Source organism: Cydia splendana, chromosome 25 (genome assembly GCF_910591565.1).
Source record: "Cydia splendana chromosome 25, ilCydSple1.2, whole genome shotgun sequence".
Lineage (NCBI taxonomy): Eukaryota > Metazoa > Arthropoda > Insecta > Lepidoptera > Tortricidae > Cydia > Cydia splendana.
In genome coordinates this window covers 6,966,611-7,227,940 of record NC_085984.1, presented here as the reverse complement: position 1 = coordinate 7,227,940, position 261,330 = coordinate 6,966,611, and the positions used below count along the sequence as shown (strand labels likewise).

General features: G+C 37.8%; 4 protein-coding genes across 9 annotated transcripts; 2 read left to right on the top strand and 2 right to left on the bottom strand.

The window, feature by feature from the left end:
- The first annotated feature begins 48,426 nt into the window (after window positions 1–48,426).
- On the top strand, window positions 48,427–121,486 carry LOC134802722 (zinc finger CCCH domain-containing protein 13-like). 2 transcript variants are annotated; one of them, XM_063775371.1, is made up of 8 exons: window positions 48,427–48,667; window positions 101,545–101,601; window positions 107,358–107,491; window positions 112,579–112,800; window positions 113,742–113,875; window positions 114,540–114,716; window positions 117,072–117,161; window positions 117,362–121,486. In XM_063775371.1, exons 2-8 carry the CDS (start codon window positions 101,559–101,561, stop codon window positions 119,811–119,813), a joined length of 3,252 nt encoding a protein of 1,083 aa, XP_063631441.1. In that variant the 5' UTR covers window positions 48,427–48,667; window positions 101,545–101,558; the 3' UTR covers window positions 119,814–121,486. The 2 variants fall into 2 exon arrangements, with proteins under 2 accessions (XP_063631441.1, XP_063631440.1); XM_063775370.1 differs by lacking the exons at window positions 48,427–48,667; window positions 101,545–101,601; window positions 107,358–107,491; window positions 112,579–112,800 and adding an exon at window positions 112,804–112,961.
- Window positions 121,487–122,354: 868 nt separating this feature from the next.
- Window positions 122,355–174,294, bottom strand: LOC134802779 (androgen-dependent TFPI-regulating protein-like). 5 transcript variants are annotated; one of them, XM_063775485.1, is made up of 4 exons: window positions 174,117–174,294; window positions 128,438–128,578; window positions 127,164–127,384; window positions 122,355–123,886 (listed from the first exon to the last, which is right to left on the bottom strand). In XM_063775485.1, exons 1-4 carry the CDS (start codon window positions 174,276–174,278, stop codon window positions 123,421–123,423), a joined length of 990 nt encoding a protein of 329 aa, XP_063631555.1. In that variant the 5' UTR covers window positions 174,279–174,294; the 3' UTR covers window positions 122,355–123,420. The 5 variants fall into 5 exon arrangements, with proteins under 5 accessions (XP_063631555.1, XP_063631554.1, XP_063631553.1 ...); XM_063775484.1 differs by lacking the exon at window positions 174,117–174,294 and adding an exon at window positions 168,410–168,679; XM_063775483.1 differs by lacking the exon at window positions 174,117–174,294 and adding an exon at window positions 164,549–164,834.
- An 8,358-nt stretch (window positions 174,295–182,652) lies between these two features.
- Window positions 182,653–227,120, top strand: LOC134802777 (uncharacterized). Its single transcript, XM_063775480.1, has 7 exons — window positions 182,653–183,285; window positions 193,108–193,231; window positions 201,160–201,494; window positions 206,587–206,702; window positions 209,104–209,196; window positions 224,926–225,021; window positions 226,930–227,120. The coding sequence occupies exons 1-7, from the start codon at window positions 183,045–183,047 to the stop codon at window positions 227,020–227,022; spliced, it is 1,098 nt and encodes a 365-aa protein (XP_063631550.1). The 5' UTR covers window positions 182,653–183,044; the 3' UTR covers window positions 227,023–227,120.
- A 2,967-nt stretch (window positions 227,121–230,087) lies between these two features.
- On the bottom strand, window positions 230,088–242,142 carry LOC134802718 (atos homolog protein A). The gene is made up of 9 exons (XM_063775363.1): window positions 241,972–242,142; window positions 241,232–241,342; window positions 238,203–238,339; window positions 236,660–236,797; window positions 233,657–235,303; window positions 232,822–232,991; window positions 232,424–232,587; window positions 231,399–231,637; window positions 230,088–230,559 (listed from the first exon to the last, which is right to left on the bottom strand). Exons 1-9 carry the CDS (start codon window positions 242,140–242,142, stop codon window positions 230,196–230,198), a joined length of 3,141 nt encoding a protein of 1,046 aa, XP_063631433.1. The 3' UTR covers window positions 230,088–230,195.
- Between the last annotated feature and the right edge of the window lie 19,188 nt (window positions 242,143–261,330).

Genomic DNA, 261,330 nt, shown 5'->3' with positions numbered 1-261,330 from the left:
CGTTAAATATATCTTTACATTTTTCGCCTTATTACAAAGGAGTAAGGTGCAAAAGTGTAAACATATCTTTGACGTCGACTGTACCTGAAGGCTTAAGGGGCCATAGATTACCAGTTCGCCGGACGATATCAGCCTGTCAGTTGTTCGGAGCTGTCAAATTATGCGTTTAACTGACAGGCTGATATCGTCCGGCGAACTGGTAATCAGTGGGTCCCTTTAGCAAGATGACAATCGCTGAAAGAAAACTCCATTCGAAACTTAAGTAATGTATGGAAATACGTGATTTTTCGTAGCATCTGTAATTACAATGCATTTTTTAGGGTTCCGTACCCAAAGGGTAAAACGGGACGTCCGTCCGTCCGTCCGTCCGTCCGTCCGTCTGTCACCAGGCTGTATCTCACGAACCGTGATAGCTAGACAGTTGAAATTTTCACAGATGATGTATTTCTGTTGCCGCTATAACAACAAATACTAAAAACAGAATAAAATAAAGATTTAAATGGGGCTCCCATACAACAAACGTGATTTTTGACCAAAGTTAAGCAACGTCGGGAGTGGTCAGTATTTGAATGGGTGACCGTTTTTTTTTTGCTTTTTTTTTGTTTTTTTTTTTTTGCATTATGGTACGGAACCCTTCGTGCGCGAGTCCGACTCGCACTTGCCCGGTTTTTTCTTTTCGTTTGGAGTTTGTCGATGATTGTCATATTTTGGCTAAGTCCACCGTTTTTTTTTTAGAGTTTTCTTACTCAGAATGTTTATTTTATATAGATAATAAATTATCCTATTTGAACCGTTACCTATCAGAGTATTTTTTTATTTGCATGATGTGCTCAAATTTTAATTTTCGATAAAAAATACCAGAGTAAGAAAACTTTTAAAGGAAGTTAGTTTTGAGTCAAAAAGTGTATTGAATTAAACATCTGCATTATAACGAATTTAGACACATGGCAAAACCATCAAATATACGCTGAATTTTTAGCGAAAAACTCAAAAGACATGACATGAAGCCAAGAATATTGGCTGATTTTTTTGCGCTTAAACATACATGTGCAAAATACCATCTTAAATTGTAAATTATAGTAGTAACTGTACATAGAAAAATTAATTAGAGATAACTTTTTCATATACAGTCTACGTCAAATATAAAGGACTGTGCTAAATTAACCAAATAAACATAGATGAGGGTTATTGCGAATTTTTTGTGCCAAAACGCATTTTTAATATAAATTATTCGACTGATGATAGAAAATGCTTTTTTCTTGTTCCGGAACGTCACGTCATTGAATTGACTATTTTATTGCGTGTGACGTAATGGACATATATTTTTTTCTTGGAAATTACAATGATTTTCTACAATCAAAAAATAAGTGGAGGTAATAAAATAACTACCTACATATGTATTTTTGAGTTTTGACTACAGTTTTTAAAAATTCCCTTTAACAGTGTTAGTTAGAGTGGCCGCTCTTTTATATTTGAGACTGTATAAATGAGAAAATGACAAATGACAGACGCATTAAGTTGACACCTAGTCTTTTATAGATTACTTATAAATGAATGGGTTGTTAAATAGTGAAATTGACAAGGATTGAAACAGACAAAATATAATTTTAGTATTTTAATAAACGTGGGGTAAAATTGACTTTTTAATAAAATTTTATCCTACGGACATTTTTGTACAGAAATACAGATTTAAGATTTCTTTTTAATACATTACTAACATTTTTTTCTAAAGAGAAATAATATATACCTCAATAAAAAGTTGCGTTTTACATACGCTACCTATTTATGGTGTTTGGGGTAACTACGAAAGCGGGGTCATATTGAAAATAGCTAATATCTACTTCACTAGAAGCATTGACAATACAAGCACTTTAGCAACATATACGCTAGTAATCGAATTTAAACTGTTGTGAGACATACTAACATTGAATAATTTTACGGTTTAGACTCACTTGTTTTTAGTCACTCGCGCGACATGTGTAAAATTATTCAATATACGCTACTGCCAACCATATCATAGCATCTTGGTTACTGTTGCTACAGTCAGCAGCAAAAGTTGCTAAGCGGGCGAGGTGTTCAAAATTAACTTGACACGCACTTATTCTCTTAACAGTAAAGACGCGTCAAGATCATTTTGAACACCTGGCCCGCTTAGCAACTTCTGCTGCTGACTGTACAATATAAACTTTTTTAGTTATATTTTTTAGACATTAGCAGTTTCAAAATTACCCCACCTTCGAAGTTAACCTGCACCTTACGTTAAGGGGCCCACTGATTAACAGTCCGCCGGATGGTATCTGCCTGTCAGTTGTTCGGAACTGTCAACTTTATGTTCTAACTGACAGGCCGATTCCGTCCGGCGGACTGTTAATCAGTGGGCCCCTTTACTCGTTGAGATATAGCGTAGTGGCGAATCGTACAACAATGATGCGACTTTTTATGGCGGCTGATAGTCTTTTTTTATTTTCTGGTCTTTATTTTACTAAGATCTAAAAAATCATAAAATACTGTCGTCAACTGCATAAAACTGACAAGTTCTATTCAGCACTTCAAAGTTACATCAAGCTTTATTTAAGGACAATTTCATCTTAACTTATACTTTAAAGCGCGACTTAAGTCGTGTTTCAGTAACGTCTAACCGTTACATTCCTGACAAAATTTATGGGATTTGACATTGACCGTCAGTTTTGTAACGATTGCTGACCGGCCGTTAATGTAACACAGTTACTTAAGTGAAAATGCCCTTAAACAAAAAATATTTTGGATTAGGTATTTTCTTCTTAAATTTGAAATAAAATATGTAAGAATTTAATGTATAAGCCATTATTCTAAGCCATACCTTGCCTTTTCTACCTGTATTTTTAATATTTTTTAATGTAAATAAGACTTCATTTGTACTTAGAAAATAAATGGTAATTTAATATAATTCTGACTTTTTTTTCCTTTATTCCAGAAAATAGCGTAGGTACCTTCTATCTTAAAGGCCGGCAACGCGCTTGCAACCTCTTACTATCAGGTGATTCGTCTACTCGTTTGCCTCCTATATCATAAAAAAAGGAAAAAGACTCGTATAAATAAGTACAAAATTCGACACAAAATGTAGTTAGAAATTACATAACGCCATAAAAATGTAGGAAGACCCAAGAAATTTACTCCTTAATTGGGAAATATTGAATAATAATATAAATGTACTTAACTCTCATTTGAGATATTTCATGAATAATGTAAGTAGATGAATAGAACTAAGGGTACCTTGTTATATTATACCTACCTAATCCTTAAATGTTTTTTAATCGATGCTTTAAAAAAAATCACAATCAAGCTCTTAAATTCTTCTTTTTTCTGTTTTGTGACGACACACAACTTACACAGTGGAATATTTAATTACACGAGGGTCTTTTTCTTTTAAACAATAAATATACCTAATTGGTGATTAAACTGCAAAAAGAAACAATAAAATTGTTATTTGTTTTACAAGGGGGCAAAGTTGTTGTTTAACCGCTCGTGCTAATATTGATACCCGAGCAAGCGAAAAATGGAATCTTGAGCGTTGCGAGGGTTTCAAAGCACGAGGGTTAAACAAAATTTGCCCCTGAGTGAAACACCAAATTTTTCACCAAAAAGTGGTGAAATAGTTATTTGTTTTACAAGGGGGCAAAGTTGTTGTTTAACCGCTCGTGCTAATATTGATACCCAAGCAAGCGAAAGATTCCAAAATTGAACCACGAGCGTAGCGAGTGGTTCGAAAATGGAATCTTGAGCGTTGCGAGGGTTTCAAAGCACGAGGGTTAAACAAAATTTGCCCCCGAGTGGAACACAACATTTTTCACCACACCAACCCGAAGCAAATATTAAATGTAAAATATCAAACAAAATCAAATCCAAATGAATGTTTTTAAATATTAATCATCCAAAATCATCATTTAAAAGTCAATTCTACCAGCAAACATAAGAAAACAACTCAACATTTGCATTTGATTACTTTGCCTCACATGTGAATAAAATGCAACTTTGCTATCAGTTTTTGAAGTGCAAAGTAAGCCTTTCCGAGCTGGTGTGGTGAAAATTATTTTTTATACGTTTTGTGAAGCCACACAACTTACACAGTGGAATTTTTAATTACCTGAGGGTCTTTTTCTTTCAAACAATAAATATGTATATCTAATTGGTGATCAAACTGAAAAATGAAACAAAAAAAAAGTTTTTTAGGGTTCCGTATCCAAAGGGTAAAAACGGGACCCTATTACTAAGACTCCACTGTCCGTCCGGCCGTCTGTCTGTCTGTCTGTCACCAGGCTGTATCTCATGAACAGCGATAGCTAGACAGTTGAAATCTTCACAGATGATGTATTTCTTTTGCCGCTATAACAACAAATACTAAAAAGTACGGAACCCTCGGTCGGCGAGTCTGACTCGCACTTGTCCGGTTTTTTTTGTAACATTTTTTTCCTAAGTAATCATTTACATATATATGTCCAGCGAAAGTAAACAATGTATTCACTACAAATAGCCATCGATCCGCGACGACAGAGAAAATGTTCACGATCTTACATCGACTATAAATTGAGCAATATCGCGGGCGAAACCGCGGGCAATGCTAGCTTGAGTACGGTGGTGTGCGTGGTTGGTAAAGGTGCGTTTAGATCAGCGGTCGGCAACAACAGACGTTCCGGGGGCCGCATGCGGCCCGCGAAACACTCACTTGCGGCCCGCGAGCCCTCTGGATATTTTTGTAAGGTTTGTATATATTATGTAATAATATTGACAAACGACAATATCTCATAAAGTCACAAATATTAACAAAGTGCGATCCGCTTCAATTTCGTTAACTAGGTACTATGTGGCCCTTGGCTGCTAAAAGGTTGCCGACCGCTGGTTTAGATCATAGAGTAATATTAAGTAAAGAAAAAGTGGTAACTCCATACATCAGTTATCTTACCAAAACGAGAGTTATTTCGTAGTCGACATCTAGCGTCACAAGGTGGACTGACGACCTGGTTAAGGTCGCGGGAGTCCGCTGGATGCGGGTGGCGCAAGACCGGTCATTGTGGCACTCTTTGGAGGAGGCCTATGTCCAGCAGCGGACGTCCTCTGGCTGATATGATGATGGTGATGATCTAGCGTCAAGTAGTGAAACCGTCAATGTATGGAGTTACCACACTTTCTTCACTTATATTACTCTATGGTTTAGATTGGCGTTGGACTAACAATAATGTAGTTTATTGTTAGGAAACAAATTAAACTATTGGCTTTGTGAATTGTAGACCTCGTGAGCAAAGCTTAAAACTAAATAAATAAGTGAATGATTGATTTCTTTCTCGCGTTGTCCCGGCATGGCTCGTGGGCAGACAGGAATCCGCGGGGCAAATTGTGAATTAAGACTATGTTTGTGCACTTATGGTACTAATTACAACAAAATTTAGGGTGTTTTAAAACGATTAGGCAATTAAAAACTAATTTTTTATTATTTTGTTGTAATTAGTACCATAAATTCACAAACATAGTCTTAATTTGCCCCGCGGAGACCTATGTCTGCTCATGGGAGCTTAGGGTCCGCTTGACATCTGACCTTCCAAGCCAGAGGCCGGGGAGAAACTAGGCCTTATTGGGATTAGTCTGGTACAGACTAAACTACCGCAAATTAGAAAACGCTGGTTTGATTTTATAAAGTCTTTTTGTTCAACATGATCTGGAAAATTGTGTCGCTTAACTTCAAACTCGGGTAAATCCATATGTCAGATTATGCGATTTTTGGTATTAAGAAAAGGTAATAGGGTAGGTAGATATGATATTTGCTGAGAGGGTCGAATGGATTTACCCGAGTTTGAAGTTAAGCGACACAATAAGGTAGGTGTTTGACTGTATTTAAAATAAATTATTTTACACCATGCATGAAATAAACCACCAGAAGATTAATAAAGCAACGTAGGCAGGAGTTATTTTTAGTCACAATTTCTATTTAATTATAAAGAGTAGGTAATTAGATTGTGACGTCACATGCTAGAGTTTCATATAAATTCCACAGTAGCAAAATCGTTTTGACAGTTCGTAAAACGAAAGTGATTTGATTAGTAGTGAAATACCCTATTATCGTAATATTCATGTCGTAGGCCGATCGTAAGATCAGGCATATCGTAATGTTCCTGTGTAATGTTTTGACGATAGTCACATCAAACCAATACATAGGTAAGATAGGTTCGTTAGGTTGCTTCAGATGCCCGAAGGGCAAACTGCCCAGAAATAGGAGCCCCGCTACGCGGGGCTCCGGCGACTCAGGGAACGAGTCAAAGATTTTCACGTTTTACGATATGCCTAGGAATTTCACGATATGCCTGATCTTACGATCGGCCGCCGACATGAATATTACGATATCACAAGCAAGCCTCCAGTGTGAACGCACCCCACCAACTGTCACCAGATTCCCGCCAGTCGCCCCAAACCACCGGCGTGAGCGCACGCCGCCGCGCACCATACATTCATACATTCCTACATACATACAAAAATAGTGCCGTGAAGTGAACTTAAAAAAAAAAACAATAACACTTGTAAGTTTGGTTAAAAAACTTTTGTTTTGGGGCCGTTCAATATTACGTAAGTCTTTCGTAACTCTTTAAATCGTAACAGGTTTCGTATTACGGTCAGTTGGTGTTGAGCTGATTTGGATTTTAATAGAAGGTAGCAAGGTCGGTTTTCGGATGGATGTTTAATGTTTGTAAAATGACAGCATTTTGCTAACAAGCTCAGGTTTTAGAAGTTTTTACTTTTGATATCAATTATCATTATTATGAAACGTATGATACTGTTAATGGTTTTAATTGTACATTACGATACTAGTGCGAAAATTAGGAAATTCGCAACGAGTGGCGATTTTTACAAAATTTTTGTGTACTTTATGATAAAAAAAAATAATAATAATAAATTGAAACACGACCGATGGGAGTCCGGAGTCAGGCCCTATAGGCCCCTTTCGCAACACCCATCATATTGACTACATTTTAAGTTATTTTTTTGTATCATCAACGAATTTTTTGTCACAATTTGCCCCTATTTTTTGCCGCCCTAGGCCCGGGCCTACTGGGCCTTAGAGCAAATCCGCCACTGTCTACAACGAATTAGGTACAATTAGGGTTTGCACGACGGATCCGAAATGTATGGGAAGATCCGCGGATCCGGATCCAGATCCGGATAATTGCATACATTTCGGATCCGGATTGCAAACCCTAGGTACAACCTTGTTAAAGAAAATAAAGAAAAATCAATGACCGTGAAATAGCTAGATTGTTATTACTTCAATTTTGGACATCATGACAACTATTTTCTTTTACAAAATACTGCTTTTATTGTAAAAAAATATAATTGTCATTTTGTTTTTATTTATTACCACATAGTAGCAGTTGAAATTAATCAAGCGCTGGTGGCCTAGCGGTAAGAGCGTGCGACTTGCAATCCGGTCGCGGGTTCAAACTCCGGCTCGTATCAATGAGTTTTTCGGAACTTATGTACGAAATATCGCTTTCGTAAAAACTAGTGCCTACGCCAATTCTTTGGATTAGTTGGCAAGCGGACCCCAGGCTCCCATGAGCCGTGGCAGGCGTGGCTCACTCCGGGATTTGGTCGCGTCGCAACAAGTAGCTAAAAGTACATCCGTCCCACACCAATTTTGGTGGCTAGCCATAAGCCGCGCGTGGCGCTTGCATATCTGTCCTAATCGTAACATTCGTAACAGACGCGTTTTGTTAAGAGAGTGAATCTTCTGTACCTAGTACTATTATTTATTCTGTGGCCGTGGCAAAATGCCGGGACAACGCGAGGAAGACGATGACTTGCAGTAGACTCCAAATTCACTGGTTTCCCAATGTCACTTACGGTCATTATGTGTAACAGTAGCCATAACGAATAAAGTGAAACAGTTTAAAAAGAAACCAATTTGTCGCGAACGGAATTTTAATGTTGTTACTTAATGATTTGGCGTAATATTTTAATCGGAACCGAATATATCATTATCGACCTTGTTTCGTGTACATTAGGGTTGTTATTGCATTGATAACTAATTATATAATTCAGTTCAGCGAATCATTAGATTTTATTTGAAATGTTAATTATGGAATTCTTATTTACTTGAGAGATGCTTTAATGGTGTTTTTCGAAGATTGGAGTTCGCCTTAAACAAACTTACTGTATGTGTATTTTCTCCAAAATTACTAATTCGAGGGCCATATACCGGGTGTGGCCTGTAACACGAGCAAATAATTAAAACATAGATTGTACTCCTCAAACGGTGACAATTTTGTTCAACAACTTTTAAAAATTATGAAGTATTTATTAGACTTCCTATTTTTCATACAAAATAAATATTATCTTCAATAGACGCCATCGCCACGCCATATCATTGTGATTGACGTTGCTTGTCACGCCTTAAACATAACAAAATTCACAATACATTGCGTCTTAGAATAAACTTTAAAGTGTATTAAAAATCAAACCATAAGTTATTTTTAAAAGTCGCTGAACAAATGTTGGTCAGCCTACAGTTTAATTTTTTGCTCATGTTACAGGCCACACCCGGTATATAGTTCAAGCATAGAGAAATATAAGTAAGGAAATAGTGGTAACTCCATACATCAGTTATCTTACCTAAACGCGAGTTATTTCGAAGTCGACATCTAGCGTCAAGTAGTGGATTTATCTCAGTACCGTCGAAATAACCCAAATGTTATTAGTTTTTTGAAAAATAAAATAAATGGTACACTTTTTGTGAAAACCCACGTATATTAAAGATGGGTTACCAAGAAATGAGCAATACACGTTGACTCAGAGTCAAGGGAATGCAAATCGGTTATAACCGTAACCGAAATAACCGGTTATAACAGATTATTTTGACAAAACTTCTTAACCGATTATTGGAAACTCAAATAACCGGTTACCGTTATTTTCGGTTATTTATTTATGACTTGAATTGTATGTTTTTATCATCCAATGACTACAAAATCCTGCCTTTTTTGGTTGTGACGCCTGTGACTATTTTAATAATGAAAATATACCAAATTTACATCCCTTATTTATGAAATATTTTTATTGAATATTGTATGACGTTCAAGGTCATATTTGATTTTTATTGCATTTTGTGTGTTTTATTAAAAAACAAAGACATCACATTTTCTAATACTGTACTGTTATTTTCGTAATTTTTTAATTACCTCTTCGTAAATTTATCATTTTTGGCGAAAATAACAGTAACCGATTTAACCGAAATTCCGTTATTTTTTGGGCATAACCGTAACCGAAACCGGTTATGAATATTGGCCGGTTACTGCATTCCGATACAAAAGACTTCAACGCGTTCGGAACCCCTTGAGTAAATTTAATTCAATAGCGCGACTCATTTTGTATGGGATTTAAAGAGCGCGCCAAGCGGGATATTTTGGAAACTCAAAATCCCATACAAAATTACTCTTAACGCAAACGCGTACGTCTCGTCGGGCTATCGAATGAAATCTACACTACGACCCGATTCTAACTTTAATATACGTCAGTTAATAGATCTAGAAACGATATGGATTGGATGTGTCAGTGTCAATGGTGACATTTTTTTTTGAAGAAACGTCACATTTGACACTGACATATCTAATCCATATCGTTTCTAGATATACAGGGTGATTCATGAGACGTGAGCAGGTCTAATCCTGCACACTCAGTAACTGATAATTGATCAATCACCGTCGTATTTAGGTGAAACAACCACACTTTTTCCTATTTTTTAACTTTTTGGTGAGGGCAAATTTGTTTCTCTACAATCATGGTCACTACAAGACCTAATTAATAAACATAAAACCTCTTTAACCGTAATGACATCATTTTGATTACGAAGTAAATAAACTGTCATACTTGAGTGAGATACGAGTTTTCAAAAGTAACCAGACCGTGATGACAGTTATGACATTCAATTTGACACAGAATATCGGTAGTTTAGTATTCTAATTGTAGGGTGACCATGCATGTCGTAAATAAATTAATAACTTTTTTTTCAACACTACTAGAAAATTAACGTTAACCTCACTAATACTGATACGAAACAGTTGCTTATAATTTACGAAATGCGCAGTGTAAGTCCTGCTCACGTCTCCTGAATCACCCTGTATATCTAGAAACGATATGGATTAGATATGTCAGTGGCAAATGTGACGTTTTTTCAAACAAAAATGTCACTTTTGACACTGACACATCTAATCCATATCGTTTCTAGATCTATTAATTGACGTATCTTAAAGTTCGAATCGGGCAGCCTGGGGCACTGAACGTTGGTCTACTGTAACAGAAGATTCACTCTCTAACAAAACGCGTTTGTTACGATCAGGACAGATATAGAATAGAATAGAATTGATTTATTCGTAAGCACAAACAATCGGTACAATACATTATATAAAAGAAAACACAAAATAAGATTAAAGTGCCACGAAATGGCCCCATCTCAGCATGTTGCTGGTGGCTTCCAGCGCTGATCTTCCGATGAGACCATCAAGTGAGAATCACGGAAGGTAACAGACAAGAAGAAAAATGAACAAAAAAGAAAAAAAAATGTCCGCTAGGTGGCGACAGCGCCACGCGCGGCTTATGGCTAGCCACCAAAATTGGTGTGGAACGGATGTACTTTTAGCTACCTGTAGCAAAGCGACTAAGTGAGCCACGCCTGCTATAGGTAAGGTAGTCGATCTGTATAAAAGTGTCCTATAATATTTATTTATTCTTAAATACATTGAAACGAAAACGCCAACCATCTTGAATCGGACCTGCGCTTGGCAACCGAGCTGAAGCGGAACCTAATTTGATACAGCCGACCTCAGTACGGTCACAGATTAATAAATAGTTACTACGTAACAGATACTTCATTCCCAAACAAAAGCAAAAATACCTACGCTATAATAGCCTACAGAACCTTAATAATAATACCTGCTGCTCAGGACAAGAAGAAATGTACCATAATTACGCGCACAAAGAGTCGAGACTGTGTTGCCCGCCGTGCGAGTCACGTGCTAACGCGTCATCGTAAGAATGCGCTAGGGTTGTAGGCATCTACCTATGATGATTATTCTAATAAAACGAATGTTGCGGATCAACCATATTTTTTATTAGTCAATCAAATATGTTTTAGTTTTATATAATGATTTATATTTTTTTCCCTTCTCGGAATTCTCTGTTATTAAATTGTATAGTTGTAAAAATCCTAAATTGCGTAAATAATTTTAATAAATACTCAGGAGCAAAGCAACGGAAAATCAACGGTTTTTAAAGTTATAATACGGTGCTACCAGGCCGATTAATTATTACGTCGTCAAAATTATTTAAAAATACTTTTTCTAACCCTTCAATATAATTCTTAAACGTTTCAGGTGGGACTTTTAGCCCGCCATAAAAAGATGAATCTTTATTATAGGCTTTTTCCTTTGTTTTTTGACTTTTATATCCATTTACTGCACAATAATTACGTGGTTTCGGCATTTCGAAGCGTAAGCGCGGGAAACGTGCGGTGCGAGCGCTCAGGCGGGCGTTCGGCGGCCCTCTGTCGGTTGTATCGTCGACGATACGACGAGCGGTAGGCATATAGCGCGTGGCCTTGAGCGTGTGACGGAGGCCTGGTACGGTTACCATCAGTTTGTCACTGACATAAACGCCGTCGAGAACGTAATTTACTTTCTATACATCCCGTTTGCACTAATATGCGAGTGCGAGCGAGATGTATAAAAAGTAAATTACGTTCTCGACGGCGTTTATGTCAGTGACAAACTGATGGTAACCGTACAGTTCCCTATTGCGCAAACTATATTCATTTTAGTTGCACCACTAGACTAGCTGCTCTGACTTGTTAAGTTAGCACGTTTAAGGTACCGTAAAATGGGGTGAGTAGGGACAAAACTGACATTCAAACCTCGATAACATTTTATTATTACATGTAAACTGAATGGTATAATTATGTAAACTAATGGTATATATGTAATATAATAAATGCTCCAGACGTTTGTATTTTAGTTTTTTATGATTTTGGGTAGTTCCATTTCATAACTTTACCACGGTAAAGTGAGGAGGATTTTGTGTTTATCGCGATAAACACAAAATCCCTCCTCACCCCGTAGTACCTCGTAGTTGGGGTGAGATGGGATCTCATACAAAGGTGATTTTGGATCGATTTTTTTTTCTTATGAATATTACTATAGCTCCATTTGTAATACGAATACATTATTTAGGTAGCAGTAGTCTTTAAAAACCATCTCACCCCCCTGGCATCCCTTCTCTCCACATTCATAACCCAACTCTCCACGCAATCCCTACTCACCCCATTTTACGGTACTTCATTAAAAATTAATTATAATTGCACCACTAGCTCTGACTAGTTAAGTTAGCACGTTTAAGGTACCATTTGGATTTAGACTTCATCAGCATTGCTGCTGCAGCAATGCTGCCGACTGCATTACTGTCGCCTAATCTATTTCTGACATATGGAACTGAAACGTGGCCATTACTGTGTGCCTCATAAGAAGGCTCAAAGTCACCCAAAGGGCAATGGAGAGGGCTATGCTTGGAGTCTCTCTGCGTGATCGCATCAGAAATGAGGCCATCCGTAGCAGAACCAAAGTAACCGATGAAGCCCTGCGAAGCGCTAAACTTAAGTGGCAGTGGGCGGGGCACATTGCCCGTGGAACCGATGGCCGTTGGGGCGGAAAGGTTCTCGAGTGGCGACCACGTACCGGAAGGCGCAGCGTGGGTAGACCCCCCGCAAGGTGGACTGACGACCTGGTTAAGGTCGCAGGAGTCTGCTGGATGCGGGTGGCGCAAGACCGGTCATCGTGGCACTCTTTGGGGGAGGCCTATGAGGCCTATGTCCAGCTGTAGTCGTCCTCTGGCTGATATAAAATAAATAAATAAATAAATATTATAGGGACATTCTTACACAAATTGACTAAGCCCCACGGTAAGCTCAAGAAGGCTTGTGTTGTGGGTACTCAGACAACGATATATATAATATTGTATAAATACTTAAATACATAGAAAACAACCATGACTCAGGAACAAATATCTGTATCATCATACAAATAAATGCCCTTACCGGGATTCGAACCCGGGACCATCGGCTTCATAGGCAGGGTCACTACCCACTAGGCCAGACCGGTCGTCGGTGATATGATGATGATGATGAATCTATTCCTTGCAGCATTATTGCAGACATTAAACTACCTACTGTCGACTGCATTGCTGCTGCAACTGTCAAACTGCAACATTCAAAACTGTCAAATCTATATTACCGCCCGTGTTTTCACATCGCGTGTTTTTCAGTCTAAAAATCCTAATCTCGAGGATGTTTAGGGTTTTGTACCCAAAGGGTAAAAACGGGACTCTTTTACTATGACTCCAATGTCCATCTGTCTGTCACCAGGCTGTATCTCATGAACCGTGATAGCTAGACAGTTGAAATTTTCACAGATGATGTATTTCCGTTGCCGCTATAACAACAAATACTAAAAAGTATGGAACCCTCAGTGGGCGAGTCCGACTCGCACTTGGTTTTAAACAAGTAGATGTTTTTTGGTCTCTAACTCAATAAAGGCTTTTAATCTAAAACCTCACGCATCAATCAGTAATTTAGAATATTTTATTCGTTGTCAGTTAATCGATTAATCGATTAATCGACAAGTCGTTAGTCAGTCATGCTGCCTTATAATTATGTTTCGATTATTATCGATTTCCTATACACGTAACAATGAAAAATGAACGCTGAGGTTTTAATAGAAAACTTTAATATTAATACTTGTGGAGATATAAGTACGAGTACTTAATAGTTTTAGATCTTGCATAATGATAAAGGGCATTATTATGTAATGAAAGTAACTAAATATTCACCACAAAATTGAACAATTCATATTTAAAAAGCGCTGGTGGCCTAGCGGTAAGAGCGTGCCACTTTCAATCCGGAGGTCGCGGGTTCAAACCACGGCTCGTACTAATGAGTTTTTCAGAATTTATGTATGAAATATCAATGATATTTACCAGTTGCTTTTCGGTGAAGGAAAACATCGTGAGGAAACCGGCTAATCCCAATAAGGCCTAGTTTCCCCTCTGGGTTGGAAGGTCAGATGGCGCAAGGAAGAAGAAGAAGAATTTCAATTGGCTGAAATTTGGTTGGTTCTAACGCGTTAATGTCTTTTGTACAGCTTGGTTTCTTCTTCATCGCGTAATCCGGCATTTTGGCTCGGCTCATGGGAGCCTGGGGTCCGCTTAGCAACTAATCCCAGCAATTGGCGTGGGTACTAGTTTTACGAATGCGACTCCCATCTAACCTTCCAATCCAGAGGGTAAACTAGGTGTTATTGGGATTAGTCCGGTTTCCTCACGATGTTTTCCTTCACCGAAAAGCGACCGGCAAATATCAAATGATATTTCGTACATTACTTCCGACAAACACATTGGTACGAGCCGGGGTTTGAACCCGCGACCTCCGGATTGAAAGTCGCACGCTCTTACCGCTAGGCCGCCAGCGCTTATAAGTCTTATAACCCACAAACTTACACCTTTCGCCGCAAGGACCCATTACATAAGTCTGCATGCATGTCTGTACGACCTTGGCTCCCAAACTATGTCAACTTCAGTTACAGCGTGTTGCAAGCTTTCTTGCGTAAGCTGTTGCGATACCCGTTCACCGATACTGTGTAATATAAATATGTATGGATATATAGTCTATACAATACTATACACAAAGAGAATTTAGTATAGAGGCGGATTGTCAAAGTAAATTTTGTAGCCCCAGTAATTTTACTGTCATCTTTCGACACATTATTAAAACTTCCTCCTTCCTCCTTGTCCTTTCGCTGATATGTGTTAAATTTGTTAAATGTCAATAAGTGTCGCCATCTACACGAGCATAGGCCAAAGGTATGGGGCCATAGCTCGAAAAGATTATTATTTTCATAAAAGAAAATTCGAATAGTTCACTTCTTAACGACGAGCATATAGACTGTTATTATATGTATTCATACAAACTCGAGTTTATAAAGACATAGCATAGTTTTTATCAGTCATTATTATTCCACGCAGCTGAAGTCACGAGGAAAAGCTATTATTACAAATAACTACAAAAAGTAAGCAGGTAAACTTTAATCTGAATCGACAAAATCTTTTTTACAGGTGCAACGGCATTTTTTCACAACTTTTTTCGTATTAGATCTGCAAGTTTTTCATCATCGTTCAAAATCATTTTCACAAGCGTTCGCGTTTCATCCGCAATTTTCGTAACTATTACAGTAATTCGCTGTAATTTCTTGATTAACTGTGGTTTTGAAAGATAACCGTTGGAGCAGAGAATGTTCAGAAACTAAATTATTAAATTAATGGGTCGAGTTGAGGTAATCATCGTAGAAATCCATACTTTATATTATAAAGGCGAAAGTGCGTCTGTCTGTCTGTTACCTTCTAGCTTCTCTGTTACCGCTTAAGCCGCTGAACCGATTTAGTTGAAATTTGGCATAGAGATAGTTTGAGTCGCGGGGAAGGACAAAAGATAGTTTTTATGTCGGAAATCATCCCCGAAGAGAGTGCAAAGTTGGAATTGAAAGAGTTAATGAATTGCCTAATAATTGAAGTAAGCAATGCGCGAATTGAATGATTGCTATTAGCATTATCCAGGCGCTATACCTACTTTAGCTCCTGTCACTAATTCTACGCAGACGAAGTTGCGGGCAACAGCTAGTTTAATATAAAGGGGTTGTACGTAAATAGTTTGTCCATAGCCTCGTCCTTGATTATGTTAGTGCAGAAGACGCAAACGCTCGTGCAGTCATCAGCAATAGTATCTTACACAACTAGGGCCGCAAAAATATATGACGCGCTCTTATTGCGCTCGAAATAAGAACGTGTCACATATTTTTGCGGCCCTAGTCGTGTAAGATACTATTGCTGATGACTGTACATACTAATAATAAATAAAGATGCGTGTTAACATGCGATCGCGTGTCTTTTGGACATATATTTTTGTCTTATCTTGACAGCGGGATTCTGTCAATTAGGTGTAGTGCCTATAATTATTTCAAAGTATGTGATGTAAGCATATAATTTAAGTACCTTAATTACAATATATACACCGTGTTTTTTTTTATTTCCGTTTATTTCAAGGGTACATACCTGAGCTTAAATCAAGTAACTTTCCCAAAGACACCGATATTCTAATTAACTCCATTTCGAAGATAATCAATATTTAATTTTTTTCCTATAAGGCCTCTACAAGCTTGTACACTTGCCTTAAGGCCGGTTTACATATTGATTAGTGTTTAGAATGAGTTCATACATTTGCTACTAAACTTAAGTAAAATCTCGGTCGATCGATGTTCGAATTGACATTGATATGTCACAGATTTCAATTGTTTGGTTAAGTTAAATGTAATGCCCGTGTTACAACAACGCTATATGCTACATTTAATTACTTTTTAATATTAATTTTTCTGAAAAAAAAAGCAAAAAAATATATTTTTTTTTTCAAAATTTACTACGCCATTTAGTTTTCTTAAACGCACTTGTTAGAATATTGTTATTCTATGTACAAATTGTATAACGTATAAAACTGACCTGTTTCTCTTTGACGTTCAATGTTGATAATATATTACACTATTTAAACACTTAACACAACATTACTTGAATTTTACAGAATTTGCTATTTATGTGGGTAGGTACGATACGAAACCACCGTTGACAAGAGAAACAGTAAGTCTGTTAACTTACTACTTAAATTTGTAAACTACTTTGAAGTAATTATATTTTGAATTAATATTACTGATTAATAATTATGTATAACGGAGTTTATTGAAAATATATTCTAATAGTTTTATTCTGCATGATTCGATAAATGGACGAGGTACATGAGAAACTACTTCTGTGACGTCACTTATCGAATGACAAGTGGCATGATCAACCAGTTGCCAGGTAGAAATGGGTATAAAAGGGACCGACCGATCCATTATTCCTCATTCTGCATTCTGCAATCATTCTGCTTTGAGCATTCTGCTTTGCCCTGCAGCACTGAGTTAATCATCGCCAAAGGAATATTGAAAGTTAAGTAAATACTATGTTGGTAATTATTGTAATAATTATGTACTTACTTGATTAATTAATTAATAATTAATTAAATAATCTCTTACTGAATTATAAACTAATAGTGGTTGTATATATTAGTTGTTGATGATAAGGTGAATAAATTGTATTATTCAATTTAATAAAACAGTTTTATTTTCAATTACATCTGTTTATTATTTTATTTATCTTGCTTAAAACTTAAATAGTATCCAGTTATTGATTTAGCAGTTTTACATAATTATGAATCAAGGTAAATAAATAACATCCTGACAAGTTTTGCCTTGAAAATAATATTTACTATTAATTTTGAGTTTTAAATATATTTAATATTTTAAAAAATTATTCATTTATCCTAACATCAGAAGTGGGATTGTATCCAGCTACACTACATATATACTTATATAATTTCAGATGTATTTGGAAGCCTTCTGAAAGCTGTCTCCGGTGCTCGCAGAAGAGACAAGGACATCGCTTTGCCCACCTTTAACCCGCTACAAGCGACAGTGGAGCAGAGTCCTGGTGTACCACGAAGCTATGGTCAAGTAGAAAGATGTGTAGCAACTGTAATTAATATTTTTAACACAATGTGCAATGATTCGTCAGATTGGCCGAACGATCTTTATGTTATGTAGGTAAATATATAATATATGTTACTCTATATTCGAATAGTGATCATGCAAAGATTATACGTATAATTAATATTTATTGGTCAAAATCAGTTAAAAGTGATTGATTAAAGTTATTCAATGATTGATTATTTTTATTGGATTTGTGGCGATGTAGTTAGACACTTTCGCTGGTCGGCCTTTCATTTGGTGTTTTTCTGTCTCACTAGCAGCGAGTGAATGAGATTGACATGTCTAGATGATTGGCAAAGTGTTGAGTTAGTTAAAGCACTCCGCTGGTCGGCCATTTGTTTGGTGTTTGTTCATTTCATTAGCAGCGGGTGAATGGGACAAACATGTCTAGATATCTGGCAAGTGGTCAAAGTTAATATTATTTTAATCAATCACTATCCTATGATTATGCTATGGTTTTTTTTTATTATTATTAAGATTATTGATGAATTGTGTACTTCGAGAACGAAGTATACGTCAGTATGGCCGTGTTAGAATATTGTTATTCTATGTACAAATTGTATAACGTATAAAACTGACCTGTTTCTCTTTGACGTTCAATGTTGATAATATATTACACTATTTAAACACTTAACACAACATTACTTGAATTTTACAGAATTTGCTATTTATGTGGGTAGGTACGATACGAAACCACCGTTGACAAGAGAAACAGTAAGTCTGTTAACTTACTACTTAAATTTGTAAACTACTTTGAAGTAATTATATTTTGAATTAATATTACTGATTAATAATTATGTATAACGGAGTTTATTGAAAATATATTCTAATAGTTTTATTCTGCATGATTCGATAAATGGACGAGGTACATGAGAAACTACTTCTGTGACGTCACTTATCGAATGACAAGTGGCATGATCAACCAGTTGCCAGGTAGAAATGGGTATAAAAGGGACCGACCGATCCATTATTCCTCATTCTGCATTCTGCAATCATTCTGCTTTGAGCATTCTGCTTTGCCCTGCAGCACTGAGTTAATCATCGCCAAAGGAATATTGAAAGTTAAGTAAATACTATGTTGGTAATTATTGTAATAATTATGTACTTACTTGATTAATTAATTAATAATTAATTAAATAATCTCTTACTGAATTATAAACTAATAGTGGTTGTATATATTAGTTGTTGATGATAAGGTGAATAAATTGTATTATTCAATTTAATAAAACAGTTTTATTTTCAATTACATCTGTTTATTATTTTATTTATCTTGCTTAAAACTTAAATAGTATCCAGTTATTGATTTAGCAGTTTTACATAATTATGAATCAAGGTAAATAAATAACATCCTGACAAGTTTTACCTTGAAAATAATATTTACTATCAGTTTTGTGTTTTTAATATTTAATATTTTAAAAAATTATCCATTTATCTAACACACTTAACCATACCCCGAAGTTAACGGAATTCAATAAAAACACGGTGTATTTACAGTATTTACTTAATTACTACAGTAGGTACTTAATTAATTTTCGACGTACCCTAATATCACCTGGGGCATAGTCCCCAGGACACTGGCCGCATTTCCCCGCTGTATGGTTAAGCTGAGCCTTTGGGCAAAATATGACCCTGCTCGTAGGTCGCCAGACACCCCAACAAGTTTTCGGGAAATATCCTTTATTAAGGTTCTGGTGTCTGATGTAGTGCGTAATTGTTTTAGACTGACTGAAATAGCAAGACACGTTCGTACGTGAAAAACGAAGGAAAATAACTATGCACTACATCTGTATTCGATTATTGTGACCTGTACGGTTACCATCAGTTTGTCACTGACATAAACGCCGTCGAGAACGTAATTTACTTTCTATACATCTCGCTCGCACTCGCATATTAGTGCAAACGGGATATATAGAAAGTAAATTACGTTCTCGACGGCGTTTATGTCAGTGACAAACTGATGGTAACCGTACTGTGACAGTGACAGGGGGAACGCCACAGTTGAATCGTCTACTCTTACGTCATACACCATAGGCCTAAGGGCCTACCGCGAACCACGCTCGACGTGTTGCCTCCCTGTCACACTTACGTACGAATTTATAAATGCGACAGAGAGGCAACACCTCGAACGTGATTCACTTTAGGTCTGAGTTCAGCGCATTCAAAGATACGAGTACTTCGCGAATGATAAAGTTTGGCCAGAGACTGTCTCATCTCATTTCAAACATAGACAGAGATAATCAAACTGTCTTTGTTTTACGCTAGTACTAGCACCCAAAAGAAAGGGATGACTATAGTTTTTTTGTTCTCATTTACTGATAAATTTGATGTAGATGTCGAATGTTGACTTCATGTCTTTGACATGATCTAATATGTAAGTACCTAAGTACCTATTCAAAGTTCATTGGGAGTTCATAGATCATTGGGAATATAAACCATATGAAGAACGGCTTCAAGAATTAGGTCTTACAACATTAGAGGACAGAAGGAAGCGAGGCGATCTTATTGAGACTTACAAAATCTTGTCCGGACACTACAATGTTCCAAATATTGAGGACCTATACACATCAAGTCAGAATGTAAGGTTGAGAGGACACTCTAAAAAACTTGTCAAACCTCCGTGTGCTAGTAACCCTAGAAAACACTTCCTGCCGAATCGTGTGGTAAATGTGTGGAACTCTCTACCAGAAACTGTTGTTAGTGCACCATCGGTCAACACTTTCAAAAATAGACTAGATACACATTTTAGAACTTTAAAAAGTGCAAAATAAAATACAAGTGCTTCGATATACACGCATCAGCTCTAAGAGCTGCTAGTGTATCAAATAAAATAAATAATAATAATAATAATAGTTTCACAAATGCGAATGTGGGTGACAGAGGTGTTTGAGATGTGGGTGTACAGGAGAATACTGAAAATCTCATGGACGGATAGAGTAACCAATGACAGCGTGCTGCAGAGAGTGCAAAAGAAAAGAGAAATTTTAGATACTACAAAAATTAGGAGACTGCTGTACTTTATATTACGAAATGACAAATACTACCTTCTCCAGCTGATAATAGCCACTCACATGATTGATATTTTTCAGTGACCTCTATTATTATGGGAAAATAAGGGTGACAGCTTGCAACTACAGTTGCAAGCTGTCACCTGTAAAGCATGTGATGAGTGGATACAGGGGAAAATCCAGGGAAAACGAAAATGTGGAAGAAGACTCAAAAACCTCAGGTGCTGGTTCACGATGAGCGCCAGATCGCTGTTTCGAGCTGCAGCGTCAAAAGTGAAAATAGCCCTAATAAGAGCCAACCCTCCTGCCGGAGACGGCACCACAAGAAGAAGAATAATAAAAATAAAATAAATAAATAAATATTATAGGGACATTTTTACACAAATTGACTAAGTCCCACGGTAAGCTCAATAAGGCTTGTGTTGTGGGTACCCAGACAACGATATATGTAATATATGCAAATACTTAAATACATAGAAAAAATCCATGACTCAGGAACAAATATCTATGCTCATCACACAAATAAATGCCCTTACCGGGATTTGAACCCGGGACCATCGGCTTCACAGGCAATGCAAGGCAAGAAATGCGAATGGAACGAATGATGAATGAATGGAATTAAAATGAGAACGGAACTTCAATTACATTGCGGCGGCTAGGTTCTGACGAGTCTTAGGCGGGTTCAACTAACAACATTTACAATAATTAGTTGTGCTTTGTTCGTACATGTATTGGCGCGAGTGAGACGAAAGATAACTAAATAACATCACACAGATATCATTCTGATAGTCCTGATTCTGATTGGCCCGTCAGTTACGTCAATACGTATTAGTATTAAAATAAAGTCCCCCGCCGCGTCTGTTTGTCTGTATGTTCTCGATCAACTCAAAAACCGGGCAAGTGCGAGTCGGACTCGCGCACGAAGGGTTCCGTACCATAATGCAAAAAAAAAAACGAAAAAAAAGCAAAAAAAAAACGGTCACCCATCCAAGTACTGACCACTCCCGACGTTGCTTAACTTTGGTCAAAAATCACGTTTGTTGTATGGGAGCCCCATTTAAATCTTTATTTTATTCTGTTTTTAGTATTTGTTGTTATAGCGGCAACAGAAATACATCATCTGTGAAAATTTCAACTGTCTAGCTATCACGGTTCGTGAGATACAGCCTGGTGACAGACGGACGGACGGACGGACGGACGGACGGACGGACGGACGGACGGACAGCGAAGTCTTAGTAATAGGGTCCCGTTTTACCCTTTGGGTACGGAACCCTAAAAACTACTGAACGGAATTTCATGTGGTTTTCATTTACCAATAGAGTAATTCTTGAGGAAGGTTTAAGTATATAATTTGTTACGGTTTTGTGTAAATTGGTTGAACTACCCGTGCGAAACTGGGGCGGGTCGCTAGTCACTACCTACACTCACTACACCTTATAAAACAAAGTCCCCCGCCGCGTCTGCCTGTTTGTGTGTTTGTTCGCGATAAACTCGAAAACTGCTGAACGGATATTCATGCGGTTTTCACCTATCAATAGAGTGATTCTTGAGGAAGGTTTAAGTGTATAATTTGTTAACCCGTGCGAAGCCGGGGCTGATCGCTAGTTATGCAATACATCGATCCGTATGGGCCCTAAAATCGCAACCACTTTATATGTACAGATGGCACTGATCAATAGACCATTTACATTGAAATAGTTATAGTTACGTCGGGTTTAGCATGCGCTCTGCTACAGTTTTGCGTAACGGTGAAAGTGCGGCGAATAGCGGCGAATCTGGCGGCAAACTCCATGAATACTTACCCACAAGATGACTACAAGGTAGTGATCCAAAAGACTTTGGAGCTCTTTTTTTAGGGCTCGCCTCATCTATTGACGCCTAAAAGGCTAAAAGGCTATTTAGCTCTTTAGCTCCCGATCCTAGTTCTATTTAAGAGCCTAAACTAATAACCTTATTAAGCCCCTAAAAAAAGCCTAGTTAGCTCTTTAGCCCCCTAGCCTAGTTCTATTTAAGATCCTAGACTCTTGGGGCTAATAACCTTCTTAAGCCCCAAGAGTCTAGGCTCTTAAATACAACTAGGCTCGGGGGCTAAAGAGCTAAATAGGCTTTTATGCGTCAAGAGATGAGGCGAGCCCTAAAAAAGAGCTAAAAAGGCTCGAGTCCTTTGGATCACTACTACAAGGAATTAACAACGTTTTAAACATAGTATTTATAGACGGAGAGCTAGCTACGGAAATAGGTTTGCAATTTATAGAGCAACGAAATCCCTCTAGTTAGTGTGCCATACTATAATTATTAGTTAATTCGGGCGTCGGGCAGCTGTTCAGCGGTGGGTGTGAGAGATGTCAAATAAATTGATGGTGTACAATTTATAGAGCTCTGAGTTTGGTGTGATATAATAGCTAATTATGTATTTAATTCGAATATAACATTGACAGGCGTTTTAATTGGGGGAAAAGTAGTGCCAGGTGATGTCCAAGATGCGCGAAAAAGTGCCAAGTCATCTCATCTCATGTAGGTACTGGGTAAAATTGTATCGAGTTTCGTTACCCAAAGGGTGAAAACGGAACCTTATTACTATAAGGTCCCGTTTTCGGTCCCCTCTATAAATTGCACACCTTCAATTGTTCTTACAACCCCTTTGTTGCCCAACCACTGTCACACCCACCGCTGAACAGCTGGCAGCTGCCCGGATTAATTAATAATGATAGTATGGCACATTAACTTGAGTGATTTCGTTGCTCTATAAATTGCAAACCTATTTCCGTAGCTAGCTCTTAGACCATTATAGTTGGTCAAACTAATTTGTCAGTCAGTAAGAACCAGGAAAACTATACTCATTCTTTTCTTTTGGGTGCTAGTACTAGTGTAAGACAAAGATAGTATGATTCTCTCTGTCTATGATTGAAATGAGACTGTCATTTGACAAACTATGGGCGTATGTTAGTACTGTGTAGCCGTCAGATTTAAGAGGATACATTAGTGGTTATTTTCCATACAAACGTTCTCGACATTTTCCTCTCTGGATTTGGCCCTAGATGCTACATTTTTAGGGTTCCGTACCCAAAGGGGTCGGAGCGGTGGTGGCCGAGTGGATATGACGTCCGACTTTCAATCCGGAGGTCGCGGGTTCAAATCCTGGCTCGTACCAATGAGTTTTTCGGAACTTATGTACGAAATATCATTTGATGTTTACCACTAGCTTTTCGGTGAAGGAAAACATCGTGAGGAAACCTGCATACATCTGCGAAGAAATTCAAAGGTGTATGTGAAGTCGCCAATCCGCATTGGGCTAGCGTGGGGACTATAAAAAATAAAATAAAATAAAATTTGTTTATTTCAGACCATACAGATCCATATTATTGTTAGCTAACCAGAAGAACTTACATCCTATGTTAGTACTTACATAAAACTTATAACTATTTACTACCTTAACATATACATAGCGTGCAGAGAGGAACACGGGGCAAGATGGGTTATTTAGCCCTGCCTATCACCACCTCTACCCAGTATTTTGTGAGGCGGCAGTCCAGACGTTCGGACAACGTCCTCAGGAGGCTGTTATCACTGCTACGCACGCGCTTCAGCAGAGACGCTATTCTTTTACGCCTAATGGCGTAAAAGTCATCTACTCGCGCCTCTGCAAACATGCCAGAGGCACTACAGTGGTTCGGCAGTTTCAACAGCATCCTCAGGACGTTGTTGTACTGAACTCTCAGCGTATTATAGGCCCTCTGCGTAAATGTTGCCCACAGACTGCACGTGTAAAAAGTTTGACAATATGCCCTAAAGAGCGTTAACTTTATTTGTGTGTTACACCGTGCAAATCTGCGGGCAACCATAAGCCAGAATACTAAAAACAGAATAAAATAAAGATTTAAGTGGGGCTCCCACACAACAAACGTGATTTTTGTACGAAGTTAAGCAACGTCGGGCGGGGTCAGTAACTCAGTGGGTACTTGGATGGGTGACCCTTCGTGCGCGAGTCCGACTCGCACTTGCCCGGTTTTTTTTATATCAGTTCAATATTACCAGTATCTGTGTCTGTATGTTTTGCTTTTTTGATATTTTTGTTTAAGAACTAGATTACCTCAAAGTGCGCTAAAACGGCCAAATAAATCCGCCGTAAACAGACCCCATAGCATACAAAATCGGCAATAATAAACGCAAAAATCAAAACGGTCAGACACAGATAATTTCTTTCTTATTCTGTTCCCAAAATGTCGTTACGATTGGTTTAGTTTTGAAGGAGAAAAGTGTTGAGAACGAAACCTCGATTTCTGAGATTTTTACGCAGGATTTTTCGCCTAAACTGCAGTTGTCTATATCGCACTAATCTTAGGAGCTGTCCTCGTCAGCGCGACGGAGATATTTACCTAAAATTCTCAAATCGGAGAAAGGGCTTAGCTAATATATCCTCTTTAGACGGCTAAGAGTTAAAATCTAAGGCTTATTTATACATATGTGTATGATGATATTTCAAAAATCTATCTATTTATCAACTTAACTAATGAAAACAGTAGGTAATAGGTATTTGACTTAATGAAAACTAAATAAAGTTAATGTAAATACCACCCAAGCTACTTCAACCACTTGTCAATATCAAGACCTTCTCGCAATGGAATTATGTACAGTCTAGTTTATAAATATGTTTATTCTTCACCATAATATCCATAATCCATTACAATAAGGTGAAGAAATGTATAGGTCATAAATACTTATAAACTTGACTTTACATAATTGCATACATATTTTTGACGTCGCAGTACACCGGAAAAAGCTTCTATGTCAACTTATTAATTTATAACAATGAATAAATGAATTTTCTATTTATTGTGAAAAGCTTTACGATGAGATATTTTAGGGGTCCGTAAAGAATGATATCGCTATTTAAAAAATAATTCAGCTTATCCCTCTCAACCCCACAAATTTCCCCCTTAAAATAAGAAAGAAGCGGTTTTGACTAATGTACAATATTAGTGGTGGTAAATGCTATAACTGTTCCAAATTTTAGGTACCTACGTCAAACGGTCTCTGAGAAAAATGCATTTAAGTGATTTGCAAGACCGAAGTGATCCCATAAGTGTTCCGTGGACATAGTTTTGTATGGAAGACTAATAAGTTTTGCATATAGGTACCTACCTAACTTTTCCGAATAATACTTATTTATTAGTTCACTTCCATTCAGACACTTATCACAAGGGGGTAAATTTTGTTATATGTGTTATTAAAGGACATGATTACACAAATTGACTAAGCCCCTCAGTAAGCATAAGGCTTATGCTGTGGATACTTAGACAACAATATATATAAATACTTAAATACGTAAAAATACCTATGACTCAGAAACAAATATCTGTGTGTCTAATACCACACAAATACATAGATGCCCTTACCGGAATTTGAACCCGGGACCATCGGCTTTATAGGCAGGGTCACTGCCCAGTAGGCCAGAGAGGTCGTATCTTAAAATATACTGCGTCAAGCAAATCTTGTCAGTAGAAAAAGGCGGCAAATTTGAAAAATGTAGGCGCGAAGGGATATCGTCCCATACAAAATTCGAATTTCGCGCCTTTTTTTACTGACAGGATTTGCTTGACCAGCTATACAAAAAGAAGACTGTATAATTTTATAAAAAGATATTACTAAAAAAATTACATGAACACAACACAAAATCACGATTAATTATAGGAACCCATCGATTCGATCCCGCTCGCGCTTGACTCCCATTTTGACAGCTGTCATTGCGCAATGACATTTGACAGTTTGAACACAGCGCTCGCGCAATAGGTCACGTTATGTCATCAGGAAGAGGCACAGTGACCTTGGGTCATTCGGTATTGGGTTTTAGAGGTCACAATGAAGCATGGGGCATTTGAACTCTTAGGGTCACTTGCACCAAACACAGTTAACAGACTGATAAACGTCACGCAGTAGAGATCTATTCAACTTCCCATACAATAAAATTTAGCAAATGGTTTTACGGTGACAGACGGTTTGGAGGAACCGACCCTTAGATTTGTAAAGCTATTCGACATATAAATCATACATTAAATCGACAATTGATTTGACACTAAATATGAACAAATAAAATGCGCAAAAATGTCATCATCATCATATCAGCTCTTTATCGCCCACTGGCCACTGTTGAGCATATATACTTGGTCAAGCAGAACTTGTCAGTAGAAAAAGGCGGCAAATTTGAAAAATGTAGGCGCGAAGGGATATCGTTCCATAGAAAATTTGAATTTCGCGCCTTTTTTTACTGACAAGATTTGCTTGACCGTCTATACCTCGATCTCTTTAATGACGGCTTGATACACCACTTGTCCCGGTCCTGAGCTAATCTCATCCAGAAGTGACCCGCCATTTTCTGAATGTCGTCCATCCATCGAGATGGACGCCAGGCGCTTCTGTCTTCCGAAAGCGTCAATAACTAATAAGTTGAAGCAAATTTTAATTAGGTAAAGTAGTTAGGAATTAGAAAGTTTTTTTTATTTGATGAATTTTGTGTAATTTGCGTAATCAGGTAAATTTTGGTACAGAGATAATTTAGAACCTGGATAACATTCAATACTTAGGAGGGGGCTAACGCAAAATTGTTAATTTATATTTTATTTTAACAAGTTTGAACCAAAATCTAGACTAAATCTGTAAGGGCAGACTCTAACCTAAACATTATAAAGGTTAAAGATGACTTTACAGAAAAACATCACGAAAACTTGTCCTTTATTTTTCAATTTTATATCGCGTTACTTTGGATACTAATGAGTATAATTTTACATACAGCCACAGCCAAGGGATCTGACGAGCAAATTTTTACCCAGAAGTTTATTTTCATTAGAGTTAAGTGTAAATTTCACGCGTTGCGCCATATCTTTATTTTCCTTCTAATTTCCTGGCTTTACATTGACATTTAAAAAACCGGACAAGTGCGAGTCGGCCTCGCCCATCAAGGGTTCCATACTTTTTGGTATTTGTTGTTATAGAGGCAACAGAAATACATCATCTGTGAAAATTTCAACTGACTAGCTATCACGGTTCATGAGATACAGCCTGGTGACAGACAGACGGACAGATGGACAGACGGACAGACGGACAGACGGACAGACGGACAGATGGACAGACGGACAGACGGACAGACGGACAGACGGACAGACGGACAGACGGACAGACGGCCAGACGGACAGACGGACAGACGGACAGACAGCCAGAAGGACAGACGGACAAGACAGTGGAGTCTTAGTAATAGGGTCTCGTTTTTACCCTTCGGGTACGGAACCCTAAAAAAATACCACACTTATTTTAATGATCCACCCGCCATTTATTCTTTATTCTTTATTCTTTATTCAAACACTATGTATAAGTTTACAGCTCAAGCCAAGGCACTTATACTGTTAATTAGGTACATATATGTTGTCAGTATCAGTCAGTATCATAAAATTAGTAGGCACACTTATTGTATTACACACTTATCTTTATAATTGAACATACATATTATGTATTACTAAGTTACATAGAGATAAAAAAAAGAATCTGATATTAAATAACATAGGTAGAGTTTAAAAAATCGTTTTGTAGTCACTATAATACTGTACGTTTCGTGAGCGTTAGAAAGTCGTTCCATTTGATGCGCAGGCGACTGTCCGCCTAATTAAACGCATTACAAACGATTATTATATCATAATGCCATTATTACAACTTATGGTATTATTAGGGGCTATAACTGAGAACCAATATTCTTATGTGTTTGCTCATTATTTATTTTATAGGGTACTTACACTTACCTCTGCAATCTGATAACTTTGAATTGTCGAGTGTTTGACGCCTATGTATGAGTTCGAATGAACGCGGCGTTTTGTTACGTAGCGATGATTTTTTGTTCGAATTACCAAGTGCTTAAAATGTATTGAATTATTTTGAAATAAAAGAGACTTTCTAGGGAACTCGTGATAACTTCGAATTATAGAGAGGTTCGAATTATCGCGGGTTTGAATTAATGAGAGAATAAAAAGCTAATAATAGATAGATTAATTTAAGAGACTAACTACACATGTAGTTACATAACTTGACCTTCAAAACACGTCTCACGCTTGACCATTTTTTAACCGAATGCAATTAAACCCGTTTCCGTCCATTCTTCATTGTTAAACACACAACTATTCGCCGTTCGGTCGGTTAACGCCCGATATGATCTTACGAATACAAAGGAAAGAAAGAGCGATGGATAATTATTATAATTAAGTACCTACATAATATATACAGTATGTAAACTAACGAAAAACATTTACTCAAACCCGTTAATGTGTCACACTGAGCAACTTTTGTTATGGCCCGACCACGAAGAAGCGAAAAAAAATTTGGTTGTTTCATACATTTTGCTGGTCTAGCATTGAAATTTTCTATGGGAGAGTCAATTTTTTTTTCGCGATTTAGGGCCACCCCACATCTAGCGTCTTTCGAGCGTCGGCGTCTACAACTCTATGGCCCTGCTCGACGCAACGTCGACGCAACGTCGACGCAACGTCGACGCAACTGCGCAGCGACGTCATTTTCCATAGCGCTGACCGACGTCGACGCCCGAAAGACGCCAGATGTGGGGTGGCCCTTAGGGGTTGGTGCCATAGTAAAAGTTGCTCAGTGTGACCTACACATTAACGGGTTTGAGTATTGTATTTCGTTAGTTTACATACTGTATGTGCACAATTGATTTAAACGGTCATTAATTATGGTTATAATAAAGAATACAATAATTAGGTATTTAGGAAGGTTATTCGCACTTTGAAATAGTTATTTACGATACAAGTGCGGAAAAGAGGAAATTCGAAACGAGTGGCGATAAATTAAAACACGACCGAAGGGAGTGCTTTAATCGACACGAGTTGCGAATTACCTATTCGCACGTGTATCGTACAACGTTTTACAGTACATATGGCCCTTTAAACTTTTGACATACGCACGTAAAGTGCTATTTTACGCACTAGTGCGGGAAAATAGGACCATATGTACTGTAAATACATTTTTTGATATTACTCGGCCTACCTAGTAAGGTGGGGTACCATACCTTATCAACTCAATCATGTCCTTTTTAGGGTTCCGTACCCAAAGGGTAAAAACGAGACCCTATTACTAAGACTCCACTGTCCGTCTGTGCGTCTGTCTGTCACCAGACTGTACCTCATGAACCGTGACAGCTAGACAGTTGAAATTTTCACAGATGATGTATTTCTGTTGCCGCTATAACAACTAATACTAAAAAGTGCGGAACCCTCGGTGGGCGAGTCCGATTCGCACTTGTCCGGTTTTTTCTGCTATGGTACACTTTGTTTCTCTGATATACTCTACTAACTTAAAATGATATTTGTTAGAAAAATGCTGTTGTGACATTAGTGGTTTGAATGAATACTCATTCTTTATTCTTCTTCTTCCTCGCGTTATCCCGGCATTTTGCCACGGCTCATCAGAGCCTTTGGTCCGCTTGACAACTAATCCCAAGAATTGACATAGGCACTAGACTTACGGAAGCGACTGCCATCTGACCTTCCAACCCAGAGGGGAAACTAGGATTTATTGGGATCATGGTCTAATAAAACATGGTCTTCTATTCCCAGAGTGACACAGGCCTACGTCACAATAACATGGCCGCTATATATAGCGCTATCGCATATTATCATATAGCGCTGTCGCATGATGACGTAGGCTTGTGTCAGTTAGGTGACCTAGAAAAGACGGGAATAGAGTACCAGGCGGAGTATATTATTATACCATGATTGGGATTAGCCCGGTTAGGTTTCCTCACGATGTTTTCCTTCACCGAAAAGCGACTGGTAAATATCAACTGATATTTCGTACATACGTTCCGAAAACCGCATCGGTACGAGCCGGGGTTTGAACCCGCGACCTCCGGATTGAAAGTCGCACGCTCCTACGGCTAGGCCACCGGCGCTTTTTTTTTAATTTTTTCAGACAATGATATTTATATAATGCTTATTTATTTATTGTTTGTAACTGCATTCAATTTTTTTATAATTATTTTCACTTTATTTATGAATTTGCTCTGACTGATTGTTTTTGAAACGGTTAATGTCACAGAATTTATTTATTGAATAATCATGTATGTTTTGGATTTGTGTCTTTGTTTTTTTCTTATTGGTATTCTATTGTATAGGTGTAGGGTTAGTTGTTCTACATTGAAACAAACGGACACAGTGACACTTTGCGATATCTCGGAAACTAAGAGTTACCAGCTAGTGCCGTCTGTCAAGCAAGGGCAGGCTCAGGGACCCCCAGCACCTCACCAATACGCGAGCGCGCCTCGGAGAAGGAGCACGTTGCTACGAGCGTTATTGTGAATTCGTGCGGCAAAAGTATTTTTTTTTTCATTTATGTTTCGCAATTTTTAACCAAGATATGGAATCGAGTTTGGCGATATTGAATTTTTTGTTGTGTTCTATGTGTATTAAAGTTTATTTGGAGCTAAATATTTTTAAATTTGGTTCACTCTTTGTGTTATTTTTTTACGCTCATTCGATTGAGCATAATTTCTTTTGGTTTTTCCGTCAAAGCCGCTCGCGTTTATTTATAAGGATGGAAGAAGGAAGTCCCTACGCCTGTTGGGACCGATTTACAGGTATCTATTTGTACCCGTGAATGGGTTCTAGCAGGTGTATTACATAACATCAAATTTCTCCAAAGGGCCTCTACGTGTTGGATCTGTATCCCCACGCACGCCTATCAAATGACTGGCATGTATATACCCGTGAGTTTATAAGAGATACAAATTGTATATATATTGAATATTGCCTTACGTACGAGTACAAGTGCGACAGAGAGGCAACACGTCAAACGTGGTTCGCGGTAGGCCCTCAGGCTCCTGCTATTTTGGATAAATAAGAATAAGAATAATTTTTATTTATAACTAGTAGCAAAAAGAATAGATAGTATAGAGGGGTCCTGTCATTGTAAATTTTGTAGTCACTGTAAATTTACTCCCATCTATCGACACACGACTAAAACTCAAAATGAAAACGTATAAAGTTATCAAAAAATGTATACAGGGTGTTTGGTACATCGTTTGCCAAATTAAAACGGCAGATAGGTTGAGTCATTTGATATCTACTCATGGCTAGAAAAAAAAATTGCCCATGGTTTTTTTTTGCTACTGCGCAAGTAAAAATTTGAAATTTACGAAAAACTAGCATAGAGCTGAAAAAAATTACGTGCGCAAAATTAAAAATTTCTAGGCCTGGGAAGATAGCAAATGACTCAACCTATCTGCCGTTTTAATTTGGCAAACGATGTACCAAACACCCTGTATATATGGATAAATTATTTTATTATTTTTATATCGTTTTGATCCATGTTCATTCACTGATATATGTGTTAAAATTGTTAAATATGAAACGGTGTCGTCACGCCATCTAGCCGAGGATAGGCTAAAGGTGTGTGCGACATCTATTCGAGAATGACTTTTACTAGAATTCCGAGGCACGTTTTTTCCTTAGACTTTATTCGTCTTATACGAAGTTACATATGTCTTTGCTAGTAGTTCGCCCCGAACTGCGAACTCGCAGGTCGCCAAAAAGTTAGATCAATTGAATAGTATAAATGCGTAAACCAAGCACTTTCATTTGATACCAAACTCGACCAATTTTCTTGCACATAAGATGACCAGAATAGCAGGACGCCTCATAAATAGCTTATTGGCCTTCTAGGCTCCTCTAGCTCCATAACCCCTTGATCGAGCCTGCTCATAATTTAATGACTAAAATATAATGCCCTCATCTACACGTTTACCGAATTTCATTTAAATTAGAACAAATTTACTTAAGTTCTTGTGCATCAAACTATCCTCTGATAGAACTCAGCTTAAAAACATCGAAATGCCGGGACGTGCCCCTAGCCAGCCGTGTGTTCCAAGTTAAATGTAAGAACTTCACTTCGCTTCGCTCGCTCGTTCAATAATAAAATACGCATGCACAAAGGTGTCCGGTAAGCCCCAAACTAGGCTGAGCCTGTATCTTGGGGCTTACAAAAGAGTGGTACTTACTTCCCAGCAAGCTTTATCGGTTACCCTTAATTATACGCGAATAAATCCCATTTTCGCAATTAAAAATGTGTAAAAATCGTGAATATTTTAATCAGTGTTGAGCATATCACTTGCCTTGTAAGAGTTGTATGCCAAAAATGAAATATTTTGGTTTCGGGTCAAATACATTTCAGAAAAAAGTCTCTGCTGGGACCAAAACAATAAAATATTTTTGTATTGGACCCCATACATTTCACGACTCTTCTCTCATTTTATATAATGTGTATTGGCGCTTTTTTAGGGTTCCGTACCCAAAGGGTAAAACGGGACCCTATTACTAAGACTCCGCTGTCCGTCCGTCCGTCCGTCCGTCTGTCACCAGGCTGTATCTCACGAACCGTGATAGCTAGACAGTTGAAATTTTCACAGGTGATGTATTTCTGTTGCCGCTATAACAACAAGTACGGAGGTGGGCGAGTCCGACTCGCACTAGGCCGCTTTTTTTACAAAATGCTTCAAGTTTCGGTCCAACCATCTTCCCCTACCAACAACAATGAAATGATTTATGAATCGAACGGCCGGTTAGCGTTCGAGCGTTCGATTTTCAAACATTTCTCCGGTAACGGTCGCGCTCCGATTGGCCAGGGAAACGCACCGCCATTTTCCTATTTTCAAAAAGTGTTCGTCTAAAAAACTTAGATTATTTGCCATTTAAACGAAAATAAACAATTAGAAATAATTTCCATTCGTTTGATGGAATGTAATTTGGTGAGCTAATATGCCACATATTTATAGGAAAAACTGACTAGTCAAATCAGTATTACCTACATTTTTTCGAACAGTCAAAACGATTAGCATTATTATAATTATTACTATTAATTTGTATGAAAAACAAAACAAGTGACGTCACGGTCAAATTCTCTTTATAGTTTTATGTGATTTATTAAATAGAAATTATGACAAAAAATGCTGTACACGTTTTTATAATAATTTTGTGGCGGTATATGCACGAAAGTGCATGATTGGAAATAATTTTAAATGCATGCAACATCCATATTATTATTTGACTTAGAGCTACTTGCACCATTCCATTAACCCGGGGTTAAGCGGTTAAATCGTAAACCCATTGTCATTTAGTACTGGTAACCATGGTAACTCCAGGTTTAACCGGTTAACCCCGGGTTAGTGGAGTGGTGCAAGTGGGCCTTAGCGGTTAAAGGATGACTCACGCTAGACCGGACCGGGCCCGGGCCGAGGCGTCCGACATGACATTTTCTATGACGGCTGATTGCGTGGTGCGTGGTGCAAAACGAAGCGCCGGAAGCTCCGGCCCGGCCCCGGCCCGGCCTAGAGTGAGTCATCCTTAATGCGTAAAAAGTAATACTTAATTACATTATACGCTACATTAACATTAAACACGTTTTCATGTATCATAGACATAATAAAAAGAGCGTTCGTATCTCGTCTAAAAACAGAAGTGTCGGTTAACGTAACATGTCGGACATGCTACATGTCGATTTACAAACCACTGGCGCTCGTCTCGTATCCGATGTACCGTAAAATGGGGTGAGTAGGGATTGCGAGGGGAGTCGGGTTATGAATGGGGAGAGAAGGGATGACAGGGGGTGAGAAGGTTTTTAAAGGCTACTGCTACCTAAATAATGTATTCCTATTACAAATGGAGCTATAGTAATATTCATAATAAAAAAAACGATTCAACAACGTTTCAAAATCACTTTTTGTATGAAATCCCATCTCACCCCAACTACGAGGGACTACGGGGTGAGGAGGGATTTTGTGTTTATCGTTAAAGTTATGAAATGGAACTACCTAAAATCATAAAAAAACTAAAATACAAACGACAGACGAAAATTAAGTTTGCATGAAATTTAAAAATAAAATGTTATCGAGGTTTGAATGTCAGTTTTTTCCCTACTCACCCCATTTTACGGTAATACTTTATTTATTTTATTTTCTGATGATTCGGTCAAGTTATGTTCTAATGTATGGGGAAGACAAACAAATTATAGCCAGCATTTAATGAATGTAGTTAGTATGATACCTGAATGCCTTAATTTGTTTCTTAAATTATAGTAGGTACTTTTTAACTCATTACTATCCCTAAAAATATATATAAATTATATAATATAATGTAAATATAATATAAATATATAATATAGTATGCGCAGTGGTGGCCGAGTGGATATGACGCCTGACTTTCAATCCGGAGGTCGCGGGTTCAAATCCTGGCTCGTACCAATGAGTTTTTCGAAACTTATGTACGAAATATCATTTGATATTTACCACTAGCTTTTCGGTGAAGGAAAACATCGTGAGGAAACCTGCATACATCTGCGAAGAAATTCAAAGATGTATGTGAAGTCCCCAATCCGCATTGGGCTAGCGTGGGGACTATAGCCCAAGCCCTCTCGCGCATGAGAGGAGGCCTGTGCCCAGCAGTGGGACGTATATAGGCTGAAATGATGATGATCCCTAAAAACATTCCAAGAGATAAGGGGATACATACATTATTTCATGTCTTGTCATGTTACCATCCCACTAACCCGGGGTTAAGCGGTTAAACCGTTAACCTAGTGTCAAATTGTACTGGTAACCATGGCAACTCCAGGTTTAACTGGTTAACCCCAGGTTAATGGAATGGTGGAAGGGGGCCTAAGTAAATCAAATAGGTGCCTTTTGTTATTTTAGTAATTGACCGAAGCGAAGCGAAGGGTTACGTTTTGACTCGGGCGTTTTGCTTTTGTATGTCCGGATGTTCTCCTCTACATAACAGGTCGCAATTCTTAACCGATTCTCGTGAAATTTTGTAACCGAATTTTATGAACCGATAAAAAATTTTTGTCGAGCCGGTTTTTGAAAATTTTTCAAAATGGAAAAGTTGTGATAGCTCGCGCTCATACAAATAGTCGTGTCGGTATCATAAGAGTGTATTCTTTTTGAGACATGTTTACAGATTAAATGTCAAAAAATTCAGAAAATTTATTTCGCTGGTTTTGGAGTTATTTGGAGTTATTAAGATATTTAGTTTTTATTTGAGAATGAGTAGCTAAATTTCGTTACCTTAAGTAAGAACCATCATGGCGTAGGCGTATTTTGCAAACGTTCGCTTTTTTTGTTTGCACAGGAGGTCTGGGTTCGATCCCCAGTAATTATATGCTGGGATATAACTTTTTTTTTTTTTTACACTTTTCGTATTGTTTTTTTTTATTTACTATATTTGCATCGCGCCCAATAAAATATGCTCGCGAGGTGTACAGCTCACAGAGCCACTAGTATGTATTACATACGTAAGTTTATATAATTATATATTTTACGTAAAAGACCTATCCTTATAAATAAAACCATTCAAAACGCCGGAACCAAACAGTCGCATGTTATCGAAATCGGTTCCTCCGTAATTAAAGCGTTCGTACGCCCGTCTATGTCACGCTAACCTACTAAAACTACAAAAAAAACTGTAATGCGTTTCCTTATAAATGCATAATTTGGTCGGTTCCGCCATTTTGAAATCATTTCCTATTGATCGCTTCAATTGTTTGATGCCGGTCGTGAACGAGTTGGTTTTGTAGAAAATGTAACGAAAGTTATCATTAATATTGTATGTATTAATTACGTGTTATTTAAAAAATGTACGAACTTGGCATCCTTTCAGATACTACTTACTACATTTTCCCTATTTTTGGTGTAAGTAGGATTTATTTTAAGAAAGAAATATTTTATTTTAGCGTTCCGTACTCAAAGGCTAAAAACCGGACCCTATTGCTAAGACTCCGCTGTCCGCCTGACCGTCTGTCTGTCACTAGGCTGCAACAGTTGAAATTTTCACAGATGATGTAGGTATTTCTGTTGCCGCTGTAACAACAAATACTAAAACCAAATTAAAATAAATATTTAAGTGGGCCTCCCATAGAACAAACGTGATTTTTTTGCCGTTTTTAGCGTAATGCTACGGAACCCTTCGTGCGCGAGTCCGACTCACACTTGGCCGGTTTTTTTACTTCCCTTCTGAATGAAATATAATCTTAAGACCATAAGTCATCAGTGACAACGCTCATCATTAGGGTGGTTCACGGTTGTATGGGATAAATTACAGCTCTCGCTAGAAGAAGCGGCACCCCCTCATTTTGTTACACTTGTTATGTTGCCAAAATACGCCAAGTTTTGTAATCTTATCTCAACTACAAGGGGGTGCTCAAACACTTTGAAATTTTTCAAAGTTGTTGAATCCATAAAAATCAAGTTATTATGTTACAGATTTTTATGTAAGTAGTAGTTTTCACATTATTTGAAAGTGTAATTTAAAAGTTATTAATGTAAGAAAACATTTTTATTTCTATTTTTTATGATTTTTTTAGGTAAAAATAAAAAAATCTTACTTTTGAAAAATTATAAAAAATAGAAATAAAAATGTTTTTCTACTTCAAAACTTATAAATCACATGTGCAATTAGTGTGAAACCAGATACTTAAATAAAATTCTGAATAATAAATACTTTTTTTTTGGATTTCATACAATTTTGAAAAATTTCAAAGTGGTTGAGCACCCCCTTGTAGTTGAGATAAAATTACGAAACAAATAAGGAGGTGGCCCGTAGGAATTAAAAAAAAAATGTTTTTTGAACCACCCTACATCATCTTATACATCTTACATCATCTTATAATAGAGTTAGACCAAGAAAAGTCTGCAGCGACTTTGATAGCCCACGCGATAGTGTTATTTATACGTCATAATTTCATAGAAGTTTGACGTTTAAAATGACACTTGCAGTCTGGGACTGCGTGGGCTATCAAAATAGCTGCTGACTTTTCTTGGTCTGACTCTAGTTCTGTTGACATAATAATCATTCGCCGTCAATAATTTTTGTCATATTTAGTCATAATGATAGTGAATCGACGCCGCCTGCGCCAGCGCAGCTAGTTTCACGCGTTGCGCGATGCATGCAATATGATAGAGTGACCATGAATTAAGCCACTATACACATAGCGTAAACACCCCAATAATCGACAGGTTGAGACCCAATATTCGACACCTTGCTGTCAACTTGCTGCTGACTTTATGATTGAAAATGTCCATTATTGGAGCTGTGTTGGGCACTGGAGCCTCTACGTAAGCTAAGTCTGTAAACATTCACTGCTAGGAACCCGCTAGGCGAGTTCTCTGTTTGTAGGCTCTTTTCGCTACATACGGGTTTTTCCAATAGTAGACATTTTTTATTTATATTGCCCGCAGCAACTTACACAAGTAGGTAAATACGCGAGCACATCCGAAACTCCTTTCGGGCATTCTCGGCTCCGTTCGGCTCAGCATTGCTCCGAGCAATTATTAGGGTTGGCATAACTTGACGTCCTTTTGTGTGCATGACCACAGATTTGATAATGACTTGAATTTTGATAGCCGAAAGGGATAGTACCAATAGTACCATACATTAGATAGGAACAGCATGATTCGCCCCTAAATCGCTGTCAAACTTCAGTTTTCTAGGAAGTTTCCTTTCTGTACGGTAGTACCTACTATTATTTATTCTATATTTCAGTTACCATGCGCAGAATCGCAGACTCATACGCTGCGCACATTTATGTTTTTCAAATAAATATACAAGTTAGTAGCATAAGTAAATTATTTTCTAATCAAATGCCTAGTTCACCTTCTAAGACGCCACAGCCGGCCTAGCCAAGGTTACAATCGCTATTGCTTCGACAACGAAAAGCATTATGTCTCTATCACTCTTCCATATTAGTGTGACAGTGACGTTTCTATCGCTACGGAGCGTAAGCGATTGGCATCTTGGCTACGCAGCTGTTTCAATATTGTCCTTTCGTTTCCCACCTCGTGGTCACCGTGGTCCCCCACTCGCGGTGGCCCGATCAGTTGCGCGCGCGTCGGACAGAAAGCGGCCGCGTCGGACAAAACCAGTGCCTAGTGTTAAAAAAAAAAGTTACAAGGTGTATATTAAATTCTATATATTTATGTTTGAAAAGGTGTTTATACGGATCTTATATAGAAACGTGGGTTTGATTAGAATTGTTAGTTGATATGTGTATTTGATTTGTAGTTAGGTAGCATCGATAGTAATAACGCAATTAAGGAAATTCTGTGCGTATTCTTAAACTTAAAAGTTACTGTCAAACCTTGTTCTGATGTAATTTTCTCTGAGATAATATATCTCTGTGGGAAATGTGGGAATGTATCCACCCATAAGGGTATTTACCCATAAGGGATCTGTATTTTTTATTATTATTAATGCACTTATTTTTTGGCTACCGTGTTTATACACGGTGGCCAAAAAATAAGTGCATTCCCGTTGCCAGGGAGGTTTTGGGATTATACTGAACAACTTTTACTATAGGACCAACCCCGATATCGCGATAAAAAAAAATTACCCTCATAGAAAATGGACCGGCCAACATATTGTATGAAACAACCAAATTATTTTTCGCGATTTCGGGGATGGTCCCATAGTAAAAGTTGCTCAGTATACCTAATCCTAAAACCTCCCTGGCAACGGGAATGCAGTTATTTTTTGGCCACTCTATATAATAAAACCGGGCAAGTGCGAGTCGGACTCGCGCACGAAGGGTTCCGTACCATAATGCAAAAAAAAAAAACAAAAAAAAAGGAAAAAAAACACGTGATGTGTTTCTGTTGCCGCTATAACAACAAATACTAAAAACAGAATAAAATAAAGATTTAAATGGGGCTCCCATACAACAAACGTGATTTTTGACCAAAGTTAAGCAACGTCGGGAGTGGTCAGTACTTGGATGGGTGACCGTTTTTTTTTTGCTTTTTTTTTTTTGTTTTTTTTTATATGGTACGGAACCCTTCGTGCGCGAGTTCGACTCGCACTAGCCCGATTTTTTTAAGCATTAGAAAAAGACTACGCGACATTGAAGTGTCTTTTAATTGAAAAACGCTTTGAAAATCAGTAACTATTACTCTCTATGAAAGCAAAATAATGTAAATAATCGTATATGATTCATAATTGTTACATATTTGCCGTGACTTATTTTTTTAAATTGTCTTTCAATAAAAAGACACGTCACGATTGTTTGAGCGTTTTCCAAAAAAAGTGTACATTTCATTCATGTCTTCAAAATATTGACTTCTTGGGCTCATTTTACTCAGAATCATTTGTACATTCACGCCCCATACATGATAAAATGTGTCCAAAGATTTCCTTCCAAGATCGTCACATTCTTGTATGAAAAAAAAATTTATTTGTATGAACGTGACGCACTGGAAAAACATTTTTTCATACAAAATTATGGGACACATTTTTTCATGTATGAGGCGTGAATGTACAAATGATTCTGAGTAAAATGAGCCCGAGAAGTCAATATTTTGAAGACATGAATGAAATGTATACTTTTTTTGGAAAACGCTCGTTTACCTTTTTTCTAATGTTATAAATACGAACTATAGTGATGATTTTCCTTCAAATATAGGAGCCAATTACGGTTATACGGCGGTTTGTTTACTTGTTTATTCATTCATCAGGGATATTTTATTTTATGCCTTGATATGCAAGTTGCAGAACATTCGCAAAAATGCAGAAAGTTTCTGGAAACTTACAAGAATTTAATGTAAGTTTCCAATCAGAAAAACTTTTGTGCGAATAAAAACTAATTTTATTCCCTCGTATGTTTACCTAAGACCACCAAAAGGCAGTAAAGTAAGAATTGTCTTAGATCGCATGTCATTGACGGCCGAGGCGAAGTCGAGGCCCTCAAACATACGAGGCTTTCTTATTTACTGCCCGAGGTGTGTAATATACACAAGTATAAGAAGGTTATTTTTCTGTTCGACGGAGTCGAAAATCGGCAATTAAATCGGCACCTTCGTTTAGCACAGCGGGCCAAAAGTTGACACTTTCTAGGCGGACAACAATATATAGTTGGTCAAACCCATTTGTCAGTCAGTAAGAACCAGGAAAACTATACTCATTTCATTCTTTTGGGTGCTAGTACTAGTGTAAGACAAAGATAGTATGATATATTCTCTCTGCCTATGATTGAAATGAGGCAGTCCTTTGACAAACTATAAACAGAAACTCGATTATTGTAAAACAAAGTAAAAAAGTAATTCAAAATGTAGTTGACAGTTGCAACGATTCTGTAGTAACATAGTTTCCAATAGTGTCGCACTTAAATGTGCAATTTTGTCGTAACTGCTCTAAAGCCTCGTTGACACTTGCAAAAAAAATTTTTTTTGTAGTAACTAATGAATTGCAACTATATTTTCGTTATCTTGTAAGTACCATCACCGACACTGTTAACTGACAGTTCGTAAACCTTATTACAAAAGGCATACGGTCCACCGATGGACAGTTGAGGGTGTTGCTGTTTGTACAATTTTTTTTTTGCCAACTTTCATTTGATACTCATTATTATTTTGTTTTTTAGCTGAGTTGACCAGTTCTTTTGTAAAAGCTTACCGATTACTTGGTCATGTTGAAACTTAAAAAATATATTGACAATTATTATATACATATAGATAATTACGCTTTTATCAAATATTTTTCACACTCCATTTCAAATCAATCTGGCAGTCCAATTCGAACATACATAGATATCAAAATAGATGGCATTCTATTGCTGCAACTGAAGTCATTCTGTTATCGTGCAGTTCGTACTTGTCCGTACATGTATTATGAGACGCACGATAACTAAAAAACATGATCCAAATATTATATGAAAGGAAAAAATGGAAAAATTTACGCCTGAAATTTAAGGGAAGGAACGTTGGTTAGAGCAAACGCACGGATTGCGGAGGTTGCGGGTCCAAGTCCTGCCGACCGCGTAAATATTTCCATTTTTTCCTTTAATTTAAAATTTGGAATATCGCTCGCAGACGTGATGCCTGTTTAAAAATTGATTCAAATATTATTCTGATGTCAGTATGCATTCGAATCGGCCTGTAGGTTACGAATAGCATTTTTTCGTCAAATTAAACGGACGATCATAAAATTAAGTAATAGTTAACTGTTTTAGAGTGACGTCATTACTCAGCGGCCTTGCTTCGAGGCTATTTTCAATTTCACGCTAAATAAAATACGAATAGTGTTAGATGCACCTGTACAAACTAATTTAATAACATAAAGGCACTTTATTGTGACTATTATAGGTTTACTCTACCCGATTAGAACTTTAAGATACGTCAATTGATAGATCTGTAAACGATATGGATTAGATCTGTCAGTGTCAAAAGTGACGTTTTTGTTTGAAGAAACGTCACATTTGACACAAATCTAATCCATATCGTTTCTATCTTATGCCTTTAAACGAGCAAGCAGAGAGACGTGACCCCCCTAATAGCAGTATAGAAACTGTACAATAATTTCGTCATCACACGTAATGTTTGCGTAGCTGTGTGGTTTCATAAGCGGACTAAAGTTCCTAAGAAACCAGGTTCGGGACCGATTAAAGCATTAGAATCTTTTTTGTTTTTTCTTTGTTAGCATACCTGTATTATTAAGTTCAGAACTATTGAAAACTGAATACGGGTAATATCAAATATTATAGTAGAAATAGGAAAAATTAAAATAAAAACAATCTTAAAAACACTGTATTTTATTGGTATTTTATTAACGTTAAGCACAAGTCATTACTAGGGCATGCTCCCGGGAATTCCCGGTTCTCAAATTCCCGGGAATTCCCGGGAATTTCATTGAATCGAAAGAACCGGTACTGAAGACCCGGTACCGGTACTTCCCGGTTCTCATCAGTATGCGTATTTATTCCCATTTTAATACTAGTACTTTAGCTCGGGACATTAAATCACATTTAATAATGTTGCTATGAAACGTAGCAAAGTAGGTATTCCAATAGATATTACGTTTTGGCTCGGGTGACTTAGGACGGTGACGGAAGCTATATTTTTTAACAACTTTTTAATCTTAAGTAAGTAGGATATTAGGTATATTCGAATATTCTTCTTTCTTTCTAGGAAGTTGGTTTTATATGAAAAAAATCCGTTGTCGGGTTGATTTTTTAATTTCTGTATGCCGTGCCGTCATAGTGTTGAGTGCATCGACTACGGGGCCTCCCGTGTAGCTCGTAAAGCCATGCCCATCAGGCGGAGGCAAACCAGCGATTCGCGGGGCTGGTGACTCTAGCGGCTAGAGCCACCAGCTATAGGCTGGAGTCTAGCATATAGCCAAGGTTTTGCGATGAAAGCGCGTGCAATAATATTTACTTGTAGTGATTATTGGGAATTTCCAAAGGGGCGTAGCGGAAGATTTACAAAAATGTGAGTGAGCATAGGCAAAGTCTCAAAATGTAGAGGGCCGTGTGCCGGTTGGTTTCGTAAAATAGGTTGGAACCAGTGGCGGATTTGCCCTAAGGCCAAGTAGGCCCGGGCCTAGGGCGGCAAGATATTAGGGGCGGCGAATTGTGATAAAAAATTCGCTGATGATAACAAGAAATAACTCAAAATGTAGTCAATATGATGGGCGCTGAGAAAGGGGCAGTTACAGGGCCTGGGGCCTAGGGCGGCAAAGACTGCAAATCCGCCACTGGTAGATTTTTTGATAAAATAAGTCATTTATCAATACGTATGTAATAATTTATATGAAAATAAGTCATTCATAAAGATTGTACACTAACACAAACAATTTCTTAAGTATAATCTTAATATGCCTTAAGAACCGGGAAGAACCGGGAATCCCGGTTCCGGCCATGCCCAGAACCGGGAAATTAAATTCTTGGTACCGGAACCGGTACTGCATGCCCTAGTCATTACACCAGTTTCTTTTTGCGAACTGTCAAAACGATTTGCCGCTGTGGAATTTATATGAAACATTATAAAATGACGTCACGGTCGATTTACCTACTCTTTATTTTATAGTTCTATACGATTTATAAAATAGAAAGTGTGGCTAAAAATAACTTAAGTTTACGCTTCATAATTATTGTTCTGGTGCTTTATTTCATGCATGGTTGTGTAATAATTTATTTTAAAAACAGTCAACATCCCTATACTATACCGATATGCGTTTAGTTTGGCAGATATATGTTTGATTATACTTCTATTTTACATTATATAAATTGAACATTTATGTTGCCTAACTATCAATAACTTCGCATAACAGCTGCATTGTAAGCATAATTTGTCTTTTAATAGTAAATAAACAACAATATTATAATGTGTTTTAATTAAATTTGTGGCATGTTACACGGGCTGCGATTATAGCTGTCTTAATAAGTAATAGCAAGTACTCAATACTCAATACTCAATACTCAATACATTTATTGCACATAATGGTTACAGAGGTGGTATATGTATACATATTATAATTACAGATCACATTATGTACCCTGTTGGGCGCAGCAAAAAATAAGGAGAGAGGCACTTATATAATTATTACAATGATAAAATACATATAGATTTCACTTAATACTAATGTTACTGTCTTCTAAATATTCATCATCATCATCATCATCCTGGCGTCAATCCCGGCTGTGCCCCCGCGCGGGGCGCGAGGACCCGGGGTCCGCCTTCCGACTCCTTCGTGACCACTTTGCCCGATCTTCGGCATCCCTGGTAGTGAGTCCGTTCATTTAAGGAATAATAACATTTCGCAATCAGTAATTGTTTCAGCTTGCGGATAAATGCTGTTTCAGTTGTTTCCGATTTTAATTCTTCTGGCAATTTGTTATAGATTTTTATTGACATTACAAAAGGCCCAGTTGAAAGCATCTTAAGTCGGGAGGCTGGTAGTAAAAGTTTGTTTTTGTAGCGCATTGTACGATTTTTTATTACGTCTTCGCGTTTAGTATATAGCTCGGGGTAGTTTCTAACAAACTTGCACATTTCTAAAATATATAGTAATATATACATGGAAAGGTGAGAATGTTATGCTCTTTAAAGTAGGATTTGCAGCTGTCAATTTGTTTTTTATTAACTAGAATTCGAATAAGTTTTTTTTGAAGAATAAATAAGCTCGGTGCATCTGTACTGTTTGCCCATAAAATCACACCGTAATAACTATATATAAATATTGGGTTTGATAAATAATGGTTATGTATAAAACGCGAAGATATTCTAACCTTGCGAGCCATGAACAAAGTTTCAGAGAGAAACAGCATGTTATCGGCGATAACAATATTCATATCCTGTCACGTTACCACAATTTTAGGAAACACAACACTTACTACCTATACCTTGTTTTTAGCATTAGAAAAAGGGTTAACAATCTTGACAAGTCTTGTTATGGAATAACGCTTCTAACAAAAAGTAACTATTACTTGTGAAACCAAAATAATGTAATACCTATATGTCCTTGCTACATAACTGTAACATATTTACTATGACTTATTTTTCAATAGTGTTTTAAATGTAAAGACACGTTAAGCTTCCTTAAGGATGACTCACCTTAGACCGGGCCGTGTCCGGGCCGGAGCTTCCGGTGCATCGTTTTCTATGGAAAGCATAACGTGATCACCTGTCATGTCATAGAAAAGTAAGCGCCGTAAGCTCCGGCCCGGGCACGGCCCGGTCTAACGTGAGTAATTTTTTACCCTTTTTGTAATGCTAAAAAACACAAAGTATAATCTGGAACAATATCAGTAAAACTTTTGCATGCCCATCAAAGAACAATATATTAAAATATGTATTACACTATATTTCACTAGCTGTATTTTTTTTCTAATACCGGAGAGGGTAACCGTTATTCTCTTCTATTTGTTTCAGCCTACTTTTCATGCTAGCTACCAAGTTTGAGCATATGTCAGTATTCCTCATAAGTTCCCACGTTCTATTGACTTCTTCATCAAGGTTTTGTTTTGATTTGACCTGATCGGGGTCCCAGTTGAGCACCATTTGACCCCATAAATTTTCAATTGGGTTCAGGTCAGGGCTCTTAGATGGCCAGTCGAAAACTGTAATGTCTGGGTGAGATTCTAACCACTGTTGGACTATCCGTGAGCGATGCACTGCACTATTGTCTTGCACAAAAAAGATTTACCCATCATGGTATGCGACACGAACTGATGGTAGCATCACGTCCCGTAATATTTCCAGGTATCGTTTGCTGTTCATCCGCCCTCCAACTTCCACGAGCTCACCTGGACCCATAGACGACATCCACCCAAAATATACTATACAATGTGTATAAAAATTGATAGAAATATATGAGATTAATTAATAGGGACCATGTAAAATGCGTCATAAATATTTGTGGCTTTCCACCACAGAAACCCTTGTGCTTCAAGTGCCTCATTCCAACAAAATTCAGATAAAAAGCATAAGGACTTTTCTATGCTGGAAAACCACATTTTATTTATACTTCTAGTCAAAACGAGTTATTTGAGTAAGTTGTTAGAATGAGTTATACTTCCGCTTGTTCTCAAGTCTAGCACGTTTTTGGGGTTATATCGTTCCCCTCTCCTTCGCCACAAAATTTTTCGTCCATCTTTGTCCGATTTAAAGCATTTTTCATCCGAAAAAATTACGATCTGGTTCTCCCAGTCGAAATCCTCATATTTTTTGGCAAAACTAAGACGATCGTCGCGATGCTTAGTAGACAAATTTTTTTTCCTGGTTTATAATGGTGTATCTGGGCAGCGTGCAAATGTCTTCTGACAGTGCTAAGAGATACCCCGAATGTCTCAGCTGTTGAGCGAGTTGTACTAAATGGAGCGTCGGTATGAATTTGCACAATACTACGGTGCCGCTGAGATTACTCTGTGTAGGCAGAAGGACGAGGGCCTTGCCGATCTTCTTTAACATCACCCGTTCTTTCATACCGCCTTAGCCATTTGCGAACCGTGTTCCTCTGCAAATAAAAAACACAATTTAAACTTAATAGGTCTATTAACAAAACATGGCCAATGACATGGAGTAAACTCTAAGTAACTCACCGCTATATTCATTTCTCGTGCAATTTTTTTAATACTCTGGTTTTGTTCCCGAATCACTACAATTTTCGATCTCATAAGAGTTTAATCGCACCATTTTAAAACTCAGTTGACACAAGTTTTCGGACGAGTCGAGAATAATATGTATAAAACAACGTTACTACTTCGGCACACCTAGAATAGACGTAACGATGACGGTAATGATTTGCGGCGGATGCGAATTATTACAAAGTTACCCTAAAACTCAATTGTAATTTAAATAAGAGCACCGTGAACAAAGTTTTGTACGGTGCTCTAAAAATGCGAAACGGGATAATCATACTAAATTCAACCTAAACACATATTTAGTTAAAGAAAAGATGTTATTACTCACTTTCGGATTCGGATATGAGGGTAGAGAAATAATAATAAACAAAGACAAGACTATATTAAGTATCTATGACTAAGACAAGGACGCATCGACATACGAGTAAGTAACTTCCACCTTTACGATTTGACGATAGTGATTCATATTTTCGCAAGTAATAATATGTGTTCCATGGCTCAATGGTATAAGTGACGGACTAATGTAAGAACATGTAGTCTTAATAACAGCCGTGAGCTGAGGATCGATTCCCAACAACGGTCGGAGACAAAAGGGAAAAATGACTTTTTGAAATAATATGATGCTTGATTGGCGATGTTGAACTAATGTTTCGACGTTGCCGTGTGAGCTATAGTTTTAAAATCAGGGGGGGGTCACGTTTCTCTGACGCTGACTGTACATATATACTCGTATTTATTTATTTATTTATTTATTTATATATACCTACATATATCGGCGATCTCGGAAACGGCTCTATTTCGATGAAATTTGCTATATGGGGGTTTCTGGGGGCGAAAAATCGATCTAGCTAGGTCTTATCTCTGGGAAAACCCGCAATTTTGATTTTTTATGTTTCCGGTCAAAGCTCGGTCTCCCAGATATTATCTATTAATTGAAGTATCTTAAAGTTCGAATCGGGCCGACTATCATTAAATTCTGACGATTTTTGAGGTAATTTATTTACTGTATAAGATACTTTAGGTATGAAGTATGAGCTTGGGTTCAAAATTACTAACTTTAGGCGCAAGTCTCTCTAAATCTAATTTTTTACTAAAACCTGCGTTTTTCTACTACTTCAATCAGCTCTCTAATCATTTTTAATTTATCAAACAATATATATACAGTGGTACTACTAAACGAAATTAATAACTAGCTTAAATCTAAAATAGGCCCTTGAGGCATTGTACCAAGGATGCTGGCTGCATTTCCTCGCTGTATCGCAATGCTGATACGTTGTGCGAGGTAGCCGCCAGCTCTTCGGTCACCAGTTACGTCAACCAGACGCTTCGCGATTTCTGCGAACAACTTATGCGCGCTGGGACCCCATGGACCTAGAGTTTCAACACCAAATGGTACAAAATGGTACCAAATCAGCTCTCTTAATACATAATTTTAACACTTATCTACATATGTTAAGTCCAAGGGATTGACCCATATTTTTTTCCTACTTTGAACAAAGTCACTTGAATATTTATATTTTGATTATAACAGCCTGTAGGTAATTTAAACAGTCATTAATATGTTTTTCTTAATCTGTCTATTGGTTAATGTAATTCTAATAATCTTTATATTCTTATGCACACTTACTTTAATCTTACTAACGAGTCTTTCATAATTTGAATAGTCACTTTCATAATTTGAACAGTCACTTTAATAATTTGAACAGTCACTTTAATAATTTGAACAGTCACTAAACTGCACTTTCTGTCCTTGTTCGCAGGTCGATTGGCAAAGTAATATTTAAATGCAAGAGAGCGCGCCACGGGAAAAGGGTGTAACCCAAAAAGTCTACGAATTCCTCACAGACTTTTTCTACATATATATAAAATTCGCGTTGTACGCTGTAGCTATATATATCCTGTTCTACTACTATGATTATTATTTTGGATGATTTTTAGTGAGCAGAGGATGTGAAGTGCTAGTGCTAGTGCTAGTGAAGTGATTAATATTGGACATTGACATTTTCACGTTGGAGAGGATTATTGGTAAGTTATTTTTGTTAAAATTAACATTAAGCATTCATAGGAACGAGAAAACGATAAGTCCATTTTTTTTTCAAGTGTTCAAAGTTTTTCAAGTATTGTAGGGCAAATCGTCAATTACTGGCCACTCTTTAATAATAATAATTGGCCACCTTAGACTAAAATTGAATTCTATTCTTTTATAAATAGATGTATTTTTAGAATACGGTGGCTAGTTATTGAATTATACTAAAAATTAAAATAGTTTAAATAATAAAATGAAAAAAAAAAGTACTAAATTTAAGTTGAAGAGTCAGAAGATTGCCCCCCCCTCCCCACCATACAATCAAAATACTGCTCTCATTATAAAACGGTATGCTGTAATAAAAAATATACATGAACATTTGAGTAACATGTCTATTGTCTGGTATTTAATTTTGTTACTTTTAAATGGCGTAATTTCGATTTTTATAGATTTTATGGAGACATTTTAAGGCGGAGGCTATATGTGACGTCCCACGGCAAAAGGTACCTTATGGCGGTTGACGCTTACGCTATTATTAACGCCGCTCCAATATTATTGCGGCGCTATGCGACGTAAGCGCCAGCCGCCATAAGGTACCTTTTGCCGTTGAACGTCACATATGGTTATGACTTTTTAAGGTCAGAATCTCCCTGTATGGTAAATTATTCTCATTGAAACCAAATAGAGTCAAAGCTTTAACAATATTCCGTCCACTAGTGTAATAGTAAATGCGATTGGAAAGCTATCGATTACGTTTGTATCGATAGCGAATCGAGAATCGAGTCGAGGTCGCGTTACGTCACACACTTTAACCGCTCGCAACCTATTTTGTACGTTATCGATAAAAACTTGGGCCAATTTTTAGAGTTCCATACCATAGAGAATAGACGAGCCAAAATGATAGGTCACTTGATAAGACACGACACTTTTTGAAAACTATAGGGACCGTGCGCAGTAGAAACTATTCCCCGATTCTGGCCCCACCTCTCAGTGGTCGCCGATCCTGACCCCAGGGCCGATCCACCGCCCCCGCTGAACCTAAAAAAAAAAAAAAAAAAACAAAAAAAAAAAAAAAAAAAAAAAAAAAACAAATAGCCCCCCATTTGAATTGATTGCGCTAGGTCTCAGCAGTGCCCGGCGCCTCCTTCAGGTACTTACGAAATACGCTAATTAAACAATACACCTTGCTCACCACGGTAACAATAGGCTTATCGACCCTTTTCTATTGTTCGATCTCGACTCGGGCGCGTTATTGTGTTACCGAGTATACTACCTGGATGGACCCTTCACCCACCGACGTCTTCATTCATGCCTTCTTTATGTGTGTATTATACTGTAGGTGTTTGTGATAGGTATTAGCGATAGGTATTTGCAATAGGTATTACCGATAGGTATTTGCAAAAGGTACTTATTTGCGATTCATTATCTTATTATCTTACAACCTCTTGGAGCTATTTCGATTTATAAGGAATACAGTTCTAACCTAACCTAACCTAATTAGAATTTACACAAGTAATCCGTCGGTAGCCTAAACTAACCTAAACCTTCTTTTACCAAACCTAACTTGACCAAACCTAACTAAAATCAACCTAACTTCTCATTTCAAACTAACCTGCTTTCACCTAGTCTTCGTTCAAGTTATGTTTTAACCTAAATACCTAAACTTCTTACCTATCCAAACTAAAGCATCCTACATATCGTATACATACTTACCTATATTGTGCATATTGTATTGTGTTATTTTATTTAGTTTTACCTATTTCTAACTCATTATTTTTGTCTGCGATAAATGCAATTCTACCTAATGTAGCCTTTTTTATTCTTAAACTTAGTATGTAAGTATGTCTCATTATCTAATACTATATGTTTATTTTCACATACATTTTTATGTTCTTTGTAACACGATAGAAAGTAAACTCGTAGCTACTTGTTTCTTTGTATTATTAAAATAATAACTAGGTGTGTGAGGCATTTCTTGTGCACTTGTTTTCATTGTTATAACAGCTTAATTGCTTTATTGATAGACGTCTATTATATTTTATGCTGACAATGGATTATTATGTGGATATAATTTGGGTTTGAGTACAGGGAGCGTCTGTTTAGATGAACTTGTTGAGACATGTTACTTTGTATGATTTTAAAAAAATAACGAGACGTGTCAACTGGTTTCAACATGATTTAGTCTAATACGTCGGCATTTCTTGTGTGTTGGTATTCATTGTTATAACAGCATAATTGCTTTATTGGTAGACATCTATTATATTTTATACTGACAATGGATTTATTGTTTCCTATTATGCTTTTGAATTTGGGTTTTAGTAAAGAGAGCGTCTGTATTAGATGAACCTGTTGAGACATGATTTGAACGATACTGTATCCTGCTCACTATCACAGTATAAAAGCCGAAGAGAAATGGCTTTGAGTAAGTATTACTGTCGTGGCAGTCCTCTGTATCAGAGCTCCTTGTATCTACTGCAGTATATAGAAATATAGTGTTAATTCAACAGTGAAGTGTTTAAGTGTTTATAGAAAGACCCAACAATGGATGTAAGTATGTCTTTTATTACCGTAACTTACTTTGTTTTGTTTTCACTTGTGTTCTTTGTGTTTTAATTATCAAGATTGTAGACAGTGTGTAAATTATTGTTTTATATTGTTTCAGTTCACTGAAAATACTTTCAAGAACTATTACTACCCGGATGATAATAAAGACGAATCAAGCGATGAAGAGGGTACGCTTGGTCTCAAAGTTAAACAAGCCATCGCAAAGAAACGTTCAGGAAACAATATCGATAGCTTCTTTGAACGACCTAAAAAGCAGTCTAAAGTTGTGAAACGGTCTTCAAATGTGAGCAAAAGTTCACCAGACGGTGTTGCAAACTTGTCATCCGGACAAGACGACGGGGCCTATGCATCACATTTGATTAAAATCGAGATATATGATATGCATAAAATCAAAAACGTCCCACCCATGGAACACTGGAAGCATGCGGACTTCAGATTGAAATATTTTGCGTTGGAAGACGATTTGGAGCTACAAAATACGCGAAATATTATTTATAACATAACAAAGCAATTAGCTTCTAAGGACAGTAGTGTGAAATATTTTATAGATAATAAGAAACAGTGATAGTTATAATTATTAATGATAGTAGTAGCTTAATGATTGTGTTAACGTATTTCTCATTTTTTACCTCTCCTTAAGTACATTTTCCATGTAACAGATTTTTTTTGTGTCGTCTCGTTTTTTAAGTAACAAAGAATGTCAAGAAATATTTTGTAAATAATAAAATTAAAAAAAAAAAATGTGTGGTTTAAAAGGTCTTTGTATTATATGAAAAAATAAAAAATCTTATTCAAGTACACGTATTATTTTATTTCACAAAAAATGTTTTAAACATATTCCTTAATATAAGGTCATTACATACAGAATTATCAGAAAACAAACTTAGCATATCTGTCATAGTTTTTCCATGATATTTAAAATACAAATAAACTAGACAATATTCACCACAAACTGAAGTAAAATGGTTTTGAAGAGGTTTATTGTTATAAAACCACTGTCTGGTGTTTCTTTTTAAAAATAAGTTATGGTAACCTGAAGGTTTCCGTCCGAAGGAATCAAAATATTCTCCTATACCAGTAACATCAATGTGTATGGCAACCCAGTGAGAGCCTGGTTTCGTGTCAGGGTCCAAATTACTAACAATAAAGACAGGTAGATCGACCCAAATAGGTATTTTGTTAGCAGCAAAAACATTTGATTCAAAAAGTGGGTTTAATTTCTTCATACAAAATTGAATCTCATTAGTATCCATAATTACTTAATTAATAACAATTTATGTCTTGATGATGCTGCAAACAATGACTACAACAAAATAAAGTAAACGAAAGAAAACATTGTATTTATATAATTATGTTATTCAACTATTATAATCTACAGACACATCACGGTTTTTGTTTATTTCAATAATGTTGTCAAATTCTGCATACACGATACAATTAATGGTGCTAGTTAGAGCCGAATCAAAGCGTACTTCTATCCGAACACTTCCATGTCTAACAAGATTCCAGTGTGAAGTTGAACTAGCAGATAAATCAGGGGTTAAATCAAAACATAACAAACAATATCCTCCACCATAATCTGTTCTACTTATTCCATTACCTTCGTTGTGAAAATGAATACCAGTGCCAGAAAATAAGGTGTGATATGCCGCCGCTATTAAACCAGAACTAAATGACGGTTGTAATGTTTTAGAAGGAATTTCATGACCATCTACAAACAAACTAAATGAATTCATATTATAATTTTGAAAATTAAATGGATTCAAAGCTAAATTTCCATTAAAACCTGAATTTGATACAAATCCAATAATACAGCGTTTAGGAATTTGCCCGAGAAATATATTATCCAATGTTTTACCCTGGACCCCTGTTGGTATTGTGAGAACCTTAACTTCTGCTCTCGTAATGGGGTACTTCGCAGTCGTTGTTGCCAATACTTTTTGATGGGCTAACAAAACGCTAGGATTGATTTTTGTTCTTCTAACAATGAGACTAGCATCTGTTATTTGTACTTTAAGTTTTTTATCTTGATGACAAATTAAATTAAATGATTCTTTTGATCGGACTAACTTAATACGCAATTCAACACCATTTATCAAGAATTTCTCTTGGTTAAATATATCGCCATGCAAATGTCCAATCATTTCCACTTCCTTACTCTCTTTGATAAATTCTAGTCTTTTCTGAAATCCTTTGTTGTTGGCGTCAACGGTATCCATAAAACCTGGGGTATCCTCATACCATAACCCACAAGTAAGATGGGTTTTTTTGGCTGCCGGTCCATAGTTGAGAAGATTTTCCATATAAGCACGGTAAGCATATGTATTGTTTGGGGGTGATATGAGTTTTTGATTTAAATATACATCAAGTTGGTTGAAAAGGGAATGTAGCCAGTTATTGGTGGGTCCAACTCCGGCATCTGCTTTTAATTTTGTCCCATCTTGATTCAATACTTTAGCAGTAATATGTAACATTGTGTGTGATAGATCAATGTAGTCATCTCCTGATCCAGGTACTTGAAATTCAATGGGGCCATCATCACTTAAAGATGAAATTGGTTTGTAATGAATCCAATGTCCGCTTTCAATACTTGTTTGAGTTGATGGAAGGGCAAATATATCTAATTCAGATTTTGCACATTCACATGAATGACTGTGTAGAAATGACATTATTTAACTTGAAAATATATCGTTATTTTTATTATTATTTCTACTTCCTCTTCGTCGCGATGCTTTTCGAGTAATGAGTGGTTCTCTTCTTTTATTCGACATTTTATACCCAGATCCTGACATGAGAGAATCAATTTTTTCATCAGCCTTTCTTTTTAGGTTAGCGCTCGCTTCCTTAAATCGTGATCGAATGGAACTATCCATAGGACGAGAATTTACCATATCAGTTAACAAACCAACTCCTGCCCCTAAGGTTTCTTTTCCAATGGTTTTTAAACCGCTAGATAACAAAGGGAGCACTGATCTAAATAGTCCACCCAAAAAACTGCCTATACCATGTCCTCGTTGATATGGAACTCCCTTATAGACAATACCTATCCCAGAGCCGGCTTGGTGTGAATAATAATGTTCGTAAGGACAAGAGACTGACGATCTGTTGTAAATCATTTTACTCGTTGAAAGTGTAGCTTCACGCAAGAAGATCCAAATTGAAATGGTACTCTGACACCAGTCGTTGTTCTTATATCTATTTCAATGGTATCGAACTCTCTTCGTAAAACTGGTACATAATGAGCGGGTGAGAAGATGTGAGTTTTATAAGCTCCATAAATGAACTTAGTTGGATCTAAAGGTATTATTCTGAGTAATGAAGTAATAACATCTCCGACTACTTGTGGGTGTATTATATCAGTATAAACAAATATTTGAGATGGTAAACCTAAATATAAATTTGCAGGGCTTTTTCCTAATGTATTTTGTTTTAAATTTGTTTTCGGTTTAAAACCCAATTGCAGACTTAGTATCGGAGTTGTAATGATAGATGTTATTTCTTTATTTGTTGTTGCTATTCCAACCAGTTTTGTTAATCCATCATATCGAAATTTCACGTTATTTTTTAACTGTGGGTTTTCATTAAACGCTTGAAGAAAATGATCTATATTATCATATGTAGTGGCTGGTATATGAGTTTTTATATCTACTATTTTTGTAGTTTTGTCGGTGGGTGATAACACCTTTTTCTTTAAATAAATGATGTTTTCGTGCTCTTGAACATTATACATGGAACAAGGATATTGAAATTCCACCAACCCAACTACCCATTCTCCATCCAATTTAATGGTCTTTGGTAATTTAGTTAAGAAATGTGCAGTCGTGTTATCCGTGTAGTAATCTGATGAACTATTACTTAACAAAGTTAGATAAAAACTATTTTCACTCATATTTTCTTTAAGTTTGATTCAGGTATCCAAGAATTAAATTTATTAGGATAACCTTGCCACTTAACTAGTATTTCCTTTCTGCCAGCAACTCGACGCGAGCGTATTATTTTATCAATTTTATACTCGTTGGAGGGGAGGTAAGTTACCTTTTGTAATTCTTTAGAATAAAATGTACCAATGATGGGTTCACCTTCTAAATCCTTTATTGTATAAACAACTCGTGGCGATCTGTTAATAATCGAATCAATAATAAATATTTCATCACTCCAATTACTTTCATAACCTTTTTGAAACACATGCTTATATTTAGTGATTCTAACATGATCACCTACATTTAGTTTTTTAGTTTCTAATGAAATTTGCCTATCTTTTTTGCGATCATATAAATTACACCAAACAGTCATAATATTATTAGAGCTAACATCAACTGGGCGCATTTTAATGCTAGAATGATAGCTATGGTTGTAAGAATGTAGAAGATCTTGTAATATATTTGTGTAGTTATATGTATTCTTATGAGTGAAGTAACGCCACATTTTCATTTTAAGTGTTCTTTGAAACCTTTCTACTATACTTGCTTTAATGTCGGGGTTATTAGTGGTATAATAATTAATATTTTTGCTCTTAAAGTAATCTCTAACCGCCTTTGAAACAAATTCTGTACCTTTATCAGATTGGATGTGACGGGGAACAGAGCTGGCTTCAGTAAATATGCTTTCAAAACATTGTTTAACAGTTGCTGAATCCTTCTTCTTCATGGCTCTTGCAAAAGCATATTTACTGAACACATCAATAACACAAAGAATATATTTATACCCATCATTATATTGACTATAAGTACTCATATCACTTAAATCAGCTTGCCAAAGTTCATTAAAGTTCGAGAGAATGTATTTATTTCTAGTAAATCGTCTATGAATAGGTTTATGCAGCGTGTGCGTATCTTGAGATTGTAACCATTTTTTCACTTCCTCTTTGTTCATTTGACCTTTCATTTCCTTTGATAAATTATTTAAACTGCTATAGCCAGCTGGATTAGAGACGTCATAATAGATTCTGTTAATATCTAATAAGGAGTCCATCTTTCCCACTCTATTTTCTTTCCGGATCGCTTTTGCTCCCGTGTAGCAAGAGGCGTAGAAGTATTATTATCTTTATCTGTTGTGGCTCTCGTCTTCACAGATGTGGAGGGGGTAAAGGGTTCAATCAAAGGAGTACCATTAATAAATGCTAAATTTGTAGGATTACCTATGCATGACCTAGGAACTTCGATATCTTTTAAAAGTAAAGCAAACACTTCCCATCCAATTGGCTTAGGACGTTTAAGACATCTAACGGTGTCGCTTACCAAATCAGTAATATTACTATTTTGAATGGTTTGGTTATTTATAACAACTTCACCAGTCTGTTTCCACCAAATTTTCGGTTTACTTGAAACAATGTAATCTAACAACGTTCGAGCTTTTTTTTCATAAGATTTAGGTAATATGTTTATAATTTTTGACGGACTAATTGGCATTAGTTCTTGATTTATTTCGCCAGGTGGTGTATTAAACGATGACGGTGTGGCTGCTTCAGTTACATTATCTGTAACTGACTCATTATTTTCAATCTCCTCCTTTTTGTTCACTTTTGTTTTTATAATATCATTACTTTCGTTGATGACTTGATCTACCCCCTCCATCACGATGGGTATTCTAAACGGTTTTCGATCTGTTTCAATAAAATGTAGAAATCTTTGTAATGCTTGAGAATATAACGTCCACTTTTCGCGATCATTCATTTTACTTTTAAGGATTTTTTGCATTTCTCCATCTAACCGAGATGAGGAATTTTCGGGTGGACTCTCATTCCTTTTCAGCCTTTCAATAAAATCTGATTCAACTAATAACATTTTTTTTGTGTTTTCCATTTTGTTTATGATAAAGAGTTCACTAAAGCACTTAAAACTGCACCTAAAATAATAGGTAGAAATGCACCTCCTTTTTGAACTATAACAGTTTTTCTTATTTTATGTTTCCCTTTCGAAACTAATTTTCTTAAAATATCTTTATATTTTTTTAGTTTCGTCTTTTCTTTTTTTTCTAATGGAATTTTCCCATTTAGGACGTTATAAATGCACTCACAAATAATGTTGATCTCTTCATCGTCACAAGATTTAAGTAATGCAGTACGATATTTGGGTTTAAGCAACTGCAATGCTTCAAGTAAATGTTTATATGTGTTTACTCTTGCATGCATCATGTAGAACTGACTAAAATATGGTGATTTTTATCATATTTAAACCCCTTTTTAGGTACATACACTGTGCAATGCCCATCAAACGGAAATATTTTTGTTTTAAAACGGCATATGTCATTTGTATTTTGTTTCAGGTCAATCATGAGGTAACCATGAGCCTCCTTTGTAGCATCTTTGTAGGCTTCGTCCACAAACTTTGAGTTTTCTGGGTAAACTTGTCGTGACAGGTAGCGTATTTGAGTTTTATCCCTGGGATTTTTAAAAAATACAATGTAGCTTGTATTCAATGAAATATCACGTTGACCTCTACCTTGATGAAATACGTTTTGTGTAATATAAAAAACACTTAAGTTTCTATGATGACTACCTTTCGTAAAAATGTCAACGATTCGTCCATCTGATTCTCTCATCAAATCATCTATAATAAGAAGTTTAGGTTTCTTCCCATCAAACATTGAAAAATCTGGTATTCCTTGACTATAATTTACATTTTCCAGATTGTAGAGAGGTTGCATTTCATCATAACACCAAATAATTTCATCAAATTCAACATTACATATCTCTTTGGAGTTATTCAAAAAGTTTGTAACAAATTGCGTTTTACCACACCCACTAGGACCTGCGACAATGGTGGTGAAAGGATGATAAAAGTGAATCATTATTAAATATCGTAATCTATGTGTATGTGTGTATGTGTGTGGGTGAGTGTTGATATGTTAACGGATGGACTTTAAATGGTAATATTCAGAAAGATGATTACTATTTAAACAACTCAGATATAGTAGACAAAAAAACAAAACAAAATGATTACGTAAATTTTTTTTTATTATTTATGATCACACTTTTAACATTATTTTTTTTGTTTCATATTTACAGAAATACCTTAAAAGATACAATAAAATAAAATTCATACATTTTTTTACATGTTTACAAGTAATACCTTAAAAAATATACAATGTACAAACAATAATTTGGAATTCGAATGTTCTGTGTGATTATATTACAACTTTGAAACTTTTTCATTATTGCGGTATTTTATAATGACCCCACGCTAGAGTGTCAGAAGAGTTTTCTAATAAGTACCGTTTTGTATCTTCATGCGATAATGATATTTTATTTATTTTTTGAGTGAATATTATATGTTTTATAGACTTAAATCTTAGCATTTGAGCGCGTTGCAAATTTTTATTAAATAAACACGTTTTGTAATTGTCAAGAGTAAATTTTTTTGTAACACATTTATTGACTCCTTTGGCTTTTGATAAAACACCGTATTTTTCGGTTTTCTCATCATTCTCGTCATATTTTTCAACATCTAAGGTATACATTTTCGATCTCAGACCTACAAACTCTTTTAAAATTCTACCATTATTTTCATCTTTGAAAAACCCTAATCGCTTTTTATTTATTAACGGCAAATCATATTTATTGTTAGGAGGATAGTCAGATGTATCAAAATATAAATTAAGATCTGATTTTATATCTGCGTAATAATTTTCCGTGAAAATTTGATATACTAAGCTATCAGTATCTGTATAAAGAAGCTTAAGATTGTCTGGATATTTGGTTTTCATGTAGCTGTAGTGAAAGTCATACATCAAAGTTTTCGATATATCTAATACGCAAAATCCCAGATAAATCGGTTTATTATAAAATATTTTAGTTTTATTCAATTGAACGGCCACTAAATTCTCAGAGAATATGGATAAACTATGGAACTCAGGTTTCGCTATCAAAGATTGAACCCCCTGCGTTTTTCCTCGATTTTCCCAGTGATTTAATAATTTGACATTTACGCGTTTTGCAACATTTTCCATGGTTTTACCGAACACTGAATTATTCATTAGTTTAAAGAAATCTTTTTCAAAATCGGATGATGCCTGTGATCGCATGTGGGTGTTCAAATCTATGTAACTTTTTAACCACATAGACTGCTGAAATTTAAGAATGCGATGGATTTTACTCAATTTCAAACCATTCTTCAAACACTGTTTTAGATTTCTATAATGAATGACATAATTCGTTTTTTTATTTAAATTAGGAATTAATTTTTTTTCTTTGGAATTACCCAAACAAACGTTTTCAGGACAAAATGGCAAATCTGAATGAGAGTCATGCAACTCGTTAGGGTATTCGAGATCAACTTCTAAAATTAAACCATGATCAGCGTCATCAGATATATTAAAGTCAGTATCTGTATTAACCCATTCAAATTTACCGGTAGGAAGACATTGAGACATAGCCCACCCGTAAAGGTTATTTGCATCAAAGTACATAAGAAATGACGATGGGATATTTTGATTATAATCTTCCAAAAAAATATTATTAGCCTTCGCGTATCTATTACTACATTGTGATATGCCACCTCGAATATTTTTTGATATAAAAGCTATTTTATCGATATCAGTTAGGAGTTCTAGTTTTATTTTTGTAGTTCTTAACATTGCATCCCAACTTAATCCCGGAGCAGTATAATAATGAGCGGGGTCTAATCCATACGTCTTAAGACAAAGGTTTCTAAAATTTTCAAATATATCAGTTAGTAATAGAACATCAGTTTTTAAATATAAATCAGAATAATCACCCATATTTTTGCATTGAAAATGAGACCAAACATCTTTTGCGTGATCATAATCCTCTTCTGAGATGTGACTATCAGACAAGGAACTAAAGAAATCATCTTTAGAGGGAAGAGCTGTTAAGTTTAAAGAATCGTATGATGACATGTGTTCATAGGGATAGACACCCTTTCGTAATAAGCGTTTAAAATCCTCCTCGCATGAAAAATTCAATTTTAATTCATGAAATTGTTCAGGCAACAAGTTTTTTGCCAATTTGTCAAGACTACTGGACATAAATTTAAGTGAATCGACAAATCTCAATTTAATTGTGCGATTATTTATTTGTAAGCTCTTAGAAAATGAAATGTATTTCTCTTTGTTCTCTGGAATCAGTTCAATGTCGCCTTCCGCCAAACCAAGCCCATGCACTATAAAATGACTATCATAGTTACACAAATTATGGAAAAATACAGGTACAAAATTAGGTGCCCTGTATTTTTCAGAACAAAATGTATGTGCCACTCCTTCATAAAGACCAGTATGGTAATTATAGGAAATGACTGAATCCTCGTTTAAATTTTTATCACAAATATAACATGTACTACTCTGAGCAATATGCACATTATTTGCATTAGATAAAGGCAATGGAGTTTTTACAAAAGTATTTCTCCTACAAATGGCCTTTAAGTCTTGTTCCATATACTTCATAAATTCCTGGGTGCAATTTTTGCCTTTATATGTTCTGTACACTGACAATTTATCATTATAAGAACATTTAATGTAGTATCCAAAACTATATACCTCATGTTTTTGTACATTTGTTGTTGAGGATGTAGTAGGATTAATTGTACCTGTTTGAATCGGGTTTAGAAAGGCCTCGAAATCAGCATAAATAACAAAAGGTACCCTTAATTTACGTTCATAATTATCGAAAGTAAGTATATTGGAGGAAACGTTTTCATTGAACCAGTTTTTCTTTTTATCCTGTTCTGAAGGTAAATGTGTACAAACATGGAAACAATCGTTTCTTTGATGATTCATTAAATTGTTGCGAGTTGTAAAGTTCGACAAACAACCATCACAAATATGTGCAGCATGCTGTGTATTTGATAATTGTTTAGATACTAACCTAGATAAATTTTTGATATAGCAATAATGCCCCTTACTGTCTTTGGATATGTACAATAAATTCAAGTGGGTAGCTTTTTTGCACTTTGTTAAGTGTAATGGGCCTACTACGTCATGTTTTTTACTTTTCGAATTGTATTCAAGACCAAAAACGTTTATACTTATATCATTCATTTTTTCAAATTTTTGAATATCTCCAACCTTAAGTGGGAAAGTTAAATTTCTAAAATTTAATTTATTTTTATGCGCTATATACGATTTCGCAGTGTTTGAACGATGACTTGTAGGTGGATACAAGCCTGACAATACAGCCCATCTAAAACATTCATGATCATTATTTTTTACATTAATAACTGCTTTTCTGTTCTGAATATCACGTGGTAATTCGATATAGGAAGAACCACGCAATGGATTAAATTTGTTTACATTGACATCTAGATAGTTAAATTTTACTAAACTCCATCCACTGTCTTTTCTCTCAAAGTTAAATAATTTTGTTAATATATCTTTAACAACTGACTCGAAAATATCATCTTTGTCGCTGCTAACATCAACTACATTGTAACATAATTGGAAATCAAATGTATTATTTACTTGTTTGCTCTCTTGAGTAAAATCCGCATTCAAAATAAAGTTTACTTTTAAAGCATGGTGATCAGTGAGGGAACGATCCAATAATGCAAAGATTTTCTCTTTATTTCCTAGTAAAATGGATTCGGGAGTAAATGGTTGGTGAACATTTTCATTTAATAGTATTCTGTAAGTGGCCACCCTATTCTTAAAAGCATTTTCAATTAACTGAACATTAACCCATTCAATGTCAGCCCTTAAAACATTATTTTTGTGAAGATTACTATTTAAATGATTTTTAAAATATCTTTTAGAAACAAACTTATTACACACAGAACATTCAATTTCATGATTATTATTTGTACTCACAATGACATCGGGAACTGGTTCGGATGATGTTGATGCTACAGGTTCAGCAGCTGCTGAACGGTTTTTCTTCACCAAGAATTCTTCGGTCTCCAAAACTGCAGCTGTCCTTTTTACTCCCCGTCCTATTTGAGAAGATCTATAACAATACATAATAAACATAAATATCTTAATGTCAGATAAAATAAAAATAATTACTAAAACGGTTGGTTGTATATACTAACGTAAGTCTTTTCGACACTGCTGGCAATAGGCCCGCATCATCAAAACTCCATCAATCACATCTGATGACTGAGTATTCCCCTTGGAATTTTTGATATGCCCATCACATGGTGTATAATACGGTATAATATCAGAATCTTCCAGTAACGAGTGAGGTAATTTGTTTGATATATACCACATTCTTATATTTCTATGAAAATATGCTAAAATAAATTCTTTACTTAATTCCTCAATCTTATTACGAGGCAAAGTGAGACCAATATGATAGTAAGTAAACACCATTATGGAAAAGGATATCACAGTACAAGCACGGCACCAAAACACTGAATGATATGAACTCGAGATACCCCGCTTATATAACCAGCACTCTCCCACCCCACGTTTATCCTAACAATAAGTTCTGATCACAACAAGTTAGGAGGAACCCATCCTTTGTTAAACAGGTACTGGTTAAGAGTTATAAACATGTATGAACAGGAATACTTTTACTTACGCCTCTCGATGTAGTTGGCTCACAAGACGGGCAGCCTCGCATAGATCTTCATTTTCTTCTATTTCTTCACAGAGTCTGATAAGTTCAAGATCGTAGACATCACAACTCAAAGAGTCCATTATGAAATGAGAAATCATACAGTGCTTTCTTTCATTTAAATAGTTGACTACAGGTATAAGATTTCTAAGAGTGGGGACTGTAATCTTTACAAATGAGAAGTATTAAATTAAAACTTGTTGTAATGTGATACAATAAAAATAATCTGTTACATGGAAAATGTACTTAAGGAGAGGTAAAAAATGAGAAATACGTTAACACAATCATTAAGCTACTACTATCATTAATAATTATAACTATCACTGTTTCTTATTATCTATAAAATATTTCACACTACTGTCCTTAGAAGCTAATTGCTTTGTTATGTTATAAATAATATTTCGCGTATTTTGTAGCTCCAAATCGAATTCCAACGCAAAATATTTCAATCTGAAGTCCGCATGCTTCCAGTGTTCCATGGGTGGTACGTTTTTGATTTTATGCATATCATATATCTCGATTTTAATCAAATGTGATGCATAGGCCCCGTCGTCTTGTCCGGATGACAAGTTTGCAACACCGTCTGGTGAACTTTTGCTCACATTTGAAGACCGTTTCACAACTTTAGACTGCTTTTTAGGTCGTTCAAAGAAGCTATCGATATTGTTTCCTGAACGTTTCTTTGCGATGGCTTGTTTAACTTTGAGACCAAGCGTACCCTCTTCATCGCTTGATTCGTCTTTATTATCATCCGGGTAGTAATAGTTCTTGAAAGTATTTTCAGTGAACTGAAACAATATAAAACAATAATTTACACACTGTCTACAATCTTGATAATTAAAACACAAAGAACACAAGTGAAAACAAAACAAAGTAAGTTACGGTAATAAAAGACATACTTACATCCATTGTTGGGTCTTTCTATAAACACTTAAACACTTCACTGTTGAATTAACACTATATTTCTATATACTGCAGTAGATACAAGGAGCTCTGATACAGAGGACTGCCACGACAGTAATACTTACTCAAAGCCATTTCTCTTCGGCTTTTATACTGTGATAGTGAGCAGGATACAGTATCGTTCAAATCATGTCTCAACAGGTTCATCTAATACAGACGCTCTCTTTACTAAAACCGAAATTCAAAAGCATAATAGGAAACAATAAATCCATTGTCAGTATAAAATATAATAGATGTCTACCAATAAAGCAATTATGCTGTTATAACAATGAATACCAACACACAAGAAATGCCGACGTATTAGACTAAATCATGTTGAAACCAGTTGACACGTCTCGTTATTTTTTTAAAATCATACAAAGTAACATGTCTCAACAAGTTCATCTAAACAGACGCTCCCTGTACTCAAACCCAAATTATATCCACATAATAATCCATTGTCAGCATAAAATATAATAGACGTCTATCAATAAAGCAATTAAGCTGTTATAACAATGAAAACAAGTGCACAAGAAATGCCTCACACACCTAGTTATTATTTTAATAATACAAAGAAACAAGTAGCTACGAGTTTACTTTCTATCGTGTTACAAAGAACATAAAAATGTATGTGAAAATAAACATATAGTATTAGATAATGAGACATACTTACATACTAAGTTTAAGAATAAAAAAGGCTACATTAGGTAGAATTGCATTTATCGCAGACAAAAATAATGAGTTAGAAATAGGTAAAACTAAATAAAATAACACAATACAATATGCACAATATAGGTAAGTATGTATACGATATGTAGGATGCTTTAGTTTGGATAGGTAAGAAGTTTAGGTATTTAGGTTAAAACATAACTTGAACGAAGACTAGGTGAAAGCAGGTTAGTTTGAAATGAGAAGTTAGGTTGATTTTAGTTAGGTTTGGTCAAGTTAGGTTTGGTAAAAGAAGGTTTAGGTTAGTTTAGGCTACCGACGGATTACTTGTGTAAATTCTAATTAGGTTAGGTTAGGTTAGAACTGTATTCCTTATAAATCGAAATAGCTCCAAGAGGTTGTAAGATAATAAGATAATGAATCGCAAATAAGTACCTTTTGCAAATACCTATCGGTAATACCTATTGCAAATACCTATCGCTAATACCTATCACAAACACCTACAGTATAATACACACATAAAGAAGGCATGAATGAAGACGTCGGTGGGTGAAGGGTCCATCCAGGTAGTATACTCGGTAACACAATAACGCGCCCGAGTCGAGATCGAACAATAGAAAAGGGTCGATAAGCCTATTGTTACCGTGGTGAGCAAGGTGTATTGTTTAATTAGCGTATTTCGTAAGTACCTGAAGGAGGCGCCGGGCACTGCTGAGACCTAGCGCAATCAATTCAAATGGGGGGCTATTTGTTTTTTTTTTTTTTTTTTTTTTTTTTTTTTTTTTTTTTTTTTTAGGTTCAGCGGGGGCGGTGGATCGGCCCTGGGGTCAGGATCGGCGACCACTGAGAGGTGGGGCCAGAATCGGGGAATAGTTTCTACTGTGCGCGTTGGAGCCTCTGCCATCTTCAATCATCAATCGGAAACATATGTGCACATGTACATTGCCAAAGCAAGTGCTACCATCTACTGTTCTCGTAGGTATGTTTTCTTGTGCATAGTAGGTCCTGCCATCTTGTGGGCTACATCGGAAGCATAAACGCACATTTACGCCTCGCGCCAAAAATCTGACGGCTCCTTTGCTGGACCCTATAGTTCATGCACGCCCCCTATATTAGAAGGCAAGATCGAAGCGAGAAGAGGAAGAGGAAAACCACGAGCAAGCTATAGGTACACGACAACTAAAAGCAAAAGCAAATGCCGTGTCTTACAGGGACCTAAAGAACCTATATTCCGTATCTTTAGGCACTTAAATAAAAAGTAAAATAAAAACTTAAATAAAAGTAAACAAATATTTTGTACATTTTCGGGTAGTTATAACATTTATTGATTAACCAACCAAATACAAAACCACCTGGATCTGTCACTGAACGACCTGACTTTAACCTACATTATTTGATCATGTAGGTACCCTTAACTGGATTAAGGAGCCATTTGAGGGTAGATTTTGTTACTCTTTTTAGGGTTCCGTACCCAAAGGGTAAAACGGGACCCTATTACTAAGACTTCGCTGTCCGTCCGTCCGTCCGTCCGTCTGTCACCAGGCTGTATCTCACGAACCGTGATAGCTAGACAGTTGAAATTTTCACAGATGATGTATTTCTGTTGCCGCTATAACAACAAATACTAAAAACAGAATAAAATAAAGATTTAAATGGGGCTCCCATACAACAAACGTGATTTTTGACCAAAGTTAAGCAACGTCGGGAGTGGTCAGTACTTGGATGGGTGACCGTTTTTTTTTTGCTTTTTTTTTGTTTTTTTTTTGCATTATGGTACGGAACCCTTCGTGCGCGAGTCCGACTCGCACTTGCCCGGTTTTTTTTAAATACCTAAAGATACAGACTATAGCCGGGGACCGCGAAAACTGGCGCATACTCCACCGAAGAGCCATGCTCTTAATTTATGATGATGATGACCATTTTGCAGTTCTATGGTCTATTTATTTAATCTTTATTGCACAATACGTGAAGGTACAAATGGCAGTCTTAAGGCATTCTTTATCAGTCCACCAATGGGGTAAACCAAAAAGATTATGCAGGTGCAGGGTGTTCTACAATAATAATAACAATGTACATAATAATATTTTGTTTGTTATAAAAAGATAGGAATAAAAGATTATCAAGGTTTTTTAGATTTGACAAAAGTTTATGAATTAATGTTAAAGAATAACAGTAACTGTACCTAAATACGCTAATTAGCAAGATTCAGGAAATCGTCAACTAGTCTAGAAAATATATCATTAAATATAAATTTGTTATATTCCTTAACAAACCGGTATTATTGATTAAACATTCTCAATTAATTGTCTACACTATTAAATAAAATGTCAATTAATTAATTTGTAACCAAAATGTGGTAATAAATCGTGAAATAATAAAAACTGGTTTTATTATAGAACAGCATCGTAAAGACAAAACTTAATGTTTTTGATATTACATAATGCGAAGATCAAAGGTATACCGCAAAGGAATTATTAAAGCAATTAATAATTTTATTATACAAAATAATAACAAAATAAATATGTAGGGTAATTCGCCAGTAACTGGCCACCTGTTAGTAACTGGCCACCCTAAACTAAAAATGAATTCTATTCACCTATAAACAGAATTCATTTTAGTATAAGGTGGCTAGTTATTGAAGGCTGGCCAGTTATTGAAACCTTATACTAAAATGAATTCTGTTTATATGTGAATAGAATTCATTTTTAGTTAAGGTGGCCATTATTGGCCGGTGGCCAGTTACTGGCGAATTACTCTATTGGTTCGAATTATTATGTATAGATTTGTTATAGTCAATATGACATTAACAAATTAATGATAGATAGGCTAATTTAGTTATTTATTATATTACTATTATTTATTTATACATCCCTATTTATTATAACAAAAGGGTTGATTAGTGATTACAATACAATTTTTTTTTTACTTTCGACCGTCTTCAGCTTTATTATATGTATAGATAACGATTACAGCTAGAAGATACAGTGTTAATACAAATGTAACCTAAAATTTAAAAAACTACCTACAAAACTAAACTAACACAATTTCGCCTCTGGCTGTCATTGCCGAATTAATACAATTACAATACAATTAATCTTTTTATATATCATTATTTTTCTGTTCATATCATTATTATCATTAACTTGTTAGTAAGTACGTAAATTACGCTTATTACGTGCGTGTCAAAAATAGGGTCTGTAATCAAAGTATCATTAGACTTTTGAACGCTTGTAAATGAAAGGTTATTCGAAAAATAAGCTTTCAACATAAATAACTAGATAATTATGAGTAATGCCGCCAAAAACACTACACGAAAAAGTGTATCTTTTTACACTCCATGTTTTTACAGAGTATTTTAGTAAGGAAACTCTAAGGGAAAAGTACTAAATTAGCTTAGACAACCTCTTTCTTTAAAACGGTCGAAAAATATGGTCTTAAAAGTTTATTTAATTAGCCAATAATAGAAATTGATAGATGAGGTATAACGTAAACGTACTGGTGCTCGACGCGGTCCCAGTGCATGTCATCTTGAAACCTAAGTCATTGTCAATAGAGGTGACAGCAAGGTGTCATCTATTGGGCATTGGCATGTCGAGCACTAGTACGTTTACCTTACAGTAAAAATTTTTGTTAGGTACTTATTGTTTTGCATTTGACAATATTTAACAAAATTGACAACCAACTGTAATGTGAGTCATAAGTTTTTAAATAATTTTTGAATTTTTTTTATACCTAATTGATAATATAGTAGACTGACTAACTATAACTATTTTAAAAAAGAAATCAAAATATTTGATAAAATTTAGTTGAATTCTTTATTGTAATAAACACATTGATAAAATAATTTGATTTGTTCACGAAAGTGCAAATAGAAACTTTAATAATAAATTATAAAAATATTAAATAACTAACAAAAAGTTTAGGTTTACTGACACAACTCCAACTTTAAAGTGATGACCATCATCGATTACAAAATATAATCCTTGATGCGGCCAAAAATCATCATGCTTAAAGGGGCCCACTGATTGACAGTCCGCCGGACGGTATCGGCCTGTCAGTTAGAACAAAATTTTTCCGAACAACTGACAGGCCGATACCGTCCGGCGGACTGTTAATCAGTGGGCCCCTTAAGGAAAAACGTGGCCAGGTTAAGTTCGTCGTGACCGTCGTTCAATGACTGAGATATCCCGTTATGTGACGAAATTTATCCTTATACCAAGAGATAGGTACACAACTTTGATTTTCCTTAATGCGCATAATCAGACAGAATGTGAATTTGTGCAGCGCATAGAAGTAAATATGTGTTGCTATCACAGATCTAGAAACCTAGAAAGATGCCTACGCTTGAAAATATTTTTTTTGTTTTTTATGAATGGTATCAGTCGATCAGGTTTTAAGGATCAAATGTCTGTATGGGACCCATTGTCTTAAAGCAATACAAAAGTTACAAATGATGGTCAAAGTCGGGCAACCCGTACTTTACCTATACTGACGAAACAAGGAAATTGCGGTGAAATATTGCGTTTATGTAGGATTGTTGCTATACAGTATTTTTTTTAATAAAATGTAAGGCATCGAATGATACCATATTTTTCCTACTTGGAAGTAAAAAAAATATTTTTTGAAACTTTGAGGTCTTATATTTTATTATTATTCTCATATATTTTTTAAGTTTCCAATTTATTGTGATAAATTGCTCATTTTCTATCTACTGTCCCATAATGATTACCTAGAATACCTACCTACCTAGATGCATCAGGATGGGCATTTCTGCCGTGGTTTTTGTTGTTTCTTTACATAACTCTAAACGAGTCTTGTGAAATGCCACCGAAAGGTCAGTTGGACGGTGACGACTTAAATAACGCAGGATAATGTCCACATGTTGAAATGGTGAATAAAAATCTACTGATGTCCATGACTATTCCCAAAATGAGCATTTGGCGACAAGAAGTTTTGCAAGAATAAATTTTACTCTTAACCAATACCTAGTGCCTAGTAGAAAGTTTCATGGCAACTTTGCAATATTTAACAATATTCCTTGGCACATTGCTACTCTAGTGGAATTTTAGTTATTTATAGGCCTTATCATCTGTGTCAGATGTTTTAAGACGAAACAGGAGCTGAGTTTTAAATATTTTAGGTAAATATACCCGTCTCGCTAACGGAAGCGGCACCTAAAAGTAGTGCGATAAGGACAAGGCGAAAAATCCTGCGTAAAAATCTCATAAATCCAGGTTTCGTACTCCTCTGTTTCCTCCTCCAAAACTTAACCAATCGTAACCAAATTTGGAAATCTAAATGATTATGAAATTATCTGTGTCGGACCGTTTTGCTTTTTTGGATAATTGATATCAGTTTTGAATGCCACGCCTCTCATTGCGGCATAGTCAATTAGGCCATTTTGGCCATTTTTGAAGGGCTCTAGCGCCTTAAAACACAAAAATATCAAAAAAAGCAAAACGGTCCGACACAGATATTGACAATGTTAATCTGTGTTGAAAAAATCATTGCTCGAGCTTCAAAAAACACGGAGGAAAACGAGGAGTACGTTTGTATGGAGAAATGACCACTCCCGTTGGCTCTTAAGTAGCATCCTGGTAACAACACTTGCGTTCGTGGCTGTATAGACGGCATAGGGATACGAGAGAGGATCCCTCGTCCACACACGCGGCAGGTGTATGCTCTCCCATACTTGGCATGATATGGAAGGATTGCGTGACAGATGAGTCTGTTCTAAGCGAGGCACAGCTCGCTAGTATTACATACATAGTAAAGAGACGACTGAGGTGGCTTGGACTTGTGTATGTAATGTTACTCAAACCATAGAGAAGGTAAGATAACTAAGGAAAGAGTGCTAACTCTTACATCAGTTATTTACCAAAACGCGGGTTTGTTTCGTAGTCGACATCTAACGCTATTTTTTATATATGTCTCTATGGCGAGACACAGCTCCCTAGTATCACATCCATACTAAAGAAGAGAAGATTGAGGTGGCTTGGTTGGGTACGTGTAGCGAATGGACTGTTACTTTAAACTGTTTAAAATTCTCAGTCCTTTCGCTTGCGATAGTTACGATGGTGAAACAGAGTCTGAAAGGTAGTTTCTACATACCAAATATAGAATTCTACAAACTCTTGAACTGAACTATTTAAAACCGCGTTGTGTAAGAATACTAATATTAAATCAATAGCTAAAGCCCACAATCTATTTTGTCACCTGTCGGCCTTCGTTTCCAACCTTGTTCAACCGGACAGACTTGTTACCTTAAACATGTACACAATTCTGCACCTTATCCAGTCGAGATACGGCAAAATATGTATAGATATTTATGGACTGGATTGTGCACAGTGGTGCGCATAACTATGTAAACGATTCTACACCTTACTCCGTTGATATAAGGATGCATGTGGATATACATTTCTGGACTGGATTGTGCACAGAATTCCGAGATTTTCCACAAGTAGTTGATAATAAATGAAAGGTCATTATTGCGTTGGACCACAGAATAAATAATAGTACTAGGTACAGAAGACTCACTCTCTAACAAAACGCGTCTGTTACGATCAGGACAGGTATGGCTGCTAGGTGGCGACAGCGCCACGCGCCGCTTATGGCTAGCCACCAAAATTGGTGTGGAACGGATGTACTTTTAGCTACCTGTAGCAAAGCGACGAAATCGCGGAGTGAGCCACGCCTGGTTGGACCAAAGGTTTATTTAATTAGTGGCCTAAAGGGGGCCACAGATTACCAGTTCGCCGGACGATATCAGCCTGCCAGTTGTTCGGAACTGTCACCTTTTGCGATTAACTGACAGGCCGATATCGTTCGGCGAACTGGTAATCTGCGGGCCCCTTTAGTTTTGTGCATTAAATCAAGCACTTTTACCTGTAAAAGCACTTACATGAATGCACAAAACCTAGCTCAAAAGTTATAAATTCCAACATAACTAGCTACGCCAAGCAATGACCTACCCATTGTTTCGTGTGAGACTGTATTGCCTCACACACACAATGGTACAGTCAACCACGTGATTTGACTGCAAAAAGCGCAGTTCGCAATAGGGTTTTAAACAAAGCATGCAGTGTAACAAAAGGACTCGAAGAACTTTGTTTATGTACTGATGAAGTGCGTAATTATTTTCCTTCGTATTTTCACGGAAACGCACGAATGTGTTTTGCTATTTCAGTCAGTCTCGGCACAAAAAGTGCTGAGGTTGACTGAAGTGTCATGACAAATACGAACGTTTCCGAGAAAATACGATGGAATACAATTATGCACTATATCTGTATCCTATGTTCTTGCGAATTTGCAGTCGGAGATCTCGGTTTGAACCCTATTTATAATATTCTTAGCGTCACAAAACAAAAATAGTGCACGGCCCGATTCGAACCTTAAGATACGTCAAAAGTTTGGTAATGATACGATATGAATCGGATAAGACAGTGTCAAAAGTGACGTTTTTGTTTGAAGAAACGTATCGTATTTTTAGCAAATGTTTGACCTATCTTAGAGTTCGAATCAGGCCGACAGGAATTGGTCGGGCCCGAGACGTCCAACACTTAATTTTTTATGATCGGTGATCATGCACGTGATGCTTTCTATAGAAAACGAAGTATCGGACGCCTCGGCCCGGACCCGGACAGGTCTAGCGTGAGATCCTTTAGCAGAGGCGTGGCGTTCAAAGAGTTAAATGCCGGCAACGCACTTGAAACCCCTGAGTTCTGCAGGTATCCATGGTCGATGGTAATATCTTACCATCAGGTGATTCGTCTGCTCATTTGCCTCATAAAAAAACCGGACAAGTGCGAGTCGGGCTCGCCCACCGAGGGTTCCGTACTTTTTAGTATTTGTTGTTATAGCGGCAACAGAAATACATCATCTGTGAAAATTTCAACTATCACGGTTCATGAGATACACCCTGATGACAGACAGACGGACAGACGGACATTGGATTCTTAGTAATAGGGTCCCGTTTTACCCTTTGGGTACGGAACCCTTAAACAGTTTAAAATATACTCAGCCGTACGTAATGTACTGGTTAAGGCCACAGGAAGCCGGAAACCGAAGGCGTGGGACCGTTAATTACTTATGAAAATCTTGACTCTGTTATAAAATGTATTGTTACTATGTTTTTGTATTGTTTAATGTATAAATATGACTCTGAAAATCAGGAAAAAAGAGCTAGTACGTGAAAATTATGGTTGGTTAACTATTAGACCGCCATTTTTGTCCAAAAATGTCACTCACACGCCAACATTGTTAAGGAAAGCAAGCAAATGTTAAACCTTACTATATTTAATACATCGTCTTATTGAGTTTACTGTCGGAGTATTGGTCAGTTTGTGTAATATTGTACTATAATTAATATTGAATGATATTTCGACGCAGTTAGAGTTAAACCAAGAAAAGTCTGCAGCGATTTTGATAGCCCACGCAGTGCAAGTGTTATTTATTATGTCTTAATTTCATATAAGTTTGACGTTTAAAATGACACTTGCACTGCGTGGGCTATCAAAATCGCTGCAGACTTTTCTTGGTCTATCTCTACAACCCGTGAACAAGATGCATGTAACTGCGCCGATATATCGGGAGCTCGATAACAATACAAATGGTAATCACGGTCCATATCCCGGTCGATATAACTGCCGTATTCGAACTTCAAGATATTCACAAGAGACGACACGTACTAGATCCATTCTAGATACGTTATAGTTTAGATATCAACTAAATCTCTTTTGCAGCGCAATTCGGGCAACCAATGTCACTTTTACGTTAGATAGAGTAAGATATCTATTAGATGTGAATTGGATCTCTAAGTTATATCCTGTGGAAATCGTTCAACAGTATCTCCAGAATCGAGCAAATGTCAAATTTGACAGGTTAGATCTTAAACATATCGTTATCGCATCTTGGTGATGTCTAATAGATGTCTATTTCAAAATCCGAATCGGGCCCTAAGTCTAGTGATACCGACAACAACCTTCACAATTAAGCTGCCGTTTCAATATCCGTGTATTCAAGAACAATGGTGTAGTATATCTCATTATTCGGCCACTTTATCCTATTGTACTCCTAATAACGTTATATAACTGAGGTCACTTAATACTTGTATGACTTTCGAAACGCGAATTACTAAAATTAGGTATCTAATTTGCCTCAGGAATATTAAATATATTAAGAACCGGTGATTCACGTATATTAAGTTGAAAAACGACATGTTTCACTCCGTACCGAGGAGTGTCATCAGGAGCTTGCGTGAGTGACCCGTTCTTAATATATTTAATATGTCTGTGTCTCACGGAAGTTTTGTTATAATTGTTATTAAAGTGCCTCAGGAATTTGTGTAGTAATATTTAACTGCGTAGGTACGTAATATTTATATGTCTTATTTGTATCTCGGGATCATGTGGTCGTGCGTGGGGACCGGGCTTTGGGAGGCGTGCGTGGGGCCGAAGTCAACATCGCAGAGGCCCTTTAAGACAAGTTTGATGTCATGTAGAACTAATGTACCTGGTTATTTTGGTTCTCCATTATGGATTTCACGAGCCGGGATTTATAGGCACACGGTGGCAAAAAGATAAATGCATTCCCGTTGCCAGGGAGGTTTTGGGACCAACTCCGAAATCACGAAATAAAAATTACCCTCCCATATAAAAATAGACCAGCCAAATTGCTCATTATAATCCCATCCCACAGTATCTATACATTTTTCACCTTATTTCAAAGGATTACATAAATAAATATCAGGGGACATCTTACACAGATCAACCTAGCCCCAAACTAAAAATAAAAAAATTAAGAAATGTATATATATTTATGAAATCGACTGTACAAGTGTAAATAAAATGGCATACATATCACAAAACGGGCATTAACCCGCAAATAAAACGAATAATAAACACAAATACCAAAACCAGCTCAATTAGTATCGGAAGACATAAAAAACATCTCGATACAGATTGCATAACCAGAAGTAGGTTGAACAGAAATTGCTCACTATCAACACAATTGCTGTATTATATGTTACACGTATTGCTGATTCTGGTTTAATTAATTAAAGATTTTTGTTTTGATACGAGTTTCTTGCCGGTTCCGGAATTTAGGAGGGATTTAAATCTCGGGCAGAGGTGTAGCGTTAGAGCCGGTGTAGCTTTATTTGACGTTCATAAGCAGCGATCGTACATTTTCCATCGTTTTTGGTGCAGCAGAGTGGTGTTAACGGAATTGGTATAGATAATTTCAACTGAAATGGTAAATTAAGGTTAATATCAACGTAATAAACGCTAAATAATCATTAGGGTTGAAATTATTTATACCAATTCCGTTAACAACACTTCGTGCACCAAAAACGCTGGAAAATGTACGATCCCTGTTCATAAGCGCATTGTCATATAAAAAAAAATCTGTTGATATCATTATAGGAGGTTAGTTACATATTACTCAGTTACAATCTCTATATTTGGAGATTATTTTAACTAAGCTTAGCCTTATGAATTATAATGTATTGTTTTGTTTTATTTAGTGCTTACATATTATTTTAATATTGTTGTAATTTACATTACCGTAAAACGGGGTGAAAAGACACGATTTTCAACTTTAAGGACGATTTTCGCCAATAATCCAAATGATAAAAGTAATAATTTTGATATCATTTTTTGAGTCTTGGTTAGTTCTTCAATTTTGCATTTGTGAAATAAATTTTTACCAACCCAATTTAGAGAAAATCAAAGAAAACTACCTGTTTTCTCCATATCCTTAAAACGGGGTCGATAGACACAAGAAAAGGGTGAATAGAAATATTAAGTTTTAGTTGTCATAGGCATCGAATTTGGTCATTATTATGTGGATACTCTATTGGCAAATGGTATATATATCTGTTAAACAGCTATTTGACACAAAATTATTTTTTCGTGTCTTTTAACCCCCAAGGCGTGTCTTTACACCCCTTTATTGTATCTAATCACCCCCTATGGCGTAACTGTTCACCATATGCGTGTCCACTGACCCCTTTATCACGTAAATTTGCTTGTTATTGTTTTTTTTTTGCAAAAAAATGCTTTATTATAGAGAAAATTAGTGATATTATTTATTATTTAGGTACTACAGATACTATATTACCAGGTTAGCTTACTTTTACTTAGTTAATGTCAAAACATTTACCGCTAGAACAAAGTTCAGAAAGGCTTCATTTCTTACCTCGGCGAGACCTTACTTTAGAGTCAAAAAAATCTAACTTTTAGGCAGTTTGATTAAGTTCTTTTGGTATCAATGTAGAGAATAAATAGTCTACTATATACGCATTCCAATCTAATTTTAGAGATGTACGTTTTTAAATATAACAACTTGAAAGAAAAAGTTCAAAATTTCTCTATTCACCCCGCGATTTCTGTTGACCCCGTTTTACGGTAATTAATGTTAATCGGTGCTTTGTTAAGTGTACCTACTCTTTGCTCTATCAGGATATTTTTCTAAAGTTTTTACTACATGTTTGGGTAAGCTGTTCTGGATATAGCCTAGGACCCTAGTCACCCTAGAGTACTTGAAAAATGAACTTAATAGTCGACTTAGGGAACGAGACTTTCACGATTTCACGTTTTGCCTAATCTTATGTCCACCGACATATCCACCAAATGTTATCAAAATACGGCGAAAAAAAAATTTATAACAAAAATAAAAATCGGAACCAATAACAAATCGTTATATCTGAATCGGCCATGTTTTTTTTTTCATTGGTAAGCATGAGTGCCATAAAAAGTAACATTTGTTTTTATGTCTATGTTTTAACTAGTAGTTATATTATAACATACATAACTTCATTACTTATTGGATATTACACTATAAAGTATAAAGTGGCATTCTATGGAACTTGCTAACTATGTAAACAAAAGTCACTAGTAAATATATGATTTTTGACGGTTGAAATATGGCGGTTTGATTACATAGTTAGCAAGTTCCATAAAATGATACTTTACAGGGTGATATCGAAGATGTGAACAAAAATGATAAGGAAATTTCTAGTAGACAAGTTTTGAAGGAACTAGAGTGACTATTAGGGTGTTTCTTATTTCGTTGTGGTTAAAATTGTCTACGTCTCAACAAATATACGTTTCTATTAAAAAAAACAATGAAAAGTAATTTTTTTAAGATTTTTCAATTACGTTTGTAGAGGTCGCCACCGCATATCTAAATACGAGAATTTGCCAGGATTTTAGGGTGATGTCCGGACTTTTGTCAGAATATTCCATTCCAAAAAAGGGAACCGTTATCAGGATCACTTTGTTGTCCGTCCGTCCGTCTGTCTGTCTGTCACTCTCAAGGGAATCAAAATTAATACTTCTCGTTGACCTAGAACTATGAAATTTGGCAAGTAATATCGTCTTATTTCATATAGTGACCCTACCTGTACCATATGAAACTTGTAATTTTTGCAGCAATAGTGCTCTCGAATTTTCTTTAAAAGTACATATTTATTCATTTTATTTATATGAGCCTAGAGTGTCCCACTGCTGGGCAAAGGCCTCCCTCCCCCCTTTCCACGTATCCCGGTCTTGACCCGTCTCCCACCAGTTCCTGTAAAAGTACATGATTTTTTTAAAACTTATGTTGCATTAGTATGTGGTCCCATAAACCATTTGTCAGAAGGGCCGAAGCAGATACATTAGAAACATAAAATTTACGATGTCAAGGTAATTTAGTATCATTAAGAACTGCAGTCATACCTGTATGATACCTTGCTTAGCCGGCTCGATAATTAATACATATAAACAAACATGTTTCTTAAAGTCATTACTCATTATCATTAGTATATGCGTTCTTTCTCTTGGCGGCCTAATAAGGAGAATTACGAAATATTAGGAAAAATCATGTGTTTAACATCTGTTAACAGAAAATTATCACAAAAGTGTGGCATATCCACAACTTTTGTGTCATATCATACATTATACGTTTAACATTTACTCATCAAAAACGGATATGGCAATAATAAAAATGCTTTTATTTCATGATTACCACTGTATTCACAATATTTGTTTGGTACTATAAATAGTAAATATATGTGCCTAAATGAGGAATACGTTCAATATTTTCTAAATGTAAAACTTTCCGAAAAATATTTTTTTTTGCTTGTTTTCGCTCTCCTGCAAACCATGTAAGTGGCGTATGGCACAAACGTATTCTCACCCGACGGTTTGTAGATATTTAATACAATAGAGCTGGCAACTCAGCAGCAGTCTCCCGCCATTATGAGCATCTGTCAATGTCATGTTCTATATTCGTGTCTTCTGAAATAAAGCGTTTGCTTATCGAATATTATCTGGTCGTATTAATTAATTACACCAAGTTAATTAGCGATATAACACACATCTGTAGGGCTAATGTGGTCGGCCCTTTATCATTTGTCACCATGCGTGTCACGTTTAGTCGAGTGTGCTCAGGCCATAAAAAGGTCAACTACGGCGTTCACTGAATAAGAGATTTCCTTTGGCAGAATTAATCTTTGTGTTCCTAAAATATATTTAAGAAGTGGAGCCACCCAGATTTTTGATGCAGGTGGGGGGTGGGGGGTTTTAAGCGTCGGCGACGTCTGAGGTTACTAATTTTTTAAGTTTAGGTTCTATGTCAAGTTTAGTGTCATTTTCAACGAAATCAAAGATGTAGACATAGATTTCATCTAAATCGGTTCAGCCGTTATTGATTCCCCATACAATCCTACATCTTCCTTTTCGCTTTTAATAGATTTTTTTGAACAAAAACTATCCTATGTTCGTCCCCGGGACTCAAAATATCTCTATACCAAATTTTATCAAAATCGGTTCTGCGGTTATTATAATCCCCATACAAATTTCCACCTCCCTTTTCACCCTTGAGGGATGATTTTTGAGATTAAAAGTATGCTATGTTATTCCCTGGAACTCTAACTATCTATGTACCAAATTTTAACTAAATTGGTTTAGCGGTTTAAGCGTGAAGAGGAATTTAAAAAAAAGTATTTTATGTGTTTTTACTTCGGAATGGTGTCATTATGATATCATAAATGAATTCGGCATCCCCGATTTATACGAAAATTATACCAAACTTGGCCTAGTAGCTTAAATGATATAGAAACAAGCTAAAGTTGAGAGCCCCCCCCCTTAAAATTTAAGGACCAATCCGGCCAAAGGAAATCTCTTGTTCACGCAACGCCGTATTTTAGGCCCAGCACCTTCCGCTAGTTCTAACAAATATGTAAGTACGAAAGTGACGCATGGCATGACATGTGATAAAAATGCGACCATGATAGCGCTTCAGTACGGATATGATGTCGTTCTTGTCTACGTGACAGCGTGATAAAACGGTGTCCGTCACTTTCTATCCCACGGTGTTAACAAGTGACAGTTATTTTATCACGTGGATAAAGCCATCCATAATACGCCGGCTGGATTGAGTATGCTAGTGATTCTGAGTTGGTAGAATCCAAAAATACCAGGATCTGTGAGAATCAGGTTTTCAATATTTATTTTAGAAAACGCCCATTTTTTTTATGAAGGCAAAGATTATATTATTCAAGTCGGCATATTACAATGCGCTTATGAACGTCCAATAAAGCTACGCCGGCTCCAACCCTACACCTCTGCCTCGAGAAGATTTAAATCCCCCCTCAATTGTAGGAGGGTATCCCAATATGGAACCGGCAACAAACTCGGCGGGACACGTCCCTCTGCCTCGAGAAGATTTAAATCCCCCCTCAATTGTAGGAGGGTATCCCAATATGGAACCGGCAACAAACTCGGCGGGACACGTCCCTCTGCCTCGAGAAGATTTAAGTCCCTCCTCAATTGGAGGAGGGTATCCCAATATGGGACCGGCAACAAACTCGGCGGGACACGTCTTTTCAAAACATTACATATTATAATTAAAATGCATTACGAGTAAATAAGAAAAAAATACAATTTTAATTACTATAATAACTATAATAGAGACTAATAGACGTGTAAGGCCCACTTGCACCATCCCACTAATCCGTGGTTAAGCGGTTAAACTGTTAACCCAGTGTCATCAACCCTATGAGGTACAGAGCATTACGGCCCAAAGAATCTGGAATTTCCTGGATTCAACTGGCATTAGTTAGTAGTGAACTTTAAAGGGCCGTCACAATAGATCACAGCTTGCTCGAAGTGTCACTCAAAGGCCCACAATACCCCCAATAATAATAAAATAGTGTCATATTGTACTCGTAACCCCTTACTCCAGGTTTCAGCGGTTAACCCCAGGTTAGTGGAATAATATGGTGCCAATGGCCATAAGTAAGATAAAAATCCTAAAAACGGCTTGGTAACGCATTTTTGGGTCACCTGTAGAATTCGATTGATACCACTGCCCTTCTAAATCCGTCATTTGAGCAATATCAGCAAAATAACACTTTATAAAAACAGCACTAACATGTTAATTGGCTGTTACTAAACCGCGGCTTATAAAACTATTATACAACTTTTTAGAGCTCAATTTTAAAATGCTTGCCCAATTCCGATGCAACAATAACATAACCTAGATATAACAGCTGATTTGATAGAATACGTGATGTCCCCGTTAACGTAGCTTGGGGGCACGAAATACCGAATTGAGGTGCGTCCACACCGCTGCTTAAAAACGGTGACGGTACGGAATCGCAGTGACGCACCGTAAGCGTACCGTTTTTATGGTTCCGTACCCAAAGGGTAAAAACGGGACCCTATAACTAAGACTCCGCTGTCCGTCCGTCTGTCTGTCACCAGGCTGTATCTCATGAACCGTGATAGCTAGGCAGTTGAAATTTTCACAGATGATGTATTTCTGTTGCCGCTATAACAACAAATACTAAAAACAGAATGTAATAAATATTTAAGTGGGGCTCCCATAAAACAAACGTGTTTTATTGCCGTTTTTTGCGTAATGGTACGGAACCCTTCGTGCGCGAGTGCGACTCGCACTTGGCCGGTTTTTTATCGCATGCTCTCCACACCGCTGCTTAACACACGCCGACGGTGCGGAATCGCAGTGACGCGTCGTAAGCGTCACGATTTTAACGCATGTCCTCCTATCCGGCTACCACCAATTTTGACATTGACATATTAGCTCGCGTCTACGTAACTTACTTTCATTACATCTCGCTTGCACTAATATGCGAGTACGAGCGAGATGCATAGAAAGTAAGTTACTTAGACGTGAGTGAATATGTCAATGTCAAAACTGGTGGTAGCGGTACTAGTGAATTCGTAAAGTTTACGGCACGTCACTGCGATTCCGCAAACAGACAGACTGACAGCGAAGTCTTAGTAATAGGGTCCCGTTTTTACCCTTTGGGTACGGAATTATATAAACGGTACGCCTACGGTGCGTCACTGCGATTCCGCACCGTCAGCGTTTTTAAGCAGCGGTGTGGTCGGACCTTAAACATTCAGGCCTATTCGAACGTACTATTTTATCTCAGCCTGTAATGCCTGTATAACTTAATTTTTCAAGATTAATTTAAATATACCTAGGTCAAACTTGGCAAACTTTTAGACGAAAAAAAAAGAATTTAAAATCAAAGTTTTCTAGAATATCATACGTATAAAAAATATATCTGCCTTATTAACATAACCTGTTTTGTCTCTATTATGTAGATAAAGTATTCATACACACACATACACAATAAACTGTGTCAAAAGGTCACAGACAAACTGCATTTACACCTGTGTATATTCAGCTCTTATATTAGCACTTAATATCTAAAAATATAAGTAGATGCAAAGACTAGTAAATAATGAAGACTGACACACTGACAGTCTCCATACAATGCCATCCTTTTAATTACTGAGATGGCGCCACGGGAAGTGATTGTAGGATTGTAGCCTTAGAAATAAAAACGCCATGCCATAAAGCCACTATTTACAGGTTTAAATTATTTATAGTTTGGTATTCAAACCTATTTCGAAGTGATAGGATGATATCCTGATCACTGATAGAAGTGATAGATTGAAATACTGGATTCTGATTCAGATTCTGATAGGATGATGTTTATTTAATTGGTTTTGAATTTGTCGTATGTACATATTCTTTTTAAAGTACTTAAGTTGTTTGATGTCATTACCTAATGTACCTATAGTATTCAAAATAATATAATATCATCTTATATGATGTTGATTTGTAAAAGCACATAATTTCTTTAATATAGAACTAGACAAAATATTTTATAAACATAAACAAGTAGGTAAAGGTAATAAATATTTGGTCTGGTTTATTTTATACCATACACTAACTTGGACCAATAAGATCACAAAACTAGGTAACTAAATGAAAATGCCCATCCACACCAATGACACATAACTTTGTTTGGTTACTAGTCTCTCTTACTAATTTGTCTCTCGTGTATGTGTGTTTGTGTTTGTTTAACGAATGAAACCAGGTAACAATGTCCATGGGTCCATTGTAACAAGGTATTACCAGCTTTATGTAACTTAGTTGATGCTGTTACATTCTGACACACTTTTGGTTGCTAGGTCTCGCAATTTTTAGGATTAGTCTTATTTTTGATCGTATCTGTTGGTCGGTCATTTGGAAAACTACGAGTACTTACCTAACCATATATTGCATACAATATGTTTGCATGTAAAATTTTGTAAATAAAGGTCAGTCAGGTGAGTCTTCTCACGTCAGACCGGGCCGTGTCCGGCGGAGCTCCCGGGAGCTTACTTTGACAGGCGACCACGTGATGCTTTCCATAGAAAACGATGCGCCGGAAGCTCCGGCCCGGACACGGCCCGGTCTAACGTGAGTCATCCTTTATGTTGTCATGAACCAGTCTTTTAACCTTTGATGAAGCGTCAACCAGTAACCACCAGGTACTTTTACACGTGGAACGTCACATTTTTTTTTAACAATGATACTATTATAAGCAAGCTGTGGTTACCTATAATTGGACAAACGTCTACCTTTAATGTTATGTAAGCTACAGATTATTTTTTTATGATGTATTGTCTGTTGGTGATCGTAAATAAATAAATAAAAAATCGCCTGGCTAACGGGACAGAATAACAATAAAAAAAGTTGATCCACCCAGGTAATCAACAATTTTCTCGACCCGTGCCCTCCGGTTTTTGAAACCTATTAAACATACAAAAGACTTTATACAAGAGGTTGTCCATTCGGCTGAATGTTCTATTTCGTTACCTTAGAAACTTGCTGTGAATACCTGATCAGGCATTTTTTTCAAAACATTGATGGGAAAATATATTCTCGGTATTTGGCATTAAAATTCCTGGAGACAGTGAACAAAGAATTATTTGCATATACGGGTGGTTGAACTGGTGACTGGAATAAAATAACGGACTTATTGCCCTTTAGGATTCTCAAAACTTTAGTACTGTTGTGATAGGTATAGTTGAATCATCGAGAGCGTGGAATTGCATATGTAGTAGTATTGTTTGTTTACAGGCATTCTATATTTGAATTTTCTATTTTCTTGTACTATCAGCATACAACCACTACAAATGCCATGGTATAATAATATACTCCGCCTGGTACTCCATTCCCGTCTTTTCTAGGTCACCTAACTGACACGGGCCTACGTCATCATGCGACAGCGCTATATGATAATATGCGATAGCGCTATATATAGCGGCCATGTTGTTGTGACGTAGGCCCGTGTCACTCTGGGAATGGAAGACCATGTTTTATTAGACTATGTACAAATGCAATTCCATCTTCTCGATAATTCATCTATACTCATCTTTATTTATTACTTGTACTTGTGCAATGTCCTGCCGCCAGAGTGCAGCACTAATTTGTTTAGTTAACCATAGAGTAATTTATTTATATGTACCAGGCCTTAAAAAGTTTCTTGACAAGTTTTCACTATGACATTGATGCATCAAGGAGGTTTATTTACGGGTGGCCTACCGCGAAACGCGAAAATCTAAATTTCTTTATCTGCCTCTCTACACGATGATTTTTAATCGGTGATCAGGAGTGTAAAAATATTAATATCCAGCCCAAATTAAACTTATTAGGCAAGGTCTCACGCAATTATATCATTGTTTAATTAATTAAAAGTTAAAACATAATTAAAACTAATAACCACTAAATACATGGTTATCCTACATGAAGTAACTACGATACGTCAAGTGCCATCGATATGGCGGGAAATTTGACGGATCTATGACTTTGTTTATGCATATGACAATGACAATGACAATGACAATGACAAGTTATTACTCATAAATTATCAATTGCCCTTAAGTTAGTAAAGAGGCTATAACTCAGAGATACCGATTAGTAGAGTGATAAGGATTTTAGGATAAAATTGATCCCAAAATTAAAATTATGATTTAAAAAAAACAAGTTTGATTCCATGTAATTACAACTTCAACGTGATCTACATCAATTACTGAGTAAGAAATAAATGTTCCTGATCACCGATTAAAAATCATCGTGTATAGATCGAATAGGCAAGAGTAATATAGAGGCAGAAACCGTACTTTCGATTGTCGTGTTTCACGGTAGGCCATGTGATTGGCCTAGTGACGCCCTCTACGCGTATAATATATAACTGTCATTATTATCTTGAAAATGTAACATAGAACCCTGTAATATTGGCTTAGCGTCATGTAAATAACTTGTCAGACATGATTTGTGTATGTATATCTTCACTTCTCACGACTCACACTTAATAATGACATGATATTTATCACACGACAATTTAACTTTTCAATAAACTGTTTTAGGATAAATCGTGTATAAAACAAGGACTCGTTGCGACAGAAGATGCATTGCGCACACTCATGTCTGGCCTCAATACATTTATTAATTACAATACGACTTATATCACTATAGCCATCGTACAGACATGCGCCGTTTCTAAAATTGCGAAGTACAGCTAATTATCAACAAGTCGTATCTCACTATAACACTCGAGTAAAGAAACGACGTTATAGAAATTGTAAGGCACGTAACGTTAGATCAAAAGGGAGTAAGTGTTTTGAATTTATATGGTAGATAATACGTTTTGGATCTGATAGTTTGAGGCGTGATGGCGCGTCGTGTTCAAACGCTTGGGATGCTGTCAATCAATTAGTTATGTTTAAGTACTAGATTTTGCGGTTTAGTTCTAGCTTATAGACATGTCCTAATCTATCCGATCTAGGTCATATTTATAGTCTGGTCCATTATTAGTCTGTATCTTTAGGTATTTAAATAAAAGTAAACAAAATCTACCCTTAAATGGCTTCTTAAGTCAGTTGAGGGTAGGTGAAAACGTTACATGATCAAATAATGTAGGTCAAAGTCAGTACGGTTACCATCAGTTTGTCACTGACATAAACGCCGTCGAGAACGTAATTTGCTTTCTATACATCCCGTTTGCACTAATATGCGAGTGCGAGCGAGATGTATAGAAAGTAAATTACGTTCTCGACGGCGTTTATGTCAGTGACAAACTGATGGTAACCGTACAGGTCGTTCAGTGACAGATCCGGGGAGTTTTGTAATATTTGGTTGTTTAATCAATAAATGTTATAACTGCCCGAAAATTTACAAATTATTTGTTTACTTTTATTTAAGTACTAGATACAAAGTATAGGTATCTTAAAATATGAAAACATATAAAATCACGTGACTAGGTCAATCAGCCAATAAGGTACAGCATTTTGTATCTATGGAATTATAACATTGGTCGAATAACCGAGGTAGGTACATTGTTTTCTCTTTACATCCTAAAATTAAACTAAAACTTAGAATAGGGTTACCCACGGAATATATAATTGACCGAGCGTTAGCAAAGGTCTCCGTTTCAGCTTGGACAAAAATGCTTTCGCATGTCCGGATGTTGTCGTCTACAGTTCGCATCTCACAATCGAAACACGTATAATTTTGTGAGCAGGTTCAAGAATTAAATATATTTTTTATTTAGCTCACATAGTCACTAGTTAATAAGGTTATTTAATATTAGTAATTAAACCTTATTACTAGATACCTATTACCTATGTTCTGTGGGGATGCCAATGTGCTATGGAAAAAACAAGTATAGTGAATAGTGCGACATAAAATAGTAGAAATTAAATAAATTGGAACTAAAAAATGTCCATACTAAATTCTTGCCATGTTTAAACATTAGACGTCAACAATTTGACAGTTACGTAGGAAGTGGCGCCCTCAATAATTTCCTACAATTTCTTGTCGGACTATGTAATATTACAAGCTCTCTTGTGTCTAATACATTGCGAGATACCAGTCAGAGACACGTTCAAAACAACTTCCATCTTATTGCGTTATTCCATACATTATATAATTTATTGGCGCAATAATATAACAAAAGCGACAATGGTAAACGTGACAAGATATAATCGCCTTGTTGCAGGAGAGATTTAGAAGTAATGAATAGCTATGTTCATTATGTTTCTATAAGAAATATCTAGGAGACCGAGCTTTGCTTGATAATAAACATATAAAAACTCAAAAATGCGCGTTTTCCCAGATATAAGACTAGATCGATTTTCGCCCCCGAAAACCCCAATATAGCAAATTTCATCGAATTCATTAGAGCCGTTTCTGAGATCCCCGAAATATACAGCGTGGCCAAAAAATAAATGCATTCCCGTTGCCAGGGAGGTTTTGGGATTATACTGAGCAACTTTTACTATGGGACCAACCCCGAAATCGATAAAAAACAAAAATATAAGTATGATATAGTGGTCAGACACAAGACAACTAAAAGATTTTATATCCCATTTAGGTATATTTTTCTTTCAAAATGAAACAAAAATATACATTTTGATAATAAATAGACCGTATTTCCAAAACAACCCATAATGGGTCCAAGGTTATAGGCCCTCGACCCAGCGCTCCCAATAGCTCACCTAGCCTACTTCGCATAAGGCAGGTTATGGGTTTCTTAATATCTACATATCTTCTTCCTCGCGTTGTCCCGGCATTTTGCCACGGCTCATGGGAGCCTGGGGTCCGCTTGGCAACTAATCCCAAGAATTGGCGTAGGCACTACTTTTTACGAAAGCGACTCCATCTGACCTTCCAACCCAGAGGGGAAACTAGGCCTTATTGGGATTAGTCCGGTTTCCTCACTATGTTTTCGATGTTGTCTTAATATCTACACATATTTCTCGTAATGAATGAACACATTTCGCTGGCCCAATATTACAGGGTTCTATGTTTCACTTTTATCGAACTGAAATTTGAACATTGTCGTAGTGACATTAAGTCGAATTTCAACTATCTTGAAAATGTAACATAGAACCCTGTAATATTGGGCCAGCGATTTGCTACAGGTTGTAGGCTCGAAATATCATAGGTACTTACCTATAAATATGATCTTCCAGAGAAGAATCCTTTATGCTCCATGTGCATAAGGAAAGCCACAAATCTAAAATTGGCCCAAGGTTATAAGGCCCTCGACCCAGTCCCAATAGCTCACCTAGCCTACTTCGCATAAGGCAGGTTATGGGTTTCCAACCTTATAAGGCCCGTCTGTTTTTGTTCGCTGTTTAAATCATGTCGACCGTTATTGACTACATTAATTGCATTTAGCCTACATACTGCAATAATATCATCATCATCATCAGGCTATATTAGTCCACTGCTGGACATAGCCCTCCAATAATATGATCACGACTAATTCATATGTAATTATTTAACATTTACTCTCGCATTTTGTACACATATTTAATTACACAAACGGGTCTACCGCGACATAATTTCATTGTCGTGCTGTAGACAATAAACATTAAACTTCAACCGAACATTTTTATTAACTAATTTCGGGTAGTTAAGTGTTGTTTTATTTATATCTCCGTTGACATTTGCTGGGACGTCAGTCTTTCCGTGACCACAGCTGGTGCAACTCAGCTGAAACGTCGGAATTTAAGGTAAAAAGAAATTATATCGCGGTAGACCCGTTTGTGTAATCAAATATATGTAATTATTTAAAAACTAATATTTCTTAGATTAAGGCAAGCCGTCTAAGATTGCTGAGGGGTGAATTTTTATTGTAGTTAAGGTTTAGGGATGTTTTATTTTTATTAATTTAGCATAAAAGATATATGATACATAAATGTTCCTGCCAAGTTTCATTTGAAATGAGTCGTTTTAAAATGAGAGCGTTAGGGTAACATTCCATTTCTGACCGCAACTACACTACTAGTAGGTATTACGAACGCGTCGGTGATATTGTCAATTTCCATAGTAAAATGAATGGTAGTGCTGCTGTCGTTGGAAATGGACTGTCACCTTAAGTTCGATTGTATGAGAGCGGTTTTTGGCGGCCGGTTCATGTAACTTTTAATACGCTCTTGTGAATTAAGGATGACTCACGTTAGACCGGGCCGTGTTCCGGCGCTTACTTTTCTATGACCTGACAGGTGATCACGTGATGCTTTCCATAGAAAACGATGCGCCGGAAGTTGGCCCGGACACCGCCCGGTCTAACGTGAGTCAGCCTTTATGATGCTTGTAATATAGAATAACTAGCGACCCAGCATCGCACGGGTTAACAAATTATACACCTAAACGTTCCTCAAGAATCCCTCTATAGGTGAAAACCGCATGAAAATCCGTTCAATAGTTTTTGAGTTTATCGCGAACATACAGACACGAATTCTTTCTTCCTCGCGTTATTTTGCCACGGCTCATGGAAGCCTGGGGTCCGCTTGACAACTAATCCCAAGAATTGACGTAGGCACTAGTTTTTAGGAAAACTGCCATCAGACCTTCCAACCCGTAGTGATGACTACAATTAAAAGGTAAAAACAAATGTATAAATAATCATCTGACAGTAACAGTCAGGTAACGAAGATGTAACACGTCTAATTTTAGTTCTTACCTGTATTTTTATTGTGAATAACCTGTATGAGGAAAATCCGTCAGTAATTTTATTTTTGTATATATATTCGAGCAAAAACATGATGGCAAATAAGTTATAGCCGATCGCTGTATATGTATTTGTAATCACTTAAAGTATGACTCGCGCTAGACCGGGCCCGGGCCGAGGCGTCCGACATGTCATTTTCTATAATGGCTGATCAGTGATCACGTGGTGTTTTCCATTGAAAATGAAACGTCAGAAGCTCCGGCCCGGCCCCGGCCCGGTCTAGCGTGTCATTCTTTAAACAACATTAATTAGCAAAACACAGAAAAAAATCTCGATTCAACTTCACCGTTTCTTCAACCAGAAATGTCACTGTTGACAACTGATCATATCCATAACGAACCATCCTCTTGACCAAGAAAAGTCTGCAATTTTGATAACACAGGCAGTGCAAGTGTAAAGGGGCCCACTGATTACCAGTTCGCCGGACGATATCGGCCTGTCAGTTGTTCGGAGCTGTCAAATTTTGCTTTTAACTGACAGGCCGATATCGTCCGGTGGACTGGTAATCATTGGGCCCCTTTATTTATACGTCATAATTTTCTAGAAGTTTGACGTTTAAAATAACACTTGCACTGTATATGTGCTATCAAAATCGTTGGTGACTTTTCTAGGTGTCTTCTTTCAATTTAAGAGATGGGCTCTTGTCGGTGCAGCGTGATGAAGTTGTCTCCACCTTGGTCGGTCCAAAGCCAGCCCCTTAGTGTCCTGGTACGACACGGCCCCTACATGCTCCTTTACTTGGCTCATATAACTCTTCCTTGGTCTTCCCCTTCCTCTCCTTCCATTTATTTTCCCTTCTATGATGTTTCTGATGAAGTGGTCGTGTCGTAGCAGGTGGCCTATCATTCTTCCTCTTCTATTTTTAATAATACTCATTTTTTCTAGGTGTAACTCTAAAAAACTTCTCCAGTACGGTTACCATCAGTTTGTCACTGACATAAACGCCGTCGAGAACGTAATTTACTTTCTATTCATCCCGTTTGCACTAATCTGCGAGTGCGAGCGAGATGTATAGAAAGTAAATTACGTTCTCGACGTAACTTACTTTCTATACATCTTTTGTTTGCTACACGTAGCTAAAAGTACATCCGTTCCACACCAATTTTGGGGAAAGCCATAAGCCGCGCGTGGCGCTGTCGCCACCTAGCGGCCATATCTGTGCTGATCGTAACACACGCGTTTTGTTAGAGAGTGAGTCTTCTGTACCTAGTACTATTATTTATTCTGTGTCCTGGTCTAAAAACTTCTCCTTACGTTCTTCTGTTTTGCAAAGTGTGTTTTGCAAACGTTCCGATCAGGCCCAATCAATATGCTTTCGACACACGTACTTTCGCGTCCAACTGGGGCCCGCACGTCGCGTGGCGTAACACTTGCGCATGCGCCTGTTCGCGTAACCCGACACTAATGTCCATCTTAATTATAAAGGCCGACTGCGGAATTAGTTATTTGTTTCACTCGGGGGCAAAGTTGTTGTTTAACCGCTCGTGATTGATAACCGAGCAAGCGAAAGATTCCAAAATTGAACTCGCTACGCTCGTGGTTCGAAAAATAGAATCTTGGGCGTTGCGAGGGTTTCAAAGCAAGAGGGTTAAACAAAATTTGTCCCCGAGTGAAACACAAAATTTTTCACCACACCAACCCGAAGCAAATATTAAATGTAAAATATCAAACAAAATCAAACCAAGTCAAATCCAATTAGGTGTTATTAAATATTTATCATCCAAAATCATCATTTAAAAGTCAATTCTACCATCAAACATAAGAATACAACTCAAAATTTTCATTTGATTACTTTGTCTCACATGTGAATAAAATGCAACTTTGCTATCAGTTTTTGCAAGTGCAAAGTAGGCCTTTCCGAGCTGGTGTGGTGAAAAGATAGTTTATTATAGTTTGTCATTTCAACCATAGACAGAGAGAATCATACTTACTTTGTCTTACATTAGTACTAGCACCCAAAAGAAAAGGATGAGTATAGTTTTCCTGGTTCTTACTGACTGACAAATTGGTATGACCAACTATATTCATATTACAATGCGCTTATGAACGTCAAATAAAGCAACACCGGCTCTAAACCTACACCTCTGCCTCGAGAAGATTTAAATCCCCCCTCAATTGGAGGAGGGTATCCCAATATGGGACCGGCAACAAACTCGGAGGGACACATCTTCTCATAAACATTACATCTTATAATTAACACGCATTACTAGTAAATACGAAGAAAATTTAATTTAAATTATATTCCTCTTAAACCGCACAGTGCGTGACTATTCTTGTGGGCGACTACAAACCTTTGACAACCTTTGACTGAATACCGGTATATTTTTCATACAAATTAACCGGTATTCAATTTCGGTATCTTGGCTGTTTATGTATATGCCTTAATTTAGCTAATCTGATCAATCATTGTCGTTACCTAAATACTATTATATAATATCCAAGAAATAATGTGAAAGCTATGAGATATTTAGATTTTTAGTTATACCGGTAACGGTCCCTGGTTGGATCCTCGTAAGGTCATAAGGATTGCTAATAGAAAACGGTATAGATGTATAGTGTCATTCAATGGAACTTGCTAACTATGTAAACAAACCGCCATATTGAAATCATCATTCAGTGTCAATTTTAATATGGCGGTTTGTTTACATAGTTAGCAAGTTCCATAGAATGACACTTTAGTGCATAATTGTTTTCCATCGTTCATCTGTCATGCTACTCAGTCAACGTCAGTACTTTTTGTACCGAGACTGACTGAAACAGCAAGACACTTTCGTAGGTTTCCGTCAAAATACAAAGGAATACAATTACGCACTACATCTGTACAGGGTACATACTGTATTGTACTGTACTTATTATTATTATTATTTGTTTATTTGTTGCATACAATTAACACTTACAGTTCAACCTTACGGTACTGTACGGAACCGCAATAGCTCCAAATCTTTCTATATATCCATTGCAGAAATACTGCTTGGTACAAATTAAGTATTACGGTTTTGTCGGTATACACTCCCATTTGTCCCCGCCCCACGACCGTCGCCATACATGAGGTGGGGCCAGATGGGAATCATCATCATCATCACCGTTTCAGTCCACTGCTGAACATAGGCCTCTCCCAAGGTACGCCACGTGGCACACGATGATTCTAATGGGAATGATTCATTTAAATGCACCTAATATTCTCATTTGTGCCCACCGTTTTATCTACAATTCGTATTGCTGTATACATTAAACCAAGAAATTGAATTGGTAGTGACCAATGAGAGAGTCAATTTCGCGATTTCGGGGTTGGTCCCATAGTTAAATGTGATCGCCATCGAAAACTATTATTATTATTATTCAACCCTCTTCAATTTCATCCACTCGTCTCTGATTAGTGCTATATTTGGCCAGCCTCTCAAGAAGGAGTCCAAGTTTAGTTATCCCGCCGGCTCCCCGGTTAGACTCGTGGGGCTCCCACTTTGTGGTTAACTTGGCCCACTAGGCATCCGGCATTCGGCAGACAGGACCAGCCCAGTACCATTTTAACAAACATCACATCGAAAACTGAATCAGATAAATTGGTTCCTGATCACCGATTAAATTTTATCGTATATTTGCTCACAAAAGTTACAGACCTTAAGTTTAGAGCTAGCTCAGATATTTCTGACTAGACCCGTCAGATATTATTGCAGCCAGGGTATTACAGCAAGGCCGAGCAAGGAATGCCTATTTATTACAACAGTCCGTCCAATAGTGAAAGTGACCAGCGGAGCGTCGCGGGTTCGACTCCGGTTGGAACCAAAACGATGCAACTGCCATCTAAGGGGATTTGGATTGTACTTAGTGATAGAGCAACTATAGAAATTATAGAAATTATTGGTTGAAAGTATTAGTTTTAGAAAATAAAGCCTTACTTACTCCTCTGGTACCGTAAAATGGGGTGAGTAGGGTCAAAACTGAAATTCAAACCTCGATAACATTTTATGTTTACATACGTAAACTGAATGGTGTATATAATATGTGTTCCGGACGTTTGTATTTTAGTTTTTTTTTTATTTTGGGTAGTTCCATTTCATAACTTTGACGATAAAGAGGAAAACCCACCTCACCCCGTAGTGCCTCGTATTTGGGGTGAGAGGGGTTTTCATACAAAGGTGATTTTGGAAGATTGTTGGATCGATTTTTTTTATTATGCGTATTACTATAGCTCAATTTTAAATTGGAATACATTATTTTTGTAGCAGTAGTCTTAAAATCCCTTCTCACCCCCCTCTCAAACCTTCTCTCCCCATTCATAATCCCCACCTCCCCCCCGCGAAACCTACTCACCCCGTTTTACGGTACAGCGACCCAAAGTGTGTCTTGGCCTTCAACACGACTGCTCGCCACTGATCCCGGTCCTGTGCCGTTTCTCGCGTCTTCAACCTGTAGCTCGCGCAGATCAGCGTCCACCACATACGCCTATCGATACCTATAGTCTGTATCTATAGGTATTAAATAAAAACTTTTTACAAAAAAAAGCAAACCGACTTCAAAAAGGATGAAATAAAATATTATCCTTTTTGAAGTCTATGCGTTACCAACTGATATGTTTGAAGTCGGTGCCAAGCCAAATTTTGAAGCATACCATGATTTTGGTGCGATTCGATAAGGATGTACCTACGTTGGATTGCCTTACACGACGACAATGAACGTACTTTCTGTACGTACAGTCGACGTTAAAAATATGTTTACACTTTTCGCCTTATTACAAAGGAGTAAGGTGCAAAAGTGTAAATATATCTTTGACGTCGATTGTATCTAAAGCCCCCTCCAGACTATGCGCGTGAATCGCGGGCGAAGCCGCGAACGCGAGTGTGGAGTCGATTTCGCAGGTCTGCGTTCAGGACTCCACACTCGCGTTCGCGGCTTTGCGCCGCGATTCGCGCACGAGTGTGGAGGAGGCTTAAGAACACACCTCAGAACTAGAGCTCCCGATACACGTGTTACACGCTGACACGGGTACCCGTGTTCTTAAGCCCGCCGGGCTTAAGAACCCGAACTACACGAACCCGCCCGGATTCGGAAACGTTTACACGGGTACCCGTGTACACGGGTACACGGATACACGAAATAACGGATCTTATTTACCCGCCGGTTCGACCCTTCACTCTCGTGTAGCGGAGATTCGTGCTATGAAGACATACGATTGAATATGTGGAAGGTTAGGAAGATTCGATTACCTACTTTGCAGTTTTACTGGATTGATTTGTAATGTCAATAATAGGTAGGTAAGTACAATTTGTTTCAATAATCATAAGATTAAAATTAACAATATCGCAGTAACCGTTGACTTCATTGTTGGTATTTCAGTTTCTTCATTGATGTAGGTTTTTGATAATTAAAGTAAACCTAAATACCACCACCACCATGTTACCATTTGTTGGGACGTCAGTCTTTCCGTGACCACAGCTGGTGCAACTCAGCAGAAACGTCGGAATTAAAGGTAAAAACAGTGAAATTACATCGCGGTAGACCCGTTTGTGTAATTATGTGTACAAAACGCGAGAGTTTAAAGTGTTATATAAACCTAAATGATTATTTAATACAAAAGTAGATAGTTATGCTTACTGAAACCAGAGTTGGGCATTATTCGAATCATTTTTAATCTAAATAATTATGGTGAGATTAATATTCGCGAATAAACCATTCGTTTAGAATTTCGAATAAGAAATGAATTATTCGAATAAATTACACGAAGGATTTTTGTAATACACACTCAGATGGCAAATCTGAATAGGTATGCAACTGCAGCGTATTTTAGAGCCAAGGAAAATTTTGGGAAAGGCCCCAACTGACCGTCGCCATCCATGGTGGGGACAAATGGGAATTGTTTATATGCAGCGCCTATTCCCATTTGTTCCCGGCCGGGACAAGTGAGAATACATCCGATATTTGTGTAAAATATTATTATGTAGGGTCTACCCATATGTTCCCCGCGGAGATAAATGGGAATTCACCCATTATTGGTAATTATTAGTAATATGGGAATACACCAATAATGGGTGCATTATTGGTGTATTCCCATTTGTCTCCAATTCATGTGACCTACGCCATGCACGAGGCGGGGACAAATGGGAATGTTTATATGAATTTTGGTGTTCCCATTTGTCCCCGATATTGGCGTTGCCATTTGTCCCCACCTCAAAAGATTTCTATGCAGCGTCTTTCCCCATAAGTTTCTCGCGGGAACAAATGGGAATACTCTTTATTGGTGTATTCCTATTTGTTCCTGCCCTAAGTGACCGCCGCCATACGTGAGGCGGAGACAAATGGGTACGATTTATATGCAGCACCTATTCCATCAGTTTCCGACGTAGACAAATGGGAATACATCCGAAAATTGTGTTCCCAATTATCACCACCCCAATAAGGTGGGGAAAAATGGAAAATATTTTTATGCAGGGTCTTCACATATGTTCCCCGCGGAGACAAATGGGAATTCACCCATTATTGGTAATGATGGGTGCATTATTGGTGTATTCCCATTTGTCCCCGATTCACGTGACCTACGCCATACATGAGGCGGGGACAAATGGGAATGTTTTATATGAGTTTTGGTGTTCCCATTTGTCCCCGATATTGGTGTTCCCATTTGGTGCCGATACAAAAGATTTCTATGCAGCGTCTTTTCCCAAATGTCTCTCGCGGCGTGGACAAATAGGAATTCTTCCGAAAATGGTGTGTTCCCATTTGTCCCCACACCAATAAGGAGGGTACAGATGGGAAATATTTATATGCAAATCCTATCACTTCTGTACCCGGCGGGGACAAATGGGAATACATCCGAAAATGGTGTGTTCCCTTTTGTCCTTACAAAAATAAGGTGGGAACAAATGGGAAATATTTATATGCGGCTTCTTTTCCTATATGTTCCCCGCGGGGACAAATGGGCATACACCCATTATTGGTTATAATGGGTGCATTATTGATGTAATCCCATTTGTCCCCTATCCACGTGACCTACGCCATACATGAGGGACAAATGGAAATGTTTTATATGCAGCGCCTATTCCCATCTGTTCCCGGCGGGGAACAATAAGAATACACCCGTTAATGGTGTGTTCCTATTTGTCCCTGCTTCAATGAAGTGGGGACAAATGGGAAAGATTGTTTGTCTTTTCCCACATGTTCCCGAAGGGGACAAACGGGAATACCCCCATTATTGGTGTATTTCCAGTTGTTCTCGCCCCACGTGACCGCCAATACATGAGGCGTATTCCCAGTTTCCACACCTCAAATCAACCAACCAGATAAACCGATAGAAAACATTTTCTTTTTACTATTGGGATATAAAATAGCTAAATAGTTATTTTGTAAGCTAACTATTCGACAACATTATTCGCAAATAATTTATTCGTGGGCTATTTTATTCGCCGAATAAATTATTCCCGAATGAATTGAACACGAATGATCATTCGAAAAAATTATTCGTCATTCGCGAATGATTTGGTAATTCTCATTCGTAATTCGTCATTCAAATTAATTTTGCCCATCTCTGACTGAAACTACCACGAACGGAATATGTTATATTTTCCTTTAACAAAATCGCATTTTGCTCACTGTTAGCAAAGCACCCTTGTTCGAGCTGCTGAGGTGAAAAATAAATTAAATTGGTACAACACATATCAATCACATTGAACATCCATATATACATTACTACAATCTCCGCTACACGCCAAGGACGGGTTAGGCCCGCGTGTATTTAAGGTCCGTTTCGCCGTGTACACGGGTACACGGGTACCCGGATACACGGATCTTAATTACACGTGTGCACGACTACACGTGTAGAACGGGTCAGAAAACCGTGTACGTGTAGTTCGGAAACGGGTACCGAACACGTGTACACGAAACCCGGACACGACCGCGAGCCCTACTCAGAACACACGATCAAACCTTCTTGGCGCAGTCTGTACCATGTTTGTCGGCACATTAGTGGAAATCCAATGCATTTTTTTTCGTCGTATTTTTTAAAGAGCATTTCTTACTAATGCTCGAACAGTCTATAGCACGCAAGTGTGAGATTGGGACTGAGTAATTTCCTGTCCCTTATCCAGAGGACTACATTTCAAAATATAAAACAATTTAAGAAATTTACCTTCTTGCCAAATTTCACCTAAAGCGGTTCAGTTGTTTAGCCTTGGAAAGGCGACAAAGAGGCAGACAAAATTACTTACACATTTGTAATAGTTATTAGTGCAGTTCTAATGGGATTTATAGCCATAAAGCTGATTATTTTGACTGGTATTGTTACTACTTGGCTTGGCACCGACTTCAAACATATCAGTTGGTAACGCATAGACTTCAAAAAGGATAATATTTTATTTCATCCTTTTTGAAGTCGGTTTGCTTTTTTTTGTAAAAAGTTTTTATTTTTCCATTTTTAGTTTTAACGCATTGTTAAGAGCGCGACGCATGAATGAAAAACAAGATCATGTTTAACACTAAATTCGTGTACCTATTACTTTAATAAATATGTATGTAATCAGGAATTTTCTCGAGTCCGTCTGGGAAATTATAATTCCTGTCACTACTACACTAAATCCATCCTCCGCCCCGCCACTGACCCAATCCCTCAACGCCCCGATCACTCAACCTCACAGCGCATCAACCCCTGATCCAGGAACCCCTCGACCCTGAACCAGGAATTTTCTCGAGTCCGTCTGGGAAATTATAATTCCTGTCAACTAAATCCATCCGCCCGCCCCGCCACTGACCCAATCCCTCAGCCCCCCGATCACTCAACCTCACAGCACATCAACCCCTGATCTAGGAACCCCTCGATCCTGAACCAGCAACCCTTCAACCGCCATTCCCCGACCCGTTAATCTCTGACCCCTTAACTCCTAACCCTAACCCCCGATCAGTAGCCTTACCAGCTTACCACGAGTTTGACATTGATATTCGCTAGCATGTGTGTAACTTACTTCCTATGCATCTCGCTCGTACTAACCTTAGTGTGAGCGAGATGCATAAAAAGTTACATTTAGATGCATAAGACGTTAGCGAATATGTCAATGTCAAACTCGTGGTAAGGCTACAGTTGCAGTACATCAAATTGGTGGTTTTCGGAAGCAAATGCTCGAGTTACTTTAGAAAATCCCGAAATCACTTAACACGTGCCTTTAAAAATTGAGGAGTTCCCTCAATTCCTCATGGATTCCATCATCAGACCAGAACCAAAAATAATACGGAAACACCTTGGAGGTAACTTCTTCCAAACAAAAAAAGAATTACTCAAATCGGATCACAGGTGCCGGAGTAATCGGTGAACATACTTACATTTAAAGAAATCATCATCATTATCATCAAAATAATCATCATCATCAGGTCTACTTCATCAAATTAGTGGTTTTCGGGAGAAAATGCTCGAGTTGCTTAAGAAAACGCCCAAAACACCATGCATGTGCCTTTAAAAATTGAAGAGTTCCCTCAATTCCTCATGGATCCCATCATCAGAACAGAACCAAATTAAAATGGGACCAACTCGGAGGTAGCTCCTTTCAAACAAAAAAAGAATTACTCAAATCGGACTACGGATGTCGGAGTAATCGGTGAACGTACATAGAAAAAAAAAAAAAAATAGCCACAACCGAATACAGAACCTCCTCCTTCTATGAAATTGAAGTCGGTTAAAAAAGTAAACAATTTGTATATTTTTGGATAGTTATAACATTTATTGGTTAACCGACCAAATACAAGACCGCTTGGATCAGTCACTGAACGACTGACTTTAACCTACACTGTTTGATCATGTAATGTGTTCATCTACCCTCAACTGGCTTAAGGAGCCATTTGAGGGTAGATTTTGTTTACTTTTATTTAAATACCTAAAGATACAGACTATAGGTCGACCGACCGGGCGGCGTCCTCTCGGTTTTCCCTCAAACGCTCTTTTCACCGCCCTTCCTCCCATTCGCTCAAGATGGCCGAGGGCCGAGCCACAGAAAATAAAGAAATAATAGGAAATTTGTTGGAACTGGGTCTGGACAGGTGTCCAGGGGTGTCTCCAACCATGGTGCTTTAAGTGCAGGGCTCGGTTCTACTTGCTAAACCGAGCTACATTTATTATCAGAACAACCCCGAAATCGCGAAAAAAAATAGTGAAGCTTCTGCTGATCAAAAGTCTATTTGCTCCGATAAGTAACCTGCAAAGATAACAGACAATCCCTGTATAGAGTTAGACCAAGAAAAGTCTGCAGCGATTTTGATATCGTCTTTGAGTGGTCTAACTCTAGAAACTTGTTTCAGGGGGGGTCAGTTATCTCTGCACCATGGAAAGCCACATATCAAGGCATCATTTAAGTGTCGCGCTACCGTAAAATGCGTACATCCATTTTCGACAAATTTGACCTTTTCTGTATCTACCTTATAGCAACAACATAAAGTCCACAAAAGGGCAGTCAGTGTGCCCACAGTTACTTGAACAGTCGACGTCAAAAATATGTTTACACTTTTGCACCTTACTCCTTTGTAATAAGGCGAAAAACGTAAACATATCTTTGACGTCGACTGAACAAAGGGATACATATTACCAGTATGTAAATATGTAAAAAAGTCACGTCTGCGCCGTCTGTACGTCGATGACAAACGGTGTCAGACAACGGTTTATGTTTTTACACTACGTGGAATGGAAAGAAATGGAATGATTCCTTGAATTATGAAATTTTGGCGCCGTACCTACCCGGTATGTCCTTAAACTGCGTCCAAAAGAGAGGTATGGGCACTGTGAATGTCATCTCGCTTTGTGTGGTAGGGCACAGCACAGCGCATGTCATTTTAGATCTAGAGCCCAACTGGGGAAGTACCTCCACCTTATGATTACCAAAGAGATAGCAGTTAAATAATACTAAACCCTACTCACAGTGTTGTGTTCTTGCCGGCGAGTAACAGCAGTATTCTAACAATAAGATACGTCAAATACTAGATATTGAAACATGTCAGTGTCAAACAAGTGTCAAAATTGACGTTTCTTCAAACAAAACGTCACTTTTGACACTTGTTTGACACTGACATATCCAATACATATCGTTTCAATATCTAGTATTGGACGTATCTCATTGTTCGAATACGGCTGTAAGGTTGCCAGAGCTCAACGAGGGTGCGAGGTATGTTAGGGTCGGCAACGCGTATGTACCTAACAACTCTAGAGTTACAGGCGTCCATAGGCTACGGAGACTGCTTATTTTACTGCTGCTTACATGAACATTGAAGTAACATTGCTAGAAATAGTAGTACAAAGAAAATAGAGCGAGTAGAAAATTATTAGAAGCATAGATAGGTATTATGTTACTTCATAGAAAATTACATGTCGGGCGCCTCGGTCTAGCGTGAATCATCCTTTAAATAGTTTTCGGGGATTCTTAAGGGGAACCAACCCTAAGGGAGCCATGGGGGTTCGCGAGGTCCACAGCTCACAGAGCCACTAGGGTCTGTGCGGAAAGAGAAGAGCCGTAGAATGTATGGGCTCTTCTCTTTCCGCACAAACTCTAGTTGTAAAGTCCGAGTGCGCCGGCGCCGGCCCTTAGGATCGAACAACAATAGTAAAAGTAACGCAAGGCCGCGCGCGCGCAAGGTGAACGACCTGTCGCGCCTGCGCTGCCTGTGCATGGCATTATTATTTAAACTATATATATAAACTATACTATAACTGTACTAACATCTCGATATTGAAGGAACATAAGCTAGACACACAACAGCGCCTCACTACAACATGTCTTCACCGGATACTTCAGTACTTTGGCCACATAGCACGTCGGAGTACTGATAATCTGGAAAAACTTATTATAACCGGCAAGGTTGATCAGGTAGGCGACCAAGAGGACCCAGTCCCACGCGATGGTCAGACCAGGTCTCCAAAGAACTGCAGATGCCTATGTCAGAGGCTCTCCATCATGCGTTTCCGTCGCAGCCACGATCCTCAGCAGTGAGGGAACGACTTAAGGAGGATATAAACTATAATAACATCTAAACCTAAATCTAAATCATTCGAAACTCCTCTTACAATAAAATGATACTGTATCATTTTTAGGGTTCCGTATGTACCTCAAAAGGAAAAAAGCAAAACCCATATAGGATCACTTTGTTGTCCGTCCGTCCGCCTGTCTGGCAAGAGTGTCAAGACCCTTTCGGCGCGATTCGGAAAATGAATTAGAGATTAACTAGATACGATATAGTAAAGATATTTAATATCTTTACTATATCATATCTAGTGAATCTTCAATTCATTTCCCGAATCGCGGCGCCAGTCGCCATAAGGTACCTTTTGTCGTGGAACGTCACATATCTTTACTATATCGTATCTAGTTAATCTCTAATTCGTTTCCCGAATCGAGCCGATCTCAGTAACGCGTTGAAATCAAAAACAACTAGGGAATGCAATAACCGGCCAATCTTCATAACCGGTTTCGGTTACGGTTATGCCCGAAAAATAACCGAATATCGGTTATAATCGGTTACGGTTATTTTCAACAAAAATGATAATTTTCTTCTTCTTCTTCCTCGCGTTATCCCGGCATTTTGCCACGGCTCATGATAATTTTACAATGAAGTAATTAAAAAATTACAAAAATAAAGGTACAGTATCAGGGAATGTGAGTATAAGTCTTCATTGTTTAATAAAACAGACAAAATACAGTAAGAGTAAAATATGACCTTGAACGTGATACAATATTCAATAAAAATATTTCATATATAAGGGAAGTAAATTTGGTATATTTTCATTATTAAAGTGCAGGAATGACAAAAATTATAGTCACAGACCTCATAGCCAAAAAAGGCAGGATTTTGTAGTCATTAGATGATAGAAACATAGAATTTAAGTCATAAATAAATAACCGAAAATAACCGTTACCGGTTATTCCATTTTCCAATATTCGGTTATGAAATTTTGTCAGAATATTCGGTTATAACCGATTATTTCGGTTACGGTTATAACCGATTTGCATTCCCTAAAAACAACTCAGGTCTACAGACCCTTGAAGCGTGAAAAAATCAGACTTCTATGTTGACGTAAAACAAAGATACGGCTGTTTATGCCGCAAAAAACGTACCATATTTCCACACTCTCGAGGGAATCAAAATTTATAGGGTATTTCTCGTTGACCTAAGGCTTTGAAATTTTGCAATTAATATCGTATTACACTACATCACTAACAAGTACAGGAAAAATCTGAAAAATAAAATTTGTAAAAAAGAGAAACATTAAGTGACATTTGTAGGGAACCCTCGGTGGGCGAGTCCGACTCGATCTTGTCCGGCTTTTATCTAGAAATTAACAAAAATTTTTGCCGTTGTTACAGGTCAAGCTGGCACCATGAAGCGCTCTCGGCACAGATGGCTGGGATGTAGCATATTTTGTAAGTACCTATTCATCATCATTGAAGATCTCGTGGCGGCACCCATATTATAGGCGAGACAAAGGCTCACCGTCTTCGCTGGTTCGGCCACGTTTTGAGAATGGAGGAAGATCGCGGCCCTAAAAGGACATCTGGGACGCTCGGTAGGGCAGAGGCCGATCGGACGCCCAGGTATCGCTGGGGCGATGCGGTTGAAGCAGACTTTCGCTATCTCCATGCCGATAACTGGCGGGAGATGGCACAGGATCGAGACAACTGACGTGTACTCGTGTCGGAGGCCAAGACTCATTTTGGGTCGCTGCGCCATTAAGTAAGTTTAAGTATTCATCATCAAGACTTCAAGACGTGACTTGTGTAGACACACCGGCCCCGTCCCATGTCCAGCGCTCTGCCAGAAGGCCAGGTGCAGCGGCTGACGACGTCCAGACTGCCAAGTGCCGCAAATACGCATTTCATAGTTACGAATTTGCGGCACTGGCGGTCGAGACTTTTGGGCCTTGGTCGTCAGACACCAAAACCTTAAAGGATATTTCCCGAAAACTTGTTGGGGTGTCTGGCGACCTATGAGCAGGGTCATATTTTGCCCAAAGGCTCAGCTTAACCATACAGCGGGGAAATGCGGCCAGTGTCCTGGGGACTATGCCCCAGGTGACATTAGGGTTCGTCGAAAATTGATTAAGTACTTATGTAAATATTGTAAATATATATTGTAATTAACTTCATCATCATCATCATCACCATTATATGTCTCTCTCTCATCTTAGGTTTTATCTCGTTTGCCTCTTCAACTATCTAAAGTTAGTTCTCCAACTTTTTCTCCTCCTTTACGCTCGGTCTTTTATGTGAGATGGTGGCGTCTCCTCTAGTACCCGAAAAAATAGAGGAAAGCGATGAAAAGTGCTGGCTTGTCATTGCGAGGGATGACACACCCAATTGTCTTGTGGAAAAGTAGAGAGGGCGCGAGTTCGCTCACCGCGCGGGTGTCGTGTCTGGGGACCAAGATCCAATGAGAATTGGTTAAGAGTTGTATATAGTCCTTTTTTTATTATAGTGTATCTTCAGGTATTTACATAAAAGTAAACAAACTATTTGTACATTTTCGGGTAGTTATACATTTATTGGTTAACCAACCAAATACAAAACCGCCTAGATCAGTCACTGAACGACCTGACTTTAACCTACATTATTTGATCATGTAATATTTTCGTCTACCCTCAGCTGGCTTAAGGAGCCATTTGAGGGTAGATTTTGTTTACTTTTATTTAAATACCTCAAGATACTGACTATAGATAAAGGTAAGCATTTGACCACATCCAGCGCAGCATATGTTAATTTCCATGACGTTAGTAAGTATTAGAAGGAGACTTAATATATTTTAATAATTAACTTCTAGTAGGTAACTAATTAGCTTAATCTGACATTTAAGCTACATGTACCTGTCGCGGGTGACAGAAACGTACTTGACATTTAACCCAAAAATACTAAATCTAACCTTGAAAGACATCCGTACTAGGCAGATGATCGCATGAACATTCAAATATCTGTAAAAGGAAAAGTTAAGCTCTAAATGTCGAACGCAGTCTAGATTTTATGTCAAGGTCTAAAAAATAGAAATTGATAGTTGTGAAATTTAATTATAATAAAATATAGCGTGACATTATTATAAAGTTAGGCTATTTGACTTTGGTAGTGTGATATCAGGGCCGTTGCTTTCCGCTTAATAAAAACTCGCGCTTTTAGAAAATGTTGATGGGAATTCTACTTAAAACTTAAAGGGTATTTGACTGTATTTAAAATAAATGATTTTACATCATGCAAGAAATAAAGCATCAGAAGATTAAGAGGCCGTTATCGATTTTAGAGCAGAAATGTGAAATTGATGGATTTGGTTGTTGAAATTGTACACCTTTTGTTACGTAATATCTAAATAGCTTGTATTAGTTTCTATTAGCACGTCTTCTTATCTTGGCTTTTAATAATGATAATACATGACGAGAAGGGGCAGTTTTTAAAAATTCATCAAAAAATTATGGTGGTAAATTATACTAAATGATGTATAAGAACTGTTTCAGGTAATGTTGTCGATGGTTTAAGTATCAAAATTACAGGATATGTCTAATACAAATTTACCATTTCTAGCAGTCCAAACTTTACGAAATTTACAAATAAGATCGACAAAATCACTGCTTTACGGCGCGTTTACCAAAACGTCGTTGAGAAAAAAAATCATTACTAATTTAGTGAGTCTGTTTTCAAAAAAATTATCTATAAAAGTGCAAGATTGGAAGACGTGCGAATAGAAACCAGTACTTGTTATTTCTATTAGGCAGCAAAAAGTGTAGAATTTCTTCGTCAAAATCACGGAAGAAAGAATGAGCGCGCCGCGCTCTGGTCAAAATCTATCAATTTTACATTTTGGCGACTAAAATCGTTAACGGCCTCTTAATAGAAAAACGTAGACACAGTTATTTTAGACACTATTTATATTTTAAAAACAGTGTAAGTCTATAAAGAGAAGGTAATTTTATCGTGACGTCGCATGCTAGGGTTTCCTATAAATTCCAATTAGTAGCAAATCGTTTTGACAGTTCGAAAAAAGAAACTGATTCGGGTCCGGGCCGAGGCTTCCGACACTTCGTTTTCTATAACGGCTGATCGGTGATCACGTGATGCTTTCTATAAAATTGTAGCGTCGGACGCTTCGGCCCGGACCCGGACCGTTTTAGCGTGAGTCATCCTTTAAGCCAGAAGACATTTTGTACCAGTTACGGATGCGCGTGTAAGGTGGTGGTACTAGTGCTCGACATGCTAATGCCCAATAGATGACACCCTGTTGTCACCTCTATTGACAATGACTTAAGATTCAATATGACATGTACTGGGACCGCGTCGGTAAATGAGGAAACAGTTTACACGCGACGCATGTTTCAGTAAATATCGCTGAATTGCATTTGTTAGTGAAATCGCGTGAAATAGTTCCGGGACACGCTCGCTTTCAGGAAGGTGAAAATAGTTCGACCATTTGCTTACAACTAGCCGGCTTCGCACGGGTTACACAAAACCTTAACAAATTATTCACTTAAACCTTCCTTAAGAATAACTCTATTGCTAGGTGAAAACCGCATGAAAATCCGTTCAGTAGTTTTAGAGTTTATCGCGAACAAACAAGAATTGCTCGTTTAAAGGGGCCCATTGATTAACAGTCCGCCGGACCGTATCGGCCTGTCAGTTAGAACAAAATTTTGACAGTTCCGAACAACTGACAGGCCGATACCGTCCGGCGGACTGTTAATCACAAACAGTCAGTGTTGTTCATCGGACTGGATGTGTAGTGGGCCCCTTAAAGGTATTAGATATCCTTTTTTTTTTTTGTTAGCCTGTTGTGTCCCACTGCTGGCCAAAAGCCTCCCTCTCTTTCTTCCACGCGTCTCGTTCTATGGCAATAATAGGCCAATCTTTCCGAAAGACGTCGAGATCGTGCCGCCACCTCCTTCTAGGTCTGCCGTGCCGCCGCACTATGTTTGGTGTCCACTCGGTAGTTTTCTTGGCCCACAAGTCGTTTGGCATACGGCAGATGTGTCCGGCCCAGTCCCATTTAAGCTTGGCGGCTGTCAGGGCTACGTCGGCTACTTTGGTTTTGGAGCGCAAGATGGAATTTCTGATTCTGTCAGTCAATTTGACACCTAGAATACTGCGCTCCATCGCTCTCTGGCAAACCTCGAGGGAAAGCTTTTGAGCATTAGTCAAAGACCAAGTCTGAGCGCCGTAGGTGAGGATCGGAAGAATACACATATCCATGAGTTTGCGTTTCAGCGATATAGGAAGGTCTCCCTTCATGTATTCTTTCATGGACCAATAGCTCTTCCAGGCATTTTCGGTACGTCTTGCGACCTCCTTGTCTTGTCGTGCCTGGAAAGAGACTATTTGGCCCAAGTAAATGTACTCATGGACATATTCAATTCCTCCGCCGTCTACTTGAATCCTACGTTTGGCGCTGTTTGTCATTAGTTTGGTCTTTGACATGTTCATTTGCAGTCCGATCTCAAGGCTTACCGTGCTCAGTTGTTGGAGCATGCTTTCGAGTTCTGTAGCCGACGCTGAGAAAAGGACGATGTCGTCAGCAAAGCGAAGGTTTGTTAACCGTCTGCCGCCGACTTCAACGCCCCTATCTTCCCAATCGGTCGCCAGCTTACGGAAGGCCTGTTCCAAGGTGGACGTAAATAATTTGGGAGATAGCGGGTCACCCTGTTTGACGCCTTTTTCAATTCTGAAAGTTGGGCCAGAAGACTGTAATTTTATATTTGCTGTGCTGTTATTGTAAATGTTGCGTAAGAGATTTATATATGTGGGATCTATGTTTTGTTCTTCTAAAGCAGTAAATATCGATTTATGAGAAATGCTGTCAAAGGCTTTTGTATAATCAACGAATGCAAGGTAGAGAGGAAGGTCGAATTCATGGTGCTTTTCTATTATTTGGTTGAGTGTCTGTAGATTGTCTGTGGTGGATAGTCCGGGTCGGAACCCTGCCTGTTCTGGTGGTTGTTGTCTATCTAGTTGGCCTGATATGCGGTTTTCAATGACTTTAATAAATGTTTTATACAGATGAGAGACGAGGCTTATAGGTCTGTAATTGTTTATGTCGGCCTTGTCTCCCTTCTTGTACAGAATTATAATATTGGAATGACAAAACTGTTGCGGAAATATGCCTGTTTTTAAAATATCATTAAAAAGGTTAGTAATGTGTGTGATTAGGGTTGGCTCGCCGATTTTAAGAGCTTCTGTAGTGATACCATCCTCCCCAGGACTTTTACTGTATTTCATTTTAGACAGCGCTACGTGGACTTCATAGCCCGTTATGGGTGGAATGGTATCAGGACAGAAGTATGGAATGTTGGTGGTATTGCATCAGCGAACTGGGTCGGAGTATAAGTTTTTGTAAAACTTTGTGCAAATGGCCATTATCTTTCCTCTGTCGCCTTGTATAGTACCAGTTTCATCGCGTAGACCAGAGATCCATGTTTTTTGTTTGGTGATTCCTAGATATCCTTATAAATTAAAAATCATTTTGGCAGCGCGATACTTTTTGCTGCCGCGCCTGATAGGTGTAGGATTCAACAGAGTCCCACGGAACCGCCGAAACACCACAACCTATTCTTCCTGCCCTTGTCCCACGTTATGTGGGGTCGACACAACATGTTTCTCTCTTCCATTCTCCTCTGTCTTTCGTCTCCTCAGCACTCACTCCTTTCTTTCTCATACCATCTTTCACACAATCCATCCATCGTGTTTTAGGTCTACTATCCGCTCTCCGTCCATCGACATTCATCCCTAACATTGTTTTACCTATACGGCATATACCACAACCTTTCGGCCAGAATCTATTCCAATGTTATATAACACTTTAAACTCTCGCGTTTTGTACACATATTTAATTACACAAACGGGTCTACCGCGATATAATTTCATTGTTTTTACCTTTCCGTTACCACAGCTGGTGCAACTCAGCTGAAACGTCGGAATTAAAGGTAAAAACAATGAAATTATATCGCGGTAGACCCGTTTGTGTAATTAAATATCTATTCCAATGTTATTGCACTCTGTATTGATATGATGGTCGTTCTTGTCTCCGTGATAGCGTAATAAAACAGTATCCGTCACTTTCAATAGCGCTCTGTTAAAAAGTGACGGATATTTTGTCACGGGGATAAAGCCATCCATAATAGGCCTGCTGGTTAACCTAACATTTCCAATTCCAGGTGTCACAATTGTGGTGCTATCCCTGGAAATCCCCACCACGTCGGCGGCGAGGGCCACCTCCCTCATCTTCGCCAAGACCACCACAACCACGGCAGCGCCCGAGGAGCCGAGCGCGCCGGAAAATGGAGAACAGGTAGCATTCCATTTATAACAAAACAAACACAACAACAACACATACCTAGTATAATGGATTATGCGATCGATAACACAAACGCAATCCTGCCTATTCGCGATTCCCAATACAATATGGATTCCACACAACTGCAGTTTACTACATTCGTGATTCCACACAGTTGTTTTTTTTAAACAATCGAGATTCTTCCTATTCAGTATTCATGATTCTACCCAATATGGGTTCAACGCGACTGCAGTTTACTACATTCGTACTTGCACTCAGTTGTTATTTTTACACAATAATCCTATAGCGTTTCATGTTAATCAATAAATTCATACTTTTAACTCGGCCGCATTCAAGAGGCGCTGGTAGGTGGGTAGTCTAGCGGTGGAAGCGGGCGACTTTCAACCCGGAGTCGCGGGTTCAAACCCCCGGCTCGTACCAATGAGTTTTTAGGAACTTATGTCCGATATACGATTTTTAAATATTTAGCTGTCGCTTTTCGTTGAAGGAAAACATCGTGAGGATACCGGACTACCCATCCTACCCTACCCATCGAGGTTGAAAAATTTTATAGTCGCCTAAGCTCAAGCCACAAAAAGGTCAAATACGGCGTTCTCTGAATAAAAGATTTCCTTTGGCAGAATTAATTCTAAGATCCAATCCTGCCAAAGGAAATCTTTTGTTCACGCAATGCCGTATTTGAGGACCTGCACCCTCGACTATTCCTACTGCTATATTTTGCTGCATAATGTTGTCAGCTCATGTAGAATATAATAACCACCAACATAATTATAAATCCATGCAGGCCTACGAAGTCGCGGGCAACAGCTAGTTCATTATAAATACTGTTGTGCTAACGATATTTTAGAATCATAATTATACCTATTTTCATTGCGGCCGAGTCATCATCTTCTTCGCGTTTGTCCCGGCTTTTGCCACAGCTCACGCCTGGGGTCCGCTTGGCAGCTAGTCCCGAGAATTGGCATACTAGGTATTGAGTTAACAGAACTTCCGTGAGACACAGACATATTAAATGAGCGTTTCTTTTATTTATTGCTATTTTTATATAAGCCACTTTTGTGCTATTTCTAGTCAGGATCGCGAGCCCTTTTCATCCTTATAGGAGAAAAAAAGTGACCTAAAATTTACATACAGTTTTCAAAATTTCCTCTTTATTACCGCCATACAAAGTAACACAATAGGAAAAAAACACTGGGACGTTTTTTTATCCCATTATGATCGAAAAAGCTCGTGATTCTGAGTAGAAATAACAAAAAAGTGCCAAAAAAGGTCACAATATATAAAAATGGCAAAAAGTAAAAGAAACGCTCAAATATTGGCTCCACGGAATACCAGCGCTGTAGCTAGGGAATGCAAATCGGTTATAACCGTAACCGAAATATTCGGTTATAACCGAATATTTTGAAAAAATTTCATAACCGAATATTGGAAACTCGAATAACCGGTTACGGTTATTTTCGGTTATTTATTTATGACTTAAATTTTATGTTTTCATCATCAAATGACTACAAACTCCTGCCATTTTTGGCTGTGACGCCTGTGACTATAATTTTTGTCATTCGTGGACTTTAATAACAATAATATACCAAATTTACTTCCCTTATTTATTAAATATTTTTATTGAATATTGTATCACGTCAAGGTCATACTTTTACTGTATATGGTGTGTTTTATTAAAAAACGAAGACTTACTCACATTCCCTTATACTGTAGGTACTAAAACAAAGCAAAACGTTGTATTGTACAGTAGGTACACGTGCGAAAAGTAGGAACTCGTGTCGATTAAAAACACTCCCTTCGGTCGTGTAATTTATCGCCACTCGTTGCGAATTACCTTTTCGCACGTGTACCTACTGTACAATACAACGTTTTACAGTACATAGGCCGTTTAAATTTTCGACATACGCACGTATATCTAGTGCTAGTTACCGCACTAAGGCCAATATATACTTAATCATAATTAGCACCATATGTACTTTAAAATATATTCACGGGTCACTCTCGTAATTTTAAGTCGAAATACGCTCGCTCGCATGTTAATATATTAAGAATTGAATAGAAATACATTTATTGGAAAAACGATCTACATTACAGCACCACATAAATTAAAAAGGAAATCTTATTCAATAAACACTTAAAACTATTTATTTACCTATTACTAAAACTATCATGCAATAATGAGAGTATTGATTGATGCTGGTATAGAGGCTACAAAAGGAAAGATTTTTGTATTTTTTTTATTCCTTCATTGTAAATTTATAATTTTTCGTCTAAAATAACCGTAACCAATTATAACCGATATTCGGTTATTTTTCGGGCATAACCGTAACCGAAACCGGTTATGAAGTTTGGCCGGTTATTGCATTCCCTAGCTGTAGCGTATATCTGCTGCGCATATGCTGAGTGGCAGTGTTGGCCGAAAGTTAATGCGAATTGAAAATGCTGGCCATTAACCATTATAAATTGAATCGTAAACTGTAATCGTCCGTTACGGTTTAAGGTTCAATTTACAATGGTTAATGGCGAACTTTTTCAATTCGCATTAACTTTCGGCCAACACTGCTGAGTGGTGTCCTTTTGTAGCCTCTATACCAGCATCAATCAATCAAGTGGCAGTGTTGGCCGAAAGTTAATGCGAATTGAAAATGTTCGCCATTAACCATTATAAATTGAATCGTAAACTGTAATCGTCCGTTACGGTTTAAGGTTTAATTTATAATGGTTAATGGCGAACATTTTCAATTCGCATTAACTTTCGGCCAACACTGCTGAGTGGTGTCCTTTTGTAGCCTCTATAGGGGCTGTCCATAAATTACGTCATCGTTTTTTGACGATTTTCGACCCCCCCCCCCCCTAACATCATCCAAAAATCATGCTTCGAATGACCCCGTTTCCTCCTACGTCATGCTACCATCATCCGATGTCCAGACCCCCCCCCCCCCCTAATTTGAAATGACGTAATTTATGAATAGCCCCTTACCAGCATCAATCAATACTCTCATTATTGCATGATAGTTTTAGTAATAGGTAAATAAATAGTTTTAAGTGTTTATTGAATAAGATTTCCTTTTTAATTTATGTGGTGCTGTAATGTAGATCGTTTTTCCAATAAATGTATTTCTATTCTATTCTTAATATATATATATATATTTTTTTTTTTTTTTTTTAACATGCGAGCGAGCGTATTTCGACTTAAAATACGTGAGTGACCCGTGAATATATTTTAAAGTACATATGGTGCTAATTATTATTAAGTATATATTGGCCTTAGTGCGGTAACTAGCACTAGATATACGTGCGTATGTCGAAAATTTAAACGGCCTATGTACTGTAAAACGTTGTATTGTACAGTAGGTACACGTGCGAAAAGGTAATTCGCAACGAATGGCGATAAATTACACGACCGAAGGGAGTGTTTTTAATCGACACGAGTTCCTACTTTTCGCACATGTATCCTAATGTACTATTACGTCGCTACTTAATTTAGAATTTAAAATTACGCCCGCTGCCTCCTACCGTAATGATAATGACTGAATGGGATCCATGTACTGTACCGGGTAACTGTAACACGAGCATATAATTAAAACATAGATTGTACTCCTCAATCGGTGACACTTTTGTTCACCAAGTAATCTAGACTTCCTATTTTTCATACAAAATAAATATTATCTTCAATGGACGCCATCGCCATGCCATTAATGATTGACGTTGCTTGTCATGCTTTAAACATAACAGGCCACACCCGGTATAAGTATACTTAGATAAGTATGCTACAGTAATGCAGACATTTCGCCTTGATAATCTTAGCCAATAAGGAGAAATTCAGTCAGGAAATGCATAACGCGTATCACCTTCGCAAGTTCCCTACGTCGATCGAAAAGTTGCTCTAACCTTCGAATATCTGACGTTGCTTACTAGTGTTTATATAATCGCGTTCGCCTTCCTGTATTTACATTTTAAACACATAATACTGACTTGATCTTAATCCCATTTAATCCCTCTATAATCCATTGCTGGATATCAAATCAATTTCATATTTTGAAAAGCTGAATAAGTTTCATCTCATTAGTGCTACTTGACAGGTTTTTAAAACAATACTTACAAAAAACCTAAAACTAACAACTAAAACTAAATATAAAATATCTCTCCAAAGCTACCCGCTTCTGGAATGGACCCTAGAATGCTGGCGGCGTTGCCCCTTTGAACCGCCAGACTTAATCTTTGAGCCAAGAAGGAGCCCGCCCTGTGGTCGCCCGAGACGCCTATTAGCCTGACCGACACTTCCTTTATTAACTGTTTGGTGTCGGTCGACCATGGGCCCAGTGTTTCAATGGCGAGCGCCGCAAAATCATATTGATCCGTTAAGAACGCATATTTGCGGCGCTTTAGTGTCTGGGCCTGGTCCGCGGCAGTCCCGGGCTTCCCGGCCGATCCCTCAACGTGGGACGGTGCTAGCGTATCGACGCAGGTAGCGTCCCACGCTAAAGGGCGGCCAAGGCTCCAGGGCCTCCAGGGCACAAGAATGCAGCCGTCAGGGCTCTTGCCGTCTGTGGCAGAGAGGCCTGACGGCTCCAGAGTTAGTATTGGTTTTAATCTTACACCTTTAAACGAAGCAATTCTTGTATATTTATTTATTTATATATCTCGGGGATCTCGGAAACTGCTCTAACGATTTCGATGAAATTTGCTATATGGGGGTTTTCGGGGGCGAAAAATCGATCTAGCTAGGTCTTATCCCTGGGAAAACGCGCATTTTTGAGTTTTTGTACGTTTTCCGAGCAAAGCTCGGTCTCCCACATATTAAAGTTAAATACGCTTACAAGTGGTTTCAAGTCAGTCAATAAAATAATTTCAAATCTCATTCGATGTCAGAATATCCAGACACAAACCCAACAAAAGACAGTTCTTGTATTTATTTTTTCTTTTAGGTACCTAGTGTAGTAGTACTTGGTGTTTAACTTCCATTAGCAACTAAATTATTATAAGTACTAAAGATATTTCTATATTTTCAACACGCTTCCACGATCTATCATATAATTTGTAGAAAAATGTATACCTAACATTGTGTCTTTCCATTTCAGTTAGAAACAACAGCGGAAGGAGGAGAGACCAACACCACCAGCAAGCTAACGGGGATCCCCCAAATCGACTACATCTACGACCCCAACCTCCCGCGAGAGCTGAATGGCTACAATCTCTCTAGCTACCCCTTCTATGAGACCGTGCCTCCACTAGAGATGATAGACTTCAAGTGTGACGGGCTACATGATGGGTTCTACGCGTCTGTCCCTCATGGGTGCCAAGTAAGTGTTTTATTTGTCACCCCAACTTGCCCCGAGAGCTGAATGGCTACAATCTCTCTAGCTGCCCCTTCTATGAGACCGTGCCACCACTAGAGATGATAGACTTCAAGTGTGACGGATTACATGATGGGTTCTACGCGTCAGTTCCTCATAATTGTCAAGTAAGACCTTATACTACCCTGAGAATTGAATAACGATATATTAGCTATAGGACAAATTTCTGGTTATTTCTTCTATGACGCCGCTCAGCCACCAAAGATAGATTTTAAGTCATACGAGAATGAACAGCACAATGGGTTCTACGCTTCTGTTCCTCATAAGTGTCAAGTAAGTGTTTTATTTGCTACCCCAACTTGCCCCGAAAGCTGAATTACTACAATCTCTCTGCCTACCCCTTCTGCGAGACCGTGACTTCACCAGAGATAATAGATTTCATGTGTGACGGGTCACATGATGGATTCTAAGTTCCTCATAAGTGTCAAGTAAGAGCGTCTAAAGCTCTTTAGTATATTGATCAGATATACACCTAAATTTCGTATTTTATGTTTGGATTTAAATTGATAAGTATACAAAAGACTATTTCTTTGGTGACTTTGTACACAATTACCTGTTCTCATTTTAGAAACACAGAGAAGGATTTATATAGATACCTACAGGTGGTCTGTAAAGAGAAATAAAGGCGTTTATCAGAAATTGGTTTGAATCATACTCATGATTAAATTAAAATGTGTTCCTTTACGAAGTTAGTCAAGTCTTTTCTGGTGTATAAGCGTGGTGGAACAATTTTTTTGATAAATAATCCCTGCTGAACTGGACTCTTTAAAAGAGAGGCCAGACATAGCACTAGACAGAGATCTCTGGAGGAATTAGGTCCGGCCTTTGCCCAGCAGTGGGACACAACAGGCTCCAAATAATAATAATCCCTGCTCCTCTGTTTCCAGTTATACCACCACTGCCTGTTCGGCACGCGGTACGACTTCCTCTGTGCGAACTACACGGCGTTCGACCAGAAGACCTTCATCTGCCAATTCGTCTCTGAAGTGGATTGCAAGAACTCGCCAAACTATTTCAACAGGTGAGTTTCCAAGCGCTTGCGTCAATGCCGACGCCTTACGGCCTGGCCACGACGACATTGCGCGACTGGCTTCGGCTTAGGCGACAACCATAGGTTGGAGCGAGAGACAGCGATCGGACCTTTCGTTCCCACCTATGGTTTTCGCCTTAGCCGAAGCTAGTCGCGCAATGTCGTGGCCAGGCCGTTAGACTCATTATTCCAAGGATTTCTCAACAATTGTATTGTACTATTAGAACAAATTAAATTATTTTCAGAAAATATTTTAATTTGTTTCTATTTCAAGTAAAGACTACTACTTATATAAATTATAAACTGAAATAAATGTCATATACTAAGAAAAAGTGACCAAGGCCTCCATTGCCCCAGGCTGTAATCGAACCAGCGTCCTCTGCTATCGCGGCAGGTGCCTGTACCTACTGGAGGCCTTGGTCAGTTTTTGTTAGTATATGACATTTATTTCAGTTTATAATTGTATTGTAATTCGGGTGATTTTCCGCAACTCGACGACTGGCGCCTCTATTTTGGGTGATTCTCAACAATTACATGCTGGCTTTTCATCTTTCTAATTATTCTCTCCTAAACCTATGCAACCAACGCCGCGGACGCAAAGAGCCTGTTTAAGTACAAAATTTCTTATCAAACTAACTTCTCAAATTATTTTTAGGAACGAAGCTCTCTACAAAGCCGCGTCGACGACCACCATTCCTCCCCCCACCACGTCGACCACTACGACCACCACTACCCCCCGCCCGCACCCGCGACCCCGTCGGCCTCATAGATATGACTATTATGATGATGACTACTATTATCCCGAGAGGGATGACTACGATTATGAACAGAGGTTAGTATAATCTATACGCTTCGCTGTATTACTACTATTAAGGTGACAGAGGTGAACAGAAAGTGTTGAAATGGACGTCCTTACTGTCCTTAGAAAGTAGCGTCCTAAACAGGTGACCTAACTCGAAAATTACCTTCTAAGAAAGTGACCTAGTCCGCCTAAAGCACCTTTTAGTAGGGGAGCCCACGATGCTAAATCGGGATTTACTCGAGCGTCATACAGACCTATTGAAATCCAAATATTAGATGATAAGAAGAAAAAAAAGTTATATAAAGTTTTTTCTCCAGCGAGCCGGAAAGGGTCTACATTTTTTTTTTAATTTCGGGAGGTTGGTGGAGGGTTAAAAAAATTGTTAAGCAGGTTTGGTCGTTTTTGTCCACTTTAATGCTATATTTTTTCTATAACTTAATATAACACTTATTTGTAGGCATTTTCTTAATCTGACGAACACAAGTTTGACGCCTAATTTTTACATTGTAACCGTCAGATTAAGGAAATGCGTGCAAATAATTATCAGATTTAGTCATAGCACAATTATAGCGTTAATTTGGACTAATATGACCAAATCCACAATCTGCTTAACAATTTGTTAAACCCCCCACCAACCTCCCGAAATTAAAAAAAAAATGTAGACCCTTTCCGGCTCGCTGGAGAAAAAACTTTATATAACTTTTTTTTCTTCTTATCATCTAATATTGGAATGGCTAAAAGGGGTAAAGGTAGACTACACGGGGTAGCAAGATATCATTCATATCTTAATCTGACGCGCTCGAGTAAACACAAAAATCCCCTCTTGGGCTCCCCTACCATTTTCAATCAGTTAAAATGAATTCATGTAAATTAAAGAAGCCAGTGGATCTCAAACTGACGTTCGGATGTCAACAGCAGCTGCTTTAGGTACCGTAAAATCAGGTAACTAGTCACAGACGTCACACTAACACTTAAGGAGTTTAAGGACAGTACAGTCCTCAAACTCCTTAAGTACAACTATGCTCCAGTTTTTAACATTGATTCTTAACGAGCCTTTATGATTTGTACTCGTTACATGTATTTTGGAGCCTTGGAGGTTATCTATAATTATTAAGTATACCGGGTGTGGCCTGTAACACGAGCAAATAATTAAAACATAGATTGTACTCCTCAAACGGTGACACTTTTGTTCAACAACTTTTAAAAATTATGAAGTACCTATTTAGAGTCCCTATATTTCATACAAAATAAATATTATCTTCAATGGACGCCATCGCCGTGCCATATCAGGGTCAAACAGATCACTGTGTTATGTCTTTCCTGTAGACATACACAAAAGTTAAGGGCTATAAAGGTTAATTTTCTTATTTAACCCTTATCCACGTGAAAAGGTCCTCCTTTTATTTAAAGAACTATGATAAAATCATTGCTTACATGCCCACAAGCTGTTAACTATTGCCCACAGGAGAGAAAACTAGTGTGTTATCGCGAACAGTACATTTTTCTCTCCTGTGGGCAATAGTTAACAGCTTGTGGGCATGTAAGCAATGATTTTATCATAGTTCTCTAAATAAAAGGAGGAGCTTTTCACGTGGATAAGGGTTAAATAAGAAAATTAACCTTTATAGCCCTTAACTCTTGTGTATGTCTACAGGAAAGACATAACACAGTGATCTGTTTGACCCGTCATTGTGATTGAAGTTGCTTGTCACGCCTTAAACATAACAAAATTCGCAATACATCGCGTCTTAGAATACTTTAAAGGGTATTAAAAATCAAACCACAAGTTATTTTTAAAAGTTGCTGAACAAATGTTGGTCAGTATGAGGAGTACAGTCTACAGTTCAATTTTTTGCTCGTATTACAGGCCACAGGCTGTATATCGTCGCTAGGGGTTACAGCGATATTGTTTTCCAGCGACGATATACTCAACATAATTTGAAAAATACTTATATATATTTTACTGGATCTTGAATTTAGACCACAGTTGTAAGTTGTGGACTAAAGTTACCTGATTTTACCGTACTGTTGCAGCGTCGTTGTTGCCGCCGCTGTATCTGTCAAATTCCTTGATAAAATGAGTGACGTTCGCCACCTCAATACTGCCGCCATCAACCAACCAAACCAAATCGGACTTATTTTGTTACAAAACGCTTAAAAGTAATGTTAGGGCAAAAGCCAGAACGTATGTCTCTCGAAGTCTGAAACTTGAATTCACCAAGAGAACTTTGTCACTATTAACATAAAAAAGCCGACCCTTATTTAAGGTGCCCTCCCCTTTTATCGCTTTCAGGCTATGACTAGTTAAAGGGAAGCTTTAATGACTCCACTCTTGCCTATTCCTTCAAAACTTTGTCTCATTCAAGCAATGACGTTTATTTTCAGGGGTGGCAGGAGACCCAGGCCTAGGCCCCGACCTCAAGGCAGGCCGGGAGGTAGGAAGCGGAGGCCTGTCGATGACTACGAGGATGACAGGTTTGTCACTATCTTTGTACAGTCGAAATTTTAATTTATGACCCATTTCGTACCTTCTCACAGTGATAATGAATCAATCAATTCAAAACTTAAAACTGAAAACGCGATAAAAGATAAATATGTCCATTTAGGCAAAAATAAGTATAATAAAAAAACAATAAAAGAGTCTTACGCTTAAAATCGAATTTAATATTTTCCAGATACGAACGTCGACCGCGTCCAAGAGACGAGCAACCTGAAGACGACTACGAGGACAGAAGACCCTACGACAGGCCCAACAGGCCAGCTAAGAGACCTTACAGCGACAGGCGTCCGTATGAAGACGAAGAAGATAGACCTGGCTATAGAGCTGGAAACAGAAGACCTAGACCTAGAGATGAAGAAGAAGAGAGATACAGAGAAGATGACAGACCAAGACAAAAAGATAAACCAAATGAAAAGCGACCCCGTGATGATCCTGGTCGAGATGATATGAGAAATGAAAAACCTAGGGAAGGATTCAGGCCCAGGGATGAAGGGAAAACACGTGAAGAAATAAGGCCAAGAGATGAAATTAGGCCCAGAGATGAAATGAAGCCTCGAGATGAGATTCGATCACGCGATGAGATTAGACCTAGAGATGAAAAAAGACCACGTGATGAAATACGATCGCGAGATGAAATAAGACCAAGAGATGAAGGTAGACATAGAGATGAAGTTAAGCCTAAGGATGAAGGAAGAACTCGTGACGAAATAAGGCCGCGTGATGAACGAAGACCATCAAGGGATGAAGGCAAACCTTCAAGACCTTATTCTAATGAAGGACGAAGGTATAGAGGAGACAGAGAGAATGGCAGAGATGAAAAGCCTAACAGTAAACCAGAACCAAGGCCAGAGAGAAATTATGATGATGAGAGAGTTCGTGAAGAAAGAAGACAGCCACCAACCGCTCCTGAAGCTCAAACGTTGGTGAAACCTAATGGCCGTGGTATATTTAGTCAACCAAGAATGGCGCCAAAGATCAAACGGCCGGTTCCAGCCACTGAGAAAGATAAATACGGATATGTCCCAATAGCGACCACGAAGGCGCCGTTAAGAGCTGACGATGATGAATATTATGATGATTACGAAGAGGAAGATACCAGGAGACCATCGTCATCTGGCAAGAACAGTCAAATTCAACAAAGGCCAAAACCTGAACCTGTAGAAAAGGAAAAATTTAAGCCTTCAAGGCCACATTATTCTAGTCCAGCGCCTAAAATTAAGAAAAATAAAAGGCCAATCGATTACGAAGATGACGAATATTATTATGAGCCGCCTGTGAAATCACAAAAATATACTTACAATCAAAGGAACAAAGAAACTCCCAAAGTTAAAGTGACTGATGAGTATTACGATGATTACGAAGACAGACGAGATAGTGATAGAGATCACGTAAAAACAAAAGACGAAGATATTACTAGTAGGATCAAAGATCTGAAACCTAATGTAAAAGTACTAAAGCGTCCTTTTTTACCGTCTAGGGGTGGTAGTCCCTACTTGCCTAGGGGCTTGCAACCAGTTGCTGGTAAAGACTTAACTGCGCCCCCGAACACCACCCCCAAACCCACCACCACTACTACTAGCACCACTACTACCACTACTACTACCACTACCACCCCTAAACCTACTACAACCACTACTACCACAACTAGACCCACTACCACGACTACTACAACTACTACTACTAGGCCCACCACAACCACGACAACAGAAGAACCAACGACTACAATTACAACAGGAAAACCAACTACAACCGAACTGACAAAAGACGATTACGAAGATGATGTCGAAGAGTACTACGATGAAGAAGATATAGATTACGACAGAAAAGAAACCACAACAGACGAACTAACGACGCACCAACCATCAACAACGCGCAAACCAACAACAACACACAAACCAATAACAACACAGAGACCAACGACAACAGCCATCGCTGAACTGACAACGAAAGACCAAGCCAAAAACTTAGCCGCAAAAGTATTAAGGATATACAACGATCAATACCACGCGATAAAAGAAAAATTAGAAACTACTTTGTCACCTGGAGATTATTTAAAACCCTATTTAGAGGCTGAGCAAGCGGCAGCAGATGAAGAAAGAAGACAAGAAGAAGCAGATGATTACAATTACAGTCCGACAGAAGCACCATTCAAACCGTCCCCTCAATTACCAGAAGTTAATCCAGAAATTTCAAAGCCGTACACGGCGACTGGCAAACCTTTAAGAATACCAGAGAACATATCTATTAAACAGAATCTAGCTGATTCTATCGAAAACGATTATGATGTGGCACTTAACGAGGCTTTAGCGCCTGCCCTTCCAAATGTTAATGTTAGAAATAACATCCCAAGTGGATTCATGGTTCCAGGAGATAGGGACTACACCTATTCAAGATTTAGGAGCAATTTCCAGCAAGAACCACAATTTGCGGCTTCGGAATTAAACAGCTATCAGATTCGGAAAAGGCCGCAGATATCAGGGGTTAGTATAAGAACACCGTCATCATATTTCCTACAGCCACAGAGATACCAAGATGGTATACAGAGGCCTCAGCGGCATCTAGTTTATGACCCAAGACCTCAAAGCCATTCAGGCGTTTACCAGGCGGCGCAGTTTAAACTATTTTGAGGCAGTTGCCAGTCCCAATGGTATAAAGTGTATCATGATGGCCTCTATATTAATCCGCAGGTAGTTGAAAATGTAATGGTGGATCAATTTATTTGTGTTTATATTCCGTTATCCAGAATCCATAGCGTAAATTTCATTTGATAATTTGATTTCATTTGAACGTTCGCGTTTGCGTTAAGTCTATTTTTGTATGGGATTTTGAACAGCGCGCTAAGCGGGACGTTTAGGAAACTCAAAATGACAGCGCAAACTCACTATCAAATGATATGTACACTAGGGGCACTTACAGAAACAATAGTGGTACAGTGTGTTAGTGAACGTTCTACTATTACGCTCATTATCGAAATGGCTTACAACTTCTTGTTTGGTAAATTTAAACCATAGAATGAAGGTTATATAGTTGTTCAGGGAATATCCATGGCAACGTGTAACACAAAAAGTTGATTCATCCAATGTGGGTTAAATTGGAATATTCAAATTGTGATGGGATGGGGTAACCTTTGAAAGATTTAACAAAATAAACCTGCGGTTTGTACAATTTTTTCGCAAAAATCGTTTGATACACGCTGCAGGTTTTAGTTTTTGGTCCTTTAGTCATTTCTAGTTTATTTTACATCACTGCCAATTTATACAACACTAGTTTTAAATTAAGGTCATCAACTTGTCTGACTTAGAATGAATTTTTTAGCAATTTGATTTGAAACTAATACTCAAACGTTGATGAAGAAAATATTCATGAAAAATAACTTTTTAGTTCTTAAATAATTATTTTTGTATTTGCCGATATTTTGAGTAGGATAATTTACTTCTTCTAACTTAATTATAGTAATGTACAGTCGCCATCAAATACATCGGAGCGGCCAAGGTGTTCACAAATATCTGAACACGCCTCTATTGCCAAAGCGTTAAGAGTGCGTGTTCATATATTTTTGAGCACCTCGGCCGCTCCGATAAATCTGATGGCGCGGTCAATGAAATGTTGGTGTATCAAAATGTCGACATTATAGTGCAATAATAATAGTACACGTACTTACACAAGTTGAAGATAAGTTATCTACGACTCCTTATCAATATGGTCAAAACTATAGGCCCAATAGATTAGGGTCCGTCTGAATTAAGTCTGCATGGATCTTGATAAGCGAAAGAATATGGGAATGGCACCGTAAATGTCAAATATCGAAATTTGAAATTCATAGTGGCGCTGCCAAACTTTGTCGCTTCCAAATCGGTGCAAACTTAGCTTAGACGGATTCTACTCATAGCGCAACAGCTGAAAAGAATAGTGTTTTTTTGTAAATAAGTATATTTCGGTACACGGCGGGAAAAAGTTAATAACTCGAGATATAAAATTGAAGAAATTTGAACCTCATGTAATTTTATTTTAAGTTTAAGCTTCTTTAATTCTATATCTCGAGTTATCGACTTCTTCTCACCATTTATATAACCAATATACCGGGTGTTTCCTGTAACAGGAGCAATCATTTAAACAGTAGGCTGTACTCCTCAAACTTACCAACATTTGTTCAGCAACTTTTGAAAATGACTTATATGTTTTGATTTTTATTACACTTTAAAGTTTATTCTAAGACGCAATGTATTGCAAATTTTGTTATGTTTAAAGCGTGACAAGCAACGTCAAACACACTGATGTCAGCGTACATTGAAGGCAATATTTATTTTGTATGAGAGGAAGTCTAAAGGATTCATAATTTTTAAAAGTTGATGAACAAAAGTTTCATAGTTTGAGGAGTATAATATATGTTTTAATTATTTGCTCGTGTTACAGGCAACACCCGGTAGATGGTGAACTCGACCCTAAATTTAGATTTTAGAGATAGACCATATCTTCGTGGATTAGTTATACTATGTAATAAAATTTTGTACTTTTTGAAGTGCGGAGAGATATGAAGATGCAATGATAGGTCAGAAAAAGGGCCATTCATGATGTAAACTTGTATAATATACAGTTCCCTACTGCTAAGATTTTTAAATATAAAATAAGAGACATAAGTGTGTGTTAAATTTAGAGAATTATTTTTATATGAGGTCTCATTTTAATAAAATGCTTATAGGTGCCTACTCGTGATAGGTTCTTTAAGTGAAAATAAACAATTTGAAATAAAAAAATATATAATTAAATTTAAGCAGTAGGCACTGTATATAATTTTGTAGTTCGTTCATTTAAGTATTAACAATACTCTTTAGAGTCTTTAGTTACCCAATTAAGGCAGAAAAATATATTTTTCAAGGGTTACCGGTAGTATGTGCTGAATGTATTGTAAATCTTATAAATATTGAACAACTTTTTGTAAGTAATGTAGAATGTAGATACATTTAAGATATATTTTTCTAGAAATATAAAAAAATACTGATATGATGTGGTTTCTTTTTTTGGTGTCACTTTTTCATCTTAGGTACCTATTGTCAGTTATGATTGGTATGATATTAGAAATTAATCTAAATCTTATATTTAAATAAATTTTAGGCTAAATAATAAATATAGAACTAAGAAACTGATGAATAAAGAAAAATAAAAGTATAAAATTACTAAAATAATTTTATAAAATAATAATTAAAAATCCATTCACAATTAAACACGTACAACTTAATATTATAATGACATTAATTAAATTAGGTATTCCATTTAATTTGTTACATGAAAACTAAACATTATATGAGACGTTTTCTATGAAAAGGGACCTTATTGTTGATGGCGTTTACTCCATTATTAACTATGATCCGGTATAAATACAATGCCGCGAGACGCTGTGCGGCGTAAGCGCCATCGACAATAAGGTCCCTTTTCATAGATTATGCCCCATATATTTTGACACTCTTAATTCATAATAATCATAATTCTGCCTTTTTTGCCTTGAAAGCGTCTAAAACATTTCTGTTTTTTTTTATTGTTCTCTCTTATCGCTGGTTACATATTCGACAATTCTCGGTCTCTCATCTTGCTAGAAATCGCATTTTAATCAATGCGCTAAAAATCCTAAAACATTAATCATTTAGTTATTATCAATCACAGAACACTCAATAAGCTTAAGGTACTAGTTACTGTATTTTGTTTATACACACTTTCATTGCTGACTGTACTTCTTCCTTATAACTCATAATCTACTCAAAGAACCAATTTAGAAGCCATTTTATAAGTTGGTCAGGAAACCGATTGGTATGTCTTATTAAAGATGTTTCTAAATAACCAATCCTTAAACATTACCTATTAGGCGGAGTCAGAGCAATGCCAAACATTACGACAGGACAAACTACTACATATGAGACGTTATCTTTGAAAAGGGACCTTGTTGTCGATGGCGCTTACCTACTCCATTATTAACGATGCTCCGATATAAATACAATGCCGCGCGACGCTGTGCGGCGTAAGCGCCATCGACAATAAGGTCCCTTTTCATAGATAATGCCCCATATATATCTGAACACCAGACTAACCTGTTTAGGTATTGCATATTACCAGTTCTTAGGTCATTCTAGCTCTCACGTACAGTAACCTAGTACAGTAATTATCATCCTGCTAGGCCTTGTTCCCTTTTACTTTTTGGTCGGCCTTCCCTGTTCTTATAACCCAGATAATCTTAACAACAAATTACAAACTAGACTTCTCAAACTGATTTCTTTTAAAATTGGTACCAGTTGATTTATCTAAAGACTGATTTAGACTGCTATCATTTTTACTGATACCTATTGATTTCCATTGCTTTTCAGTTTCCGTATCATTATTATCGTTTAAATATGCTACATTTGCCTTCCCACTATCTTTGGTACTTAGCTCAACATCTTTTCTTATTTTACTTGAACCAGTCTCAACAGCTCCATCTATTTTACTCGCGTTTTGGAAAGTAGTTTCCCTAGACTCTGGGTCCCCATTGATGGATGTTTTTGGAGTAACGTCTCCTACTTTGTGGATCATTTTGTTGACGAAGAAGTTGAGGTTGTAAAAGACCCAGGTGGAGCCCCAGATGCAGGCCTGGTAGAGGCAGACCTGCCACCAGTTCATGACGCCGAAGACCCCGTAGAGCCAGCAGCCACCGAAGAAGTATACAGAGTAGTATCTGGAAATATAAAAATTAGCGTTAAGTGCTTTGCTATACTTATTGTATGTACTAGTATTGACTCTCAAGAGACCAATTCGGATATATTGTCTTGAACTGATATGGGTATGTGTTCGTTTCATTTACATTTTTCATAATTAATCTCGATCAAATTCGATCATGACAAGATTTATAAATACTGAATAGATGATCAGATCGGGGAAATCCTGAAGAAAGGCCAGGTCAAGAGCACCCTAAACCGGCGAGCGTGTATGAGGAATGTTATGAAAGTGAAGGAAGCGAAAGAGGTAAGTCAGGATCGTAGCAAGTGTAAATCAGTGGTCTCTGCCTACCCCTCCGGGAAATAGGCGTGATTATATGTATGTATGTATGTGAATAGACCTCCTGAAGCTATTTGGAACTATTAAAATTAAAATCATGCATTTCTTTGATTGATTTTTCGATAATCGCCGATTATAATCGCGGATTGCGCCCAACGCGCTGCGAACTCCGGCAATCTCAGGGAGATGTACAAGGCAACGAAGACCTTGGCCGGGAACGGCAACCAGAGGAAGAAGAAGCCCTTGAAAGACAAGAATGGTCAGTTAATTGTGACATCGGAGGGGCAGCTTCAACGCTGGCGGGAGCACTTCGAGGAGATCTTCCGAGTCCCGAACGACCCCTTTAATACACACACACCTGCTGCTAGCTCGCCCGCACGCAGCCTAGACATTGATGTGTCTCCCCCTACAGGAGAGGAAGTAGTGAAGGCCATCCGATCACTGAAGAACGGCAAAGCCCCAGGAGTCGACCTCATCACAGCGGAAATGCTGAAAGCTGACATCCCAACCGCTGCAAACGCGCTGACGCCTTTACTACGGAACATCTGGTCAGCCGAAGAGTTCCCCGACGACTGGAACAAAGGCCTTCTCATAACCGTGCCCAAGAAGGGAGACCTCAGTGATTGTGGCAATTGGAGAGGCATCACTTTGCTTTCGATCCCATCTAAGGTGCTCTGCAAGGTCATCCTAGATAGGTTGTCGAAGGCCGTCGAACCTCTTCTTGGCAAAGAGCAGGCTGGCTTCCGACCCAACCGATCGTGTACGGACCAGATCAACACCTTGCGCATAATACTCGAACAGGCATCAGAATGGCAGAGGGAAATGTACTTGACCTTTGTGGATTTCGAAAAAGCCTTCGACACACTGCGGTGGAGCTGTATCTGGGACCGGCTACGTGAAATTGGAGTCCCCGAGAAGATCACGAACATAATTAAGGCCATCTACGGGAAGTATTCTTGTAGGGTAACTCACGACGGCCTAGTCTCGGAGGACATACCGGTTCATGCAGGTGTTCGCCAGGGGTGTCTCCTTTCACCTCTCCTCTTCCTTGTCGTCCTCGATGGCATCATGAACAACACCACTAACAGGAAGCGCCGCGGCATAGAGTGGGGACTGTCCAACGTCTTGGAAGATTTGGACTATGCCGATGACCTATGCCTATTGAGCCACACGCGCGCCGACATGCAAGCCAAACTGGACGACCTACGGCGAGAAGCTTTGGAGGCGGGACTAAAAATTAACACCCGGAAGACCCAGGAGATGAGGTGTGGAGCGACGAGCTCGTTGCCGTTGCTCATCGGCACAGAGGGTGTGGCGAGGGTCCACAAGTTTACCTACCTCGGAAGCGTAGTGTCGGAAACCGGAGGGACCGAAGAGGACATCGCTTCGAGAATCGCCAAGGGAAAAGCGACCTTCGCACAGCTCCGTCCTGTATGGCAATCGCGGAAACTGACTAGGAGAGTTAAGCTCAAGATATTCCAGTCCAACGTGAAAACCGTATTGCTGTACGGATGTGAGACGTGGAAGGTCGCAAACGACATCTCACGTCGGCTCCAAGTCTTCGTCAACCGCTGTCTTCGCCGTATTCTCGGTGTATACTGGCCCGAGAAAATCTCCAACGTAGATCTGTGGGAACGCTGTGGTGAGACTCCGATCGACCAGCAGATCAAACGCCGCAAGTGGAACTGGATCGGCCACACGTTGCGAAGGGATTGCGATCACATCCCGAAGCAAGCCCTCGACTGGAATCCCCAAGGAAAGCGGAAACGTGGCCGCCCTAAGCAATCCTAGCGACGGACGATCATCGCAGAGGCGGCGACCATTGGCAAGACGTGGAGCGAAATGAAGCGCGTAGCTCAAGACCGAACGGGATGGCGTAGCACTGTGGATGCCCTCTGCCCCATCTAGGGGACATTTAAATTTAGTTTAAAATAAATAAATAAATAAAATAATTTAGCCTATATACGTCCCACTGCTGGGCACAGGCCTCCTCTCAAGCACGAAAGGGTTTGGGCTATAGTCCCCACGCTATAGCCTAATGCGGATTGGGGACTTCACATACACCTTTGAATTTCTTCGCAGATGTATGCAGGTTTCCTCACGATGTTTTCCTTCACCGAAAAGCTAGTGGTAAATATCAAATGATATTTCATACATAAGTTCCGAAAAACTCATTGGTACGAGTTAGGATTTGAACCCGCGACCTCCAGATTGAAAGTCGGGTGTCATATCCACTCGGCCACCACCGCTTCCGTCGCTTGGAAGTTTAAAGGGCTTGACAATATACAAAGTGCTTAAAATCAGTATAGGGCTTAAAGTGTGTCAATAATATTAAGGATGCTGCTCGTGGGGCTTTAATTGGGTTAGAAATTAAGAGGTTCAGGGTGCCTACCAGCAAACAGGGGTGAATTCCCATTTGTCCTCGCCGGACACTGATGGGAATAGGTGTTTTCATATAAATCATTCTCATTTGTCCCCGCCTCATATTATTGCGCCGGTCACGTCAACGTCACAAAATGGAAACACACTCTAACAGGGTTTTCAATAAAATTACAACATAAATAAATAAATAAATAAATAAATATTATAGGACATTTTTACACAAATTGACTAAGCTCAAGAAGGCTTGTGTTGTGGGTACTCAGACAACGATATATATAATATAGAAATACTTAAATACATAGAAAACAACCATGACTCAGGAACAAATATCTGTATCATCATACAAATAAATGCCCTTACCAGGATTCGAACCCGGGACCATCGGCTTCATAGAAGACTGATATAAACACCCACAGAAACCTCTCGACTTTGACATCGGTTGGCTATCTTCGTATTGTAAGAAGCGTCTCTATAGCGATTACGATTAAGATGCTGGTGTGGACGCAGTGGTTCAGCCACCACGGCACGACCTGGTAGTAAGCTTGGGGGAAGACGACCCATTGGTAAATACTCACACTACAGCATAGAAGACAGACACAAACACCCACATACACCTCTCGACCTTCACATCGGTCGGCTGCCTCCGCCTGGTCAGAAGAGTCTCTATAGTGATCACGATGAAGATGTTAGTGTGGACGCAGTGGTTCAGCCACCAGGGCACGATCTGGTCGTAGACTTGAGGGAAGACCAGCTCGCGGTCGATGAGGTAGACGCACCAGAACATTCCAGTGACGAACTGGAAGAAGATAGAAATAAGTTAGATAACTCTAATCAATTCCCGCATGTTGGAAAAGATGTGTCCCCTAGTTTCACAGCCGAACCAGGGACCCATTTCCCGAAAGGTATTAGACTAATATTATTAGTGCACGAACTGTCAAATCGTATGGGTTTCCATAATAACACACTAATAATATTAGTCTAATATATTATGGATGGTTTTACTCACGTGATAAAATGACTATCACTTTTTAACACCTCGGGATAGTAAGTGACGGACACCGTTTTATCACGCCGTCACGTAGACCATCAACGACCATCATATCCGTACAGGACAACTTTAGGAAGCTAATGTCTTGACAAGTGTTGCATTTAGAGATAAATTCTTAGCCACCGTACGCCTGCCGCCCGCACCTTTCCCGCCACCCTTAGTCGTCCTACCCCATCGCCCCCGTACCGCGCAGGCGAGGACTCATTTAAGCGGTCGGTCTATAGATCCTTTCCTCCAAACCAAGGCAAATTGTAATGATGATGATCCTTCCGGCCGATTTCGGCCATGGCGACCATTTCGACTCCTAGATTGCTCGGCGCTCATGCGCCCGAATATGGCTGACGTAGCCGATCTTCGAGGTGAACCCCCGCGCACATTGAGGGTACGTTAGGACACCAGCCACGTAGGGACGAATTGTTATATCAACTTAGCGGCACTTGCACCATCGCACTAACCTGGGATTAACCGGTTAAACCGTTAACCCAGTGTCAAATTGTACTGGTAACCATGGTAACTCCAGGTTTAACCGGTTAACCTTGGGTCAGTGAAGGGTGCAAGTGCCCCTAACAGGTTAAACCGTTAACCCAGTATCAAATTGTACTGGTAACCATGATAACTTCAGGTTTAACCACTTTAACCGGTTAACCTTAGGTCAATGAATGGTGCAAGTGTCCCTAACAGGTTAAACCGTTAACCCAGTGTCAAATTGTACTGGTAACCATGGTAACTCCAGGTTTAAACGGTTAGCCCTGGGTTATTGGGATGGTGCAAGTGGCCCTTAAATAAGATATAGGTACTTACACATGTGAACGGGAAAACCAGCCCATTGAATATGACGTCACGGAAGTATTTGATCTTCTTGCCAATCTTGCTGTCGTGCTTGTCTAACCAACGTAACACGTCGTGCAGCAGAGCGAGACCGAGAAACACGGTCTGGAACGACTGGGGACAAAAAAAAGATTTGGATCAGGACAGGATATTTCATTTTCAGGATATTTGGATATTTCACCAACGTGACATGCCCGACAATTGTCGACATCACTGTTACTGACGTCACACAGGCCTCCATAGGCTACGGTAACCGCTTACCATCAGACGGGCGGTGTGGTTGTTTGCCACCAACATGTTAATTAAAAAAAAACTCCACTATATCGCCAGTTAATAAGTACTTATTTTGCGAAGCTAATGACAATTGTCACAAGAAATAATTGTCACGAAATTCAGGCACAGAACTCATTTGCTGTCAAGAATTACCAAAAGTTCTTTGAAATCTTGTGACAATTGTCATCATTATCATCATAAACATCGCAAGAGAAATACCAGTTTTTCGCCGATATAATAAAGTTTTTTTAAAATAATACAATGATGGTGACAAACAGGAATACGGCCCGCCCGATGGTAAGCGATAACCGTAGCTCATGGATGCCTGTGACATCAGCAACAATGAGACTGGTCGAGTTGTCGCACCTGTCACGTTGGTGAAATAGGGGCCTGGGGTTACCATTACGCGTTTTTCCTGTGAACTGAACGTGTAAATAAAATAATAGTAAAATTGTACATTACGAGAGGTAGGAAATTCGCAACAAGTGGCGATAAGTTAAAACTCGACCAAAGGTAGTGTTTTAAATCGACACGAGTTGCGAATTACCTATTCGCACGTGTATCGTACACCGTTTTACAGTACATAATATGGCCCTTTAAATGTTCGTCATAGGCACGTGAAGTGCTAAATACCGCACTAGCACACCTCGGACACTGGCGATCAAATGTATGAAACAAACTCGTTCCTGTTCCTACGCACACAGTCTAAGCTCGTGTAGGTGAACGCGTACCTTGCTTGTGTGAGTAAAATAAGACGTGCTAGGGTTCCCGCCATTTTGTTGTCAAGTTCGATGACCTCAATGACTCAAAACTCATTGCGCGTATTAGGAAGAAATAAAAATCTTATTATGCTGTAAGGTGGGTATCTAAGCTCGATTTATACAATAGTTTCTTATTTTGAATCAGTTTAAACGAAGTAACAAACATTTTGTAAGGAAATTCACGCCACAAAAATATTAAGTAAGTTGAAAACATGATTTTTTGTTCATATAGATATTTTGTTGTTTTCAGTGTGATCTGATAGGTTTTGTAAATATTTGTTTAATATTTGAATATTTTACGTGGCCTCCGCTCTGCGCACCGCGTCGTCGCGACCTTGCCAGCCGGTAACTGAGAGGTAACCGAGAGCGGGTGGGCGGCACTTTCAACGGGAGGCAGGGAGTGTCCATACTGTACGTTAGTACTATTTATTATACTGTGGCACTAGTGCGGAAAAATAAATTTGATAACGAGGCGAATTCCAGAAAAGTTTATAGGACATTTTAGTCTTTAACCCTTAAATGCATAGTGTTGCCAAATGTCTACAAAGCATTAGACAGCTCACAGATTAAAAAAAAAGCTTACGTTCTTGAACGCACCTTTATACCAAACGTCAAGTAGTAGGGTGATGATTTAAGGGTTAAATTTTGGCAATATTATTAATTTATAAAAATTACATTCGTTTTAAGACGAAAAGTCGGAAAGCTTGGAAAAATTCAGAAGTTGATAATTTTTAGTAGGTATATGATTTTGAACGGTTTTTTCTGGGTTTGTAATTATTTTATATTTAAAAACTTTATCATAGGTATATCACAAACAGTGTACCTTTCTAATGGTAGTAAAAAAAATCATTTATCTATTACTGAAAATTACATATTTATATAAATATGATTTAGCCAATTCAACTTCTAACACTGATGTCGCAGTGAAAATCGAAGTTATATTTTTTTTTACTATTTTTCCTAGAATCGGCAAACAATTATGTGATACATATATTAATTTCGGGCAAAAAGAAAAAATCCTGCATTTAAGGGTTAAATATGATCAGGAATACATAAAATCTTTCGGGTCGTGATGTTATTTACTACAACCACACTTTGCCACGTGACCCGATCATGACTTTGCCGCATGTCAAATATAGCCCCGATAAGAAGAATTATGTCAAGAAATATAGGTATTTCTAAATAGGTTTCCAATTAACCTTTGGCCCTTATATTTCAATTATAGTCGATTTATACAGTCAATGATAACGTATTTTGCTTAATAAGCGCTAATTAGTGCAATTATAATTTAGTTAGTCAGATTTATGAAAATTAGAATAATAGACAGAATTATCTAAGTAGGGCACGGGTGTATTAAGAGATATGTATATAACAAAAAGTAATCAACCCGTCCGTCTATCGATAGGTATTTAATAGAGATGCCCCGAATAGTGAATTTGGCCGAATACCAAATACCGAATATTCGACCCCTCTCTCGGCCGAATACCGAATATTCGGCGACCGAATATTCGGCATGACATGCCAACATTTTGAGTCACAATTATTATGAAATCTGTTCGCCATCAAAGCACAACGTTTGCTAAGATAATATTTTTATTTTGAACAGAATTAATGAATGTAATTAGAGTCAATCAAATCAGACCCAAGATAAAAATAAAATATTTTGTAATCAACAAATGATCAAAAACGTGCCTTCGTATTTAACTAAGTACTTTCCAAGATTTCATTTTAAATATTAAAAATACCTATTTTTTGGTTATTTTTTTGTGTAATTTTTCTATTTAGGTAGCTGCAACAGATATTCGGTATTCGGCCGAATAGTAGGCAACATTAGGCCGAATACCGAATATTCGGCAAAGTGGCCGAATAGGCCGAATACCGAATAGTTGCCGAATATTCGTGGCATCTCTAGTATTTAATACACTTGTACAGAGTTATCAGATTTGTGATATTATTATGAGGGCGAAGTGCAGACAGACAGGACATCACGTGTATGGTTTAGTATTTTATCAGAAGAGATACCGATATAGGTTGTCTCGATGATAGATAACGAAATATCAGTATAGTATGAATTTTGACATGATTTTTTCGGCTGGGGCCCTAGTCTGTTAAACAAAAAACTGTTTCTTTTATGCAACGGTTACCAATACTACCGCTACTGACTGACCGGGAACGAACTAGTTTAAAAAGCAATTTTAGCTTAATATTTATATGGTTCAAATTCATATAACAGTTCATTCTGTTACCTGACAGGCCACACACAGGCGACCGATCATTCAACGTTATCCAAACTCGTTATCTCAGAATGAGCTGTTACGTAAATTTGAACCTTAATACTATCGCGATAGTTGCTTTTCAAAGTTAAGGTTGTTTTGGCACGCGTCTAAGATGCTACTCCATAAAAGAAACAAAAGGCTTTTGTTTAACAGATTAGGGCTCGAGCCGAAAAAATCATGTCATATCACTATTAAATTAAAAAAATTGCAATGATATTGTTAATATATATTATGGAGTTGACCTAATGATGCAATCGGAACGTACCATCAGCCGCAAAAAAACATGGCGAATTTATCAATGAATTCATTCATAATTTCTCCATGCAATTTCGCAGCTCACTGTACCTATCCAATGGAACTTCGACGGATTTTTTTCCGTAATTTGTCCGATATAAAAAAACCGGACTAATGCAAGTCGGACTCGCCCACCGAGGGTTCCGTTCTTTTTAGTATTTGTTGTTATAGCGGCAACAGAAAAACATAATCTGTGAAAATTTCAACTGTATAGCTATCACCGTTTTTTGAGATACAACCTGGTGACAGACAGACGGACAGTCAGACGGACAGACGGGTCTTTAAATCTTAAGGGGCCCACAGATTACCGGTTCGCCGGACGATATCAGCCTGTCAGTTGTTCGAATTTTGCGTTTAACTGACAGGCTGATATCGTCCGGCGAACTGGTAATCAGTGGGCCCCTTTATTACCTAATAGGGTCCCGTTTTTACCCTTTGGGTGCAGCACCCTAAAAAATTACGAAAGTAAGTACTTACAAAATTCCACCCAGTTAAATACGCCGATCTGTATCTATTATAATTCCTTACATCTGCATGATCAATATCCGTATATAAACTGGACCCAAAATCAGCCGCATAACAATGGTGCAAAATTGACAACATATGGTATACGGTCGTCCAATATAATCTAGCGTCACTTCTGTAGACCAATTTTTCATTTTCAGTTATGAAAACAGACAAGATGTTGTAAATGTTGTTTTCTTTCCATATCACATCCATTTTGCGCAATTCGAGACAATTTTAATCCTTAATTTCAAATTTTTAGCTAAAATTAAAGCTATTTCAGTAGGAAATCACTATGAACACTAAGAATAAATAATAATATATAATTCAGCCTATATAATAATATATATATATACGTCCCACTGCTGGGCACAGGCCTCCTCTCATGCGCGAGAGGCTATAGTCCCCACGCTAAAACACTGTTGCTTATAAATAAGAATTAGATACCTAAAAAGTTTAATAAATGAGGTAAACGGTTACTGTCCGATACGGTCTATAACTAGGGTAAGTAAGTGCACCGATATGGTGTAACTGGGGTAAGTAAGTATTAAGTGCAGTGAGTATGCACCTTTGTCTCAGGCGATGCCGCTTGGCCCGATTGTCCCTACGGCTCGGCCTCGGAGACTGGCGACGGCGGCGGCGGCAACTATAGGGAGCGAAAGGTCCGATCGCTGTGTCTCGTTCCAGGCTATGGTTGCCGCCGCCGCCGTCGCCAGTCGCGCAATGTTGTGGCCGAGCTACGGTGGCCACGATCGACCTGAAGGATAATTTCACAACCCAACAGCGTGTTTGCTTCTAACAACAATCACAATGTAACCAAGAATGAAATAAAGTCACGATCTTAAAATAAATTAATTATATGCCCGGTGCATGAACTATAGGGGGCAGCATAGGCACCGTCAGATTTTTGGCGCGAGGCGTAAATGTGTCGTTTATGCTTCCGATGTAGCCCACAAGATGGCAGCTACGAGTATGCACAAGGAAATGCACCGACGAGAACGGTAGCACTTGCTTTGCCAATGTACATGTGCACATATGTTTCCGATTCAGGCCACAAGATGGCAGACCATCCAACGCGCACGGTCCCTATATTACGTTTTGATTATTAAACAAGCTTCCAAATCATGGCTAGATTATTTTATTAAAACCTTTGTATTACATTTTATCAGCCAAAACCTTTGTGACAGAACTTATGCATCAACCAACTACTTAGAGTTAGACCAAGAAAAGTCTGCAGCGATTTTAATAGCCCACGCAGTGCAAGTGTTATTTATACGTCATAATTTCATAGAAGTTTGACATTTAAAATAACACTGGCAATGCGTGGGCTATCAAAATCGCTGCAGACTTTTCTTGGTCTAACTCTAAGTACAATCCAGTGTGGCTACCAACAATTTGGCACTGGCATAAACGCTTTCGAGAACGTAACTTACTTTCTATGCGTCTCGCTCGTACTCGCATATTAGTGCAAGCAAGATATAAGAAAGTAAATTACGTAGACGTTAGTCTATACCAGTACGGTTACCATCAGTTTGTCACTGACATAAACGCCGTCGAGAACGTAATTTACTTTCTATACATCCCGTTTGCACTAATATGCGAGTGCGAGCGAGATGTATAGAAAGTAAATTACGTTCTCGACGGCGTTTATGTCAGTGACAAACTGATGGTAACCGTACAGGGGTGCAAACCTCCTGACTTCGGCCAAACTCGGTTCCGTTCGGCTCAGCATTGCTCCGAGCAATTACTAGGTTTGACACAACTTCACGTCCCATTGCGTGCACGACCACAGATAAGATAATGGCTTGAATTTTGACAACCCTAAATAGCCGAAAGGGATAGTGCCATATATTAAACAGGGACAGCATGATTCGACCCTGAACCGTTGTCAAACTTCGGTTTTGTAGGAAGTTTCCTTTCTGTACGGTAGTACTATTATTTATTCTGTGCCTAATATATGTCCGTTTTGGTACTGTCAGTGACTCATTACGGGTACAGGATCAAACCGGATAACCTTTTATAAGTCGCACGCCTAAGCCACTCGGCTATCACTGGCTATCGGATGATCATTAACCGACTTCTTACATTATCAACTTTATGAACTAAGTTATTAGCGTAGGGTAGACTGGGGATGGTTGAAACAGTTTATGTTTGATGGCCTGTATCTATTTCATTTTTACAGTTAGAAAGGTATGCGCCTATATTACTAAACCTTATTTTTTTAGTTCTTAAGAATTATGTTAATAGTTTTTGTTTTGTTAGTTGTTAGTTTAGGTTAAGACATTAGTAATTTTTGGATTTGTATTGTATTGTAGATTGTAAGATTTGTATTGTATTGTGGTATTGTAAACTTTGACATCATAATAAATATATTCAATAAAAGTTCTTAAGTAAAGTTTGTTTGAAAGCCGTACCACCCATGGTTATGTAATGATAGGGAAGGGAATCAAAGAGAATGAGGAGGAGTGGTTCAATTGACCCCATAGGTGTGTTCATTGAAGCACTATGTGCTCGAGCGCTATTGGTCCAGGATTTAAGAATGACCGACCGCATAGACTAAGTACTGCGTCACATGCATGTGTTTTCAAGAAATTTGGCTTGTTTCAATCACTACGCGTTTCAATTATCCCCGTTCTACCCTATACCACTAATACCAAGATAATTCTTACAACAATCTGTCATTGACCTACAAAAAATGACCTCACACGCCGTCATCCTGATAAGAACCTATTTCCATCGTCTTAAGACACATTTCCGCTTGTACAGAGTTATCAGGTTGTTGACATGAGGGCGAAGTGCAGACGGATAGACATCACGTGTCTGGTCTAGTATGTTATCTGTCGCGCGTTCCGGAAGGAGATAGCGATATAGGTTGTCTCGACGCTATCTTTCGTTTCTACTGTATATTAACGACCTGCCTTCGGTTACAAGACACCACTGTTTACTCTTCGCTGATGACATATCTGTAGTTATAACATGTGATCATATTAAATTATATAATACGGACATAAACAATACGATTTTATTATACAATGGATGGAATATAATAATTTGCAACCTAACCTGACTAAAACCAAATATATACAATTTTATAATAAAAAAGGACCAATTGATTTAAGTGTTAAATATAATTATTGAATCAGAACAAATTTCATTCTTAGGCATACTATTAGATAAAAATTGCTCTTGGACACCACAAATACAGGAAAAGTGTTGTAAAATTAATCGTTTTATCTATGTCCTTAAAAGATTAGCTACTACTGTTAATAAAGCTACCGCTCTTACTGCCTATCACGGTTACGTAGCTTCAGTTATTCGATACGGTCTTCTGTTATGGGGAAACGCAAAAGATATTAAGAGAGTCTTTATTTCTCAAAAAAAAATGCGTTAGAGCAGTATGTAACGTACCACCGCTAACACCTTGTAAAGACATATTCAAGAGCCTAAAAGTTCTAACATTGCCGTTTCTATATATGTATACTAGAAGCGTGTAAATTTGTAAGGTTGCATCCTGAATTATTTACAAAGCTGAGAAATGTGTGTAAATTCAATACAAGATATCGAAACAGGCTTGTAGTGACAAGTAATTATAACAGTAAGCTTTACAGCAAAAATTGTTACCCAATGGCCATAAAAAATTATAACCGTTTACCTAACGACATAAAAGAATTAACTTATGCAAGGTTTGTGTCAAAATTGCATAAATGGTTACTGGAAAAAGCTTTTTATTCAGTACAGGAGTTATTTTTAGACATTTAGAACTATTTTTTATTTCTTATTTTATTATGTTGACTTTTGCTTAATTTGAAATATTTTAATCAAGAGCTGTAGATTTAAATTAATGATTTATATTTGCCACTCTAATGCGATGGTGAGTATATGATATGTCTCGTCTTGACACGGCCGTGCCCCCAGATTATGTATATAGTTTGTAAATAATGTATAGTATAATATAGGTTAAAACAAAACATAATTTGCATGCCTAGATTATTGGCGAAATGTGCTGAACTCGCAAAATTGCATGTTAACACCAAATTTCAGTACCTACCACATTTCTAGCAAATAAATTTCATAAATTTCATAGCAAATATCACGAAATATCAGTAATATCATCTATGGGCTATAGACTACAGATTTTTAAGACCAATTTCCTTTCAGGCGATGAATCGTGAAATGGTTGACGGAGATGTAACGTAAAGCTCCGTGAACGTCAGCTGTAGCTCCGTTGGCGGGATGAGGAACGGTAGCCAATAAAATAATATGAAAAAAATAGTATGTAGATAATAAAATAATTTGTAATATTTTACAAAAATAATAACGACGTATTCTGGAGTATCGATCCAGAGGCCGTGAGTTCAAGTCTCACCCAAGACAGTAATTTTTCCACTTTTAAATTTATTCTAAGAATAACGACGTTGGCCTGCAAAACGTAACGAAAGAAAGAAATTTACACAACCAAAATTTTAAAATTATAATTTCAATTTATTACAAACTAACCCCCTTAATAAAACTTTACGGGCCTGATTTAGTTAAATTATGTTTTATCCCTTTCTTACAAATACATAAGTCAAAATGTCAGTTTAAGACAAACGATTATTAGCTAAGCTCAAAAAATTCTTGCATATTATAAAAACAATTAACGATTACATATTTTGTTAGGTTTTTATTAGCTGGTTTTTTTTATTAGAGCTGACCTTATGATGCAGTCGACAGGAAAATCTCGATGGATTTTTTTCCGTAAATTGTCTAATAAAAAAAAATTGCGAAAGTAAATACTTACAAAATTCCACCCAGTCAAATACGCCACTCTGAACTTTTTCAACTTTCTTATTTCTACGTGATCAATGTCCATGTTCAAACCGGCCCCAATATTGGCCACATAACAATGGTGCAAAATCAAAAACATATGGTATACTGTCTTCCAATATAGTCTAGCATCACTTCTATCGAACAATTTTTCATTTTCAGTAATTAAAACACACAAAATGTTGTAAAAAATGTTGTTTTCTTTCCATAGGACATCCATTTTACACAAAAACCAATTTTAGTTTGTAAATCGTTGCGTAAACTAATTTTTATTTAAAACTAAAGCTATCCGTTATTTCGTTAGCGAATCACAATGAAAACTATGTTTTGCTTCGAATTAAGAATTAGATATAAACTTTATTAATGAACTCTTGTTATGATAAGAGGTAATTAGTTACTGTCCGATGCGGTGGGTAGATGATAAACTCACGTTACGAACTCTGGGTGACCATACGCAATGTTAAGAATACGAATATTACTATTTAATTATTTTCGTTGGCACTATAGTTCGTTATTTTTAGCATTAGAAATAAGGTAAACAATCTTGATGTGTCTTTTAATTGAATAACACATTTTAAAAATAAGTTACGGCAAATATGTAACAATTATGAATCTAAGTATAATCATAAGTAATAGTTACTGATTTTTTGTTAAGCTAAAGTTGAAGAACCCCTAGTTTACATTTCATTCGATAGCATGACGAGCGTTCGCGTTTGCGTTATGTCTATTTATGTATGGAATTTTGAACAGCGCGCCAAGCGGGACGTTATTGAAACTCAAAATTCCATACAAAATTACAATTAAACGCAAACGCGTACATTACGTTACGCTACCGATTAAAATTAATTTACACTAGGGCAGGCGTGGCTCACTCCGCGATTTCGTCGCTTTGCTACAGGTAGCTAAAAGTAAATCCGTTCCGCCCCAATTTTGAGGAAAGCCATAAGCCGCGCGTGGCGCTGTCGCCACCTAGCGGCCATATTTGTGCTGATCGTAACAGACGCGTTTTGTTAGAGAGTGAGTCTTCTGTACCTAGTACTGTGACTAGGGGTACAGAAGGTAAGGGAAATCGAAACTTGACTATAATTCCAAACAAATAACTGTAAAAAAAATATTTTAATTCGATCGAATTCTCAAACATTGTTACAAGTCAACGTTCCAAAATAAGTAGTTATTTACGATACATGTGCGGAAAGTAGAAGTTTCGCAACGAGTTATTTTTGTAAATTTTAACAAAAAAAACATGTATCTATCAGTTCGAATAAAACTAAAAGCTAAAGTGCGCTTTTGAAACCAATTTTCGTATTTCTGGCTTTTGTGCAAATATTCTTTCAAATTTTTAATGGTGCGTTTTAGATCTATTCAAGGTACAATTTTTTTTTTCTAAACACTCCGCTCTCTAAACGTTAATGGCTCCTCTTCACGTTGGGCCAACGCCAACGCCAACGAGGGACGCAGCCATGCGGTAGAATGAAATAGCAATATCACTTGCTCCCTCTAACGCATAAATGCGTCCCTCGTTGGCGTTGGCGTTGGCCCAACGTGAAGAGGAGCCATAAGAAGAAAAGGGCACGGCCATTTCTCCATACAAACGTAGTCCCGATTTTCCTCTCTGGATGTTGACATTATGGTATATATTTTTACACAATTGGTTGTATATTAACCATAGCTATGCCCCCACGTTTGACCGTTTTCGATTTTTTGACTATAGTAAAAATTAGGAGTGAAATACAGATTTCATACAAATTTTTAAATAACTCTTATAATAATTAAAAATTCGAAATAAATCTAACGTATGGCATAGCTGTGGTTGCCTACAACAAATAATGACAAAATATTTTCAATAAGGTTAATATCCAGAGAGGAAAACGAGGACTACGTTTGTATGAAAAGGCGATTTCGCGCGGGTCCTCCACTTTCGTCTTAAGCATTAGATGTAAAATTATATCCAAGAAGTATAGAAAAAAGAGTAAACAAAATCTACCCTCAAATGGCTTCTTAAGCCATGTGAGGGTAGACGAAAACATTGCATGATCAAATAATGTAGGTTAAAGTCAGGTCGTTCAGTGACAGATTCAGGTGGTTTTGTATTTGGTTGGTTAATCAACTACCCGAAAATGTACTAATTATTTGTTTACTTTTATTTAATTACCTACCTAAAGATACAGAGTATAATGCTGGCAACATTGTTCCGATACCTAAATATTACATTCGTATCGTCACTATTAACTTAAGTGGATATTATCTGTGTGACCTGTAACATAAACGCACGTGATAGTTTACATGACCCCAGAATTGAAGAGTTTATACTTATAGTATGTAATTAGCTTTACAAATGGTGTTATTTTACCGCACTAGTGCGATAATTAGCTCATTTCGCAACTATGCCGAAAATTTAAAGGGCAATATGTACCGTTAAACGGTTTAGGATACATGTACAGAATAGGTAATTCGCCACTCGTGTCGATTTTAAATTTTTCAGATTGATTTGATTATTACGTCAAGATACGATATGGATTAGATATTCATATCACTTTTGACACTGACATATCTAATCCATATTATCTAGAGGTAATATTTGACGTACCTTAAAGTTTGAATGGGGCCGATAGTACCTTAATAACTTATAACGGTAAAGAACCTTTCTACTAACAAATTATGAAATTACGCTGTTATAAATTTATAAAACCGGCCAAGTGCGAGTCGAACTCGCGCACGAAGGGTTCCGTACAATTTAAAAATATGTGAGTGACCCGTTCTTAATATATTTGATATGTTCCGTACCATTACGTAGACTAGTCCGTGCCATTACGCAAAAAACGGCAAAAAATCACGTTTGTTGTATGGGAGCACACTTAAATATTTATTTTATTTTATTTTTAGTATTTGCTGTTATAGCGGCAACAGAAATACATCATCTGTGAAAATCTCAACTGTCTGTCTTAACTATCACGGTTCGTGAGTTACAGCCTGGTGACAGACAGACGGACGGACGGACGGACAGACGGACAGACGGACAGACGGACAGACGGACAGACGGACAGACGGACAGATGGGCAGACGGGCAGACGGACAGACGGACAGACGGACAGACGGACAGACGGACAGACGGACAGACGGACAGACGGACAGACGGACAGACGGACAGACGGACAGACGGACAGACGGACAGACGGACAGACGGACAGACGGACAGACGGACAGACGGACAGACGGACAGACGGACAGACGGACAGACGGACAGACGGACAGACGGACAGACGGACAGACGGACAGACGGACAGACGGACAGACGGACAGACGGACAGACGGACAGACGGACAGACGGACAGACGGACAGACGGACAGACGGACAGACGGACAGACGGACAGACGGACAGACGGACAGACGGACAGACGGACAGACGGACAGACGGACAGACGGACAGACGGACAGACGGACAGACGGACAGACGGACAGACGGACAGACGGACAGACGGACAGACGGACAGACGGACAGACGGACAGACGGACAGACGGACAGACGGACAGACGGACAGACGGACAGACGGACAGACGGACAGACGGACAGACGGACAGACGGACAGACGGACAGACGGACAGACGGACAGACGGACAGACGGACAGACGGACAGACGGACAGACGGACAGTGGAGTTTTAGTAATAGGGTCCCGTTTTTATCCTTTTGCTACGGAACCCTAAAAATTACAGTTTTCATAGTCCCAAATTGCCCGAGGCGATTGGTACTTTACTAATGACGGAAAGCGTTAAAAGTCATAAATAACAGTACATATACTACAAACAATTAAATAAAACTAGTTAATATATGGAACTAATCGAAGTAACGAAAGTAAACTGTGCCGTTTCGCTTTCACGATATTAGTCTTAGATGTTTATGGCATTTATAACTCACCTATAACAAAAGCACAGAGTATGTATTAAGGCTGGCGTCCACTAGACTCGCCGAGGCGAATCGAATCGAATCGCAATAATACGCCTCGTATATTTTCTAATATGCAAGTGCGTCCATTGACGAATAGCCGCGGCGCGCCGATTCGACTCTCCGCGCGTATTGCTCGTCAGGCGAATTTCTGCGGCTACGCGTTTCGACTCGACTCGGCGAGTCTAGTGGACGCCAGCCTTAGTAAAGTACTACCGTACAGAAAGGAAACATCCTAGAAAACAGAAGTTTGACAGCGATTCAGGGACGAATCATGCTGTCTATTTCTTATGTATGGTACTAAGTCCTTCGGGGTTGTCAAAATTCAGGTCATTATCTTATCTGTGGTCGTACACGCAAAGGGACGTCAAGTAGTGCCAACCCTAATAATTACTCGGAGCAATGCTGAGCCGAACGGAGCCGAGAATGACCGAAAGGAGGAGTATTGCACCACTGACAAAGGTATGAATCGGAACTACAATAGTTCCGATTCATACCCTTTAGTCAAATAGATGTTGTTGTTATTACTAAATTCCAGTTAGTCAAATAGATGTTGTTGTTATTACTAAATTCATTGGAACCTTAAGAAAATTAGAAAGTAATAAAAGAATAGAAAATTGGCGACTAGAGCTGCGCTGAGCGAGAATAGGTAAATTATGTTATTCTATTGGTTCTTAACAAACACATCCCTCGCTACGCATCCTCGCACAGCTCTGGTGGAAACGAAGCCTTAAGAGAGTGCACCCGGGCCGAGCCGAGACCGTCCGGATTACAGCTATCACCGGATCAGAAAGGATCCGGATGAGCGGTAATACTGTACTAAATTACGATGCAAAGGAGGATGGGCAGATTTGTATGGACTCTGGCCTAGAAACCAATAATGACAATCCATATATCATTGGAAAGGTTTTTTTATATTCTACAACTTTTTGTATAGCGGGAAATCTCGAACCGCTGTGTGAAAAAAGTTATGGCAAGATAAAAAACATTCCATCACTAAGATTATTTTTATTGTTATAGGGTTTTAGTTCTGTACAATGGTTTTTCAAATTCCAAATTCCAAAATTCCAAATTCTTTATTCGTTCATCACAGGTACATAAATAGGTGATAACTTAATATTCTAAGGAACAGCCGTGATGTGCCTTTTGTGCGTTTAAACGTTTTATAACAAAATTCACATAAGAAAATAACTAAATATCGATATACCAATTAAACAATCACTGATATTTTTCAAACATAAGGTGCGTCAATTATGGGCCGTGTTAAAGTAGTTTGAGTACTTTTATGCCTCGATAACTTTTTTCACACAAAGATTTGGGACCACCGGTCATAGTAAAAGTTTTAGAACTTAGAATAAGCTATCCAGTGACATATCGCTTGTCCTTATTGGTCATATAGGCCAATTAGCCCACCCTCCTTTTGCTCAAAAGACATTGCATGTATGACATGAAAATCTGCATGTTTCTTTGACTGATTCATCTAAAAATAAAATAAATAAACGCTTCACACGCGATTTCGGACGACGACTCAGACAGAAAGGGGAGGGCCCCCGCTCCGAGTCGTTCCTTGTGCAAAGGCTGTCCGTGGTGATCCAGCGTGGAAAATTTCGCGAGCATCATGGGCACCTTTGCACCAGGAACGGCAGTGAGCGGTTTGTTTTTTAAATTTATAGTTTAAATTTTTATTTGTAAATGTTAGTTGTAATTTTTTTTTTTGTAACTATATTTATAAAATAAAATTCGTACTTACGAAATTCCAATTAGTAAGATATATTAACTTAAAATCGTTCAATTCTCGTATTTTAGCCACTGGATGATCACTGATGCCTTGAATAATTAAAAATGCAAAAACATTCACCATCACAGTATAAGAAAATACTATAAAATGGAACACTATATTAATCCAAAACGTTATATTACGTTGTTTGGACGAATTTTTCACCGAGATGTTTTCTTGGACTTCAAAGTCGTAAAAAAATGTCGACATTATCAGAAATTTTTATATTTTATCACTGTTTTTGAAGCTTATTTAAATTTATTATAATTAAAATACAGTCTGAATGTTGAAATTGTAGGATTTTTAAGTACACAATTTAAATTAAATAAGTAAAATGACTTTTAAAACACTAGATTATTCTTGACTATTTGTTAAGTTGGTTTTGATGTGTCCAAGAATTTACATTCGTAACAAGTGGGCAGATAAAATTGGAAAACTACCCTCATATTATCTAGATATTTTTTTCTATTCGTAAACATATTTTTTCCAATTTGTTTTTGACCAAAGCGTAGCGAAGGTCTACGTTTTGACTCGGGCATTTTACTTTCGTGTATCCGAATGTTCTCCTTTGCAGGTCACATTTAAGTACCAATCGATTCTAGTGAAATTTTGTCAGCAGATTTTTTGTCGAATAGGTTTTTTGGAAATTGTTCAAAATGAAGGAAATCGACATAAAGGATTTAAGTGCCATTAGGGTCTATGGTAAGTTACAAACAGCAACACTCCTAACTGTACATCGGTGGACCTTAACTATTACAAAGGCGTAAGGTCCACCGATGTACAGTTAACAGTGTGGGCGATGGTACGTAAGACCATTGTAAGCTGTGATGACTACCAAGTATTTTTAGGGTTCCGTACCTCAAAAGGAAAACACTGAACCCGTATAGGATCCCTCGTGCGTCTGTCTGTCTGTCCGTCTGTCACAGCCTATTTTCTCGGGAACTACTGTACCAATTAAGTTGAAATTTGGTACACATATGTAAATTAGTGACCCAAAGATGGACATGTAACGTAAATAAATTAATTTTAAATATGGAGGGCACTTTTGGGCGGTAAATGAGAAAGTTAAAAAATAATGATTTACAAACTATATCGTGTTATACCTATATCAAATGAAAGAGCTCATCTTGAGCATCTCAAATATATTTTTTGTATAATTTTAAAATACATAGGTTAGAAGTAATTTAAGAAAATAGCCATAAAACAACCATTCCCCCCCCCCCACTTTATCTCCGAAACTACTGGGTCTAAAATTTAAAAAAAATACACAAAATAGTTCTTTACCTATAGATGACAGGAAAACCTATTAGAAATGTGCAGTCAAGCGTGAGTCGGACTTAATGTACGGAACCCTTGAAACGCGAGTCCGACTCGCACTTGGCCGGTTTTTTTTTTCACATTGTGAATCTTAAATCGCGAGGTCTACACTCTACAGTTCCGGATAGAGATGGGTAGTGAGTAAATACTCACGGGTAAATACCGAGTAAATACTCAGTATTTACTCAATATACCCGTATTTACTCGTTTATACCCAAATTGGTGGGTATAAACTATTTAGAGTGCTGAAAGGGGCATATAAATTTGAAATATATGTGTATTTTGTAAGCCGCTACTGGATTAAGTACTCAAAATTGTAAGAAATGTATTTTTAAGAGGGGCACTCCATACATGTAAGTAATTGTCACAAAAAAAAATTCAGAAACCACCAACGTGTTGCACATCATTAAATGGGTCTTTAAAAATAACTGGAATGTTTCTAAGAACATTTTTGGATAAATTGAATATTTTTGGACATAAACCGTTTCGAAAGCCCAAAATAATGTTTATCTCTCTATAACTTTAGAACCAAAGTTCAGAACGTCAATCTTTTGAACGTCATCGGTTGAGCCATTTTTGAGTTTTCTTTAAAAAACCCTTAATAAAAGGTCGTAAGTGCCGCATAAACCCGCACTTTTGCGCGACATGCAGTTATCTAGAACATCGATAGAATTTAAGTACAATATTTTTAAAGTAAATACCTTCTCATTTAAAACAAAATTGTTAACTATGCCATGCCCTCCCATCCCGAAGGCGTTATAATTATTCTCAAATCGATATCATAGATGGCGCTAAATGTCACAATCAGCCATTATGAAATTTTTATACTACATATTAAGATGGATTAAGAGATATTTAAAGTGTCATAAATTAAAATCATTATAAATGAAATACAAACATTAATAATAACACGAATACAATGCAATAATTTACAAAATTTGAAACCACAATTATATTGCGACTGGCTACGTTATGAGCAACAGCGCAGGACAATTATGTCGAGCTGTCGAAGTAATATTGAATAATGTCACTAGATGGAGCCACCACGATTCTAGTAAGACCTACGATTCTAGTACCTAATCATTCCAAAACGAAACGAGTGTGGGTTTCTTTTCCTACGTTTTGATTTTCGTTTTAAGACATGATGTGAAGTTTGATTTAGATTAGAATAATTACATTTGAGTTATAAATTTCGGAATTTAAGTACTTAGTATAAAATGTAAAAAAATGGATCGGTGAATAAACATACCTAATTTAAATGAGTACCTACTTATTTTAAAGTAGGCCTGCCTGACGTTAAAATACAAATTAATAAACTAACATCACAGGGCGATATCTTTCAAAACACATGAATGCTTTGTTTTTAAACATAATGCAAGTTTTTATTTCGCTTGGTGTCCAAGTCAAACGCGCATTTTACTCCTTTATTGACCGAAGCGTTTGCTAAGGTCTCCGTTTTAACTCGTGCCAAATTTCGTATGTTCGGACCAGTGGCGGATTTCCCATAAGGCACAGTAGGCCCGGGCCTAGGGCGGCGAGATATTAGGGGCGGCAAATTGTGACAAAAAATTCGCTAATGACAAAAAATAACTCAAAATTAGGCCAGGCAACGAATTCTGAATTGAAACACAATTTTTGACTTCGTACCTAACTTTATTTGCACTATCTATTAGGAGGTGAACATATCAAAAGTCCCCGCGGCCGTAGTCCTTGAGCCGGGGGAAGAGAGGGGTTTGAAGGTCACATTTTTCGGTTTTTCGCTTATATCTCGGAAACTATGCGTTCTAACGACATGATCATTATACAAAATGAAAGCTGGTTAAATTTGCTACAAGCTACAAGTTTTTAGATATCTTGAGGGCCCTCCACACTTGTGCGCGAATCGCGGCGCGAAGCAGCGAACGCGAGTGTGGCGTCGATTTCGCGATTGTTGACGCCTTCGCGCCTTGTTCCCCGTTTTTAGGGTTCCGTACCACAAAAGGAAAAAACGGAACCCTTATAGGATCACTCGTGTGTCTGGCTGTCCGGCTGTCCGTCTGTCACAGCCTATTTTCTCCGAACCTACGGACCAATTAAGTTGAAATTTGGCACACATATGTAAGTTTGTGACCCAAAGATGGACGTGTAACGTAAATAAATTAATTTTAAATATGAAGACCATTTTTGGGAGGTAAATGAGAAAAATAAAAAATAAAGTTTTTCAAACTATATCGCGTTACATATCAAATCAAAGAGGTCATTGTAAGAATCTCAAATTTTTTTTTTAAATTTTAGGATAAATAGTTTAGCAGTTATTCAAGAAAATAGGCAAAAAATTATCATTCCCCCCCCTTATCTCCGAAACTACTGGGTCTAAAATTTGGAATAAAATGCACAAGATAGTTCTTTGCCTATAGATGACAGGAAAACCTATTAGAAATGTGCAATCAAGCGTGAGGCGGACTTAATGTACGGAACCCTTGGAACGCGAGTCCAACTCGCACTTAGGCCGGTTTTTTGTAGGTTTTTCGGACAACGTCAAAGGAGTCGCGAACTGACATTACACACTATTTTGGCTCATCAGTTGCAAGATAAATATTAATTTCTTAATTAGATATATTATATACTCGTATAGCGGCTATATATTTTACGGTTTTACAAGAAAACAAAATGGAAAAATAGCTACAAGCAATTTCATGCTTCGTGCCGTAGATAAATGACAGTTAAACTCGATCAGATGATGCTTTTCAGCCATCTTCGCGCGAACTAAACTGCGAAATCACCGTGAAGTTTGCGAGTGTGGAGTCATACGTCAACGTCGCGATATGTTCGCTCCGCGAAGTCGCGCCGGGAATGCAATGCGATTCACGCACATAGTCTGGAGGGGGGCTTGTATAGTTTTCGAGATATCCGCTCTTGAAAAATTGTAATTTTGCATTAAATTTCCTTCAATAATATTTTCACGGTGCTCACGAGGAAAGGAACCCGAAAGATTTTAACAGTTTATTACTGGTCATATTTAAATACCTACTAATTTGACCTTTAAACTTCTCTGAAATTCGCTGAAGGCCAAAAAAAGGAAAAATAAAATTATATGCGTGTTCCAAATAAAGTTACTAAATTAAAAATGTGTCCCAAGCATTTCCCTATACCTTTTCGTTGCCTGACCTAAATGTAGTCAATATGATGGGTGCTGATGCTGAGAAAGGGGCGGCTATAAGGCCTGGGGCCTAGGGCGGCAAAGACTGCAAATCCGCCACTGGTTCGGACGTTCTCCTCGGTTCAATTCTCAACTGATTCTTATCAAATTTTGTGACCAAAATCTAGAATAAAATAGTTCTTTTTCGATTCGATTATTGAATTTTTTTTTTTCAAAATGGCGGAAACAAATAGTCGTGTCAATATAATAAGAGTTTTTTTCTCTTTGAGAGATATTTACAGTGTTTGGCAAAAATGTAAAAATTAGTAACGCTGGTGTAGGTGGTATTTAGATAAGTAGGTATAATAGTACTCGAGAATAAGTAGCCAAATTTCGTATCTTTAGCTAAGTGCTATATTGGCGCAGTTGGCAAACAATTGCTTTGATGCATAGAGGTACCTAGTTCGATTCCCAGTAAAGTGTGTGAGCTTTTTGTAATTTTTTACACTTAAATTTTATATTATTTTATTTTTATTTATTTTTTTAAACTTTATTGCAGAAATAAAGTACAAATGGCGGACTTAATGCCTAAAGACATTCTCAACCATAAATGTTGTATTGTTGATTGATCAAGCGAGTGCAAAGCATACAATATTTTATTTAACTTTTTGTTAATTTAGTTTTTAGGGTTCCGTACCCAAAGGGTAAAACGGGACCCTATTACTAAGGCTTCGCTGTCCGTCCGTCCGTCCGTCCGTCCGTCTGTCACCAGGCTGTATCTCACGAACCGTGATAGCTAGACAGTTGAAATTTTCACAGATGATGTATTTCTGTTGCCGCTATAACAACAAATACTAAAAACAGAATAAAATAAAGATTTAAATGGGGCTCCCATACAACAAACGTGATTTTTGACCAAAGTTAAGCAACGTCGGGAGTGGTCAGTACTTGGATGGGTGACCGTTTTTTTTTTTGCTTTTTTTTCGTTTTTTTTTTGCATTATGGTACGGAACCCTTCTTGCGCGAGTCCGACTCGCACTTGCCCGGTTTTTCCAAATTATTCTAAACGGCGTAGCGTTATTTTTTTATTCAGTTTAAAGCTATGCTCGCGAGGTCTACAGAGGGCCTACCGGAAACCACGTTGCTCACAGCGCCACTAGTTTATTAATTTCCTTAAGTTGTAAACAACGATCGGCTTTAACCGCGAAAATCGAAGTTTGTAAGACTTCGAGAGTTAGACCAAGCTAAATTGACAGGGATTTTGATAGCACAGACTGTGCAAGAGTTTTTTTTTAATTCATAATTTAATAGAAGTTTGACGTTTAAATAACACTAATAAAATAGCTTGGTAGGACTGATGCCACTCTAATTACGATGAGTAAAAGAGAAAGATGCCCATGCAATATTCGGTGTTCGCGGGTCGCGGGGCCTGCCTACCGCTGGGCCCGCTGGTATTCAGACGAACTTTTTTGACGGACGGACTCCGACAATTACTTACTGCACTCATGACTACGACGCGACGGGGAGTACGGGCCGATTTATTAATTTTGAGCACATTTATGGGCTTATGGCGCATGATTTTATTACTCGATAGTCTGTTGAAAATGATATATCTTAGATAGAACACCATTTAACAAATTGACCAAGTCAAATCCCACAGTACAGCAATAAGACCTCAGTATTTAATATATAAATATGTTTTTATAAATACTAAAATACATATACGTACGTAACACCCAAAACTTAGGAACAAATATTTGTGCTCGTCACACAAATAGATGCCCTTACAGGATTTGAACCCGGGACCATCGGCTTCATAGGCAGGGTTACCTACTATACCAGACCGGTTCTCAAAACGATGACATGCTATTTATGAAATAGATGAGCGAAATTAAGAATCTTAAGTGATATTGATCACTTGTAATACGAATATTACGAGTGATCAATATCACTCGATTATATGATTATATTATTAGTCCTTTAGTGGTAATAGTATTGAACTGACAATACGGCGTATTATATATGTCTATAGGTTTGTATTTATATTTAATTTAATATGTGCTTATTTTCGATTTCAAATTGTTCGTATCGCCGCCTGCGCAACCTTGCGCAGCCTCTCAAGGCCGCGTCTGCACAGCGACCAAAACTGCACACTCAGATTTATAAGGTGCGTCTGTGTGCGTAAGTAAACTACTATACAACTAGGTACATACATAGGCGAGAACGCCAGTCATGCGTGCCGTCAGGGGGGTGTCACTACGCAGTTTAGGTACATTTGGCCGGCGCGCCGCGCGGGCCGGCGTATGGCAGTGGGCTGCCGCACGGCTCGCACGATGTGGCGCTCGCGCAAAATTTAAAATACACAATGGCTTCGAAACCTATATCTCGATCTAATCCGTATAAAAGATATTGTTGTTATTGTACTGTTTACGGATGTCTGAAGAACAAGGAAGTGAAGGAAGTAGAAATAACATTTTATTAAATTCCGGACGATATTGAAAGGTGAATTTAAACTTTAAAACATAACATAAATACTAAGTACTTAATCAAATTCGATAACTAATTCGTTTTGTTTGCATAAAACTAAAGCGCTTTAGACCAATCTAAAATGATTATTGGTTGCACAAAACAATATTAGGAACTGACCAACATATTTTCAAAGGAAAACAGAGAATCAGACATACTATCTCCGGATAAAAAAAATATGTTTACAGAATCAACGTTTGTAATTCGTAGTATTCGTACATATTAAATATATTAATCTTAAAAATAATAAATCGGTAGGTATAGGTACAAAAACTTGTCAAGTTTCAACCCTGTGCCGACGCTCACAGCTCGGTCATAAAACTGCGACGCGCAAGGAAGATTCACGGTTCGTGCGCGGTTACGTAGGTATATAAGTTTCAATTTTGCTTGCAGGCGGCGAGTATAGGTATAATTTTATACCTAAATGTGACTTTTGTGAACGAGTGAATTTTCTGTACGGTAGTACTATTAGTTATTCTGTGGTGCCGTCATGTGCCCTCCTATTCTAACCAGACTTCTTTCTAATAGGGGCGACAGGAACAGCATGCACGGTTTGAAATGAAACTGGAGTCGGTTAGTGGTGCACCGCGAAAGACCGATCCTTAGGCTTATGATACACTTGTAAGTTTTACTTACGTAAATAGGGACACAGCTATACTACAGAATGAGATATAAATATTGTTATCGCATTCTACCAAATACCTTTGTCCCTACTTACGTAAGTTAAACTTACAATTGTATCTTAGGCTTTACCACAGATTAATAAATAGTTACTACGTAACAGATACCTCATTCCCAAACAAAAGCAAAAATACCTGCGCTATAATAGCCTACAGAACCTTAATAATAATACCTGCTGCTCAGGACAAGAAGAAATGTACCATAATTACGCGCACAAAGAGTCGAGACTGTGTTGCCCGCCGTTCGAGTCACGTGCCAACGCGTCATCGTAAGAATGCGCTAGGGTTGTAGCTACCTTACCTATGATGATTATTGTAATAAAACGAATGTTGCGAATCAAATATGTTTTAGTTTTAATATAATGATTTATAATTTTTTCACTTCTCGGAATTCTCTGTTATTAAAATTTTATAAGTAGTTGAAAATATCCTAAATCGCGTAAATAATTTTAATAAATATTCAGGAGCAAAGCAACGGACAATCAACGGTTTTTAAAAGTTGTAATACGGTGCTACCAGGCCGATTAATTATTACGTCGTCAAAATTATTTAAAAATACTTTTTCTAACCCTTCAATATAATTATTAAACTTTCAGGTGGGACCTTTAGCCCGCCATAAAAAGATGAATTTTTATTATAGGCTTTTTCATTTGTTTTTTTTTACTTTTTCACCCATCTACTGCACAATAATTACGTGGTTTCGGCATTTCGAAGCATAAGCGCGGGAAACGCGCGGTGCAATGCGGTGCGGCCGCTGAGGCGGGCGTTCGGCGGCCCTCTGTCGGTTGTATCGTCGACGATACGCCGAGCGGTAGGCATATAGCGCGTGGCCTTGAGCGTGTGACGGAGGCCTGGCTTTACTGATACCTGCGACTTACGTCAAATTTAAAACATTAACTAACTATTAAGTAGGTACATACGTTGTATATTCATTCGGAAAATTATTAAGCACGTTATATGCCTGTAAATATTTGTTTTTAGAGCAAATAGGAGTATAGTGTTTTTGAATTTTAAAATACTATGAAATAAAATGTGTTATTGCCTTTTGTACGAAAATGCAAATTTTTAACATGAAGTAAATTTTTAATAAATAAATATTATAGGGACATTCTTACACAAATTGACTAAGTCCCACGGTAAGCTCAAGAAGGCTTGTTTTGTGGGTACCTACTCAGCCAACGATACATATAACATACAAATACTTAAATACATAGAAAACATACATGACTCAGGAACAAATATCTGTGCTTATTATACAAATAAATGCCCTTACCGGGATTCGAACCCAGGACCTTCGGCTTCATAGGCAGCGTCACTACTCACTACCCACTAGGCCAGACAGATCGTTAACCTTTATCTTGGCAGGGATCAAAATATCTTAAATATGTATTTTTTTTTAGTTTTGGTCACCTATTGAGCATACTAGACTATTCAAAAATAAAGAAAAAATCCAATATTTTCCAGTTTCGGAAAATCATATGTATCATATTTGATACAATGCCAATCCCTCGACATACTATTTAGAAGAAAAATGTGGGTTTTAATAAAAATAAAACATGTAATGCAGCAGAAATCATCATTTATTGCTAATTAAACCCAATCTAAAGCATCAGATGACTATTACACCTGTAAATATAAATTATATCTACGAATACCTGAACACATTCATGGAAGAAAAATTTGATCCCGTAAAGTTACAAAAAAAGTCGCCAGCAAAAAGTTGTGTAAAATAGGAAAAGTAAACAAATAATAAAAAAGTAAAAAAAAAATATACTTAGGTAGCATTTTTTGCCATAAACATATTTTTCCGCGCTACAGGCTACGGCGTAGTAAACCTATTTTGATGACAACTTGGCAATGTATTAAATGTAATACAATCCTTTTGATATGACTTCTGAGTGCTTGGCAATGTATCAAATATACTACATAACAGTTTCATGTAAATATTCTGTGTATTAAATGTTTTTAGATTAGACCACAATGTAAATATTTATGCCCTAACAGATGGTAAATGCATCAAAATGTAGATTATGGAAAAATATATAAGTACTTATCTAAGAAATAAGTGCCAAACTTTCAGTGCGAAACGAAATCTGTTGTTTCCGCGGCGCCATGTTGATTATTACTAATTAATTTAAAATGACACTTGTGTCCATTATTTTTTTCTATAATAAAGGAGGGTAGCTCGACATATTAATGGAAAAATATTTTATTAGATAATAAAGTGAACCTGCTAGATTTTTTAAAGTTCCATGTATCACGGGTGTTACAATGCCAAAATAAGGGTTAAGAAATCGGTTAATAGTTTGAATGGATTGGCAAGAACCAGAACAATTAATGAACAAGTATATTTTTTCTTTATTTAATGGAGTAAAAGGGGCATTGAGATTATTCCGATACCTAGATTATTCGGTGAGTTGAGCTGAGCATAATGAAATGAACTCGAAAGTTACAAGTTGATTGTTTTCTAAAAAGAAATCCTAATTACACTTACAATTCTTTTTTAATTTTCAATATAAAAAAAATCGACCCCTCAAGAAGGTCAAGGTTACTTTTTTGAACGTCCTCTTACTAAACATATAATAAGTAGGTAGGTATACAAATTAAACTAACCTAATTTCTGATTCGGGAGGCCCTATCATCGACATCGAAATTTCTTTAAATTTCGCTCGTTATGGTAGTCCCTCTGATGTTTGATATCATAACACATTAAATAGGTACCTACCTTACCTAACTTTCCTAAATCATTGATACACTTTAACCGTATTGTTTCAATTTTCCGTATAAATTATAAGTCATTCAAGATTTACCTCCGACGTTTCGAGGACGGCGTTGCCCCGTCGCCGCCGTCAACGCCGTCCTCTTCGGACTTCGGAGGTAAATCTTAAAACTTAAATACATGAATAAATTGTGAAAGTTTAAATAAGTATAGTGTTGTTCAAAATATACTTATCTAAAGTGATAAATAACCATTTACCCGACTACCTGGCTTGTCGAAGGTCACTGTGAGATTTTCTATTGTTTGAGTCGTGTATCCTTTTCGAGTTTAATGATAAGGAATTCGTTGTTAACCCATTTCTATTAGAAAATATGTTTATTTATATTCCTCGGACCATTACGTTCGCATGTTGTGATTTTAAATTTATTTGCTTAGTGTTTATTTTAAAACCTTCACCCACGTTCATTAATATATTTATTATGGGTACTGTAATATAAAAATATTTCATTAATTTATTAAAATCAGAAACATTGTAGTAGGAAGTACCTAATATAAAATATAACACGAATCCCGGAATGCCCACTGCATATCCGTATGTCATTAACCCCGTGTGGCACCGACTTGCCTGATAACTGATTATTTCACTTGAAATTGGGATTAGGTATTAAACGGCGCTTATGACACTATACCCACATACTGAAACCGCAAGAGTGTGTAAACTGTCCAAGGAGACACTTCCATAGGTATTTAGGTATTTGTTGTAAGTGTTGGCCTTTCCTTTTTGACACAAAATGGTCATGGTCTTTTCTATTTGATAATAAATCTAAGACAATACCGCGTTATAATTATATATCTAGGTACCAATATAAATTTTTAATTTAATATGCGCATACTTTTTACTTACGATTTTATTTAACGAACGTTTCAAATAGTTTGTATCGGCGCAACCTTGGGCCTCTCAAGGCCATGTGCACGGCAACCAATGCAACGCTTAGCGCCCAGAATTATTTATTAAAACTGATCGTACCGCAATGCCGTGTTCTTTTTGCCCTAACGTGATGCGTAGGTACCTACTAGATAACTTCAATCCAGCATAAGAGTCGCTCTTTGATTATGCATTATTGTGTATCTCAAAGTCACAGTTATGCTGGTTTACTCGAACGCTCGTCGTGCCGAAGCAAGGTAAGCGATAAGAACATGACCTGTGTTTTGTAAGGAAACTTTGACCCCTTACTAAACTACCCAATCAAACTTCTATTTACAATACAAAAAAATTAACCAAAAAAACAAAAATGTCAAATTGATTTCATAATCGTAAATTGACTTAAAGTATGTAAATAGATTTTAATTTTGTCGCCGATGTCTGAAAGCCATCTAGTAACAATGAACCTTAAAATGAATGTGATATGTAGGTTTAGTGCGTGAAAGCTACAACAGATGTCGCAAGAGAGGTGTTTCGACGCTATTTCAACTCATGTTTGTCGTAAGAGTTTTGTTAGCTCCATGCGCCATCTAGTTTGTCACTGTGAACTAAAAAATTAGCTACAAGTATAAGATACTTAGGACGGTGCGCTTTTTTAGTATGGGATTGGGTATCTGTACTAGTATTATATGATCTGTGACTATGCATTATCACAATTTGCCTCTCACTTAATAATTACCTTTTTTTCCTAAATTAAGCGTCCTAAATGCTTTTTATTTTATAGATATTGTTAATACACGTTAGCACTCTTCAATAAAAGACAATTTTGTTCTTAAATCTCACTTTTTGAATATTTTATAAGCAATCGTTTTTACCCACCTAAATGAGTAAATACTGGTATTTATCGGGTGCTTTGAGTAAATACCGAGTAAATACTCAGTATTTACTCACCCCTACCCATCTCTAGTTCCGGACCACCGCATCAATTCTTGAGGAGCTTGGCATTAAAGAGCGGTTGCTTTCTACGGCCAAAACTCGCGTGGATCCTCAACTTTTTTGGACACATGTCTCAGCGAGACGGAACATCCATAGAACGTCTGGTTGTGCCCGGAAGAGTGGGAGGTGATAGGGCTAGGGGTCGCCAATGAGATGAACCGACCAAATGAAAGCCAGTGTGTCGGCCACAGTAAGCGAATGCTCACGGAGCTCTACGGGAGGAATGGCGACGTTTCGTTAAACGAGTCGCTCAAAAGTCTACATAATGGCCACGACCACTCTGTCAAGAGTGTAACGAAGAAGAAGAAGACTCTACAGCTCACAGAGCCACTAGTATGAATACGCGGGCAATACTGAAAGTTTCTGGATTCTGATATATGAGACGACTTATTTCTTCTAAGTGACCAGTTCCAGGAATTTTCAGTATGCCCTAAGTAGAGATTACATACTCACTATGACCCAGAATGTAAACCACAACCAAAAGTACTGTGTAGCCATCAATATTCGGGGTTCCTTCTTCTGGTCCTCCGTGATTTGAAAATAGAGGTACAAACCGCCAAAAAACACTACAGCGAAATGCACTAAAGACGCATTAGAAATACATATTCTTAGCGCCAAAATCCATTTTAACATCTTAGATTTTAATAGGATTTCCATCAGATTTGACTTGATTTGACGGTTCGTTTCATTTTTTTTTATAGTAACGTCTGTTGACGTTCGGATTCCTGCTTATTTGCTCAAATAAATTAGAGTTCGACCAAGAAAAAAAGCAATATAGTCGGACCAAAGAAAGTCTGCAGTGGATTTGATAACCCACGCAGTGCAAGTGTCATGTATACGTCATAATTTCATAGAAGTTTGACGTTTAAAATAACACTTTCACTGCGTGGGCTATCAAATCCGCTGCAGACTATTCTTGGTCTGATCCTAGTGGCTTAGCGGTAAAGTAAAACTTTCAATCCGGAGGTCGCGGGTTCAAACCCCGGCTCGTAGTAATACCAATGAGTTTTTCGGAACTTATGTAGTCGCTTTTCGGTGAAGGAAAACATTGTGAGGAAACAATAAGGTCTAGTTTACCATCAGTTTGTCACTGACATAAACGCCGTCGAGAACGTAATTTACTTTCTACACATCTCGCTCGCACTCGCATATTAGTGCAAACGGGATGTATAGAAAGTAAATTACGTTCTCGACGGCGTTTATGTCAGTGACAAACTGATGGTAACCGTACAGGTCTAGTTTACCCTCTGGGTTGGAGGTAGGGTTGCCAACCGTACTATATTATACAGGGTGGAAAGGCACGACGATCCTTTCCGGAAATGGGCTAGATAATTTAGCCTAAGCTCTATATTTTCTCCATAGAAACTATGTTAATATGGGCAACCGTTTCTAAATTATGACCTTTTAAACATCCACGCAAAAAACTACTTTGTTCTAACCCTAACAGGTGACAGGGTCAATGAACTTACTTGTAAACAATCAGTATTCGACAGGAAATTATGCTAATTTGTTGCCATCTAACCATTTTTAGGTCTGCTTACAGCACGGTAAGAATCATTGCAGGATTTTCGCTTTCTTAGTGGTTCCACTTGTTCAATACTTGAATGAAATAGTTATGTTATTCCTTAATATTAATAATACTAACCACAACATTGTTTACAACGACAGTTCAAATGGTCACATTGACAACCACTCAAAAGTACGCAATCGTCTTATAAATATCTCTGGTTTCCTTGACTGATAAAAAGGTTTTAGTTTCTTAACACGTTTCACAAAATTATTTTCGAATAATTGGAAACTATTTAAAATAATAAAAAATTACATGTAGGTTGTGTTAGTTGCACCAAATGAACTTGCAAAAATGAAATACTAAGAATAAATCAAGAACAAATACTTCTTCAATACCAAACTAACAAACCTTCTTGCGTGGTAGGAAATAGACAAGACGTCTGATGTTTGAAATTAAATTTTCATTGAACTATACTTATTGAATGTCATATTCTTCAAATAAAAATGTTAGATGCTCGTGGCTATTTAAATTTGTGGGGCTGTGTAAAAGATATGGTGTACCAAACCAAACGGAATGTGAAACTGCGGACGAAATGAGACAAAGGCTAATTGGTGCTTTCTGCGGAGGATAAATGACGAAGAGCATACACTATATCGCATGTGCATCGATATACTCGGGTACGGGCTGCGGCGGCGTTGTAATACACGGAGGTACATTTGAACACCGTATGTGAAAAGAAGATAGTATTAAATATTGGAAAAAAGTAATTATCTAAGAAAGTAATAAAATTGTTTGTAATATTTTTGCATGCATTTGATTTATTTGACATTTATGCGTCATTCATACATCATTGCGATACTGTCAACGATCGGAAAAAAGTGTAAAGTCCCGAGCTTTCCCGACGGAGATCCTTAATCTAGCCGTCATGTGCACATGCTATAGGGTTATCACCACAGTTAAAAAGTAGTATTTTTGCAATTTTTATTTTTTACTCAATTAACGATTCTTACCATTACCAATAGTCTCTGTATCACTTAAACGACCTAATACTTCCGGGAAGGATCGTCGTGCCTTTCCACCCTGTATAGTATTGTACTATATTTTGCTCCCTGTACTATATACTTTTGGAAAAATATATAGTACGCTAAAATACTATATTTCCGATTAAACGTATATTATTACACTCATGTTTAGTATTTTATCTAAAAGTAGGTATCGTCTTGGGTCGTCCCATTCGTTTTTCGTCAAGTTCTTAAATTAGTCCTATTTTGCTTTCGTCACTCATTCTACTTTGAAAGCCACCGACGATTGTGACGAATGTAGAATGATTGACGAAAGCAGAATAGGACTAATTTAAGAACTTGACGAAAAACTAATGGGACGACCCAAGACGATACCTAAAAGAAGTATATTTTTCTTGAAATGTACTATATTTTTGATGCCTTATTCTGGAAAATACTATACTCCACCAAAAAAAAGTTGGCAACCCTAGTTGGAGGGTGAGATGGCAGTCGCTTCCGTAAAAACTAGTGTCTACGCCAATTCTCGGGATTAGTTGCCAAGCGGCCCCAGGCTCTCATGAGCCGTGGCAGAATGCCGGGATAACGCGAGGAAGATGATGAGACTTAGACCAAGAAAAGTCTGCAACGATTTTAATAGCATACTCGTACGCAGTGCAAGTGTTATTTATTCGTCATAATTTCATAGAAGTTTGACGCTTAATATTAACACTTGCACTGCGTGTGCTATCAAAATCGTTGCATACTTAACTTGGTCTAACTCTAGACGACTTTGAGGATAAGTATTTGATTATAAGGCAGATATTTACCGAACTCCATAATTATATGCAAGGTAGGTACTTGAATATAATGGATGAATATTTTGAATGTGACCACAGAATAATATAATTAAACAAAAGGGTCACATCAAAGACGTTTTTAGGGTTCCGTACCCAAAGGGTAAAACGGGACCCTATTACTAAGACTTCGCTGTCCGTCCGTCCGTCCGTCCGTCCGTCCATCCGTCTGTCACCAGGCTGTATCTCACGAACCGTGATAGCTAGACAGTTGAAATTTTCACAGATGATGTATTTCTGTTGCCGCTATAACAACAAATACTAAAAACAGAATAAAATAAAGACTTAAATGGGGCTCCCATACAACAAACGTGATTTTTGACCAAAGTTAAGCAACGTCGGGAGTGGTCAGTACTTGGATGGGTGACCGTTTTTATTTTGCTTTTTTTTCGTTTTTTTTTTTGCATTATGGTACGGAACCCTTCGTGCGCGAGTCCGACTCGCACTTGCCCGGTTTTTAGGGTTCCGTACCCAAAGGGTAAAACGGGACCCTATTACTAAGACTTCGCTGTCCGTCCGTCCGTCCGTCCGTCCGTCCGTCCGTCTGTCACCAGGCTGTATCTCACGAACCGTGATAGCTAGACAGTTGAAATTTTCACAGATGATGTATTTCTGTTGCCGCTATAACAACAAATACTAAAAACAGAATAAAATAAAGATTTAAATGGGGCTCCCATACAACAAACGTGATTTTTGACCAAAGTTAAGCAACGTCGGGAGTGGTCAGTACTTGGATGGGTGACCGTTTTTATTTTGCTTTTTTTTTCGTTTTTTTTTTTTGCATTATGGTACGGAACCCTTCGTGCGCGAGTCCGACTCGCACTTGCCCGGTTTTTTAAGTTTTTAGCACTTGAACAATTGTGCATCATACATCATACTAACGTCATTCAAAGACGTAGGTACATTTATAATATGTAGTTGTTTTTAGGATTTCGTACCCAAAGGGTAAAAACGGGACCCTATTACTAAGACTCCACTGTCCGTCTGTCCGTCTGTCTGTCTTTCACATCTCATGAACCATGACAGCTAGTAGAAATTTTCACAGATAATGTATTTCTGTTGCCGCTATAACAACAAATATTAAAAAGTCCGTACCCTCGGTGGGCGAGTCCGACTCGCACTTGTCCAGTTTTTTTACAATTATGAGTAGTATTTTCCTCGAGCTGGTGTGATATTGATAATACACTCCATATTCTCACATAACTTTTTTTAATGATTTATCTTTATCCTCATAAGGCCCAAGGTCCTACCTACAATACCTACTTATTCATTCAGTTCAATGTTTAAATATTCGATTGGAATAGAATTGCTTTTGCTTTGTTTCGTTCAGTTTTTGAACAACGCAAAATCAACTCTATTTCCTACACTAAAGGTTCAAATCTCTGGCAAATTCTGTGGCAAATATTGCATTTTTCATTTGTATGGCTGGGCCCATAGACTAGGAATCCTCTAGACGTAGTTTAGAGCAATTATTTCAAGAAACCGATTCTGCCAAAAATACGGGGGTGCGGGGGACGAGGTGAGCGAGGTCCCGTGCCGTGATCGGTCCGTTCAAAGACACGGACGTCACACAAAGACACTTTTGACTCGAAAATGGAGTAAAACTAGGGTTACACCAAGAAAAGTCTGCAGCGAATTTGATAGCCCACGCAGTGCAAGTGTTATTTATACGTCATAATTTCATAGAAATTTGACGTTTAAGAGCCAACGGGAGTGGTAATTTCTCCATACAAACGTACTCCTCCTTTTCCTCCGTGGTTTTTGAAGCTAGAGCAATGATTTTTTCAACACAGATTAATATTGTCAATATCTGTGTCGGACCGTTTTTCTTTTTTTGATATTTTTGTTTTTTAAGGCGCTAGAGCCCTTCAAAAATGGCCAAAATGGCCTAATTGACTATGCCGCAATGAGAGGCGTGGCATTCAAAACTGATATCAATTAGCCAAAAAAGCAAAACGGACCGACACAGATAATTTCATAATCATTTAGATTTCCAAATTTGGTTACGATTGGTTAAGTTTTGGAGGAGGAAACAGAGGAGTACGAAACCTCGATTTTTGAGATTTTTACGCAGGATTTTTCGCCTTGTCCTTATCGCACTACTTTTAGGTGCCGCTTCCGTTAGCGAGACGGGTATATTTACCTAAAATATTTAAAACTCAGCTCCTGTTTCGTCTTAAAATGACACTTGCACTGCGTGGGCTATCAAAATCACTGCAGACTTTTCTCGGTCTGACTCTAAGTATGCGTGGCAGAGGGGGTAGAGCTACTATGCTCAGTCTGGAGGATGTTTTGTCTGTGGCTAGGCCTTAGGAGGTTAAGTGTCAAACTAAGTGGAAACTAGGAACATTACCTTCACCCATGGATACCCACAACACCCGAAGGGTTATAGATAGACCAAGAAAAGTCTGCAGCGATTTTGATAGCCCTCGCAGTGCAAGTGTTATTTTAAAAGTCAAACTTCTATGACACTATGACGTATAAATAACACTTGCACTGCTTGGGCTATCAAAATCGCTGCAGACTTTTCTTGGTCTAACTCTAAGAGTGGTGCCGGTCTTTAAGATGGGTATGCACTATTCTTGAAGGTTTGAAGATCGTATCGGAAATACCGCAGGCGACAGTTCAAGCATGACTCACGTTAGACCGGGCCGTGTCCGGGCCGGTGCTTCCGGCGCATCGTTTTCTACGAAAAGCATCACGTGATCGCATGTCATGACATAGAAAAGTAAGCCCCGCAAGCTCCGGCCCGGACTCATCCTTCATTCCACAGTTCACAAGAATGAGGCTTATCGTTAACGATCTTCCAGACAACGGTTGGGTAGCGGAGATCACAAAAATGCAGTAGGTGACATTATTGAATTGAATTGAATTATACTTACAAAATTCCAAATAGTAAATAAAGCAGGAAAGTAAGCGAGCGCCGTCGCAATTAACGGCTCCTTTACCATTTCATCCGTGATCTGCGTCGTTATATACACACCAAAAACAAATACTATGCTGTGATGCATCACAAGCCCTAAATGCCAAAACGATCTTAATAAATGCCAAAACGATCTTAATAAATGCCAAAACGATCTTAATAAATGCCAAAATGCTACCGTCAATTTACTGTCACTTATATCTACTTTAAATTCTGCCATTTTTATTAATTAATGTTTAATTAGTCAATATTGTTTTTTAGTTTAATTAACTACAATTCAGAGTTAGATTACTTTTAATTAATTTCAATTTATATTGGTTATTTTTAAGCCCGTCCCATTATGAATACAAATCTGGTTGATTATGCGTTATTTTCCTTGATATTTTGTTACATCAAAATAAACTATGTATTACTTTGCCAGCCGCTTTTAGAGCACTGCTCGAGGTAGATAATTATAACTAGGCAGTTAGAGCATAATGCATGGATTGACCTGTGAAGGTGAGCGAGTCTTAGGTTTAGGTTAGTTCTGTTGTGTTTTTATTACTATTAAAAAAACTCTTAACACACACTCATAGTCTAATAAAACATGGTCTTCTATTCCCACAGTGACACAGGCCTACGTCACAACAACATGGCCGCTATATATAGCGCTATCGCATATTATCATATAGCGCTGTCGCATGATGACGTAGGCTTGTGTCAGTTAGGTGACCTAGAAAAGACGGGAATGGAGTACCAGGCGGAGTATATTATTATACCATGCACACACTGAGCGGTTTAAGCACTATAAAAGAAAAGTTTTTACTTCATAATGGTGTCAATATGATATTACCATCAATGAATTTGGCATCCGTGATACGAAAACGATAACTTGATATAAATATCGAGATAAAGTTGAGAATCTAATTTACATCAAAAATCTTGGTGGCTCCATTTTTTTATTCCATTCTTGGGTCCTTAGGACCAATGCTGCCAAAGGAATTTTTTGTTCACGAAACGCTGTATTCCATGAGCTACAAGTAGGACTTTATTACTTATTATCCCTTACCACAGAATAAATAATAGTACTACGTACAGAAGACTCACTCTCTAACAAAACGCGTCTGTTACGATGGACAGATATGGCCGCTAGGTGGCGACAGCGCCACGCGCGGCTTATGGCTAGCCACCAAAATTGGTGTGAAACGGATGTACTTTTAGCTACCTGGGCCATAACCGCGAAAATCGAGGTTCGCAAAAGTTCGTAAAAGAGAAAGATCCCCGCAATTTGCGAATTTCGGTTTTCGCGGTTGCCCCTCTGTTGCAAAGCGACGAAATCGCGGCGTGAGCCACGCCTGCCTTTACTCACCATATTCCATAATGTGCCATAAGCAGGAAAATACGTAAAAGCCATTTTAATTTCCGGATCTTCGAGCTGCTTGTCCGGCGTAGTCTTAAAGATGTACACGCCATATATAGATACACAGTCAAAATGTACAAAACATACTAGGTGGAAAAATGTTTTGAAAAACCACATAAATTTTGAATGCTGTTTGATTTGAATATAATGTTTGGCCATTTTGTTAAGTCGAAGCCAAAAACGGTGTATATTACTAAGATTACTGTATTAAGTTTATTAATATTATTGTCGATTTTATATTGCTTATCACTTAAACTGAGAAAGTTTTTTGATTGTGTAGTTATTGAACACTGCTTTTAAACTACTGATGAAAAATGTATTTTTAAATAATATTGCAATAAATTATGCTTCTAGAAAGGTTAGTGTGAAAACAATGGCTCTTTAAAGATATGTAATACCTGAAAATAATATTTCGCAAAACTGAAATACTATAAATAATTGTATACTTTACTTTGCAATACATTCAGGTATCTCGAGCTTAGTGTTTTGCTTTCCAACTAATAATCATTTATATTATTTATGTCTGTCTGAAATATTAGTATTTTTTTTATCAATCATAAGTTTACTGTGTACGGCGGTCTTCGGTCATAGATATTCCTAATCACTAGACCTTATAAAACAATGTCCCACGCCACGTGTGTCGCGATAAACTCAAAAACTACTGAACGGATTTTCATGCGGTTTTCATCTTTCACTAGAGTGATCCTTGAGGAAGGTTTAGATGTATAATTTGTTAAGGTATTGTGTAACCCGTACAAAGACGGGGCCCATCGCTAGTTATTTAATTAAATTACAGCTCAAGATACAAACTCAGTTTTTAATATCAAAACATATAAAACACCACAAATATTCCTCCACTAATCAATACTTTTACCACCAACATTTCAGCCGAATTTATTCGTAAAACTATTAATATCAATCTTATTAAAACTATCTGGGAGACCGATCTTTGCTCGAAAAACATATACAAACTCAAAAATGCGCGTTTCCCAGATATAAGACCTAATAACTAAATCAATTTAAACCCCCCTATAGCAAATTTCATCGAAATCGTTAGAGCCGTTTCCGAGATCCCCGAAATATATATTTAAACAAGAATTACTCATATAAAGGTATAAGATTATCTTCCCTGCTTGAACGGATCAAAGTGGCACTTTTCTTCCCTGCTAGGAGGGATCAAAGTTGCATTTTTCTGGTTGTAGGACATTTAATTGCCAGTATAATTTATTAACGCAATGAAATGTGAAAACAGTATGCACAAAATTCAAATTTCTTCATTATCGCATCGATTACTTACGTTATTTTTTTTATCTTAAAACATATTTTATAAACTATAATTTTCCTCATAGATGATGACAAGCACCTTTGGGCGTTAACACTTGAATCCCTCGCTACGCTCAGGATTCAATATAGGTACGACCACGCCGTAAATATGTTATTTTGCTCCCTTGTTATACAACCTACTATTAAAAGTTTGTAAACTCACCACATTCCAATTAGTACCATAGCACATCAAATAAGTCTTCATCATCACTATCAGCGGCTCCTTCAACTGGTCTTCGGTCAGGTTCAAAAATATCGACACACCATACACACTGGCCCACAAGAAATGCACCAAAAACAATAAATGGAAAATGGTTTTGAAAAGAGTGAGCAAAACCGTTTTTTCACCAACGGCCACATTGTCACTAATCGCTTGGATAGTTTCGGTTTTTGATTTCACCATTTTATATTAATTTTGGTTAAGTTTATATTACTTTCAATTTATATTACTAGTTAAAATATCACATCGGTCCAAAAGCCTACTACAAGAGACTGTTAAAATATATACCTACAGGCTGGCCAAAAAACACGTAGACAATTTTTTTGTTTACTATGCATATATTTTATCAATTATCATTTAAAAAAATGTTTGTATTTGTATATCAAAGCCAAAGAGAATTATTTAAAAATAATATGCTCTGTTTCAATTAAACGACTACAGTTTTAATTTTAAATTAAATTTCGTTAAACCAGTGTAAATAAGGAAAATGTCCCAGATTTTTTTGCCTGTTTGGGCCGCCCTGTATAAAAATATCTAGAAAAGTCTTCACTAATTATCGTTTATTGTTTAAAAAAGCGCGAAACACTAATAAAGAAGTCAACCTAACGGATAATGTGAGAAGACTAATATAATTATAAAACATGGAAAAGTCCGCTCGAGATCACGTCCTTTTAGAAGAATGACGTATTTTGAGCTATATTTTAGGGTTCTGCCGGCAAAAAAAACGTCCTTCAAAAGGTTCAAGTTTGTCGGAATTATTTTCTACGTACCTACTTATAGTCTGTATATATTTAGGTATTTAAATAAAAGTAAACAAAATCTACCCTCAAATGGCTCCTTAAGCCAGTTGAGGGTAGATGAAAACATTACAATTCATGAACAAATAATGTAGGTTAAAGTCATAGTCTAATAAAACATGGTCTTCCATTCCCAGAGTGACACGTGCCTACGTCACAACAACATGGCCGCTATATATAGCGCTATCGCATATTATCATATAGCGCTGTCGCATGATGACGTAGGCGCGTGTCAGTTAGGTGACCTAGAAAAGACGGGAATGGAGTACCAGGCGGAGTATATTATTATACCATGGGTTAAAGTCATTGCAGGTTGTTCAGTGACTGATCCAGCCGGTGTTGTATTTGGTTGGTTAACCAATAAATGTTAAAACTACTCGAAAATTTACAAATTATTTGATTACTTTTATTTAAATACCTAAAGATACAGAGTATAGACCTAGGTAGGGTTACCAGATACATATTTAGAATATCCTGACAAAATTCCTGATTTCCAAATATTTTTCCTGACATTCATATTTACGACGACGACGGGGGGTCTACTTAGCCGTTGCCCTAAATGCAGAGGCAGAGGATACTTCTTATTATATTGTTATCTTTGCAAATGCGAATATTAGACATGATTTCGATTTCTAAAACATCTATGTATGTATGCTTGAGTAGAGATTTGTTAATTAATAATTACGAAGTTATTCATTTCATAAGTTGAGTGGATCTCATTTATTTTTTTTTTACAATGTTTTTGGATTAATTTAAGTAAATAAAAAGGTACTTTATAAAAAAGTCTACCAATTCAAAAACATCCTGACGTTTTCGTGTTCCGTCCCCGTTCCTGACAAAAGGCTAAAATTCCTGACATGTCAGGAAAATTCCTGTCATCTGGTAACCCTAGACCTAGGTCACTTTAAGTTACCTGCATTTTCTCTTTTCTGGCCGAATGTTTCGGAGGTTCCGGGGCTGATTGCCGAATCCGACACAAGAGCAGACGATTCAACTTTAGGCTATGTTAGACTTTAGTTAGGTCGCGGCAAACCTCGAGGTCGCGGCAAATCTCGACGGCTCAGCATTGCTCCGAGCAATTACTAGGGTTGGCACAACTTGACGTCCCTTTGCGTGCACAACCACAGATAAGATAATTACCTACTTGAATTTTGACAACCCTAAATAACCTAAAGGGATAGTGCCATACATTAGAAAAGGTCAGCATCATTCGTCCCTGATCCGCTGTCAAACTTCGGTTTTGTAGGAAGTTTCCTTCCTATGGTAGTACCATGTAGTACCTATTACTTATTCTGTGCTCACGCTTGACATATTTTTTTAGCATCCTGAACCGGTTTAAGACAATGATATACACAACTTCAATGTCACAAAGTGACGTTGCATGTCAATGATTGTCGTCAATTACGACAATGCTAACGACATACATTAGTCAATGATTATGTAACGGAATGTTAGATTCTAACATAAGCGTCCATTAATTACGTTGGGGATCAAGGGTGGAGGGGGTCAACCCGAATCTCGCTAAATCTAGGGAGAGAGGGGTCGACAAATATCGTGTAAATTTTTCGGGCAAGAAATAGTCTACAAATGTGAGAATATCAGATTAATCATCAAACGTCGGGAAAAGTAAAACATGGTTCTTGGCTAAAATATGCAGAAACCTGACACAATTTTTCAATAAATAATGAGGCAAATTGAATTGTAATATATTTGGCGCGTTGTTTCATCCGCTGTGCTTTTAATGCGGACTGTACCTTCCTTGTGCAAAACTTGTTTGGATAAATCATTAGTATTCAAACGCAAACAGCTTCACAGGCTTATTATTATATTTTTTGACATAAGTAGGTAATTGCGTTGTTTGGAGTAAACAGACATGTAAAAACATAACTTAGGTAATACCAGCTTGTATTATTAATTTAAAATTACGGCAGCATTTAATTATGGCAGTCTGTCCAAGCAAATTTAATGTCCGATATATTCTCTTTGGTCCGGATGTTCTCCTCTACCGGATTCCGGACATACGAAAATGAAATGTCCGAGTTAAAACGGAGACCTTTGGTTCGCTAACGCTTCGGTGAATTTTATTATATATTTCGTTGTCTGGCCTACCCACAACAAAAGCCTTCTTGACTGTGGGGCTTAGTCAATGGGGTTGGCAGTTCAAAGTATTTAGTAGATGGCGCCAGCATAGCTTACCCTGTCAATCCCCATAATAGTTAGTTTGTTTAGCATTAGAAAAAAGGTAAACAATCTATACGTGTCTTTTTATTGAAAACACTTTTGATAAATAAGTCACGGCAAATATGTAACAATTATGAATCATATACGATTATTTATATTCTTTTGCTTTCATAAGTATTAGTTAAGTACCTACTGATTTTTAAAAAGCGTTTTCAATTTAAAGACACGTCAAGATCGCGTAGGTAGTCTTTTTTTCTAATGCTAAAAAAACGGAGTACTTATAGAATTGTGTCAAATGTTTGTTTTTTTAATGGAATTTTATGACCTGGATGCCAGCCCTTTAAGCCAAATTTCATAGAAAAAGGGGCAAGCTATGACAGTTGCCAACCCCATTGGTGTAAGAATGTCCTATAATATTATTTATTTATTTATTTATAAGTCAGAGATCGGACAAATTTGCGACATTGCTCGCAATAATGTAGACATGACTCCAAAATTGATTAAATAATTAATCATTTAATTAATTTCTTACCTGAGGTTTAATTTTGATTCCTAATCAATAAATAACACAAAGATTTCTTATAATGTAAATTTATTAAAGAAAATAATCAATGAATCAGCATGTTTTTAAATTTTTCTGTAGGTACTCATTTTTTGTATCAAAAATATATTTAAATTATTTAAGTGCTATTTATTGACTAGGGAACTAAATTAAATCTCAGGTAAAAATAATAATTAAATTATTAATTATGTAATCAAATTTGGAGCCATGTCCACATTATTGCGAGCAATGACGCCAATCTGTCCGATCTCTGTTATAACTCACCGCATTCCAAATAGTACCATACGCCCACACATAAGTTTTCGCCATCAAAATCAGGGGTTCCTTCAGCTGTTTGTCAGTAATATTCCAATACATAATCACACCATATACACTTATCACCCAAAAATGCACACAAAACGCCAAATGAAACAGGGTCTTAAAAATGTGCAAATATTTTTTCTTATCATCACGTATTTCTGGGTATTTCGACATTTTATTATTTAATAGTAAATCTAATTATACTTATACCGGATGGTCGTATAACGACCAGTAATGACAAATTGTAAATGCGTAAGACGGTCCGGTATCGTTCATTATAGTAATAGGGTTCAGTAAACAAAGTCTAAGTAAGACCCTCCATTTTCGCCCAGGGTTTTAGATTAAAATTAAATGTCAATATGTAATGTGTTTTTTTTTAACGAAATATATATGTAAAATAAAATATATAAAATATCAAATCGAAATGTATATACCTATTATTGGCGTATTCAGAACTGATCCAATGTTTAGTCAAAGTTTTGTGTACACTCTGTATAGTCTGCGTATTTTTCTTTTTTTTATAGGCACGTATTTAACCGGTCAACTAATTAATCGAATTTGGGTAGTTTAAAATAATAGAAATGGGTACTAAAATTAATAGTTTGGCAACTAAAACAGAGCCTTAAAATATATCAATATGAGTTGTATTTTAATGCCGTTAAAGCTTTTGTTTATTTTTAGGCAGGTACCAAATATTTATTTGGCAACTGAATTATTATATTGGAGACTATTTATGAAGTACATTTTAAAAAGAAAACGGCTATCTATTAATTTAAAAATGAAGTTCTTTTTAAATATTTTGTTTGGTCACTACACGGTCAACCTAACACGCTCTTCCTCGCTTCGCTCGTCGTCGCACCTATCTTTTGACTCTGGCAGAACACAGTGGTAACTATTGAAATTAGTAATTTAAAATTTAAAGACCTAATGGTATAATGGCCATTAGGTGTTTCATGATTAGGAATTTCGACTATAAGTATTAGTAAGTATAGTAAGGTATTATACGTAAATAAATTTGTGGTGTTTTGTGGATAAGGAAATTTGTCAATTTAAAGTACTATTTTTTTTTTTATATATAAAGATTTAAAACATTTATTTACATACAATATATATACAGTGGTACTACTAAACGAAATTAATAACTAGCTTAAATCTAAAATAGGCCCTTGAGACATTGTACCAAGTACTATTTAGGTATGCATATGTATAAATTAATATTATGTAAAAATGGAGTATTTAAAGCTTATATATAGTTATCTTAGGTATTCTGTTTATGTACAAAATATATAAACAACCTAATTTTATGATCGCTTTACAATATTAGTTGCCAACTTATTATTTTAGACGCCAACCTATCAATTCAAGTTCCCTATAAGTTTTTTGGGTGGCTTGATTTTGCTGCCAGTTTTTTAATAATATGATGCTTAAATTTGATGCCAATATAAATTTATTGATGCTAAAATATTAATGCACAGCCAAATTATATTATTTTATGCCCAGTGTAAGTTCCTGTTTAATATTTTAGTTGCCCGGTTAATAATAAGCCTTTTTTATACCGCAGGCAATACGTATTTTTGTCTGATTTTTTTTAATTTCGAGGGCCCGATTTCGTCACTTGAGAATATATGTAAAACGGCGAAATGTTAATTTTGAAATACGAGCGATAGAAATTGGGAATCTACTCGTAGTGGTATTGACCACTCGTTTTCAATTCTATTAGAATTTGGAGTCTGTATCTTTAGGTATTTAAATAAATGTAAACAAACTATTTGTACATTTTCGGGTAGTTATAACATTTATTGGTTAACCACCCAAATACAAAACCGCCTGGATCAGTCACTCAATGACCTGACTTTAACCTACATTATTTGATCATCTACCCTCAACTGGCTTAAGGAGTCATTTGAGGGTAGATTTTGTTTACTTTTATTTAAGTACCTAGAAAGACACAGAGTATAGTATTGAAGGGAACCACACGATATCGAGCGCTCAAAATTCCAAAATCGGCCCCTTGATTTGTCAATGGGCATAACAAATTGTGTATTGTTGTTTAAAAAAAGCGCTCATGTACGGAATTTCTCGCTGACGGATTTAGCCTTATTTAGGAACAATCACTTTGTTGAAAAATTTTTATGAAACATTTACGTTTTTTAAGTTTATTAACTTGATTGATGCGCTTGAACATAAATTCAATTTACGCTTGTCGCTTGCACTATAAACAGGTTATAAATTAAGACGTATTTTTATAAGGTCATAACTACCCATAATTAGCTAATGACCGCTAACTTGTGTCAGCCGTTTTATACATTATAACCAAGTTTAAGCACAAGGTTAAGTACATATTCATGACGATGATAGCTACCTTGAATATTTGTACCTAAATAATAATTGTTATTCATTTTAAAGGTAAATAGAGATAAACCATTTTTAAATTCTGTTGATACTCATCAAAAAATGTACCTAGATATACTTCTGGTACCTACACAGTTTACACAATAAATATTTCTGATTTAAAATGCACTTCCCTCACTGAAATACCAAGTACCCCCATATATAAAATTAATCTTATAGTCGCAATACAAATAAGCATAAAATCCGCTTCAAGTACTTAATGCTCAAACATACATAGAAAATTCTAACAATCCCAACATAATTAGTTGGGCTTGTTAGAATTTTCTCTATGAGTATTAGTTGCCGGCTCGGCTGAAAGAAAAGTACAGCCAGCGACCAAAACTTGTATCAAAAATGTTTTTATTTTTTTATCAAATAACTTTGTTAAGTATATTGTTAAAAACAACAACAGCTTGCAGTCTGAATTGGAATATAACCTGAAGGTGTTTGCTAGTTTGTGGTAATGAAGATAGGTATGAAATAGTACATTACTACAGAGGCCGGGACGAAAGGGGTTGCCGGCCGAAGACATATAGACGGATAGGTCTGAGCGCGGGCAACCCCATTTCCCGCCGAGATATGTATAGTGCTTTTCTCAAACATGCAATGAAATAAATAAAATAAAAAATCCACGAAACCCAAGTTTTATTTATAGAAAAAACTAAAAGTAAACTACACCCAAAATATAACCAACACGTACCTATATCATTATCACGCGTATGTTTTACACGAGTCGTGTATTTTTACTACCCGTATATTTTCATGTATCTTTGATTTTTTCGCCTTGTATCCGTCTGACTGTCGTTTTCGTCACATAAGTTTACATAGTCTTTCATGTTGATATCATGTTTCACATACATCGTTGCTTTATGCATGGAGTAAATAAGTATAATTTCCACAGTGTTGACGAATTTGTAGTTACATTCATTTAAAATATGCCACAAAACTGTTTCTAATAAACTGTAAGCCATTTTTCTTAGTTTCTCAAATAATAAAATTGCCATAAGCAACCATATACTAACTTCGTCTTTGACTTGGCGGCAGAGGCAGCAAGTTATTAAAATCAATTCTGCTTACGCTGCCAATTCCAACACCTACGATTACAATTAATATTAATTTCATTATTTCGTCGGAACTCATATTAAAGTCAAAAAATCAACAACACACCATAAATCCAATAAAACAGAATGAATATTTTTCAACTTTACCTCCATGACAATTAAAAAAAAATATAACTACGCGTGTTTGAGTAGACCTTTTTACCGCTAACGTTTAGATGAAATATTTTAAATGTTAATTTTTTTTTTTCATTTATTTATTAACACAAAATATTTACATACATACATTTACATTTATTTTTAATTATTTGTGTAGTTAAATTTATAATTTAAAATTATAAAATTATAGAATGTATTATTTATTAAACTCATGTTGATTTTATACAAATAAAACTGCAAATTATAGCAAACATTGTTTTTTGTTTTTTTTTTTTTATAGGCGTAGTGGCAGAGTGTCGTTACTAACCATAAAGCAAATACTGCCTCTAGTTTTTTTTAATGGATGAATGCCACGATGCTGTGTCACAAATATCTGTGAAATGAAAATTAAAAAAAGAGGACTTTGCCGGCCTAGGCCTGCAAGATGTGTATGAAATTCCATTAACGACCTTTTGTCCTAGCCGCACCTGAAACGTCATACTTCGCAGCCTATTATAAGGAACATAACATCAATATTTCATTGCATGTTTGAGAAAAGTATTTTGAATTTATCATATTACAATCATTCTGTATATTAAAATACGTGCGGAACGTGTCATAAAGAAATACATTCACTTCATATTTACTGATAATCAGATTGAGTATGTGACAGACGTACGTAGTGGAAATTTTCTAAGATCACATACTTTGACAGTTAAGAATTGTTCGCTCCCATACGGGTAATGTGCTCCAACATTTTTTATACTTACCTATACATGAAAATTTTAACACTACCTCAGTTAAGCGTTATAGAGATAGGTCAGCCGCATTCGAGGGTACCCAGTGCTGTCAAACTGGTTTAACTTGTCAGACATTCAGACGTACTCTATGAGTATAGTTCGTAGGTTTCTAATAGAGCCCGAGCGAATCCTATTGTCTATTGTTAAGTAAAACCGCTCGTGCCACGTGCCACAACCACCTGCATAAAAAATACAGTACATTATCAAACTGCACAACGGGACTTAATCGCGTATTTAAGTTTTAAGATTTACCTCCGACGTTTCGAGGACGGCGTTGTCCCCGTGGTCTCGGAGAAGACAACGCCGTCCTCGAAACGTCGGAGGTAAATCTTAAAACTTAAATACGCGATTAAGTCCCGTTGTGCAGTTTGATAATGTTTAATAATCGTGAAAGTTTAAATCAGTGTAAAATACAGTACTTCGGTTACTGAGTGCAGGCGAGTCGAACGCTACAGAACCAGTCTAAAATGTGTCATCGAGATGCGTTTAGTTCGTAGGTTTCTAATAGAGCCCGACGGCTAATCCTATTGTCTATTGTTAAGTAAAACCGCTCGTGCCACGTGCCACAACCACCTGCATAAGAAGTTATTAGAAACCTACGAACTATACGCATCTCGATGACACATTTTAGACTGGTTCTGTAGCGTTCGACTCGCCGGCACTCAGTAACCGAAGTACTGTATTTTTTATGCAGGGGGTTGTGACACGTGGCACGAGCGGTTTTACTTAACAATAGACGATAGGATTAGCCGTCGGGCTCTATTAGAAACCTACGAACTATACTCATAGAGTACGTCTGAATGTCTGTCAAGTTAAACCAGTTTGATACTTCGGTTACTGAGTGCCGGCGAGTCGAACACTACAGAACCAGTCTAAAATGTGTCATCGAGATTCATAACAAAGGCGCGTTATCGGAGAGCGCACCTACACTGGTTTTTTGAGCGTTGGACTAGCCCGCGCTTAGGTGCCAAATATAATAATTATGACGCTTTTTTGCAGGTAAGTAGCACGTGCGGTTTTACTTAACAATAGACAATAGGATTAGCCGCCGGGCTCTATTACAAAGCTACGAACTATTTATAACCACTGATGAAACTCACCAGATGTAAGTAGTGCATAATTATTTTCCATCGTATTTTCACGGAAACGTACGAACGTGTCTTGCTATTTCATTTTACTAAGGTTAAGTAATTGAAGTAGAATACGAACGTTTCCGAGAAAACAATTATGCAGTACATCTGTAGAAGATTCGTGTAAGAATATCCTTATTTACTAATAACTTACAGCATTCCAAATAGTCCCATACGCCCACACATAAGTCATCATCATCGCTATCAGAGGTTCCTTCATCTGTTCTTCAGTAACACTCCAATACATAATAACACCATATACACTTATCACCCAAAAATGCACACAAAACGCCAAATGAAACAAAGTATTACACATTTTCAAAACTTTTATCTTATAATCACGGTTTGTGTATTCTGCCATTTTATTTTTAAATGTTTTAAATCAAATTACACTTTTAACTGGATGGTCGTATAACGACTAGTAATGTCAAACTATAAAGCTATGGACGGTCCAGTATTAGGTAATATAGACGAGCACAAAATCTACGACTGCGGAATACACATGAAAGTCTAGTATAAATTCTAAATTACAAATGGTTCACTGTGGTCCATTTGCAATGTATATAAAATTGCTTAAAATACCAGACACTATTGAATATGAACCCGACTTCAACGTATTAAAAAATAATTTTAAGACATTATTGCTGAATAGATGCTGCAAAACTCAGGAGTTCTTGACAGGACTGTATCGTTCTTAAGTACATACTGAATTATAATTAGGTATCTGCATTATTTTAAGTAGTTATAAATAATGGTAATTTAACATGTTTTATTATTAATTATATTTTAAATTTGAATTGTAGATGTAAATAATTTTGACTGTATTTGACCTGGTTTATTTGTTATTTTAACATAAGTATAAAAAGCCATTGTTTAATATTATTACTTTAATATGTTTGTTATTTTAGAATAAGAATTGCTGTGCCCTTGCAGCGTCCATGTCACAACTTGGAAATGCAATACCTAATACAATACACACACACACACAATAAACAATCATTAACTAAGAAGGTAGTTAGGATTCAGTCAGTTAAAAAATTCTAAGATACCTATATTATATATGTACTCGTATGTTCATTTTCACCTGAGTATTTTTATTTGTAAGGTGCATTATTTCGTTATGGACACATAATAACATAATAAGTACAATAACTTAACACATCTCCATTAAATAACTAAACTATAAAACTTAAAACCTAAATCTAAAAATAAATAAAACTAAAGGTCTCTGCCCACTACACCGTATCATACCATGATCGTAGTAGGAACGTGTCAGGCAAAAAAATATTCTTTGTATTAAAAAGTATGAGACTATGCCCACTAGCCCGTTCCGTCACCGACCATACCCGTCGCGTAACTCGCGTACCATGCACGGACCGTCAAAATTTGTCGGCGAGGATATTTTGCCGGTGCCGAAACGCTCCGTGCACGGCACGCAACGTTGCCAGAACGGTTCGTGCAGGCGGCGAAACGGTAAAAATACGGGTTATAACCGCTTATGGTGACCGTTCTAAGCCCGTTATAAACGCGTTGCCATATTTCTTGCTCGCTCTTGGCAGTCTGATAACTATTTGCTCGCTCTTTCTGACGAGTATTGCTCTCGCGAATAAAACGCGGGTACTAAGGGGATGAAACGCGTATCATACGGGCACCGGGCACTATAGTTCGTTTTTTTAGCATTAGAAATAAGGTAAACAATCTTGATGTGTCTTTTAATTGAAAAATACGTTTTAAAAATAAGTCACAGCAAATATGTAACAATTATGAATCTTATACGATCATTTATATTCTTTTGCTTTCATAAGTAATAGTTATTGATTTTTAAATAGCGTTATTCAATTAAAAGACATGTCAAGATCGCTTACCTTCTTTCAAGTTCTTTCTAATGCTAAAAAACGAACTATAATCCCGTTATGTACGGATATGAAACAATGTGGACACGGTGTAGTGGGCATAGTAGTCCGTATCGCGTTACATTCCGTGCCTGATAAGTTCACAGCACGGTCATGGTATGATACGGTGTAGTGGGCAGAGACCTTAAGTGTGTACATTGAATTGTTAATTTGTTATTTTACTAGTAAATAAGTATTGTAAAATTGTTATTGTACTTTTAAATAAGATATTGGCTGGCTTCTCTGGTAGAACATAAGACACGCTTTTTAGGGTTCCGTACCCAAAGGGTAAAAACGGGACCCACTCCACTCCTAAGACTCCACTGTCCGTCTGTCCGTTTGTCCGACCGTCTGTCTGTCACCAGGCAGGTTGAAATTTTCACAGATGATGTATTTCTGTTACCGCTATAACAAATACTAAAAACAGAATAAAATAAATATTAAAGTGGGGCTCCCATGCAACAAATGTGATTTTTTTGCCGTTTTTTGCGTAATGGTACGGAACCAGTGGCGTAGCTAGGCGTGGGCGAAGTGGGCCGTCGCCCACGGCCTCGCGCCCCAAGGGGGGCCTCGCGTGAGGCCCCTTCGGGCACAGTGAAACAAAAGGACCTCGCAGATGCGATTTCGCCCACGGCTAGATTAGTTCACGCTACGCCCTATTAACCCCTTCGTGCGCAAGTCCGACTCGCACTTGGCCGGTTTTTTATACATCGTCATCATCATACTACGCAGACGAAGTCGCGGGCAGAAGCTAGTAATATTATAAATCCAAAGATATCTCTGTCTGTCTGTATGTTACTTCTTCCCGCTTAAACCGCTGAACCGATTTACATGAAATTTTGTATAAGATAGCTTGAGCCCCGAGGAAGGATACAAGATAGTTTCTATCAATCATCATCATCATTCTACGCAGACGACGATGACGCGAACAGTAACTAATCTCCAATAACTTTAAATCAACAATAAACAAAAAAAATCTAAAAACCGGGCAAGTGCGAGTCGGACTCGCGCACGAAGGGTTCCGTACCATAATGCAAAAAAAAAAAAAACGAAAAAAAAGCAAAAAGAAAAACGGTCACCCATCCAAGTACTGACCACTCCCGACGTTGCTTAACTTTGGTCAAAAATCACGTTTGTTGTATGGGAGCCCCATTTAAATCTTTATTTTATTCTGTTTTTAGTATTTGTTGTTATAGCGGCAACAGAAATACATCATCTGTGAAAATTTCAACTGTCTAGCTATCACGGTTCGTGAGATACAGCCTGGTGACAGACGGACGGACGGACGGACGGACGGACAGCGAAGTCTTAGTAATAGGGTCCCGTTTTACCCTTTGGGTACGGAACCCTAAAAAGTAATGTTTTATATGGTCCATAGTTTATGATCTCGTTCCCAATATTATACTTAGACAACGCTATGTACTCCTTAATTGTCGTATTGTATATTAACCCACATGTCGGTAAATAAAGGTAATTGAATAAATTTCGCGTTAGACCCGTCTATAAATGTAAGTTAATATGTGGTCAAAACGCGGAAGTTTTAAATATTATGTCGTATTGTATCCGGCGAAGTACTTTGACACTATTGTAATGCATCATAATAAGTAATACCTACATACGATGTGGTTGAATAAAATAAAATTAAATAAAACAACAGTCCCAATTAAAACAAACAATTAAAATTATGTATTCAAAAGTTACTTTGTAATACAATGTAAAAGGCAAATTACCGATCTCGATTAAAATCTAATAGTTATTTGTTTGACAAGGGGGCAAAGTTGTTGTTTAACCGCTCGTGCTAATATTGATACCCGAGCAAGCGAAAGATTCCAAAATTGAACCACGAGCGTAGCGAGTGGTTCGAAAAATGGAATCTTGAGCGTTGCGAGGGTTTCAAAGCACAACATTTAAACAATATTTGCCCCCGAGTGAAACACAACATTTTTCACCACACCAGCCCGAAGCAAATATTAAATGTAAAATATCAAACAAAATCAAACCAAATCAAATCCAAATGAATGTTATTCAATATTTATAATCCAAAATCATCATTTAAAAGTCAATTCTACCAGCAAACATAAGAAAACAACTAAAAATTGGCATTTGATTACTTTGCCGCACATGTGAATAAAATGCAACTTTGCTATCAGTTTTTGAAGTGCAAAGTAAGCCTTTCCGAGCTGGTGTGGTGAAAAATAATTTAACTGTGTTAAATTTTAAGACAATCCCCATGTTTCACACACTTTAAAATCGCTAGTAGCATAAACGCCTATTATTTTATATGAGTAATGCTTGCTTGCTTGATGTTGAGACTGGTCGCTAGATAAAATAATGTGGCAATATCTATCTAGTTAATACCAGGTTAATACCTTTAAAGAGCCTTTAAACGAGCAATTCTTGTTTATTTATACATGAGGTCAGGAAATGAATGCCCAAAAAAGGTTGTAGAGGGAAATGCTAACACAATTTTTGACTCCGTAACTTTGGTTGGAGTAGTTAGGAGGTGAACATATCAAAAGTCCCCGCCCTTAGCCCTGGTGCTGGGGGGGAGGGAGGGGTTTGAAGGTCCCATTTTTCGGTTTTTTACTTATATCTCGGAAACTATGCGTCCTAGTGACATGATATTTTCTACAAAATTAAAGCTTATTAAATTTGCTACAAGTTTTACCCATCAAGTTCTTCGATATCTTGTATAGTTTTCGAGATATCCGCTCTTGAATGTTTGTAATAGGCCGTGGCAGGAAGAGGGACCATCTTGTGGCTTAATAGCTTTTCAGCCTGATTTTTTTTGTGATGATGTGCTACATTATTAGTAAGGTCTATACTAAATTTCAGCTTTCAGCTATTCTTATTTTTGAAGAAAAAAATAAAATAAAATAAAAATTTATCCATGAATATTTTCGTTTCCATGGAACGAATTCTTTCGTGCTTTACACGTATGGTACACTTAATCAAGACCTACAATATGTCATTATAAACAAGTTAACACTTCATACAAAAAATAAAAAAATACATGTGTCAATATTATTATTATTTTTTTATAACTTATTAAACAGACACACCTCCAATTTTTTTACGAATAATAGCCCTTTTAATGAACTATAACATATATTGCATCTTGAGGTGGTATGGGGCTCCAGCGAAAGAAGTCTCTCTCAATGCCTACAGGTACAAGTCATTCTTCAATCATCATGAAGCCTGATATCTCTTGTCTTCCTCCCACCGAGGGAGCAGTAAAACAGCATTCCCTCCGAACATTCCACCAAGTTCAGCTGTGGTTAGGAAATGACCTGCCTCCTCAGATGTATGGGTGGAAAATTGAGAACAACTGCCTGGTTCCAATGCACAGTGAGTTAGTAGCTGCACTGGAGGACATTCTGAAAATGATTTTCTGCCGATGCAAGAAAGAAAGACTGTGCCATCGCGAAGTGTGGCTGCAAAAAAGCAAACCTTAAATGTTCCCCAGCATGCCAAAATTGCCAGGGAACTACTTTAATGGGTCCCTCAAGTTGACTACGAACATGAAGAAGTACAGGAGGATCCTCTGACCGTTTCGTTACAGGGGTTCGATGGAGAAGAGATAGAAAACGAGGACGATGATGAAGGTCATTCTCACCCCAAGAGAGCAATAACTTAACTCATTTGTGCATACCATACTTTTGTAATGATTAAATTTAAATTATATTGACATAGAAAAATTAAATTTTTCTATGCCAATATACTTTATTTTCATTTCATGGTTGTGATTTATGAAACTATCCTAAAGCCTGCACGCCTGCCATGCATGTGTCAAAATGTGGCTTTCCATCGAGACGGGTCATTATGTTTCTTGTAGGTACTGGTACAGAAGAAACATTTCCATCAGAGAAGGGTATTTACTCTATTTGAATAAGGGACGGTTCCATCAGAGTAGGATCCTTATGTACATGGAGCATAAATACCCTTTTCTGATAAAAGCCACAAATTATGATTTCGAGAAACGATATTATGAACCCGTCCATTATTGATACACACATGCAAGAAGGTTAAATATGACGGATTTAATTACATTTTAATTGCATCAAGGGGACTTACCAAGTTTTTAAAATATTTTCGTCATCATGCACCATTATTAAAAGCTTGAATTAAATATATGTTATAGTTTATTAAAAGGGCAATTATTCGTAAAAAAAATTGGAGGTGTGTCTGTTTAATAAGTTATAAAAAAAATATCTAAAAATATTGACACATGTATTTTTTTCTTTTTTTGTATGAAGTGTTAACTTGTTTATAATGACATATTCTGCCCTCCTAAGCCGAATAGCGGCATCTCAAAAACAAAAGACGTTGAAAATTGAATTTTCAGATAAAGAATGTAAGGTATATGTTTGCATTAAATTTTTATTTGAGATACCGCTAATTGGCTTAGCAGGGCAGTATTGTAGGTCTTAATTAAGTGTACCATACGTGTAAAGCACGAAAGAATTCGTTCCATGGAAACGAAAATATTCATGAATATATTTTTATTTTATTTTATGAATAGGTGAAAGCTGAAATTTAGTATAAACCTTACTAATGATGTGGCACATCATCACAAAAAAAATCAGGCTGAAAAGCTATTAAGCCACAAGATGGTCCCTCTTCCTGCCACGGCCTATTACAAACATTCAAGAGCGGATATCCCGCAAACTATACAAGATATCGAAGAACTTGATGAGTAAAACTTGTAGCAAATTTAATAAGCTTTAATTTTGTAGAAAATATCATGTCGCTAGGACGCATAGTTTCCGAGATATAAGTAAAAAACCGAAAAATGGGACCTTCAAACCCCTCCCTTCCCCCCCAGCACCAGGGCTAAAGGGTGGGGACTTTTGATATGTTCACCTCCTAACTACTCCAAACAAAGTTACGGAGTCAAAAATTGTGTTTCTAGCATTTCCCTCTATAACTTATTGCTTGGCCTACATATATTTCGGGGATCTCGGAAACGCCTCTAACGATTTCGATGAAATTTGCTATATGGGGGTTTTCGGGGGCAATAAATTGATCTAGCTAGGTCTTTTCTCTGGAAAACGCGCATTTTTAGCTCCAAGCTCGGTGTCCCAGATATTTTACGTATAAATAACAAGTATTTAGTACTTAATACCTAGTTAGTAGTGAGAGCGAATCGGATCAAGATAAAAAAAATCGGCGAAATAATAGTCTAATTTTCGACATAATATCAACATACCTACCAAAATATAATCATTTTTTAAATGTATTTTTATTTCGAATTTTGGAGCAAAGCAGGCACATTTTACAGTACCCTAAAAATGTTATTTTATAAGAAACTTTTATGCGAACACGAATTAAAATTTGGGCTAGCTGTGAGGCCCTAGAGAAGGCCGTATCAAATTAATATACTTATACTTAAATGGCCTTGAAATATTCAAGTTATTTAGTTTAAAAACATGGATATGTAAATATTTTTAGAGGTTGATAATGTCACGATGACTAGGTGTATAAAAAAAATAGGACGACTTTATTTCATATAATTTCATTTTGTCGCTTGGAGAGCCTTTACACCTCCAAATCTTATTAGTAATTTAGTATTAGTATTTTCTGTGACTATGGAGACCTTTACCATCTCTAAATGAAATGTAGGTAGGTATTAACAACCATTTGATATGATATGATATGATTTATTTATCTCTCAATATACAATTGCACTTCAAATAACCATGGTAAATTCTGAGGAATTAATATTATATTGTAGTACCTAATTATTTGTTTTAAGATTTTACGATAATATAGTATTTGCTATGGTACTTGTTGCTATGTATTTTTCAGGTAATTATATTTTTTAACCGACTTTTCAAAATTGCAAAATGAGAAGGTTCTCAATCCGGTTGTATGTTTTTTTACGTCATATTTCGGGGCTTTTAGCACCGCATTCCATTGCTCTGCCGTGTACTTACTGACGGCTCGATTCGGAAAATGAATTAGATTTCTACTAGACTTCAACAAGTTACGATACGGATAATTTAAAGATATTTGTAAGATAATTTGACGTTTCCGCGATTCTGGAGGTCCTCTTGAACGATTTCTACAAGTTATGACTTAGATATCCAAGTCATATCTAGTCGATATCTAATGTACATCTAGTTGATCTCTAAATCGTCTCAAGATCTTGTGATTATCTCGAAATCCGAATAGGCCTGTTAGTAGGGTTTTACGTCAAATTAAATGTACATAAAATACCTGATTAAAACATTTTGAGGAAACCGGACTTAATCTCAATGGGGCCTAGTCTCCCCTCTGGATTGGAAGGCCCGATGGCAGTAGCTTTCGTAAAAACTATGCCTGTGCAAATTCTTGAGATTAGGTTGCCAAACGAACCCCAGGGCCCGGGCTCCCTACATTTAGTAAGATGATGGTGACCTTACTGATTAAAATTCAAACAAATATTTGATGCGATGCCTTCGCGAAATTTTTGTGGGTGCACCGAGCTAATATTGAATTCAATTTGCTATCATAATATAATTTATATCTAAAAGTACTCTCGTTAAAATTGTTGTCTGCAGGTAAGAGTATTCTGGCGTACCGTAAAGTCGGGTTGCTTTAGCCCTGGAGGGTAACTTTGGCCATTGAGATTTACTCGGTCCAGGTTATATTATTGCACTATAATTATGGAAACCTTTGACATTTTTATGTTTTTTATTACACCCTTTTAATTCATGTGGTTTTCATGTGGGTCAAAGTTACCCTCCATTGGGTCAAAGTAACCCGAGTTTATTCTACTTATTGCAAATTTTATTCAAAATTTATCCTGACACTGTACTTCGCCACAATAGAGGCGAAACGCCAACAGAATACCTAATTTAATCATTCAGTGACAAAATGTGGGTATAACTATGCTAATACAACTTTCTACATTTCCCAATAAAGGCACCATAAGTGATTTCCCAATTATAGCACGAAACACTAAAAAAGAAAAAGTCGTAAATACAAAAATTCACAAAAGCGGTAAAACTCAAAACCTTGTCCATCGACGCCATTATGAAAATTAAAAAAAAGTTGCTCGATCAAAGCGCGCAATGGAACGTACGCATGCGTAGATACGTTAGGTTCTTTACAGTGGAAGAAAGTAGGTTCGTATAAAACGGCTTGCGATTCTGTGGCTCGCTTAGTTTAACCTTGAAGGACCGAGAAAGCACCGCGCGCGGTCCAAGATGGCGGCGAAAAGTTTAATTTTAATTTTACTCGTAGTTTTTAGTAGGGTCGAAAGTGCAAGTTTGCTAGAAAGATCCTATGATTTTGTTATGGGTTTAGGGAAGAATTTAGCGCCCAGTTTTATGACTATTTTGGACTGTTTGGGGGAAGACGATGCCTGGAATTGTGCGAAGCTTAAGGCGGGAAAAATTTTGGACTCTTGGGATGAAGAAGTGGATAAACAGAGGAAGAGTTGGCAAGGTATGGATGTTGTAATTATGCCTAATTATAAAATAAAACTTTAGTTTATTTATTTTAGGTATGTAATAGGCAAAATTCTGAAATGAACAAACAGGTCAAACTTAACTTAAACAAATTCTACCTAAATTATTAAACAAAAAAAAATAAGAAAAGGGTTAAACTTGTATTAAATTTTATAAGTATTTTCGCGTGCACATATTCTGAACATTTTAATTATGTATCACAAAGTTTATCAAAAATCAGTGGTGACCAACGTTTATTCTTCTTCTTTCCATCCTGTTACCCCCTGCTGGGGTGGGGTGGTACCAACCTTTATTACTAAAAAAATATTTTAATAAGTACATCGTCCTTCCTAACACGTAGAAGCTGGGTGACAAATATTTTCCACATAAAAATAATAGGGTCATTGCGTCAGTTTGCCGTCCAGTGCCTATTTCCGTCCACTTGGCGTAGTTGCTAATGACCCTATTAGGTACTTATCTTAAAAAGAATACTCTACTTACTTATATCCTAATAAATCAGCGCAACCTCTTAATTAAAAAGAGCGCATAAGTATGCGCATACCGCTTTCTTGACGGAAGCGTGCGCGCTGGAATTGAACCCGACCGCAGCGTAATGGTGCGACCGCAAGCGGTATAGCTGTCATCCTACCCGATATAGAGGGCACAGTAGACTAGTAAAAACAGTACGTTGCTAGTTTTACAATATACATAAAAAACATAGAACCTAGATCAGACATAAGTACTAGCAATGTCATCTTACCCGATAAACGGGGCACAGTCGACGGATGGAAACAGTATGCTAAATAACTATTATCATATTTATGTTAGGTACAATAAATGTAATAATTATTATGGCCAGCTACAGATTGCAATGCTCGGCTGCGTCAAGCTGACTTGTACTATGTTACTGAACATAGTACAAGTCAACATATATACACTAGATTTAGTCAGATTAGATTTAGCCAGGGGCAGGTTCGCTCGTACCATTGTGGGAACCTGTCCAAAACCACTAAACAGAGACAGACACCGCAATCCACTACCAATACAGCTCTTATTGAAACAAAGAGCAAACGGCCGCCCGTATCTCTAGCGAGGACCGATTGACTCAAATCAAGTACTCAAATACACAAAAAAAAAACTAGATTTAGCCCGAAACTCAACTCTTTACCAACTTCATAAGTTTAGTAGTACCTATAATTTTGACTTAAATTCTATACCCGTTATACAACTACGAAGAACCAATTTCAGTTAAGTAATTTAACTTAGACATACTGTTCAGTAATATGTCTGCCGTGATCCAAACGAGAGCGTATTTAACAAGATAGCTGTTATCCAGGTACGCATTATGCGTGCGCTAATGACCTCTCATTAAATGTTGTAGGTGTTTATTTTCGAAAATATTTAAAAAGAGCTTGATTTTAGGGTTCCGTACCCAAAGGGTAAAACTGGACCCTATTACTAAGACTCCGCTGTCCGTCCGTCCGTCCGTCCGTCCGTCCGTCTGTCACCAGGCTGTATCTCACGAACCGTGATAGCTAGACAATTGAAATTTTCACAGATGATGTATTTCTGTTGCCGCTATAACAACAAATACTAAAAACAGAATAAAATAAAGATTTAAGTGGGGCTCCCATACAACAAACGTAATTTTTGACCGAAGTTAAGCAACGTCGGGTGCGGTCAGTACTTGGATGGGTGACCGTTTTTTTTGCCGCGTTTTGCATTATGGTATGGAACCCTTCGTGCGCGAGTCCGACTCGCACTTGCCCGGTTTTTTATGTTTAAATAAATTTTCGAAAAATAATGAAAGTATTTAAACAAATATATTTTTATTAGCCATTTTCTTGACAAATAAAAAAAACAAAAATAAAGGCGTAAAATTATGTTTCTTGTAAGGTAAATTGCCAAGAAAAGGGTTAACGCAGAAATAGAGATAGCCATATTTTAAAATAGTGTAGACATAGCAATATTGTATGCCTATTTAGGTGTCGAGTAAAGCTTAAATCGATTATGGTCTTAAACTTTTTTGAACACCGTACCTCGTTATCATTATCATTAAACATCTTGACAGCTGATTGTTGCAAAATTATTGGTAAACTGCCTTTTTGATGACTTATCTATTATGTATAAGTAACTAGCAACCCGCCCGGCTTCGCACGGGTTGACAAATTGTATAATTTGTACTTAAACTTGGGTTAAACTTTCCTCAAGAATACTCTATCGATAGGTGAAAACCGCATGAAAATCCGTTCAGTAGTTTTTGTGATCGCGAAAACACAAACAGACAGACGCGGAGGGAACCTTGTTTTATAAGGTTTAATGACAGACTACTGAAATAATATAGACACTATGATTGTAAGCAGTACGTACTAATAAGATAGCTGTAAACTAATGCAAAAAGCGTATGCAGCCAATATCAATTCAATTAAATTCAATCATTTTTTAATAAAATAATTATTATTTAATTGTCCCTTTTTATAGTTTTTCGTAAATAATTCGTATACGGTAGGCATAGCAAAAAATATACGTAAATAATCTGTATGAAATTTCCTACAAAATAGATATACAGGGTGTCCCAAAAATAGCACGGCAAACTGACAATGAAGGTAGGACACCCTTGACGGTACTGGTATTCACTTGAAAAGTTCCCTTAAAGTTAATTTGAGAGTTAACATTCTCAAGCTATGCAGGCTGTTTTCATATAATATTTACTATAGGTGTCCTACCTCCACTGTCAGTTTGACGTGATATTTTTGGAACAACCTGTATATTTATTTTGTAGAAAATTTTATACAAATTATTTACGTAGAAGACTATTTTTTGCTATGGGCTGCAGTTTACGAGTTATTTACGAAAAACTAAAAATAACCATCTTAGGATTATTAATTTATTTAATCGTATGGCATAGCATGATAAACAGAAAACAGACAGTCGTAAATGCAGATTTAGTCCAATCAGCCACTTGGTGGAGGATTATTAATTATAATATAATATAAGTAACTTTCCCGCGTTAATATCTTTTTAATATGGCTCGTAGCCGTAACCCCCTTACTCATAAACGTTTACTAAAGTTTTTTTTTTTTTTTTTTTTTTTTTCTAAAGTTAACACGCTGATAATAATTGTTTGTCCCTTTCCGACGTATTAGTAGTTATGATGGAGGGACAAACGATTATTATCGACTTGTCAACCGATTATTATCGGCTTGTCAACTTTAGTAAACGAATTATTCCCCCCGATTGGCAATTTTTGGTTTTCGTTTGGAGAGCCCTACTTATAAGACGCGACCAAAGTTTTTCTAGCTGTTGACCGGATGACAGAAACTTAATATTTAATAGGGAATATTAGGCAAAGCTCTGCGTAGGTGGCACCTTTGTGGCACATACAGTAAACAAACCACATCACACGGCACATCACACGTCACGTCAATCACATGGCCTACCGCAAAACAAGAAAATCTAATTTTCGTTATCTAATCTCTCTATCACTCTTGCATATTCGAGCGATAAGGAGGCAGATAACTAAATTTCGATATTCGCGTTTACCGGTAGGTCCTTGTTAACAAACCGCCTTGATGCATCAATGTCATATTTTATCGTCTGTGAAAACTTGTCAAAAACAGTTTAAGGCACAGTATCTATAAGTTAGTCTATGAATTTACTGAGTCGGTAGTGCTGCACTCTGGCGGCAGAACATTGCAGTAATATCCCCTATTGACATACTTACGCGATCACAATAAGATGCACACCAAGTAGAAATGCCTACAAATTAATTAGCACAACACATAACATTAATTGAACTATTATGAATAATTTTGTTTTTTTTTTTAAGGTGCGCAACGATGAGGGGTCAGACATTTAAACAGTCAAAAAGACAATCCTCGTAAAATATTGTCTGAAACATACAAATATCATTATCATGTCAAATTTCTCTCCATTACGAAGCTAAGACATTGACATTGTCATCATGACATGTTAAATGGCGAGATAAGAAACGAAAGTGGTTCCCAGGCCAGCGAAATGACAATCTGTGTACTTACATGAATGTCGCTTACTGTCATTTAGACAAATATGAAAAGAGATATTTGATTTACAATGAGGTAAATGCAAGAAACGATATACAGCATGTGGCCTGTAACACGGGCGAAAAATGAAAACGTAGATTCTACTCCTTAAACTAGACAATGTTTGTTCAACGACTTTTAAAAACCGGCCAAGTGCGAATCGGACTCGCACACGAAGGGTTCCGTACCATTATCTATAAAAACGGTCACCCATCCAAGTACTGACCCCGCCCGACGTTGCTTAACTTCGGTCAAAAATCACGTTCACGTTTTTAGTACCTATTTGTTGTTATAGCGGCAACAGAAATACATCATCTGTGAAAATTTCAACTGTCTAGCTATCACGGACGGACGGACGTACGGACGGACGGACAGCGGAGTCTTAATAATAGGGTCCCGTTTTACCCTTTGGGTACGGAACCCTAAAAATGACTTGTGGTTTCGATTTTAAAACACTTTAAAATTTATTCGAACACGCAATGTATGTATTACGAAATTGATTATGCCTATGCCTGTACGGTGACAAGACTGACAGGCAATGTCAATTAGACGGAATATTTAGTACATTGAAAATATTATTTAGTGTGTTTGAAAAAGAGACAATCTTAAGACTACATAATTTCAAAAACTTGTTGAACAAAAGTTTAATTGTCTGATGAGGAGTAGAATCTTCATTTTAATTATTCGCCCGTATTACAGGCCACATGCTGTATAGAGTTAGACCAATATAAGTCTGCAACGATTTTGATAGCACACGCAGTGCAAGTGCATAGGCACACGTCATAGTTTCATAGAAGTTTGGCGTTTAAAATAACACGTGCACAGTCGGTGCTATCAAAATCGGTACTGACTAGCTTGGTGTGACTCCAATTGGGTCAATAGTTATTTTGTACAACAAGAGAGGAAAATTTGATATTTCTCCGAGTGCATATTTTGAGTCCCGTGCAAGCGGAATATTCTATAACCTCTAATTTAGAATCTTGAGCGAAGGGAGTTAAAAGCACACTAGATGTAAATAATTTGATCTCGTGTTGTACATACAACTTTTCACCTCAGAAGTGAGAACATATTAGACAACCTGAACCTAAAAAATGAAGGTAATCCTTCTTTTTGTGTCATTTAGAACTTTTTCCAAAAAACGAAACGACAGAAAAATTATATCTAACTAGATACCGAACCTGCAGCCTCGCTGCAGACTTTTCTTGGTCTCTTAGTACGAAAGCATTTTCACCCAAGCTGAAACTGAGACCTTCGCTAACGCTCGATCAAAAATGTGTATGACCCTGATATATCGCAAACCGTGCATTCAAACTGTAAATTAATGAGTAAACAGAGCATGTGTAAAATGCATAAAAAGATAAACACGCAATTTTAATGTCAGAGTCAACAAGCATAAAAGATAAAGTAGCTCTAAACTCTCGTAATTCTATGTACAATAAAAAGTGATTTACGAACGAATATTTAATAGCAATTTCTCATTATAGCACAGAATAAATAATAGTACTAGGTACAGAAGACTCACTCTCTAACAAAACGCATCTGTTACGATAAGGACAGATATGGCCGCTAGGTGGCGACAGCGCCACGCGCGGCTTATTATGGCTAGCCACCAAAATTGGTGTGGAACGGATGTACTTTTAGCTACCTGTAGCAAAGCGACGAAATCGCGGAGTGAGCCACGCCTGATTATAGCTACTTACATCTTTACGCGCATATCGAAGCGTCTCGTTAACAATGACTCACGTTAGACCGGGCCGTGTCCGGGCCGGAGCTTCCGGCGCATCGTTTTCTATGGAAAGCATCGCGTGATCACCTGTCATGTCATAGAAAAGTACAGCTTGGCAAAAAATAGTAGAAATAAAAAAAGTGGCAACACTGTAGTGTCGTCCCTTTCAAACCAATTTATATAAGAAAACGGGACGATAATGTTGCCACTTTTAACTTTTTTCTACTCTTTTTTGCCAAGTCGTAAGCGCCGGAAGCGCCGGAAGCTCCGGCCCGGGCACGGCCCGGTCTAACGTGAGTCATCCTTGGAGCTAAAGATATATTTAATGTAGTATCAGCATCACATCACACGGAAATTAATACTACTTTAAACCGGAAAGTCCCATTTCATTGACCCAGACCGCGGCAACAAATTTTCTAATCTCAATGCTAAAAAAGTGGCAATATCTATTGTTCTTAATTCAAACGTCAACAGTTTCCGATTTTAGATAAATGTCATATAAGTTGACATGATGAAAATAAATCTCACGATCGATATATCGGTAAGAATGAAAATTGGATCAAAAATAATCTATAATTCTCAGGTGCTACTAACCTTCATTAATTAAGAATTAGATTAATGAGAAAACAAAAGATAATCTGGTTCCGGATTTACAGGGCATATCGCACGGGTATTTTACTTTTTACGGCTCTTTTCTACAAAGTTCTTCTGTATAACAAATACTGCTTAGGCAAGTGTGATCGTTTATACATATAAAACGCTAATCGAATCTTATAGACATAACAAAATCACCCTGTATTTACTTGTTTGACCAACTATGTAATAAGTAATTGTCATTTTCATATGACAATAGATAAAGTGGTGAATCATGTGCCAGTGCTCCAAATAGAGCTGTATAATTTAAATTCCAAAGCTACCAGCTTTTCGTTTTAGTCTCAGAACTCCTTCAATTGATACAAAAAATATTACTTTGCTAATCCGCGAAATTACGTGCTAGTCAATCAGTACTGACCCCTTATATTTACTTGCGTATTTTGCGTATTAATGCATGATACCACCCTCCCACCACAAAAATTAATACCCAAATAAATATAATAAAAAGCACCACCAAAAATACAAAACTCGGCGCGATTGATTTCGAATTAATACGTATTTTTATTTTCGCTATTTTCGTCGCTTACCTATTTTTAAAATGAAACTAATTTCTAAAAACTCGCAATTCCGTCTGCCTTTCTATTCAAAAGCGTAATTTAAAAACGCTAAATTAATCAAAATCGTCTTATAGCACTTTCACCCACAAAACTGGTATCGTTTTGGCCAAAACTTGACTTATGGGAGACCTCGTGACCGAGAAATAAAAATTCGGTGGGATTTACATTTTTTGGAAAGCTGACTTATCATTGATTTTAGGGAAGATGGCTCTTAAGATATACTAGATATATTAATTACTACCTTTTTAGAATAATTACCTACCTACTTACTGCCTTTTTGGAAGGTCACAGCTGTGGGCGTTTCATATATGTAGTGTGTCACATAAAGATAAGTCGTATGCCTTTAATATTTGTTTTGGAGCTTTGCTTTTGCTTTTAAGACATGTGATATGATTATTTAAGAGAAAAGAATGAGAACTGACAATAGGTATTTTTATGATGAAATTTCCATTTCGGGAGAAAACGGTAACAACTCACTTTGATTTTGATGTCGGAAGCTTCAGCATAATATATTCTAGGTTTATAGGTTATTATTGCAAATTTTGAAAAAAGGAAAACTTATAAACCTAGTTTTTCACTGTGTCAAAAAAAATTATAAAATTTCAATGCTTTGCCATCGAAGTCATGCTAAACTAAAAATGCCTACTATACCTAATATACCTAGTATACCTACTACAAATTAACACAATCAACTCGAAAGCATACAAAACTCATAAACCAGGCGTTCCCAATGTTCCCATATTAAAAATCGATTTACAATTAAGGAATAATTGAAAGTATGTTCGTGAGAACTAGAAGTTTTCACTTTCACTGCATTGTTAGTATGGGAGCCTGGTATTAGCAGGTTTCTATTGAATGGTTAATGTTTATTAAAGCTGGTTCGGACTGTTCGGTGGCTGATCGACAGATAGATTAAGTGGTTACATTTTACTCATATTTGTTTCATACTCACGACGAGGAGAGGCTGTGTTGTGTCACGCACGATTTGTAATTACTTTACGTCCAAAACGGATCGACATCGATCGGCTTCGCACGGGTTAACTAATTATACACCTAAACCTTCCTCAAGAATCACTCTATTGATAAGTGAAAACCGCATGAAAAGCCGTTCAGTAGTTTTTGAGTTTATTGCGAACATACAAACACACAAACAGACAGAAGCGGCGGGGGACGTTGTTTTATAAGGTGTAGTGACAGTGATGACATATACAGGGTGATTCAGGAGACGTGAGCAGGACTAACACTGCGCATTTCGTAAATTATAAGCATCTGTTTCGTATCAGTATTAGTGAGGTTAACGTAAATTTTCTAGTCGTGTTAAAAAAAAGTTATTAATTTATTTACGACATGCATGGTCACCCTAAAATTAGAATACTAAACTACCGATATTCTGTGTCAAATTGAATGTCATCACTGTCATCACGGTCTGGTTACTTTTGAAAACTCGTATCTCGCTCAAGTTAACAGTTGATTTTCTTCGTCATCAAAATGTTGTCATTACGGTTAAAGAGGTTTTATATTTATTAATTAGGTCTTGTAGGGTGACCATGATTGTAGAGAATTAAATTTTCCCTCACCAAAAACTTAAAAAATAGGAAAAAGTGTGGTTGTTTCACCTAAATACAACGGTGATCAATCAATTATCAGTTACTGAGTGTGCAGGATTAGTCCTGCTCACGTCTCATGAATCACCCTGTATATAAGCGCTGGTGGCCTAGCGGTAAGAGCGTGCGACTTTCAATCCGGAGGTCGCGGGCTCAAACCCCGGCTTGTACCAATGAGTTTTTCGGGACTTATGTATTTATCATTTGATATTTACCACTAGCTTTTCGGTGAAGGAAAACATCGTGAGGAAACCTGCATATACATCCGCGAAGAAATTTAAAAGGTGTAGGTATGTGAAGTGCCCAACCCACATGGGTCTGGACGTGGGGACTATAGCCCAAACCCTCTCGCGCACGAGAGGATGCCTATGCCCAACAGTGGGACATACGTCCCACCATAGGCGGAATCATCTAAATACCTTTAAACGAGCAATTCTTGTTTTTTTATTTATATAAATATTTATTTATATATTTCGGGGATCTCGGAAACGGCTCTAACGATTTCGATGAAATTTGGCATATGGGGGTTTTCGGGGGCGAAAATCGATCTAGCTAGGTCTTAACTCTGAGAAAACGCGCATTTTTGAGTTTTTATGGGTCAAACAGATCACTGTGTTATGTCTTTCCTGTAGACATACACAAGAGTTAAGGGCTATAAAGGTTAATTTTCTTATTTAACCCTTATCCACGTGAAAAGATCCTCCTTTTATTTAGAGAACTATGATAAAATCATTGCTTACATGCCCACAAGCTGTTAACTATTGCCCACAGGAGAGAAAAATGTACTGTTCGCGATAACACACTAGTTTTCTCTCCTGTGGGCAATAGTTAACAGCTTGTGGGCATGTAAGCAATGATTTTATCATAGTTCTTTAAAACCTTTTCACGTGGATAAGGGTTAAATAAGAAAATTAACCTTTATAGCCCTTAACTTTTGTGTATGTCTACAGGAAAGACCAGGGGCGTATTTGGAAATTTGGCGTCCCGGGCCAATACGTTTCGGCGCCCCAGAAGTCAAGGAAGAAAAACAAAATGCAATTCGATGCCGCCCCTATATGCCGCCCCTGGGGGTTGGCGCCCCGGGCCATGGCCCGGATGGCCCTAGGGTAAATACGCCCCTGGGAAAGACATAACACAGTGATCTGTTTGACCCTATATGTTTTCCGAGCAAAGCTTGGTCTCCCAGATTTTTTTTTATTAGATGTTTTTTTGTTACAGCGGCGGCAGATGCTGAAGCCAGTTCTTCCGGCAGGTCCATGGAGGAGCTACCCTCGAAACTAGGGAAGGAGGTGGAGGATTCTCTCACCTCGTTAGCGGATCTCGTGCAACATGGTGTGGCTAGGTAAGATACTATTAGTTCTTAAAACCAATGTGTCAGTCAGTATGAACCAGGAAAACTATACTCATCCTTTTCTTTTGGGTGCTAGTACTAATGTAAGTCAAAGATAGTATGATTCTCTCTGTCTATGATTGAAATGAGACAGACAGAGTATGATTGAAATGTTTGAAAAACTATATGTTGTTACTAGCGACCAGCCCCGGCTACGCACGGGTTACTCAAAACCTTAAGAGCGCTCTTACAAGAAAAGTCGAAATAATGCAAAATTGATGATACTAGTCGACGAAATTCAGGACTTTGCGCTCATTATTAGAAACAATGAGTACTTGTTCCAGTAAAAGCGTCTTCTTATCTTTATAAATATCGTTGTAAATATTAGAAAAAGGACTTATTAAATTAGTAATGATTTTTTTTCTGATGGTCGTTTCCGAAAAACCCCGTGAAGCACTGAATGGCGAGCTCTTATTTGGAAATGTTGAGAATTTTACTCTGCTAAACCTGGCTATTTTGTATTACTAATACCCTGTACTTTAGGCATATCAAACTATATTTTTCCTACATACCTTTGAGAAAGAGAAAATCAAAGTAAAACGAACTCGATTTTCTCTCCGAAACAAGTGTCAATTCCTACGAAAATCTACTTAATATCGAAGTCATTTTCATACTCAAGCAATCTGCAACGTTTGCTTATACTGTTGGTATACATTAGTGTTTATGAAATTCTACTATAATTTTTTGGCAATTTTTTGAAAACTACTCTATATTACCGATGACGCGCGCTGCGCCAGCTCAGTGCCGCGGCAGAGCTTGTAGAGGCAGGACGTGTGTCGGTCGGCTCCGCACATTTTCAACGGCGACGACGAGGTTTTTTATCATTGTGTGCGGCGGGCGCCGTGTAAAACGCTATACTGTGTGCGTGTAAACCGCAACGAGAGACTTTGATCCTAGCACCGTTTTTATAGTATTATAATTTATAATGGTACAGTTTAATAAACTACCGGACAGGATTAAAAATATTTGAAACGACCGTCAGGTTCAAATTCAAATTCTATATGTATTTATTTGACTCAAGATAGTACTCAGGGTCTGATGATGGAGCCGGAAGGTGGTCACCGGTACTAATCAACCATGCAACTAAACCACTTCGTGTTTAGGCTCGTTTTATTCATCTCAACAAGATCTTTGACACAAGATAGTACTCAGGGTCTGATGATGGAGCCGGAAGGTGGTCACCGGTACCAATCAACCATGCAACTAAACCACTTCGTGTTTGGGCTCGTTTGATTCGGCTCAACAAGATCTTTGACTTAAGATAGTACTCAGGGTCTGATGATGGAGCCGGAAGGTGGTCACCAGTACCAATCAACAATGCAACTAAACCACTTCGTGTTTAGGCTCGTTTTATTCGTCTCAACAAGATCTTTGACTTAAGATAGTACTCAGGGTCTGATGATGGAGCCGGAAGGTGGTCACCGGTACCAATCAACCATGCAACTAAACCACTTCGTGTTTGGGCTCGTTTGATTCGTCTCAACAAGATCTTTGGCACAAGATAATACTCAGGGTCTGATGATGGAGCCGGAAGGTGGTCACCGGTACCAATCAACCATGCAACTAAACCACTTCGTGTTTAGGCTCGTTTGATTCGTCTCAACAAGATCTTTGACACAAGATAGTACTCAGGGTCTGATGATGGAGCCGGCAGGTGGTCACCGGTACCAATCAACCATGCCACTAAACCACTTCGTGTTTAGGCTCGTTTTATTCGTTTCTATAAGATCTTTGACACAAGATAGTACTCAGGGTCTGATGTTGGAGCCGGAAGGTGGTCACCGGTACCAATCAACCATGCAACTAAACCACTTCGTGTTTAGGCTCGTTTGATTCGTCTCAACAAGACCTTGGACACAAGATAGTACTCAGGATCTGATGATGGAGCTGGAAGGTGGCCACGGGTACCAGTCTACCGTGTAACTGAACCACTTCGTGTTTGGGCTCGTTTGATTTGTCGCAACAAGATCTTTGACACAAGGTAGTACTGAGGGTCTGATGATGGATCCGGAAGGTGGTGACCGGTACCAATCAACCATGCAACTAAACTACTTCGTGTTTGGCTTCGTTCGATTCGTCGCAACAAGATCTTTGACACAAGTTAGTACTCAGGGTCTGATGATGGAGCTGGACTGTGGCCACGGGTACCAGTCTACCATGTAACTGAACCACTTCGTGTTTGGGCTCGTTTGATTTGTCGCAACAAGATCTTTGACACAAGGTAGTACTGAGGGTCTGATGATGGATCCGGAAGGTGGTCACCGGTACCAATCAACCATGCAACTAAACCACTTCGTGTTTGGCTTCGTTCGATTCGTCGCAACAAGATCTTTGACACAAGTTAGTACTCAGGGTCTGATGATGGAGCTGGACTGTGGCCACGGGTACCAGTCTACCATGTAACTGAACCACTTCGTGTTTGGGCTCGTTTGATTCGTCGCAATAAGATGTTTGACACAAGATACTACTCAGGGTCTGATGATGGAGCTGATGATGACAGACAGGTACCCGTCGCCACCTTCGCGCTCCATCATCAGACCCTGAGTACTACCTTGTGTCAAAGATCTTGTTGAGATGAATAAAACGTGCCTAAACACGAAATGGTTTAGTTGCATGGTTGATTGGTACCGGTGACCACCTTCCGGCTCCAATATCAGACCCTGAGTACTATCTTGTGTCAAAGATCTTGTTGAAACGAATAAAACGAGCCTAAACACGAAATGGTTTAGTTGCATGGTTGATTGGTACCGGTGACCACCTTCCAGCTCCATCATCAGACTCTGAGTATCACCTAGTGTCAAAGATCTTGTTGAGACGAATCAAACGATCCTAAACACGATGTGGTTTAGTTGCAGGGTTGATTGGTAATGGTACCTTCCAGCTCCATCATCAGACCCTGAGTACTGTCTTGTGTCAAAGATCTTGTTGAGACGAATCAAACGAGCCCAAACACGAAGTTGTTTAGTTACATGATAGACTGGTACCCGTGGCCACCTTCAAGCTCCATCATCAGACCCTGTGTATCTTCAGTGTCAAAGATCTTGTTGAGACGAATCAAACGAGCCTAATCATGTTACTACATGGTTGATTGGTATCCGTGACCACCTTAATCATCATCAGATCCTCAGTACCAGTTCGTTTTTAAACCCTCGTTGATACAAACTTTACAACCTATAGGTACCAAATGCAATGACGAAACATGTAAATAAGCGAGTAGGTACCTATAATTTCTTTCGAGTAATATACCTTCATAAGTACAAGTATGCGGCTATTCATAAATTACGTCGTTTCAAATGGGAGGAGTGGGGGGGTCTGGACATCGGATGATGGTAACATGACGTAGGAGGAAACAGATTCATCCGAAGCTTGATTTTTGGATGATTTGAGGGGTGGGGGGGGTCAAAAATCGTCAAAAATAGATGACGTAATTTATGAACAGCCCCTATGTACATTTGCACTGCATTTAGTATTTTCGTACTTACCAAATAACAGTTTTAGAACTTTAAAAGTTAAGTACAGTTAGTGTTGTTATGGTTGATTTCAATATGCTTCGCGAAGGATCAAGAATGTTTAATCCATCATTGTAGTGCGAGTGTGGTAGAAGGGATCGGCGTACTGAGCTCGCACGGCCTGCCGCAGCGCGTAAAATACCTAAACTCGCTCAACGCCGAAATGTAATAGCGCTCTTAACAAACCACACACCTAAACCTTCCTCAAGAATCACTCTATTGATAGGTGAAAACCACATGAAAATCTGTTTAGTAGCTTTGAGTTTATCGCGAACATACTTACACACAAAGTTTTATAAGATGTAGTGATGGGGCAAAGTATACAGGGTGAAATTTTGAATATGATATTAAATCGGAAGAAAAAAATACTAAGTGATGGTCTTAAAAAACGTATGTTGTCTTTGTATTATAGGTATTGTTTTATCCGTTTTCATTAGTACTTATAATAATAAATGACTATGTTTTCTGATATTGAAGTTTAGATATTATAAGGTGATGATAATATTATGAGAAATACTTCCCCCGTACCTGCACTTATATGTACTTATACTTATACGTAGCATAGCAATTATAACATTCTCTCAGATTTCCTACATTTTCATTAAACCAATCATCTTACTAACTAATCATTTACAACCACTTCCCATAGAAAATACCCAATTAAGTATAAAACCACCGATTACGAAAACCACAGCACCCGAGTGATTCAAAAAGATCCTATCTTTAGAGCTCCTCGCTCCGCTTAAGGTTCTTTATAGCTGAGTGGACTAATAGCGTCAAACGCTACGCATGTGGAGTATAATTACTATGAGTTTCTCTCGCCCACATATACATCCTGCTTTCTTTGGTATAATAAAATAAATAAATAAATATAAATATTGGGGACATCTTACACAGATCGACCTAGACCCAAACTAAGCATAGCTTGTACTATGAGTACTAGGCGACGATATAAACATACTTATATAGATAAATACATACTTATATACATAGAAAACACCCATGACTCAGGAACAAATATCTGTATTCATCACACAAATAAATGCCCTTACCAGGATTCGAACCCAGGACCATCGGCTTCGCAGGCAGGGTCACTACCCACTAGGCCAGACCGGTCGTCAAACCGGTATAAACATAATATATGTCGAAAAGACCGACTCGCTGCCCGATTCGAATTTTGGTTATTCGATCTATTTCCGATATAGAGCGCTGGTGGCCTAGCGGTAAGAGTGTGCGACTTGCAATCCGGAGAACGCGGGTTCAAACCCCGGCTCGAACCAATGAGTTTTTCGGAACTTATGTACGAAGTATCATTTGATATTTACCAGTCGCTTTTCGGTGGAGTAAAACATCGTGAGGAAACCGGACTACTCCCCAAGAAGGCCTAGTTTACCCTCTAGGTTGGGAGGTCAGATGGCAGTCGCTTTCGTAAAAACTAGTGCCTACGCCAATTCTTGGGATCAGTTGCCAAGCGGACCCCGGGCTCCCCAGAGCCGTGGCAAAATGCCGGGATAACGCGAGGAAGATGATGATGGTTGTAATCATGTAAAATATAGGTAATATCGAGAACATGCATGTTTTTAAGTTATAATTTGAATTTTCTCTAATAACTTCATTTATTCGAATCCAGTTTAAAGGTTTTTTGACTTTCGCTCGATAGAAAAACCACGAATTACTTTTGAGGGAGATCATTTACTTTTTATTGGTTAAAACTTTCAAATAAATGATATCCGCGGCCCGAGCACGCACATCCATCTCGCTCACGCTTACGCTCAGTGAGAGTGAGAGAAGGACACGAACCTACGGGGCCTTCGAGTTAGACCGAGAAAAGTCTGCAGCGATTTTGATAGCCCACGCAGTACAAGTGTTATTTATACGACAAAATATCATAGAAGTTTGACGTTCAAAATAACACTTGAACTGCGTGGGCTATCAAAATCGCTACAGACTTTCCTTGGTCTAACTCTAATTACTATGCGAACAGTCACCCTGTATGACATACAACACCAAATTTTCCTCACGTTCAACAAATACTGGCACATGTTCATAGGAAACGAAATTTGACACTGTCACTGGAGAAATTTGCTTTTCTACACAAACAATGGTGTTTGGTTAGCACATAAGCTCCATTTTATTAACTCGGTTAGCGTATCTGTAGTATTTACGTAATGGTTTCACTCTTCATTGACTTAGTCTTAGAGCATTTAAGTAGTAACTGGAGACGTCATGGCGTTTTATGGCGTTTTTTGTTGGGACGTCAGTCTTTCCGTGACCACAGCTGGTGCAACTCAGCTGAAACGTCGGAATTAAAGGTAAAAACAATGAAATTATATCGCGGTAGACCCGTTTGTGTAATTAAATATGTGTACAAAACGCGAGAGTTTAAAGTGTTATATCATTTTCTGTATAAAACAGTTTGCCGATTTTTGCGGGGGAGGGGACGTCAAATGTATTGCTATTTCTACATGATTGGTACGTAACGTACAAATAGCCATGTCAGTCCATACAAAGTTTGCACAATAGGGAGTATTACTTCAATGTTCTGCCGCCAGAGTGCAGCACTATGTTGTTTAGTAAACTATATTAGTGTAACTTATACATACTATAGAGTTATAGACCGACCGCTTAAATGAGTCCTCGCCTGCGCGGTACGGGGGCGCCGGGGTAGGACGACTAAGGGCGGCGGGGAAGGTGCGGGAAAAAACAATAAAATAAATATTTTTTGTTGTTTTAGTATAAAACAATAAAAAAAGTATCATTAGTATTCGTAGATAAAGTATTGTATACAATAGTCAAGCGTTTCACCCTCGTACCTTATGCACTTAGGCAACTCAGCATGCTTTGTTGCCTAAACACATGGTACTCGACTGAAAAGCTCTCTATTATATATCACGATCATATAAAGTACTTTATTAGCACTTATAAAATACACTTTGGTAGCAAAACGCTCGATACTCGTATCAAATAACACACAAAAGAGTAAGTATCTAATTGAGAACAAACTTCAACTGTTTTAAATCAACACTTAGTTACTAATTCACATGTTTACCATAGTAAAAAGCGAAAGTCACACATATTTGCTTATCAAAGAATCGAACTCGCACACATGACGCATTTCGTTCACTTTCACCGTCCGAATCTGAACACGAATGAAGGTGCGACCACACCGCTGCAAACGGTGACAGTACGGAATCGCAGTGACTCACCGTATGCGTATCGTTTTTATCGCATGCTCTCCACACCGGTGCTTAAAACACGCCGAGGCGGTGCGGAATCGCAGTGATTATATCGCATGCACTCCTATTAAAATCGTAAAGATTACGGCACGTCACTGCGATTCCGCACCGTCACGGCTCGGCCACGAGATCGAGCGGCGGCAGCGACGAGCGGCAGCCATAGGTTAGAGCGAGACACAGCGATCCAACCTTTTGCTCTCACCTATGGGCGCCGCTCGCCGCCGTCGACGGTCGCGCAAAGTCGTGGCCGGGCCGTCAGCGTGTTTAAAGCAGCGGTGTGGAGAGCATGCGATAAATATCCAAGTCCACTGCTGAACATATGCCTCTTTCATGGATTTCCATGTTGTTCTGTATGCGGCAGTTCTATGCCAGGTCGGCCCTGCGGGCCCTGCCGTCATCCTAATGTCGTCTGACCATCTGGCTCGTGGTTGTCCGTCCCTTCAGCTGCGATGCGATAAATACGGTACGCTAACGATGCGTCACGACTGCGATTCCGTCCCGTCAACGTTTCTAAGCAGCGGTGTGGTCGCACCTTTATGTAGGAACCGGTCCGCAGGTGTCAGAGAAGGTCGTGTTTACTGTTTAGTGGATCATGCCAATGATATGTATAATGGCGGTTCTGTGTTTGAAGTGGTATACTTTTTCGTGTATACGCGAAGCACGCAGTGGAGAAAAAACAAATTGGTGAATTGGGAAGTAGCGGCACACTACACGTCAAAAAAGTCTGTCTGTCTGTGATTTGTCATTCTTTAATAACTTAACGAAAAGGTATATACAAGGTGGCTAAAAAATAACTGCATTATAGTTACCAGGGAGGTTTTGGGATTATAATGAGCAACTTTTACTATGGGAGCAATCCCGAAAACGCTTTGAAACGGCCCCTAGATAGTTTAGGACTGTCGCAAAATAGGTCGAGTTTCTCCAATATTATCGAATCTTGGGCACCGAAAAGACTAATGAACACCTAAGTCTTCGTGTGATTCAACTACTAGCTAGAACGGTCCGGGTCCGGGCCGAAGAGTACGACTAGTCAGGTGATCGTAAGGCTATCTATAGAAAACGAAGTGGCCGTTCGAACGTGAGTTGCAAAATGGTTTTCAATGTAATTTTCAGCTAATTTTCCGTATTACGACAGGGCGATGTCCAGAAAACATGATCACGAGGGCGGCGGCATCGACAGCATAACCATCTCCACGGGCGGGAAAGACAAGAAAAAGATGAAGAAGAAAAAGCAAAAGCCCCCAAAGATCCACCTGGTCCACCCCATGATGATGCAGGAGATGGAGCCCAAAGGTCGGGCGTTCGGGCGGACCCAGTCCTGGGTCATAGGGGAAAATGCCACGAGGAAGGGACGGGGAATGATGGAGAATTTCTTGAGCATGGGGGATAAGGCGTTGGATGCCGTGGCAGAGCATGCCATGAAGAGTGATGAAGAAGAAGATGGGGTTGCGGATAAGAGTGGAGTCGAAGGTTGGTGGTGGTTGCCTGTACTTTAGATTTTAGACGTTTGTTCTGAGTCATATTCGTGGAATTTTTTTGTCAAGGCAGTAAGGTGGTGGTACTGGTGCTCGACGCGGTCCCGGTATACATGTCATCTTGAAACTTAAGTCATTGTCAATAGAGGTGACAGCAGGTCATCTATTGGGCATTAGCATGTCGCGCCCTAGTACCACCACCTTAGGATGTGAGAGCGTTTTCAGTTATCTGAGTCTGAGTTGTCTGATCTGAGTTCAAGAACAGAACCTCTGCCATCGAAAATGTGAACTGCCAATGTGAACGAAATTCGTTAGCAAAAATCCGAATGAAACGCTATTTAAAACAATAGAGTTTATGTGCACTTTGTGATTGATTGCAAACTTAGTGCAGGGTTAGCCTTTTCCAGGCCCCAATTTCACCACGGTGACAGGTGCGACAATTGTAAAATCACTGTTGCTGACGTCACAGGCATCCATGGGCTACGGTTACCGCTTACCATCGGGCGGGCCGTATTCCTGTTTGCCACCATCATTGTATTATTTTAAAAAACTCTATTATATCGGAAAAAAACAGATATTTCTTTTGCGAAGTTTCTGACAATTGTCAAGATTTAGAAGAATTGTAGGTAATTCTTGACAGGTAATGAGTTATATGTCGGAATTTCGTGACAATTGTAGTGTTTCTTGTGACAATTGTCATAAACTTAGCAAGAGAAATATCTGTTTTTTCCGATATAATAAAGTTTTTTTAATAATACAATGATGGTGGCAAACAGGAATGCGGCCCGCCCGATGGTAAGCGGTAACCGTAGCCCATGGATGCCTGTGACGTCAGCAACAGTGATGTTTTACAATTGTCGCACCTGTCACCGTGGTGAAATTGGGGCAGACTGATAATATTTAAGGGACATTTTAAATTAATATATAAAACTATTGAAAAATGTAGCCGTGTAGGTATGATACACAATAGGGTCAAACACATTTTAGAAAAAAGTCACTTCTGTGGACAATACAATAAAACTTAACGGCTCTGGTAAATATACTCGTACAACACAGTACAATTGAGATGAGATAGAGTTAGACCAAGACAAGTCTGCAGCGATTTTGATAGCACACGCAGTGCAAGTGTTATTTTAAACGTCAAACTTCTATGAAATTATGACGTATGTATAAATAACCCTTGCACTGCGTGTGCTATCGAAATAGTTGCAGACTTTTCTTGGTTTAACCATGTTTAACTCTACCTAACTAACAGTTAAGGGGTCATCCATTAATTACGTCACACGCTTAGGGGGAGGGAGGGGGTCAAGAAAATGTGACATATTGTGACATGGGGGAGGGGGGAGACACAAATTTTGTGACGTCACTTTAACTTCATCAGTAATAATCGTTTTTATTCTTTTAATTTTCTTTCCTAAGCAGTTTTGGGTTATAAAATTACTAATATTTATATCGTCAAAAATATTTTGATAAAATATTAATAATACTTAGGTACTTACTTAATTCGATTTGGCGATTTCGTAGAAAAAATGTGAAGTCACACTAGGGGGGAGGGGTTTGCCAAAATGTGACCAAATGTGACAAGGGGGGGGGGGGGGTCAAAAAACCTAGAAATTCGTGTGACGTAATTAATGGATGACCCCTAAGTATAATTTCAGGAACAAATCAACTTTGAAAAATACTGGTAAATACATTGAAAATGCATTTGAATGCACTTATGATATGCATCTTGACTTGCATTGCATGCTATAAATAATCCGCAATACGCAATACAAGATGAAATATGCATTTATTGCATGTAATAATAAGTATTCTTCAATATTAGTATCTACTGCAAGTGCATGAAATCAACATTACATTTTTTAACTATTGAATTTTATGTAATCAATTTACCAAAATATCACGAAGTCAGGGAACTAGATAATAGGACTTGTCTCGAGAACAATTTTTTTTCTCTTTATTTTGGCATAAACAGGACTTGTCTCGAAAACATTTTTTTTTCTCTTTATTTTGGCACAAACAGGACTTGTCTAGAGAACATTTTTTTTTTCTCTTTGTTTTGGCACAAAAAGGACTTGTCTAGAGAAATATTTTTTTTCTCTTTATTTTGTCAAAAAGACAACATACTATGTTTTCAATAGACATTTGAAAAGTAGATGGCGCTCTATGACCCCGTATGTTAATTTATCGTGACGTGGCCGTCATGCAGGAGCTAATTGAAAAAAAAAACGAAAAGTCAATACTAATTCTATAATAGTAAACAAGGGCATAAAGCCATTTTTACCCGAGGCAATTTTTTTTATGCCCTTGTTGTACACTCTGCTTTTCACTTCGATTGCGAGAAAAATAAATTATATTTTTCACGGCAATTTACACCAAGAAATTGTCGTAAAGCAAAAGAACATAATACATAACCAATTCCCGCCAACTAACTTTTTAATTTTCAACATGTGATCAGAGTTTCAGACGCTTGGTTTTCTGCCAAGTTAAACATTTCGGAGCATTTTTGAACGATAATCGACTCCTATTTTATGTGATTTACTAAATTTAATGACAGAAAATACGGATTTCTAATAAATTGTAGCAAAAATAAAATAATATAACAAGTTTTGTCATCTACACAATTTTATTGCTCAGTAAAATTGTGCAATATGTTTTAACTGTTTGGCTGTTGAGACCGATTACCTTAGTCTTAAATAAAATTTTACTTTTATGCTCTAGAGCATAAAATGCGATTTTATGTCGTCTACGCACCACATAAAGGTGCACTTTTTGAGCATGAGAAGTGAAAAGTTCATTTTGTCTTCAAAATAATATATAATATATTTTTTTATTTGACGTGATAACGTCTTATAAATCGATGAACACCGGTAGCATGCACGAAAAAGTGTCACGTTGTGGACGGATCTCCATGGTAACGTTGTGGACAAATCTCCATGGTAACGTTACGTAAATACGGTAATGTTTTCTTCTGTCATTATCACGCAAAATTATCGTCCGTAAACCGACTTTACAGACAACCATATTTTTTTATTATAAATAAATAAATATTAAGTATAGGACATTCTTACACAGATTTATAAAAAATAAAAATATTTTTTTTTTATAAAAAATAATATATAATACATATTTATAAATAAATCTTGCAAAATAAGAAAGCGTCTACTTAATGAGATCTTCTCCATTTTAAATGCATTTGAAATTCGCATGAGCATGCATTATGCATTATATCATTAAACTGCATTTTATAGACGTTAAATTATAGCAATTTTTTACTTAAAATAACTAGCAGACTTTTATTTTACGATTTTGAAGTGTATAATTATTTGCGAACCATTCTTAACGATGAATAAATTACCCACTAATTGAATTTCACTTCCGTGTGTAAAAGATATACCTAAGTCTAGACAGCCTAGATTTTTTAGAGACATACATTATGCAAATTCAACCTCATAAAATCATTATTTATGATCTTTAGGTATTTAAATAAAAGTAAACTAACAATTTGTACATTTTCGGGTATAGTGTAAACAACTTTATTTACGGTATTTGACACATTATGACTGACGTATATAGAGATGTAACTAACGCAAATCGATTGTCACAGCAAGCGATTACGATTGGATGGCACGTAGACTGAGGTATCGAATTGTGACGTATAATGAATTTTTATTTGAGATTTAAATAAAGCTAGAATTATATGGTTTTCCCGCAAGCTACCGGTCGGTCGGTGTATTTAATACACCGACCGAGTAGGTCGCACCCATTGTCAAAATTGAAACTAACTGGGGATCTATTTTAAAGTTTATTTATGTTATTTCTGTGTCAAATTTGTTGTCTGTTAAGTGACGATAAATATATCCATATTTACAGTTAATTATCCACCTTTTCCTTATTTTTATTAAAAGAAAAATGAAAAATTCATATCGATTTACTTAGACGACTACCGATTCATAACGATGGTGTTCGGCCAACCCTAAAATTAAAAAAAAAAGACGTAGAACGTAAACGTTCGCAGTGCAGTTGTTTTCCTTTGTGATTTCGATGTGCAAAACATTTTACGTAGTGTTGCTGTAGTGAGTGACAGACGTCAAATACCGTAAATAACGTTGTTTACACTATAGTTATAAAATTTATTGGTTGATCAACCAAATACAAAACCGCCTGTATCGGTCACTGAACGACTTGACTTTAACCTACATTATTTGATCATGTAATGTTTTCATCTACCCTCAACTGGCTTAAGGAACCATTTAAGGGTAGATTTTGTTTACTTTTATTTAAATATCTAAAGATAGGTACAGAATGTAGACCGGGTCGAGCCCGGGCCGGGGTATCCGACATGTCATTTTCTATGACGGCTGATCGGTGATCACGTGGTGCTTTCCATAGAAAACGAAACGCCGGAAGCTCCGGCCCGGCCCCGGCCCGGTCTAGCGTGAGTCATCCTTAACACTTCATTAATGTGATATTTTTTGCCGACTGCAATTCCAAAAAGGAGGTTCTGTATTTGGTTATGGCAATTTTTTTTATTAGTTTACATCTAGATATGAAAAAAGGATCGCATATTTATAACGATTCACGAATCGCATTTGTATTGAAGAAAAACGCTTTTAGTGTTTAAGTGTAGATTACTCATTATAAAAACAAATGCCTATAATAAATGGATAAATGCATTTTTGTCAGACTTAAAGACTTGGCCACACAGGAAGCCAGCGGGACGCGTTAAGTGCATGATGCCGCGCGTGTATGGCCAAGTCTTTAGTTAATCCATTAAAATTACAATTAAACTAAATACAAACTATTCTAAAATATAACTAAACTAAATCTAATAAAGGCCCCTGCGGCAAGGTCCCCAAGATGCTGGCTGCGTTACCCCGTTGAACTGCCAGACTGAAGCGTTGAGCGAGGTAACTGCCAGTTCTTGGGTCCCCACTTGCGTCCCTGAGTCTCTTTGAAAGGTCTTCAAAGATACTCAGAGCGCCAGGACCCCACGGACCCAGGATCTCGACGATTAAATCCATTAAATGCAAGGAACTTGTTTCGCTATCTGTGGTTCGTCTTCTATAATATTCTTCTAATTTTAGAGCAAAGAGGCAAAAAGAAGAAGAAGAAGAAGGCCATCCTGAAGCTGCTGATCCTCGGAGCCGTGCTAAAAGCCAAGATCGGGACACTGTTGCAAATTCTGTCCTTCAAGTTGCAGGTATAATTATTTAATAACTGTTACCCCCAATGAGGGTTTCCGCGATCGAGCTTTTCACTAGATGGCAGCACCGTGACGAGAGGTCTTTTTGACAGCTGCTGTCAAAATCCACCAATAAAAAAATCATGGTTAATCATGATTGGTGGATTATGACAGCTAGACCTCTCGCCACGGTGATGTCATCTAGTGAAAAACTCGATCGTGGAAACCCTCATTGATTTCCACTCATTTTGAGTAACCTCTGACCTGCTGCATTGACATATATCTCAGGACGAGCCTTGGGCACTAAGAATGGTACTAATTCAGCGGTGTCACTCACGAATTCGAGCCAATCGTGCAGTCTAACGCCACAACGCGATGGCGTGTGCGTGACATTGCAGAACTACGAGTAGCACCATTCTTAAGGGGTCCACTGATTATCGCCCGCCGGACAATATCGGCCTGTCAGTTAAAAGGTTAAAAGCAAAATTTTACAGCTCCGAACAACTGACAGGCTGATATCGTCCGGCGAACTGGTAATCCCCCAGTGTCCCTTTACGGGCACTAAAGCGGCCCACAGATTACCAGTCCGCCGGACGGTATCGGCCTGTCAGTTGTTCGGAACTGTCAAAATTTTGTTCTAACTGACAGGCCGATACCGTCCGACGGACTGTTAATCAGTGGGCCCCTTAAGACCCGTCTTTAGATATATGTCACTGGACAATTTTTACGATATACGTCGCCTGTCAGTCACTTATTAATTTCTAAATAGAATAAGTGATGACTTCCACAAGTTCCACAGTTAGTAAATATTTTATTTATTTAACCAGGAAAAACAATAATTATTAGTTTTTTTTTAACAATTGGACAAATGACAAATGTGTTTTAATGGTTTTATCTCAATCGAACGGCGTAAACATCGATTACCGTGAAGTATTCTTAGTTAGAGTTAGACCAAGATAAGTCTGCAACGATTTTGATAGCACTCTCAGTGCGAGTGTTACTTTATGAAATTATGACGTATAAATAACACTTGCACTGCGTATGCTATAAAAATCGTTGCAGACTTTTCTTGGTCTAACTCTAATAGTATACGCTTCACGCATAGTCACACATGAAAGTGGATGAACGATAGGCGATCAGTTTTATGGACTTAGCAGTAAAATTTAGAGATGCAACGGATAGTTGTTTGGCCGGATACCGGATACCGGATATTCGGCCTACCCATCGGTCGAATATTCGGTATCCGGCCGCCGTATATTCGGCCGGCGGAACTATACCTACATTTCGGTTTTTCAGGTGCATATTGTGCAGATTTTGACCAGTTTCGTAGTGAACGTTCGCGCGCACTCATTTCTAAATGAGTGCGCGTGCATGTCTGTGGAATGTTTAAATTGATTTAAAATAATAACCAGTACAATTATGACTGTTTCTTAAATTCAATTTTATTACTCCGAAATCAAGCAATGTTACTATCCGGATAGTAGGTTACTATACCGGTATCAGGCTGAATATTAATATAATGGCCGGATAGGCCGGATACCGGATAGTAACCGAATATCCGGTGCATATCTAGTAAAATTACTGGACCGTAACAGATGTGAGTCATTTATGGCGACATGTCTGTCGACCATCATTTAAGAGGGCGTGATCAATTACAATTAAGGCCACTTGCACCATTCACTAACCCGGGGTTAAGAGCCCATCAACGTGCTCACTAGCGCCACTGGTAAATTCAAAATATATTTATTTCAATTTTAATATTACAGGAGAAGCAGTACAGTGATCCCCACACTAGGCTGAGCCTGTCACGTGGGGATCTTAGCGAAATACAGAGTACCGACATGTCGCGGCTATTATTTTGCCAGAATATATTATAATTATTAATAAAGCTACTACATTCAAACTAAGAATTTTTATTAAATGACTGAGGCTCAGTCAGTGAGCAACCATCTAATTAAATACTTGTGATTATTTAAATTTAACAATACATATTAAATGTATGTAATAGGTTTTACGTTGCTGGATTCGACAATCTATGCGTCCAAAGTTAAAACGGCCGTTTTTGTTTTGAGTTCATAGATCGACGAATCCAGCAACATAAAAACTAGTTTGATGTACTCAAAAGGTACTTAAATACAAAATACAGTACGTAGCGGCCCCCTTTTTTAAATATGTATCGTTAAATTTAAATACATAATTACAATTATTTAACAGTGGCGCTACTGAGCACGTTGATGGGCTCCTAAACTCATTGTCACTTTGGGCCGATAGGTAGGTACTATAGTATTGGAACAAACTCCCAGAGGACGTTATACGTCGAGTTTGTTCCAAGTTTTGACCACTCTGTCCAACATATTATCCTTTTAACATTTTGTTTTTACTTTGTACTAGTTTTTGTAACGCATTGATCTTCTTCTAGGTTAAATTCTTCATCCTGGCGCTGATCGGTCTGGGCATCAACTTGGCGCGGTTCTGGATCGACGTGAAGAAACAGCATCAACCCCCGCAGAAGGTCAGTGCATTTCATTTAATACCTCAACTTTAACGCTGCGTCTTAAAAAGCGAACAACTCGCGAACGCGACGCGGCGCGGCGCGGCGGGCCCAAGGCGGTCGCGTTCGCAACGAGATCGCCCACGTAGGACACTTCTATAGGTATCAAAGTATTGATTCACCCCGCGCCGCATCGTTTCGCTTCGCGTTCGCGTGTTGTTCGCCTACGTAGTACATAGCTGGGCATTAACTCGTTAATCCGTTAATCGTTAATTAACGAAGTTAAGTTTTCGAGTAACGGATTAACTTTTAAGTTAACTTTAAAAACCTGTAACGGACTTGTTAACTTCCGTTAACTTTTCTTAAGTCCGTTAATCGTTAATACCTAAGTACCTACTCACACCAAGGCTGCGCGCTGCCTCAAATATAATACTAGTATGCTGTGGAACGCCTGTTTTCGGCGGGAAAAGATATTTTTTCTCCAAAACGGGCGTCGCTATCATACGACAATTTTAATGTGCTCATGTTCATGAAGGGGCACATGCACCTTATGTCAGATGCTATCGAATGATATTTTTATTGGCTATGCTATTATTAATTAGTAATGATTACCATGTTAATTAGTAGATTAGTCTTTAATAAAAATCAAAATTTATGATTATTTCTCCTAGTTTTATTTCTTATTGCGTATATTTACGATTTCGAGTTAACGATTAACGATTAACTTTAACTTCCGTTAAAACTTTTGAAGAGTAACGTTTTAACGTTTAACGAAGTTAACTTTTTATTTAACGGATTAACGATTAACGAAGTTAACTTTTTGATTAACGGTGCCCAGCTCTGGTAGTACGATGCGTAACCCTTAAATGCGTATGCATTGGCATGCCAATGCAGCGATGGGTGCAGCCTACACAACAAAAACCGGAGCCCTTTGTTTGACATAATTATTGAAAGTCATAATGTTATGATTGTCAGATTAGCATTAGTCATAATTCTGAAACCGTTAACTTTTCTGGATTTTCGTAAGGTTATCCTATAGGTTAGGTTAGGTTTGTTTTATGGCAATCCTGAAAAGTTATGCGTTTCTGAGAAATACCAAATTATGCTGACAAATGATACATTATGACTGACCCAGTTTCTTCATATACCAAAATAGGTAGTTATAAAAATATTACGGCACTATTGATGACCAAAATAGGTAGTTATAAAAATATTACGCACTATTGATGGCTTACAACCATATTGAAACATACAAATAGAAATTGTTATTGACCTAAACTACTTTACTCGCATGAAAGAACATACCTATAATTTCAATCCATCGAAATTTCTAGTACAAATTTCACCATCCATAGATAATTTGTACAATTGAGTTATTTGAATGAATAGGTATGTGCTTATTATCGATATAACGGTGGAATATCGATTTTCAAACCATGTCGAAGCTATTTGAAAGTACGATAACTATAAAAATTGCTTTTTTTGTAGCGTTATAACAACAGATGGTAACCGATGGATGGTGGTGGATGGTATGGTGGATGTTTAGGTACCTACCTAACTGACAATAATAATTCGGCCATATGTGAATATACACTCGCGCACCGAGGATTTCACACTATTGCCCGACTGTGAATTCGTTTCTGCTTCATTACCTCTAATACATCCGTAACTTTGGATTCAAATCCATACCTAAGCTAACTAAACGAATTAAGTCCTCGCCCTCGGCTTCGGTCTTCAATTCACACTCGGCCGTAAATTCTTGTTTACCGCCCTTAATACACAATGTATCTTTAGAATTGATTGACTTTGATTCTTCTTCTTCTTCCTCTCCAGTTCCCATTATTTGCGATCGGGTCTCCTCACTGTCCTGCGCCAAGTCCTACGATCTTGGGTTGTCTGTTGGGGCACCTGGGCTTTCTTGAGGTCTCTTTCTATACTTGTCCACCTTGTCTTGTGTATTGTTGTCTTGTCTTGTTGTCTTGTCCTTGTACAGGTATATGGCGGGCGGCCGCGGCCTCTTGCGGCCTCTGGTAGATTGATTTACTTTGATTGTTTTTATTTATTACTTGCAATTACGTGTACCTTCACCATAGCGATTAAAATAACGTGTAACGTTTCGCTATAGCAAGCTATAGGTACCCCATAATCGACTAGAAGTGGCTATTAAAATTCACTACAGTGAATCTTAGTAATTAAGTGTTATTTCTAGTTTCTTTATTGCTACTTCACTACACACTACAATGTAGTAGTACAGTGAACGCAATTTCTATTGGTTCGTTATTTTCTGCGGAGTTAATTGGTCTAAAGATTATTTATGGGAATGTTCATTGTGGTTTTTTTTCGTCGTTAAAGTTAGGTAGCAGGTAACTTTACAAATATGTATAAGCAAATACCACAGATCATATAATAGGTACATATGGGCGTTTACTTTTTTTCGAAAATCCATTAACTTTTGGGTTATTTCTACTCAGAATCACTAGGACTAGGTATAGATTTAAAAGTAAAAATGTGTGCCAAAAAAATGACAGTTTTGTAACGCATTTCCACATACATTTTGTATGGACCGTTACAAAACTGACACCCAAAATTTGTATGAAAAACTGGGGACCCTTATTTTCTGTGTCACATTCAATAGTACTCGTGATTCTGAATAATAACCCAAAAGTTGTTGATTTTTGTTGTTGGTGGTTGTTGGTTTGTACATTCAGCAGCAGAAGTTGCTAAGCGAGCGAGGTGTTCAAAATTACCTTGACGCGCTCTTATTCTCTTAACAATAAAGTCGCGTCAAGATAATTTTGAACACCTCGCCCGCTTAGCAACTATTGCTGCTGACTGTAGAAGCCATTATTATACAAAACTAGCGACCCGCCCCGGCTTCGCACGGGTTACACAAAACCTTAACACATTATACACCTAAAACCTTCCTCAAAATCACTCTAATGATAGATGAAAACCGCACGAAAATTCGTTCAGCAGTTTTTGAGTTTATCGCGAACATACATACACACAAACGGACAGACGCGGCGGGGGATTTGTTTTAAAAGGTGTAATGATGCCAAAAACCATATTTACACATGTTTTCGCTTTCCATATCCCACTTAACTAATACGAATGCTTAACGTTATTCATATCACGAAAGAAAGTGCTTATTAACTCGACCTTAATCTTTAGATTAAATACTCGTATAATAATTAACTGCATTAAACATGCGTGCGCATTAATTTGATGAAACTCTGCTTAGTCTAGCGATTGTGATCTCTATGTGATTATAATAAGGTTGATTTGTATAGTAGAAAAATACGTGGGAAAGAGTAAGGATTATTAGTTGTAATGAAGGATGTATGATACGGGTATATTTATAGGTACTTCGTCTTAGGATTATAAAGAAATACGCAGAGGTATACGGTTTTAAAAAAAGCACTTTCTTTAGAAACTTAAGGCGAGATTCCACCAGTGTGCGGCACAAGTATTTTTTTAATACAGTTGCTCAAAAAGTGCTACTTTACGTAGCTGTTTAGCGTGCGGAAAGTTGGTTATCTCGAACTAGTGCTTTTTACTTTTCCAATTTTTTTAAATTTATACTTGTTCCAATTCACGACTACTTATTGATGAGTGTTAATATTAGTTTCCTTTAAACGTCGTAATCAGCATAAAAACCTACTGTTAATGTAAGAATATGAAAAATATACATATTTCATATTTTAATACTTACCTCTTCATCATTATAACACGTTTATTTTTTAATATTGAATATTGAAAATTCCGTTCTTAATAAGGTGTCTGAATGGAACGGAATAGCTGTCAAACGCCCATAGATATAATATACTTAAAGACGACGTCTAAGCGAGCTGTCACTGTTACCACTTTTGTTTAGTGTACGATTAACAATGTTTTACTTATTTTTTCGCAACTGTATTAAAAAACGTCGTTCGATACACGTGCGGAAATGTCATTCTTCACTCGTCCCGAGTCTTCCCACTCGCCTGCGGCTCGTGGCAAGATATCTCGGTACTCGTGAAGTAATGACATACCTTCCGCACTAGCATCGAAATGTACTATTGTACTAAACATGCATAAGAATGTGCCGCACAGTGCCGCATACTGGTGGAATCTCGCCTTTAAACTTACTTCTAAAATTATGAAGTAACAAAAGTCTAACTATACGAGGGGCGTTCAAAATATTCTCGGTATTGATATCTTACAACCTCTTCTAAAATTTCTTTCGTTACTGGCTGCTAAGGTTTATTCATTGACATTAAAAAAAAGTATGATTCGAACCGAGATGTTCTTTTGTTTTTCTGCAATTGCTGAACAAACATGAACATCATGTGCGAATTGACAATGTTAACTAAATTAGAACATCAATGCTTCATAAGATTCTCGACAAAACAGGGTAAAAATAAAAAAAACCATAAAAGAGGAAATGGATTGTGTTTACCGTGAGTCTGCTCCTTTTTTATCTACCATTCAAAAGTGGTCAAGCGAATTTAAACGTGGAAGGGAGAGTATTGAAGATGACCCTAGACCTGGTCGGCCTGTAGTAGCTACTTCACAAGAAAATATTGATAAAGTGGAAAAACTTACATTGGAAGATGGTCGAGTGAAGGTAAAATCTATAGCTCAAGTAACCAATCTTTCTATTGGTATCATACATGATATTATCCATGACCATCTTAATATGTCAAAAGTAAGTGCAAGATGGGTTCCGCGAATGCTGACTCGGCTTCAAAAAGACATGCGTGTAGCGTGTTGTTCCGATGTTATTGACCTGTGCGGTGAAAATCCTGATGAGGTGCTGCAAAGAATAGTTACTGGAGATGAAACCTGGGTTCATCATTATGACCCAGAGAGTAAACAAGAGTCCATGCAGTGGCACATTAAGGGTTCAGCTCATCCCAAGAAGTTCAAGGTCGTCCCTTCAGCTGGCAAGGTCATAGCCACGATATTTTGGGATTGTGAAGGAATATTACTAATCGATTATAAAGAAAAAGGTTTAAATATCACAGGACAGTACTACGCTAACATTCTACGTCAATTAAAGGATGCAATCAAAGAAAAGAGGCGAGGAAAGTTAACCAAAGGTGTTCTGCTTCTGCGTGACAACGCCCCCGTCCATACTGCTCATATTGCCAAGGCAGCTATTGTTGAATGTGGGTTTAAAACTGTTACTCAGCCACCGTATAATCCGGACTTAGCCCCCAGCGATTTCTTTTTGTTCCCCAATCTTAAAAAAAATCTGCGTGGATTTTTTTTTCTGAGGATGAAGCATTGAAGGCGGCAGTGGAGGAGCATTTTTACACCAAATATAAAAAATTTTTTTATGAGGGATTAAAAAAAATAATTGATCGATCTTTTAAGTGGATGAACATAGGGGGGGAGTATATTGAAAAATAAAAATATAAAACTTTTCGTACTTGTTTGTTTTCATTCTCATACCGAGAATATTTTGAACACCCCTCGTACATACGGACACGTAATATGCCACCTAAAAAAGGTACTTAATTATCAAAAAATGACGAGTAGGTAGGAACCAGACACCATCAGTAATTTTGTCATTATTTTTAACACGTTGACTGCGGTAGGGGGTGATACCTCTACCCTCCATACGTACGACCTTGTATAACTACCTACTACCCACATATCTCAGAGTCGACAGACTGGTTGCATCCCACCGCTGCATAAAGGTCTCGAGGTCAGCTTGCACTTTCTCTGCATTGATGCACCTAGCGATAACGGCGATAACTTGAAATAGAGGCTGTATGATAGACTAGATAAGTCTCGATAGGTAGTCTTTTCAACGTGGGAACGTTTGCGATAGGCTGAAGTTATATACCCACTCATGCGGGGTAATTGACCTGACTATAAAAAAAGTCTGTATCTTTAGGTATTTAAAAAAAGTAAACAAAATCTACCCTCAAATGGCGTCTTAATCCAGTTGAGGGTAGATGAAAAGATTACATTATCAAATAATGTAGGTTAAAGTCAGGTCGTTCAGTGACAGGTCCAGCGGGCTCAGCACGGTTCCATTTTTATCGACTATCACTATGCGCGTCCCTTTCGCACTTACATACTTGTTAGAACGTGACAGGCATGGTGACAAGGGATAAAAACACGACCGTGCTAAGCCGCCAGGTTGTTTTGTATTTGGTTGGTTAATCAATAAATGTTATAACTACCCGAAAATGTACAAATTATTTGTTTACTTTAATTTAAGTACCTAAAGATACAGAGTATAGAGGGTTAATAGTTATAGAGTCAGGTGTTACTTTGCGGAAATCCATATTACCAGTGCTAACCCGTTAAATTAAGTGCTTATTTTTTGCCTAAGAAATTAGCCTAAGAGCATGATGGAACGGTTTTTTATTATTTATTTATGCCTTTTGGTAGCGGCACACATTTTAAAAACTGATTTAGAGTTAGACCACAGATAAGTCTGCATGGATTCTAATAACACACGCAGTGCAAGTAGTGAGTACGTTTAAAATATCACTTGCACTTCGTGTGCTATCAAAATCGTTGCAGTCTTCTCTTGGTCTAACTCTAATAGCTAATGTTCAATTATTATTTAATTTTTAAACTTACGCTTATTACATAACTTATTTACTTATTACATATAAAACGCTCACGCCCCGCCCGGAAAACGCGCATGTGTGACGGAACCTTTAGAATGCCATTTGACTTTGATCATTATTCTTTCACTGATATGTGTTAACTTGTTAAATATTAACGCCATCTACTCGAGATTAGGCTGAAGGTTATGGCGCCATTGCTCGAAAAGATTGCACCATACTTAGTCGAGTAGATGGCGTTAATATTAGGTAATATTTAATAAGTTAACACATATCAGTGAAAGAATAAGGATCAAAGTCAAATGGCGTTCTAACAGTTTTATGTTCTGTCGAAAGATGGCAGTAAATTTACACTGGCTACATAATATACTTTGACAATCCGTCTCTATACACTCTTTCTCTTTGCTATAACAAAATACATCCCTGTTAAAACAGAAGCGAGGTAAACAACTTATTTCCTTAACCATCGCCACTCGTGCAAGATGCACCGCGTGCAGTAGAAAGTGCAACGGTTGACACTAGTGTTGACCTTCATTATGCCACGGGCGATAAAAGCGGAGATGACTTCATACTGATCCTATGAAATTCATGTTTGCAAACTTGTATGAAAGTGAAATGATACACTACAAGCACTGGTGGCCTAGCGGTAAGAGCATGCGACTTTCAATCCGGAGGTCGCGGGTTCAAACCCCGGCTCGTACCAATGAGTTTTTCGGAACTTACGTACGAAATATCATTTGATATTTACCAGTTGCTTTTCGGTGAACGAAAACGTCGTGAGGAAACCGGACTAATCCCAATAAGGCCTAGTTTCCCCTCTGGTTGGAAGGTCAAATGGCAGTCGCTTTTGTAAAAACTAGTGCCTACATCAAATCATGGGATTAGTTGTCAAGCGGACCCCAGGCTCCCATGAGCCGTGGTAAAATGCCGGGATAACGCGAGGAAGAAGAGATAAAAGTGAAATAATAGGGCGAATTACTTACTGCAATGTTCAGAAAAAATGGTACCATAGGTAGTACATTTTCAAAAAACCATCAACTTTTGGGTTATCAGACTCTTGGGTTGGGTGGGTCGATTGGGTGGACTCAGAATCACGAGTAGGTACTATTGAATGAGACAAAGAAAAAGTGTTCCCAGTTTTTCATACAAATTTTGGGTGTCAGTTTTGTAACGGTCCATACAAAATGTATGTGAAAATGCGTTACAAAACTGACTTTTTTTTTCGACACATTTTTTTTTCTTTTAAATCGATTGTCCTCGTAATTCTGAGTAGAAATAACCCAATAGTTGATGGACTTTCGAAAAAAAGTACACTTTTAAGTGAAAACGCCCTTATAATTATTATAGCTTTTATAAGTATGCTGTCGGATGCAAAGCTTTTTATAGTTAAATTTAGTATTACCACGAAGAAGGCCATTAAACAACCAGTAGAATCAGCCACATAGTAAATAGTACCTGTGTAAATGTTAATGCACACATTAATTACAAGTTACACAATTTATCATCCTGACCTTTCTCCGCGCTTTCCGTGCCCCGTGGCCTAAACCGTGCATCCGTGACTGAGTGTATATTTCTAAATGCATTAGACGTATCAACATATCAACATTAATATCGGAAACAAGTTAGCTAAATCGGAAAAAAGCTTATTAACAGGTGCATTAGCAAAAATAACACTTGATTCGATATTAAATGCCGTAAAATGGGGTGAGTTGGTACAAATGCGAAGTTCAAACCTCAATAAAAGTTTATTTTTATATCCTCCTAAGGCCCAAGGTCCTACGTATAGTACTTATTCAGTTTGATGAAATTTAAATCATATTCAATTGGAACAGAGTCGCATTTGTTCTGTTTCGTTCAATTTTCAAACAAAACCAAAATCAACTCTATTCCCTGCACTAAAGGTTCAAATTTCAGTGGCATATTCTGGATTTTTCATTTGTATGGCTGGGCCTTGGGAGGTTAAGTGGCACGTTGATTTATATACTTGAAAAGTGTTCAGGTAGTATGAAAATTTGTTTTTCAATGATAATCTGTCGTTTCATTTCATAGATTCAACGATAAACACAAAATAGTAGGAAATCCCAGCTCACTCCGTAGTCGGGGTTAGGGGGATAGGAATTGATTGAAATGGGACAATTGCTAAAATTGACACAATATTACAATAGCTTGACTTCTCAAGAGAATAAAGTATTTACGTAACAATGTGATAAATCTGGTCTAAAAATACCATCTCACCGTACCATGCCTCCTCACCCCATTCATAACCTAACTGCCCTGTAATCCCTACTTATCCCATTTTACGGTACTTAATTAAATTTTAATTCGTCACTTGTACATTTTTGGTCGCGTCGAACTGGGATACGATTACGAATCAACTCACGTATGCTGCGCTCTAATCTTATGTATGTATGTTTGTATGTCCGTGAGTATATGGGTAAGAGGCACGGCCGTCCGCTTTCAGACCAGTTTGTCGACTGGTTGGTGAATTTGTTGTTTTACTCGACTTGCAGGTTTTTAGCTTGATAAGCCATTTGATTCATTGAAGAACGGCTTCCTAGCCTAGTCGGTAGTGACCACGTAATAACTAGTTATTAAATGAATAGGTACACAAATACAGAAAGATAAAAATCATACATATTATTTTCGTCCGACATCCGATATCGGATCGGGCAGTGTGAAAATGCTCTTAGTTAATGCACATTCTCATTTGAAGATTCCATGCTGATTCATTTAAATTAAGAACATTCCGTTGCATAAACTTGTTTTACACAAAACATCTCGAAAAATCCTGACTTTCACTTCAGTGTAAGTGGTCACGAATCATGATAGGATCAAGTTATGGTCATTTGTTTGCTTCGGTTGTATTGAAGTCATGACTCAACGACGTCATTTCGAGTAGTGGAACCTTGGTAACACGAAGTTCTTGGGACATGGAGAAAAAAGTGTAGCGGTAGGTTACTATAGTTATAGTTTGTCAAAGGACTGTCTCATTTCAATCATAGACAGAGAGAATCATACTATCTTTGTCTTACACTAGTACTAGCACCCAAAAGAAAACCTTTAGTTCATTTTCATAATTACGATTTCGTAATTGGCTACGAAACGTGAATTATTTTTCACTGCTTGATGGTCATTAATTATCAAACAAGAATTTAATTACTGTTTTAGTAATCGGGTTTCGTAGGTAACTCCGATGTAAGATTTTTTTGTGATTAGGTACCTACCTACCTAGTGAGTTGGCTACGAAAAGGGAATTATGTGTGGCTGTTTCGTGCTCAATTATCAATTATATATAGTAGAAATTCAATATAGTAGAAATTGCTTCAACACATGTTATATTAAAAACAAGCTTCCTATCTTTCGCATTGTTAAAATAATGCTTTTAGTTTTTTAGTAAAATGAATTACCTGTTATCTTATAAAAAAATATATCTGATATTCTACCCCAAGGATCGCCACAATTGGGGAAACCCATGTTCAGCAGTGAACGTCTATCGGTTGATATGATGATTATGAGACTGCTATTATGATACTATCTGACTTGAGTTTTTTTACTAAACTTTGGTTAGATAAGAATGCCTAATCTGTTTGTACAAACAGATTATTCTTTCTTTTCTTTAACTTTGATGAAGGAGGTTAGAACCGCAACAGAAAAGTTTATAACAAGGAGTTAGATTAGTCCAATAAATTCTTGCTTAATAATTAATTATGAAAGATGAAAAAACTAATGAGTTTCGTAATTAACTACGAACTAAGAAAAAGTACTCGATTACAAAAACAGAAAATAAATTCTTCTTTAATAATTAATTATGAAACAGCGAAAAATAATTCCACTTATGTAGCCAATTACGAAATCGTAATTATGAAAACGAACTAAAGGAAAGAAAAGGATGGGTATAGTTTTCCTGGTTCTTACTGACTGACATATTGGTTTGACCAACTATATTTGAAGTCATACGGGTATCGAGCTATTGCCATTGACATATTATATAAAAACGGGCTTACGGGCAATAAGAATGGGGCCAGTACAGTAACTTTAACCCGTGATAAAAGTAAAAACTTGATAATATTTCATCCCAACCGGTTAATTGTCAAATATTATAGTTAAACCAACGTAAAACTTAACACTAGTGGCTCTGTGAGCTGTAGACCTCGCGAGCAGAGTTTAAAACTGAATAAATGTATGGTACCGTTGTTTTGAAGAATTTAGAGAATCTAATTTTACCATAAAAACTTAACTATCAATTGCTTACAAAATTCGGGAATTGGTTTAGAAATGCGACCTGTAGAGTAGAACATATGGACATACGAAACAATTTTTGGCTAACAGGCCAATTCAAACTTACACTGATATCAGAAAGACATCTAACTGATGTCATTTAGTTATCGTGCATTTCACTCGTTCTTGTCCGTACATGTATTGGCGCAAGCGAGACGCACGATGACTACTAAATAACATGATAAAAATATCATCCCGATGTCAGTGTACGGTCGATGCCCCTTAAGTATACACGTCGCCATACTAATTGTATAGAAAAGTGGATAGAGTTAGACCAAGAAAAGTCTGCAGAGATTTTGACAGCACACGCAGTGCCAATGTTATTTGTGCCAGTGTCAAAATCTCTGCAGACTTTTCTTGGTCTAACTCTACCTATATTAGGAAACCAACATTACCTTTGAATTAACCTGTACGGTTACCATCAGTTTGTCACTGACATAAACGCCGTCGAGAACGTAATTTACTTTCTATACATCCCGTTTGCACTAATATGCGAGTGCGAGCGAGATGTATAGAAAGTAAATTACGTTCTCGACGGCGTATATGTCAGTGACAAACTGATGGTAACCGTACTGTAAACTGCTTCGTGCGCGAGCGTGGCCCATAATTTCCGAAAATCATTTTTTCTTCGAGGCAATTACTCCGTTCTCATATTTTGCGTTGCCCATAATTTCCCGAAATCATTCATTCTCGGTAGCAATTACTCCGTTCCCATATTTTCCCAATGGTTTTCTTCCGCAATCGCCTATTTTTAATATTTTTAAATTAATCTTTTCCTTATAGTTTTCGTTCTTTTAAATATCTAGGATAATATTTTCTTGTTACTGTATGTTAATAGTGTAGTAATTATATTTGTTACTTGTAGGTATTTCACATACAACAAATATCAAAAACACTAAAATTAAAACATAATCTAAAAAACTACAAGTAAAAAACCAAACGCTGTCAGCCAATAACTCTAACCATACCTATCTCTGGGAGCAGATTCGTTTTTAGGGTCATCAAAAAAAAAATAACCCTAACCTACCTATCTCTGGGAGCAGTTTCGTTTTTAGGGTCATCAAAAAAAAATAACCCTAACCTACCTATCTCTGGGAGCAGTTTCGTTTATACGGTCATCAAAAAAAATAACCCTAACCTACCTATTTGAAAAAAACCTGGTTATTTTTACCACTAGCATTAAAAAAAAGAGAAAATATGGAGATAGAGAATATTTAGTTAATGAAAAAAAAACCTACTGGTTATTTTAACTACTACTGGGATTAAAAAGAAAAGGGAATAAATTGAGAAAAGGAAAATTTAGTTTATGAAAAAATGTACACGAAAAATTAAATAAAGCGAAGAAATTCCACTGGGAAAAAATGAGAACGGAGTAATTGCCTCGAAGAAAAAATGATTTGCGGAAATTATGGGCCATTTTAGCGAGGCGATCCAAATTAAAAGGTTCAAAGTCTAACTAACATTATTGTTAGTTAGACTTTGAGCCCGGGAAAGCGCAACGTACGAGCAACCTACAGCTAGTTCTAGCCCTAGGCAATGTTAACCCCTGCGATTTATGGATGGTGACCGCCCATGCTATAAACGTAAGTGGAAATTGACTCCTGGAACAGCCATGCCCTTGAACTAAAACCGCTAAAAAATGTTCAAACAAAAACTCAAACGAATACGCTTACCTCGCGCTTCGCGCTCGCTTGATCAATCAGCAATACGATGTTTAAGTGCAAAAAAAAAATAAAAAAAATTGCATTTATTGGGGATCGAACCGGGTACCTATTCCCATATGCTTGCTTGTAAGCGTCTTTCCAACTGCGCTATGATAGCATTTAGATGAGCTGACGAAATTTGGTTACTTATTCTCGAGTAAGAATTTAAATATCTAATCTAAAGAGAATAAAGTGTATAGGGGACGTGCATGAACTATAGGGGGCAGCACAGGAGCCGTCAGATCTTTGGCGCGAAGCGTAGATGTGTAGTTTATGATTCCGATGTAGCCCACGAGATGGCAGAACCTACTATGTACAAGGAAACGTACTTACGAGAACGGTAGATGGTAGCACTTGCTTTGGCAATGTACATGTGCACATATGTTTCCGATTCAGGCCACAAGATGGCAGGCCCTCCAACGCGCACGGTCCCTATAGTGGGCGTGCGTGAACTATAGGGGGTAGCATAGGAGCCGTCAGATTTTTGGCGTGAGGCGTAAATGTGACGTTTATGCTTCCGATGTAGCCCACAAGATGACAGAACCTACTATGCATAAGGAAACGTACCTACAAGAACGGTAGATGGTAGAACTTGTTTTGGCAATGTACATGTTTCCGATTCAGGCCACAAGATGGCAGACCCTCCAACGCGCACGGTCCCTATATGTAGTAGAGGGTTATTGTCATACTAAATTTTGTAGTCACAGTAAATTTACTGCCATCTTTCGATACAGGATTAAAATGAAAATGAAAAAAAAAATATCAATAAATGTATATCGTCGTTGCGCTTTCCAAATCTGATATGTGTTCGATTTTTGATTGACAAATAGGTACCTAGCAACGAAACACATAAGGTATTAATTCATTTGATTGAAACCTCGCACATATCAGATTTGGAAAGCGCAACGACGATATATGTATGGATAAATGATTTTTTTTATTTTTAGAACGCCATATGATTTTGACCCATGTTCTTTTACTGATATGAGTAAAAATTGTTAAATATAAAATGGTGTCGCCATATAGACGAGCATAGGCCAAAGGTATGGCGCCGTATATTCAAGAATCAAATTTTCTTTAAAGCGCAAAAAGCCATCATCTGTTGCAAAAAATAAACGAATGCGCTTAGCCCGCGCTTGATAAATAAAAAATACGATTTTTTTCATTTTTTCAAAATAAAAAAATAAAATAAAAAACAACAATTGATACGAAATTTAAGTACTTATAAAAAAATACAAAAAGTTATGTAGTAGCATACAATTACTGGGGATGGAACCAGGGACCTCCCTATGCAAACAAAAAAGCGAACGTTTGCAAAATGCGCCATGATAGTTCTTACTAAAGCTGACGAAATTTAGCTACTCATTCTCAAGTAAAAACTAAATATCTAAATACCGCCGAAACCAGTGATACAAATTTTCTGAATTTTTGGCCTATTAATCTATAAACATATATCAAAAAGAAAAAACTCTTATGGTATCGATACGACTATTTGTTTAGGCGACAGGTATCACGACTCCGCCATTTTTAAAAATTTCCAAAAACCGGATTGACAAAAAAATTTTATTTAGTCATAGAATCTGGTCACAAAATTTCATGAGAATCGGTTAAGAATTGCGACCTGTAGAGGAGAACATCCGGAAATACAAAACTAAATATCTAAATACCGCCTAAACCAGCGATAATTTTTTTCTGCATTTTTTGCTATTAACTCTGTAAACATGTCTCAAAAAGAAAAAACTCTTATGATATCGATACGACTATTTGTTTAGGCACCAGGTATCACGACTCCACCATTTTTAAAAATTTCTAAAAACCGGATTGACAAAAAAATTTTATTTAGTCATAAAATTCGGTCACAAAATTTCACGAGAATCGGTTAAGAATTGCGACCTGTAGAGGAGAACATCCGGACATACGAAAGCAAAATGCCCGAGTCAAAACGTAGACCTTCGCTTCGCTTCGGTCAATTATGGCAATATCATGGGATATTGCCATAATGTTAAGTTGACAATATAACTATCTTGTTGTGCAGTTATATAGCAATTTGTTTCTAAATTGAGGGGTCAACTTTCCAAGCCAAACTTTTAAGGTGACTGGTTTTATTTAATTACTTACATTTCATAGTGAAATGGTGAAATGTACGGTTTGCGTGCGCCATCAATTTATCACCAAACATACTTCAATCTATTTTACAATACTTTATTTGCTTAGTAATACGGGTCTGAATTCAATAATTCAACTTATTTGTTAAGTCGTTGGGTATAAGCTATGTACACTGGCGTTCAAAAGTGCATGGAGATGTTTCAACCGTAATATTAAGGCATTACGGTCGACGTCTATCCATGCAATTTTAAACGCCACTGTACATGCAAGGTGAAATTTGGCATGAATTTGTAAAATTTGGGTGAAATTTTAAGTGTGTGAATGTTTTGAGTGTGTTAATAATTTGCAATATTACTCGCAGTTTATACGGTTTTATGGACATGTATAGGATTTTACGGTGCGATTCAGATTGGTAGGTTATTTATACCTAGGTTCTTAATTTTTTTTTACTAGCCCTCTTATCTTCCACGACTCCCGACATAGCGCCTTCTGCCGCCCGTTGTTGAGAAAGGTGTTTAGGTCGTCCCTACATAAAATAATATACATAAGTAAAAATATTGTTACACATTGTCTTGAAATCCGAATAAAACCCTATAATTATGTTAAAAAATGATTATTTAAATTAAGAAAATACCTAAGGCCCCTCCTGGTCAAAATAGCCAAAAATCTGAAGAGTCTAACGATGTTTATAGACTAACGACGCGGTGTATTCCCATCTGTCCCCGCCCCACGTGTCCACCGCCATACATGAGGCGGGGACAAGTGGGAATTATTTGTATGCAGCGCCTATTCCCATCTGTTCCCGGCGGGGACAAATGGGAATACACAAACGATGCGTCCGATAAGTCACGCTGCGGGAGGGACGCTTGATGGGTTAAAGGCCTGTGCACACCGGCTGCGTGTGCGTGACGCGTACGTGCGCGTGCGGCGTTGTAGTATACAGATCCTTATGAGAGACGGCACACCGCTTGCGTGACGTGTGCGTGTGCGGCTCCAACATTTTAGCGCACGCGCACGTGCACATCACGCACACGCAAGCCGGTGTGCACAGGCCTTAAGAGTTAGATTAAATGTGTATGTCTGTTTGTCTGCAGGTGATATACTACGAGCACGCGCAGCACCAACACCACTATGATCATGAGGAGGAGCCCGGCTGGGGTCCATGGTCCCGCACAATGGACACAGTTGACGTAAGTCTTTAAACATTATTACACTTGGTGATATCAATACCCTTTTAAGCGCCACTTGCACCATCCCACAAATCCGGGGGTAACCGGTTAAACCGTTAACCCAGTGTCAAATAATACTGGTAACCATGGTAACTCTAGGTTTAACCAGGGGTGCGAAACTCCTGACTTCTCGGCTCCGCTCGGCTCAGGATGGCTCCGAGCAATTATTAGGGTTGACACAACTTGACGTCCCTTTGCGTGCACGACCACAGATAAGATAATAGCTTGAATTTTGACAACCCTATTAAGGGTTGTCAAAATTCAAGCTACCCCTTCGGCAATATCCCTTTCGGCTATTAAGCCGAAAGGGATAGTGCCATATTAGAAAGAGACAGCATCATTCGACCCTGAACCGCTGTCAAACTTCGGTTTCGTAGGAAGTTTCCTTTCTGTGCGGTAGTACTATTATTTATTCTGTGGTTTAACCTGTTAACCCCGGGTTAGTGAGCTGGTGCAAGTGGCCCTAAGACAACTAATGGGAGAGTTAGACCAAGATAAATCCGCAACGATTTTGCTAGCACATGCCAAAATTTTATGAAATTATGACGTATACCTAAATGACTAGTTTTTCGTGTGCTATCAAAATCGTTGCAGACTTCTCTTGGTCTAACTCTACGCACGTACCGTTGAAATATTAACCCTGCACATGCCACACATTGGATACCTACATCCTATAGAAATTCTACTATACTATTATATGTTATATTATTATATGTTATAGAATTGACAACCGGTCTGGCCTAGTGGGTCTAGTGACCCTGCCCGTGAAGCCGATGGTCCGGGGTTCGAATCCCAGTAAGGGCATTTATTTGTGTAATGACACAGATATTTGTTCCTGAGTCATGGTTGTTTTCTATGTATATATATATTATATATATCGTTGTCTGAGTAGGTACCCACAACACAAGCATTCTTGAGCTTACTGTGGGACTTAGTCAATCTGTCTAAGAATGTCCTATAATATTTATTTCTTTATTTATAGAATTTCTTATTCTCTCGACACTATAGATTGGCTCATCACGATAGGACCGGGAGAAAGCGCTTTCACCCCGGACTGAACCAACGACCCTTTACCTTTGCATTCCTTGACTTTCCTGCCTTTCGCAAGCCTGTCGCCAACCAGTTTGCTATTGTTTATTTCACAACCGCTGTTACAACTACCTACATATTATTATAACGGCCTTTACAGCCATTCAATTGTTTTTTTGACGATCGGTCTAGCCTAGTGGATAGTGGCCCTGCCTAGGAAGCCGATGGTTCCGGGTTCGAATCCCGGTAAGGGCATTTATTTGTGTGATGAGCACAGATATTTGTTCCTGAGTCATGTGTGTTTATGATATTTTTGAGTAGGTACCCACAACACAAGCCTTCTTGAGCTTACCGTGAGACTTACAATTAGTCAATTTGTGTAAGGATGTCCTTATATAATATTTATTTTATTTCTTGGGCAGCTAATTCCAAATTGAAAGTGGACTTTCAATGCCTGTTTTGCTTCGTGACGCAGTATAATTAGGCCATGGAATGTTATCTGAATGTTATCTTTATTATAAGCTACCTACTTACTTATGTTAGCTTGAGTACAGCTAAAAAAAGGCTGGATCTCCAGTCCATGAGTCCGAAGGCCCTAATTCCTACGCTAGACCAAGATAAGTCTACAACGATTTTGATGATAGCATGCGCAGTGCGAGTGTTATTTATTACGTCATCATTTCATAAAAGTTTGACGTTTACAAACATAAAAATAACACTATCAAAATTGTTGTAGACTTAAGAGTATATTGGTCTAACTCTACTACTACTATGCTACGTAGTTAGCTAAAATGACACTTTCAAATTCGAAACACTAAAAATAACCCATTTCTTTTTCAGGATTCCGATTTGGATGACATCGGCTCGAACAGCCCGTACAGAGGGCAGGAGAAGCCAGCGACGTATATCCGACCTCTTCTTACCCGGGTCTAGGCGTATGCTTGTCTCTTTCCCTCTAGTCCCAGTAGCTTCGTTGTTCGGTATTCGGTAACTTACAGTGTCTATTCGTCCCCGCTGGGTACAGATGGGTGGGATGGGAATAGGTAGGTTGAATGAGGTTCACAAGAATTATTCTCATCTGTACCCGCTTCTTGTATGGCTGCGGTAACGGAGAGCGGGGACAAATGGGAATACACCGAACTTATCCTTGTTTGATATATGTTTTGGCATACTTCGTCTATCGGATAATACGGGAAAAAATCGGCTTATAACTGACTGACAACTTTACTTAGTAAATAGTTTCGGAATTATCCGTCAATCGGAATTGTCCCAAAAGTTTTATTTGAAAAGGGTCAGTAACCAAAAACAACAGAAATACTGAGATTACAGGTCTATTCGCTTTTTATGTGCAAATAAATGATTATGATTATCTACAGTCACTTTAGGTTATAAAACTAGAGTACTAAAATAGGGTAAATTATTAAGATAACGGTACTAAAAGCATTCTTAGTTATAGTAATCAAGTTTACCAAAAAATTATCCATTTATTCATTTATTATTTTATCCTAATATTGTCCACCAGCTTGACGTTTACTACATTACCTACATTGGGTAAAGATCGAATAAAATGATGTTTGTTTATTTTTTCATGACTAAATCGGATTACTAAACCTACTTCTAAACATAACCACAAAATATATTTAGTCGTGTCGTGTGAATTCTTTGAGATCAAGTTTTTTGCAATAGCAAATGATTAAGTAGGTATGTATATACATAGGGCCCAGGACCTAGTACGACTAGTAGTAAGAAGATCGAACATAAGACGTACGTATGTACTGTACTCATCTATAGGACATATATAGGGTCCTATAGATGTCCTATAGATGAGCTGATGGGTACAGTACATACGTACGTCTTATATTCGATCTTGCCTCATGTTTTAGGTAACTATTTAATTGTACCGTATTTTGTTTTTATTTTAACTTTTTTATTGTTTTGTTTTTAGTTTAAATTATTTATTTCGACCTAAGTTATTTATTATTACTGTAAGAAAGTGTACAAAATAATGTAGATTCTATCGAATCGTTAGAATATTAGCTACTTAATTACTGCATTTATATTTTTGTTGAAATGTATTCATACAAATTTTTAAATTCAAATAATTGTTCTTGTATTTTGACATATTTTCAATGATCTTTCTAATTTTAAATGTTACTGTCATGGAGTATATAGTACCTTTACCTTCCATAGTTACTGTTATGTACATTTATTAGTATGTAAGACATATATATATTCATTAAAAAAATTCAAATTCATTCAAAAATTCATTAAAATTTTCGCGGATTAGCAAAGTAATATTTTCGTTTTAATTAATATGGATTTCCGCAAAGTAACGCCTGATTCTATTCACTATATATATATATATTCATATAAACCTAACCCATAATATATAAATAAAATGTACTTACCCAACTTTTTAACCGCACTGTCTAATTTTGGAACCATTTTTTTTAAATACAATTTTAAAGAATTTTAGTAACCTCTGGGTCTCGATGACAAGACCTCTTTCTATACTAAACTGCACGACTTTGTAATATAATCTTGGATAAATTTAGAGAAACGCAAAAAAAGATTTAGTTACCTACTGGATTAAAGTAATTTCAAAATTAGTAATTTAACTCTATTTTTGGTTCCTCTAAATATGTCCGTGAGTGTATTTCTTCTGCACTTTTATTAACTGTATAATTTTTTTACATTAAATTGTATTTTTGTTATTTATTAACGGCTAGGTATGTTGCTTTACTAGGGTTGCAGAAATCAGTAAAGTTTCAAAAAAATGTCAATGTTAAATAATAATTTTATTTTTCGTGAAAAATGTTTCCATGACATTTTGATGAAACTTTGCATTATTTTCTAAATTTATCAGTATTTTAAGTATTTATTTTAAAATAAGTGTTTGTGTAAGTTGTCGCCATAATGTATGTATTTATTTTTTGATGATTTTCGATGGTTAATAAATATTTTTATATTTGATCTATGAATTTTAATGTATATTCCAAGCTTACGAAAAAATACTCCAGGCCATTCACTAATCCCTGTTATTTCTGGTAGGAATAAATGAATGAGGGGTAGTGTTATTCCCATCTGTCCCCGACTCCCCACCCCACGTGACCGCCATCATACATAAGGCGGGGAACAAATGGGAATGATTTATATGAAGCTCCTTTTCCCAACTGTCCTATGCGGGTACAATAGGGTGTAATTTTTTTAGTAAACCATAGAGAGTAACTTATACATACTAGGCATTAAACAGTTTTTGACAAGTTTTTACTATGATATTGATGCATCAAGGCGGTTTGTTTACAGGTGGCCTGCCGCGAAACGAGAAAATCTAAATTTCATTATCTGCCTCTCTATCGATCGAATAAGCAAGAGTGATAGAGAGGCAGAAACCGAACTTTCAACTGTCGTGTTTCACGGTAGGCCATGTGATTGAGTTAGTGACATCCTCTACGCAGTGTTTTGCGTAATATCCCCTGTTGGGAATACACCCTAGTTAAGTATGTAATTTTCCATTCTTTATTTCGAACAAAGTGGTAGGCACCGGTAATTAAGTAATTACTTATATTGTCCACACTATACGTGCATTGCCCATACTATGTTCATATTTATCATTCATGTAGCAAATTGAACGAACGTGAACGAATGAGTGAATGTATCAGTCAAGGCTCAGAACCGGTTTTTTTTTGCAAAATCCCGAAATAGCCCAATACTATTAATTATTTTATGCTCTTTACGTAGGACTGAATCGTGTATTTAGGTAACAACTTCGTATTATTAGATCGTCCCATTAAAAATGAAATAATAGACCAAAAACCGAAAAAGAACGTAATAATACCGGTATTTTTTGTATGAAGAAAAAACCGGTTCCGAGCCTTGGTATCAGTAGTATTTAAACTGACTGTTGAACATGCTATCGGTATGCAGAATGAACATTTCAGAATCTCTCTGTCATTGTATATTACATGTTGCAGTGAAACAAAATGAAACAAAACCGGTTATAAAAACCAAAAAATATATTTTCTCATTACTCCATACATATTAACACATTCGGATCAATATTTACCACAGGCACTAAATAACAGATAAAATATCCTGCCCCAATACTATCGGGGCGAGAACCTAGGGTTCTCAGGGGCATAAGTGAAGCTCCGTAGCTCATACGAGACGCCGTCTTGATTTTCTTGACCTAACTCTCTTATATCGTTTCTAAGTTCCGAGTCAAACTCGCTGCAGCCCCCGAATACTCTATTCGGCGCTCTATCGATTGAGATCGGGCTCTCATTGGTGGAAATCTCTCGTTTGACATTGGTAGAAATCTCTGGCTCCTCATTGGTCGGTTTGTCGTTGTTCGGTATAGTCCGGAAGATGGCAGAGTGGGCAGTGGCTGTGTCTAAGTCAGCTTTTCTGGAGACTATTATACGTATGTCTGTGTGGAGGTAGAGTTTTCCGGATTTTGAGGTCATGAATCTGTAAAAAAATAACTTAAATTAATAACGTATACTACAGGATTTGTAAATAAATTGTACCAGTAGTCGCAGACAGTTGTTGTTGTTGATAATATTGAAATCTGAAGATGCGGCGGATTCCCAGATTCGTTTGGAAAATTAAAATCCTACGCCATAACGTAGTGTTCTATACAATGAACAGACTGCGAGCCTTTTCTGGTCAATGAGATTGGATTTCAACACGATCGGGCTAAGATATCAAAAATTCAAGATGGCTGCGCATTTTTCCTGACTTTGCTTATTCTGTTTTAAGAGCCCATCAACGTGCACACTAGAGCCACTGCTAAATAATCATAATTACTTAAATTTAACGAAAGAATCCAGCAACATAAAAACTAGTTTGATGTATTCAAAAGGTACTTAATTACACAGTACGTAGCGGCCCCCTTTTTTAAATATCTATCGTTAAATTTAAATAATCACGCTTATTTAGCAGTGGCGTTAGTGTGCACGTTGATGGGCTCTTAAAACACGTCAGTGGCTCGGTGGCACACGAAATCTGTGTACTAGTGCGGCTTCTGTACCCAACGGACGCGTGTAGCCCCTATACGCGTACCTGAGATGTATGAGGTACCTGAGGTGTATGTGGTACCTGAGGTGTATGAGGTACCTGAGGTGTATGAGGTACCTGAGGTGTATGTGGTACCTGAGGTGTATGAGGTAAGGTGTATTCGGGTATTACCGAATGTCGGATAATTCTGAAATTCAGATGAAAATCACCCTTAATTCCATCATAATAAAAGTCTCTTTCGGAATTATCCGACAGTTTTCGACATTCGGAATTACCCGAGTAAACCTTACCTGAGATGTATGAGGTAGCGCAGCCACTTGTGCCTGGTGGAGGGCTTGGGCGCGGGCGCTCGCGCCGGCATGTAGAGCGTGCGCTGGCGCAGGAACGTGCGAGCGAGAGGCGGCATGCCCGTCAGCTCGTACAGCACCACGAACATCTTCACCAGCGTGCCGTGCGGGTTGAACAGGGACACCTGGATGGTGCCCGAGCGGGGGACGCGGTAGCCGGATGGTCCGAGGTTTATGTGGCCCTGGAAATGGTAAGGTTAAAATAGTTCAAATGTTAGTTAATCTTAGGAATGGCGCTTAAGGCGGCTTTAGATGTGCCTAAACTTTGTACCAGCCTCGGTTACGTAGGCTGGAAAAAATGGACAGGTGGGAATAGTTGCATTTCCATCTGTGCCCGCGGGGATAGATGGGATGGAATCACATTCCCATTTGTGCCCGCCTTTCATGTGGGTCCTCGACGCAGCTGATAATACGCTCTTAATTTTGCTTTAAAAAAGATATACCTATGTCAAGGTAATTAGTATAATGTGGAGTGGGCAGAACGCCCTAAAATCTCCATCCATCATAGAAATCTAATAAGCAGAACTTGTCAGTAGAAAAAGGCGGCAAATTTGAAAAATGTATGCGCGAAGGGATATCGTCTCATAGAAAATTTGAATTTCGCGCCTTTTTCTACTGACAAGATTTGCTTGACCATCTACAGATAACTTACGATATAGGTGCGTTGGTGCCACCCGGGGTAAACACTGGCTGGCAGCCGAGGCAAAATGTACTGCCCCCGACGCACATGTGCGGCCACCGTCATACAAGTTTGCTCCTAGGCCACGCCCCCTGGCAGTGAACGCGTTAAACTTCTAAGGAGCCTTGGTAGCGCCCGGGGCGTTGAAAACTTATCATATAAGGTGAGTTTGTGCTGCCCGGGGGTGGACTAGAAAACAGTGAGTGATGCCAGTCGCTTATGCGGTGGCCAGAACGGCAACTTAACATCTAAGGAGCTTTTGATAGCGCCCGGGGCATAGAAAACTTACCATATAAGGTGCGTTGGTGCCGCCCGGGGCGTAGAAGAACACAGTGACTGGCAGGCGCTTGTGGGGCGGGCAGAACGCCCCGGAGGCCCCTATTTCGGCCGTGAACCCGTGGACCGTCGCGACCGGCTCCAGGCGCCCTTTTAGGGCAGATTCTTCGAAGCTACCTGTAAATGTAATCGTGTGATATAGTTTCTTGTTATAATTATATGTTATTACAGCAAAAATGTTTTAATTTTACATTGAGCATATTTATATATTTTTAAGAAAGGAATATACTGAAAGATTGATTTGTTTAAACGGGGTGGAAACGTACGTTACGATCGACCGTCTGCCTATATTATCGCCGTCGTTTCCGACTTCTTCTATGTAAATATCTATATCAGGAAGATAGAACATACCAAGAAGGCCAGCGCTGGGTCCAATCCTCAGCTTAGGTGTAGTGGGCTCCTGCGGGGGCGGCGGGCTGCGCGCGCGCGCGGCGGCGGGGGAGGGGGAGGGGGAGGGGGAGGGGGGCGCCAAGGGGGACGCGGGGGAGGGGGACACGGGGGAGATCGGGTGGAACAGCGCGCTGTGGAGTGGAATAATGTATAAGAAAATGTATAAGAAAATAGTTACATGACTACCGTGAATATCGAAATCTAATCTATATCGCTTCTACATTGGGCCATGGAAATATTCGAATTCAAACCCTTCGTGTCGCCTATATTAATCTTATATAAGTTATACAGCAATTGTAAATATATTCCAATCTGTCCCCGCCTTGGTCACGTAAGAGCGGAACAGATAGGAACGAGCCTTGCTCTTTGTACCCGCCGGGGACAATTCTAAGCACAGTTAGAAGCCATATATTCCTATCTGTCCCCGAAGACCCCAGTGAAGTAAGAAACTACATATTTCTATCTATCCCCGATGAGCATAAATGGGAATTAGTATACCCATCTATACTCGGCGATTTCGAATCAGAAAAAAACATTCCCACCTGTGCCCAACTGTGCCCAGATACTTCCTATGTATTTTATTAAACGTAATATAGACTTATATATTTAAACTTCGCAATAGTGATATACAACAGGATATCTACTATATATCACTGTCACCAATCAATATATTATATCATGAATAGCTCAAATTCGTGAAATTAAAGTTACGCAAAATAATTAAGTATATGTACATAAATTAAATAAAACTCCAAGCCTACTTCACTGTATGAAACATCAAATGAATAAATATTACCTTTTAATTCCAGAGATTCCATTAATAGAGTCATCAAAGTCAAAGCAATTATTTCCTCTTCTTAAAGGCGCTGGACTAGAAGTCAGTGGCAACCCAGTTTTGGTATGAAACACCATGGAGGCTGCCGAGTCAAAACGCCATCTAAACCGGTCCATCTCCGTAGGCGAAGGGACCTGGTTATCCGGCCCCATTTTCTCCGGATACACGAAGCCATTTTGCTCAGGGGAACTAGGGGAATCTATCTCGCACCTATCAAAAGTCCCGTAATCACATTTCTCGTAAAATACATAATCATCGTCGTTTATTGAGAACGTTTTCTGTCGCTTCGATTCCTTCGGCTTCGAGAATACTGTGTCATCGTCTAACAAGTTTAACTCCTCAATATCCGTGTTGTCCTGGTGTGCTCTATCCGACACTATTTTCTCAATTTTGTCAACTATTGGGAATATCCTTCTCAATTTAGGTCTCTTTATGACCTGTTCTTCTCCGTTATGACTAATACCTATACTACTTATATCACACTTTATATTATAATTATCACATTTATGCTTTTTTAGCGCTTTAATATCATCTTCACATTTCCGTCGAGCTCCGGTCACGTCTTTGCATCGATTTATAGCATCGAGCAAAACTTCGGATTGGTCTATCGAAGCCAGATTATAGTTGGCTTCGGATCGGACCATTCCTCGATCTATACAACCCTCACATCGGTCCACTAAGGGCCCGCCACACGCACACGTGACTTCGTCAGTTTGTGTGGCCACTGTGTTGGTCTTTTTAAACTCTGCTGGTGTTATGCTATCAGTTTCAACGAAAGGAGATTTAGTTTCCATCCTGCTAGCGGGCAGCGTCAAATACGTCTGATTTCTATAGCACCCGATCGCTCGGAACCTGTCAAATCTCGCCGCTTGTAAGATCGGAATGGAAGTATGAGTCTCCTTCGACTTTTGTAAGCCATCGCCTTCTGAAGACGTGCTGTCACAGAGTTTCTTGAGCTTGCTCTCTTTCCGCAACCGCCTCTTATATTTGGCTATCTCTTTCAACCGCCTCTCGTCTAACTTCTTCGGCTCCTGACTTAAACTAGTGGAAGATCTATGATTGCCGTCTGACTCGTCGCATTCGCACTTGTGTTTTCCGTTCTCGCTGCAAGGCGTATGCATCCTGTCATCAACCACTTTCTGTTCAGGCGTAACAGAGTATAAGTATTCTGTAGAGGCGGGTGTGGATATGATAGACAGGCGTCGAGTCGATGGGCCCGTGTTAGAGTTAATTACATCTAAATCTGGTGAGAACTTGGACCCTCGAGGTCCCAGAGTGAGATCATTGAGCTTCCCGACCAACTCATCATGTAAGTTAACCGGTACCTCTTTGCTGGCGCGTCTTTTCGGAGGGCAGGTGCACTTGACTGTTGGTACCTCGTCTATCCTTGGGAGGCTTTGAAGGGTGACCTTGAGAAAGACGTTGTTGCCAATGTCGGTGATGGGGAAGGTGTGGTTGGTCGGGGGTTTGCTGAAGTCGGCCATCTTGTAGCTCTCGCCGGGTATCTTGATGGAGTAGACGATGTTCAGTTTGCGTGGCTCGTCGACGTCCTCGTCGCAGTTCGATTCCAGTTTTTTGTAGTTGCACTTCTCGCGGCTCAATTTTCGCCTGGAAAAGCAAACATTACATTTACATTAAAGTCGATTAAAGGTTTTTCTGTGGAGCGTGGAGGCCTCGTTCAAAAAGACCAGATCACAGACCTCCAACAAGATGGGAGGATGATATTAAAAAGATTGCAGGCCCACTCTGGATGAGAGAAGCAGCAAATCGGGCTGCTTGGAGGAGATTTGGAGAGGCGTAAGCCCAACAGTGGGCGCATACTCGCTGAGGAAGAAGAAGAGAAGAAGAGAAAGGTTTTTCCAGCTCTAGCTCAAAAAGCATTTGTTTGTTTCTTAGGGTGGTATTTAATCTGTCCAATATCTTTGTCCAATGTGTATTTTGTCCCACATTTTGCTTAATGAGAGAGTGAGACGCAATGACATTGGACCAAGAAATTAGACAGGTGGAATAACACCCATATGAACTCGTGAAGTGGTAAACGCCTTTTGAGAAATCAGGAACATACAAAAAAAACCTTGAATCTCTTGATATTTTGATTTAATAATTCGATCATTATTTATATATCAGCAGCACAGGCTCTCTGCATAAAAGATTGCTAAACATAAATATGATTCTAAGCTTTGAAGTGATACATAGTGACAAGTCCCTGTGGTCTAATTGGGTTTTCGAATATTATTTATTGGAAAAAGGTAAGTATTTGCCACAATCTTATCTGATGGTAATTGCCGATGCAGTATAGGATGGAACATGCTTAACCTTGTGACATTTGGACTATGTAACGCTCAGCAATAGGGAATATTACGCGAAACTCAGCGTAGGTGGCGCCACTACCAGTCACAATCTGGGGGTCCACCGCGAAACAAGAAATTCGAAATTTCGTTATCCAACCTCTCTATCACTCTTGCATATTCGAGCGATAAAGAGGCAGATAACTTAATTTCGATTTTCGCGTTTCCCAAGGTCCTTGTTAACAAACCGCCTTGATGCATCAATGTCATATTTTATTGTCTGTGAAAACTTGTCAAAAAACAGTTTAAGGCACAGTATGTATAAGTTACTCTATGAGTTTACTAGAGGCGGTAGTGCTGCACTCTGGCGGCAGAACATTGCAGTAATATCGTATTTTGAGACCTGCTTCTAAATGTCAAGAGTATGAGCACAGAATAAGTAATAGTATTATCATACAGAACGGCCACGCACCGCCCCGCCCCGACTCGCATGACCTCGCCCCGCGACCGGCCGCGACATGAATCTGGCGGACTTCTGGCGTCCTCTCAGTAAAGCGACTTACCCACACATACACAATGACGCGTGTACAGACGTGCCACGCACACATATAAACGCAAATTATTTTTGATGTATGGCGTGTCCGCCCTGTGGTATGAGTTTGTGTTATGAACTGACCTGCGTTCCCCTGGTTCCTCCGGCTTGCCGTTGCCCTTGAGCCTCGCCAGCCAGGCGGACAGCTGGGAGAAGTGGAGCTGCGAGCGGACCGCATTGAGGAGCCACTGAGATGTTATAAACGCCGGGCTTTCGTGGGACCTGCAGATTATGGAAAATTTACATTAATACGTGGACCATACACGCTTAGATTTAAATTAAATGTATCGATGTGTGTTGCTTAGGGTGGTATTCCACCTATCCAATTACTTTGTCCAATGTGTATTGCGTCTCACATTTTGTTCAATGAGAGATTGAGACGCAATGACATTGGACAGGTGGAATACCACCCTTAGTCGTGAAGAAAAAACTTAACGGTTTTGAACTAAATTTGGCACACAAGGGGTGTAGAGTTTGGAATAATACATGGGGTAATTTTTGACCGACCACAAAAACGACGGAAAAACGAGATTACCATTCTCGATGACTGCTCGGAGATTGCTCCAGGCTGTGTTATAAAGGCAGCAGCCAACAAGTGGCCCGTCTTGAATAATAATGAAAATAAAGTTGGTTGCAGCAAGACACAGCGATCGGACCTTTCGATCCCACCTATGGTTTTCGCCTTAGCCGAAGCCGAAGCCAGTCCCGCAATGACGACATTGCGTACAGGAGTCTCGACTGACACCGTGTGAGACTTTCAGGTAGCTGAATCACGAGTCAAATACAGAAGGCTGTAGTCCGGCAGTCCCTCTCTCTGCGGCCCTGGCCACTAGCAGCTTGAGCCTTGCTCGCTGCTGCTGGTGGCACACTAGCTAAGGTTTTGTATAATGTGTTTGAAAATATGGCAATAAAGATATAACCAGAGATCGGACAGATTGGCGTCATTGCTCGCAATAATGTGGACATGGCTCCAAATTTGATTAAATAATTAATCATTTAATTTTTTTTTTTACCTGAGATTTAATTTTGTTCCCTAGTCAATAAATAGCACTTAAATAATTTAAATATATTTTTGATATAAAAAATGAGTACCTACCTACAGAAAATTTTAAAAACATGCTGATTCATTGATTATTTTCTTTAATAAATTTACATTATAAGAAATCTTTGTGTTATTTATTGATTAGGAATCAAAATTAAACCTCAGGTAAGAAATTAATTAAATGATTAATTATTTAATCAATTTTGGAGTCATGTCTACATTATTGCGAGCAATGTCGCAAATTTGTCCGATCTCTGGATATAACATACTTAGTAACGCGCGGTGTTGGTTGTGCTGTTTGTCGAATGAGGTGTCCTCCCCGACGCGGCTAATCGCCTGGTAGCGGTCTATCCAAGCAGTGTGTTTAGGCTATTGAAAAATAAATATACATATAACCGCCACGGGGGATGTTGGTTCGGCGATCATTGAGTGTCATACCGAAGAGCCTCGACCAATATCTAAAGATACTCTCGATAGCTGGTTGGGTCAGATGCAAAAGGCGGTTCCTTCTGCGGCCCTGACCACCGGTGGCTGACGGCATCCTAGATTAGGTTAGTAAGTATGAAAAATAAAGATTTAGCGTACTTGGTGACGAGCGCACGCATGCTCCATCGCTCGAGGAGTAACGCGCGCTGTTGGTTGTGCTGTTTGTCGAACGAGGAGTCCTCTTCTACGCGGCTGATCGCCTGGTAGCAGTCGGGGCAGTCTGGGGCCAGAAGCACCTGGAAAAACAGTACAAAATAAATTAGGCTGTAAGCTTTAAGATCTCGCTCGAGCTATTTTGAAAATTTTCTCAAAATTCGAAATCGAAATAACTAAGGTGTGGAGTTTGTACAATACCAGGGGCCGATTGCATAACAAACTACAACTAATATTACAAGCGGAACTCCTTTTCTAACTTCACTTATTAAATTTATTCCGCTTGTAATATTAGTTGTAGTTTGTTATGCAATCGGCCCCAGGTCCATCATCTTCCTCGCGTTGTGCATTTTGCCACGGGTCATGGGAGCCCGGGGTCCGCTACAACTAATCCCAGGAATTAACGTAGGCACTAGTTTTTACGAAAGCGACTACAATCTGACCTTCTAACCCAGAGGGTAAACTAGGCCTTATTAGGATTAGTCCGGTTTCCTCACGATGTTTTCCTTCACCGAAAAGCGACTGGTAAATGGACGCAGTTTAGCGAAAAGGATCCATCCTCTAAAATTTACCATTTAAATGAATGACTTTTCCGTTTGACAGAAAGTTCAAATTTTACTAACAGATTTTTGTGGATCGGATCTTTTACCCTATTAAACTACGTCCAAATATCAAATGATATTTCGTAAATAAGTTCTGAAAAAATCATTGTTACGAGCCGGGGTTTGAACCCACGACCTCCGGATTGCAAGTCGCATGTAATATGTTTATTCATAAGCAATAAATCGTATATTTGTAGCATTTCTATACACTATAAGTACTTTCATTTCCTTACAATCGTATGAAAATCTTGCGTGCAATAATGTTCATCTATTTACCAGCCAATTTAATGCGTGTTAATTGGGTAAATTGTCAGTAGGTAAAACTAGATGGCATACCACCGCCCACACTGTTAACTGACAGTTCGTGAACCATACGTATTACTAAAAAACTTTTACAAAAAAAAGATAACCGACTTCAAAAAGGATAAAATAAAATAATATCCGTTTTTAAGTATATGCGTTACCAACTGATATGTTTGAAGTCGGTGCCAAGCCAAATTTGAAGCATACCATGATTTTAGGGGGATTCGATAAGAATGTGGCTATACAGGCTGTCCCATAAGTGACACGTCACAGTGACACTGGAGGTAGACCAGGACAAGAGGAACTAAACCAACTTAACATGACCCCAGTAAAAGTGGCACGGTTTTCGAGTTATTGCCAAATTAAGGTTTTTCATGAATTTTGACCGTTATTAACATTGTTAGTGCTAGTGTGCACTCGGAAAGGTCTCGAAGTTAGTTTTTTTTATGTCTACGGCATCATGAAAGTTAATAAAGATAACAGAATAGGTATTTTATCGATAAACAATGTAAAATGCAAAAAAGTACTGGTTTAATCTTGAATTAAATTCACAGCGAAACATTAAATTCGACTTTGACCACCTGTCGTGAAAAAAAATTACTAGAAAAGTAATGAGCAAATGACGTCAAAATATTGAGCATGTTATGCAGATTCAAAAATGGTATAACACATGTACCTTCCTGCAATAAAATAGGAATTATTATCATCTTTCGAAAGCCTCATAAAAAATAAGTTAAAACTAGGAAACCTGCAATCCGTTGCTACTTAGTAAAAATAAAGATTTATGTTGAGATATCTAATTCTGGATACAGAAATAAAAAAACGCCTACTCAGTATTTGCCGAATACTGCAGGCTGAAGTTTAATCAATTTATTAAAGTAATTTTATTTTACAATAGGTGCTCGATTTCCTTTTTCCGGCTCGTATGCACGCTTGGCACCGTCTTGTAAAACTTCAAGTTAATTTTCTTAAATTAATTTCGGATATGTTTCGTGCTGCCTCGAACATGCGCCGCCGTAGTTCCTCTTGGGACCTTATTGGCTTGGAGTAAACTTTATATTTAAAGCAAATGCTTGATTTGCTTAAGACAATACCCAAATCACCATCCATGTACCTTTAAAAATTGAGGAGTTCCCTCAATTCTTTATGGATCCCATCATCAGAATAGCACCAGATTAATGTGGGACGCCCTTGGAGGCACTTCGCTTCAAACAAAAAAAAGAATTGCTCAAATCGGACCACGGGTCTCGGAGTAATCGCTGAACGTCCTACATTTTAAGAAATCGTCATGATTATCATCAAAACTATCATCATCATCAGGTGCACTTCATCAAATTGGTGGTTTTCGAGAGAAAATGCTTGAGTTGCTTAAGAAAACACCCAAATCACCATACATGTGCTTTTAAAAATTGAGGAGTTCCCTCAATTCCTCATGGATCCCATCACCAGAACAGCACCAGATTAATGTGGGACCACCTTGGAAGTACCTTCTTTCGAACAAAAAAGGAATTACTCAAATCGGCCCACGGGTCTCGGAGTAATCGGTGAACATACATAAAAAAATCATAGCCACAACCGAATACAGAACCTGCTCCTTCTATGAAATTGAAGTCGGTTAAAAAGGCATAAGGTCCATCGATGGACAGTTAAGTGTTGCTGTTTGTACAAGCACGCGCTGTATAAAAAAGTATCCGGCATGTTATTGTGGGGGTATAAAAAGCTATATATATGTAGTTCACTTTCACTACGTAAGATAATGACAGGCTTGGCTTGACTACAATTCTGATGGAACAGAATATCGGTGGAAATTAGATTACGTGGTTAAGAATAATCTGCGACAGCTTCAAGCCGATAATAGGCACAGTAGTGTTGGTAGGACTCGAGTCCTTTGAGTCCTCTGCTTCAAGACTCGACTGCGTTTTTCAGACTCTTATAATTAAGATTAAACTCGAGTTCTTTTCAACTTTTTCTTAGAGAAGTGACCTCCGCTTGTATTACAAAATTACAAGCTTTTGAGAAACGGGCCCCTGGTCCGATGTCAGTCTACTAGGAGTGTCGTGCGGTACCAACCTCGATGCAGATCGGTATCTGGTCGTTCCACAGAGCGTGCACGTGGTCGTTGAGAGACGCCTCGACGCCGGGCTTTGGCTCGTCCTTTTCGGGTTTCGGCTGGGTCACCACCTGGAAACAATTAGGACAATTTATATTTTAAGTTGTACTCCAATAAATAGCTTTGATTCCTCTCACAGGATACGGTTTTCTAGGGGGATATGAAGGAAGCAATAGCTAAGTAAGTGATCATCATCATCGTATCAGCCAGAGGAAGTCCACTGCTGGACATAGGCCTCCCCCAAAGAGTGCCACAATGGCCGGTCTTGCGCCACCCGCATCCAGCGGACTCCCACGACCTTTAACAGGTCATCAGTCCACCTTATGGGGGGTCTACCCACGCTGCGCCTTTCGGTACGTGGCCGCCACTCGAGAACCTTAGCTAAGTAAGTGAACTAAGTGAACGAGTTAAATTCAAATATTAACTTGCATACTTTCATGAATATCAGTAGGTACATGAAGCAGGGATGGAACAGAGTTAAGAATTAGATCACGAGGCAAGAGTACAGACCCCGGACTACGTACCAGGAGTATCAGCGTCAGTGTCAGGAGCTGACACTCCTGGTTCAAAAGACAAGAACCTTACTGATGACTTAGAGACAAATTAGACGCGCGAAGTTTTGGGCGCGCGAAGGGTGGGGTGGGGCTGCGGGCGCGGATGATGAGGCGCAGCATCTCCAGGATATTCAAAGACAACATACCTGCTGGCTGGTGGAAGGGCTGGCCGCCAGCAGCTTGGCATGCAGCAGGCGGTCGTGCGGAGCGCGGGGGGTGGGGGTGGGGCTGCGGGCGCGGATGATGAGGCGTCCCAGCTCCAGCAGCAGGTTGGGCCCGGTGGCCGGCGGCGCCGGCGGCGTCTCGCTACTGTGCATCTGGAAATAAAATGTTTAGCTTTAGACACAGAATAAATAATAGTACTAGGTACAGAAGGTTCACTCTACCAAAACGCGTCTGTTACGACAGATATGACCGCCAGGTGGCGCAAGCGCGAGCTGGCGTCCGTTCCGTAGCGGTGCGCGGCAACTACTACTGCTAGACACCAAAATTGGTGGGGACCGCATGTACCTACTTGTAGCGACGCGACGAAATCGCGGAGTGAGCCACGCCTAAATAAGGTGAATGTGGAGAAGACCGTCTATCAGGTAAGACCGTCTACAAGCTATTTCGTCGCTTTTAATAACTCTTTCTTTTGTACATATACTTCCTTTATAGAAAGTCGGTAGAGCAGAAGGAACGAACCTTTTCCTTTCTGACTGGATCTGAGCTAAGTACAGTCGCCATCAGATATATCGGAGGCGTGTTCAGATATTTGTGAGCGCCTTGGCCGTTCTGATATATCTGATGGCGACTGTACGTATTCTAATACCTATAATGGTCTTCTCAGCAATTTGATATGCTAGACTTCTCTACATCGCCCTTAGTAATAATTTGACTTTTTAAAAATTCCAGGTAATTTCATACCAGTCACAGCCATAGCCAAAACTATTGTACCAACCTATCGATACATTACGATGTATTTCAGAACCCTCCCCCCCCTCCTCCCCCCTATTCTAGGTATGAGCCACCGACGGATAATGTTACTTCATCCTTTGAAAGACTAGTCAAAGCCTGTTAAGTTTCGACAAACACATTTATAGGTCAATAGGTCTCGACTAGGTTTCTAGGTCGTTAGTGGCCGTTGCTTGAGCGAGAGCAAACCAGCATAACGGGGCCCCGAGGTCTGCAAACACTGAGAAAGAAATGGAGCAACTTTTTTTATACCTCGTTGGTAGCAAACAAACATACAGCCTGATTGTAAAGGGATACATGATGGGGTCGTCCAGAAATCATGTGATCGTTTAGAGGGGGGTAAGAAAAATATCACGAATGATCACGATGGGGGACGGGGGGTCAGAGAAGATATCACGTGTAATTTTTTTTTGCGCTTAAATCACCAAATATCACCAAGGGGGAGCGGGGGGGTCAAAAATAGGCCAAATATGATCACATGATTTCTGGACGACCCCGATACATTGTTGCTAAGGATACATGATACACAGTTTGCTGCTAAGCAGAAGACAGGAACGACTACTAGGCTAACATATACCTTTCTCTGTCATTAGCAGAAATCATCCTGAATAACTATTGAATAAAATAAACCGGCCAAGTGCGAGTCGGACTCGCGCACGAAGGGTTCCGTACCATTTACGCAAAAAACGGCAAAAAAATTACGTTTGTTGTATGGGAGCCCCACCTAAATATTTATTATATTCCGTTTTTAGTATTTGTTGTTATAGCGGCAACAGAAATACGTCATCTGTGAAAACTTCAACTGCTTAGCTATCACGGTTCATGAGATACCATGCCTGGTGACAGACAGACAGATGGACAGACGGACAGCGGAGTCTTAGTAATAGGATTCCGTGTTTACCCTTTGGGTACGAAACCCTAAAATATAGTTAACTCTGTAAGTTATAACCAGACACCTGTACGGTTACCATCAGTTTGTCACTGACATAAACGCCGTCGAGAACGTAGTTTACTTTCTATACATCTCGCTCGCACTCGCATATTAGTGCAAACGGGATGTATAGAAAGTAGATTACGTTCTCGACGGCGTTTATGTCAGTGACAAACTGATGGTAACCGTACTGAACTATAGTCTGTATCTTTAGGTATTTAAAAATTAAAGTAAACAAACAATTTGTACATTTACGGGTAGTTACAACATTTATTGGTTAACCAACCAAATACAAAACCGCCTGGATCACTCACTAAACGACCTGACTTTAACCTACATTATTTGATCATGTAATGTTTTCATCTACCCTCAACTGGTTTAAGGAGCCATGTGAGGGTAGATTTTGTTTACTTTTATTTAAATACCTAAAGATACAGAGTATAGTACCAGTGCATAGTGCGAGCGGCCGCTGCATAAATCGATACGTCATCGAACAAAAGAAAATGTATCCAGGTCACATTCTGTGGCCTTCATGCCTTTATAAAGTAAGTGGGTAATAGAAAATGTAGTACAGATTCAATGGTGGGAGGTGATTCGCATTTTGTATAGCTAAAAGCGTGATCCGACCGATGTCAAAAATTGTTTTGGACTATTGTTTCTTTGTTTGAATGGATAAACCATTTTAATCCTACTTTCACCCCACCCGGGGGGGGGGGGGGGGGGGGGGGGGTGTATCTGGTTGCTGCTGTTTGGAGCTGGGGTTTGGAGAGCCCTGTTCTAGAGCGCTATTAATTGACTAAGCCCCACGGTAAGCTCAAGAAGGCTTGTGTTATGGGACCGATCGACAAAATACGGGACAAAAACGGGACCAGTAAAAATACGGGACGTGATACTTAAATACGGTGACAGTCCCGTATATACGAGACGTATGGCAACCCTACCTATAGACAAAGAAATGATAGTAATGTTTTATAATGTGTTTGCATGTATGTATATATAATTTTTTGACTACTTTTAACACAAAGATAGAATATGCGACACAAACCTATCCACATAAAAGAATGCCGTAGTAGACTAAAAAAAAACAAATTAACATGTTTTTACAAATAAAATGTATTACAATGGCCGACCCGCGATAATTTAGGGTTCAGTGCGCCGACCCCTGGCAGGAAACGAGGCTATAGGTAATCTTATTTAAATCTAGCACAGGTTACTGTTTTGACTAAAGTTTGTCTTATCATTGACGACCGGTCTGGCCTAGTGGGTAGTGACCCTGCCTGCGAAGAGGATGTTCCTGGGTTCGAATCCCAGTAAGGGCATTTATTTGTGTGATGAACACTAGTATTTGTTCCTGAGTCATGGGTGTTTTCTATGTATATAAGTATGTATTTGTATATAGTCGCCTAGCACCCATAGTACAAGCTTTGCTTAGTTTGGGGCTAGGTTGATCTGTGTAAGATGTCCCCAATATTTATTTATTTATTATTTATTTATCAACTTGGTAACATATAAATAAAAATTCTGTCTATTCGCACACGAGTAGATAAATCCTACTAATATAGATATTCATGTAAAAGTTAGTATGTTTGTTCTTTCATCACACAAATGCCTGAACGAACTCCAATCGTTATACTAAATATTGCAAAATGGGACTCAAAAGTGGGTCGAAGGGATAGAAAAAAGCATTTTCCAATTGTTTCCACTTACTTTTAATAACCTACATAAACAAATGTCTGTGAGCTGTAGACTACTACGCCATTTTGAAATATTCCAAAAACTGAATCTACAAACAATATATGCGCACGAATTTCACGAGAATCGGTTGAAAAATGCGATCTGTAGACGATCCGGACGTACATAATAATTCTTGCCCAAGCTGAAATAGAGACCTTTGCTTTCGCTCGATCAGCTAAATTTATGAGCAGTTTCGTGTATTCTTCTGGGTGGGAATATACTTTTGCAATTTTTTTGAGAAAAGAGCCGTGATTTCTACTAGATTGTCTATGTCTATGAAAGTGTGAACGAAGTACATAAAATCGATGGTTTGCATAGATAAATGTTGGCTACCTTGAAATATGAATACGCCAACGCCATTTTTAATCACATTAACTACGGGGCTAATTAATTAACTTGAACGAACGTGAACAAATAAACTTCTATTAAAGCTGTTAATTATTCTCGTAAATAGCTATTTAAATAGCCATTGTCTGACTCACTGAAATGTCAAGATAGTAAAACAAAAGTGAATTTAGTGTTTCGTATCTAGAGTTAGACCAAGATAAGTCTGCAACGATTTTGATAGCACCCGCATTGCAAGTATTATTTTACTTATATTTTACGTCAAACTGCTATGAAATTATGTATGACGTTATAAATAACATGCACTGCGTGTGCTATCAAAATCGTTGCAGACTTATCTTGGTCGAACTCTAACATAGTCAATGAACACACTTAAATATCAGTGCAATTAGTACCTAATAAATACTCTTTGAGTAGGGAGTTTATTTAAATGCTCTGGTATCCTGATCATGAACATTATATTTAAAAAAACATTAGCCACAAAACTTAAGGTGCAAACTTTAAAGTCCGAGAGCCAAATGAAGAACGTGTTACCCATTTAATTTCAAAAAATCGGCCCTAATTTTTTTAACGTTTATAACTTATACGTTCAGCTTAATTGAATTTAAATCCACTGAATGTAACGCGTTCAAAACCTCACATGCAGGTTACCGATCCTTTAAAAGCCATTTATTTTGTTATTTTAGGAATACCGTCTAACACACAAGTGTATTTGTATAACCCATTTAAAGGTATTTAACCGTCTATTTGCGTCCCGCTGCGCTTATCTCCCCCCTCCCCCCTTCTAAATATAACACAATGGCTGCCGTTTCGCGAGTAAGTGGGAATTTCACTTCCGTGTTAATAAACGTTGCAAATTTCTCGTTATGTTAGCTTTTGATGTTATCATGGATTTAACGGGATGTGACGATGAATATGTGTTAATAGGTACGGTACGAGTATGTATGTTAAATTCATACAAAATACAGAAAAAAATAACAACAAAAAGGTTACTAAATACAATAAGAACAACGAAACAAAAAAATTTGTTGAAAAGTCTGTGAGGTTTTGTGCCTGCTAGATATAACTCGTTAAGTAATAAGTATGTATTATTTATGTAAAATTTACATGTAAAATATTAAAATGTACATAAGGTGAACTTAATACCTTATAGCATTATCTAATATTCAACCCATTTTACGTAGCACCTGATCTTTCCTCCAACATCTCATTTTAAAGGTTAGTAGGTCACGGGGTCAAGAACAAAACCCTATAAATGATGTAATTCTGAAGTCTCCAAATTAAAATTTGATTGAAATGTAAATGAAGGAGGCTTTCATTTTATCTATCCGATTTCAATGACAGAACCTTTTGATGGAATTAATAAATTTATCAGAACATGAAAACACTTCAAACGACTTTGTTGAAGAGTTCTTTTAAATATTATTCACACAAAAATCACAAGATCAATGAAAATAGGTCCTTTTGTATGTTTCCTTTGTTACTTACTTTGGTATACTTATAGTATATTGGTAGGTATATTTGTTGTGACCCGCGCATTGTCGGGTTGAGTTTACAGTAGACCCCGATAATTTTTTTAAACACGAGACCTTCATTTTAGAAAATTTGCAACAGATTCGTATCTGTTAAAGATAACACCATATTAAACTTTATTGCACATACAAAAAGTACAACAGGCGGACTTAATGCTGCTATAGGCATTCTCTACCAGTCAACCATAGGGCGAAACAGAAAAGCGTCCATGTGGGTGAAAAAAAAAGTAACTTTTGAACGAAGTAAAATATCTACATTCCACCTATCCCTATCCAATTTCTTTGTTCATGGTGTATTGCGTCTGACATTTTGTGTATTGCGTCTCACGTTTTGACAAAGAAACGCCCTTAGGTACAACCAGAAGGTTTCGCTAAGTGTGACTTGTGATCAAAATGCACTCATTTCGATCCAATCAAATCAAACCAAATTGAGTTAAATTTTTTAAACATGCAGATACGTCTGCGAGCGATATTCCAAATTTTATATTAAAGGAAAAAATGGAAAAAATTACGCTTCCGGCAGGACTTGAACCCGCAACCTCCGCAATCCGTGCGTTAGCTCTAACCAATTGAGCTACGGAAGCCTACCAGAATCTCGCGAATCTTTTCAAGCGGGTTCAACTCCTGCCGGAAGCGTAATTTTTCCATTTTTTCCTTTAATATAAAAGTTGAGTTCAAATAAACATCTCGCTTACCTACTTGTGCTGTCAACTGTTTCCTCTTCCCACGTAACCATTGAACCTGAATTCCTCAAGACAGAACAAAGAGTTCGGCAGGGCGCGGCCGGCCGTGACACGCTGCACCCCGGTCGACCCAGTTCCGTGACCTACTTCTGGGGCCGAATGCAACCCGCCCCAGTTCACTCTGCGGTCGGGATGGCTCGTGAATTTTGTAGCGGGCCAAATATGCTTGCATGTTAATTTTTAAACACTCGAAGAGAGTTTTTACAATCTTTTATTTAACTTTGCCCTGTTAAGTTTGTATGTCAGTGTGGGTCAAATCATTGAAGCTAAATTTGACCCTCTTCCCGAATTCCGATTCAGCTGAAATTTTGCATACCCACATATGTAAATCGGATGACAATGCAATATTATGATGACATTGAGCTAATCTGATAATGAAGACAGGAGGTGGCCATGGGAATACTGTGATAAAACAACGCGAACTAATTGTGATTGGGTTTGTTAGAATTCTACAGTCAGCGATAAAAGCTTGTACCAAAAAGGTTTCTTTTTGCCAAAACTTATTTTAAATACCGCTACCGCTTTTACACTCGAAAACCGTGAATTAAAAATGCAACACCAACAGAGATGAGTTGGAAGAGAATCAACTGAATTTCAAAGGGTTCCCATTACAAAATCACCCGTCATCTAAGTTTAGCTTCACAACATGTCTGGTCCACTAATACACGCGAGTGTACCCTAATTTGGCAGTTCCATCGTGTTGCCACGGCCGTGACGACTGAAATAGACTGCGCAGCTCTTCGCATCTTCCTGAGCGCATATATCATAACAACCAGTATAGTTACTTAAAGTACTTTCCTTAGGGAAGTAGGTCGCCGCCTGCAAGAAAGGGGCCTTGACCCGCGCTCCGGGTTTTTCCTGGTGCAAAGGCTGTCCATCATCGCAATTCAGCGCGGTAACGCAGCGAGTGTGATGGGCACCTTTGCGCCGGGGGTAGCGCGGGGAGGCCTCTTTCAGTAGTTTTTATATTCCTTGTTTAGTTTTAGATATATTTAGGGTTCTTAGTTTTAATTCAGTTTTATTCATAGATATATTTAGTTCATAGGTTATTTAACTGTCTTTTTATTGTTTTATTCGTATATAAATAAAATATCTATTACTGTTACTTAAAAACTACACTGGACTCTTTCGTGTAAAAGACTCAAGTCTTTGATGACCTTTAAGCGTTGTCAGTCCTAACTTTAGCCTGACAAAATCCCTGGTTCACTAATACACGTGAGTGTGCCCTAATGTGGCAGTTCCATCGTGCTGCCACGGCCGTGACGACTGAAATAGACTGCGCAGCTCTTTGCATCTTCCTGAGCGCATCTGTCATGTAAGCCACCGGCCACTATTGTGAACTACAACTACTTCTACATGGGATGATGATGATGATTGATTAAAGCAGTCCTATGTCCTTTCTCGGGTCTCAAACTATTTTCATATCAAATTTCATGTAAATCATAATTAACTGCAGTGATTGCATTGCACATACACAAGGGACTTATATAATTTAGTACAAGGTTTCAAGCTCAAGCGTTAGATGACGTGAACCGTGAACAGTGATGTCAGTAGGGAGATGGTTTGTTTATGAAACGTGTATTAGATGCTGGCAAAGTTGTAGAGTTCCAATCCAGTCTGGGTGGATTTCAGATATTCGGATATTCAGGTTTCGTCAGTATAACGTCTGTGGGGATTCCTCTACCTGCCTATCCACATTCTCAAAGCTCGCTCTAAACTTACTACAAATTAGTTTTTATCTATGTATGGAATGAGAACTCTAAGCGTAATAGATACTCATTTCTCTATGAAAATTCGAGTTCGGACTTTGGACTTTAGATGAATTTGTAAATGTACGTCCATCTATCACGTGTGATTTAAACTCTAAGCGCATGACGTCAGCCCGTTGAAGCATGAAGCCCTTGCATATGCATATGCATAAATTCCGGCATGTACCTATGCGTGCATGACAATTCGGCGTTAATGTTTAGCATGCTAACACATCGTGTGTGACTTCCTGATTCGACAAAAGTATAATTATAGTCTATTTAACTATGTATTTATCGTATTCAGCGATACGATGAATAGCAGAATTTTGGAATTTAGTGTGCATTTTAAGCATGCTTTGCATTTTTAAGTATGACTTAAAAGAGGATACGCCGACTTATTTTAGTAAATGAACCCCCTAAATTTAATAAATAATAAATACATAAGTAACAAATGTTAATAAATAGGTATTATGTTGGTAAAATGGACCTAGCCCAAATTCAAAGTCGTATGTATTTGTCAAAATACATACGCTATAAGTAACTAAAAGTAATTGTCTCTGAGATATGTATAAATATTTTAACTTTACCTCGAGTGTTGGTATAAGTCTAAGAAAAAAAAATTCATACCCCGCACTAAGAGCAGAAAATGGCTTAGAGTCAGACCGTGAAAAATCTGCAGCGATTTTGATAGCCCACGCAGTGCAAGTGTCATTTTAAACGTCAAACTTCTATGAAATTATGATGTTTAAATAACACTTACACTGCGTGGGCTATCAAATCCGCTGCAGACTTTTCTTGGTGCGACTCTAATTAACTTACTTTAGTTTCCTTTGTTTTTTTTCACCACACTTTAGCACGAACAATAAACACGTAACCGTAATCGAAGACACCCACGCTATAACTTTCTTTTCTTTAGGACTGTCCTGTTGTATGGCTATACAAGCACTAAACTAAATAACCAATAATGTAGTGAAAATATTTCTTACATTTTAAGACCTTATCCATTAATTGGAGGTTCATTAAGTAATTACATCTGTTAAACTATTACAAACACACCGTATAAGGCTGCGTTTCCACCAGAGATGTGCGAGGATGCGTTACTGCCGCGCTAAGCATTCTAGCTGTAACTCATTTTGAAATTTCTTAAATTGTAGAACATAATATCGTACCTACTTGTACAAAGGAGTCTTAGTAATAGGGTCCCGTTTTTACCCTTTGGGTACGGAACCCTAAAACACTTTTGCTTGTGGACAGTATAGTCGAGTTCAACGTTTAAATGGCTCTTTAATTTTGGGTTCTGCCCCATTAACTAATTACTCCACATCATTTCTTAATTACTCGTACACGACACACGTACTTGAATTAACGTGGTTTTTGTTGTGATGTTTAGCTTTGTGTTGTACCTACAATGTTCTAGTAGTAATGATTGAAAATCATAATGTAATTATTGTCAGATACAATACATTATGACTTAAAACTTTATGGGATACAATAGAGACCCGGTTAAAAATAGTTAGTTGTGCCATCCACGAACGCGCCCCACTTTTCTTCCTCGCCTATTTATTTATTTATTTTATTGAAAAAAGGTAAGCATTTGACCACAATCTCACGTGAATGCAGTCTATAGTCTGTATCTTTAGGTATTTAAATAAAAGTAAACAAACAAGTTGTAAATTTTCGGGTAGTTATAACATTTATTGGTTAACCAACCAAATACAAAACCGCCTGGATCTGTCACTCAACGACCTGACTTTAACCTACATTATTTTGATCGTGTAATATTTTAATCTACCCTCAACTGGCTTAAGGAGCCATTTGAGGGTAGATTTCGTTTACTTTTATTTAAATATCTAAAGATACAGACTATAGGATGGTACATGCTTACCTATACTACAAATGTGCAACCATGGTGCAACCTTTTAGCAGTGTACTAGTTCTGTATATTTATACACATGAATTAGCTATGTGTGCTAATTTTTGTAATGATTTAATTAAAAGCGAGATTGTTTTCAACCAGTTGTTCGAATAAGTACCATTCACAATACGTTTTATTGACCTAACTAGCTCATAGTCGTAACCTAGAGCATGTATATAATTTAGTTCCGCTATGGAACACGCATGCGCGTCCCGTAAGCGTTCAATCTTGCGTTAAAAATACAAGGTGCACAAGAATAACCCGTACAGATGTGTGCATAATTGTTTTCCATCGTATTTTCTCTGAAACTTTCGCATTTGTCCTGCTACTTCACATCGGTATTTTTTGTACCCAGACTCACTGAAATAGCAAGACACTTTCGTACATTTCCGTGAAAATACGAATACAACAACAACATAAGCATTATACGGTCGGCGCTCGCACTATATCCTTGGTAACCGTCATCGGAAATGAATACAGGTATTGGCAGAGATCCAATCAGCGTATTGGAGGTTTAAAACGTACTTGGTATATTGTAAGACGTATATAAAGGGCTTGTGCACAAATCAAGCGGAGTTCGATGGGTGGGGGGTCACGAACACGACAGATCACGTTGCGGGAGGGGGGTATAAGGAGACCTCACGTGTATTTTTCTACAGTGAACGAAACTAAGAAAAAATACCTACCACATGAGTAGATACTTTTTCTCGGTTTCGTTAAACATACCTAAATGATACTTCACTCCGCACTTCAAAATAGCGAGTCTATTTTACTTTTGGAGCGCGTGGCCTTGACCGGTGGCTGGAAAAATTTCCAAAACCAAAAACAAGGTAGCCAAAAACCTCACCAAATATTACCAAGGGGAAGGGGGATCAAAAAGTAGTCGAAAACACCTCGCGTGATTTGTGCACAACCCCAAAGGAGTTTATGGACCGGCCATAACAGCCGTAAGTGGTTGGAAAATCTATTTCAACCAGAGCCTCTACCATCAGTTTTAACATTGACATAACGCTCACGTCTACGTAATTTACTTTCTGTACATCTCGCTTGCACTATTGCTCGCATATGCGAGTACGAGCGAGATGCATAGAAAGTAAGTTACGTAGACGTGAGCGTATATGTCAATGTCAAAACTGATGGTAGACGTACTGTACGGTTATCTATCACGGTTCGTGAGATACAGCCTGGTGACAGACAGACGGACGGACGGACGGACGGCCGGACGGACGGACGGACAGCGAAGTCTTAGTAATAGGGTCCCGTTTTACCCTTTGGGTACGGAACCCTAAAAATGACCCATCAATTTATATGGAAATATTAGTTTCCACTACGTCACGCAAGTGAAAATAGTTTCATACTAAAACGTGACGTAAAGGAACGGACATTTTAGGACATATTTTTTTAAAGGACTTAATGCTACTAGCATTAAATCATAATTTAACTATAAATTTGTATCATGGGCGTTTAGTACTTACTACTTAGGGGCTATTCATAAATTACGTCATTTCAAATTAGGGGGGGGGGGGTCTGGACATCGGATGACGGTAGCATGAAGTAGGAGGAAATGGGGTCATTTGAAGCATGATTTTTGGATGATTATAGGGGGGGGGGTCCAAAATCGTCAAAAATCGATGACGTAATTTATGGACAGTCCCTTATACTTATTCAATGTTTTAGGATTTGGAATACGCTTTAGTCCATATAAATTTAAAAATTAAATAAAATATTATTAGACGAAGTTAGAAATTGTCAATGTGTTTTAATAGTTAGGGAGGCGAATAGGGGAATTTTCGGCAATACTCGAGCGTGGCAGTTTAAGATATGAGAGATACCTTAGACCTAATAGAACAACCTTGTAAAGTATTTAGCTCTATATGTAGTGACGCGCGCCTAGGATAGACGATCAGATTAGTAAAAAAAAATGGATAGTCTGAAATACTCGAGCGCCTCAGATTAAGATATTGGGGGTTGATTTTAGTGTTTAAAGACTAAATTTAACTAATCTGACGATAAGTCCTTGACGCCGCCGAGTTATAGGGTCGCGAACTTGTAAAAAAAAAACGTTAATCCGGCATTCTCGAGCGCGATTTTTTTATTTTTTATTTTGAAGAATATAATCTAAAACTTACTAAAAATACAAAATCTGCCGGTTTCCGCATGACCGGAAGTGTGGAGGAGCCATTTCGTCTTCCTAAGAACGCGTTGCGGCATATAAGTCGCGAACGATACATTTTACAAAAAAAAAGTTTAAATAAACAAAAAAGGTAATTTTATTGTCATTCTTAAATTCCCCGTTTTATCAAGGAGAAAGAAAGGAAAAAAAAGAAACCAAAAAACCTTTTTCGGTCAGATTAAGAGAACCCACCAACATTTTTGTCAGATTAAAAAAATATGTTTTCAGGATACCGAGATAAACCTCCCCTATGAAAATCTGACGCGCTCGAGTATTTAAAAAAAACTTTTTTTTTTGCATTTTCAAAAATTCATCGTAACTTATCGTCACGCCGAAATCGTCAGTTTTTTTAAAGGAAGCTTCCTTGGGGCCTACTTAACACCCCTTCCGAAAATCTGACGCGCTCGAGTAAATTTTTTTTTTTTGCATTTTTGACTACTTTATATGCCTACCCCCACCACGCAAACCGGCAGATTAGTATACCGTTGTTATCAGAGGCACTCGGGGCATACGTAGTATGAATATCTGACGCGCTCGAGAATGCCCAAGTAACTGTTTTTTTTAACATTTTTGAAAAACCGTACACGCCAAACCCACCGCTAAAATGGTTTTTGCCATACGAGCTTTTCTTTTCGAAATTATTTTATCTTTCGATTTTGATAGGTCTCGACGGCGCCGTTGAATTACGCCATTTAGCTACCTCGCCTCCCTAACTATAAATACTTTCTGTCTAATTTAATAGCAACTAGTTAAGTCATTTAAAATCCTATTTAAACATAAACAAAAACGAGGTTAATTTCTTTTTCACTTCTCATGCTCAAAAAGTGCACCTTTATGTCGTGCGTAGACGACATAAAATCGCATTTTATGCTCTAGCTCTAGAGCATAAAATGCGATTCTCAACAGCCAAACAGTTAAAACATATTGCACAATTTTACTGATCAATAAAATTGTGTAGATGACAAAACTTGTTATATTATTTTATTTTTGCTACAATTTATTAGAAATCCGTATTTTCTGTCATTAAATATAGTAAATCACATAAAATAGGAGTCGATTATCGTTCAAAAATGCTGCAAAGAAAACCAAGAGTCTGAAACTCTGATCACATGTTGAAAATTTAAAAAATGTTCTTTCGCTTTACGACAATTTCGTGGTGTAAATTGCCGTGAAAAATATAATTATTCTCCTCGCAATCGAAGTGAAAAGGGCATAAATGTCCATTTTTACCCTCGTCTACTATTCTGGTCTTCGCTTCGCTCAGACCAAAAAATTGCCTCGGGTAAGAATCGGTCACTTTATGCCCTTGTTGTATACAATCTACTATTTTAACAAGATTTTAACATAACAAAGACGAACTGTGTCAAACCTCCAAGTACCAGGAGATAATAAATCTAAATCAGTTTAATTTCAACACGTGCTAAGAGTACTTAATATCCCTATATCCGTCTTTTTCTAACTCGGGCATTATCGGTATTGCGCACTCGCGTCATCACGCGCTAGTTGTCTGACCAAAGATTAGACGAAATTTAGTTTACAGTATATGCAGATCGGTCAGTTCTGTCACATATTTTTTTATTGACAAAATGACAAGTATTATTTTGTTGTAATGACAGACATTTACAAATTAAAAAGCCATGTTTTTCCATCAACCTAACTGACGGGAAGACTTAGCAATAAAAGTATGATAAATTGTAATCGTTAGATAACGTAGATATTTATAAATAACAGCTGTCGTCATATACATTTTGTTAAATGAAGCAGATGGCTTTGGTTGGGTAAAATGCAATTTGTATTATATATCTACCGTTTTTTTACGAATTAATTACAGTAACTAGGACGAGTTCATAACATATGTAATAAAAATAAGGTCCTCGTTCAAATGACCGAGAGGCGAGAATTTAGATTTGATTATTAAAAAACCGGCCAAGTGCGAGTCGGACTCGCGTTCCAAGGTGCAAATTGAGAGAAGTTCATTGCCGCGTTACAGCTGAGAATGGAAATCAGTCACATCATTTTATCACGAAAATTGACAGTGCCGCAGCAGTAATGTTGCAACAGAGTACCTAATGCTGTTGCAGTCGCCACCCGAATGTCACCTTTATCATAGCTTAGAAAGTAAAAGAAACGCGAGCGAAGCGAGCGCGGAAATTTTTCGATATAAAAACGCAATATGATAGACAGTTGTAAATTTTTACTTTTAGTATGGAAATCAGTCACATCATTTTATCACGGAAGTTGACAGTACTGCAGCAGTAACGTTGCAACAGAGTAATGTTGCTGCAGTCGCCACCCGAATGTCACCTTTATCATACCTTATAAAGTTATTGAAAACGCGAGCGAAGCGAGCGCGAAAATTTTTCGATATACAAACGCAATTTTACTTTTAGTCCCAACCAGGCGCGAATCCAGGATTTCATACAGAGAAGGGATGGGACAGTTTTCTATCAGCCTAGCTTCGCATAGGGCTCGATATTTCTTAGGCTTCGATATTCGAGGTTGTTTTCATGCATAAAATATGCAAGAAAGTAGAGCTTGGAATTGAATTGGCGAAGTGTGAGAAAGGCAGTAGGCCCAGCTGCGAAAGACGAAAGCTTGGATTTGGATCCACGCCCAAGTGTAATTAAGGCAGAAGGCCTCGCATAAGACCTAACGCCGAACCGCAAAAGAGTGGGTTGAAATCGAATCTGTGCATGTAACCACGACTCTTCTACTGCTACCGATTGTTTCCCAAAGAATTACGCGCCATTATTTTTGCAAATTAGCTTTTGGACAGCTAAAAAAAATCGTGTGGTAAAAACGATGTGTCTGTCCCTAATTTTAAAATTTGTTCACCTTTTTCAACCTGGCATTTTGGTGCCCCTCCTGAACGTGGTGCCCTAAGCACGTGCTTGTTTTGCTTATTGGTTACAAAGTCTTTATTAATTCAACCATTAAAGTCGACGAGTACAAAAAACTTTAAGCTAGCTCTCAATTTAACATTTTTTTTAAACATTATTTTTAATTTGACCTTACAATTACTCGTAAGTAGGTAAGACCGTTAAATATTTAAAATGATTATCTTATCAAAAAATTATCACCAATTACTCTAAGAAAACTACTACTCTAAGTAATCCGGCACTGTTAACAATGTATTTTTTATGTGAAACGTGAGTGAAATCTCTTTAAAAAATCCGTAGGGGTCGGATTAAAAACTGTAATTAAGTCCGACTCACGCTTGACTGTACATTTCTAATAGGTTTTTCCTGTCATCTATAGGTATAGACCTATTTTATGTATTTTTTTCAAAATTTTAGACCTAGTAGTTTCGGAGATAGGGGGGGGGGGGGGGGTCATTTTTTGCCTATTTTCTTGAAGTTTAAAATTCATTTGTTTACGTTACATGTCCGTATTCGGGTCACAAACTTACATATGTGTACCAAATTTCAACTTGATTGGTCCAGTAGTTCCGGAGAAAATCGGCTGTGACAGACAGACAGACAGACAGACAGACAGACAGACGCACGAGTGATCCTATAAGGGTTCCGTTTTTTCCTTTTGAGGTACGGAACCCTAAAAATAAACAGAACCCTGATAAGAATAAAAATTACAACCTTGTATATTTTATTTATTACATACTAACAATCAAAATTATAATAGGAACCTACGGGGAACGCAAACAGACGTGAAACTAAAAATGTTGACAATGTTGACATGCACGTTGCCGACTTTATATAAGCCTGTACACTCCTTTTTTGACGAATCCTATCTGTAGTCACTCGAAAAAATCTCGGCAGCCCATTCCACAGCAAAAGTATTCGAGGAAGGATTAATTACACAGCTCTGTATACGCCTAGTTAATGTAAAAACACTTATTTACATAATAGATATACACAGAGGTATTACAGTAACTGTAAAAATAAATAAATGAATAACTTGCTTAAATCTAAAATAAGCCCTTGGGGAATTGTACCAAGGATGCTGGCGGCATTTCCTCGCTGTATCGCAATGCTGATGCGTTGTGCGAGAAAGCCGCCAGCTCTTTGGTCACAAGCTCACAAGTTACGTCAACCAAGGTTCTTTTTTTATTTCGATTCCAACAGGTCGCAAACGTTGAACTACCATTGGTTCGCGTGTACATAAATGACCTATAAAATAAACACGATAAGATACGACCGCAAGGCCGGCGATATGTTATCGGTGCACCGTATCAGCTGTGAAAACAACGCAGACCGATTGGCACCGATACCGGGTATTTTGGTGCAAATTCCGGATCCTATTGACTTTGGTTTTGGCTATTGGGTTTTGAAAGCCTCTCTCGTATAGGTGAAGATTGAGCGGTTTGGAGAGCGTACTCGGGCTGTCCGGATGGTCGACGACCGGTTGGGCGTCCTAGGTATCGCTGGAGCGATGAGGTCTGAACGAGCTCGGTGCCGGCGAATGGACAGAAACGGCGCTAGGCAGAGAAACATGGCGTTCCTTAGTGTCAGAGGCCAAGATCCACTTCGGGTCGCTGCGCCACGGCAGTAAGTAAGTAAGTATTGACTTTGGTGATGGACCGAGCGAGCACGAAGCATCTGCCGTTTCAGCTTGGGCGAAAATGCCTTCGTGCTATGTAACAACGCAATATCGTAATGATACTTAAGGGCCACCCCACACTAGCGTCTTTTGAGCGTCGGCATCTAGTCAGCGCTATGGGGAAAGGCGTCGCTGCGCAGTTGCGCCAACGTTGCGTCGAGCAGCAGCCATAGAGTGGCCTAGACGCCGACGGGTGGCCCTAGAAGGCCCTAAGAGCCACACGAACTTAGCCACCGCCGTACAATCGAAGTTTCGTTCTTATTTTAAAACGACATGCTAAAATGACATGAAAATTGACATAAATATGCAAGTAACATATCTATCTATGTCTGATACAAGTTTTGGTTGCTAGAAACGACAAAGGAAATAAACAGGACAAAGATATATGTTTCGTAAATGTTAATGTCAAAGTGCATCTGGTAGAGATTTTTTGGCGGCGGGCTCGTGTGAATTTTTTTAAACCTGTAAAATGTCCTAATGACGCAAACTTCTTGTAACAAGACAAGATCGTACTTAATACTGATGAGGTAGCATTTGCACTCTAATGACTCCACTATTGAGCAAAACAAAGTGATTATGGTCACTCTTAAGATAAGATTATTAATACTTAATTAATTATAGTACCTATATTTCAAACTCGATAGATTGGTTCCTCGGCATTTGTTGTAATTATTTAATACTTTCGCGTTTTGAACACATATTAAATACCATTACCACCACCAGCCGCGAGGCCGCGACCACGACCAGTGAAACCTGTGTCGAAACGTCGGTAAATTAAGGTAACAAAATAAATTGGCGATAGACCCGGTTGGAAATGTGATTTAACATTTGTTGTAATGTTCTATTTTCGCACATCGGTCAGTGTCTGGTAATTTCTTATCTGTTTTGTTATCGTGTATTACCTACATGTTGTATGTGAGTTGTGAACCAATATCTCAGCCCGTCACGTAACGGAATCGCACATATCAAATCAAATGATTGAATTCAATGAACATACTTACGTAACATTCATCTTTGTTACACTCATTGTTAAACATAAGCTTGTCTCTTTCTCTTTCCGGGTGTGGGAACTCTTTAGATGTGTGTGACTCTTTAGACAAGTGCACATTTCTTGTTTGCCTACGTGCGACTAAGAGGAACTGTACAATTTGTACAAATTAAACGCTTCAATTTTGGAATGAAATGAAATGAATTAATTTATTAATAACAATACAATAGTTACATGTCAGATAGATACCATTTTTGGTATTATACATAATTTATACATAAAATTATTGAATACACGTTCGCAACACTGACTTATATTAGAATAGGTAGGTTAAAGAACTCTTCATAACTATAAAATAAGTGAGTCGCGAGCCTCATTTTTAATTTATTCTTAAAGCCCGCAGTGGTAGCTGGTTGGAACGCTTATAACCTATCTGAAGTTACAATATCATAGACTGAATCGTCCTTCCATATTATATAAGCGGAGCTCGGTTGATAATGTAATTAATGTAATATCATAAGATAATCATGCAATTTCCCACCTTATCTCTTGTACAAATCCAGGAAATTGTGTCTGCGGTAAAGCGCCGCAAATATAAGCTTTTCCTGTTATGTAATATCTACATACATACTTTGAGAATGGTTACCATAAATACAATTTGTTATTTTTACACTTTTATGTATTTCGTGGAGCGATAATTTTTTGGGGCTACGATAAGAAGGGTGTAAAAAAAGGATTTTTAAAGTTCTAGTTATCGACGTTCGACTCATGTTATTAATTATCTGAGAACAGGAAAAACCAATGCCCAGGGTTTATTCCATATTAAACCTTAATTGTCAGAATGACACAATTTTTTAAATTAATTGGAAAATATATAGTAAACACAATACATATTAAAAAAATATATTATGAAAGGTATTTCAACATATGAGGAAGACACAATCTATGTAGTAAAAAAGTCTCTAGTCCTCGATGTGAAGAAAATTGGTAATTTGTTCTTGTTATTTTTTTTCGTACTAGATTGAATAAATAAATACCAATTCATTGCATAGAGTCAGACCAAGAATAGTCTGCAGCGGATTTGATAGCCCACGCAGTGCAAGTGTTATTTTAAACGTCAAAATTCTATGAAATTATGACGTATAATGACACTTGCACTGCGTGGGCTATCAAATCCGCTGCAGACTTTTTTTGGTCCCACTCTAGACACCTATTTAGCAGTCATTAACCAATGTAAATATGCTAACATATGCATATATTGTGAAATTCCAGCAATATCAAACACAAACGTGTCAAATGGATGATAACCTCTTTTTTTAAATCGGTTAACAATACACGCGCAACAAAAGCACGTGCATATTTTACATAAATAATTAATGTAAACTAACCCGTTGACAGTGACAATATTTATATTACGCAGCAGTTTGTAAATACCACCAGGCCCCAATTTCACATCGGTGACAGGTGCGACGAATTGTAAAATCACTGTTGCTGACGTCACAGGCATCCATGGGCTACGATTACCACTTACCATCGGGCGGGCCGTACTCCTGTTTGCCACCATCATTGTATTATTTAAAAAAACTTTATTATATCGGATAAAAACAGATATTTCTCTTGCGAGGTTTCTGACAATTGTCAAAGATTTAGAAGAATTGTAGGTAATTCTTGACAGGTAATGAGTTATATGTCGGAATTTCGTGACAATTGTAGTGTTTCTTGTGACAATTGTCAGAAACCTCGCAGGAGAAATATCTGTTTTTATCCGATATAATAAAGTTTTTTTTAATAATACAATGATGGTGGCAAACAGGAATACGGCCCGCCCGATGGTAAGCGGTAACCGTAGCCCATGGATGCCTGTGACGTCAGCAACAGTGATTTT

Coding starts and splice junctions, on each gene's coding strand:
- LOC134802722 (XM_063775371.1), top strand. CDS start 101,559: ATGAAGCGCTCTCGGCACAGATGGCTGGGATGTAGCATATTTT. Junction 101,602..107,357: donor GCTGGGATGTAGCATATTTT/GTAAGTACCTAT, acceptor TTCCAATTCCAG/GTGTCACAATTGTGGTGCTA. Junction 107,492..112,578: donor CGCCGGAAAATGGAGAACAG/GTAGCATTCCAT, acceptor TTTCCATTTCAG/TTAGAAACAACAGCGGAAGG.
- LOC134802779 (XM_063775482.1), bottom strand. CDS start 137,598: ATGGATGTCCTATGGAAAGAAAACAACATTTTTTACAACATTTTGTGT. Junction 128,579..137,352: donor ATTTGACTGGGTGGAATTTT/GTAAGTATTTAC, acceptor TTTTGTCCCCAG/TCGTTCCAGACCGTGTTTCT. Junction 123,887..127,163: donor TCTGTCTTCTATGCTGTAGT/GTGAGTATTTAC, acceptor TTATATTTCCAG/ATACTACTCTGTATACTTCT.
- LOC134802777 (XM_063775480.1), top strand. CDS start 183,045: ATGGCGGCGAAAAGTTTAATTTTAATTTTACTCGTAGTTTTTAGTAGG. Junction 193,232..201,159: donor GTGCAACATGGTGTGGCTAG/GTAAGATACTAT, acceptor GTATTACGACAG/GGCGATGTCCAGAAAACATG. Junction 209,197..224,925: donor AGCATCAACCCCCGCAGAAG/GTCAGTGCATTT, acceptor GTTTGTCTGCAG/GTGATATACTACGAGCACGC.
- LOC134802718 (XM_063775363.1), bottom strand. CDS start 242,142: ATGCACAGTAGCGAGACGCCGCCGGCGCCGCCGGCCACCGGGCCCAAC. Junction 238,340..241,231: donor AGATACCGATCTGCATCGAG/GTTGGTACCGCA, acceptor CTGTTTTTCCAG/GTGCTTCTGGCCCCAGACTG. Junction 232,588..232,821: donor ACCCAGCGCTGGCCTTCTTG/GTATGTTCTATC, acceptor TTACATTTACAG/GTAGCTTCGAAGAATCTGCC.